This window comes from Pimephales promelas, chromosome 22 (assembly GCF_988280905.1).
Source record: "Pimephales promelas chromosome 22, fPimPro1.hap1.1, whole genome shotgun sequence".
In the NCBI taxonomy this organism is placed as follows: Eukaryota; Metazoa; Chordata; class Actinopteri; order Cypriniformes; family Leuciscidae; genus Pimephales; species Pimephales promelas.
In genome coordinates this window covers 22,761,181-22,984,228 of record NC_142790.1, presented here as the reverse complement: position 1 = coordinate 22,984,228, position 223,048 = coordinate 22,761,181, and the positions used below count along the sequence as shown (strand labels likewise).

The following is a 223,048-nucleotide window of genomic DNA, read 5'->3' as shown; positions in this document are numbered from 1 at the left end:
GCGCTCAGGTCAAAGTCTCGCGGCCCTCTATCATAATCCAGAGTTTTGAGAAGATTGGAGAAACTTGATTTTTCGCCCGAAAACTGAAAAAAACGTAAGGGGTAACACTGTCGTTTTTTTTTCGGGTCGAAATTTTGAGTTTCGATATCTCAGCTCTGGAAGGGTCTAGAGCCTCCATTTTTGCGCTCAGGTCAAAGTCTCGCGGCCCTCTATCATAATCCAGAGTTTTGAGAAGATTGGAGAAACTTGATTTTTCGCCCGAAAACTGAAAAAAATGTAAGGGGTAAGTAACACTGTCGTTTTTTTTTCGGGTCGAAATTTTGAGTTTCGATATCTCAGCTCTGGAAGGGTCTAGAGCCTCCATTTTTGCGCTCAGGTCAAAGTCTCGCGGCCCTCTATCATAATCCAGAGTTTTGAGAAGATTGGAGAAACTTGATTTTTCGCCCGAAAACTGAAAAAAACGTAAGGGGTAACACTGTCATTTTTTTTCGGGTTGAAATTTTGAGTTTCGATATCTCAGCTCTGGAAGGGTCTAGAGCCTCCATTTTTGCACTCAGGTCAAAGTCTCGCGGCCCTCTATCATAATCCAGAGTTTTGAGAAGATTGGAGAAACTTGATTTTTCGCCCGAAAACTGAAAAAAACGTAAGGGGTAACACTGTCGTTTTTTTTTCGGGTCGAAATTTTGAGTTTCGATATCTCAGCTCTGGAAGGGTCTAGAGCCTCCATTTTTGCGCTCAGGTCAAAGTCTCGCGGCCCTCTATCATAATCCAGAGTTTTGAGAAGATTGGAGAAACTTGATTTTTCGCCCGAAAACTGAAAAAAACGTAAGGGGTAACACTGTCGTTTTTTTTCGGGTTGAAATTTTGAGTTTCGATATCTCAGCTCTGGAAGGGTCTAGAGCCTCCATTTTTGCGCTCAGGTCAAAGTCTTGCGGCCCTCTATCATAATCCAGAGTTTTGAGAAGATTGGAGAAACTTGATTTTTCGCCCGAAAACTGAAAAAAACGTAAGGGGTAACACTGTCGTTTTTTTTTCGGGTCGAAATTTTGAGTTTCGATATCTCAGCTCTGGAAGGGTCTAGAGCCTCCATTTTTGCGCTCAGGTCAAAGTCTCGCGGCCCTCTATCATAATCCAGAGTTTTGAGAAGATTGGAGAAACTTGATTTTTCACCCGAAAACTGAAAAAAACGTAAGGGGTAACACTGTCGTTTTTTTTTTCGGGTCGAAATTTTGAGTTTCGATATCTCAGCTCTGGAAGGGTCTAGAGCCTCCATTTTTTGCGCTCAGGTCAAAGTCTCGCGGCCCTCTATCATAATCCAGAGTTTTGAGAAGATTGGAGAAACTTGATTTTTCGCCCAAAAACTGAAAAAAACGTAAGGGGTAACACTGTCGTTTTTTTTTCGGGTCGAAATTTTGAGTTTCGATATCTCAGCTCTGGAAGGGTCTAGAGCCTCCATTTTTGCGCTCAGGTCAAAGTATCGCGGCCCTCTATCATAATCCAGAGTTTTGAGAAGATTGGAGAAACTTGATTTTTCGCCCGAAAACTGAAAAAAACGTAAGGGGTAACACTGTCGTTTTTTTTTTCGGGTCGAAATTTTGAGTTTCGATATCTCAGCTCTGGAAGGGTCTAGAGCCTCCATTTTTGCGCTCAGGTCAAAGTATCGCGGCCCTCTATCATAATCCAGAGTTTTGAGAAGATTGGAGAAACTTGATTTTTCGCCCGAAAACTGAAAAAAACGTAAGGGGTAACACTGTCGTTTTTTTTTCGGGTCGAAATTTTGAGTTTCGATATCTCAGCTCTGGAAGGGTCTAGAGCCTCCATTTTTGCGCTCAGGTCAAAGTCTCGCGGCCCTCTATCATAATCCAGAGTTTTGAGAAGATTGGAGAAACTTGATTTTTCGCCCGAAAACTGAAAAAAACGTAAGGGGTAACACAGTCGTTTTTTTTTCGGGTCGAAATTTTGAGTTTCGATATCTCAGCTCTGGAAGGATCTAGAGCCTCCATTTTTGCGCTCAGGTCAAAGTCTCGCGGCCCTCTATCATTATCCAGAGTTTTGAGAAGATTGGAGAAACTTGATTTTTCGCCCGAAAACTGAAAAAAACGTAAGGGGTAACACTGTCGTTTTTTTTTTTCGGGTCGAAATTTTGAGTTTCGATATGTCAGCTCTGGAAGGGTCCAGAGCCTCCATTTTTGCGCTCAGGTCAAAGTCTCCCGGCCCTCTATCATAATCCAGAGTTTTGAGAAGATTGGAGAAACTTGATTTTTCGCCCGAAAACTGAAAAAAACGTAAGGGGTAACACTGTCGTTTTTTTTTTCGGGTCGAAATTTTGAGTTTCGATATCTCAGCTCTGGAAGGGTCTAGAGCCTCCATTTTTGCGCTCAGGTCAAAGTCTCGCGGCCCTCTATCATAATCCAGAGTTTTGAGAAGATTGGAGAAACTTGATTTTTCGCCCGAAAACTGAAAAAAACGTAAGGGGTAACACTGTCGTTTTTTTTTCGGGTCGAAATTTTGAGTTTCGATATCTCAGCTCTGGAAGGGTCTAGAGCCTCCATTTTTGCGCTCAGGTCAAAGTCTCGCGGCCCTCTATCATAATCCAGAGTTTTGAGAAGATTGGAGAAACTTGATTTTTCGCCCGAAAACTGAAAAAAATGTAAGGGGTAAGTAACACTGTCGTTTTTTTTTCGGGTCGAAATTTTGAGTTTCGATATCTCAGCTCTGGAAGGGTCTAGAGCCTCCATTTTTGCGCTCAGGTCAAAGTCTCGCGGCCCTCTATCATAATCCAGAGTTTTGAGAAGATTGGAGAAACTTGATTTTTCGCCCGAAAACTGAAAAAAACGTAAGGGGTAACACTGTCATTTTTTTTCGGGTTGAAATTTTGAGTTTCGATATCTCAGCTCTGGAAGGGTCTAGAGCCTCCATTTTTGCGCTCAGGTCAAAGTCTCGCGGCCCTCTATCATAATCCAGAGTTTTGAGAAGATTGGAGAAACTTGATTTTTCGCCCGAAAACTGAAAAAAACGTAAGGGGTAACACTGTCGTTTTTTTTTCGGGTCGAAATTTTGAGTTTCGATATCTCAGCTCTGGAAGGGTCTAGAGCCTCCATTTTTGCGCTCAGGTCAAAGTCTCGCGGCCCTCTATCATAATCCAGAGTTTTGAGAAGATTGGAGAAACTTGATTTTTCGCCCGAAAACTGAAAAAAACGTAAGGGGTAACACTGTCGTTTTTTTTCGGGTTGAAATTTTGAGTTTCGATATCTCAGCTCTGGAAGGGTCTAGAGCCTCCATTTTTGCGCTCAGGTCAAAGTCTTGCGGCCCTCTATCATAATCCAGAGTTTTGAGAAGATTGGAGAAACTTGATTTTTCGCCCGAAAACTGAAAAAAACGTAAGGGGTAACACTGTCGTTTTTTTTTCGGGTCGAAATTTTGAGTTTCGATATCTCAGCTCTGGAAGGGTCTAGAGCCTCCATTTTTGCGCTCAGGTCAAAGTCTCGCGGCCCTCTATCATAATCCAGAGTTTTGAGAAGATTGGAGAAACTTGATTTTTCACCCGAAAACTGAAAAAAACGTAAGGGGTAACACTGTCGTTTTTTTTTTCGGGTCGAAATTTTGAGTTTCGATATCTCAGCTCTGGAAGGGTCTAGAGCCTCCATTTTTTGCGCTCAGGTCAAAGTCTCGCGGCCCTCTATCATAATCCAGAGTTTTGAGAAGATTGGAGAAACTTGATTTTTCGCCCAAAAACTGAAAAAAACGTAAGGGGTAACACTGTCGTTTTTTTTCGGGTCGAAATTTTGAGTTTCGATATCTCAGCTCTGGAAGGGTCTAGAGCCTCCATTTTTGCGCTCAGGTCAAAGTATCGCGGCCCTCTATCATAATCCAGAGTTTTGAGAAGATTGGAGAAACTTGATTTTTCGCCCGAAAACTGAAAAAAACGTAAGGGGTAACACTGTCGTTTTTTTTTCGGGTCGAAATTTTGAGTTTCGATATCTCAGCTCTGGAAGGGTCTAGAGCCTCCATTTTTGCGCTCAGGTCAAAGTATCGCGGCCCTCTATCATAATCCAGAGTTTTGAGAAGATTGGAGAAACTTGATTTTTCGCCCGAAAACTGAAAAAAACGTAAGGGGTAACACTGTCGTTTTTTTTTCGGGTCGAAATTTTGAGTTTCGATATCTCAGCTCTGGAAGGGTCTAGAGCCTCCATTTTTGCGCTCAGGTCAAAGTCTCGCGGCCCTCTATCATAATCCAGAGTTTTGAGAAGATTGGAGAAACTTGATTTTTCGCCCGAAAACTGAAAAAAACGTAAGGGGTAACACAGTCGTTTTTTTTTTCGGGTCGAAATTTTGAGTTTCGATATCTCAGCTCTGGAAGGATCTAGAGCCTCCATTTTTGCGCTCAGGTCAAAGTCTCGCGGCCCTCTATCATTATCCAGAGTTTTGAGAAGATTGGAGAAACTTGATTTTTCGCCCGAAAACTGAAAAAAACGTAAGGGGTAACACTGTCGTTTTTTTTTTCGGGTCGAAATTTTGAGTTTCGATATGTCAGCTCTGGAAGGGTCCAGAGCCTCCATTTTTGCGCTCAGGTCAAAGTCTCCCGGCCCTCTATCATAATCCAGAGTTTTGAGAAGATTGGAGAAACTTGATTTTTCGCCCGAAAACTGAAAAAAACGTAAGGGGTAACACTGTCGTTTTTTTTTCGGGTCGAAATTTTGAGTTTCGATATCTCAGCTCTGGAAGGGTCTAGAGCCTCCATTTTTGCGCTCAGGTCAAAGTCTCGCGGCCCTCTATCATAATCCAGAGTTTTGAGAAGATTTGAGAAACTTGATTTTTCGAGCCGAAAACTGAAAAAAACGTAAGGGGTAACACTGTCGTTTTTTTTCCGGGTCGAAATTTTGAGTTTCGATATCTCAGCTCTGGAAGGGTCTAGAGCCTCCATTTTTGCGCTCAGGTCAAAGTCTCGCGGCCCTCTATCATAATCCAGAGTTTTGAGAAGATTGGAGAAACTTGATTTTTCGCCCGAAAACTGAAAAAAACGTAAGGGGTAACACTGTGGTTTTTTTTTTCGGCTCGAAATTTTGAGTTTCGATATCTCAGCTCTGGAAGGGTCTAGAGCCTCCATTTTTGCGCTCAGGTCAAAGTCTCGCGGCCCTCTATCATAATCCAGAGTTTTGAGAAGATTGGAGAAACTTGATTTTTCGCCCGAAAACTGAAAAAAACGTAAGGGGTAACACTGTCGTTTTTTTTTCGGGTCGAAATTTTGAGTTTCGATATCTCAGCTCTGGAAGGGTCTAGAGCCTCCATTTTTGCGCTCAGGTCAAAGTCTCGCGGCCCTCTATCATAATCCAGAGTTTTGAGAAGATTGGAGAAACTTGATTTTTCACCCGAAAACTGAAAAAAACGTAAGGGGTAACACTGTCGTTTTTTTTTTCGGGTCGAAATTTTGAGTTTCGATATCTCAGCTCTGGAAGGGTCTAGAGCCTCCATTTTTGCGCTCAGGTCAAAGTCTCGCGGCCCTCTATCATAATCCAGAGTTTTGAGAAGATTGGAGAAACTTGATTTTTCGCCCGAAAACTGAAAAAAACGTAAGGGGTAACACTGTCGTTTTTTTTTCGGGTCGAAATTTTGAGTTTCGATATCTCAGCTCTGGAAGGGTCTAGAGCCTCCATTTTTGCGCTCAGGTCAAAGTCTCGCGGCCCTCTATCATAATCCAGAGTTTTGAGAAGATTGGAGAAACTTGATTTTTCGCCCGAAAACTGAAAAAAACGTAAGGGGTAACACTGTCGTTTTTTTTTTCGGGTCGAAATTTTGAGTTTCGATATCTCAGCTCTGGAAGGGTCTAGAGCCTCCATTTTTGCGCTCAGGTCAAAGTCTCGCGGCCCTCTATCATAATCCAGAGTTTTGAGAAGATTGGAGAAACTTGATTTTTCGCCCAAAAACTGAAAAAAACGTAAGGGGTAACACTGTCGTTTTTTTTTTCGGGTCGAAATTTTGAGTTTCGATATCTCAGCTCTGGAAGGGTCTAGAGCCTCCATTTTTGCGCTCAGGTCAAAGTATCGCGGCCCTCTATCATAATCCAGAGTTTTGAGAAGATTGGAGAAACTTGATTTTTCGCCCGAAAACTGAAAAAAACGTAAGGGGTAACACTGTCGTTTTTTTTTCGGGTCGAAATTTTGAGTTTCGATATCTCAGCTCTGGAAGGGTCTAGAGCCTCCATTTTTGCGCTCAGGTCAAAGTCTCGCGGCCCTCTATCATAATCCAGAGTTTTGTGGAGATTGGAGAAACTTGATTTTTCGCCCGAAAACTGAAAAAAACGTAAGGGGTAACACTGTCGTTTTTTTTTTTCGGGTCGAAATTTTGAGTTTCGATATCTCAGCTCTGGAAGGGTCTAGAGCCTCCATTTTTGCGCTCAGGTCACAGTCTCGCGGCCCTCTATCATAATCCAGAGTTTTGAGAAGATTGGAGAAACTTGATTTTTCGAGCCGAAAACTGAAAAAAACGTAAGGGGTAACACTGTCGTTTTTTTTTCGGGTTGAAATTTTGAGTTTCGATATCTCAGCTCTGGAAGGGTCTAGAGCCTCCATTTTTGCGCTCAGGTCAAAGTCTCCCGGCCCTCTATCATAATCCAGAGTTTTGAGAAGATTGGAGAAACTTGATTTTTCGCCCGAAAACTGAAAAAAACGTAAGGGGTAACACTGTGGGGTTTTTTTTCGGGTCGAAATTTTGAGTTTCGATATCTCAGCTCTGGAAGGGTCTAGAGCCTCCATTTTTGCGCTCAGGTCAAAGTCTCGCGGCCCTCTATCATAATCCAGAGTTTTAAGAAGATTGGAGAAACTTGATTTTTCGCCCGAAAACTGAAAAAAACGTAAGGGGTAACACTGTCGTTTTTTTTTCGGGTCGAAATTTTGAGTTTCGATATCTCAGCTCTGGAAGGGTCTAGAGCCTCCATTTTTGCGCTCAGGTCAAAGTCTCGCGGCCCTCTATCATAATCCAGAGTTTTGAGAAGATTGGAGAAACTTGATTTTTCACCCGAAAACTGAAAAAAACGTAAGGGGTAACACTGTCGTTTTTTTTTTTCGGGTCGAAATTTTGAGTTTCGATATCTCAGCTCTGGAATGGTCTAGAGCCTCCATTTTTGCGCTCAGGTCAAAGTCTCGCGGCCCTCTATCATAATCCAGAGTTTTGAGAAGATTGGAGAAACTTGATTTTTCGCCCGAAAACTGAAAAAAACGTAAGGGGTAACACTGTCGTTTTTTTTTTCGGGTCGAAATTTTGAGTTTCGATATCTCAGCTCTGGAAGGGTCTAGAGCCTCCATTTTTGCGCTCAGGTCAAAGTCTCGCGGCCCTCTATCATAATCCAGAGTTTTGAGAAGATTGGAGAAACTTGATTTTTCGCCCAAAAACTGAAAAAAACGTAAGGGGTAACACTGTCGTTTTTTTTTCGGGTCGAAATTTTGAGTTTCGATATCTCAGCTCTGGAAGGGTCTAGAGCCTCCATTTTTGCGCTCAGGTCAAAGTATTGCGGCCCTCTATCATAATCCAGAGTTTTGAGAAGATTGGAGAAACTTGATTTTTCGCCCAAAAACTGAAAAAAACGTAAGGGGTAACACTGTCGTTTTTTTTTCGGGTCGAAATTTTGAGTTTCGATATCTCAGCTCTGGAAGGGTCTAGAGCCTCCATTTTTGCACTCAGGTCAAAGTATCGCGGCCCTCTATCATAATCCAGAGTTTTGAGAAGATTGGAGAAACTTGATTTTTCGCCCGAAAACTGAAAAAAACGTAAGGGGTAACACTGTCGTTTTTTTTTCGGGTCGAAATTTTGAGTTTCGATATCTCAGCTCTGGAAGGGTCTAGAGCCTCCATTTTTGCGCTCAGGTCAAAGTCTCGCGGCCCTCTATCATAATCCAGAGTTTTGAGAAGATTGGAGAAACTTGATTTTTCGCCCGAAAACTGAAAAAAACGTAAGGGGTAATACTGTCGTTTTTTTTTTCGGGTCGAAATTTTGAGTTTCGATATCTCAGCTCTGGAAGGGTCTAGAGCCTCCATTTTTGCGCTCAGGTCAAAGTCTCGCGGCCCTCTATCATAATCCAGAGTTTTGAGAAGATTGGAGAAACTTGATTTTTCGCCCAAAAACTGAAAAAAACGTAAGGGGTAACACTGTCGTTTTTTTTTTCGGGTCGAAATTTTGAGTTTCGATATCTCAGCTCTGGAAGGGTCTAGAGCCTCCATTTTTGCGCTCAGGTCAAAGTATCGCGGCCCTCTATCATAATCCAGAGTTTTGAGAAGATTGGAGAAACTTGATTTTTCGCCCGAAAACTGAAAAAAACGTAAGGGGTAACACTGTCGTTTTTTTTTCGGGTCGAAATTTTGAGTTTCGATATCTCAGCTCTGGAAGGGTCTAGAGCCTCCATTTTTGCGCTCAGGTCAAAGTCTCGCGGCCCTCTATCATAATCCAGAGTTTTGAGGAGATTGGAGAAACTTGATTTTTCGCCCGAAAACTGAAAAAAACGTAAGGGGTAACACTGTCGTTTTTTTTTTTTCGGGTCGAAATTTTGAGTTTCGATATATCAGCTCTGGAAGGGTCTAGAGCCTCCATTTTTGCGCTCAGGTCACAGTCTCGCGGCCCTCTATCATAATCCAGAGTTTTGAGAAGATTGGAGAAACTTGATTTTTCGAGCCGAAAACTGAAAAAAACGTAAGGGGTAACACTGTCGTTTTTTTTTCGGGTTGAAATTTTGAGTTTCGATATCTCAGCTCTGGAAGGGTCTAGAGCCTCCATTTTTGCGCTCAGGTCAAAGTCTCGCGGCCCTCTATCATAATCCAGAGTTTTGAGAAGATTGGAGAAACTTGATTTTTCGCCCGAAAACTGAAAAAAACGTAAGGGGTAACACTGTGGGGGTTTTTTTCGGGTCGAAATTTTGAGTTTCGATATCTCAGCTCTGGAAGGGTCTAGAGCCTCCATTTTTGCGCTCAGGTCAAAGTCTCGCGGCCCTCTATCATAATCCAGAGTTTTGAGAAGATTGGAGAAACTTGATTTTTCGCCCGAAAACTGAAAAAAACGTAAGGGGTAACACTGTCGTTTTTTTTTCGGGTCGAAATTTTGAGTTTCGATATCTCAGCTCTGGAAGGGTCTAGAGCCTCCATTTTTGCGCTCAGGTCAAAGTCTCGCGGCCCTCTATCATAATCCAGAGTTTTGAGAAGATTGGAGAAACTTGATTTTTCACCCGAAAACTGAAAAAAACGTAAGGGGTAACACTGTCGTTTTTTTTTTTCGCGTCGAAATTTTGAGTTTCGATATCTCAGCTCTGGAATGGTCTAGAGCCTCCATTTTTGCGCTCAGGTCAAAGTCTCGCGGCCCTCTATCATAATCCAGAGTTTTGAGAAGATTGGAGAAACTTGATTTTTCGCCCGAAAACTGAAAAAAACGTAAGGGGTAACACTGTTGTTTTTTTTTTCGGGTCGAAATTTTGAGTTTCGATATCTCAGCTCTGGAAGGGTCTAGAGCCTCCATTTTTGCGCTCAGGTCAAAGTCTCGCGGCCCTCTATCATAATCCAGAGTTTTGAGAAGATTGGAGAAACTTGATTTTTCGCCCAAAAACTGAAAAAAACGTAAGGGGTAACACTGTCGTTTTTTTTTCGGGTCGAAATTTTGAGTTTCGATATCTCAGCTCTGGAAGGGTCTAGAGCCTCCATTTTTGCGCTCAGGTCAAAGTATTGCGGCCCTCTATCATAATCCAGAGTTTTGAGAAGATTGGAGAAACTTGATTTTTCGCCCAAAAACTGAAAAAAACGTAAGGGGTAACACTGTCGTTTTTTTTTCGGGTCGAAATTTTGAGTTTCGATATCTCAGCTCTGGAAGGGTCTAGAGCCTCCATTTTTGCACTCAGGTCAAAGTATCGCGGCCCTCTATCATAATCCAGAGTTTTGAGAAGATTGGAGAAACTTGATTTTTCGCCCGAAAACTGAAAAAAACGTAAGGGGTAACACTGTCGTTTTTTTTTCGGGTCGAAATTTTGAGTTTCGATATCTCAGCTCTGGAAGGGTCTAGAGCCTCCATTTTTGCGCTCAGGTCAAAGTCTCGCGGCCCTCTATCATAATCCAGAGTTTTGAGAAGATTGGAGAAACTTGATTTTTCGCCCGAAAACTGAAAAAAACGTAAGGGGTAACACTGTCGTTTTTTTTTCGGGTCGAAATTTTGAGTTTCGATATCTCAGCTCTGGAAGGGTCTAGAGCCTCCATTTTTGCGCTCAGGTCAAAGTCTCGCGGCCCTCTATCATAATCCAGAGTTTTGAGAAGATTGGAGAAACTTGATTTTTCGCCCGAAAACTGAAAAAAACGTAAGGGGTAACACTGTCGTTTTTTTTTTCGGGTCGAAATTTTGATTTTCGATATCTCAGCTCTGGAAGGGTCTAGAGCCTCCATTTTTGCGCTCAGGTCAAAGTCTCGCGGCCCTCTATCATAATCCAGAGTTTTGAGAAGATTGGAGAAACTTGATTTTTCGCCCGAAAACTGAAAAAAACGTAAGGGGTAACACTGTTGTTGTTTTTTTCGGGTCGAAATTTTGAGTTTCGATATCTCAGCTCTGGAAGGGTCTAGAGCCTCCATTTTTGCGCTCAGGTCAAAGTCTCGCGGCCCTCTATCATAATCCAGAGTTTTGAGAAGATTGGAGAAACTTGATTTTTCGCCCAAAAACTGAAAAAAACGTAAGGGGTAACACTGTCGTTTTTTTTTCGGGTCGAAATTTTGAGTTTCGATATCTCAGCTCTGGAAGGGTCTAGAGCCTCCATTTTTGCGCTCAGGTCAAAGTATTGCGGCCCTCTATCATAATCCAGAGTTTTGAGAAGATTGGAGAAACTTGATTTTTCGCCCAAAAACTGAAAAAAACGTAAGGGGTAACACTGTCGTTTTTTTTTCGGGTCGAAATTTTGAGTTTCGATATCTCAGCTCTGGAAGGGTCTAGAGCCTCCATTTTTGCACTCAGGTCAAAGTATCGCGGCCCTCTATCATAATCCAGAGTTTTGAGAAGATTGGAGAAACTTGATTTTTCGCCCGAAAACTGAAAAAAACGTAAGGGGTAACACTGTCGTTTTTTTTTCGGGTCGAAATTTTGAGTTTCGATATCTCAGCTCTGGAAGGGTCTAGAGCCTCCATTTTTGCGCTCAGGTCAAAGTCTCGCGGCCCTCTATCATAATCCAGAGTTTTGAGAAGATTGGAGAAACTTGATTTTTCGCCCGAAAACTGAAAAAAACGTAAGGGGTAACACTGTCGTTTTTTTTTCGGGTCGAAATTTTGAGTTTCGATATCTCAGCTCTGGAAGGGTCTAGAGCCTCCATTTTTGCGCTCAGGTCAAAGTCTCGCGGCCCTCTATCATAATCCAGAGTTTTGAGAAGATTGGAGAAACTTGATTTTTCGCCCGAAAACTGAAAAAAACGTAAGGGGTAACACTGTCGTTTTTTTTTTCGGGTCGAAATTTTGATTTTCGATATCTCAGCTCTGGAAGGGTCTAGAGCCTCCATTTTTGCGCTCAGGTCAAAGTCTCGCGGCCCTCTATCATAATCCAGAGTTTTGAGAAGATTGGAGAAACTTGATTTTTCGCCCGAAAACTGAAAAAAACGTAAGGGGTAACACTGTCGTTTTTTTTTTTCGGGTCGAAATTTTCAGTTTCGATATCTCAGCTCTGGAAGGGTCCAGAGCCTCCATTTTTGCGCTCAGGTCAAAGTCTCCCGGCCCTCTATCATAATCCAGAGTTTTGAGAAGATTGGAGAAACTTGATTTTTCGCCCGAAAACTGAAAAAAACGTAAGGGGTAACACTGTCGTTTTTTTTTCGGGTCGAAATTTTGAGTTTCGATATCTCAGCTCTGGAAGGGTCTAGAGCCTCCATTTTTGCGCTCAGGTCAAAGTCTCGCGGCCCTCTATCATAATCCAGAGTTTTGAGAAGATTGGAGAAACTTGATTTTTCGCCCGAAAACTGAAAAAAACGTAAGGGGTAACACTGTCGTTTTTTTTTCGGGTCGAAATTTTGATTTTCGATATCTCAGCTCTGGAAGGGTCTAGAGCCTCCATTTTTGCGCTCAGGTCAAAGTCTCGCGGCCCTCTATCATAATCCAGAGTTTTGAGAAGATTGGAGAAACTTGATTTTTCGCCCGAAAACTGAAAAAAACGTAAGGGGTAACACTGTCGTTTTTTTTTCGGGTCGAAATTTTGAGTTTCGATATCTCAGCTCTGGAAGGGTCTAGAGCCTCCATTTTTGCGCTCAGGTCAAAGTCTCCCGGCCCTCTATCATAATCCAGAGTTTTGAGAAGATTGGAGAAACTTGATTTTTCGAGCCGAAAACTGAAAAAAACGTAAGGGGTAACACTGTCGTTTTTTTTCCGGGTCGAAATTTTGAGTTTCGATATCTCAGCTCTGGAAGGGTCTAGAGCCTCCATTTTTGCGCTCAGGTCAAAGTCTCGCGGCCCTCTATCATAATCCAGAGTTTTGAGAAGATTGGAGAAACTTGATTTTTCGCCCGAAAACTGAAAAAAACGTAAGGGGTAACACTGTGGTTTTTTTTTTTCGGCTCGAAATTTTGAGTTTCGATATCTCAGCTCTGGAAGGGTCTAGAGCCTCCATTTTTGCACTCAGGTCAAAGTCTCGCGGCCCTCTATCATAATCCAGAGTTTTGAGAAGATTGGAGAAACTTGATTTTTCGCCCGAAAACTGAAAAAAACGTAAGGGGTAACACTGTCGTTTTTTTTTCGGGTCGAAATTTTGAGTTTCGATATCTCAGCTCTGGAAGGGTCTAGAGCCTCCATTTTTGCGCTCAGGTCAAAGTCTCGCGGCCCTCTATCATAATCCAGAGTTTTGAAAAGATTGGAGAAACTTGATTTTTCACCCGAAAACTGAAAAAAACGTAAGGGGTAACACTGTCGTTTTTTTTTTTCGGGTCGAAATTTTGAGTTTCGATATCTCAGCTCTGGAAGGGTCTAGAGCCTCCATTTTTGCGCTCAGGTCAAAGTCTCGCGGCCCTCTATCATAATCCAGAGTTTTGAGAAGATTGGAGAAACTTGATTTTTCGCCCGAAAACTGAAAAAAACGTAAGGGGTAACACTGTCGTTTTTTTTTCGGGTCGAAATTTTGAGTTTCGATATCTCAGCTCTGGAAGGGTCTAGAGCCTCCATTTTTGCGCTCAGGTCAAAGTCTCGCGGCCCTCTATCATAATCCAGAGTTTTGAGAAGATTGGAGAAACTATATTTTTTGCCCGAAAACTGAAAAAAACGTAAGGGGTAACACTGTCGTTTTTTTTTTCGGGTCGAAATTTTGAGTTTCGATATCTCAGCTCTGGAAGGGTCTAGAGCCTCCATTTTTGCGCTCAGGTCAAAGTCTCGCGGCCCTCTATCATAATCCAGAGTTTTGAGAAGATTGGAGAAACTTGATTTTTCGCCCCAAAACTGAAAAAAACGTAAGGGGTAACACTGTCGTTTTTTTTTTTCGGGTCGAAATTTTGATTTTCGATATCTCAGCTCTGGAAGGGTCTAGAGCCTCCATTTTTGCGCTCAGGTCAAAGTATCGCGGCCCTCTATCATAATCCAGAGTTTTGAGAAGATTGGAGAAACTTGATTTTTCGCCCGAAAACTGAAAAAAACGTAAGGGGTAACACTGTCGTTTTTTTTTCGGGTCGAAATTTTGAGTTTCGATATCTCAGCTCTGGAAGGGTCTAGAGCCTCCATTTTTGCGCTCAGGTCAAAGTCTCGCGGCCCTCTATCATAATCCAGAGTTTTGAGGAGATTGGAGAAACTTGATTTTTCGCCCGAAAACTGAAAAAAACGTAAGGGGTAACACTGTCGTTTTTTTTTTTCGGGTCGAAATTTTGAGTTTCGATATCTCAGCTCTGGAAGGGTCTAGAGCCTCCATTTTTGCGCTCAGGTCAAAGTCTCGCGGCCCTCTATCATAATCCAGAGTTTTGAGAAGATTGGAGAAACTTGATTTTTCACCCGAAAACTGAAAAAAACGTAAGGGGTAACACTGTCGTTTTTTTTTTTCGGGTCGAAATTTTGAGTTTCGATATCTCAGCTCTGGAATGGTCTAGAGCCTCCATTTTTGCGCTCAGGTCAAAGTCTCGCGGCCCTCTATCATAATCCAGAGTTTTGAGAAGATTGGAGAAACTTGATTTTTCGCCCCAAAACTGAAAAAAACGTAAGGGGTAACACTGTCGTTTTTTTTTTTCGGGTCGAAATTTTGAGTTTCGATATCTCAGCTCTGGAAGGGTCTAGAGCCTCCATTTTTGCGCTCAGGTCAAAGTATCGCGGCCCTCTATCATAATCCAGAGTTTTGAGAAGATTGGAGAAACTTGATTTTTCGCCCGAAAACTGAAAAAAACGTAAGGGGTAACACTGTCGTTTTTTTTTCGGGTCGAAATTTTGAGTTTCGATATCTCAGCTCTGGAAGGGTCGAGAGCCTCCATTTTTGCGCTCAGGTCAAAGTCTCGCGGCCCTCTATCATAATCCAGAGTTTTGAGGAGATTGGAGAAACTTGATTTTTCGCCCGAAAACTGAAAAAAACGTAAGGGGTAACACTGTCGTTTTTTTTTTTCGGGTCGAAATTTTGAGTTTCGATATCTCAGCTCTGGAATGGTCTAGAGCCTCCATTTTTGCGCTCAGGTCAAAGTCTCGCGGCCCTCTATCATAATCCAGAGTTTTGAGAAGATTGGAGAAACTTGATTTTTCGCCCGAAAACTGAAAAAAACGTAAGGGGTAACACTGTTGTTGTTTTTTTCGGGTCGAAATTTTGAGTTTCGATATCTCAGCTCTGGAAGGGTCTAGAGCCTCCATTTTTGCGCTCAGGTCAAAGTCTCGCGGCCCTCTATCATAATCCAGAGTTTTGAGAAGATTGGAGAAACTTGATTTTTCGCCCAAAAACTGAAAAAAACGTAAGGGGTAACACTGTCGTTTTTTTTTCGGGTCGAAATTTTGAGTTTCGATATCTCAGCTCTGGAAGGGTCTAGAGCCTCCATTTTTGCGCTCAGGTCAAAGTATTGCGGCCCTCTATCATAATCCAGAGTTTTGAGAAGATTGGAGAAACTTGATTTTTCGCCCAAAAACTGAAAAAAACGTAAGGGGTAACACTGTCGTTTTTTTTTCGGGTCGAAATTTTGAGTTTCGATATCTCAGCTCTGGAAGGGTCTAGAGCCTCCATTTTTGCGCTCAGGTCAAAGTCTCGCGGCCCTCTATCATAATCCAGAGTTTTGAGAAGATTGGAGAAACTTGATTTTTCGCCCGAAAACTGAAAAAAACGTAAGGGGTAACACTGTCGTTTTTTTTTTCGGGTCGAAATTTTGAGTTTCGATATCTCAGCTCTGGAATGGTCTAGAGCCTCCATTTTTGCGCTCAGGTCAAAGTCTCGCGGCCCTCTATCATAATCCAGAGTTTTGAGAAGATTGGAGAAACTTGATTTTTCGCCCGAAAACTGAAAAAAACGTAAGGGGTAACACTGTCGTTTTTTTTTTTCGGGTCGAAATTTTGAGTTTCGATATCTCAGCTCTGGAATGGTCTAGAGCCTCCATTTTTGCGCTCAGGTCAAAGTCTCGCGGCCCTCTATCATAATCCAGAGTTTTGAGGAGATTGGAGAAACTTGATTTTTCGCCCGAAAACTGAAAAAAACGTAAGGGGTAACACTGTCGTTTTTTTTTTTCGGGTCGAAATTTTGAGTTTCGATATCTCAGCTCTGGAAGGGTCTAGAGCCTCCATTTTTGCGCTCAGGTCAAAGTCTCGCGGCCCTCTATCATAATCCAGAGTTTTGAGAAGATTGGAGAAACTTGATTTTTCACCCGAAAACTGAAAAAAACGTAAGGGGTAACACTGTCGTTTTTTTTTTTCGGGTCGAAATTTTGAGTTTCGATATCTCAGCTCTGGAATGGTCTAGAGCCTCCATTTTTGCGCTCAGGTCAAAGTCTCGCGGCCCTCTATCATAATCCAGAGTTTTGAGAAGATTGGAGAAACTTGATTTTTCGCCCGAAAACTGAAAAAAACGTAAGGGGTAACACTGTTGTTTTTTTTTCGGGTCGAAATTTTGAGTTTCGATATCTCAGCTCTGGAAGGGTCTAGAGCCTCCATTTTTGCGCTCAGGTCAAAGTCTCGCGGCCCTCTATCATAATCCAGAGTTTTGAGAAGATTGGAGAAACTTGATTTTTCGCCCAAAAACTGAAAAAAACGTAAGGGGTAACACTGTCGTTTTTTTTTCGGGTCGAAATTTTGAGTTTCGATATCTCAGCTCTGGAAGGGTCTAGAGCCTCCATTTTTGCGCTCAGGTCAAAGTATTGCGGCCCTCTATCATAATCCAGAGTTTTGAGAAGATTGGAGAAACTTGATTTTTCGCCCAAAAACTGAAAAAAACGTAAGGGGTAACACTGTCGTTTTTTTTTCGGGTCGAAATTTTGAGTTTCGATATCTCAGCTCTGGAAGGGTCTAGAGCCTCCATTTTTGCGCTCAGGTCAAAGTCTCGCGGCCCTCTATCATAATCCAGAGTTTTGAGAAGATTGGAGAAACTTGATTTTTCGCCCGAAAACTGAAAAAAACGTAAGGGGTAACACTGTCGTTTTTTTTTTTCGGGTCGAAATTTTGAGTTTCGATATCTCAGCTCTGGAATGGTCTAGAGCCTCCATTTTTGCGCTCAGGTCAAAGTCTCGCGGCCCTCTATCATAATCCAGAGTTTTGAGAAGATTGGAGAAACTTGATTTTTCGCCCGAAAACTGAAAAAAACGTAAGGGGTAACACTGTCGTTTTTTTTTTTCGGGTCGAAATTTTGAGTTTCGATATCTCAGCTCTGGAATGGTCTAGAGCCTCCATTTTTGCGCTCAGGTCAAAGTCTCGCGGCCCTCTATCATAATCCAGAGTTTTGAGAAGATTGGAGAAACTTGATTTTTCGCCCGAAAACTGAAAAAAACGTAAGGGGTAACACTGTTGTTTTTTTTTTCGGGTCGAAATTTTGAGTTTCGATATCTCAGCTCTGGAAGGGTCTAGAGCCTCCATTTTTGCGCTCAGGTCAAAGTCTCGCGGCCCTCTATCATAATCCAGAGTTTTGAGAAGATTGGAGAAACTTGATTTTTCGCCCGAAAACTGAAAAAAACGTAAGGGGTAACACTGTTGTTTTTTTTTTCGGGTCGAAATTTTGAGTTTCGATATCTCAGCTCTGGAAGGGTCTAGAGCCTCCATTTTTGCGCTCAGGTCAAAGTCTCGCGGCCCTCTATCATAATCCAGAGTTTTGAGAAGATTGGAGAAACTTGATTTTTCGCCCAAAAACTGAAAAAAACGTAAGGGGTAACACTGTCGTTTTTTTTTCGGGTCGAAATTTTGAGTTTCGATATCTCAGCTCTGGAAGGGTCTAGAGCCTCCATTTTTGCGCTCAGGTCAAAGTATTGCGGCCCTCTATCATAATCCAGAGTTTTGAGAAGATTGGAGAAACTTGATTTTTCGCCCAAAAACTGAAAAAAACGTAAGGGGTAACACTGTCGTTTTTTTTCGGGTCGAAATTTTGAGTTTCGATATCTCAGCTCTGGAAGGGTCTAGAGCCTCCATTTTTGCGCTCAGGTCAAAGTCTCGCGGCCCTCTATCATAATCCAGAGTTTTGAGAAGATTGGAGAAACTTGATTTTTCGCCCGAAAACTGAAAAAAACGTAAGGGGTAACACTGTCGTTTTTTTTTCGGGTCGAAATTTTGAGTTTCGATATCTCAGCTCTGGAAGGGTCTAGAGCCTCCATTTTTGCGCTCAGGTCAAAGTCTCGCGGCCCTCTATCATAATCCAGAGTTTTGAGAAGATTGGAGAAACTTGATTTTTCGCCCGAAAACTGAAAAAAACGTAAGGGGTAACACTGTCGTTTTTTTTTCGGGTCGAAATTTTGAGTTTCGATATCTCAGCTCTGGAAGGGTCCAGAGCCTCCATTTTTGCGCTCAGGTCAAAGTCTCCCGGCCCTCTATCATAATCCAGAGTTTTGAGAAGATTGGAGAAACTTGATTTTTCGCCCGAAAACTGAAAAAAACGTAAGGGGTAACACTGTCGTTTTTTTTTCGGGTCGAAATTTTGAGTTTCGATATCTCAGCTCTGGAAGGGTCTAGAGCCTCCATTTTTGCGCTCAGGTCAAAGTCTCGCGGCCCTCTATCATAATCCAGAGTTTTGAGAAGATTGGAGAAACTTGATTTTTCGCCCGAAAACTGAAAAAAACGTAAGGGGTAACACTGTCGTTTTTTTTTCGGGTCGAAATTTTGAGTTTCGATATCTCAGCTCTGGAAGGGTCTAGAGCCTCCATTTTTGCGCTCAGGTCAAAGTCTCGCGGCCCTCTATCATAATCCAGAGTTTTGAGAAGATTGGAGAAACTTGATTTTTCGCCCGAAAACTGAAAAAAACGTAAGGGGTAACACTGTCGTTTTTTTTTCGGGTCGAAATTTTGAGTTTCGATATCTCAGCTCTGGAAGGGTCTAGAGCCTCCATTTTTGCGCTCAGGTCAAAGTCTCGCGGCCCTCTATCATAATCCAGAGTTTTGAGAAGATTGGAGAAACTTGATTTTTCGTGCCGAAAACTGAAAAAAACGTAAGGGGTAACACTGTCGTTTTTTTTTCGGGTCGAAATTTTGAGTTTCGATATCTCAGCTCTGGAAGGGTCTAGAGCCTCCATTTTTGCACTCAGGTCAAAGTCTCGCGGCCCTCTATCATAATCCAGAGTTTTGAGAAGATTGGAGAAACTTGATTTTTCGCCCGAAAACTGAAAAAAACGTAAGGGGTAACACTGTGGTTTTTTTTTTTCGGCTCGAAATTTTGAGTTTCGATATCTCAGCTCTGGAAGGGTCTAGAGCCTCCATTTTTGCGCTCAGGTCAAAGTCTCGCGGCCCTCTATCATAATCCAGAGTTTTGAGAAGATTGGAGAAACTTGATTTTTCGCCCGAAAACTGAAAAAAACGTAAGGGGTAACACTGTGGGTTTTTTTTTTCGGGTCGAAATTTTGAGTTTCGATATCTCAGCTCTGGAAGGGTATAGAGCCTCCATTTTTGCGCTCAGGTCAAAGTCTCGCGGCCCTCTATCATAATCCAGAGTTTTGAGAAGATTAGAGAAACTTGATTTTTCACCCGAAATCTAAAAAAAACGTAAGGGGTAACACTGTCGTTTTTTTTTTCGGGTCGAAATTTTGAGTTTCGATATCTCAGCTCTGGAAGGGTCTAGAGCCTCCATTTTTGCGCTCAGGTTAAAGTCTTGCGGCCCTCTATTATAATCCAGAGTTTTGAGAAGATTGGAGAAACTTGATTTTTCACCCGAAAACTGAAAAAAACGTAAGGGGTAACACTGTCGTTTTTTTTTCGGGTCGAAATTTTGAGTTTCGATATCTCAGCTCTGGAAGGGTCTAGAGCCTCCATTTTTGCGCTCAGGTCAAAGTCTCGCGGCCCTCTATCATAATCCAGAGTTTTGAGAAGATTGGAGAAACTTGATTTTTCGCCCGAAAACTGAAAAAAACGTAAGGGGTAACACTGTCGTTTTTTTTCGGGTCGAAATTTTGAGTTTCGATATCTCAGCTCTGGAAGGGTCTAGAGCCTCCATTTTTGCGCTCAGGTCAAAGTCTCGCGGCCCTCTATCATAATCCAGAGTTTTGAGAAGATTGGAGAAACTTGATTTTTCGCCCGAAAACTGAAAAAAACGTAAGGGGTAACACTGTCGTTTTTTTTTTCGGGTCGAAATTTTGAGTTTCGATATCTCAGCTCTGGAAGGGTCTAGAGCCTCCATTTTTGCGCTCAGGTCAAAGTCTCGCGGCCCTCTATCATAATCCAGAGTTTTGAGAAGATTGGAGAAACTTGATTTTTCGCCCAAAAACTGAAAAAAACGTAAGGGGTAACACTGTCGTTTTTTTTTTCGGGTCGAAATTTTGAGTTTCGATATCTCAGCTCTGGAAGGGTCTAGAGCCTCCATTTTTGCGCTCAGGTCAAAGTATCGCGGCCCTCTATCATAATCCAGAGTTTTGAGAAGATTGGAGAAACTTGATTTTTCGCCCGAAAACTGAAAAAAACGTAAGGGGTAACACTGTCGTTTTTTTTTCGGGTCGAAATTTTGAGTTTCGATATCTCAGCTCTGGAAGGGTCTAGAGCCTCCATTTTTGTGCTCAGGTCAAAGTATCGCGGCCCTCTATCATAATCCAGAGTTTTGAGAAGATTGGAGAAACTTGATTTTTCGCCCGAAAACTGAAAAAAACGTAAGGGGTAACACTGTCGTTTTTTTTTCGGGTCGAAATTTTGAGTTTCGATATCTCAGCTCTGGAAGGGTCTAGAGCCTCCATTTTTGCGCTCAGGTCAAAGTCTCGCGGCCCTCTATCATAATCCAGAGTTTTGAGGAGATTGGAGAAACTTGATTTTTCGCCCGTAAACTGAAAAAAACGTAAGGGGTAACACTGTCGTTTTTTTTTTTTCGGGTCGAAATTTTGAGTTTCGATATCTCAGCTCTGGAAGGGTCTAGAGCCTCCATTTTTGCGCTCAGGTCACAGTCTCGCGGCCCTCTATCATAATCCAGAGTTTTGAGAAGATTGGAGAAACTTGATTTTTCGCCCGAAAACTGAAAAAAACGTAAGGGGTAACACTGTCGTTTTTTTTTTCGGGTCGAAATTTTGAGTTTCGATATCTCAGCTCTGGAAGGGTCTAGAGCCTCCATTTTTGCGCTCAGGTCAAAGTATCGCGGCCCTCTATCATAATCCAGAGTTTTGAGAAGATTGGAGAAACTTGATTTTTCGCCCGAAAACTGAAAAAAACGTAAGGGGTAACACTGTCGTTTTTTTTTCGGGTCGAAATTTTGAGTTTCGATATCTCAGCTCTGGAAGGGTCTAGAGCCTCCATTTTTGTGCTCAGGTCAAAGTATCGCGGCCCTCTATCATAATCCAGAGTTTTGAGAAGATTGGAGAAACTTGATTTTTCGCCCGAAAACTGAAAAAAACGTAAGGGGTAACACTGTCGTTTTTTTTTCGGGTCGAAATTTTGAGTTTCGATATCTCAGCTCTGGAAGGGTCTAGAGCCTCCATTTTTGCGCTCAGGTCAAAGTCTCGCGGCCCTCTATCATAATCCAGAGTTTTGAGGAGATTGGAGAAACTTGATTTTTCGCCCGAAAACTGAAAAAAACGTAAGGGGTAACACTGTCGTTTTTTTTTTTTCGGGTCGAAATTTTGAGTTTCGATATCTCAGCTCTGGAAGGGTCTAGAGCCTCCATTTTTGCGCTCAGGTCACAGTCTCGCGGCCCTCTATCATAATCCAGAGTTTTGAGAAGATTGGAGAAACTTGATTTTTCGCCCGAAAACTGAAAAAAACGTAAGGGGTAACACTGTCGTTTTTTTTTCGGGTTGAAATTTTGAGTTTCGATATCTCAGCTCTGGAAGGGTCTAGAGCCTCCATTTTTGCGCTCAGGTCAAAGTCTCGCGGCCCTCTATCATAATCCAGAGTTTTGAGAAGATTGGAGAAACTTGATTTTTCGCCCGAAAACTGAAAAAAACGTAAGGGGTAACACTGTCGTTTTTTTTTCGGGTCGAAATTTTGAGTTTCGATATCTCAGCTCTGGAAGGGTCTAGAGCCTCCATTTTTGCGCTCAGGTCAAAGTCTCGCGGCCCTCTATCATAATCCAGAGTTTTGAGAAGATTGGAGAAACTTGATTTTTCGCCCGAAAACTGAAAAAAACGTAAGGGGTAACACTGTCGTTTTTTTTTTCGGGTCGAAATTTTGAGTTTCGATATCTCAGCTCTGGAAGGGTCTAGAGCCTCCATTTTTGCGCTCAGGTCAAAGTCTCGCGGCCCTCTATCATAATCCAGAGTTTTGAGAAGATTGGAGAAACTTGATTTTTCGCCCAAAAACTGAAAAAACGTAAGGGGTAACACTGTCGTTTTTTTTTTCGGGTCATAATTTTGAGTTTCGATATCTCAGCTCTGGAAGGGTCTAGAGCCTCCATTTTTGCGCTCAGGTCAAAGTATCGCGGCCCTCTATCATAATCCAGAGTTTTGAGAAGATTGGAGAAACTTGATTTTTCGCCCGAAAACTGAAAAAAACGTAAGGGGTAACACTGTCGTTTTTTTTTCGGGTTGAAATTTTGAGTTTCGATATCTCAGCTCTGGAAGGGTCTAGAGCCTCCATTTTTGCGCTCAGGTCAAAGTCTCGCGGCCCTCTATCATAATCCAGAGTTTTGAGAAGATTGGAGAAACTTGATTTTTCGCCCGAAAACTGAACAAAACGTAAGGGGTAACACTGTCGTTTTTTTTTTCGGGTCAAAATTTTGAGTTTCGATATCTCAGCTCTGGAAGGTTCTAGAGCCTCCATTTTTGCGCTCAGGTCAAAGTCTCGCGGCCCTCTATCATAATCCAGAGTTTTGAGAAGATTGGAGAAACTTGATTTTTCGGCCGAAAACTGAAAAAAACGTAAGGGGTAACACTGTCGTTTTTTTTTTTTCGGGTCGAAATTTTGAGTTTCGATATCTCAGCTCTGGAAGGGTCTAGAGCCTCCATTTTTTGCGCTCAGGTCAAAGTCTCGCGGCCCTCTATCATAATCCAGAGTTTTGAGAAGATTGGAGAAACTTGATTTTTCACCCGAAAACTGAAAAAAACGTAAGGGGTAACACTGTCGTTTTTTTTTCGGGTCGAAATTTTGAGTTTCGATATCTCAGCTCTGGAAGGGTCTAGAGCCTCCATTTTTGCGCTCAGGTCAAAGTCTCGCGGCCCTCTATCATAATCCAGAGTTTTGAGAAGATTGGAGAAACTTGATTTTTCACCCGAAAACTGAAAAAAACGTAAGGGGTAACACTGTCGTTTTTTTTTTTCGGGTCGAAATTTTGAGTTTCGATATCTCAGCTCTGGAAGGGTCTAGAGCCTCCATTTTTGCGCTCAGGTCAAAGTCTCGCGGCCCTCTATCATAATCCAGAGTTTTGAGAAGATTGGAGAAACTTGATTTTTCGCCCGAAAACTGAAAAAAACGTAAGGGGTAACACTGTCGTTTTTTTTTCGGGTCGAAATTTTGAGTTTCGATATCTCAGCTCTGGAAGGGTCTAGAGCCTCCATTTTTGCGCTCAGGTCAAAGTCTCGCGGCCCTCTATCATAATCCAGAGTTTTGAGAAGATTGGAGAAACTTGATTTTTCACCCGAAAACTGAAAAAACGTAAGGGGTAACACTGTCGTTTTTTTTTTTCGGGTCGAAATTTTGAGTTTCGATATCTCAGCTCTGGAAGGGTCTAGAGCCTCCATTTTTGCGCTCAGGTCAAAGTCTCGCGGCCCTCTATCATAATCCAGAGTTTTGAGAAGATTGGAGAAACTTGATTTTTCGCCCGAAAACTGAAAAAAACGTAAGGGGTAACACTGTCGTTTTTTTTTCGGGTCGAAATTTTGAGTTTCGATATCTCAGCTCTGGAAGGGTCTAGAGCCTCCATTTTTGCGCTCAGGTCAAAGTCTCGCGGCCCTCTATCATAATCCAGAGTTTTGAGAAGATTGGAGAAACTTGATTTTTCGCCCGAAAACTGAAAAAAACGTAAGGGGTAACACTGTCGTTTTTTTTTTCGGGTCTAAATTTTGAGTTTCGATATCTCAGCTCTGGAAGGGTCTAGAGCCTCCATTTTTGCGCTCAGGTCAAAGTCTCGCGGCCCTCTATCATAATCCAGAGTTTTGAGAAGATTGGAGAAACTTGATTTTTCGCCCGAAAACTGAAAAAAACGTAAGGGGTAACACTGTGGGTTTTTTTTTCGGCTCGAAATTTTGAGTTTCGATATCTCAGCTCTGGAAGGGTCTAGAGCCTCCATTTTTGCGCTCAGGTCAAAGTCTCGCGGCCCTCTATCATAATCCAGAGTTTTGAGAAGATTGGAGAAACTTGATTTTTCGCCCGAAAACTGAAAAAAACGTAAGGGGTAACACTGTAGTTTTTTTTTCGGGTCGAAATTTTGAGTTTCGATATCTCAGCTCTGGAAGGGTCTAGAGCCTCCATTTTTGCGCTCAGGTCAAAGTCTCGCGGCCCTCTATCATAATCCAGAGTTTTGAGAAGATTGGAGAAACTTGATTTTTCGCCCGAAAACTGAAAAAAACGTAAGGGGTAACACTGTCGTTTTTTTTTTTCGGGTCGAAATTTTGAGTTTCGATATCTCAGCTCTGGAAGGGTCTAGAGCCTCCATTTTTGCGCTCAGGTCAAAGTCTCGCGGCCCTCTATCATAATCCAGAGTTTTGAGAAGATTGGAGAAACTTGATTTTTCGCCCAAAAACTGAAAAAAACGTAAGGGGTAACACTGTCGTTTTTTTTTCGGGTCGAAATTTTGAGTTTCGATATCTCAGCTCTGGAAGGGTCTAGAGCCTCCATTTTTGCGCTCAGGTCAAAGTCTCGCGGCCCTCTATCATAATCCAGAGTTTTGAGAAGATTAGAGAAACTTGATTTTTCGCCCGAAAACTGAAAAAAACGTAAGGGGTAACACTGTCATTTTTTTTTCGGGTCGAAATTTTGAGTTTCGATATCTCAGCTCTGGAAGGGTCTAGAGCCTCCATTTTTGCGCTCAGGTCAAAGTCTCGCGGCCCTCTATCATAATCCAGAGTTTTGAGAAGATTGGAGAAACTTGATTTTTCGCCCGAAAACTGAAAAAAACGTAAGGGGTAACACTGTCGTTTTTTTTTCGGGTCGAAATTTTGAGTTTCGATATCTCAGCTCTGGAAGGGTCGAGAGCCTCCATTTTTGCGCTCAGGTCAAAGTCTCGCGGCCCTCTATCATAATCCAGAGTTTTGAGAAGATTGGAGAAACTTGATTTTTCGCCCGAAAACTGAAAAAAACGTAAGGGGTAACACTGTCGTTTTTTTTTTCGGGTCTAAATTTTGAGTTTCGATATCTCAGCTCTGGAAGGGTCTAGAGCCTCCATTTTTGCGCTCAGGTCAAAGTCTCGCGGCCCTCTATCATAATCCAGAGTTTTGAGAAGATTGGAGAAACTTGATTTTTCGCCCGAAAACTGAAAAAAACGTAAGGGGTAACACTGTGGGGTTTTTTTTCGGCTCGAAATTTTGAGTTTCGATATCTCAGCTCTGGAAGGGTCTAGAGCCTCCATTTTTGCGCTCAGGTCAAAGTCTCGCGGCCCTCTATCATAATCCAGAGTTTTGAGAAGATTGGAGAAACTTGATTTTTCGCCCGAAAACTGAAAAAAACGTAAGGGGTAACACTGTAGTTTTTTTTTCGGGTCGAAATTTTGAGTTTCGATATCTCAGCTCTGGAAGGGTCTAGAGCCTCCATTTTTGCGCTCAGGTCAAAGTCTCGCGGCCCTCTATCATAATCCAGAGTTTTGAGAAGATTGGAGAAACTTGATTTTTCGCCCGAAAACTGAAAAAAACGTAAGGGGTAACACTGTCGTTTTTTTTTTCGGGTCGAAATTTTGAGTTTCGATATCTCAGCTCTGGAAGGGTCTAGAGCCTCCATTTTTGCGCTCAGGTCAAAGTCTCGCGGCCCTCTATCATAATCCAGAGTTTTGAGAAGATTGGAGAAACTTGATTTTTCGCCCAAAAACTGAAAAAAACGTAAGGGGTAACACTGTCGTTTTTTTTTCGGGTCGAAATTTTGAGTTTCGATATCTCAGCTCTGGAAGGGTCTAGAGCCTCCATTTTTGCGCTCAGGTCAAAGTCTCGCGGCCCTCTATCATAATCCAGAGTTTTGAGAAGATTAGAGAAACTTGATTTTTCGCCCGAAAACTGAAAAAAACGTAAGGGGTAACACTGTCATTTTTTTTTCGGGTCGAAATTTTGAGTTTCGATATCTCAGCTCTGGAAGGGTCTAGAGCCTCCATTTTTGCGCTCAGGTCAAAGTATCGCGGCCCTCTATCATAATCCAGAGTTTTGAGAAGATTGGAGAAACTTGATTTTTCGCCCGAAAACTGAAAAAAACGTAAGGGGTAACACTGTCGTTTTTTTTTTTCGGGTCGAAATTTTGAGTTTCGATATCTCAGCTCTGGAAGGGTCTAGAGCCTCCATTTTTGCGCTCAGGTCAAAGTATCGCGGCCCTCTATCATAATCCAGAGTTTTGAGAAGATTGGAGAAACTTGATTTTTCGCCCGAAAACTGAAAAAAACGTAAGGGGTAACACTGTCGTTTTTTTTCGGGTCGAAATTTTGAGTTTCGATATCTCAGCTCTGGAAGGGTCTAGAGCCTCCATTTTTGCGCTCAGGTCAAAGTATCACGGCCCTCTATCATAATCCAGAGTTTTGAGAAGATTGGAGAAACTTGATTTTTCGCCCGAAAACTGAAAAAAACGTAAGGGGTAACACTGTCGTTTTTTTTTTGGGTCGAAATTTTGAGTTTCGATATCTCAGCTCTGGAAGGGTCTAGAGCCTCCATTTTTGCGCTCAGGTCAAAGTCTCGCGGCCCTCTATCATAATCCAGAGTTTTGAGGAGATTGGAGAAACTTGATTTTTCGCCCGAAAACTGAAAAAAACGTAAGGGGTAACACTGTCGTTTTTTTTTTTCGGGTCGAAATTTTGAGTTTCGATATCTCAGCTCTGGAAGGGTCTAGAGCCTCCATTTTTGCGCTCAGGTCACAGTCTCGCGGCCCTCTATCATAATCCAGAGTTTTGAGAAGATTGGAGAAACTTGATTTTTCGAGCCGAAAACTGAAAAAAACGTAAGGGGTAACACTGTCGTTTTTTTTTCGGGTCGAAATTTTGAGTTTCGATATCTCAGCTCTGGAAGGGTCTAGAGCCTCCATTTTTGCGCTCAGGTCAAAGTCTGGCGGCCCTCTATCATAATCCAGAGTTTTGAGAAGATTGGAGAAACTTGATTTTTCGCCCGAAAACTGAAAAAAACGTAAGGGGTAACACTGTGGTTTTTTTTTTTTGGGTCGAAATTTTGAGTTTCGATATCTCAGCTCTGGAAGGGTCTAGAGCCTCCATTTTTGCGCTCAGGTCAAAGTCTCGCGGCCCTCTATCATAATCCAGAGTTTTGAGAAAATTGGAGAAACTTGATTTTTCGCCCGAAAACTGAAAAAAACGTAAGGGGTAACACTGTCGTTTTTTTTTCGGGTCGAAATTTTGAGTTTCGATATCTCAGCTCTGGAATGGTCTAGAGCCTCCATTTTTGCGCTCAGGTCAAAGTCTCGCGGCCCTCTATCATAATCCAGAGTTTTGAGAAGATTGGAGAAACTTGATTTTTCGCCCGAAAACTGAAAAAAACGTAAGGGGTAACACTGTCGTTTTTTTTTTTCGGGTCGAAATTTTGAGTTTCGATATCTCAGCTCTGGAAGGGTCTAGAGCCTCCATTTTTGCGCTCAGGTCAAAGTCTCGCGGCCCTCTATCATAATCCAGAGTTTTGAGAAGATTGGAGAAACTTGATTTTTCGCCCAAAAACTGAAAAAAACGTAAGGGGTAACACTGTCGTTTTTTTTTTCGGGTCGAAATTTTGAGTTTCGATATCTCAGCTCTGGAAGGGTCTAGAGCCTCCATTTTTGAGCTCAGGTCAAAGTATCGCGGCCCTCTATCATAATCCAGAGTTTTGAGAAGATTGGAGAAACTTGATTTTTCGCCCAAAAACTGAAAAAAACGTAAGGGGTAACACTGTCGTTTTTTTTTTCGGGTCGAAATTTTGAGTTTCGATATCTCAGCTCTGGAAGGGTCTAGAGCCTCCATTTTTGCGCTCAGGTCAAAGTCTCGCGGCCCTCTATCATAATCCAGAGTTTTGAGAAGATTGGAGAAACTTGATTTTTCGCCCGAAAACTGAAAAAAACGTAAGGGGTAACACTGTGGTTTTTTTTTTCGGCTCGAAATTTTGAGTTTCGATATCTCAGCTCTGGAAGGGTCTAGAGCCTCCATTTTTGCGCTCAGGTCAAAGTCTCGCGGCCCTCTATCATAATCCAGAGTTTTGAGAAGATTGGAGAAACTTGATTTTTCGCCCAAAAACTGAAAAAAACGTAAGGGGTAACACTGTCGTTTTTTTTTTCGGGTCGAAATTTTGAGTTTCGATATCTCAGCTCTGGAAGGGTCTAGAGCCTCCATTTTTGCGCTCAGGTCAAAGTCTCGCGGCCCTCTATCATAATCCAGAGTTTTGAGAAGATTGGAGAAACTTGATTTTTCGCCCAAAAACTGAAAAAAACGTAAGGGGTAACACTGTCGTTTTTTTTTCGGGTCGAAATTTTGAGTTTCGATATCTCAGCTCTGGAAGGGTCTAGAGCCTCCATTTTTGCGCTCAGGTCAAAGTATCGCGGCCCTCTATCATAATCCAGAGTTTTGAGAAGATTGGAGAAACTTGATTTTTCGCCCGAAAACTGAAAAAAACGTAAGGGGTAACACTGTAGTTTTTTTTTCGGGTTGAAATTTTGAGTTTCGATATCTCAGCTCTGGAAGGGTCTAGAGCCTCCATTTTTGCGCTCAGGTCAAAGTCTCGCGGCCCTCTATCATAATCCAGAGTTTTGAGAAGATTGGAGAAACTTGATTTTTCGCCCGAAAACTGAAAAAAACGTAAGGGGTAACACTGTCGTTTTTTTTTTCGGGTCAAAATTTTGAGTTTCGATATCTCAGCTCTGGAAGGTTCTAGAGCCTCCATTTTTGCGCTCAGGTCAAAGTCTCGCGGCCCTCTATCATAATCCAGAGTTTTGAGAAGATTGGAGAAACTTGATTTTTCGGCCGAAAACTGAAAAAAACGTAAGGGGTAACACTGTCGTTTTTTTTTTTTCGGGTCGAAATTTTGAGTTTCGATATCTCAGCTCTGGAAGGGTCTAGAGCCTCCATTTTTTGCGCTCAGGTCAAAGTCTCGCGGCCCTCTATCATAATCCAGAGTTTTGAGAAGATTGGAGAAACTTGATTTTTCGCCCGAAAACTGAAAAAAACGTAAGGGGTAACACTGTCGTTTTTTTTTCGGGTCGAAATTTTGAGTTTCGATATCTCAGCTCTGGAAGGGTCTAGAGCCTCCATTTTTGCGCTCAGGTCAAAGTCTCGCGGCCCTCTATCATAATCCAGAGTTTTGAGAAGATTGGAGAAACTTGATTTTTCACCCGAAAACTGAAAAAAACGTAAGGGGTAACACTGTCGTTTTTTTTTTTCGGGTCGAAATTTTGAGTTTCGATATCTCAGCTCTGGAAGGGTCTAGAGCCTCCATTTTTGCGCTCAGGTCAAAGTCTCGCGGCCCTCTATCATAATCCAGAGTTTTGAGAAGATTGGAGAAACTTGATTTTTCACCCGAAAACTGAAAAAAACGTAAGGGGTAACACTGTCGTTTTTTTTTTTCGGGTCGAAATTTTGAGTTTCGATATCTCAGCTCTGGAAGGGTCTAGAGCCTCCATTTTTGCGCTCAGGTCAAAGTCTCGCGGCCCTCTATCATAATCCAGAGTTTTGAGAAGATTGGAGAAACTTGATTTTTCGCCCGAAAACTGAAAAAAACGTAAGGGGTAACACTGTCGTTTTTTTTTCGGGTCGAAATTTTGAGTTTCGATATCTCAGCTCTGGAAGGGTCTAGAGCCTCCATTTTTGCGCTCAGGTTAAAGTCTTGCGGCCCTCTATCATAATCCAGAGTTTTGAGGAGATTGGAGAAACTTGATTTTTCGCCCGAAAACTGAAAAAAACGTAAGGGGTAACACTGTCGTTTTTTTTTTTCGGGTCGAAATTTTGAGTTTCGATATCTCAGCTCTGGAAGGGTCTAGAGCCTCCATTTTTGCGCTCAGGTCACAGTCTCGCGGCCCTCTATCATAATCCAGAGTTTTGAGAAGATTGGAGAAACTTCATTTTTCGAGCCGAAAACTGAAAAAAACGTAAGGGGTAACACTGTCGTTTTTTTTTTCGGGTCGAAATTTTGAGTTTAGATATCTCAGCTCTGGAAGGGTCTAGAGCCTCCATTTTTGCGCTCAGGTCAAAGTCTCGCGGCCCTCTATCATAATCCAGAGTTTTGAGAAGATTGGAGAAACTTCATTTTTCGAGCCGAAAACTGAAAAAAACGTAAGGGGTAACACTGTCGTTTTTTTTTTCGGGTCGAAATTTTGAGTTTAGATATCTCAGCTCTGGAAGGGTCTAGAGCCTCCATTTTTGCGCTCAGGTCAAAGTCTCGCGGCCCTCTATCATAATCCAGAGTTTTGAGAAGATTGGAGAAACTTGATTTTTCGCCCGAAAACTGAAAAAAACGTAAGGGGTAACACTGTGGGGTTTTTTTTCGGGTCGAAATTTTGAGTTTCGATATCTCAGCTCTGGAAGGGTCTAGAGCCTCCATTTTTGCGCTCAGGTCAAAGTATCGCGGCCCTCTATCATAATCCAGAGTTTTGAGAAGATTGGAGAAACTTGATTTTTCGCCCGAAAACTGAAAAAAACGTAAGGGGTAACACTGTCGTTTTTTTTCGGGTCGAAATTTTGAGTTTCGATATCTCAGCTCTGGAAGGGTCTAGAGCCTCCATTTTTGCGCTCAGGTCAAAGTATCGCGGCCCTCTATCATAATCCAGAGTTTTGAGAAGATTGGAGAAACTTGATTTTTCGCCCGAAAACTGAAAAAAACGTAAGGGGTAACACTGTCGTTTTTTTTTTTCGGGTCGAAATTTTGAGTTTCGATATCTCAGCTCTGGAAGGGTCTAGAGCCTCCATTTTTGCGCTCAGGTCAAAGTATCGCGGCCCTCTATCATAATCCAGAGTTTTGAGAAGATTGGAGAAACTTGATTTTTCGCCCGAAAACTGAAAAAAACGTAAGGGGTAACACTGTCGTTTTTTTTTCGGGTCGAAATTTTGAGTTTCGATATCTCAGCTCTGGAAGGGTCTAGAGCCTCCATTTTTGCGCTCAGGTCAAAGTCTCGCGGCCCTCTATCATAATCCAGAGTTTTGAGGAGATTGGAGAAACTTGATTTTTCGCCCGAAAACTGAAAAAAACGTAAGGGGTAACACTGTCGTTTTTTTTTTTCGGGTCGAAATTTTGAGTTTCGATATCTCAGCTCTGGAAGGGTCTAGAGCCTCCATTTTTGCGCTCAGGTCACAGTCTCGCGGCCCTCTATCATAATCCAGAGTTTTGAGAAGATTGGAGAAACTTGATTTTTCGAGCCGAAAACTGAAAAAAACGTAAGGGGTAACACTGTCGTTTTTTTTTCGGGTCGAAATTTTGAGTTTCGATATCTCAGCTCTGGAAGGGTCTAGAGCCTCCATTTTTGCGCTCAGGTCAAAGTCTGGCGGCCCTCTATCATAATCCAGAGTTTTGAGAAGATTGGAGAAACTTGATTTTTCGCCCGAAAACTGAAAAAAACGTAAGGGGTAACACTGTGGGTTTTTTTTTTGGGTCGAAATTTTGAGTTTCGATATCTCAGCTCTGGAAGGGTCTAGAGCCTCCATTTTTGCGCTCAGGTCAAAGTCTCGCGGCCCTCTATCATAATCCAGAGTTTTGAGAAGATTGGAGAAACTTGATTTTTCACCCGAAAACTGAAAAAAACGTAAGGGGTAACACTGTCGTTTTTTTTTTCGGGTCGAAATTTTGAGTTTCGATATCTCAGCTCTGGAAGGGTCTAGAGCCTCCATTTTTGCGCTCAGGTCAAAGTCTCGCGGCCCTCTATCATAATCCAGAGTTTTGAGAAGATTGGAGAAACTTGATTTTTCACCCGAAAACTGAAAAAAACGTAAGGGGTAACACTGTCGTTTTTTTTTTTCGGGTCGAAATTTTGAGTTTCGATATCTCACTCTGGAATGGTCTAGAGCCTCCATTTTTGCGCTCAGGTCAAAGTCTCGCGGCCCTCTATCATAATCCAGAGTTTTGAGAAGATTGGAGAAACTTGATTTTTCGCCCGAAAACTGAAAAAAACGCAAGGGGTAACACTGTCGTTTTTTTTTTTCGGGTCGAAATTTTGAGTTTCGATATCTCAGCTCTGGAAGGGTCTAGAGCCTCCATTTTTGCGCTCAGGTCAAAGTCTCGCGGCCCTCTATCATAATCCAGAGTTTTGAGAAGATTGGAGAAACTTGATTTTTCGCCCAAAAACTGAAAAAAACGTAAGGGGTAACACTGTCGTTTTTTTTTTCGGGTCGAAATTTTGAGTTTCGATATCTCAGCTCTGGAAGGGTCTAGAGCCTCCATTTTTGCGCTCAGGTCAAAGTCTCGCGGCCCTCTATCATAATCCAGAGTTTTGAGAAGATTGGAGAAACTTGATTTTTCGCCCAAAAACTGAAAAAAACGTAAGGGGTAACACTGTCGTTTTTTTTTTCGGGTCGAAATTTTGAGTTTCGATATCTCAGCTCTGGAAGGGTCTAGAGCCTCCATTTTTGCGCTCAGGTCAAAGTCTCGCGGCCCTCTATCATAATCCAGAGTTTTGAGGAGATTGGAGAAACTTGATTTTTCGCCCGAAAACTGAAAAAAACGTAAGGGGTAACACTGTCGTTTTTTTTTTTCGGGTCGAAATTTTGAGTTTCGATATCTCAGCTCTGGAAGGGTCTAGAGCCTCCATTTTTGCGCTCAGGTCACAGTCTCGCGGCCCTCTATCATAATCCAGAGTTTTGAGAAGATTGGAGAAACTTGATTTTTCGAGCCGAAAACTGAAAAAAACGTAAGGGGTAACACTGTCGTTTTTTTTTCGGGTCGAAATTTTGAGTTTCGATATCTCAGCTCTGGAAGGGTCTAGAGCCTCCATTTTTGCGCTCAGGTCAAAGTCTGGCGGCCCTCTATCATAATCCAGAGTTTTGAGAAGATTGGAGAAACTTGATTTTTCGCCCGAAAACTGAAAAAAACGTAAGGGGTAACACTGTGGGTTTTTTTTTTGGGTCGAAATTTTGAGTTTCGATATCTCAGCTCTGGAAGGGTCTAGAGCCTCCATTTTTGCGCTCAGGTCAAAGTCTCGCGGCCCTCTATCATAATCCAGAGTTTTGAGAAGATTGGAGAAACTTGATTTTTCGCCCGAAAACTGAAAAAAACGTAAGGGGTAACACTGTCGTTTTTTTTTCGGGTCGAAATTTTGAGTTTCGATATCTCAGCTCTGGAATGGTCTAGAGCCTCCATTTTTGCGCTCAGGTCAAAGTCTCGCGGCCCTCTATCATAATCCAGAGTTTTGAGAAGATTGGAGAAACTTGATTTTTCGCCCGAAAACTGAAAAAAACGTAAGGGGTAACACTGTCGTTTTTTTTTTTCGGGTCGAAATTTTGAGTTTCGATATCTCAGCTCTGGAAGGGTCTAGAGCCTCCATTTTTGCGCTCAGGTCAAAGTCTCGCGGCCCTCTATCATAATCCAGAGTTTTGAGAAGATTGGAGAAACTTGATTTTTCGCCCAAAAACTGAAAAAAACGTAAGGGGTAACACTGTCGTTTTTTTTTTCGGGTCGAAATTTTGAGTTTCGATATCTCAGCTCTGGAAGGGTCTAGAGCCTCCATTTTTGAGCTCAGGTCAAAGTATCGCGGCCCTCTATCATAATCCAGAGTTTTGAGAAGATTGGAGAAACTTGATTTTTCGCCCAAAAACTGAAAAAAACGTAAGGGGTAACACTGTCGTTTTTTTTTTCGGGTCTAAATTTTGAGTTTCGATATCTCAGCTCTGGAAGGGTCTAGAGCCTCCATTTTTGCGCTCAGGTCAAAGTCTCGCGGCCCTCTATCATAATCCAGAGTTTTGAGAAGATTGGAGAAACTTGATTTTTCGCCCGAAAACTGAAAAAAACGTAAGGGGTAACACTGTGGGGTTTTTTTTCGGCTCGAAATTTTGAGTTTCGATATCTCAGCTCTGGAAGGGTCTAGAGCCTCCATTTTTGCGCTCAGGTCAAAGTCTCGCGGCCCTCTATCATAATCCAGAGTTTTGAGAAGATTGGAGAAACTTGATTTTTCGCCCAAAAACTGAAAAAAACGTAAGGGGTAACACTGTCGTTTTTTTTTTCGGGTCGAAATTTTGAGTTTCGATATCTCAGCTCTGGAAGGGTCTAGAGCCTCCATTTTTGCGCTCAGGTCAAAGTCTCGCGGCCCTCTATCATAATCCAGAGTTTTGAGAAGATTGGAGAAACTTGATTTTTCGCCCAAAAACTGAAAAAAACGTAAGGGGTAACACTGTCGTTTTTTTTTTCGGGTCGAAATTTTGAGTTTCGATATCTCAGCTCTGGAAGGGTCTAGAGCCTCCATTTTTGCGCTCAGGTCAAAGTATCGCGGCCCTCTATCATAATCCAGAGTTTTGAGAAGATTGGAGAAACTTGATTTTTAGCCCGAAAACTGAAAAAAACGTAAGGGGTAACACTGTAGTTTTTTTTTCGGGTTGAAATTTTGAGTTTCGATATCTCAGCTCTGGAAGGGTCTAGAGCCTCCATTTTTGCGCTCAGGTCAAAGTCTCGCGGCCCTCTATCATAATCCAGAGTTTTGAGAAGATTGGAGAAACTTGATTTTTCGCCCGAAAACTGAAAAAAACGTAAGGGGTAACACTGTCGTTTTTTTTTTCGGGTCAAAATTTTGAGTTTCGATATCTCAGCTCTGGAAGGTTCTAGAGCCTCCATTTTTGCGCTCAGGTCAAAGTCTCGCGGCCCTCTATCATAATCCAGAGTTTTGAGAAGATTGGAGAAACTTGATTTTTCGGCCGAAACTTGAAAAAAACGTAAGGGGTAACACTGTCGTTTTTTTTTTCGGGTCGAAATTTTGAGTTTCGATATCTCAGCTCTGGAAGGGTCTAGAGCCTCCATTTTTTGCGCTCAGGTCAAAGTCTCGCGGCCCTCTATCATAATCCAGAGTTTTGAGAAGATTGGAGAAACTTGATTTTTCGCCCGAAAACTGAAAAAAAAACGTAAGGGGTAACACTGTCGTTTTTTTTTCGGGTCGAAATTTTGAGTTTCGATATCTCAGCTCTGGAAGGGTCAAGAGCCTCCATTTTTGCGCTCAGGTCAAAGTCTCGCGGCCCTCTATCATAATCCAGAGTTTTGAGAAGATTGGAGAAACTTGATTTTTCGCCCGAAAACTGAAAAAAACGTAAGGGGTAACACTGTCGTTTTTTTTTCGGGTCGAAATTTTGAGTTTCGATATCTCAGCTCTGGAAGGGTCTAGAGCCTCCATTTTTGCGCTCAGGTCAAAGTCTCGCGGCCCTCTATCATAATCCAGAGTTTTGAGAAGATTGGAGAAACTTGATTTTTCACCCGAAAAACTGAAAAAAACGTAAGGGGTAACACTGTCGTTTTTTTTTTTCGGGTCGAAATTTTGAGTTTCGATATCTCAGCTCTGGAAGGGTCTAGAGCCTCCATTTTTGCGCTCAGGTCAAAGTCTCGCGGCCCTCTATCATAATCCAGAGTTTTGAGAAGATTGGAGAAACTTGATTTTTCGCCCGAAAACTGAAAAAAACGTAAGGGGTAACACTGTCGTTTTTTTTTCGGGTCGAAATTTTGAGTTTCGATATCTCAGCTCTGGAAGGGTCTAGAGCCTCCATTTTTGCGCTCAGGTTAAAGTCTTGCGGCCCTCTATCATAATCCAGAGTTTTGAGGAGATTGGAGAAACTTGATTTTTCGCCCGAAAACTGAAAAAAACGTAAGGGGTAACACTGTCGTTTTTTTTTTTCGGGTCGAAATTTTGAGTTTCGATATCTCAGCTCTGGAAGGGTCTAGAGCCTCCATTTTTGCGCTCAGGTCACAGTCTCGCGGCCCTCTATCATAATCCAGAGTTTTGAGAAGATTGGAGAAACTTCATTTTTCGAGCCGAAAACTGAAAAAAACGTAAGGGGTAACACTGTCGTTTTTTTTTTCGGGTCGAAATTTTGAGTTTAGATATCTCAGCTCTGGAAGGGTCTAGAGCCTCCATTTTTGCGCTCAGGTCAAAGTCTCGCGGCCCTCTATCATAATCCAGAGTTTTGAGAAGATTGGAGAAACTTGATTTTTCGCCCGAAAACTGAAAAAAACGTAAGGGGTAACACTGTGGGGTTTTTTTTCGGGTCGAAATTTTGAGTTTCGATATCTCAGCTCTGGAAGGGTCTAGAGCCTCCATTTTTGCGCTCAGGTCACAGTCTCGCGGCCCTCTATCATAATCCAGAGTTTTGAGAAGATTGGAGAAACTTGATTTTTCGAGCCGAAAACTGAAAAAAACGTAAGGGGTAACACTGTCGTTTTTTTTTTCGGGTCGAAATTTTGAGTTTCGATATCTCAGCTCTGGAAGGGTCTAGAGCCTCCATTTTTGCGCTCAGGTCAAAGTCTCGCGGCCCTCTATCATAATCCAGAGTTTTGAGAAGATTTGAGAAACTTGATTTTTCGCCCGAAAACTGAAAAAAACGTAAGGGGTAACACTGTCGTTTTTTTTTTCGGGTCGAAATTTTGAGTTTCGATATCTCAGCTCTGGAATGGTCTAGAGCCTCCATTTTTGCGCTCAGGTCAAAGTATCGCGGCCCTCTATCATAATCCAGAGTTTTGAGAAGATTGGAGAAACTTGATTTTTCGCCCAAAAACTGAAAAAAACGTAAGGGGTAACACTGTCGTTTTTTTTTTCGGGTCGAAATTTTGAGTTTCGATATCTCAGCTCTGGAAGGGTCTAGAGCCTCCATTTTTGCGCTCAGGTCAAAGTATCGCGGCCCTCTATCATAATCCAGAGTTTTGAGAAGATTTGAGAAACTTGATTTTTCGCCCGAAAACTGAAAAAAACGTAAGGGGTAACACTGTCGTTTTTTTTTTCGGGTCTAAATTTTGAGTTTCGATATCTCAGCTCTGGAAGGGTCTAGAGCCTCCATTTTTGCGCTCAGGTCAAAGTCTCGCGGCCCTCTATCATAATCCAGAGTTTTGAGAAGATTGGAGAAACTTGATTTTTCGCCCGAAAACTGAAAAAAACGTAAGGGGTAACACTGTCGTTTTTTTTTTCGGGTCGAAATTTTGAGTTTCGATATCTCAGCTCTGGAAGGGTCTAGAGCCTCCATTTTTGCGCTCAGGTCAAAGTCTCGCGGCCCTCTATCATAATCCAGAGTTTTGAGAAGATTGGAGAAACTTGATTTTTCGCCCGAAAACTGAAAAAAACGTAAGGGGTAACACTGTCGTTTTTTTTTTCGGGTCGAAATTTTGAGTTTCGATATCTCAGCTCTGGAAGGGTCTAGAGCCTCCATTTTTGCGCTCAGGTCAAAGTATTGCGGCCCTCTATCATAATCCAGAGTTTTGAGAAGATTGGAGAAACTTGATTTTTCGCCCGAAAACTGAAAAAAACGTAAGGGGTAGGGGTGGCACGGTTCACGAAACCGACGGTTCGGTTTGTATCACGGTTTTAGTGTCACGGTTTTCGGTTCTGTACGGTTCTTGTTATTTTTTTTCTTTTAATCTTTAACACTCCAGAAATGTACTTCAGCATGTGATATATAGCTTAATTATCCACACTTTAGGATACAGTATAAAAAAAAATTATATTCATGCAATCATGCACAAACTGAATTTGACTCTTTGACTTTAAGCACATTTTGGGACTATCTCAGAGGAAAGCTAGGTGAGATTTTGATACAGCAAGAGAGAAGACATTGACATGCTTTTCATTTATTTTGAAAATAAAGGAGAATGTGTATCACTATCTCTACAAGAACTTGAGCATTTTTATCACACAAATCTTATTTACACAAAGAAATTAACTTGCATTTATCAACTGACAACTTTTGTAGCTCTTACAAAAATTCTATCTTTTAAAAGAAAAAAAGAGGAACTACACTGTCTTTTATGAATAAGTTAATATACATGAATACCTCATTGCCTATAATTAGGCTATAGCAATAGCAAAGGCCATAAACATAAAGTGAAACAAGTTCAACCTCAACACAAAAAACAGTATAAACAATGCTTCTATTCCCAAAAAGTGAGGGTACCTTTTTTCACTTGAAATTAAAGTGCAGGATTTCGAAACATATGACTGGAGCTCTTATTTAAACATAAAGTGCCACTGTAGCGTTATATTAAAATATCATAACATGAAATCCAAAATGTTCCCACACACCAGACTTATACCATAGACTTATAGGACGCTCGCGCTTCCTCCAACTCCCTCATCTCTCCCACTTGCCATTTCTCCGCGTGCCGTGACCTGCAGCGCTCCATACTCCACTTTTACTGGATTGTTTACTAACTTGAACCGGCATACAGAGCGATCGGTAATGACATCAAATACCGCGAAAGTGAGTGACGGAGCCGTCGTTCCCGCTCTAGTTTGATGTTATTCACCGGTCGCTCTGTGCAGCGCCGGTCCAAGTTGAACAAGCTTATGTCGTGCGAAAAGAAAACAAACGTGACATACGGGCTACATTGCGCATGCGTCGAACCGTGAGACGCACACACGCTCCGAACCGAGACAAGCGAACCGAACGGTTCGGGTGTTTTTTCATGTACCGTGCCACCCCTAGTAAGGGGTAACACTGTCATTTTTTTTTTCGGGTCAAAATTTTGAGTTTCGATATCTCAGCTCTGGAAGGTTCTAGAGCCTCCATTTTTGCGCTCAGGTCCAAGTCTCGCGGCCCTCTATCATAATCCAGAGTTTTGAGAAGATTAGAGAAACTTGATTTTTCGGCCGAAAACTGAAAAAAACGTAAGGGGTAACACTGTCGTTTTTTTTTTTCGGGTCGAAATTTTGAGTTTCGATATATCAGCTCTGGAAGGGTCTAGAGCCTCCATTTTTTGCGCTCAGGTCAAAGTCTCGCGGCCCTCTATCATAATCCAGAGTTTTGAGAAGATTGGAGAAACTTGATTTTTCGCCCGAAAACTGAAAAAAACGTAAGGGGTAACACTGTCGTTTTTTTTTTCGGGTCGAAATTTTGAGTTTCGATATCTCAGCTCTGGAAGGGTCTAGAGCCTCCATTTTTTGCGCTCAGGTCAAAGTCTCGCGGCCCTCTATCATAATCCAGAGTTTTGAGAAGATTGGAGAAACTTGATTTTTCGCCCAAAAACTGAAAAAAACGTAAGGGGTAACACTGTCGTTTTTTTTTTTCGGGTCGAAATTTTGAGTTTCGATATCTCAGCTCTGGAAGGGTCTAGAGCCTCCATTTTTGCGCTCAGGTCAAAGTCTCGCGGCCCTCTATCATAATCCAGAGTTTTGAGAAGATTGGAGAAACTTGATTTTTCGCCCGAAAACTGAAAAAAACGTAAGGGGTAACACTGTCGTTTTTTTTTCGGGTCGAAATTTTGAGTTTCGATATCTCAGCTCTGGAAGGGTCTAGAGCCTCCATTTTTGCGCTCAGGTCAAAGTCTCGCGGCCCTCTATCATAATCCAGAGTTTTGAGAAGATTGGAGAAACTTGATTTTTCGCCCGAAAACTGAAAAAAACGTAAGGGGTAACACTGTAGTTTTTTTTTCGGGTCGAAATTTTGAGTTTCGATATCTCAGCTCTGGAAGGGTCTAGAGCCTCCATTTTTGTGCTCAGGTCAAAGTCTCGCGGCCCTCTATCATAATCAAGAGTTTTGAGAAGATTGGAGAAACTTGATTTTTCGCCCGAAAACTGAAAAAAACGTAAGGGGTAACACTGTCATTTTTTTTTTCGGGTCGAAATTTTGAGTTTCGATATCTCAGCTCTGTAAGGGTCTAGAGCCTCCATTTTTGCGCTCAGGTCAAAGTCTCGCGGCCCTCTATCATAATCCAGAGTTTTGAGAAGATTGGAGAAACTTGATTTTTCGCCCGAAAACTGAAAAAAACGTAAGGGGTAACACTGTCGTTTTTTTTTCGGGTCAAAATTTTGAGTTTCGATATCTCAGCTCTGGAAGGGTCTAGAGCCTCCATTTTTGCGCTCAGGTCAAAGTCTCACGGCCCTCTATCATAATCCAGAGTTTTGAAAAGATTGGAGAAACTTGATTTTTCGCCCGAAAACTGAAAAAAACGTAAGGGGTAACACTGTCGTTTTTTTTTTCGGGCCGAATTTTTGAGTTTCGATATCTCAGCTCTGGAAGGGGCTAGAGCCTCCATTTTTGCACTCAGGTCTAAGTCTCATGGCCCTCTATCAGAATCCAGAGTTTTGGGAAGATTGGAGAAACTTAATTTTTTGCCCGAAAAAAAAAAAACGTAAGGGGTACCACTGTCGTTTTTTTTTTTTTCGGGCCGAATTTTTGAGTTTCGATATCTCAGCTCTGGAAGGGGCTAGAGCCTCCATTTTTGCACTCAGGTCTAAGTCTCATGGCCCTCTACCAGAATCCAGAGTTTTGGGAAGATTGGAGAAACTTAATTTTTTGCCCGAAAAAAAAAAACGTAAGGGGTACCACTGTCGGTTTTTTTTTTCGGGCCGAATTTTTGAGTTTCGATATCTCAGCTCTGGAAGGGGCTAGAGCCTCCATTTTTGCACTCAGGTCTAAGTCTCATGGCCCTCTATCAGAATCCAGAGTTTTGGGAAGATTGGAGAAACTTAATTTTTCGCCCGAAAAAAAAAAACGTAAGGGGTACCACTGTCGTTTTTTTTTTCGGGCCGAATTTTTGAGTTTCGATATCTCAGCTCTGGAAGGGGCTAGAGCCTCCATTTTTGCACTCAGGTCTAAGTCTCATGGCCCTCTATCAGAATCCAGAGTTTTGGGAAGATTGGAGAAACTTAATTTTTTGCCTGAAAAAAAAAACGTAAGGGGTACCACTGTCGTTTTTTTTTTTTCGGGCCGAATTTTTGAGTTTCGATATCTCAGCTCTGGAAGGGGCTAGAGCCTCCATTTTTGCACTCAGTTCTAAGTCTCATGGCCCTCTATCAGAATCCAGAGTTTTGGGAAGATTGGAGAAACTTAATTTTTTGCCTGAAAAAAAAAAACGTAAGGGGTACCACTGTCGTTTTTTTTTTCGGGCCGAATTTTTGAGTTTCGATATCTCAGCTCTGGAAGGGGCTAGAGCCTCCATTTTTGCACTCAGGTCTAAGTCTCATGGCCCTCTATCAGAATCCAGAGTTTTGGGAAGATTGGAGAAACGTAATTTTTCACCCGAAAAAAAAAACGTAAGGGGTACCACTGTCGTTTTTTTTTTCGGGCCGAATTTTTGAGTTTCGTTATCTCAGCTCTGGAAGGGGCTAGAGCCTCCATTTTTGCACTCAGGTCTAAGTCTCATGGCCCTCTATCAGAATCCAGAGTTTTGGGAAGATTGGAGAAACTTAATTTTTCGCCCGAAAAAAAAACCGTAAGGGGTACCACTGTCGTTTTTTTTTTCGGGCCGAATTTTTGAGTTTTGATATCTCAGCTCTGGAAGGGGCTAGAGCCTCCATTTTTGAACTCAGGTCTAAGTCCCATGGCCCTCTATCAGAATCCAGAGTTTTGGGAAGATTGCAGAAACTTAATTTTTCGCCCGAAAAAAAAAACCGTAAGGGGTACCACTGTCGTTTTTTTTTCGGGCCGAATTTTTGAGTTTCGATATCTCAGCTCTGGAAGGGGCTAGAGCCTCCATTTTTGCACTCAGGTCTAAGTCTCATGGCCCTCTATCAGAATCCAGAGTTTTGGGAAGATTGGAGAAACCTAATTTTTCGCCCGAAAAAAAAAAAAACATAAGGGGTACCACTGTCGTTTTTTTTTTTTCGGGCCGAATTTTTGAGTTTCGATATCTCAGCTCTGGAAGGGGCTAGAGCCTCCATTTTTGCACTCAGGTCTAAGTCTCATGGCCCTCTATCAGAATCCAGAGTTTTGGGAAGATTGGAGAAACTTAATTTTTCGCCCGAAAAAAAAAACGTAAGGGGTACCACTGTCGTTTTTTTTTTCGGGCCGAATTTTTGAGTTTTGATATCTCAGCTCTGGAAGGGGCTAGAGCCTCCATTTTTGCACTCAGGTCTAAGTCTCATGGCCTTCTATCAGAATCCAGAGTTTCAAGAGGATCAGAGAAAATACAAATTTTGACCCGATAAAAAAAAACGACAGTGGTACCCCTTTCGGTTTTTTTTTTTCGGGTCGAAATTTTGAGTTTCGATATCTCAGCTCTGGAAGGGTCTAGAGCCTCCATTTTTGCACTCAGACAAGTCTCAGGGCCCTCTATCAGAATCCAGAGTTTCAAGAGGATAAGAGAAACTCAAAATTTTGACCCAAAAAAAAAAAAAAACGACAGTGCTACCCCTTTCGTTTTTTCCGGGTCGAAATTTTGAGTTTCGATATCTCAGCTCAAGAAGGGTCTAGAGCCTCCATTTTTGCACTCAGGTCTAAGTCTCATGGCCCTCTAGCAGAATTCAGAGTTTCAGGAAGATCAGAGAAACTCAAAATTTCGACCCGAAAAAAAACGACACCTGTCGTTTTTTTTTTTGTTTTTTGTTTTTTTTTAGATTGATAATGTGTTTATTTATTAAGTAATTTGCATATATGAATCCCCTTATAATTAATTCAGTAGGACAGATGTTCGTCTGTGACCTATTATTAAAATATATGAACATTTTTAGTCAGTTAATTTTTATTAAAATATTAACTTTTAATAATTAATTTTTATTAAAATGGAATATTAACATTATTTTAATGACATTCAGTTAGGACTCCGTTTAATCCGAAGACCCTTTAATTTGTCTCCTAAAACACTTTAATCTTAGGAAACCCAAAAACACTCTATGAAAGTGTTTTGAGGTTATCAGCAGTTTTCTCCCGTTAATTATCTTTTGGAGAATGTGTGACTGTTGGTGTTCCATGAACTGTGTTATGACTTGCATATTTCCTGTGGAAGACAATTTTGTTTGACTTTTTGCCTGACTCAGATTTCAGTGACAAACAGAGGCTCAATTAATCATGGTATATTTTTTTTAGTCATGGGACCAATTAATTTTAATTTTGAGAATATCACTTATTTCTCAAGGCAATCTTACCAGGCCAAATAAAACACTGTCATTCAAATGCTATATAGTTAATATATAATGATATCATTCAAAATCACCTCAGTGAATGTAAAAAAAAAAAAAAAAAAAAACTGATGAATAAACCAATGAAAAACTTAGTCAGATGAATAAACCAATGAATAAACCATTGGAAAGCTCTTTCTCCCTGGGGCCCAACCCTTGTCTCTCTTTCCCTGAGAGCGGAGCTGAAATCATCAGCTATTCCTCTGAGAGTTTCAACTCTAGCCTCTGCACTGAGATGATCCCGCCCAGCAGACACACAGGGACGGCCCCTTACCTCACTGTTCTTTACATTGTTCTTTGTGTGACCCATGGGATTGGCTTTTGTGTTGTGTGAAACAAAAGACCAAAAGACCAACATGGATTCACAGGTTAGTTCGGACTGCAGAGGACGCAATGTTGGAGTGACCGTTTCATCACTTCTCTTGCATATGTCCATTAAAAGAGCAGTCAGTAGTGGACTATGTTAAAGGCAAAATATAAATACAATAATAATCATAAAAATAATTAAGCATTTTGTGTAGTATACAATCTTAAGTTTTAAAAAGTAAAACTGAGACCGTCTTGGTTAAGGATGTAACCCTTGTTCCCTGAGTAGGGAACGGAGACGTTCCGTCAGATGGCGGCGAATGGTGTTTCGCTTAGAAGCCTATCAACATCGAGTATTACAACTTAGGACTTAGAGAATACACATATGACACAGAGGGATGCATATGGAAAACACTGGGGTGTCCAGCCTCAGGTGGAATATTTCAACCCCAGGGGTGGCAGGGTGGCTTGCCACGGGAAAGACACATGCTCAGAGAGGCTTACAGTGGAAATACACATGTGGGGGTCGCCCAGAGGAGGGCAAGGTAGTTCATACTAGGTGAAGTCCACTTGGTAGTGCATACTAGGTGAAGTACACTAGGTAGTGCACACTAGGTGAAGTACACTAGGTAGTGCAAACTAGGTAGTGAACACTAGGACAAGTACACTAAGAAAGTGCACACTAGGTAGTTGTAGGGAAGCGGATTTTGATGCTCCACTTCCTGGACGTGGTATGGTCCAAGATAAAAATGATGGTGCAAACTTGGTGGTCAGATGGTCCAACTCGCTTCGCTAATGCACTATGGTGCAAAATGATGGTTTATATAGAGGTGAAACTAATTTCGCATTAATAAACATAAATAGATGAAGTTCACTAGGTAGTCCACACTACAGTAGGTAGTGCACACTAGGTTAAGTAAACCAGGTAGTGCACACTAGATGAAGTACATAACAAATATATACCCATAAATAGATGAAATACACTAGGTAGTGCATACTAGGTGAAGTACAGTGCACACTAGGTGAAGTACACTAGGTAGTGCACACTAGATTAAGTACCTAGTGTACACAGATTTTGTTTTAGCGTCAAACCCCCCAAGAACTTAAGACTATACAGACCATCTCACTTCTCTATTCAAACATGTTTCCAGCCATTAGTTAAATTGAATCATATATTTAAGCTTGAGTGGTTCTGCATGTTCTGCACACTTACCGGTGTAATCAAGTCAGGGAAAACTTACTAAAACACTTATTTCAGAATCACATGTAGCACCGATGAGCGTCAGACCCACCACTGGTGATGAATTGGATTTCAACCCAAACGGGAAAAAAAGCTGTGCTCTTCACTAACACCAGAGAGCACTAGAGGACAAATAATGGAATTCATTCTCATGTCATGTTTGGTTTGTCGTCATTTTTTCTATTGTTAATCTTTTATCTGAATGTTTGTGAAGGTACATATCTGGATTTGTCAGGGTCTATATTTGTGTTGTGTAGGAAAACAAAGCATCTGAATCCCTGTACTGTCAGAGAATGAACTTCTCAGTTGTTATGAAGTGTTCTTATATCTGTGTAATGATGAATAGCCTACTGACCATTTGTATTCGCCATCTTTGCCTTGTCATTTGTTCCGGACGCTCTATAGTCCAATACCAACCACTAAAAAATTTTTGGTTATAAAAAACAAGTATGCCTACATGTTAACTAGGATCAACAACTCTTGGTAGCCTATCTACTCACAAGTCCTGTAAAGACAATGAACTATGATTGTTTGTGTTGAATGTCCATAAGATGGCGCTATATGTTCAGTTTTGCCACATGCCACTACAGGTTTATGGCTACCAAAACAGTGATACACATAACAGTGAGACAAAATAAAATTGCTTTTCACAATTTACAAAGATTTTTCTTTACTTTCTTTTGTCATGTTCTTCACTTACACTGTCTCTTTGGTTACCAAGTACTTTATATAAAACCTAATAGACTTAACGATTGATGTATTGACTCATTAGTTACATTTTGTCAATTGTGAACAAAAAAAGTTACACAGCCTACCTTTAAAGCGATAGTTCACCCCAAACATGACCAAACAGGCTTTATCAATTCAAACAGGCTTTGACATTGGAAATGTCAGATTCATTCAAACATCTCACACTCAAACATCTCACATTGACAGCTACACAACTACCACTTTGACACTTCAAAAAGTTCAATCTGTTCATCATATAAACTAGTGATTATGTCTCTTCAGAAAATTTTGATTAAACGGTTCAGTTTACATGGATTAATCTCTTTATGAACGTTTTGAAGCGTCAACATAGTAGTTGGATAGCTGTCGATGAATTCAGAAATTTTTCAGATTACAATAAAAACATCTTCATTTGTGTTCCAGGCTGGAGTTGAATGAAACTCTTAGGGGTTTGGAAGGACATGAGGGTGAGTAGATAATGACAGTATTTTCATTTTGAGTGAACTATCCCTTTAACTGTAGTTTTTTCTTCATTCTATTATGGAATACTGGCATAAACGTGGCAGAATAATTGTGACAAAACCAACACATTCTTATCCTTTGGTGTCACATAGGTGACGCCATATGACATTTCGTCGAAATACTACGCGCATGGCAACCTTTAGCGTCAATATAACACGCGCTGTTATGGGTAGCTTTAGGTCTGGGGTAGGGTCTGCGTCTCATATTGACACTATATTACGCCTTGGGTTCTGCTTGTTATATTGACGCTAAAGGGTGCCATGTGCAAAGTATTTTGACGAAATATCATATGGAATGTCAAGGATGAGAACGGGCTCGGCAAAACATTGGTCAAATCTTTATTTTGGTCTAGACTGGCAGTAGCTGATATAGTCAAACATGTAAGAGTGCTATAAGAGCTCGCCTCAGCACTTACCTCTGAATTCAGACCTGCATTACTCACATTTCAATTACAGATCACATTACTCCCATCATACCTTGCTAGAATACCAATTCATGAAATGATTACCTTTCTTCCTGCCTATCATCTGTATAAAAAAGAATGAGGCTTTAAGACCAAACAGGTACTCATGGAGTTTCGTATCCCCTGAGTGTTGAATGGTTTAGCATTTAGATAGCAGCCATTAAAGAAATTAAAGATGAGGGACAGAATGAGAGAGAGAGAGAGAGAGAGAGAGAGAGAGAGAGAGAGAGAGAGAGAGAGAGAGAGAGAGAGAGAGAGAGAGAGAGAGAGAGAGAGAGAGAGAGAGAGAGAGAGAGAGAGAGAGAGAGAGAGAGAGAAACACTTGAGAAACACTTGAGAAACACACTGAATTCTAAATTCTTCTCAGAATTTTTAAATGTTGTATTTTATTTTTTAACACTGGAGGTGTTATTCACCTTTCTTTTCCCTCTGATTTTAGGGATAAATTATGGGAAGGGTTAGGATTAGGGCTGGGGCTAGAGACAGCTGGGTTAGGACAACATATTTGGCAATTTGTTTTATAAACATTTTTTGTTTAACTGGTGGAAACTCTGTTCACATCCTGAAAACAATCAAGAATATGAGTGGTCTAAATAGAATAACATGTATATATATATATATATATATATATATATATATCCTACCTGGCTGTAAACATATGTATTTCCATAACTCTGCGCAACCTGCTCATGCAGACGTCACACTTTATCAGTGCGTACAATCAAACAGCAGCCATCTTTTACAGTTCCTCCAGAACCAAAACGAGCTTATGCTGCATTCATGCCATGTCACAACCGTAATTACGAGATGGCAACCCGTGACGTTATGCCCGGAGAGGTTACGTCCTCAAATTGGGATTTACATGTTTCTATATCAACACTAACAGTTGTTTACCTTGATAATTATTGTAATGTTCTGTGATTTGAGGGATGGGATTATGTGCCGTTTTAAGGCATGGGAGTCTGCCAACTTTCCTACAAGATGGAATTTCAGCAGCAAGTAGCAATTGTCTTTTTTCAGTCAAGCCCCGCTAAAATGGTTTTAAATTACAACATGCACAAACAACCTGTGAAAAAGAGGTGAGGTGGCTGACAGCAATTTTATCAGCATGGTTCCTTCTCCACGGTTCCTCTCAGAGTCCTAACTGCCATGAAGAGCGTGTGGCAGAGAGAGTGGACTCGGCAGGCAGCCCCATCTGAGAGGAGGCCGGGTGGCAGGGATGCCCATCTATTGAGATGAAAGCCACTGCTTTACTGATTAAACTTCGCAGGCTCCAGTTCGGTCTCAGTGACGCCATGTCAATTATCCACAATTCTTTCCACCACCTGCCGTCTTCTATCCTCAAATTGCTTGTAATTAATGCAATTTTCCTCATCTGGCACAATGAGGAAGCCTCACATCATTAGCTCACGCTCAGAGAATTGGGCAGTGGATTTAGGTAACGTGCCCTCTGTGTCTCGATTTGCTATTCAGTCCTGCTGTGTTACCTACACGCCGAACAAAGGTAATTTAATCAGTCGAACACATCATTGTTTGATCGTTATTTCCACTCTTTGTTGTTAGAAACTGACCTAAAAGCTTGTATTGATTTGGAAGCTGATGACGGTTTATTATGCCACATTATAATGGGCATCACAGCTGTCTGGCGTCTTGCGTTTTAGAATGACATGTTAAACGCATTGATCACAAGCTTATTGATCTTGTTTGATTAGTTTGCCCAACAAAGCAAAGCAAAAAGTAGCACATGGTGTTTAATTTAAATGAGCATTATTGAAATTACAACACCAGGAGAACAGCTTGAGTTTTTCTGTGACTATAGGATGACCTATGACCCTGGCCTTGCGTTGCAGTGTTTCAAGGCTCTAGCATTTGCATAAGTTGGCGAATGGTCTGAATACTCATCTAGGGTCAGTCAAACAATAATTCAGGAGCGGTTTTATCAATAAATCAGGAACGGTTATTAAACTGTTTTAAAGGAGAACTCCAGTCAATTTTAACATTGAGCTCATTTTTTGTACTTTTGTAGAACAGACAAAAACGACAACAATCGGTGTTTCCTACACCCCGTTATCGTCTTTTTAAAATCCGCACCCTGTTGACTTTAATGGGGCATGTTCTAAACCTGCTTTTAGCCTTTTAACATCCTTGATTTGTCATTACGAGTGCACAGCCATGTGAGTGGTGTTATTAAGAGCGACCACGGTGAATCTGACTGCAGTAGATCTGAAAGATATGAATACAAATTATGTTAATTCAGCCTGCTCACATACCTCTATTTGCTTCCTGTTTTCGGTCGAAGCCCACAGTAGTCGATTGCCGAGTTCACGCGCGCGATCATTAGTGAATATCATCTCAAACCGACCACTGTTTGGTGTTCTGAGAACATCAGCTCAAATGAATAGTTCAACCGAATCAGATGTTGAACACACGGAGGAGGTTTGAGATGATACTCACTAACGATCGCGCGCGTGAGATTGACAATCGACTACTGTGGGCTTTGACCGAAAACAGGAAGCAAATAGAGGAATGTGAGCTGGCTGAATTAACATCAATTTATTCATATCTTTCACATCTACTGCAGTAATGACAAATCAAGGATGTTAAGAGGCTAAAAGCAGGTTTAGAACATGCCCCATTGAGGTCAACAGGGTGCAAATTTTAAAAAGACGATAACACTGTGTAGGCAACACCAATTTTTGTCATTTTTGTCTGTACTGACAGTACTCCAAATGTCCAAAAAATAAATAAATAAAAAATTAGATCAATGTTGAAATTGACCAGAGTTCTCCTTTAAACTGTTTCTGTAGTTGGAAAGTTAGAGCATGCTATTAACAAGGTCATGAGTCTGAATTCAAGAGAATGCTTGAACTGATCAAATACATTGAATGCTATGCGATTCACTTTAGTAAAAGTCCTTGCCAAATCCATTGAAAAGTTTAGGCTCAGTAAGATTTTTTTAATTTTATTTTTTAAGAAATTAAAACTTTTATTCAGCAAGTATGCATTATAAAAATGACCATGAAGGCATTTCTAATGTTAAAAGTTTGGAGGTCTTTAAAATTTCTGGTTAGCAGGTTTTTTTATTTTATTTTTTTCACAGCATAAATAAATGATTAAGCTTAAATGTAGCAGATGCTGTATAAATTGAGACTAGATCAGTGGAGGGTATTTTTTAACAACTGCCTCTCTTAGATCCACAGACACAATGAGCACATTTACCACTGAGATGGAGGATTCCCTCTGAGCTGTCTCAGATGACAAATCAGGTTTAGACGTTCTCCACAGGGCCAGACATGAAGCACTTCATCATGCCAAGAATTACAGAACATAACAAAAAGAAAATGAGTGAAAGGACAATACCATATTCAAAATCAAGTATAAAGTGAGCTGTGAAAACACTTCAGTGTCGGCTGAACCATCCATAAAACGATGTCACACAAAGCGACGTTCTTGTTCAGATGTATAAGCTCTCATTTTTAACATCAAAAAGAACAAATAGAGAATCTAATTGCTTGAAATTCTCCTTTCTGCACTTTCTAAAATGTTGGATTAAAACTGCATATAACCCTTTTCATCTTTCATCTTATAAGTATTTTACATGAGCATAACTGCAGGGATCATTTTGAGATGATTATGTTCATTTGGGCTCAGACCAATTGATGATTGTCTTTCATCAGTGTAAAGAATTGAGGTCTCTTAAATGCGTTTCTACATTTAAATACATATGGACGGAACATAACTGAATCTACTAGGGCCAGGAGGACACATTAAAAGATAAAAAGAAATCACAGTACGATTACTAAAGATTTCTATATCTTCAAATTCAGTCGACAATATTACAATAATATGATTTCCCCGACGAATGCATACTGTACATATCTCCATCCTTATTTAATTATCTTGTTTTCCCTTAATCCAAACATGCACACACCTTTTTCTTTTAAACATATTCTCATTCACATTCATAACATAAGAGCAGCTGATAACCGTCTGTATCCACGTCAGAGGGAAAGGTATTGCATTTTACCTCTTGATAAATGCAGCCCTGCATTACATTTCTATGCTTATTTCTCAAAGGCAGAAAACTATTACACATCAGCACCAATCATCAAGGTGTCAAGGGATGACTGAGAATGTAATTTCAGAACAGGTAAATGTTGGCATTATGTGAGCTTATCCAAAGGGATTCATCTACAGAGGGAATAGAAGCCCTTCTAAATCAGAAAGCAAATATTGACATTTTCAAGGGAAAACACTGATGGCTGTCCAGATGTTTGATTTATGTTTGACTTGCCTCTGATCAATGTGAGATGTCGCCTGTGCCTCTATGCTTTGATTCCTGATAAATCCCATTATGACTTCCAGCACCAATCACAATCATCTTCTATATTTTTGTGTTTTCAGAACTAGCTCTTTTTTTTTTTACATTTTCAACTTTATCATTGAAAGTGCGCATTGTTTCTGAACTCCCTGAAATGCCTCAATTGTAGTCTTGAGTTTTCTTCCTTTGTCATAATATTCCTCATTTAAATAATTCCCACCCAAGGCATAAGCAAATAAAGGGTGCAAGGCCTGGTTGAGTTAAGTTAATAGTGTGTTGTCCCCATCTCCAAAAGATGCTGTTTCTTCCACCCTGGATCTAAGGCAATTATGGGAAGGGGCGTGACATTTCAAAGGGGTTGACCAATCGTAACACACTGAGCTTATCTCAAGGAGGGGCTTTATAGAGACAGAAACTAAACAGAGCGTTACAGACTGGGAACAAAGGTGTTGCAACAGTGTAAAAATGAAAGCATGAAAAGTTATTCTAGTTGACCCCCAAATTTTTTTTTAAAGGTGCTCATGCAAAAGATGCTGAAATAGTAACACATGCACAAAAGTGCAGAGCACACAAATAAATACTTAAAGGAGAACTCCGGCGCGAAATGAACCTTTGGTCTAATAAAACATCAGTACCTAGTCAGCCGTTCTCTTAGATTTGTTTTCATGATAATCGAAATGTAAAGAGTTTTATCTCTAAAAACTGTTTAGCGTATAATGCAAGTCATTAACTAAGTAAATCCCTGAGCCATCTTAGAAAATAGTCTCGATAAGTCGATCCCCGATCGCCGTTCATACAGTTCAGAAGTTCGCTGAACTTCATACAGTTCTGCTCACTTAGCATGTCGTTCGTGGTTTGACTTGCCGTGACTGTTTTCCAAGATGGCTCCTGTCTGAATACACAAAGGGAATTGAAGAGTTCAGATGCAAAAGCCTCTAAATGCCATTTGAAATTTTCTTCTTTAATGATGATTTTTATCAAACTTGTATATTTAAGTTCAGTAATTTCACTCAAATAACAATTAATAGGTAATTATCATTGCCATTTAAGTGAAATCACTGAACTTAAATATACAAGCTTGATAAAAATCATCATTCTAGAAGAAAATTTCAAATGGCACTTAGAGGCTTTTGCATCTGAACTCTTCAATTGTCTTTATAAAGTATCTTCTTATTAAACGGTCTGTATGCTTAGATAGTTCTCAATGCTTCGTTTTGCATGAATGGACCCTCATTATGTTACTGTGTTAGTGTGGGGCTATTTTGAGCCTTGTTAGTGGTATAAACTAGCAATTTCTTTTTACTTAGTAAATGCCCCCAGTACTAGCATTATACGCTAAACAGTTTTTAGAGATAAAACTCTTTACATTCGATTATCATGAAAACAAATCTCAGAGAACGATTGACTAGGTACCGACGTTTTATTAGACCAAAGGTTCATTTTGAAGATGATCAGATGAACAATATAAACTGTATATCTCACAAAAGAAAACACTCCATCGCACATGTTCTATCAGGAAACAGATGTCTGATAACCTGTCAATTCCACGGATTCTATACCTAGCTGGAACATATTGCGGACAATATTATGTCCTGTCTACAGACAAAGCTTGATGAAAAAGCCAATCCAGGACAATAGATTGATGAGGTTCCTCCCACAGGTTCCCACCAGCTCCCTGAAAACACTTTTATCAGACAGTGCACCGGTGGTCTGACAGGGACAGACAGCTCTTCGGCAGTCAGCCTGGGAGGCTGATGAAAAGGTTTGTGAGATGACAAAGGCAGCAGAACAATATTTGATGCCCCAGTGACAGCCAACAATGTGTCCTGGTGAGATTTCAAGGTGATTTCTGCAAATGAGGACTGACCGAGAATTTCTCCATCTTGAAATAGCCTGGAGACCAACCCCATGGCTGTTTGTTAGCTGAACACCTGAAACTCACTTGAAATGCATTGGCCAGCTTTCTTGTTTTATTGCATCTTGCATACAAATAGTATTTGCATACACATGACCAACTTGCTGACTCTCTGACTGGTGTGTGTCTACTGATGTATCAGTCTGTCTGCAGTAATGTAGCTCATCTATCGAGGCTAGATACACCAGTCTGAGACAGAAGATGTAATCTAAGACCTTCCGTGTGCACTGATGGACTGAATAAGCAGAATGGATCAGCTGCAAATGGAAAGCAAAGCGATGGAATAAACCTGCCAGAGCCCTGTGCCCATCAGATCTGGAGCCAGGACATTAGTTTGATAAGGGCTGGACAGAGACACATGTAGATAGATTGGCAAGGCGGGAAAAAATGTGTCCCTCGGTGATGGACCCAAGAGATAGTAACAGAACATTGCCCTGCATCCTAATTATCTATAGCATGTTGTATAGACCAGGTAAAATGAAATACATCGAAAAAACAACAAAATGTTCAAAATATGGTGACAAACAAGTGCCTTGTCTTTTCTGTCATAAAAAGATAATCAAATATTCAAGAAACATTGTATAAAATGCATTTCCCATAACCTTTTATTATGTTTATTAAAGGTACAGTTCACTTAAAAATGAAAATTCTGTCCTCGTTTGTCACCCTCAAGTTGTTTCAAACCTGTATTTTTTTTTTTTCAGGTTTGAAACAACCTAAAGGTGAGTAAATGATGACAGGATTGTTAAGTGAACTATTCTTTTAAGGAATTGTTTTGCACATTTTTGAATTTTGTGTTTGAATTTGCTATTTGTTCGTATTGATTTTTTAATCATTTTGTTTTCTGTGGAAGTCTAACGAGTCAAAAAAGCTAAAAAAAAAAAAATAATAATAAAAAATAATAGATTATATAGATTATAATAGATAAATTAAAAAGTACAAAGTGGCAATTTTTGTTGTTGGTGTTAGCAAGGTTAAAATAACACCATAAAAACATAAAAAGGGAATGTACTGTGGGAATGCACTTTTTAATGTCAAACTTGAGAGTAAGAAAAGGCACGAGGTGATTTTCTTACCGTGGTAAAAAAGGTTCATATGGTGTATGAAAAATGTTTCTGGTGTTATACTAAAAAATATTTTCTACTTCCGTTGAAAATCTTTTTGAATTTAATCTGATACGGAGCCCTAAAGGGTGGTGGGTGGTGGTTGAACTTTTGTGTTCTCTCTGAAAAACTATTAGCGAGAACCCAAAGTTTCTCCAGGGAATGCAAAACATATGCGAGGGAAAGCAAAAGCATTGATTTTTCTTCCAATCTCATATTTTTGTCCAACATCAAGACCCTTTAAGGGCTCCATAGATCACTGCGTTTTGTTTAAATAAAACATTAATCCAAATGTTTTCCTTTCCTTTTTTTTGGGGAGAATGACCCTTATATTACTAGTCATATTAATTGTTATTTTGTAAAAAAAAAAATAATAATAAAAAAATAATCTCATTTTGAAATAGTGCAGCCAACATGATTTTTCATTAGATACAGAGGTGATAAATATCCTATTCGAATTAAGATTCCATCTCTAGCTGGTCTCCCATCTCGCCCCTCTAATTGCCATCAGTTTTTTATAATCACGTTTAATGGGCTGTAGAGAGAGTCCTGTCACTGACCTTCTCAGACCTCCCTTTCCTCATTAAAGCAGACAGAGAAAGACTAGCCAAGTCTCTCCTCTTCTCCAACACACTCTGCCAACAGTTAAATTTAGCAGAATGTTATTAAAGCCTGTCATTCAAGTTCTCTGTTTGTTTTTAGAACTGCATTCCCATCATTACTGCTGTCATGATGATATTATATTATCACTGAGGTAACAAAATCGATACAGACTTTATCATGTTTATAGTCCAAACAAGAGAACACATGTCTTGAGGATCACGCTAATTGTGAATAGCAGCTGCTGAAACAGTGATTTATTGCCAACCGTGGACGACCGCAAAACAATAATACCACGGCTCCTGCGGATTTTATGGAAGACACAAAACATGTTCTCTACATTTATATGGATCTTGTAAAAAACACACACATTCACCTTCAGAACACTTATTATTCACACAAAAGCAATATTCTGATTTTGTATGCTCACTTTCACCAGTTATGTAAGCTAGAGTGAAATAGTGAATGAAATAGTACACAATAAAACACTGCAGACACGTATATATCAGTGCTGTTAAATTTCATTGCATTTAATAATAAAACTTTGTGTTAACATAATATGTGTCATACTGTATTTTTTTCACATATCAACGGACAACAGAACCTGCTGTTAAATATTTTAGGTTATGCTAAATTAAATAGCACTGTATAAACTAATAATATAATTTATAAGTCAAAGTAGGGCCCATTAAAATTTTACATTTGCGCATTTGAAAGAGTCTTCCAGACAGTAACATAACAGAGTCGCCCCAGATCCGGGCCACATCTGGTATGTACCGGCTGGATCTGGCCCGACTCTATGTTATTGTCTGGGTTTCATACCAAAGCGTTTTCATTTTTTAGTTTATTCAGTTATTTATTTATTCATTTTTTCAGTTAATGCAATTCCCTTGGATTTGAATCCACTGCCTTGCCTTTTTTAATGCCATGATCTAGGCTATTATTTGAGCTACAGGAATTCATGCAAATCATTTTTTTTTACATGACAACATGCACCTATGACAATATATAAAACATGCACTTGCATGATTAGACATTTGACTCAAAACGACCTATAAATGCTAAAATATAGTCCTTCCCAATGTGATAACTAGCCCCAGCAAGCAATGGCAAGGTCATGGGTTTATTAAATGATTAATCACAATTATTTCACCCCATGTGCAACTAATTGAGGCCCAACTTGCTCGGGTATCTAACTAATACTCAGACACCATGTTCGTGGACCTTTTTTTTCATGGGTAATTGCTTTCAGGCTAGCTCTGTGGGCCGATCCACTAAACACGCACACTTTCATCCATCACACATCACAGTCAAGATCCCAGTTTATTATTCCCCCTTTTCTAATTTTCCCTACACCTGAGGGGTTAATCTCCTTCCGTAGTCCTAATGGGATCCTAACAATTACACAGTCCGCCCCCTACCAACACCCACCCCTGTGTTTAACACTTCATGGCTTCAAGGTGACTGTTGATTATTTTCTGTATTTTTTCCCTCCCTTCTAGCCTTTTCTTTTATGTGCGCGTCAGGGCGAGGAGAGAAAAGTGTCTATCATGTGAAATCAGTTTTCCTCCTCCCAGTTTGCGGGTCAGCAGTCCCACTGGAGCGGGCGTATTACATAAATTAAGTTTAGGCTCAATTTTCTTTGCCCTACAAAGAATAGGTCACCTTGAACAAATTCAGCTCAAACTAGCATGCGAGCTAATAATCGGCGTGTCTTACCAAGACAAATGGAACGCCAGTAAACTCGACTTTATCCATTTCAGCGCCAGTCATAATTCCTCAGCTAGGGTTTACCACCCGAGGTCCTGTCTGACATTATCTTCCTTTTATGATGACTGAGTATTCAGGTTGTGAGCTACACCGGCGGAGGAAGGATGAGATTTCCAGATGCGTCATATATTTGTGCTGTTTTCTCATGGGTCTTGGAAACCTGAGACCTTCTCATTCATTTTGGAAACACCAAATAAATCAGCTGGGCAGTCTGGAAGTTGCAGTATAGTGGACAGAGAAATCCGACTGACCTTTATAGTCACCAATGCTTCACTGCAGTGAATGACTTGTGACATTAATCTGCCGAAAGTCTGCGAGGGAAAAATTGGATGAGGTAAATCATTAAAAGCTTACGGTGATGGATTTCTGAAGGGGCTTAACTCTGATTCGTCTCACTCGTAGAGCAACCTTGCATTGGTAAACACGTTAAAAAGTGAGTGAGAGAGAAAGAGAGCATTGGACAACAGGAAGCGATGACAGCTGGTGTATGCATCTCTCTCTTTCTTTACTCAAACAGTCATCTGAGTTCTGGAACTCAATATTATATTAAATATATATAATCATTTATATTATATAAAACATATATTATATATACTGTACAACCATTAAAACATTTAGTGCCAGTATTTTTTTCAACGAGGTGTTTTAAAGGGATAGTTCACCCAAAAATGAAAATTAAGTCATTAATTACTCACCCCCATGCTGCACCCACCCCGTAAGACCTTTGTTCGTCTTCGGAACACATATTAAGATATTTTCGATTAAATTTGAGAGGTGGATCACTGCTACATAGGTTGCCTAAGGGATCGAAACTTGACGGCCCAGAAAGTCAATGAAAAATTTTTTGAAATATTCCATGTGACAACAGTGGCTCAAGTTTAAGTTTATCAAGCGACAAGAATACTTTTTGTGCGAAAAAAACAAAAATAACGACTTTATTCGACTATTCCTTTTCTTCCTCCTTGTAGGTCTGAGACGAGAGTTCAAGAGATTTCCTCGACGCATGCGAATAGTCGAATAAAGTCATTATTTTTTTGTTTTTTTCGCACAAAAAGTATTCTCGTCACTTGATAAACTTATAGCTACTTGCAGTTATACAAATATATATATATATATATATATATATATATAAAATATAGTTATATATATATGATGTTAAAGATGAATTTCCAGCATCATATATGTAAAATGTGTTCACTTTTGCAGGTCAAATACTTCATGCTGCACAGGATGTAAAATTTACTCTCTTTCTTAGTCAATAAAGTGAACACCTCTACTTTATTACATCCATGTTATTTATTTGCTTTGAAAGATAACCGTCACTGCAGAACAGGTACAATAAACCTGATACGGGCACAAACAAATCCAAGACAATAATATATTGCATTTCCCAGCGGTTACAAGAGGACTGTGCTGTTTTTGTTTTCCATAAATATATCTCAAAGGGGTCACTGTCATATTGAATGAGGCAAAATATTCCTCTCGTGCCTTAGAATGTGCGACTGCCTCTGGCCAGCACATGTAACTTTGCTGCAAGTTTCTATCAACAAGTACTATAAGAGTGAAAATGCTGCAGGGTGCTCACAGTCAGAGCCAATCAGAACTTATTTGATGAAGTAATTTGGGCCAATGAGATTTCACTGTGGGCGGGGAATTATAAAACCTAGCAAAGGCAACAAACTTTGTTGTGTTCTTGTGTGAATAGCTGTAAAAAACTCCACACTGAAGGGGGCGATAAAGTAACCGAGCAATTACACTGAATAAGTTCCTTTATGCTGAGTTCAAATGATATTCTAACCAGCATAAATCCATTGTTAGCCAACTTTAATTTAACAGCAGTTTTCATTTCAAACATTTGCTCTAGCATGACAGTAATTGATGTGCAAGAAAAAAACTGACTGTAGAAAAAAGCAATCAGAGCTAATGCTCGCTGATGCGACCCACTCATTCAAAAAAAAGCTATTGCCTTTCTCTCTCCCTTTATTAATTGGGTTTTTGTTTGTCAACAAACCAGTATATTTTAATGAATCTGAAGTTAATTAATTATGTTAGTTCATGCACTAGTCATATTATTACTTCACTGAACCAAACCAAATAAACAGCAACATTTCATTTGTCAAAAAACTGTGAAATATTGGGTCTAATTCATATTTGCATGGATTATTCCGTATTTGAACACGTAGGAGATTTTCCTAGTTTATTTTTTAATCAAATTTAAGTAGGAAAGTACACAGTATGCTTTGTAAATGACAGCCACTGAATGCGATTGAACTGGATGAGCTTTATCTCATTTATAAACGAATCAGGAATCTAGTTTATGGATGAACATCTATCAAACTTGTTTCCATCAGCCTCTGCATTCACACAGAAAATAAAAACAGCAGTTTTGGCGCACTGAAAAGCCATGGTACATCTGTATCGACCTGTGAGAAGTGCAATTTGACCGACAGGTAAAGATGTAAACAGACTTGATATTTGCTCATGATTCATTCTTCAATGCCAATACCAACAGCTTGTGATTTTTAGCAAGCCACCAGTCGTCTTGGACACAATCTTTGCCTTGCTCATATACGGACCCCAGATCATGAAAGCGACGAGCCATGTCATATCCGAAGCAAAGGCAGCCACACAGACGCATGCCTCAGTGGCGTATGAGAAGGGTGTTTAAAATGCAAACTTTTAAAAGGGCAGCACAGTAAATATCCTCTGCGGAGCGCTGATAAGGTCAACTGTCAGTCTTCAGGCACCATGAGGCAGAGAATGTGAAAATGGGACAATTCATATCCCCTCTTTAAGCTGTCATAGCAGGGCTTGTCATGCATGCCATTACATGGGGCCGGACTGTAACAAGCTCCCTGGGATGTAAAAAGATATGCACATAATAAAAGCGCCTTCGCCAGTCTGCCAGTGATTGACTGTGAGTGCAGCCGTGGGCGACACAGGGCTGTGCCCACCTATGGCTTGTGAATAGTTTTCTATTTATAAAGATATGGAGCCTGCTGTTTTATGGCTGTGTAGAGATGAGATTTGGGGCAGGATAGCGCACAAACACTCTCAAGAACGTCTTGCAGGAGCCGTGAGAGAGATTTTGATCCACAGAGGAAAAGGGGGCGAGTTCTCACTTGAAAACTTTTACTTATTTTGCCCTTTCAAACACACGCTTCTAAACACACGTGCTGTAAACATGCACGGTTAGAGAGAGTTCGAGCTTTGAAGTGAAGATCATTCGGATTATGCCTGCTGAAACTAATTTGTCCAGTGGATATGAAGGATATAATGTGTGATTTCTAATACTGCAACTTGTCTGGCCAAAAAAAAAGCTGTTTTAGGCATCACTTCTGCCTTCTCACAATGTCCAGCTGAAGCCCCTTCACGGCATGTTCTTCCACAGCATTGTAAAAAATATATTTTTAAAAATATTAATGTTAATGTGAATTAAGTAGAAAGACTAAAAAAAAGTATTTTTGTCTTTGCTGTATTCAATGTTAATTGCTGTTTCTTTGTAATCATTTTTTAAACTTACTGACAAAATCTGAGAGAAAAAATTTCAAAAAAAAAATCAGTGAACAGTGACTCATTTCTGATGTGTCAGAAATCTTACTAGTGAAAATGTGTTTACTGACGCCTAGGAAGTTATGAAACCAGCCAATAACAGAGTTTGAGAAAGTGCTTGGCTGCATCCAAATATGCATTCTTCCCTACTATATAATAGGAAAATAGTATGTGAAAAAAGTAGTACGTCATAATTCATAATCCAATTTGGCAAGATTCTAACTTAGGTTCGTGTATAGAGCATACTATTTAATGGTCACAAAGTAAGTACTTTTTTCAAAAGAAGTGCAATGCTACCCTAGTTTTCAATACTGGATCCATCAGCGAATGTACTTTGGGGACAAGGGAATCAAATTTAGCTTAATAAAACTATATCATTTGGTTCTAAAAAGCATTTTTGTCCATTGACAACTATTTTAAATTAGCCATTCAAATTTACATTTAGCAGACTTTTCAATCCAGTGACTTATATTGGATTCTGTATATTTTCTTAGGAATCAAAACATGTGAAAACCTGTTTCTGTTCTCACTAAACAATTGTATCACTATTGCTAACATTTCATTATTTTATAGTAGATGTTTTACCAGTACCTGATTCTTTTTTAAGGCTTTTAAACACACGAAATGAAGCCATCCAGCATTTTCGTGACACTGTAGCTAGTTTTTACATCTTGGTGGTTATGAAAATAGCATATGCTTTATTGTTCAGAATAGCATGCACCAATGAACTGTGTACAACAAGATGAAGGACATATGTTAAAGTAAATAGGGTAAATGATTTCACAATGTCTTTAACTTTGAACTTTCGTCTAGTGTCAGATTTGCACGTGCAGGCTCAGTGGTTATGCAGAGGCACAATCTGTTAATTCCTCTGTAATGTGAAAACAGCTCCTGTTGTGGCATCAGACCCCATATATTTCATTAAACTGTCATCAGGCTTGAAACACAAGCCTGAATCGCAAGGCGCCACAGTCTAATTCTGCCCCCCTCCTGCCTTCACTGTCTACGCTCACGGTCACTGATATTAAACAAATATTTTCACTCTGGTGGAGGGAAATCTAGCAGCAGCAGGCCGAATTCAATGTGGCTTTGTGTTGGAAGAACGAAAGCCAAAAGAAGGGAAATTAGTTTGTAGGTGTAAAAACAAGACGGAGTGAATTGGCTTCCAAGGATCACTGTTTTAGTTTGCGCAAAGGCATTTCTATTGCATTTTTATCATTGCATATGTTTCCCCGCGGACCTTGGATTGGCAGTAATGAAAATGTGATTGCTCTCTTTTTATTAGAGCTGCCAATCAATACAAATTTATTTTAATGACGATATATACCAAATTAAATACATTCACATATAAATTGGCACCCAATAAAGATGATTCAAAGACATTACATTGTGGCATGCAGACAAAAGCATTGAATTGCATTTTGAAGCATTACACATGTATATATCTTCTTTGATGCGTAACTTAAGCAGCATCCGTCTTGAGGAGCCCTCCAGCAGTCTTCCTCACGCTGTGCATCACAAGCAGACGATTGTGGCCCTAGCTTTATTTATTTAAGCCTCATAATGAATTCTCGGATGGAAGAGACACAAATGATGATAAATTCCTGCTTCTGAATTTGTGGTAATGCCGTATTTACCAGAAGTCAATCAATTTGCCAAAGCGGCGCGTCGCAGAGGGAATGCATTGTGGGAGAAGGAGCAGAAATGGAGATTGATTCTTAAAGGGTGACGCTCTCTCAATCACCCAGCTGTTGCAGATACAGACTAAAGGATGATGGATGACGCTGCGTCGTTGGCTGGCCGGTGTGTCCAGTTAGGGCTAAAGAAGCACACCTGTTCTAGTTTGAATCCTCCCTGTCCAAGGAAATTGATTGTGAGGTTTTCTGTTCACAAATGGGACAGAAACGGGGCTTAAAACGGTGGTCAGCCTCCATCCTCAGTATGTCAAACTAGGATTTGTGACCTTCATATAAAGAAACTAAATGGCAATGTTAGCATTTATATGGCAGGTTTACAGTTAATAATATTATTTTTTTTATGTCTTTTACTGTCTCTGAAAAACTTTTGATAAGCAGATTTTATATATATATATGAATGTGTGCAGTAGTAGCCAAAAGGGATGTCCAGAGGGGATATTTGTGTTTTAATGACTCTAAATGATAAAACCACCAAAATATGAGGAAAAACTTCTTTAAAAATGATATGACAAAATTATTTGGCAAAAAAAAGGCAAACTACTGCTATGCAAAACAATGCATAAAAAAGCTCTCATGAAAAGGCGTACATTGACTACAAAAGTAGTCAATGTATTTGTAGACTTTAGGTTAGGGTTCGAGTTGACACATAGTTGCAAAGTTACTGTTGGGGGAGCATCAAAATAAAGTGTTAGAAGATATTAAGCAGATAAACTACTACTACTATTGAGAGTTAGTTGGGAAGTTACTTATAGTTAGTAGAATGTTTAAAGTGGACCATCGAAATAAAGTGTTTCCAGTTTTAGAAGGACATGAGGTTGAGTGAAATATATGAGAAATATCCCGTCACGCCAAAATGAGCAGAAAACATCACATGGCAGAGCAAGGCAGACTCTAATGAGGGAAAATATGATCAATATTTCCGACCTCCTGGACTCAATTCTGGCATCAATTCTGAAAGGTCAGAGATCAAGTAGGCTTGAGTTCTCTCGTTAAGACGTCATTAGCACTTTAAGTGGAGCATCATTGTCTTGTGTCTCTCCATTTCTTCAAGGTTAATTGAGTGAGGGCATGTCCTGTCACTGAGCTCAACATTAATATATTCTTTTCTTAACACCCCAAATCCCTTGAGGAAGAGAGCAGGCCCTCCAGCACACATTTTAATTATATTAGAATAACTGAGATTGATGCTTTTTTAAAAAAAAATTAAGACCCACGTCGAGACTTAATGTCAACATTCATTAAGCAGCCTTACATTTCAATAAGCAAATATTTAACCTGGGATACGCTTTCAATATTAACTAATTCTGACCGATCTAATGAATCATGACTTATTCTTATTCCTCTTTTTCTTTTTCCTGTCTCCTTCTTTGTAAATGTTTTATGTTTCAGGACACTGAAGCATCTACGGTACCTCTTCAAGTTCTTCAGTTGTAGAGTCTGGATTTGTGGTCTAGTCTCGCCTTTAATTGTAGGAGAAGCAGAGGCAGCCTTAGGCATCACAGATGTGTTATAAGCAGCTCCAGAGAGTCAGACCACTGTCAGAGCCCACCCAGTCCGCAGGTGCACATCCACATCCACAGACACACAGCTGCCTGAGAGCTGTCTTTATGAGAGAAAAGAGAGAGATATGGAGAAAGAGAGAAAAAAAGGTCTATGTCCACAATGAAATATAGAATACAGTTGCATGCTTAAAAAACACACTATAAGCCTACAATAGATATGGTTCTAGTTTGCTATTTCGAGCATAGCCAACATAGAAGGTTTAGTATTCTATGAACAGACTTTGTTCACTCCAGTTCTAAATTAAACATAGAAAACTGTGTTGTCTTACAGACAAGACAAATGAAATACACATCGTACCAGATATGTCAGTCTGATGCAATTTTATGCAATGTGTGTTTGCACTCAGCAGTCGAGAAGAGATTTTTGTGTCACCTGTGAGGACAAAGAGTGGACTGCTTAGCTCACGCTTCGGAGAAAAATGATATTGGTTTTAATCCCAATGACTTGACGGACACGGCGAAATGAAGGCAACTCTCACATACACAAGAACACCACTGGATACAAAACACGCTAGGTTGTTTTTTTTTTTATTTTCAGCTAATCCTAGCCTATTCTCACATTTGTATTCCCTTGCAGTCACACAAACTGAATTTATTCGATTGGTTCTTTCCATACATGGAGTTGCTACAGATTGAAAAATGAGAGACTTGGGTGTCTTTGTTGTAACCATGGCAACATGTACATGTCCATGCTGTTAACATGTAGACACTCTTCTTGTGCTTGTTATAGTTCAGACAACCATGTCTTCTTTTCAAAGCAACTCTCTCTTAAATTTCGACTCACAAAATTCTATTTGTAGATTTTACCCTGTACAAGCCTTAAAGTATGCAAGCACATATCCACACAATTGTATAAAGTACATTAAAGTATGTTTATAGGCCAGAACATAATAAATAGTAGCGTTAGGCATGACTTTAAGGCATCATAGGCATACTAATGCAAAGGCTGTTCCAAGAATCTATTTTGAATTGGATGTCTGTAGCACATGTATCCTTTGTGAGTAAAGCAATCCCAGAATGCACTGCACATGCACAGTAAGAAAGGGACCTTTCAATATATCAAGGTTTATTCAGTACAGAAAAATAAGAGTATAATATCTGTATCTAATCACAAAGTGGTCTGTTTCACTCATCATGTGTACTTTGTATTTTTTGTGCTAACTAGAGTGTTGTTGTTGTTAGCTTAGCAGCATGCTAACATTAGCCACTGCAACTGTTCGGTTTGTTTTCCTAAAACCAGGAATACAATTTGCTTGTCCAAGTCTGGATCCTCTGGGTTTTCAGTTGTTTAATTTATAGCAGCCAATGCTAGCATGCTACACACCTCAATCTTGCATTTTGAAGCTGCTGTATTTTAAAAAAAATGCAAACAAGTTGCTATAAAAAGACTTGGGTCTGGGAACCACATGTTCATTTTCCCGTATTTGAGGCGTGGTTTACGAATGCCCGGCGCCGTTTATTGGGTGCTAAGAATCTCAAATGCGCCTGTACGTAGCTCATAGCCAATGGTTTCGATTACAGTTTAACATAGATGTTGAAGTTGTTATTTGCATTGGAAATTGTTTGAGCTTGTACTTCATAAGTTTAAAAAAATTAAAAATTTAATTTAATGACTGATGTGTCAACAACTTTAATCGGGTACCTGTGCATAGCTGAAAGTATACTAAAGCGGTAGCTGTATATTGATATTGAAAAAGCAAGCAACACAATTAGTGGCACTTTGACAACCACAGTAGGTAGCCTAGTCTACAGGCATAATGACAATATGATATTAATACATACCACTTACCATTTATAAGTTTATAAGTTAAATGGACTTCATCGATGACCACGCCTAACAGGTTGGTACTACAACTCCGTGGCTAACATGTCTTGCCACTTTGGGCTCATTCAGGCCTCGGGACCGCCAAACAGAAGCTGATATCAACAATTCTTTATGTATTTACACAGCTGAGCGGCCACAGCTCTGCACAGTTTTGCTCCAACACTAATCAATCACACCTGACCCAGATCCATTGAGCTAATCAATGTCTTGGGGATTACTAGAAACTTCCTTACAGGTGTGAGTTGGAGCTGGTTGGAGCTAAACTGTGCAGAGCTGTGGCCCTCCAGGAATTGAGTTTGAGATCACTGACTTAGAACAATATCTAAGGCTGTATAAAAAGGTAGCTTTGTGTCTGCTGCCATGTTGAATCCATAGATATAAACAAACTGCTTCGGTTTGACGCATAAATGTTGTCATCTTCTTGCTGCTCCCTCCCCGTTCTGTGATTGGTTCCCTAAATGAGGCGAAAATCTGCCCATGGTATACAGACTGTCTTAACATGACCAGAATTAGCGTGTACAAAAGAAACACATAAAAATTTGCCATGTTAACACGGACAAACAGTGCATGTTAACGCGGCAAATTTAACAAGTTTCGTTTAAAGACTATAGACCCCTTTTGCGCCGATGTCACAGTTACGTCACGGCGCTAGCTGGAGGCAAAACAAAGTGAAAACTGGAGGCGGCCAATAGAAAACAGCACAGATTCGGCTACATAATAAGGAGCTTAAATAATTGTTACTATTATTAAATGTCATCTTGTTGTGTTGTTTGGTGCAAGAATTGATGAAAAATGAATATGTATCTGGAACTTTTATTTCTAGAAAATATTCACTTCATTAAAATCGCACTGTAATGTCACTCTTTACATTGTCATGGTCTCGGCGCTGGCTCGGTAGAACTGCGGATCGTACACACAAGTCTTGTACAGGACCATATAGGCATCTAAAGATTTATATGCCCTCAGTTTCTATTTACGATCGGTTTCTCTATAAGGTAGGTTTAGAAGTCAGTCAACTCAACCAAGGTAACGTTCGTTAATCCTGTCAGATCATCCATGCATTGAGCGTGTAGGCGGCTACGGTTCGGCCAATCTGGTTCCGTCCGTTAAAAATAACTTTTGGAAATAACAATCGCCGTCGTGGACACTGAGTGACCTTACACATTAAGATAATATCGGATTTTCTCCAGTCATTGTTAAAAAACAAGCTAACAATCCTTGCTAACTAACGTTAGTTAAGCTCCGCCCACATAAAAACGTCACCGTGTTTACCAATTGTAAAGGCCCCGTTTAATGGCCCCGTTCGCGTTCCATACCTTTCAGTGTGAATAAAATCATGCTGCGGGAAGGCAGCATGGGGGAAACCCATGCTAATAAAAAGGACTACAATTACCACAACATTTGTTCACATGCTAGGTGAATCAGACAAGCATTGTAGTCAGTGTCTATATCATCTAATTCAGTTTTTGAGTGATTAGGTTGCTGACTACTAGGTTTTGGAACGGAGAGTTTGACTCTAGCTGCTGGTTTAATTCTGCAGCATCATAAACTGTGCTAATCAAATAAAAGGTGGAAGTCATTAGCTGCAGTACAGCATGACACTGTTGGCTTGCCTCCATGACTGCCTGCCCTTGAAACATGTTCAAAGAGGATAAATAATAGCACCAACAAAAACAAAAAACAAAAAAAAATTAAGATCAACTAAAGGATGAGGAAAAATAATGCAATATTCTCCAAGAATAAAACCTGGTTTTACGTTTGACATTTGAAAAAGTTGCTGCGTTTCTGCTGAGGTCATCACACCATTGATTAAGATGTTTCATATGCTTGGTGTCTTTCAGACATACAGAATAGGCTACACCCACACATATTATTCTATTCCATTCATACATAGGCCTACACATGAATAAATCTTTGCTTGAATTTAATTATTCATTCTCAGTTATTCATAACTAGCTGAATATAGAGAACAAGCTCTAACGAAACAGCTGTGGAGGAGCTTAAACTAGGAGAAGTTTTTAAGGAGGCGAAACCCTCACTGCCATTCATCGAAGCCCCTCCAGATGGTGGCCCTCTGTTTGAGCAGAGCATGATGGGAATAGCAAAGACCTCTGCTGTGTTTGCTTTCAGTTAGCATGGATCTCACGAGCATATACTGGAAGAAGTAGAAGGGAAAGTAGAGAGACAAGCGTCTGACAGTCTGTTTACCTGTGTGTTGATTCACTATCGCTCTGGGGAGTCTAGGCTCAGGAACCATTTTCTGGTGACAGATGTTCGCTGTTTTCTTTGGAAATGACCTTTCATTCCTGATTTTTCTGCATTAGTGATGCTTTAAATTACACAATGCATTATGATTGCATTAAATATGTAAAAAGTGATCAGTTGACTTAAAGCGAGGAAACCCGTTGCTTTGAATCAATCAATCAATCAAATTATCTATCTATCTATCTATCTATCTATCTATCTATCTATCTATCTATCTATCTATCTATCTATCCATCCATCCATCCATCCATCCATCCATCCATCCATCCATCCATCCATCCATCCATCCATCCATCCATCCATCCATCCATCCATCCATCCATCCACACACAGTACAGTGCAAGTCTTAAGCAAGCACATTAGTATTTTCACAAAGAAAGAATGGTTTTAAGACAGTTATTTATAACTTTTGCTGTATTGTGTCAGTAGAAGATATTTATATACATATATACATATATATATATATATATATATATATATACACACACTTACTAATACATGCATAAATTCACATTAATTACATAGAATGAGAACAAAGGACTAAAAATATTAACATATTTATTGGACAATGTTCAAAATGCATACAATTCAACAAGAGCTTTATGAAATAACCAAACCGGTACACAAATCATCACAATGTTGAAAAATCGAAACAAAAGATACACAGAAATTTAGAGGTAACATCTTCAGGTACTGATTGAGGAGCTGGTTTGCTAAAGTCAATGACTTAGTGACCCTTCATCTAGTTATCTGATCGTGTATCCATTACTGACCTTGTACAAGCCAGAGAAGCTTTTTATACTCAGGGCTGAAGTACTCCAGTTTAGAAGTGGCTGGCAAAGTGCATCACATGTGTACACCTCAGCGCAAGTGTACCAGATATGATTAAATTATGTAATGCACGGTGCGGTTACTCGTACAACAAAGCAACAGTCCTGATTGGCTGAGTTATAGAGGCCAATTGAAAATCTATCCACCGATTTTGTAATACTGATACTTTTGGACAAAAGAGAGTGGCCTCTTACAGTTTAATTGACGACTTCCAGACACATCATTAATATCTTTCAAACAGCGCTGCACGTCTCGACCGCTGAGTGACATTTATTTATTATTCTCAGTGCTAATCCTGGCTGATATTCAAACCTGGCAATCAAAGTTTAAGAAGTTGGGTGTTCACTATCGGTGATGTGTCTTGGCTAAAAATGTCTAACCAAGGGCCTGATGCAATGTGCAGGTATAACTCGGTAACAGGTAGTGTGGACTTGCCAGACCAAAGTTTGCATGATAATAACAGTACTTCACAAAATGGAACACAAACAACTGCATTTATTATTTCTAAAAAAAAATTAAAAGGAATGTCAAAAATGCTTCAAGACATTGTTTACTGCATCGAACTGCAAAAGTTTGTGTGCATGTTTGTGTTGTGTTAATAGTAGGCTAAAAACTAAAAACATGAAAAATGAGAATCATTCCAAGAAACCCAGGATTCAAAGTGTATCGTTTTGGGTCGGGAGAGGCTTTTTGCAACGCTTCATTAAATTATTCGCTCTTATTGTTGCCGCATGGGAAATTACAAATCTGAATAGGCACATATGTTTCAGTAATCTGACAATTAGGAATAGCTCCTAATTAAGAATTACTAAAAGCACAGAGCAGATGTGCCCATTACTACAATTATAACCTTGACTTGCATCAATAAATATTTGGAAGAAATAAACATTCTTCGTTATCGTTTCAATTAAATTAAAAGGAACACTTTCCCGGAGAGGTCACAGAATGAGAGAATAACACTGTTTTTGGTGCCTCTGCATTTAGAGTGTCTACCAATATTATAATTACTGTATATGAAATAAATATAATTTAGCCTTTTACTTACCAGAATATCTAAGATTGGCTTTTTAAATCATTCCCGTTTCATCTAAATACTTTGCAACTGCACTGCAAAAAACAAACAAAATTAATTCAGTATTGTCTTGTTTTCCAATAAATTGGTTGATTTTATAAACATCCTAAAAACAGATATATTAATACATATAAAATAAAATACACTACAATTGAAGAGTTTGGTGTCAGTAACATTTTTGATCTTTTTGAAAGAATTCTCTTATAACCAGGGCTGCATTAAATTTTATTTGATCAACATTACAGTAAAAACAGTAAAATTGTAAAATGAATACAACTTAAAAATCTGTTTTAACATGTTAAAATGCAGTTTTGATCAATTAAACACAACCTTGCTGAATTATAAGTATCAATATCTTTCAAAAAAATCTTACTGACCAGTAGCGAGGTGTAACGTAGTGGAGATTGTTGAAACTAATGCGTTTTAGGGGATATGCAGCATCACGAATAAAACTTTTTACCCACTTGACAAACTATAAGCATAGACTCCACTAAAGTTTCTTGCAAGAAAACAATGTTATGTTTACATATTATTCTTATGTTAACTTTTTTTTTTACTGGAAAACAAGACAAAATGAAAAAATACCAAAAGTAAATGATGACAAAACATAAATATGAACACTGAAACTAAAAGGCATCAAACAGGAAGTAAATCCGTAGACGACAGAACTGAGTAGGCGGTTCTGTCTGATCCGCTGCCATTTTGAATTGTGTATCAGTGACAAAAAAAAAAACAATCCTGAGAATGCTTAGCTTTACCCAACACCATAAAGCTAAATAATCCATTACATTCTACAGCCTCACAATCCTTGTCTGTTCAAAGCTAGAGTTGAAGGTTAAAATAAGAGTTACCACCTTAATTTACAACTGACAAAAACCTTCAAAACACTAAGTCATTACTGTACAAATACAATAACCAACACTGTACAATGTCTCGATTTCTACTGCAATACAATCTTTTCTTCTTCAAATCACACCATTTCCAAGTGCGAAAACAAAGCACTGCCAAGAAACATGGGGCGAGGAACCAGAAAGCACCAGCATCTGTTGCGGACAACTTTTTACACGGGATTGTGAACATGGTGCACGAAATGTACATGCTCCACCATTTTGCAATCAAATCTAACAACGTAATCAGAAGGTACCAAGCATTCGGTAACCATCAGAGTGCTACGCTAAAAGGGGTCCAACACAAATACAGGTTCAACAGTCCACCGAGTGCAGCTCCATCAACACCATGACGATTTAGGGATAAAGGCTCCCTCGTTAAATGCTCAACACATCCTGTCTCCTTCCAACAAAGATGTCCATAACGGCTCACGTTCATGATGAAATGCGTTTAATGAGGCGAAATACTTTAAATATGCAAAGAAATTTGAAGAAAAGCCACATCAAATGGACTGGCTCCACAAAAAGCGTGTTGAAAAGGTCCGAAAGCTGCTGCCAGTGTGAAGGAAGGACGACATCTGCCCTCTTCATGACATCGTCACGCTGTCCTGTGTCTGGAGCCACAGTTACTTTGCATTCCTTAAACGTCTCTCGTTTCGCAGTTGCTATTCATCAGATGTCAGAATTTGCCAAAAGTGACAAGCGTGGGCCCTCGAAACTCTGGGTTCTCCGCGGCGGAATTGACATATTCCAAAGACATTGCCGAGGGCTTGACAGGAGCACGGCGTGGCATTAGGGGTCAAGGAGCGGTCCTTCTACGTACCGTTTAAGTGTGTGTGTGTACGCATGAAAGAGAGATCAGTGCTTCATTGCTTTCTAAAGGCGAGCTGAATGTTTCTAAACTATTTCCACATACACAAGTCTTCAAGGACATCTCGCTGAAGGTTTCCTCATCCTCGCAGTTCACATTATTGAAGAAAATCGTACTAGTATCACTCGCAAAAAAAGATTTACAAGACACAATCGGTGTTTCTTCTCAAGGTCTTTCTTCTGTACAATGAGGAGTGGAGCGTGATGTTCACAGTGCTGTGATGTCACATGGTGTTGATTCTTGTCCTTACTTCACTTGGATAAATACATATCCACAGTCTTTGAATATCCAGAGTGATCAACTGCCTTAGAAGATTTCTAGATGCTGATCACAAAAGGGAAATTACCCGCCCATTCTCCTGTAGGGCTGAGGAACTTCAGTGCTGGTAGAGAGATAAGACAGAGTCATTTTGCAGCAAGATGCTTCCATGTGGCAAGAACGCTCCCAATCTCCTCTTCGGTGGAGGCGGAACAATTTGAGGGCATTGAGGTGATGCGCTATACCTGAACTTGAGTCCCATGCTGTGCCTGAAGACACTGGATACTAGATAGGATCTTTTTCTGATGGCCTGCCAGTGCTACGCCCATCTTATCCAGTTCACTGTGAGAGAAACGAAGAGACAGAAGAAAATGTCTTAGTTAAGGGTGGTTATGTTTGTAATAGCATGCTAGCAAACTACTCAAATTATTTGTATAATATGTGGTTTGTTAAATGTGTACATCATTGCAAATGATGTAGAATACACGACGACATTACTCAAATTGATATCTTGCACTTTATTGTTCTTTATTGGCATCTATGGTTCCATGAAGAACTTTTATCATCTATGGAAACTTTCCATTACACAAAAGGTTCATTACAGTGGTAAAAAAATGTTCTTTAGATCAAAAATTAGAAAAAATAGAAAAAATAGTTATTTTAAGAACTGTTCTCTGAAAGGTACTTTGGGGAACCAAAAAGGTTTCTTCTATGGTGTCGCTGCCAAAACGCCATTTTGAAACTTTTATTTTTGAGCGTGTACATGGAAGTAGAGTATTTTTGTATTGAACAATACCACTCAACCTTCCAATATTTGAATAAAATGCCAATATGCACATCATTTTTACATACAATTGGCCTTCTGGTCGCAGATATAGATACACTAAGGTTAGAACAAATCGAGTAAAACATTCATTCATTCCCATGGCAATAACCCAATCCAATAAGATGTGGGGAGGGGTATAACTGGTGAATATATGTGATATTGTGTATGTAGATAATGTTTGTGTTGTGGATTATGTGTCAATATGCCTGTATTGTACAACAAATTGCCTTTCGGGGACATTCAAGTTTTCTAAGTCAAAGTTTAAGTCTACAATTGAATTAAAATGTATAACGACTTCCAAATTCCTAGTCAATAACTCGTAATGAGGTCATGTGACAATGTGGTATACTACTGCTGCATACTTACTTTTGATCATACTGCCAAAAATGTAAATACTAATATACAAAAATGCGAACCAATTATACTTATTTCTGAGATAACTGGTTGCCACTTTTTGTAATGAATTAAACATGTAATGCAATGAGGCCATATCAAAACATTATAGCAAACTATTGTTTGGATCATTTAACATTGCATATTGCAAACTCTTTTACATCATTCTTAGAAAACAGTAGGTAGTATATGGTTTATAATTACCAGTAAGTAGTTATCTACTGTAGTACTCAATTTCAAATATAACGCCATACTACTAAAAAAAAATCTTGCATTATGTATACTGTGCAGAGTTTGATTCTCAGTATGCAGTAAGCTGATATACCATTGTAAACAGTCTCTGAAATTTAACCAAACATCTCATACTAACATAAATGTGAGGTCTACGAGTAGGTGCTGTTTACTGTACCTGGAACTGACATACAGAATCGAGTCCAGGGTGACGTAGCCGGCACTACAGAATTGTTCCTTATATTGACCCATTTTAATCAAGTCCAGCCAGTCATCCACTGTGTTGACCCCCGTGTCAGGAGTTACTGGGTCCTCCCTGTGGATGGAGGAGGAAGTGCAGTTACAATAACAGCCTTATATACTGTACCCATGTCATTTCACATCTAGTATGACATATGCCAAAACTGCCCTGAAGCAAGCCTTCTATATTGGTCTGTGGTGATGTTTGATGTACACTACAAGTTTAATGTTTTTAAAAAGCTCAGTCACCAAGGCTGCATTCATTTGATCAAAAATACAGTAAAAACTGTAATATTGCGAAACGTTTTTCCATTTAAATATAGTTTAAAATGTAATTTATTCCTGTGATTGCAAAGCTGAATTTACTCCAGCCTTCAGTGTCACAAGATCCTTCAGAAATCATTATAATAAGCAGATTAGTGAGCATTGACCAAACTTTTGACCAGTATCCATTTTGTTTGCTGTGTTTTTGGTAGAATTTAATTTATATTTCTACAAAAACCATGCCGTTTTATCAGCTAATTTTGTAACATTAGTGTTGCCATGATGTGAGCATTTAAAAAATCACTCACATACACAAATTACCGTTTCAAGAGTAAGAAACCAGGGTGTGTTTGCAAGCTTATCAGAAGCTTATCATTGCCTGGACATGTAATGTTTTCCAGGTCCAGAAGGGAGGCAGATTGCGCCTCTCTGTCACTCTCTCCCTCTCTGCTGCATAGTGTCCAATATAGCACACCCAATCTTAGCAATTTAAACCCATTTTATTTAATGGTAGGGACATGGGGCAAGGGCTTCCCAGTGGTTTGTGGGAAAACTCAGTTTGCACATTTGGCTTTAATTGTGGCAAGCACAGTTGAAACAATCCAGCGTCCATCTGCCTCTATTTGGCAGCCCTCAAAATGCAGCAGAAGGATAGACAAGCAATCAGATACCAGCCAATATCACCTCAAAAACCCCCCTCTCGACTGAGAAAAACATGCACTGGAAGTAAGAAGTTTGTACAGATGTACATCTGGCTTCAATCTAGATTAGCCGAATATCGGTTTCATTTATTTCAAGTTTATTGGATTACTGCAAAAAACACCTCGGATTGTATCACACACCCGAGAATCATCATCACACTCTTTATCATGAGCTATATATTACACACCGTTTGTGCCGAACAAACTGCAGCACACATCCCAACAGATCACCTCTATTGAATTGAGTGCATTTGGCTCACCAGACTGCAGAGTTGGCCAGCTGTTTCAGGCTGCTTGGGTTCCGGACCAGCCTGTCCAGGGTGTTGACAATCTGCCCGAATTTGGGCCGATCGCTGCGGTTCTTTTCCCAGCAGTCTAGCATGAGCTGGTGAAGCACCACCGGACAGTCCATTGGAGCCGGTAGCCTGTAGCCTTCATCTATTGCTTTTATCACCTGGAGGGAAGAGGATTCCACATTAAAAATCATACATTTATTAGCAGCGTATACGCTTCATGAATACTGAGCAGATTTATTCATTCGCTTCATGCATTAGCTTTTGTGTGGGGTTAGCTTAATTCATTTTTTTTACCCATCTGTGACTTGAAGTGAGAATGATATTTCGAGTGAGACCGTCTTTGTTTGCGTAAAGGGGAGCTGTTTAATTTAGTCTCTTTTATGAAATGATACCGCCGGAAGGGAAAGAATAAACTAGCCTGATGCAGACATTCATATTATCTTAACTCTTGCCTGGAAGACTGTAACCGTTGAAACGCACCAATGCCTGTTACCATGGAAAAGGAAGGAAGACAGATGGATTTTGTGGTTTGCGCCATGAATGGAACTTTCGAAATCCCCTTCCCTCAACACAATAAAAGTGCATCCGCCAACAAGCATGAAAATGTTTTTCGTGCTCTAGTTTAACATGACGAGTATAGTCTCGAATCATTCCCAAATGTCTCAATCTCTCTCCCATGCAGCTCGATTCCAAATCCTGATCAAATCTCATCCCAAGGTGAAAATAAATAAATGAAAATGGTTTCTGGTGTGGGAAATCTCCCAAGAACCCACTGACACGGATTCAAATTCCCTCTTTTAAAGCAGCCTGTGAATTGAAATCTGGAAATGTTCACCCTCCAGATGCATTTAATCTTTTTACCTTTGTAAACCTGGGAGGGTTTTTTTTTTTTTATTCTTGTCCCGCTGAAGTTCTCTGGGAAAGGTATTTTATTACAAATCGATGAGGACTGTCACATTTAGAAATTCAGGCCAATGGCAATGGTTACCAGTGTTGTTATTGTTAACTAAAATAAACACTATTTTTGTTAATTGAAAGAAAGCTTAAATAAATAACGAATATATAAAAAACTTAATCTTAAATAAAAAAAAAAAACCTAATAAAAATGCACATAAAAAGTACATGGCAAAATTCCCAAAATTTTAATTAATTTGAAAAAATAAATAAAAATAAAATAAATAGTATAAAGGTATATAAATAATACTAAAATAAAACTGATGCCAATGCAACTGTGGTAACATTCAAATTCAGAATTTACTCACGTCCTGATTGGACATTTCCCAGTACGGTCGTTCCCCATAGGATAACACCTCCCACATGACAATGCCGTAACTCCACACGTCACTGGCTGATGTGAACTTCCTGTAGGTGATGGCCTCACTGGCTGTCCATCGAATGGGAATCTTACCCCCCTTAAAAAGAAAAAAAAAAGCACAAAATCAGAGGTTAGCAGTTGTAGGAATTAGCATCGCTACAAATTGCAAAACTATTAAGTGATCACACTAGCATTGCTAGCATTAAAATCATGCAGCTTTACAGTAGGGAACTTTGTGTTCGGGAAACACTGACTAGTTGAACTATGCTGATAACAAATGGAACTTGTAACAATGGTTTTGGGAAATGCACCCAAGAGTGTTAAATGTGTGAAAAATAAGGTGTTTTTTTTTTTTAACATTGAAGCATGAACACCTATTCTAGTAGACCCAAAAACAAAATCAAAACTTTGGAAAAAAAAAGGGCATCATTTTATAGTGATTTTCCAGCAAAACCATGTACAAATGCATTCATAAGCAGTGAGTAACACAGACACACACACACACACACACACACATACACTGAGTGGATGTTCAGCCATCCATCAGTCTGGATAGCTGCTATGACAGTCCAGTGTGACCTCATTTCCAGACTACAGGTCAGCAAGAATATATCTCGCAGAGTCTGGTTTTTTGTTTACACAATCAATTTATATTTCTTAAAAAAATAAAAAATAAACCAGTAAACATATCACAACAAACATTGCAAAGCAAATCCAGTTAAAATGAGACCGAGAAGAGCAAACATCCAGAGCAGAAGCATGATCTCTCACCCGTGTAGTATACGCCGCCTCTGGATCGTCCTCCAGCACACGTGACAGCCCGAAGTCAGACACTTTACACACCAGGTTTCCGTTCACCAGAATGTTTCGTGCCGCCAAATCCCGATGCACATAGTTCATCTCTGAAAGGTACTGCATCCCTGCGGCTATCCCACGCATCATTCCCACCAGCTGGATCACCGTGTACTGCCCGTCGTGTTTCTGAACAAAATGAAGAGTTCTCATGTCAAAAACTCATCCCTGTGGCCTTATTTTCTGCTGTGTTCAACCTCTGTGGATCCTGGCACCGTCGGTCAGGTTTGAATTTGTCTCGTGAGTAATTCATAATTCATTGGCTCCCTAATTAAAAGTGTTGCTCACATGTTGCTGGGCATGAGCGATTAAACTCTAATGACTGTATAATCATTCAGGCTTTTTATGCGAGCAATGGCAAGTAGGTAACAAACTAACCAAATTATGATGTTTCATTAAACCCTCTGGCAAGAAAACAAAATGTTTTGATTGCTAACCACTGTTGTAGGGTAATATTGGGGCAATAACAGGATGCTGGTGTGTTAGTGCAGTGGGTTTCAAACTGAAATTGAGAAAAAAAGGTACTATATATATGTATATACTATTTTTTTTTTATTTAAATTGACCAATTGACAAAATATTTTGTATCCAATTTGACATTATGGCTTCATTCTGCTTTTTAAAGATGGGTATTTAATTTAATCCTAACATTAGTAGTGGGTGGAAGAAAATATACACTGTAAACCTAATACAAAGTAAATACTTCAAAATAATATTCCAATAATATGCTTTGACTTTAGCATAATGATAACATAAAGCCCATTATTTAATTTCAGAAATAATGTTGCCTTTATATCATTCTTAACATTTTTCTCACATAGTATAAAAGGGTTCATATAAACAGAAAACATATATCTGCCTTAAAGGGATATTACACTTTGAAATTAATTTTTGTGTCTTTGTTTCCACAGTATTTTCAATTTTTATATTTTTAGGTCAAACCGTTCTTGTCTGTCAGTCATATAATGGAGGTCTATGGTCACCACCTCAAAGAGCATGAACAGAAACGTTCAAATTAAACATGATTTAATGACTCGTAAATGTAAGCACACATCGATGGCCTAAGACACGAAACGAGCGGTTTGTGTAAGAAAACGAACAGTATTTATATCGTTTTTACCTCTTGTAACCACAGCCACGTCCAAGTGATCTGAGGGCGCTTTGTAGCGTTTTCTCACATAAACCGCTCGTTTCGTGTCTTAGGCCATCAATGTGTACTTACATTTACGAGTCATTAAATCATGTTTAGTTTGGACTTCTCTGTGCATGCTCTTTCAGGGTGGTGACCATAGACCTCCATTATATGACTGACAGACAACAGTTTGACCTAAAATTATCAAAATTGAAACTAATGAGGAAACAAAGACACCTACATCTTGCTTCCCTTGAGGTAAGATAAAACATACCAAAAATTAATTTCAAAGTGAACTATCCCTTTAATATTATAGGAAGGGATATTTTCATAAACTGTGGCTATAGTGTCTCCGTCAATCATCTAAGCTAGCGACCAGCTTTATCAGAAAGACCATGCTGGTCGACTATCTCCACCAGATAAGATTAGCTTGTGACCATCATGGTGCACCAGCAACACAAACACCAAACCAGCATAAATCATGGTGGTCTAAGCTGGGTAGGAGAAGACAAGCTGAGGGACACAAAGAAAAAACAGGCATCGAGAGGTGTGAACACTCGAGTTGTCAAGCCTGATCTGGAAGAGCCAGACGATTGCTTTGTGTTCCTGTGATATTTCACAGCATTTCCTTTGGTGCAAATTGGCCTTCATCATTCGCAGCAAAATAGAGGATGCTCACCTTCAAAAAAGTGTCCAGAGATCCATTTTCCATGTACTCTGTCACTATCATCACAGGCTTACCTAAGGGACAGAAGGAGACAAAGCAGGAAGTGTGAAATATTGCTGAAAATAGAGAGAGAGAGAGAGAGTCAAAGCGAGAGAAAGATGTTTCATTTTTTTTCACAGGCGGGTAAGAAAAGACACAACGGAGAGGCAGGCGCTTTGTGTCCTATATTTAATTCATTTCCGAGTTGACAGAGAAAAACATGCAGATAAAGAGAGCGGACACCTCCCCCACTTCCCGAGACTTCACAGACCCTTGTCCCAGCTTTCCTTTGCCTCTACCTGCTGCCTGTTACTCATAGTGACAGCCCCTAATCAAAGCTCTCAATAACAGTCAGGCAGATAATTAGAGCGAGCTGTCCACTGAGAATATCTTTGTCCAGAAATACCTAAAATGGTAATGAGTTCCTTTTGGAGGAAGGATGATGAAGGGGGTGTGGTGGGGGTGCTCGGGAGTGCTGTGATTAATTGCCCCGGGGGGGTGGGGGGGAAAATAAGAAGGGGTGTAAAGATCTTCTAACGGGAAAAGTGTTCACCTCTCCGCTATGTTGCAGACACAGCTGCAAGAGGCACATATGGGGATCTCGCACCTGCGATGCTAAAAGTGATTAAAAATTCTCCCCTGATTCCACCCAAATAACACACTGTCAGTCAGAGAGACCCCCTTCTCGCCTCACATGCTGAAGAGCGCATGCTAATCCATCCTGATTATCAGAGATGCTTGATGGATGTTGCATACGGCAGAAACGTTCACCTCAGGGCACCAGACACACATCAATGTTAGAGGACGTTTAACCCTAGAGATGCTCACAATCTATTTGAGGAGCCCTTTATGTTGTGCCTAACAATCTGGACTGGCAACCAAAAGGTTATCGCATGCATTTTCTAAATAAAACTAACTAAACAAACAAATAAATATGTAAATACAATTTAAATTTAAAATAAACATTTTTCCATTTTACTATTTTATTATTGAGGTCAAAAAGTGATGTTTCTTCTTATTTATTGCATATATTATATGTAATATATTATTATACGTTATATTGTTGCTGTAAATTTACAGGGTATTTTTTTTTTCCTTAAAATAATTTAAATTAAATCCAATGAAAAAATAAGTAAATCCAGTTAATATGCATGCATTTACTTATTAAATAAATACATTCTTTATCAAAATATTATAATAAAAATTAGGGCTGTCAAATAAATAATCGCGATTAATCGCATCCAAAATAAAAGTTTGTGTTTACATAATATATGTGGGTGCACTGTGTATAATTATTTTATATATATATATAAATACACACACATGCTTGTATATATTTAAGAAATATTTTCATGTATATACTGTATATAGATTTATATATAATTTATTTTATATTTAAATATAATTTATATCTAAGTATTTTTTTCTTAAATATACATTCATGCGTGTGTATTTATATATATATATATATATATATACACACACAAAAGAATTATACACAGTGCACCAACGTATATTATGTAAACACAAACTTTTATTTTGAATGCGATTATTTGCGATTAATCGTTTGACAGCCATAATAAATATATATCAGCAGCTGTGCTTTAATTATTACGTTATATTATGCTTTAACTATTAGAAAGTATATGTTTATTGGAAACGTTGCATCAGCTGTTACTGCCATTGCTCTGTGACGTTTGCCCATTTCTAGCAGCAATACACGAAGTAAAAAGAAAATGTGAGTAGAAGACCTTAAAGACAAAGTTAACAAGACATTCACCCTGTCAATTTCAAGACACAATTTAAGCCTGCAGACTGGAGAATTGCGGATGAGGGTTCAAGCAAAGAGTCAATGGTTTCATTATGGCTTTGTAATCTCTACTTCAGCAAAGCACAAAGAAATTGAATCCAATAAAACCCCATTCAGCCTAACAAGCTATTTATAGCACCAAGGCCTAAGATGAGACTGTTTGTGGTTTCAAGCGAATGGGTTTTGCACTGCATGTCCTCGCTGCCACTGTAAGTTAATCACAAATGTATTGGTCACGCCCTTTAGAAATGATGTCACACGATAAGCGTGGTGACGGACATCCGAACAGATCGCACATTAGCTTATCAACGTGGGACAAATTACTTTGACAGTGAGATAGTTGGATAACATGGCTTCCTTGCCTCAACCTACAAACCTTTGGCCAGAAATGAAATACAGACCGCATTCAAAGATAAACCAGAACATCTCTCCGACATTGCCGATGTCCGCACATCAAATCAAACTGACGTGTATTTCCGTACTCAAGCCGTTTCAGCTTCTTAAAGGGATAGTTCACTTTGAAATTAATTTTTGATATGTATTAGCTTACCTCAAGGGCATCCAAGATGTAGGCGTCTTTGTTTCCACAGTATTTTCAATTTTTATATTTTTAGGTCAAACCGTTCTTGTCTATAAGTCATATAATGGAGGTCTATGGTCACCACCTCAAAGAGCATGCAAGTCCAAATTAAACATGATTTAATGACTCGTAAATGTAAGCAGTTTGTGTGAAAAAATGAACAGTATTTATAGGCCTATCGTTTTTACCTCCATGTCCATCTGATGTCCAAAGTGAACTATCCCTTTAAGAAATGGCCGACGGTTCTACTGATAAGTTGTTAATTAAATTACCTAGCTACTAATTCATGCGCTCACATTTAAGGGTGATTGATGTTGCAGCAGTTTTAGGAGCGCTCCAATTAGACACCATTCACACACACACACACACACACACACACACACACACACACACACACACACACACACACACACACACACACTCAAACGGCCACGATTTAAAAAAGGCAATGAGCATATTACGTCCTGCGGTGGGGCGATCTACGCTAAGCGCAACTGCTGTTGAAAGGTTGTAATTATGGTCATTATCACAGGAGCAAGGAATGAATTCATGTATTTAAAGCAATCTGGAAAAGGTGATTTACATTAAAAACCTGCAACTTCACTGTCTGCTCTGTACTTTATCTGCAATCATCACATGCTGTGGGGGCTTTTGATGAGATGACAGCAATTTGTCGTAAAATATCTGAGGATAGAGGAATGTTCAGGTTCGAAACAAGTTAAGCTTTAAGAGGACACATTACTCCGAACAAAGCAATACATTCCATGATTTAGAAATGACATTCTCTCGTCTATTGTTACCCCTGTTGAAGGCACAAAAAACTTTTCTTGAGAACTCAGCTGGAATGAACCTGAAAAGCAGCCGTGGATAGCGAACGTTATCAGATAGTAGACTGGAGTGCGCTAAGATCCACAATGGGTCTATAATAGAGACGATGACAGCTCGGTGTTTTTGTAAAGATGGGGGATAAAGAACTGAATAGGGCATTAAGGTCTATTCTGATTCCATTCTCTGAGCTGCTGACACATTAGCATCACAAAAAACTCAATCACAGTCTAATTTTTTCCGTCTGAGGTGGTAATGATAGAGTGCCTCTCTCCGAAAGCAGTGTTACATGACAGATGCTTTTCATATTACAGCGCAAAACTCTTTGTCTATCTCGCCGCCGCTCCGTCAGGCAGCATAAACACTCTTCAGCCTCTTTAATGCATCTCGGCTCGGCTCCATCAGCACCGTGATTAGTCTGTGCGTGCGAGGAGGGGGCTGGATTGACAGCTGCTTCTGTAATGCGAGGGGGGGTCGCTGACCTCTCCTGTCCCCATCCCCTACGCCATCAGGCTGATCTGTGACCTGTGAAATTACTCCGGCTATCAAATCTCACCCAATCAGTGGTGGAAGAAGACACGTTCGCAAACCGACCCAAGCACACACGTGTGTTATATTACTTGATGGTAGATACGTTATCTGATAGTTTCATTGAGCCTCAATCGCTGATAATTAAATACAAGTGTCTTTTTACATATGTGCGCGGGAAAGGTTCTCATGCAACTCTCCACAGGTAAACACATACATAATTATGTTTTTATTGTTATTTGATCGTTTTTTTAACCAGGATTGTTCTAAATGAAGGAGTGCATGGCTTACAGTATGTACATATATTTGCATAATACAAGCCGTTTCAAACAACTTTTCGCGTTCAGCCATTTGTAACCATCCTAGATAATATCTATACAATACAATAAATAATATTCTATCATGAAAACACTTGGAAGATTTTTAGCATGGTAATGGATATGACAATGGTAATGTATTTGGCCTTGGTGGAATAGATCGGCTATGCTGCTGCTAAATTACTTCTACCATTGATTATTGCTGCTGCTGCTACAGAGCAAGTACAGCAACTCATACAGTACAGGAATACATACGCCAATACGCTGCTGTGAGTATGTAAGATATAATGCTGCTGCACAAATAGCATATATAAAAGTGACCACTAGCAGTTTTATGCAGGTGGAGCTGGGGATGTTGGAGGTTTTCGGAGGAACTCTAAAAGCTTGCTGCAAACTGCTATTGTAAATGTTGACCAGCCATTTAAATGTTGAACAGCAAGCTCATTGGCGGCAGATGCGACAAACCAATCAGCTTGTGCCAAGTAGTTAAAGCTGTGAATAGAGTGCCGAAGCGATGACGTCACTTTGTAGGACAACTCGAAAGCTAGCGCCGCATGGGTTCCCTCGGTCGAAAAGCCATGCATTTTCCCCATAGACTTTTGGAAAATCGCAAAAAATAAGATCTGTGTTTAACAAAGAGTAGTGACCCTTATACGTTTTGTCTGTCAAGATAATCTTTACAAGTTAATCCAAAATGTATACATTTTGAAGCCTATATATAGATTTTAAAAAACACAATCAGACACAATAAAGTTTAAAAAAACACAAGCAGGTTATAACTGTGTGTTCTATGTCATAGATCAAAACGTGAAAATATTTGGAGGCTTTGTTCACCACAGACGTTATTTCAGGCGATTTAGCAAAAACCAGTTCAAAAATCCCATAGGCTTTAGAGCGGGGGAACCGGTAGTGCTAAAATGCTAACTCACTTCCGCGTTTTGGCCAACAGAGTGACGTCATAACTTCAGCACTCTATATCATCAGTCTGCATTAAGGACCCATCAGTCTGCGCCATCTAAAGTTTCATTACAGAACTTTGCACATACATTTTTAAAAAAAAAAATTAAAACCATTTTATAAATTCCTATTTCTGTGTAAAACTCACAGTGCACCTTTGGACATTCAAAGCCTACAATAATGAAAGTCTTATACTGACATTTTTTGAATGAAGACTTTCATACCCTCATAATTATTAAGGACCCACAGAATTAAAAAGGAGAAAATTACTGTATTTTTACTTAATAAGATGGGAAAAAACTGCCAACATTAATATGAACTATTTGAACCGAATCAAACTAAAGGCCACCATTAGCATTTTGCGCAAGTAAGAGGAACTGGGAGGAAATGTCGAGAGGATTAATGTTAATATTTGTGACATTGAATATTCATGATCCCTCCCAAAACTCACATCCAATTACATGTTTGCATTATCGATATTCATGCAGCCGGCATGAATATGGATGGTCCTTTTGTTACAGCGCCTGCCAGTCTAATCCACAGAGGCTTGAAAGAGGAAAGAGATCTGTAGAGGAAATTACCACTCAACAGTGACCCAAACACCTGTTGCAAGACACTGCTTTTTTGAACACAGACAATAGGAGGCCTGCAACACACAATAGCGACAGCATTCTCAATAAGTTGGCAAATTATAATTAGCATCCTCATTATCATCCGGGAGCAGCGAGCATCAATGTTAGATTCTCAGTAGTGGCAATACAATCAATCAGACGTAACACAGACCTAAAATACAGACCTATTTTCCTTTAACAAAAGTGAAGCCTCGCTATCACGACGTGTTATCTAAGACTTTTTTGAAGACATTATGTCACCAGCTAAGGTAATAAAAGCAAATTCAAAGGCATATTGTCATAGCACATTTGTATTCTGAAGAAGTAGGGCAGGAAAGCACCGATATAAACATTGTCATACATATTTATTCAAATGAATATTCATGATCCATGCTATTTTGTTTTTGTTGAAGATAAGATTGTAAGGTCAATTATCTCAAAGGGGGTACAAACTATTCCCAGCAATAGACGTTGCATGTGTCAATGTGTTTCGTATGCAAACGCTTACATCTGGTGACGACTCCCTCCAGTCGAATGATGTTGGGATGGTCGAACTGGCCCATGATGCTGGCCTCACTCAGAAAGTCACGTCTCTGCTGCTCCGAGTATCCGGCTTTCAGACTCTTGATGGCCACCTGGATCTCCCTTTTACTGGGTAGCCTCAGACGCCCACTACAAACCTCTCCAAACTCACCTAGGAGTCAAACAAAAGCCTGTCAGCTAATTGAATTTACACTAAATCCCTTATATCATTTCATTGCATCCCCATGGTGAGCGGTTCAGGTGGTTTACACAAGTAGGTCATGTTCTTGAGTCATTCATTTGACTTACCAGCCCCAATAACTCTCTCAATCCGGATGTTGGAAACTTCGATTTCTTTGGCGAAGTCTCGCACCGCCTGGTTTGGGTCCTCGTATGTGTGCGGGTGAATGTACGTGCGGGTTTCGGGAAGTTTGACTGCAATGCAAAATGGTAGGAGTGAGGATAACGGTTGGGTTGTTTTACAGTCACTTTAGTTACCTAGACTGAACCATCCATTTTCCTAAAAGGAGGGGAGTGCCACATTTTCAACCTCATTGAACATTTTCTTTGGCAGGCAGGAAAAGTGTCATTAGAGAAAAACACATTAGGCAACTAGAGCGATCAGAGACATCATTTATCGGCAGATGCATCAGAGAAACTGTTCACTAACCAACAATTTCCTGGAAAAACATTCACTCTCTCTATCCATCCATCCATCCAGCCAGCCAGAGCGAATTATGCTAGCCGTCTGACTGGCCAAAAAGACATACAACCCCTATTTCAAGGGTTCTCATCTCTGTCCCTCAAGGTCCATTTTCCTGCAGTTTAAATCCAGGAACGTAGACCTTGAGGGCCAGAGTTTAGAACCCCTGCCCTATTTGATGAGATTTCTGATGAATTTTCTTTGAATGAAATACATTATACATCTTTAAAAAAGTTCAGGTTTTCAACATTTGCTGGATATTATTCTTAAAAAGATCTTTTCCACGACCAAAAAACCTGCATGCATTACCTCGTCCATGCTGAAACTGCATTTTCTCTTCCTCCGGGTCCTGCTTTGCTTTAATATATCCACAGCGCCTGGAACAATAGGATAAGCACAATTAGAACAGGCTGACACAAAAGAATACATGCTTTGTCTCAGATTAATTCAACCAACCAATTCCCCAAGACAAAAGAAAATGTTGAGAACTGTAGAATCAATTCTACAGCGGCCTGATACAGTCACATACAGTATATCATCTTTTAACAGTGTAGTTTAAAAATTATGTGTCTATAGAGTCCAGTTTTCCCACATAGTAAAGATTTCACTGCACTAATCCACTCTTTAGCACTGGGAAAATGCAATCCTGTCACCTCTGACTTTATCATTAACTACATCATTCCTCTCACAGTGGGATCATGAATAAGAAAATGCCCCAGATAATGAATATTCCAATACACTGGGGCGGAAAGGTGCCCAACGTAGGACTGATAATTATGTTCATTATTCATTTAATCCTCTTAGTGACACACGCTCACACATTCCCTTTTTCCTGTCATGTCTTTAACAAGAACGTATTGCCAAAAAAGTAATGTCAAAGGCTGTCTAGCCATAGTAATTATACATTGTGTTGAAATGTTGAGAATGGCTGCAGAATGTCTAAAGACTGGAACATCTGATGGGGACCAGGTGGAAAAAAGGTCTCCTAAATGGGTTTCTAGGGGACACTGACTCAATAATAGGTGAATATCCTCTTATGAATAGAAATACATGCTGGAGTCTCTATTGTACTATAGCTGATGACAAAATGCAACGGTATTTCTTCTTTTTTATCAATTCTATCAATTCTAGACGATTATCACATCAACACTATAATCCAGCTAGAGTTGAAAGCCTTTGGGGCGAATAAGCACAGGATTCTTTCTTGCATCCAAAACCAGCAAGAGTGCAAAAGAATTTAACAGATTGCAGGGGGGTCTTGAGGTGCATTTTTAAAAGTTAGACACAGTTTAACAGGACACACCATTTTAAACAACACAACAATCAACAAGGTATGACACAGTCTGATGTTTGTGTACATAGATGACCAGAATGTAATCTGTGTGATTACCCTTTATAAAGCCTATAATTCAGGGATTTGCATTAAACCACCAAACTCTTATTTAAGAGTTCCCCTAGTCTGTATATGGTCCCCCAGTGGCTAGAAATTTCAATCGGTGTAAACTAGGGCTGCAACAACTAATCGATAAAATCGATTATAATCGATTATGAAAATCGTTGTCAACGAATGTCATTATCGATTAGTTGGTCTGATTACGTCACGGGGATTGTTTACATGCTACATGCGCTTCTTACATGCGCTTCATGAGGCACACACGCAGTCTCTCTCCCTCGCCGCTCTACCCTGTCTCGCACGCGCAACACCGACTGTTTGAACGGAGCACATTATCTTCTGTCTCGCGCGCGCAACACGGACGGTTTGGAGCATATCTTCTGTCTCGCATGCGCGCTCTTGATTCCGTGAGTTTGAACTAATTTGCGGGCATCAGGAAACCGCTATCAATGTGCAGCATACACGAAAATCATTCACCTTTCGGCAAATTCGCCGTTTTGAAACCAAAATAGGTGACCTACGTTAATCGTCTATACTTTATGAAGCCATACTATAGTATAATGTGAGATAGAAATGTATATTTAAGTCATTAAATTAAAGTTAACCAAAGCTTTTCCCTCCACTGCGGCTGTCAGTCATTCTCTATTCGGTGTTCAAACAGCTCGTCGCGTTCGGTTACAACAGTTAACATGATGAAACTCTTTCCAAGATGATTCAATGTTATTATTATAATTGATCCGTAGATAAAGGTCTATGGTTTCGTAATATAATGACTATCTTGCTAGACTTTTATTGCTGTAACCACTTATCACTGAGTGTCTGTTAGATCACAACAAGAGTAGACTCGGCGCACTATAATTGTTCTTCACGTGCACAGTAGCCTATCTGAAATTTAAAACTGTTAAAAGAAAAGGCTTAATAAACTATTGCAAAGAGACTGTATAATACACAGTCAATATGTCTTTCTCTTTCCTTGGTGCTTTTAACTTTAATGCGGCGGACACTGAAGAGCTGCGCGCCGCCCTGTGACTCCGTGTTGCTTCATCATTCAGCGCTCGCGATGCGCATAAGCACTTTGTGCAGCTCTTTCATGATCATGTCATAATACTTTTGCGCAATAAAAGCTTATTAATAGCCTTTCTTGTTCTGTCCTATCTATTATATTTTGCTTCCTCACTAAACAGCTGTGCTTTACATTTACAACAGCTGTGCATCTGATTTTTACGATGTTTTTCATGAATGTATAACAACAATACAAAGAGCAATGTGCAACGTTTTACCAGAGTTAGTGCTACACTTATTGTCTCTTATTTGTTTCCCCCTAAGGAATGTTTTTTTCACTAAATGTTTAGATTTTATAAAATTATTGTGCACTTGTGATATTTTTAGGCTAAGTTTTTCTGAGTTATCCACTAATCTAGTTTACAATAGCATTTTTGTCATAGGTTATGGTCATATATATATTTTTTTATTTGTTGTTTTTCTTTGTAATGAAGTTGTCTGTCTTAAGTTAATTGTTTAACACACAAAAGAGTGTGGTTTTTAGGGTTTTAGTTATAATATTTAGTTATAATAAACAAAAAAATGAAATAAATGTTTTATCCGATTAATCGATTAATCGAAAAAATAATCGTCCGATTAATCGATTATCAAAATAATCGTTAGTTGCAGCCCTAGTGTAAACCGAGTTTTGGCTATCTTTCTCTGCCTTTGAGAAATTGAAAGCTCAGACGCGGCTGATCTTGATGCTTTGCCTGCCCAGAGAATGTGGCTCGCCCATGAGAAAATGAGCTAGGAAGTACGAACACGCGAGCACAATTAGAGTTTTTCCACGAGAGATATCATGGCTTGCAAACAGGCGAAGCATTGCAGTTGATCAGTGTTCGGATGTACAAATGAACACAAAAGTATTTTTTAGTTCCTTCATCCGAGCCTCTGATGTCACAATGGGTTCATTTTATTTTCTCTGGAAATGCGGCGACACAACTTCCCAAAGTTTTGGATGGTCCGAACATTTCAACGATGACTGTTTCCTTGGGTCAATACAGAACAGGCCTCGATGAACGATTGTACTCAATAGATTGTACTTTAAAAACTTCTCACGATTCGTTAATCACAATAGCTGTAATAGAGGAAAGAAGGCAAAGAGGGAGGAAGGAAGGAAGGAAGGAAGGAAGGAAGGAAGGAAGGAAGGAAGGAAGGAAGGAAGGCAGGCAGGCAGGCAGGCAGGCAGGCAGGCAGGCAGGAAGGAAGGAAGGCAGGCAGGAAAGAAGGAAGGAAGGCAGGCAGGCAGGCAGGAAGGAAGGAAGGAAGGAAGGAGGGAAGGGAGGGAGGCAGGCAGGAAGGAAGGAAGGAAGGAAGGAAGGAAGGAAGGAAGGAAGGAAGGAAGGGAGGCAGGCAGGCAGGCAGGCAGGCAGGAAGGAAGGAAGGCAGGCAGGAAAGAAGGAAGGAAGGCAGGCAGGCAGGAAGGAAGGAAGGAAGGAAGGAGGGAAGGGAGGGAGGCAGGCAGGAAGGAAGGAAGGAAGGAAGGAAGGAAGGAAGGGAGGCAGGCAGGCAGGAAGGAAGGAAGGAAGGAAGGGAGGCAGGCAGGCAGGCAGGAAGGAAGGAAGGAAGGAAGGAAGGAAGGGAGGGAGGCAGGCAGGCAGGAAGGAAGGAAGGAGGAAGGAAGGAATATTAGGATGATAGAAAGATGGATATGACAGGTAGACAGAACAATAAATAGATCAAATTACAGAAAGACTTAAAGGATAGATAGATAATCTCTTCCTGTCATTACAGCTTAACTTCCTGTGGGATGTGGCCAGTGGACAATTCAAACTCGCAGTCAAGAATTTTACATTGCAATCAGACCACAATGACAAATCATCAAAACTCTGCAATCAAACCGCTAAGGTATACTCCCATAGCAGCTGTGGGGAAACGATCATGTGATCAGTATTTTGGTTCTGCTATTGATTTTATGCCCAGTTAACAATTATAATCAATACAGGAGTCCCCCTCTTCCAAGTGCTCAGTTGCCCCAGAGCAGTCAAAGCATCGGGGCCTGAGGCCAGGGTTGGGGCAAGAGCAGACCTGGGGGTCTATTACATAATGGGAAGACCGCTGGGTTCATTCACGCCTCCTCTAATCCGGAATGTTGCATCTCCCTGTGGAGCTGCAGGGGGTAAATCTTTCCCTTTCAGCTGTTGTACATCCCCGTCTGGTGGGGGGTTCAGAGGTACATGTGTGTCGTTTCCTCTCTGCTGCTTTTAATGAGACTGGGGGTCTCAAGAGAGACCCCACCTGTTCATCAGCCATACATACATACACCACCCCCTCCGGGGCCTAGTGTGCATCTGTGCGCAGGTACAACCCCCTCAACCCCTTCGATCTTTATCCGTCCCATGTGCAAAACACAGTCTATTAAACGAAACATGTTTGCAGGGCTGGAGGGGTTCACGGCACCCGACCGAAGCATGTGGTAATCAGGGAGTAAATCGGCTCTCCCAAAACAGACCCCACTTGCTCTCTAACCTGCTCCCGCCATCCCTCGAGGTCCCGCAGACGGATCCCTCCCCCTTGCACCTGCTGCAGCGCCGCTCAACGCGCTGATGAAACACTTCCAGTGCCGCAGCGGGACATCCAGGAGCTTCTAAAGGGAAGCATGATCCCACCCTTCAACCTTCTTGTCAATCATTTAAAATGCAATACACTATTTACATATTCTGTTATAACGGTGTATAAAAAGGGGGGAAAAGTGACAGACTAGTGTCTGGGACTCTGCAATTAACGCATTTTTCAACTGAAGCATTCCTCAAATCCCTTTTGTGCGGTGATAAAGACGTTTCCCAGCCCTACACCGCTGGAAGCCCTTTTGTCTATGACCCAGTTTCTTTTTTCTTTCTTCTTCCTCTTTTTTGTCTTTCTCCCGCTCTCAGTGTGAAGCTTGTATCTGCAGGTGACAGTGCAGTGGTGCAGCTTTGTATATGCTGACAGGGCTTCCATCTTTCTCTGTGCCTTTGAGAGAGGGACATTGAGACCATGTGGAGAATGGTGTAAAATTAGAGGGTTCTTAAACTGTCTGTCCTGCTTGAGGGAACTGAGAGCTGACTCAGACAGTCTGCCATAAGCATTAAGAGAAAGATGTAATGGAGAGAAAGAGGAAATAGACATATTTGGTGCTTGTCAAAACAATATTATTGCTCATAGTATATCAAACAATAGCGTTTTAAACGTTGGCATGATACTCAGTTTATAATGATACCTCAAATCTACCTCCTTGAGAATATATGGAAATAAAAAGAAAAAGCAGCATAAAATTTCACTATAAAGTAGAGGTTATACTAAATATATTTTAGAAGAATGGGTTTTCTATGGATTATATATATATATATATATATATATATATATATATATATATATATATATATATCTTCATTTGTTCTGAAGATGAACAAAAGTCATGAGGGAAAATACATGACAAATTTCATTTTGGGGTGAACTAACCCTTCATGGGCATGATAACACAGTGACAACTGATCATGTGTCTGATGTTGATGAGGTCTGGGCACAAGTATCTGTTGGGGAGCTGACTGTCACAGATGATGATGTATTCTCTCGCCAAATCTTATCTACCTTAACCAAGTACTCCAGCCATCATCGTTCAAGGAAGAATTGATAATGGACAATCTCCAGATCCTACCTCAAGCAATTTGCCTTTTGTTTGGGCTGTCATATGCTATATTTGCATTGCCAAACATTTTGGAGTACCCTTAAGCCATGAAAAACATTCAAAGAGTGATGCTTGACTTGGGAGAGAACAAAAAACTAAAATGCTCTTTTTGAGTAAGGTTAACTAATCGGAATTTACAGTGTACTAGCATAAAACAGTCGTTTTAATGTGGTAACTCTCTCCTCTGACCCTCAAACTAGTTCATTACATAATGATACTCCAGTTCATTGCGCTAATGAGTTAAAGCAGCTTCCAGCTGGGTCTTGAGGTCTGTTCGGCATTCAGTGGTAGGCAGGCAAGCTCCAGTTTTCAACTGCCACAAGGACATGCCAAGCAACTGGCATGGTCAATATATCCCAGCAGGGTGGCAGGCATGCACAACAGAACAAAATTCAACTGATGTCCTTGCATGTTGCCATGTGCCCGTTCTCCCAAAGGAAAGTTCTAATTTGGGGATGGTTCACTGAAGCGTGCATTTTTATCTAGAAACACTATAGACAGAGTTAAAGTATATGTGAGTCCTGACGTTTTCTGTTAAAATGATAGAATATCAATGATTCATTTCCAGAAGTTTAAATCGTTTAGGAGAAGCACAAGGCCATGTTGACACACATGATTATTACAAGCCGAACAGAATAACACAAATCTATCATTACCAATAATCGGTTTAATAATACCTGCTATTATTTAATAAAACCATCCCAATGGGTGATGAAGGACATAGTATAATCCAATGTCTAGAATAATCCAATGGATGTCTACGTTTTGGCAAAAGCGTCATATATGACGCCTTGGGATGAGAACGGGCTCTATAATCTTATAATTTAACCTACAAAAAAAAAAAAAAAAGATTAAAATGAAAATGAAACCAAGTTGATAAACTACTGGAATTCCTCCTAAATATGCTGCAAACAGAAGTGATAAAGCTGACGATTTCGCATGGAGGGGCATGGCGGCCTCAATTCAAACTACTTGGATTGAAAATGGTCATTACATTAAATGTGAAATGCTACATGTGATAATTTATGTTGCAATGTGTATCAGAAAATATAGAAAGCAATTGCCCACTTCATCAGACCTATATTGGCAAAATGAGGGTGATATTGGTAAAGAAGTTAGAATAGCATAGGCTATAAAGTGATCTAAAGGGGAATCATGAGTTTTTTTTATTAATTTATACATTAATAACAATGAATGGAAATTCCTTTGTTTACAAATGTCACAAAAAATGACAATGTGGTCCCTAAATACATCTCTGTAAACCGTTCTCTTATCTGGGGTGGGGGGTGGGGGGGAGATTTACAATCAAGCTAATGATAAAAAGAGGAAATGATTGTGTGTTTGGAGGAAATGGACAGTCATAAATTCTTAGCTCCTCTGACAGGTGTTTTAAAAACACTGACTCCGTCAGTTGAGAAGGGTTCATTACGCTAATTGAAATCCAGAAGAAAATCGTGCTGATTGATGGCACATCCTGGTCTCATCTCCATCCATTGCACATGCATCCAACATATCATCCACCTCTATATTCCGCTGATGCGTCCAGGCACATCTACAGCTGGCCTGCCATCAAACGAATGGAAATGAAATACTAAGTGAAGCTGCGTGCTGAGAGTGAGCAAGTCATGGTGTGCTCCAGGGCAACAGGGACAGCGATTTCTGCTCGGAAAGGCGCTGGAATAGCCAGATGGAACTGTTTGTGAAAAAAAAACCCCACTCCAACACGCTCATGCAACCATTTCGGAATGGCACAGTAATTCCATTTTGTGTTTGCACTTGGATGTGTTGCTATATTTCTGTTAACCCACACGCAAATGGACTGACTAAACAGTCACGGTACGGTATCAAACCCAAGGGCGAGATACAGGTAATGTCTGCACTAAATCAACCGAACAAGACCCATTAAGCCCTCGGCTGTGCTTTGAAAGCACGATCTACACTACTCAAACAGCCTACAGTACATGCACTCACGTTGGTACATTGACATTCACGAGAAGTAGATTTCATTCACAATTACACCACACTGTGGGTTTCACTACAGAGAGAAATGTGGCTCTGAAACCTCTCAGGGTGAAACCTCCTTCTGATTGTGTTTTTTCTGTTTTCAGCTCCTTTAGCGCAATGGTTGCAAACTGATTTCACACACCAAAATGTTTTGTTTTTTTTCCTCACAGATGGTTTGAGACCCTCAGAGAAAGAAAAACAGCCCACCCGTTCGCCATTTTTTTTTTACTTGTAATGATGTTTTCAGCCTGGATTGGATCATTTTGTGGATGTAATTTGATAGAATTTAATAATTTACTCTGCCATTACATTATATCAGAGTCCCATAGAATATCCAATCATCAAATAGCAGGTGTTAAATGGTGTGCATATATTTTGTTATGTCATATATAATTTGCATAATGTTATGTCATAAATAATAAGCAATTGCATGCTTTAGTTTAGCACACTACAAATCTGCCAAATCTTAATGTGATTTGATTAAAAAGAGACGAGGGAAAAAACATAACCACTTTAAATGCAATAAAGCGGATAATAACCAATGAATTCATAATTCCAGCAGAAAACAGGTGTGTGGCTTCTTGATTTCATTTTCATCATTAAGCTGCAATAATTTCATGCAAGATGAGCATTAGCGAATTGCTTGGTGGCAGTCCAACAGGAAGTCAAGGGGCTGAAGCCTGAAGTTTTCAGCTTATTTTCATGGCTGGCATTCAATGCTCCTCAGGCTTGCAAATGTGCACGTATTTGGCTAGTAGGCACCTGCTAGATATACTGTGGCATCTGTTATTGAGCTGAAATGTTCCACAGACACAATCATGAGGATCTTTAAAGTCTTTAAAGTGTGTCCACCATTTTTAATTGCTTTTCTGGATATAAGCGGAAAATAGAGGGGGAATGAAAGACAAAGGGAGACCATCTGCCAGCATCATCTCCCAGTAAATCTGAGATGGGTTTTTTCTTCCTTCAAGCACTAGAACACCGTCCAACTTCAAATCAAAGCCAAATTTGGTGCAAAAACAAAATTGAACACACTAAACAACATGCCTGAACTTTTCATATTTCTCTGACCAACCTAAACTTTGGTGTGCAAACACACAGGCCAGAGTTCCCATTGCTTCATAACAAAGCATTTCTACAAGTTTTTTAAATTTTTTTATAATTACAAGATACAAATGATTAATTTTAAATCATTAACGTTTTAGAAAATAGAAATTTCTTTCACTTTTCTTTAATGATTTCCACTTTTCTAAGCCTGAAAATCACAAATGTAAATTTGTGGAAAAAAAATATCTCTTCAGATTCAGCTAAATCTAGGCATTTGAAACCATAACATCTTGCTTACGATTCCCACAAGAGGCAAAATATGTTTGGTTTTCAGCTCAGCAAGAGAATCAGAAATCAATGACCTCAAACTGTCATTAATGGAAAGCCCTCCCTCTCTCAAAGCTCAGCTGAGGTTCTGAAAGCAGTTAAAAGAACCGATGGCACAGTGAAACGAATACCTTGTTAAGTCCAGTATATATAGCACAGTCTAATCCAATGCCAAGGGACTGAATGCAATTAGAGAGTTTAGGTTCACTCACCATTATAATTCATTGGCCACCACACCACACCACACTAGAAGGACGTCATTCAAGATCAGCATCAAAACTGTTTTTATTGCTTCCACGAGGGTCTTCCCACAAGCAGTCACACATGCATTGAGATGAGGGGTTTTGGAAACCATGAATAAGAGGTGGCAGCACCAAGGTTTGGCTTGCAGGCATAAACTTGGCCAACATAACATCCTACGGGACCGTTCTGTCACAGTGCATTATGGGTTACAAATTGCAAAGCAGACAGAAATCTCATTCAGTGTTACAACATACTGGGTAATATATCGTCCAACAAAAAATCCCTACTAAATCAGCCTTTGAAATAGGAATGTGATTACCGGTTAATAATAATAATAATAATAAAAAGCTGAAATGATGCCTGTTAAAAATCTGTTTTAGAAACAGACAGGAAAACTAATTTATATATATATATATATATATATATATATATATATATATGTTGGTAAGCAATATTTAAATGACATTATATTATATAAATACTTATAAATCAAATAAATGTGTATATATAAACAATAAACGTTTTCTAAATACAGTAATTATGCCTTGCCTTGTAATGCAGCTTACAATGCATTTTATGGTCACATGAATAAAAGTATGTAACAAAGACTCAATATGCAAAATTGCAAATATTGTAAAATTCTAACTTTGGTTACAATTCTTTATGAAAAAATACAACGCATTACAACAATGCACATTATGAATACCTTTGTAATGCATTATGCATAAAGGTTTTAAGTAAAGTATTACCATAAAAATCAATTTAAAAATAAAAATATTATAGAAACAACCTACAGGACGAGTGAAAGGGCAAACATCTACACAAAGATCAGCTCATGACTCATTCTGACCATTTCATGTCACCAAGAGCGGCTTGTTTTCTGCTTTCTCTTCCTCGTCTCCTCTGATCCAGCCATTCCTTTCATTTCCATTTCATTAGCTCCCTCACTCTCAGCCGTACAGCGCCTCTACTCTTGCTTTTCTCCCTCATGTCTGTCTTTTCAATTGTTCTCTCAAGTGTTTGCTTTCATCTCTACAGATCACGCTACGCAATCAGAGGGCTAAACAATTTTGTGTCCTTTTGATTTTGTGTAAATGCACACATGCACAGACACAAAGACGCACAACAACATCTCATTTTCTCGATTTGCTGTCTTTCTATATTTACAGTTTCTCTCTGATTAAATGAAATATGGTTTCTTCATCCTTTGTATGAATTTGTTGACAGTTAAAGAACCCAGATAGGCACTATTCTATCCAAGTCTATCAATGTAGAAGTCACCAATTAACTTCTTTTTCATCGTACAGAAGATTTGGGTCTGGATATTTATAAAGAATATTCTAAGACTAAAGATGAGAACAATTAAAGGAAAATAGTAAATTGCTCTTACCGTCCGCTCACAACAAAACAGGCCACCAGCAAGACCAGAAGCACTGCACCTCCAGCCACTGAGATGGCCAGTATGGTTTGCTGGTTGGGATCTCCAACCGCCAGCATATCTGAGAGGAAGAAAGAGAAACCCACATTAAAGCAGATATTATCTTCAGTTGTTCATTTTAGCACAGTTCTGGAATAATATCTATAGTTATTTCATCTTTTCAATCAATGTATATAAAGGAAAGTGTATATTTTAGGTGGTGGTGGTCACCATTTCTTTCAATTTTCACAATTTTTTGTGATTATTTTAATAAATAATTTTATTTTTTGTTTTACTTTTTTTAGTACAGATATGCCATGCAGTTTTAAAATGAATTAATATATCATATTTCCATCTACCAATCTGTGTCCAATATTAGTACATGGTAAACACCTTTAGAAGTGGTTAAAGCTTCTTTATTAACGCCATGGCAAAATTTCATAATAATTTTCAAGTATTCTGACATCATTAACTGATTGACATCATTCCGCGCCATTGACGGTATTTTCTAGCTTTCCATGTTTTCACTGTTATATGATAGGGGGCGCTATTACGCATCTTCTGAAAGAGTAGAGAATCATAACACAATCAAAAAAAGGAGCAGAAACAAACGATAAAAGCATTGCTTATGCACACTGTAATCTTTGAAAAAAAAAAAAAAAAATCAGCTTTTTGCTCAAAATGTTGCTTTTTTTTATTAAACTTACCTTAAAGTTTTTATTAAACTTCAGATATTCATGCAAAAAAATATTCTAAGGGCCATGACTTTTTTTTTTTTTTTTTTTTTTAATAATCAAAAATGCTGTTGGTGGCTGGCAACTTTCTCTTTTAAAAATAAAAAAAGCTGGTGGGATGAGTTAACGTGTTATTACAATGAAAAACATATTGTAAAATATTTTAGTCGAGAAACAAATAAAGAACTGAATTTCAGCAGATAATGTTCAAATGAAAAGATTTAAGAAAGCGTCTCCCTCTAATTATGTGCATTGAATGGTGGCGGGTACCATATGGCACACAAACTATGAGACAAACCCAGCGGGGCATCTGCCTACTTTGAGCTAAAGCTGCTCACACTTCAGAGGAACACTGACAGAAAATCTACATGCTCAGACTTCAAACACCGCAGCGAGAGAGTAAACTGCAGCGCGTCAGGAGCCTCATATATCTCAGGGGACTAATTGAACGTGTTCACATGTATGAATATTTCACAGCCTCTTTCTACGCGAGCGGCGGATCGGAAATTCAATCAGCGGCATGTGATGGAGAAATACACGGGTGTGACACAGGTAAAAGTTTGGCCAAAGCAAAGTCCTTTCCCAGAATGTCCTTGAAAATTTGAAAACATTCTGCTTCGAATGAGAAATAAAGGGTTTGCTGGCCGTGCACGGTCAGAAACTGAATGGAGGGATCTAAAATCAAGGACATTGGGAATGGGATTGAATAAAGCAAAAAGCCACAAAAGCAGACTGCGTAAACCCCACTTAACTGTGGTAAAATTGAAATGCACAGCCTTGAGTGGCTTCTAATTTTACAAAATATCAAAATGCAAATGTTCAGCACATAATTATGTTTATTGATAATATACACAATTTACAATTCTTACATCAAGTAAAGTAGCCTGTAAGCTAGCAATGAAGCAATTTGACAAAATGACTTCTCAATACTTCTCTCTCTGCCTCGATTCAGGTTACTAGTTTAACAGCGTATGATCTGTTGTTGTACGTCACACGCATCACACACATGACCAGCGTCGGCCAATAGTGAGCCTACGTGTGACGTAGCTCTACGCTATCACACTACGTTAACTGACTACAGGCCCACAGAGAAGGAAACGAATAGTTGAAATAAAGTCGTTATTTTTGTTTTTGCACACAAAAGTATTCTCGTCGTTTGATAAAGTTAAAGGGTTAGTTAACCGAAAAATGAAAATTCTATCAGTATTTACTCACCCTCATGTTGTTCCAACCCAGTAAGACCTTCGTTCATCTTCGGAACACAAATTAAGATATTTAAGATATTAAGATCGCTCCTGCATACTAGTCCATAGGCTTCTTGAGGGAATGACTTGCTGTCCTCGAAAAGTTATTAAAGACATCGTTAAAATAGTCCAAGTGACTACAGGGGCTCAATCTTATGTTTATCAAACGACGAGAACAATTTTGTGCGCAAAAAACAACAAAAATAACGACTTTATTTCAACTATTCGTTTATTTCTCCCTCTGCGCGAGTCAGGTTACTAGTTTAATAGCGTAAGCTTCTGTTATTGTACGTCACACGCATCACACACATGACCAGCGTCGGCCAATAGTGAGCCTACGTGTGACGTAGCTTTACGCAATCAAACTACGTTAACTGACTACAGGCCCATGGAGAAGGAAGTGAATTGTTGAAATAAAGTCATTATTTTTGTTTGTTTTTGCGCACAAAAAGTATTCTCGTCGTTTGATAAAGTTAAAATTGAGCCACTGTAGTCACTTGGACTATTTTAACGTTGTCTTTAATAACTTTTCGATGCCAGCAAGAGTCATTCCCTCAAGAAGCCTATGGACTAGTATGCAGGAGCGATCTTAATATCTTAAATATCTTAATTTGTGTTCCGAAGATGAACGAAGGTCTTGGATTCTTGGGTCTTGGGTTGGAACAACATGAGGGTGAGTAAATACTGACAGAATTTTCATTTTTGGGTGAACTAACCCTTTAAGATTGAGCCACTGTAGTCACTTGGACTATTTTAACAATGTCTTTAATAACTTTTCGAGGCCGGCAAGTTTCAATTCCTCAAGAAGCCTATGGACTATTTCATCAAAAATATCTTAATTTGTGTTCCGAAGATGAATGAAGGTCTTACGGGGTTGGAACAACATGAGGTTGAGTAAATACTGACAGAATTTTCATTTTTGGGTGAACTGTCCCTTTAAGATCCTTGTCCACTCACCTTCATGGCTCGTCTCCAACTCAATCTCTCCCCTGTAGTTCCCATAGCCACCATCCGTACGGGCTCGAACTCGGAAGATGTATGTGGTTCCCGGCTTGAGTCCGTCCACCGTCATGCTGTTGGATTTGGTCTTCAGGACAGTGTAGTTCTGATCATGCTGGTTCTATAGAGGGAAAGAATGGAAGGATAAATGAACAAGGCAGCATTCTATGAAGACGGATGTCTCGATCCATCACGCCGATACCTGAATCCCAAACCCCAGGAGGCTGCGTGAACTTTGTCGAATCATCCATAATGGATCGACGGAAACAAACGAAGAACAAGAGAACAAAGCATGCAGATTGGATTCAAATCAGTCAATTGCCAATTAGCAATTAGCTCAGATGGAATTTAGTGCTCATTCAAGCACCTCCTGCCAACAACGAACACAATGCTTTTCACGTAGATGGATTGAACTGAAAAGAAACTGCAGATTTCTGCAGTTTTTTTAAGGGCCTAACAGCTTTTCGGTTTCCAGTAACTGGAATTTATCCAGACAAATGACATCAATCCTACTGACGCCTCATTGTCCAATTCTCATTGTCCAATCCTAAGGAGAATTCCATACAGTGTGCTCATGTTAATATTTCACAGCTTATCGATATCCATTCATCTTCCTTGATGTAAGCCTTTCACTAAAGTGGCACATGGCGTCTCGCTTAGGGAAATCTAACGTTCCAGACAGGAACGCCACACCCTGCGAGAGAGGGACTGCCATATTTCCTGTGGTGCTATTAAATCTAAGATGGGCCAAACAGGCGGCATCAAACGGATCGCGGACACAGCGGCAGGCAAGCCTGTCCATCTGTGCGCGCCATCTAAAAGCCACATAGCCCATAATCACCTGAATAAATCATAATAATTACCCATCACCCTGTCTTCATGCCACAGAGCCAAATACTGCAGTACAGGAGGGTGTCACCGAGGGATCTAAACAACTGACTGTGCCAAATCACTTACCCTGTGTATAGAAATGTTACTGTAGAAAGCAGTGCACACTAGAGATGCACGACACATCTGTACCACATCAGTCATTGGCCAATAATAAAGAGATTTTGTGTGTGCTCATTTCTGCTATATTTAAAATAAATGTAATCTTTAGCAAATCTGAAAATGTAATTTTTATAAGGTACATTATAATATTGTGATGCCTAAATGTACCTTTTTGGCATTCAAAATAATTGATTCATGATTTTAGATTTATTTCTGAATTAATTATACACAATAGTATAAAATAGTATTTTAATAAAAATGTGTATTTGAAATAAATATAGATTTTATTTGTCGTCGAAAGGAAATTTGTTTCCACCGTAGATGCATACATAACCCAAACACACATATAACATGTTAAATTATCGTAGGCCCTCAAAAACAATGTCTGCATGGGTGATATCAATGGCCCATTTTCTATGTATTTAGAGCTCATATAGATACTATAGCCTACCTGGCCTTTCTACATATCAGTCAGAAGGCAGGTGGATATAATATTTATAGAGTGGGTGGTCTGGATCATTTACAATTTTTTTGTGGCTTTCGAAACATGAATGTAGGGACACTAGCCAATAAATTAGGGGAAGGGGATACCAATAATGGTACTTGCTAAATAAGTTATCTCTAAGAATTTGATCTTGTTGGTAACTGTTGGCATATGAAAACAAAAACAAATGGCACCATAAATAAAGACTGGCTCAATAATACTGCGTTACTCCACCATTTCAACTATCTTTCCATTAATGGTAATGCTAGAAACATGGATCTGTGTTTTTGGGGAGCTAAAGTCCCAGTTCCTTAGTCTTTGAAATATTGAGATGTAGAAAGTTATCCTCACACCACATACTAAAATGAGCTATAGAACGTTCATTGTCCTTATTAAGCAGAGCAAGAATGGCTGTATCATCTGCATATTTAAAGTAATGACCTATTAAAAATATTTAATTTATATAAATAGATTACTATAGAACATACCAAAAATGATCTATATACAGTATATATTCTTACATATATATTTGCTTATCTAATGTCCGCTTAGAATTAAATATATAAATTATTTATTTATTTGTTATTGACCATTAAATTAGTAGCTGCCAGTGGAAAAAAAGCCACATATACACTTTATGCCATTACATAGTATTCACATATCAAATGACAGATTTCACCATGTTTTTAATCGGATTTCAAACCACATGGATGTTTTAATTCGATTTCAAACATAATCACACATGGATTTGTAAATTAATAAGATTTCATGTGCTTCTTAGCTGTGTAAACAGATTTGAATTGGATGCTGTAAATAAATAAATGTCTGCCAGTCTGAACAAAGCCTAGGTGATTTGTTCAGGAAAATAATGCCATCAACACTAAAATGTGACAACCTTGAAGGTTTTTGGCAGGGGGGACATCTATGAATGTTAATTGGGACCGAATGAAGCATGTCTGTGTTAACATTACAGCCTCTCCCCTGGGTATGATAAAAGTGAGCTGCCATATGTCTAACCAGTGCAAGGAGAACTCACATAGGGCCAAAAGGTCATGGAGATTAGAGTGTGTTGAAGAAAGAGCAAAGCCTCTAACCTTTTCATAATAGGTGACTTCATATTCCACCACGGTCCCGTCGGCAGGTTCTGGACCCTGCCATGCCAGCGTTACACTGTCAGTGCCCTTCCTTTCCTTTAAGATGACGCTCACTGAAAAAGAAAGAGAGAGATAAATTGAGATTGATTTCCATGTAAAAGAGGAGGATTAATTACACTTCTAATTAAAGAGTATGAGAGGGCTGGCGGAGCGCTTCTTGTCTTTTTCGGGAGCGATAAATTATTCTGCGTGTGTAGTGAGTCATTTTCACCCGTACTACATAGCTGGCACGCAGCCAGAGCACCTCAGCCCCGTCTATTCACACAACAGCAGCGTTCGCGAGCCGCCCTGAGCAGAGAGAGACAGAGGTGCTAATGATGGTGTCAGATCGGGAGTACAAACGAGGGCCTCCCGTTTTGGGCCCCGCAGCTAGTGATGAATGAAGGAGCTGACGTTTCGATCTTTAATGAGCTGTGCGAGTCTTAACTCTGCGTACACTGTTCTGATCTGCCACGCAGCGCTGACACAGTGACACCGCTAACTGCCGTACACACGCAAACACTCCTAAGCTGATAAACAAACAGCTACGCTCATATCTCAGCATGTGTTTGGTTCACAGATAAAAGAACAGATGTGCTTCAGTTCAGAGTAAGTGAAAAGAAAGACGTCTGGAAATATCACCGATTTATATTCACTCGAATGAAAAGTGAATAGATCTTAAAAAGTCTTTTACAAAACATGGCACTCATACAAGGTATGAAAAGCTATAAGGTAATCAATACATTTTTCTCATTATTATCAATGTGGAAATATTTGTGCTGCTGAATATTTTTGAGGAAACTATGATGCATTTTAAGGGTTATTTGATGAATAAAAAGTTCAAAAGAACAGCATTTATTTAAAATAGATTTTATGGTAACATTATATTATGTCTTTACTGTTACGGTAGACCAATTTAATGTGTTCTTGTTGAATAAAAGTATTCATTCAAAAACCTACAAACTTTTGAATTTTATTAAGTAAACAATAGGGTCAATTTTCAATAGAGGAGATTAACATAACTACTTTCTGCATCAACTAACTTGCATTATACATTCATATGTGTAGCATAACAACACAGTTCTTATGATGTCATAAATCATTTTACGTTGCCTTACAATTTGCATTTATAAATATTCTGTTTGCCATCACTCGCACACCTGCCGATGAAAGATATGCCCTGAAACATCAGTCGATATCCGCATCATGCAAAACATGCAAATACAGGCACTACATCCTCCCAGAAGCCTCCTCTCGACGCACGGCGGATTGTCTCTTGAATATTTCAAGCGGTGTGGACCAGAGGGCAAGTACTCGAAATATAAACCAATCACAGTTACGTATACCTCAATACGTCCCCTCCCACAGTGGCGTTTCCACGGTTACAGGCATGTCATCTCTCATAAGAGCGAAGGGCTGTTGATCTGGGCATCCAGGGTGACTCTCCTCTCAGGCTTCTCATTACGCTGGCTCTCGCTCCTGCCTATCTATCTCTCGCTCTTGTTCTCTAAGGGGCTGAATCATGCTTAACCACAGGATCAGGAGAGCTCATCTCTCCTCTCGACCAATGACGGGCTTCGAGCCGCACACAGAGTGCGGGTTTAAAGGTCAGGCGAGATATAGAAGGATCCATTGAAACACAGCATGCCAGTGTAAAATTCAAAAGCAAGAAGCAAGAGAAAAATTGTGACTAGCTGCAGAGATTTAAGAAAAATGAGTAACTGAGGACGATTAAAGCTGTTGAAGGACTACAATCCCTGACTTGTCTGACAGACGATTTACATCACAGCATATTTTTTGTATGAATCAATTTAAAAGGCTAAAAAAAAATCATGTATTCATTACATTTAGAGCAATGGTTTCAAATTTAGCAAAGGACCCCCAAATATAACTATTTCCTTGCAACGAATCCCTTCATAAAACATAAAGATAGCTTTTAATGTATTAAGGACTCAATTATACTGTATATGAAAAATATTAAGTGTGATATTATATAACAGCATTTATATTATATATTATTCCATTTATTCAATTTATTCCATTTTCTATGATATTTATCCATGAAAATATTATTTTATACATTCATAAATTATCACATTTATATTTTATATTACATTATATTATTGATCAATAATTCATTATCTATCTATATTCATTAATAATTATGATATAATTATATAACAATAATTATATATACTGTATATATATCCACATCTGTATTAGATCAATCAATTTGACAGCACTAAATATGATATAAAATAAAAAATACAAAACTATATGAAGAAGAAGAAGTTTTCTTTCTATGACAATGTTAAAACTCAACAGTCAACAGAATAAAGTATTTGCCATTAATCTTACTTCCAAAAACAAAACAAAAAACGTGCATTAGGGTTGCTGGACACCAGTTTTGAAAAGCCCTCATTCAGAGGCTTCTAAGGACTCTTATTCTCTAACAAACATATAACACATAACACATAGAAAACCCTTTCTTGAAGAACACATCTCACCTGTCTGACTGGTGGTTACATTGACGGACACTAGTTGACGTGGACTGGGGCTGAGATCTGACACTCCGTTCAGGGCTTCTATGCTGAAGGTATAATTGGTGTGAGGCTGTAGTTCTGTGGCCAGAACCCTGGGGTGCGTCAAGCCAAACTGCCTGGGGTTGAAATGTGGACCACTGCCGCAGGGAACACACTTCTCACTGTCCCCTGCAGCCCCTGTATCTCCCGAACACTTCCTGCAGTGGACACTATAGGTAACATCTCCACGTCCACCACTGTCCCGAGGAGGACTCCATTCTAGAGTGACTGCAGTCTCGTTCACCATTGAAATAGGGTTGCCGGGTGCCGAGGGGGGTCCTGATGAAACAAGCAAAACACATTAACTGTACAGTTATCTAAATAACATTGATTGATTTTAGTTAACATTTAGAAAGATCCTCAGCTTACTTGTGCACGCCATGGAGCGAGGGTCAGATTCCGCTCTATAGAAGCCTCTCTCACACACGCACTCCGAGGCTTTGTCCTGGTGGGAGTAGCTGTGTGGAGGACACTTCACGCAGTACGCATCCATGGCCGAGGCCTTGTAAAAGCCTGACCGACATGCTATCGAAGAAGAAAAAAAGATTAAAGAAGGTATTTTATTTATTTTCAGAAAGATTAATATTATTATAATAAATTACTTCAGTTATAAGAGAAATGTTGATATGAGTTCTCATTATACAGTATATAGTTCAACAAAGACAAGGAAACGAATCAGTTCAACGTGGCAACAATTTAGTAGCTAAAACGAGAGAGAATCAGTTTATCTATCTAAAAGTCATTCACATTTAGAATTCTTAAAAAATTCTTAAAGGCACAGTGGCAGAAACAGACAAAAATGTTGTATTCTAAGGGTACAAGAGAGGATTTAAAAAAAAAATCAAGTAAAATTACATGTTGAAATTTTAGAGCATGAAACCTTATATTTGAGTACTATTGAAGAAGCAATGTGAAGAGAAGAGTTTTGTGAGGTTATGATGGAGATTTCCTCTCAGCTCTCATCACCTTCTTCATTGAGGCATATCTAACGTCCCACTGCAGCATTAGCCTGACTGGAGGCACGTGGCGGTCGTGTGTGTGTATGTGCGCATCAAAGCACTTCCCCTCAGGGATGCTGTGCCAGACTCCCATGTTGCCCCTAGAACTAAAAGCAAACCCTATATTTCTGCAAACACATCCCAAACATGTCAGTTCTTATCAGCCACAGCACAATGCCTCCAACATAATTCACTTTTCAGAGTGACTAATACTGAACTTTGGACTGTGCTAATGGAGTGTGGAGTGACGGCTGCTTTGAAAAGCCGTTAAAGGCGGATGCAGTTTTGAGAAGCGTTGCTTGTAAATTTAACCATGCTAAGTGACTCAACCTGTGCTGTAATTAATAAGTCAAACACTGAGGAATGGCTTGGGCTCCAAAGAAATTTCATTACAGAAGTCATGCTGTAATTCCTATATGTAAAATAAAAGAAAAATAGATTAAATTATTTTTTCTCTATTTTTTTATATAAACTATTCAAGGATTTACACCTGCATCAGAGCCAGTAAATGTGGTATATATTCCCTGCTTCCATTTCCTTAGGATACCATATCCATAATATCAATAAAAGAGGCAGAAAAACATTATATTGTAATGGTTTAATCATATTATATGGTGTTGTCTTTTATATATTGCGATTAAGCAGTACTATATTGTCAATTAGGGATAATTGGGACATTTTTTCAGTCATCTCATTAGAAAAAAAATGTTCCACTTTACCTAAATTCACCCTAATAATATTTCATTAACAATATAATGTGTGTAGGGCTCAGTATTGCAATGCACAAGCCAAAATATTCACATTAATAAGCATTATGAGTAGAATACGCATTACATTGCACAATGCAGAGTTCATAATTTACACTCAAGCACATCAACCTCCTCAATCCATTAACAGACGCTCTGATTTACCACCACATTAAATTTTAGTTAATAGCCGGATATGTATCATGATCAATAAGACAGCTGTCCCTCTTAATTAATGAATCACCATCTTTCAGTTCCCCACCAACCAATTAACTGTGGTTTATTGCATTGTTATGAAGCTTAAAAGGTCAAACAGGTAAAAAATAGCATTTAATATGATATAAACCATGCAAAATGCCGTTTTCTTTCTGACCAGTATGTTTTTTCTTGCTATTTAATATTTCCAAGCCTATTTTTTTTAAACTGCAAAGCATTATACCACATGTAGGCTTTCTACAATGACAAAGAAGACAAAGATTTATCCACCTTGATCTCAATCTAACACCACTAACACCACCACACACACACACAGTGTAATGCTTCAGTAAAGATAAGACCCTCTCAGCGTGAGATCTTTCCGAGAGATTAAAGGAACACGAATTTGCTCTAAATGCTTTTACTTCATTCTGCCGAGGGGCAGTCGAGACCAGCAGAATACTGCTCTTAACAGGAAAACGTCGCTTTTTTTATTTCATTCTTCCATAGTGTGAAATTACTAAATCCTTTCTTTATCAGTGTCACACTGAGTGTGTTTTGTTATCTAACCATGTTCTCCTTTTATTTACAGAGATGTCATAATCCACATGACCACAGATACATTAAAAGCCGTCATTGTTTTTTTTTTTTTTTAATGCCAGAGCTCAGAGCGTTGCATAATTCCATTTTTTTTCTGCTGTACATAATACAAAAGGAGAAGATACACAGATGTGGAAATGCACACAATAAAACCATTTTCCCCAAATGGTTACACTGCTGTACTAACTAAAGCTTTATGCTAACAGGCTTACTGAATTCTGGCACAAATCCGGGAGTATTCACTGACCTACATAATTCTGAGCTAAAACGTACAGTTTTCAGGGTTATTAGGTGAAGTTCTACTGCATGTAAAAACACTCCATGATTCCAGCGTATTTAGCTAAGACCTACAGAAGGAGCAATTGTTGAACCTGTAACCTCTGGTGGTTGGTGTGAGGGAAGAGGTGTTGTCAAGTTCTGGTTTATTTCTTGTGCAATTCCCCACTTGAAAAGGACAATCCCTCCACATGAAGATCTTAACTGGATCTCACTCAATAAACAGCCATGGAATCAGTTGTTTGTCTTTTATTAACCATTCTTTCTTGGGCAGTAAACAGGTGAAAAACCTCAAAAAGAGATGACAAATACAAGTTACTATCTGAGTTGACAAACAATTCACATTTACTCAGAAAAACACATTACTGTCATTATAATTATAAGGTTTCCAACTTTCAGCAAATGTTATCCAATAAATACCCAGCATTTTAAATCAAATGATCAGAATTAGTATCTTTGATCAAATGCAATACAAAATATTTTTTAGTAGTAAAAATTCAATTCATTAGTTCTAAGCCATAATTTCCCAGTAAAGAATAATAAGTTATCATTGAAACCACACATTTAATAAAACCAAACAACATTTGGCGTTACAAATCCCACTGCAAAAAGAAAGCTCTTTTTTTTCAGAGCATTATTAGCACTGCTTCAGTCAATCTAGCCAAACATGGCCAATATGGCGCTTACCGGCTGTTCTTCACAGTTTTGTGGAGGGCTTGATCTTGCACAATCACTTTAATGACAAAGATAAAGTTTTCTTAGTCTTGTGGAGCTATAAATGGTCCTTCCACTACGGTTTAAAGACAACAATCAGAGCCAGGTACTAACACGCTCAGACTTCTTGGAAGATTTGTTCCACCTGGTTCACCCCTGATTGAAGGGGAGGAGGAGCTCCCAGGCAGTTTGTTAGCACAGGTGTAAAGTAGGAACGAGGCCTGAAATGAAACAGCGGTTGTATTGTGGTTTTGCAACCTCTCGGTGCTCAATGCCAAACCAGAAAGCCGTTGGAAAGCCTGGTCTTTTGGGGAACCCAACTGGTCTAGTGTCTCATAGCTAGCGCATTGGCAGCACGTCTGCTAAAAAAAGGACAATAGAGGATATGGAAATGCTGTGAACGAGAGATCCAGGAGATGCAATTTGCCCCTGAGTGGAGAGCTGAAATTTTCCAGATTAATTGGTCTATCTGAGATCATGAAAGCCTGAAAAAAATCCTCCAGCAAGGTGTCTACCAAGATGAAATCTCAACATAAGTGAACCCATGATGGTTAAATGCTGGTTTGGTGCCATGCTAAGCAACATTAGGCTACAAAATGTTAAAGACAAATTATTGATGAGCGAAGAAAATAATCAATTAAGAATACCTTTGCTCATGAGCAGAAGACAGAGAAAAGTCAAACATCTCAGAGATCTAAAATGGCTCCCTTATCAAATATTTACATTGGTGTGATTGGTGTCCCCTTGGCTCTAGATAATCAATAGCTTTTATATATGATACCTTTAGACAGAAAGAGCAGCACCATCATGGGAATAAAGAGAGAGAGAAAGCAAGGCGAGAGAAAAATGAACAGCGGAGAGCTTGTATTTTATTTTCTTCCTGCGAGGCGGAGGATGAGAGACATGTTTGGAGAGTGTGTTTAATGCCCTGGTCCATGGGGACGAATGGTTGCTATTAGTGTATTTCTCATTCTGTCTGCAGTCTCTGGTTCATATTGAATGAGACAGATCAATAGACATCAACCCACCACCTCAACAGAGACCCTTCTCCATCACATCAGAGATCAGGGACAGCGCCTAACTATGGTGAGAAAGTTAAAATGAAAACTAAATTATATAAAAATTAGACTGGAAAAAACTGACTGAAACTAAACTTAAGTTCACGGCTGTCTAAAATAAAATAAAATTTTGCAGCCCTAGAATACAAACAATTCAAACTAAAAACGAAATATATATATAACTATTGGAGTGGAAAGTTTGAAACTTGTGAAACCTAAACCAAACTATATTGTATATTTGAAAAGAGAGTATATTCGAGAGTGGCATCCCTTCTTCCAGCGCTTCAGGTGCCCGTTTCAATTTAACAGCATTACGGACCCCTTCGGAAAAGAAGAAAAAAGGTAGGGTCAGTCAAACAGTCCCCAAACCCACAAAAAACAGGCCTTATATTACCTACAGAGGGGCTTATGCACTAGTTTCCATGGCAACATAATTCCAAAATGCTCCCTTCATTGATTGTGAATCAAGACTTAGTATATAGGTGTGAAGTTTGATCCACACACAGCAAAAGGGTCATACTAAATAAAACAAAGAGAAGTGCTTGAAATTGAAAAAATAACATCTCAATCTCTTTCAATAAACTTTTAACTCTATAGCCTTCGGAGGAACATTTCATGTGCCTGGCCTTCAAATAGACAAATATGTGTTAGCTATGGGCTAAAATATGGACTTTCTTACATTTTAAGTATAATCATAAAGGCATTCTTTAAGCTTTTACATCATGAACATTGATGACCAAATTGGCACCAAAAAAAGGTTGGCATTAGTGATCAGTGAAGCTCAGTTTATTCCAGATAGACTTTGATCTTTGCTCACCTAAAGTGGATGCTCGACTTGCTGATGCCAAACAGCCAAAATACATCAATGTCAAACCGTCATTTTCCCAATGACATGCTAACCTAGGCTAACAGTTAGTCTCTAAGGTATTTCAACACATTTGTCTTTGGATATCCACGTTCGCATTTCTGTTGGTAAGCAAATGACCTGGATGAATAAACGACATGCAAGAATAAACAAGGTTCTTCACATTAGCAGAATCTCACCTACAGGAATGAGAAGTGTTCTAGTGATTATAGTGCTCTATTGATTTAGCGTCCAATTGCACAGCAGAGACTTTTTAAAGTCTTTTCAGCCATTTTTACCCTGGCCATTAGGCATTGTAGCATTGATTTTTGCAGAGGGGAAAAAAAATCCAACCAATCCGGGCTGAAGACAGAGCTGACTGGAGAATGGTGGAGCAAGACTTTCCTTCCAGAGTGCTAAAAGGTTGTTCGCAATATTCACACAGTATCAGCCTGTTTTGGGGTCTAAAACACTTCTTTAACTCCTTCAACAGTAGTGAGTTGTTCCCAAAAGCAATTGAGGAAATCTGACTGCTTTTCAAAAGGTCAAACCATTTACCTTTTCCAATAACCATGGAAAAATGGTTGCACAAATGGCACTTCATCTACCTGGCCTTCAACATCCGAAATACCTGTCCAATTACCTCAGAGGTGTCAGGAGAGGGTTTAAAACATCTCTACTCCTGGATTTCTCCTTTGTCTCAATCTTCTCTCAATCTCCCTGGAGTGCCCTTTCTTTCCGAAGGCTATTTCCTGCTTTCCATCCATCATGCACAGAGTGACAGAGCCAATCTCCCAGGCTTTGCTGGTAGGCCTAGTTGGAACATCCTATCAACCCAGTGGCATATAATGTCCACTTGAACAGAGACTCCTTAATCCCACAAAACAACTAAAAGAAACAAGGTGGACAACTTTATCACGACCCAAAAGCAGAGCTTTACCATTTTCCTCAATCAATTCCGCCTACAGCAGATTTTCCGACTTTCGAGAAGAATCACACAAAACAGAAGCACTTGTGAATGATATGACTGTGCAGCCTATGAAAAAAAGGAGTAGTACTTTTTCCATACAAAATTTCCCAGGTGGCTGCTTACTGATCCAAGTCAAATTTTCTTCATTTAGTCCATCTATTCGAATTTTCACTTGCTAAATAGTCCAACAGTAAAAATCAATAAATAAATATAATATTATTAATTCATATAAATAACTCTAACTCTATATCCCTTCAGTTACAATTACCTGTTAACAGTTGCAATTAACTGTTGTAAAATATACAACAGTTAATTGTAGTCCTTCTAAGAAACTAACACACAACATTTTTTAACCTTAAAAATGGAACGACATATTTGGATGTGGTTTGCATCCAGACTGTTCTACTCAAACTTACAGTACACTCAATACTAAAGTTTTCCTGCAGACTTTGTAATCAGTGGGGCTGAAATGAAAAGCAGGTGTGTTTGGAGACCGGCGGTCTTGCTGTTATTTCAGTGGGGTGAGATACAGAGGGAACAGGGGGAACCTCTGACCGCAGCTCTTGGGTGGAGAGCTATAAAAAAGAGATTATCCATACACGCGAGAAAAGTAGCAATAAAAACGAATTCTTCTCCGCTTACTCGTGCCTTTTTACTTGCTGTCTGTTCTAGCATACAAACTATAGTCTCACTACATCAATTTAAAATCATAGGAACCTAAAACTTCAAGCTGAATCTCCAAAGCAAATGCATTATTTCTGAACATAGAGTGGCCATTAAAATACTATAGCTCCTACTACTGTTTTCCTGAATAAAACAGATGTATTTATATTGATCCATCTATTGATCTATTTAAAGAGCCTCCAGATGCCTTGTGGATTTTTGAGAGAAGCTGTTGATTAGCAAAAATGTAGATTCGCATGGGAGATGTGAGGTTGTGCAGGTCTGCAATCATGAACTGTAGATCAGGTCTGTAAACCAGCCAACGCCAGAATTAGAGACAGCACTGGAAACTGGCTCCTCTTAAAAGACAGCCTCTCGTTTTATTGGCTCCATTTCATTACACATGTGTAAATGCTATTGGGTATCTCATTGCGGTCTCTCCTGTTGTTCCGCCTGTTTTTTTAAATGTGGGAATAACTTTTAAATGTCTGACATGATTGTGCTCTAACAGAGAGGGTGTTAGCTCCAAAAAACGGTGTATTTCCACAAGAAATATGTAATAAAAAGAAAAAGTAGCATGGGACTTTTTTTTATCCATTGGAAATTGACTGGATCATAAAAAGCGAGCTTTCCATACCAGAATGAATCCAGACCTGAATTAGATTTTGATAAAAAAAACAGTTATTCAATAGTCTGTGCTGATTAAGGAAGGAAAGGCGTTTTGGTTTTTTTTTTATACGTATATATAAAACATTTAATATTTGACTAAAGAATTTTTTTTTTTACATTTGGAATAATGTTCACTAATAAGTCATTGACAATAAGACCAAGGAAAAGCATTCAAGTAAATAGGGTCCATTCTGATTCATGTTGATTTCAAGTATGAGCCAGCAGACTGTTTCTCCTGGTCGTAAGGCCCTCTTGTCATCTGCAGCCTGACAAATGAATTATTAAGAGAGGTTGGAAAAATAAAATAATGCAAGACGACTGTTGGATGCACGTGTCGTTGCCTCCACGTGCCTTCTTCCTCTTCAAAACACACATACATCTGAGTGCCATTAAGAGACAAAACAGTTGCAGAAACAAATGCCATTACAAAGTCAATGTGAGGCAAAGGTCAGTCAACACAAGAGCAACACTGTAGTGAGAAATGTAGACTTCCCAAAATGTTATATTTCCCCTATTTAAGAGTTATTTTGACCACACTTTGTGGAAAAAAAAAAAAAAAAAAACGCACCACTATAAGTCGTCATAATGTGAGTTGTGAACATCTCTATAAAAATAAGGATGTTAATATTTCAAACGGGAATAATGATAAGCCTATTGTGACTTTTAAACTGCGGGTGAAAGGAAGAAAATCTGAAGAAATATCTAGTTTCCTTAACATTCAATAAAGAAAAACTGTGAAGCCAGCCTGTCAGTTTTACACAGCTAGAAATACAACTTCTACTAAACGCATGCAAAAACATTCATAAATTCATCCTGTAGACAGAAAAGGAACATTCAACGATGTGCTAAACTCCCTGGATGAAATTTTAGAGTTCTGTAAGCTGTCAATGTCCCTGTATAATTGATGGCGCGCTGAGTCTTTGATGCTTTGGCTTTGGAGACTCTTTTCCAGCCCATGTCTTTCCGACAGGGGTCCACACCCAAGACCCAAGAGCAAAAGAGAAAAAAAACACCGGCTACATCTGGTAGCCATCCTGACGTTCTCCAGCAGAGCTCACAACAGCCTTGTTTTAATTGCCTTTTGAGAAAGAAATGCACAAATCTCAAATATCCCCAGAAGACAACCTAAACACCATGTAGGCCTTACTGTCATTAGTGACATCGTCACAATGTTTGATTTGGGTGTCATTTATATTTTACTTTACTCAGATCTCAGTTTGCCAGCTATATGAAACTCGAACATGTTCTAAAGTTTCCAAAGAGACAACTGCATGGCAAAGAAAACAAGTATCACGAATCGTCTGTGTTATGACAGTTGGACCGTGGACCTAAATTGCAGATTGGCACTTTGCCATCCACTGTCAGGTTATTCCATGTTGTTTACTATCGGCTACTAAAATGTTATTGATCCAACAGCAGCTGGAGGTAAAGAAATGGGCAGATGACATGTGGTAGACAGTATGATAGAGGGCTGAGATGGAGAGGCGTTTTAGTCGGCAGCTTCCTACGTAGATGCCACTAATAAAAGCAGCATCCTTTTTTATTATTATTATTTTTGACACATTTTAAAGTAATTGTTAAAAATAAACAAATCTCTAAATATAATTTTCGAATATGAAATATTTTATAATTATGTAGTGACCAAAAAACACTTATAGTTTAGCCTTTTCAAAAATATCCTACTCGATTCCTTTTTTTTAACGAACTCGAATACATTTATTTTTGTAAAGAATTTCATATGCAGGCACAATTTACATAAAAAAAAACATTTCAAGCATTTAAGCATATATGGTTTTAAAGAAACACTGTCAGTGTCCATGTGATGGACCACGGGGTGTAGTATTTTATTTTGTCCAATAAGGCTATGTTAACACGGAAACGATCTGAAGAGAAAATGCAAAAGTGGCGTTGAGTTATCACTTTTTATTCTCTTTTTAGACAAGCGTTATGGGTGGGAAATCCGTGTGCATATGGTGACGCAAATGTGTGTGAAATTGTATGTAGTATGCACTCCAGGCAGCTAGGTGGCAATGTGAAGCACTGCCACACAACAACACCAAGTCCGTGCTCCTGCGTACAACCTACACTGTCTAGCAGACTTTTGCGTTTTTTACCGTTTAGACGGGAAAGTGACGGTGGAGCGTTTTTAAGATTTCCACTCAGGAGGGTAGTTTCAGCCCCAAAAACGCCGTCGCCGTGTAAACGAAAGACACATCTGATAAAATATTCACCCGCAAGCATTCTCATGTCAACAGGGCCTAAGTGTCTCTGGGTAACACTATTTGTGTCATCGGGTTAATTGCTGTGAAACAGGTGTGGAGAAGTGACGGTGATTAAACATGCTGCTCATAAGAAGATAGAGGATAGCTGCTAGCTAGTAGCGGCTAGGAGCTTGGTCTTGCTGTTTGGTTGTCAAGCTGACCCTTTTCCAGTCCAAGGCTTGATGTTGTTGTTTTTGTATCTTTACATTTTATCTTATACTTTAATAGTTGTGTTTGTTTTCCTAATTAAATGCACATTTAATCAGGGGTTATAACTTGAGCCAAGGGGTTGTAACAGTCCGGCTAACAGGGTATAGCTACACAAGAGCAAGCATCTTTTTCTCCTTAAAAAATTTGTTCCAGAAATAATGTTATTATCAAGGGTAAGTGAAATGGCTATTGCAGATGTCTTTGCCAATAAAAGCTTCTCGGTTGGAAGATAAACTTGCACTTGATGCAGCTCACACACAGGCAAGCAGTAGCTAGCAGAGAGCTAGTAATATGCTACACAGAGGGCTCAAAAGCATGTGAGGAAGAAAAAAAAAACAGCTCAGTTGCTGAGTTGGGCTGAGTGTTGAACAGGCAGCTTTATGCTTCACTGAGCTGTAGGGGCTATCAGCAGGTACCAGTGATGCTTAAATGATTCAGTATATGTATGTCCACAGCGCAGAAACGGTATATCACGCTTCATGTGTTATGGGACCTAAATATCCACAGGCATGTTTTCTGCAAGAACCAACTAAGCAGTTTCTTTTCACCAAATGTTGTTAAAACATGATGTATAAATGTAAATGTAAGGTTCCCTCCATCAGTGCTGTACATAATATATAATATGTAACACACACGTATATACATACATAGTGTGACCATATACTGTATGCACACTTTAGATTAGGGACCAATTCTCACTATTAACTAGGACTTTTGCCTAAAAAAAACACTCCTAATTACTGGTTATTAATAGTTAGTCAGGTAGTTGTTGTTAAGTTAAGGTACTGGGTAGGATTAAGTGTACATTTACACAACACAGTTTTCAACTAAAAGTAGAATAATGTGTGTTTTGGCCATTCATTTACACAACAATGGCACTTTGGGGGCTTGAAAACAAACGCTTTTGAAAAAAATGGGTTTCAAAGTGCAAGGTTTTGAAAACGATGCCTTACCACCTGTTTGTAAACAACAAAAACGGGAATTCGTGAAAAACGGTGACATGAGCATGTGTATGGACTATGTGCACGTTAGCATATGCTAGTTCCGGCTGCGAAACCGATATGGGGTGTCTAGTTTCCGGTAGCCTCATGGACGACGTAGAGGATGTATGTTTCTCCAGATGTCTTGAACATTTGCCGAATATTACAGTCGATTATGTTCATCGACTGGCTAATGATTTTCCTCCAGCTCCCCAGAGCAAGAGAGAAGGGGTTTAAATATTACATTTCTCAGTATCTGCATCATTTTGAAGGGAACGTTAAGTCACAACAACATCCATGCTCAGACTGATCTCATGAAATTGCGTATACGACACGCATCACGTATTTTTGGCATGCTATCAACACGCATAATCTCTTTTCAGCGTGTTTATGAATACCGTTGACTTAACGTTATTATTGTATATATATATATATATATATATATATATATATATATATACACACACACACACACAGTGTATATATATATATAGCATATGACCTACCTCAACCCCAACCTACCCGTCACTCCTACCATCCTAGGAAAAAATAAATATCGCTCCCCAGATGTAGATCTACATTTTGTTTTGTTTCGCTCAGACATTTGACGGCGTGTACATACGCGGTACACGTGGAATCACTCGGACATTAATGTTGCCATGCTATTTAGCTGCCATGCTAAATAATTAGTAGCCTAAAAACTTCCTTCTAGTTGTCATGGATACGCAACGCTCCACTCGGTGAAGCGACTGCTTGGGTGCGGTGACAGAATGTGAAATATCGTTTACTTTTCACAATGCAGCAGCGCCTGGCTCCACCCAAATATGAGTGAAAACTGTGTTGGTTGACTTGACAATGAACAAACGAACATAGTTTTAGACAAATATATTTAGATAGCTAAGCTTTAGATAGCCGGTCCACTGATGTAGGATGTAAACAACAGCAACCGGAACCGAAGTACCCAATATCCGCCCTCAAGGCGGAAGTTAGCATTTTTCTCGTGCACATAGTCAACTACATGTTGAAGCCTATTACTGTGTTTCTTGACAAAGTGAAATCGCCAACTACTGGCCTGGCATGCAAAATACAGCCTTTTTAGTCATTTTCACAGATCCATGTGAACGGAGATTGTTTCGACAGCATTTTCACTGTTTTTAGTACATCGTTGTCATGTAAGCATACACTAGGGGAATATGTAGAATATGGTCATGCAGAATAAGCCATTAATATGTGCTTTATAAGTATTAATAAACAGCCAATATCCTAGTAATATACAACTACTTCATAGTGACAATTGGACCCTAAACTAAAGTGTTACCATATATACATATATATATATAAAAGAAAACTCATGGGGATTTCGAATATTGTTATGGACAATGGTGAGGATTGGAGTCCAAAAGGTAGAGAACTACTGCTCTAAACTGTTCTGCCCATTAGAGGCAAAATTCCCAATTTCATAATGCCCAGTTTTAACAGAAGAGATGGTTTATGTGGGTGAGCTGAATGGTGACTGTGTCCTTGGTACCTTTAACAAAATCACTGGCCGAAGATAAACTCTTGCAATTCCAGCGTCATGCTGTCACCCAGCAGGCGAGCATCACGTGGTGGGGATTACAGATGTGGAAATCAAACTAAACGTCTAAGTATGTGATTACTAGAGCCCCTATAAAGACGAACAGCCGCAATGTGTGGAAAGCTCAGGTCTCTTAACCGTGTTAACCTCTCCAATCTACAGTCCAAAATTCCGTTTTGGAGCACACACACACACAAGCGCATCCCTTCAAGCTGCCTCCACTGTGAATCTCCGTTGGGGTGCTGACAATCCCATGACCCAGTTTCTCAGCTCAAATCCTATGGAGGAAGACACTTGAGAGCTCCTCACAGCGAGATTACCGTTACAAAGAGCTCATTTCTGCCATTCCTGCCCCAATGAAAAGCACTCCATTCAGCCACACTGTGTGAGCTTAGCGCTGTAGAAAATACGCCTCAGGAAACAGAAGAGAGTGCCCATCTTCAGCTGGCATGCTAACAAGTCGAGGGGCCATCGGGTTAGACCTTGTGGCAGACCCAAACTCAGAGTCTGGTGTGCACCACCAAGCCACTCGAAAACCATTTACATCCAACAACAGGGCTGTGATTGTAATCCGAAGTGCTCTATGCTGAGAGATACGATAAGAATGAACAGCCATGGTAAAAAGACTTGATACAAGAGGGTTTATTATCAGAGTTTACAACACACATTCACAGTATAAAAGGTTAAGAGAGGATATAGAAACGGGAAAAAAGGACGGCGATGTGGGGGGGGTGGGGGGGTTCTGTTGGAGATCGTTCGAGAGCTGCCACAATAAGACGAAAGGAAAAGAATAGAACAGAAATATATAAGAGGCAGTTCACTGAGCCGAGGTTGTGGGAGAAGACGTCCATCACTTTCTATTTTTTTACTCTCTTCTATCACGGCGTTGTGTGCCGACAGTAAACGGTGAGTGGGATAAACTGAGGCGCTGTTGGCAGATTTACAGAGAATCCAAAAGACAAAATGTGACAGGAGAGAGAAAAAAGGAAAAAGAAAGGGGGGGATATAAAAAAGGACAGAATAGAATAATAAAAGGAACAAAAGACAAGAAAGAAAAAGATAAAGAGGAAAGGATAATAAACAGAGTAATTTCAAGAGGGTCCTCACGCAGTTCGTTCTTGGGGGGGGGGGGGGGGGGTGTAAAACTTCAGTCCTTCTACTAATGCTGTTGTTCAGTGAATATAAAAGCCTTCGCAGCATGAAAAGTGGAGAAAGCCAGCGTCAGCAAGCACTTCCAGAACCCACAGCAAGACCGCAAGGTGAAAACAGACCACGAGCTGTTTCACTCTGTGTCATTTCGCATGGCAATGCCCTGTTTCTCATGGAGCTGTCTGAGCCAGAGAGCAATGAATGTTTTGTCAGCTGACCGGGCTCGTATGAATGAACCGATTTCTTATTGCAGTTAGAGTAAATCTTTTATTTTGAGGTTATTTTTGAGTTACAGCCCAGTCTCCATCACTCACAGTAATGAATAGCTGTTAAAATGTTAAATGTGCTGCTGAATCTTTCTTGCGGCACTGATCTGTGCCACAAGAAATTATATTTTTCCTGAGTGAGTTTAAAATGGTGTAACCTGAATTGAAGGTAATGAGATAAACTGAGTCGTGTGACAGAGGGCCCTATTTTAACGATATACAGTAAAACGCAAGTAACTTTGTTGGCGGATCTCAGAGCTGTTGCTATTTAACCAGCGGGATAAATGACTCTTGCGAATCTAAAAGGGGTTGGTCTGAAGTAGCTTCATTATTGATAGGTGTGGTTTGGGCGTAACGGATAACAAACCAATAAGAGCGTCATATCACATTCCCTTTAAGAGCATGATGAACGAGGTGCACTTGTTCCACTGCGCAATACTACTATAACGGCGCATTTGCCAGGCGCGCTTCACAATCGGTTCACAGGCAAGTAGATCGATGTTCTCGTCAGGGCCGTAAAAGAAAGACAAGTGACATTGGGGATGGGACAAACCCACCCAAATTGGCTTCGTTTAAACATGCATAAAATAATTTGGGTAACTGTGTAAGCTTTATGCCTATTTTTCCCACCTTCATGGACACAACTAGCTTGGGAAAACCCAGACAACTTCCGGCCAATTTAGATTTGCTCGGAAAGTTAGTCTAGCAAAGAGCTCATTCAAGCTCATTTCCAATCCGTCGAAATCGTGGCACCAATCAGAAACGTTGGCGCGGGCTTTACACAATGACGACAGCGCTGGGAATTTGAAGCAGATTTTGTTGCCTACATTACAAAGATGAATGCCGCCGTCGAACATCACTTGTTCGAATCAGCTATCGCGTTTGTTTTAAGCAATTTGAATGTGTCCTTTTATGTTAAAAACCGAGCAAAGAACAACACTCAGAGATGTTTCTCTGCCGACCGCCGCTCTGCATACATTATCTCCTTCGTCACTCTGATTGGTTATAGGTCTACCCGCGAATCACCCGTTGGTGATGCCCCTCTGGAAATGATTTGTCTATGACGCTTGCCAGACTATAACTGAGAATGGTCTGGTTTTAACCAGGCTAGAACACAACGATTTCCCTCGTGATTTAATATATTTTTCCTTATAATAATGTATCATTTGCAAAAAGTAAAATGCATCTGTGTAGATGAGAGAATCATCTACAGTGTATGCGCGTTGTTCACACTCTGTATTATGGCCAAGCATGCATGCTTAAAATAGTATCTGAATATACACGTAACGCTCCACTGACTTTAGACTAGGTTTTTTCTGGTCAGTGGCACAATTTTTGTGCCACTGGAACTGTGGCACAAACTGCAAAATTGGTGAAAATGCACTAGGGATTATTTGCACTGGAACACACCTCCTTTTTTTGCGCTGAACCACCCAGGGAGCGCAAGTTCATTCCCTAGTTTGCCAGCATGTGTCTGTGGAGGGAAAAGTCCACTTTGCATGGGTGCAAAATATAAATGATACATGCATCAGTGTACAAAGTCAATTGCGCTTGGTGCAAGATAGGGCCCATAATATTAAGACAATTAAAGGATTAGTTCACTTTTGAAAAACTTTTGCTGATAATTTACTCACCCCCATGTCATCCAAAATGTCAATGTCTTTCTTTCCTCAGTCGAAAAGAAATTTAGGTTTTTGATGAAAACATTCCAGAATTTTTCTCCATATAATGGACTTCAATGGGAACCGGATGGTTCAAGGTCCAAAAGATAGTGTTAATAACAGTTTCAGATGCAGCTTCAAATGTCTTTACGACACCAGACGATGAATAAGGGTCTGATCATGCGAAACGATCGGTTATTTCAAAACTTATTCAAAAAATGTAACTTTTCTAAGGACAAATGCTAGCCTTGCTATATTCTCTGAGGCGCGTTTGTAACGTCACGTAATACGTAATTATGTTCAAAAGGTCACGGGCGACGTAGCCGGAAGTACAGAATCAAAATCGTCCGACATCGTTGTTTTTCCTTTTAATTCCTTTTTTTGTAAACGGTGTTTGAGCTAGTTTGCACGTTCAACCTATGCGTTCAACTTGTAAACACTGACTCTGTACTTTCGGCTACGTCGCCCTTTTGAACGTAATTACGTAATACGTGACATTGCAAACGCGCCACACAGAATAGAGCAAGGCTAGCATTTGTCCTAAGAAAAGTTACATTTTTGGAATAAGCTTTGAAATAACCGATCGTTTCGCATGATAAGACCCTTATTCATCGTCTGGTGTCGTTTAAAGACATTTGAAGCTGCATCTGAAACTGTTATTAACTGTCTTTTGGACCTTGAACCATCCGGTTCCCATTGAAGTCCATTATATGGAGAAAAATCCTGGAATGTTTTCATCAAAAACCTAAATTTCTTTTCGACTGAGGAAAGAAAGACATGGACATCTTGGATGACATGGGGGTGAGTAAATTATCAGCAAAAGTTTTTTCAAAAGTGAACTAATCCTTTAATAGCCCTTTATACCACCCTGATTCTGTCTAGCAATAGCAAAAATAAACAAATTTCAATAGGGTCCTCGCACCATAGGTGCTCGGGCCCTAATTAACAGATCCAGTCATTGAAGTGAGCTGTAAGACTCTATTAGCTATGGTCCAAACCAAAGAGCACTGAATTGGTTGTGATGGATTTCCCACCCCCATCTCTCTAGCCTACTTTCTAGTCTCTAAAAAGTTCTTTGTAACCCTGTCCAGACCCCCTCCTTCCTGATCTACACTTTCACCCACAAGAAAACAGTCCGGAATGGCTAAATGAATATTTAAAAGCTGCAGCCTTCTCAGTCCTGGGGTTATGTACAGGCAAGCTCCTCTAACGTGGGCTGGGGAGTGACATGTCTTTGAATAACCAAAGGGGAAGAGAGAAACAAAAGCAAAAAATAAACAATTACAGTGTAGCCCTCGTCTTGGCTAGAAAACAGGCTACATTAATAAAGCCATTAGTGCCTTCTGAGATTAAACGAGCAGTGTAAAGACCGGAGTCTAACCCTGTTTCCATGAACGCGGTAATAAAGTGTGCGGTCTGCTTCAATCTCAAGTGGGATAACTTAATTTGTCAGGTTTTATTTAGAATTTTCTCTTTATAATGGATCTTTTGTTTAGAACTATGAAAGAGACCAAAGTGCAAAACACTACCAGAAGGATGGATAGTTTTTGATTGAGGTATGTGGTTTACACAAAAGGTTATTGCTTAATAAACAATTATATTTCTTTCTATACAGTTAACATCTAGCTGCATTCCTACATCTATAACTCAACTATATCCATTTACCTTCTCATCTTTCCACCCATATCTATCTATCTATATCTATCCATCTACCCATCTGTATCTGTAGCTCAACTAAAGGATCTGGCCCATGCTGTCATATTTCAATATTAATCTAACAATAATCCTTCTTAGATCTCTTCCAAACATCAGATTGATCTAAGAAGTAAGACATAACCTTCAACCCCATCTGCTATAGTTTTGGGGTCAAAAAATTTGGGTCAAATATGGACAAACTCAAATGTTGGGTTAAAAATGTAATTTAAAATTTCACTTTCAACAGTAAATTTTGGGTTTGTCCATAACTGACCCAAATTTAGGCTGAAACAACCCAGCATTTTTTAGAGTGCAACTGTGTATCCTCAAGTTTCTTTTCCACAACCAATAACTAACACAACAGGACAGCTGAGATAACATATGAAGAACCTCTGAACATGCTTGCCATTTAAAGCCACTATTGTGGTCAAAATATTTGTCTCAAAGAGAATTGTTTCCAAGAGCATGTTTACTCAGTTAGCCAAAAAAATGGGATATATTCTAATACCATCATTTGAGACAGTAAGAGAAATAATACTTACGTTGGCAGTGTCCATCCACCTCCTCGAAGCCTGGCCGGCACACACAACGGCCGATGGGCACCAGCCAACCTCCGTCAGCACTGCAAAACATCCGTGGTCCCTCCAGCTCTTCCGCATCCTCCACACAAGTGCCACGCACTTCCACCAGCGCCGAATCGCCGCCCGTCACCGTGTCCGGGAACCTGGCCAGATTGAGCACCGCCAGCGGACATCGCTTATAAAAGACTCTCACCGACACCAAAGCAATGCAAGCCCCTAGGTCCTGAAACGCCAGGTACAAGCCTCTCTTACTGAGACCACTGATGTCTCGCACTTCCGTATTCAGCTTCATGACACGATCTCCAACGTCCGTCTGCGTGAAGCTCTCGTCGGCCGCTATAGTGTCGATCTTCACATACTGGCTCTCACGAATGTGCCGCAAAGGGGCTGCGACTGCATTGTTGGATTCATGGTAGTACACGTTAAACGTCTCCTTACAGGTTCCAGGGACGCCCGGCAGGCTGTTGCAATCACGCAGAGTGAATTTGATCTCCACATAGACACGTTGAGCGCCCTCTCGCTGGATCAGTCCAGTGCGCAGCCAGTTGTTCTGACTGGCTTCCATTACATTGCACACCTGGTACGTCCTCATAGGTATGTTCCTCTCGTCCATAACACTGATCTCCTCCCACTAACAAACAGACCAAAAGTTGATCAATTCAAAAAGACAGACATCCTTTAATGCTTTGGTAATTGTCCTGTGTATTTTGGCTCTGGACTCTTTAAGCTCTTACAGTGGGTTCTGAAAGATTTTGACGGATGCATGAAGGGCACATTATGAGAAAACTTTCGTCAAGAGGAACAGGCAATCAGCTCAAAGTTACAAACTGAGTAGTCTCAGTTGTTTCGTTCGTGCATATTTCAACTCATTGCTGATGCAGACAAAATAATATAATTGTGCCTTGGAAACTTCAATTCTAAATCCGTAAAAATCAACAAACGAAAAAAACCATGAAAAATAACATGGTTTGTTGGTTTGGCATTGACGTCAGTAAGTTTGTGGGTTAAAAATAATGGCACGAGAAGCAGCAACGTTCAAACTGCCTTAATGTTTTTAACGCAACACAAATCTTTCATTGCAGAATTGTTGTATGCATACTGCTGAAAATGCCAAACCTTGAACTCTTTAGCAACTCTTTATCCCCCTGCTTTATCAGCAGCACACAAAAACATAATGTATTTTTCTTTACAGGCACTCATGAATCTGAGCGTGACTACTTGTGCCAAGGCCACTATTACAATCCATCTTCATCTTGTGAAAATGGATTTGAATGAATGACACGAAAGCGTGGGATACGAACCAGCTCCCACAGAGGAGATCGTTATTTAGAGGGGAGGCAAGGTTGTTCAAAACGAGATACTCTCCTATGACCACCCACAGGAAACTCTAAAGAGTCACAGGCTGTGTTTTCACAGAGGGGAGCAGTGGACCATTCAGGGTCGAGAAGATCAAGCACTACACTTTAAATCCGGGGTATAACAGCACTAGTTGGGGATGAAGTGGCAATTGAAAATTTGGGCTGGTAATCGAAAGGTTTTAGGTTCAAAATACCCCTACAAGGGAAAATCATTAGATGTTACCAAGATTGTGAGCCATTCAAAATTCAAATCAATCAATTACTGAATTTGAAATGAGGTAGCGACTTGAATTTATATGAAGGATTATTAAAAGGAGCTGTGCAGACTTTCACAGGTACTCACCCCCTCTGATGGATACGCTTCCCAACCCAGATCACCTGGGGCGGACATAGAGTCGAGCAGAGTAACTGTAAAAGAATAAAAATAACATAGTTATTTAAAGCCATAATGCTAGTATAATTATCACAGAACCACATTTATCATTTGTTCAGATTTTTTTGCAAACAACAGTGGGGCCTTTGCACAGCATGATGCCATGTAAAGCATGAATCATTCAAGTCTGCAGTCTTTCTGAATAACATAATAGAGCTCTAGAAATGTCAGAACCACTTATAACAGCCCAATCAACACTTTGCATTTATTCCTTCTAGTATTATTCATATGGGCAAGGGATAGTGGATTTATTTTATTGGCCTAAACCTCAACAACTTCTAAGATACATCCCAATAATCCAGTCAGGTGGCGTTACATCAGTTGTGACCATTACGAAACGTGATTCGCAGCTCCTTACGCAGTCTTTTTGAAATCTGTTCTCACATCAATATTTTCAGAGGTTGATGGTGCTATTTATAACAGTCTTTCAATCTCCCAATGGTCGGAGCCCTGAACTTCCCACTTTGAGCTCCGTTCCAAACCAATTACATCCCTGGCAACCAGGGTGATTAATTCTTAATCACATCCAAACCTCAGATGTTCCTCTTCTTTCACGCTGAATATCCACCTCTCCCGCGTCTTGGCGCATGTGTGTGTGCCCTTTCGTGACGATTTTCGAAAAAAAAATGAAGAAGGAAAATAGGGAAAATCAAAGACCATCTGGATCCCAATTCTAATTAAAACTGACTGCCAATGGGTTTGTGTGACATGCAAACAGTGTGCATTTTTAAATCGCGCTTTGATGGTTGGTTGATGTGGAAACAGGGATTATGTCTGGTTTTATGGGTCGTATAGAGCAATTGGGCAAATTTGATGACTTGACACTCGAAGAGAAAACCATACGCAGAGTCAAAGCAGGATATTACTTCTTAACTGAATACAGATTACGATGCCATTAACCGCTGGTGCTCGTGTGGCTGTTTTCTGAATGATGAAGGGGTAAAACCAGACAGGCCAATAAATCAGTCCAAACGATCTGGAAATCATTCTGCTCTGCCTTTTAAAGACAAGTTTAATAAAACAAACAAATGAATACAGCCACAGGCCTTGCACAGCCCAATAATACAAGCAGCAGGCAACATTTAACTCACAGCAAGGCAACATTTCTTCCACCTGAGACATCAGTTCTGGCTCAAAGAGCATTCTTTAAACAACTGCCGCACAGGCCTTGATTAAAAGACTTGCGTGTTGTGTTTTGGACACCAGGCTGCTTAATCACAAACGACTGATCGGCGCAAACGTCTAAACCAGCAAGATGGAGCAAGTTGACTCTTGAACAACCAAAGACTTTCCCTGGGTCCCAATTCGCTTACTTATACTACGCCCTAAAAGTATGTTCTCTTTTTGTGAAGAAAAAGTACATACTTTTGAGTGTGTAGCAAAAGAGTAGGCAAGCTTTGGGACATACTTTCACGTCATCTTCAACGGACGGCTCTGTAGCGTGCTGCGTGCATCCTGTCACCATAAACTGCCCTGTCAATCATCTTGTCACAGTTAAAATCCTCCATTCAATCTAATTTGATTTCCTACCGTTTCGGGAGCACGTTCATTTGCCAATCGTGGGTCTTTAATGTGGATACTTTCCTCATGTTTTGCTGTTTGAATATAATGATGCATTTAAAAAGTAATGGCTAAAAGTATCCTTACAAAAGTTCACAATGCTGCTGCAGATGCAATATAATGTGGAGAACATTGAATAAATTATTTTCGTTAGGTTAGATAGTGACAATTAATCACTCAAACCTCTTTATCTACATAACCGCGGGACTCGCGGGACTCGCGTGACCTCTGTGTCTGTAGTTTTTTTTTTAAACACTTTTTACTCGTGTTTATAGTTCTCTAACCAAATCCTAGTCCAATGCGCAATGGGTTGTGGGCAATATCAGCCGTAAGAGTGTGCATCGATCTACACTTCGGATTCTGAAAAAGTAGACCATCCGGGTATCTTTGAAACACTCATTTCAACATACTACGGTTTGGGACGCACTATTTCTATTTTTGAATACTATTTAGGACGGATAGTATTGCGAATTGGGACGCAGGGTTTGTTTCAGAAGCTTAACCACCAAGACTACTTGGTCAACCAGTTGCACCTGAAATATCAATTCCAAACAACTTAACTGACAAGGTAAACTGTTCTGTTCGCCTTTCAGCAAGATAAGTGCCAAAAACAAGCCCTAACTAGAATAATTCATTTTTAATTAATCCTTTACAGATCTAGCCTGGGCTCAACAGTTGGCAAGGTAGCTCAGATAGCGTCACAAATAAAATGTAACTATAATTTATGAATTTAAATCTATAAAACATTACCATAATTGTCAATAATCCATTCTTACTGATACTACCAAGATTATTGGCACTATTTTAGCAACTTCAATATCAATTTTACCTGACTGACAAGTTTAGCTAAGTTGACAAGAAGAGTATGTTATCAAATATCACAGAAAACTAAATGTTTAAGGAGTCTAGTTATCTTTACAACTTCCGAGTTCAGAGATTTTTTGTCATTCAAAGATCCCTTTAATCTACCTCTCAAAGAAAAAGAGAAGGGAGTGCTTCATGAAGGTGGTGTTCCTGCTACCATAAGGAAGGATTCAATCAAGCATACTAAAATATGAGACACGACCCGAAAAAAAAAAGTACAAGATTTTATAACGAAAACCCTTTTAAGTACAAAAGCAGTCTACATTAAGGCAAAAGTTATTAATATTAAATTCCCTTTTTAATCCCTATTATTACAGGACCAGTGTTGTAACCACCAGAGACACTGAGGGAGAAGCGTCCCCTAAAATATTCAGATTAGTGGTTGAATGATACGTTTCCTTTTCACTGGCCCACTATATTTAGACCCCATTATCTTGAAAATGGAAACAGTCTTGAACAGGTCCAGGCAAATACATGTGATGTTTACTATAACAGCTGCTAAGCTAGAGAATGGGGCTTTTCTTCATCATTAGCTCCCAGCTGGCATCTCTGGATCTGGCCAACGCTGGAATCCCCTCAGGGTGGCCACGAGATCTCAGCACCTTAGGGCAATAGACGAGATTAACCATTAAGCCAAACTCTTAAAAGAGTGCAGTGGTCAGCAATCACCGCTCCAATGTAAACAGGCAAAGGAAGCAAAAACTGAAAAATGGGAAAATGATAAGGGAAGGTCAAGAGAGAGGGAATGGTTAGACAAGCTGCTGGATAGATGCCCTCAGGAAATTGAAAAGGACAATGGGGTCACTCTCACTTCTCAAGTATCCTACTTAATAGGTAAATCAATCTATGATGATGCTATTCTTAACTCCTCAATATTCTTAGTAACACTTGCGATTTAGAGTTATTGGGAACGTTTAAAATCTGCTACAACTCAACTTACAATATTTTATATTTATTAGATGTATATTTAATTTCTTTTTTGTCTACTTAAAGTGTGTAGTTTCTGTGCCTTTTCAACACCAATTGAGAAGCAAAATTGCAAAAATCTTGATATTTTACAAGTACAGGCTTCCTTCCACCACAGGTCCGTTAGCAAAGGGAACAAGCAATGGTCACTTCAAAGAAGTAATTTAATAATTTATGGTCATGTTCTACCCTTCGGAGTGAGTAGGGCATAGGGATGCTCACTTCCGACTGGAATTTGCCCTTTTGCTGTCAGGTTGATCAGGATTCTCAAACAAACAAAGAAACATTTTGACAACGCCACAGTGCACCTACTAAATAATTGGTGGAAAATGTATATGAAAATAATAGTTTGTTTGTTAAAAAATCCAACTTTGATAACCTACTATTTCCGTCGAGATTTCTAAGTGTGCATCAGATGGATACATTACTAAGTCCACGAGGCCACGGGATAGGAATTGTGACGCAGTACGCAGCTGAGGCAGTCACTTGACAATGACAACATGGCGAATGTAGCACGTCTGATATTCATTCTTACTATTCAAGCTCATATTGTATAAAACAAACTTATTTAACATTTACAAAGTAGTTCTAAATTTAAAGGATGGGAAAGTATTTTAAAATCAACAAAATGACACACTTAACCTTTAAGTCTCATAAGCCGTCCACATTTGTCATGTGGTTCACTTGTATGGTTCCAATAAAAGGACTCTGAAGCACAAAACACAGGGCTTGCAAAGACCGATATCTCGGTTTCCACAGCATCCACTCCAAGCTCGGAAAGCATATCTATTGTAAGAGATTGGTATCGTACAGCTGTCTTGACAGAAGTGGTGGGGTGTTTTTAAAATGCAGTCAGCAGTTCTTGTCAGTCACTGCTCATGTGGAGTCAGAGGTCTGCTCTACAGGGAGGTGGTGAAAGAGCCTCCATTCGGCCTAAACTGACTGATGAGACCTGCCACAGAGATCCAGCCTGTCCAGCACAACCATCACACACACAATCTGACTCAATGCCCAAAAAAACAGCCATCCAGTTACACCCTGACACCCATGAGTCATCTCATAATATTCACTGACAAACCTTTTTAACATGTGTGAATGAAGATGTTTTGGTATTTTCTAAGCAGGCATATTTTATGTGCATCCATGCTTAGGTCATGTGGATGGATTCAAACAAGTGGATGGATTTTTTTTTGTTTTTAATGCTGCCTTCGCATTGGAAATTATCATAAATACAAGTTTCATAATTGGAAATTGGACATGAATGGTCTCTCCAGACGTATTTATGACTGGAAACACTTGGTGGAGGAAATAACTATTGCTGTAAGTGACTGTTAATTCGTTTTATTTGTTTTCCCACAACATAAATAATCGCTTTCTCTTGCCATTACAGTCATGTATATTTACATATTTAAATTGTATTGCATATTGCATGCATTTTAGACTGTGAAAATAGTATTTATTTGACCAAAACAAGCTGGCAATCTAGAAAAAATCATATTTAGACAGGAAGCACATCAGATTGCGAATTACAATGGACACAAGGGCCATTTCCCAGTCTAATAACGTGTGTAATGTGTGTCAGGCACGACTGACTGGCCATGCCAAGGTCTGTTTAATGATGAGAGGTGTAAACAGACTGCTGCCAAGACATGGCATGAAATGGTGACCTGTGTGTGTTAGTTAGTGGAAGACAGAAGGGAAGACACTCTTGGGATGCCTCATTAGAAGCACAGACACGGCCCGGACCACACCTGCCGCATCGGTGAGTGTGGATGTGTGTGCGCGGAGTCGCACAAAAGCATTAAACTGCACCCATGCTGGACATCAAATCCCAAGAGGGCATGAAACAGGTTACAACAACACAGCACAGGTCATAATTAGAGAGATTAGACCGAGCCGCACCCGAAGATGATGACATCACCTTTGAGCTTGTGGATCATAACAGACCTTTATAATTAAGACTGATTAAAGAGATTATGGTTTCTCAGAACACCACTGATGAGGAAGATGCTCACAAACCTACAGTTTGTCAACCAAAAACATTAAATATTAAAATGCAGTTCACAAACAAGATTTTAGAGAGGTTTTTGCCCACTGCTAGGGTAGGTGCTGATGCTTGCTATCTGATTTCTAAGATTCCCAATCATAAAGTGAAAGTTTACTAATAATTATAATACATTTTTTGTCCTTATAATGAAAGTAAACGGGGTCCAAATATTTCTATCCTGTTAAAATGATGTTTTGATGTGTAGAGCAGAAATCTGTGAGAAATATAATGACCCAAAGACAAGAGTTGCTATGGCATATGCTGTGTCATATGCCATAGCAACCCGAGTCTCAGCTCGAGGTTCAGGCTTATTTGTTCATTAATGACCTCATCAGCGACTAGTCGACGTCGACTTAACTTTAATCACATAAATGTTGAATTAAAAATAATCTAAAAGTTATTCAGCCCCCATTACACACAGTTTGAGGCATCGTTCATGTCAGTTCAAGTTAGGCATCAAAGTTTAATACTAAGGGTTAGGGTTTGGTTTAAATCCCAAATTCCATAAAACAAAATATAATTCATTTTAACATACTTATTTAACATCAATCAAAGGAAAAAAGCTAGTCGTAATATGCATGCAACAGCCATTTTCAAATTTGGAATGAGTCTCTGAGCAATTAAGCCTTGCATTAACGAAATGCAGGGGTCCAATCTAATAAAACCTCCCAGGAATCATAGAGCACGAGCTTCGAACCCCCAGGAGAGCAGAACATCAGTGATAAGCGTAGTGCTGTTAATGAGATACGCACAACAGAATTTACACCGTCTCAGACATTAAAAAACATTAAGGCCGAGTCCTGTGAACAGAGAGGGGAGGGCATGTTAATGAAAGTGAAGGAGTGGGCTGGGCCACACAGTAAGGACAGATCAAAGCTGTTGTCGGCTAAAAGGGTCTCGTGCATATGAACACACAAGGGATCTGTTTTAATCAAGTCTCATTTCTTTAACACAACCAGAACGTCCTAAATCCAAAACACGCAAAGTCCTCACGCAAAATGGCGGATGATAAAACACAATGACCTTTGAACCCTGAAGGAAATGTGGGATGTAAGTTGATGTTCCGCCTCTGATTGATAAGGGAAAGTTTGTTTGTCCATACATTGAAGGTCAATGAGCCCTAATGTTGTTTTGGACTTTCAAATATGATAAAATAAGTGTTAAAATATATAAAGGTGAATAAAAATGACAGATTTCTCTATAGAACTACACCTTCGACAAGACAAGGAAGAATAAATAAGGATTACATTTCACCAGCTCTCAGATGCAATATGAGATGCAATGACACGGATACGCTCAAGGCGAGGTAAATAGACCAATAATGAATTGTGTCATTGAGGAGATTCACATGGCATGTTACCCAACAGAAAACACTCAGCTCTCCAGCCAGATTCAAAGCATTCATGTGCCTCCACCATCCTGAAATGCCACAGGTCTCAAGACTCATTCTAGCGCATGAGCCGTCTGGTCTGCAGGAGTTCGGATGCAGCCGGTGGTGATAAGGTCTAAGGTGAGCTATTCAGAAGAGCAAGAGACAGAAATAGTAATAGCTCTCATGTTAATGGTTTGGACTCATACAGTTGCACATAAAAAAAGCTCTGGGAATTTGAGTTGACTGATTCAACTGTATCAATCTAGGCTCATTTTTACAAACCTGCGAAACTATACATGTAATTTACTGCAGTTCCATCTGAAATGAAGACTTGGTAAAATAGAAACAACTTTCATTCCTTTTCAAGCTAATTAGAATTACATGGGCAGATTATCGATTAATAAATACTTATTTTTGCGCAGTTCCCAAAACATTATATGTTATATGACCATAAAACATAAGGTCCATCACATAACCAGTTGAAATTTTATGTATTTTCTGATGTAGTAAACTTGCTCAGTACCTCACCTGGTACAGTGTACGAATCCTGTGAAACAAGTCATGATAAAAACGAGCTTGAAGACTTGTAAAAGCAAGCATAGTTGCTTCAGCAAATGCATTTTATCTCATGTTTGCTTTTGTTAAAGCTATCGGTTAGATTTAGGGTAGGGTAGAGTTTAGTGTAGGTACGTCATTTTTAAATAGAAAGAGCATTTACCTTTTAGCACCACCACTTGTCAGACATTTCATTTCCATACAACAACCAATGTGATAAAATGTTGCTATATTCACATCCATCTCTTTCAGATAAAACTGAACACACTTTTAGCACCACTCTTTGAAAGTGATGTGAAACGTGCAAGAAGCAAAGTAATATCTTTTCGCAGAAATTATAATGAGCCAAAGACAAAATTTCCTTAAATTTTTCCATGAGCCTGGATTGGAATCAATCAATACAGTGTCAGTTTGTATCAGAGATTTAGATTAGCAAAAAGAGCTTTTAGACATCAGATCGGACCATTAAAAAGTCATATGAGCATGCAAAATTTGCTCTAAGTGTCCAACCCAATATCTTAAAGATTTCCAATCATTTAAACAGCATGGCAAATACAGAATGACAGCACTGTTGCAACTAATTAAGATCTTAAATAAAGGCCTACCAGTCGACCACTTGAAGTATCCATGTATAAACCCTTCTTTTTACCAACTAGAGGGGAAAAATAACCAATATCCTTGGAAAACAAAAAGGAAGGCCACAGGTTATACTAATCAACAGACTTCCTCAGACAACACTCAAACAACAGAGATGCAAATTCAAGCTTCTCTCTAAGTCAGTAGCTAAGAGATGGTGAGAAGGAGAGTGAAAGAACGAGAGCCTCTGAGCGCAAGTGAATTGAACATAAAAAGTGTGTTTTCTCATGCTAATTTCCCTGCCGGAGCGCCAGTGAGGGAAACAAAAGCAAACGAGAAACCGTCACTAAATGCTGTAAGAACATGCACAAAGGACAAGCTAATGAGGGGGACCTTAGCGCTAACTAGAAAAACAAGAGGGCAGTAGAAGGCACTTATTAAAACTAAAAAGATCCTTATACAGAGTAAAAGGTTATCACTGGTTCCTGTGCTACACATTTACAATAGTTAATCAACCCTAGATTAGTAGTTATGAACTCATTTGGATACAGCATCCAGATTTTACAATTATACATTAACACTGCACTGAAACCGTTAGCCATGCAGAAGTAAATGTATATTACCATAACTTGCTTATGCCCAACAATATGCAAAATTATAAGCATGTTTGGTTTCCAAATATCTGTATTTTGGTTAATCGTGCTCTTGCCAATAATCCAGATGTTACTGTATGCATTTGCCTAATTTGGATAGCATCTACCAAAAGCCAATTTATTTCTTTTTCTATCCAAACAATGCTCAGTAATATTTAATTAGTTTATTATAGAATATAATTAGTAAATGTTTGTATTTTTGTAGAGTCGTTTCTGTTTCAGCCCATTTTATTTGTCTACGAGCAGCCAGTTTAGAAACAGAGGTAGCGATAAACAGTTTTAGGAGGACTACATGTGGTGCAACTAGATTTAACTTGTGTGAATGGACCTTTTTTTAGTGATTTTAAAAATGTTTCTGCAACATCTTGGTCTTTATTATCTCCAGAGGGGTTTAAATATCCAAGTACTGCAGTAATGTATTCCAAAAACTGAAAATGTGCTGAGAAAGTCAGTCATTTGGACCTGAATTTAAAAAAAAAAACGTAGTCATTAACATTAAATAAGTGCTGATGTGTATTAGTTTGGCCAGAAGACAGATATCAAGCATATGTTGATATGGGACATGTCTACCATCCTTAATGTAGAAAATGCTTACAAGACACAAAAACTGCAGAACAAGTTAATAAACAGTTCATCAACACTCAAACACAGATGTAGATCTGCTCACAGGTCGCAACACAAACATTCACAGAACCCTGTTGCAAAATCACCTCAGGGTTACCACCATCTGGCGGTTAGAGGAAGTGCACACCTCGACAACATTATTTCAATTTCCACCACCACAAATGATGTGAAGCTGAAAGATTCATTTAAACCTAACGATTATTGAGATGTGCTAATGAACAAACTAACGTAGCAACAAAAGGAAACCTCGCACAACCATTTTGACTCCCACTGTCAAATTTTAATTTCCCAAAAGCCCCCAGCCAGCCAAAGACATCAGGTCTAAATGCTCTGCACAAAATCCTATCTGATAGATTCCGCCTAAATGTGTATTAAACCCACCATTGAACCTACCTCCTGACAACAGCACAATGGGTGGCTTAATCCTAATCTCATAACAATGAGGAGTAAACGCGTTTTAATCCAGTGAGGTTAATTTATTGTCTGATTTTTGAAGGCTCAGAGTGAAATAAGTCGGACTGTGTTGTAAACTGCCATCCTACTGCATCCTTAAACATATAGTCTAAAAAATGCCCGATATGTGTCATTTAAGATGCTATCACAAATGTTACTGGATCACTTAAAAAGGGAAACAAATTAAAAAAAATAAAAACACTTTCTTTGCTGAATGCTGAGTAACTTTGGCTGATGGCAGTTTCAAAGTGAGATCACTCTCAAATGGTCAAATTTGATGTATTGGTCTGGAGAGGTTAGAATAATAAAGTGTCTGTGGGAGCCACTCTCTGATCTAATTAATTGTTTAATTAAGCAAAGAAGTGTATCACACGTCCATTCACTGCTCACGGCAGTGTCTGTTCAAACAATCCCTGGCAAAGCTAAATGCACATCAACCCGCAACACAAACAGTTTGATTTAGCCTGAATTGACTTAAAGAACCGTCATTTTCTTTCAATTGTAGGCTATTCAACGTTATTTGTGTGTTTATTTATTACGTTTGACAACCGTTTAGGATGATTTTTAAAAACAAACTACCAAAGTCCTAAACATAAGCTTTTAGGGCAGCATTACATCATATTTTGGTCAAAAACACATTTTCATTCCTTTCAACTCAGCAATGAAAAGTCAAATTTACGGATCACTCGTCAAATGTTGCTACGACAATTTGTTTTGCTCTTAAGCAGAAGTGATCATCATTAATTTATACTTGAGATGTTTTCTCTCTCTAAGGCATTTTCTGTCTTTAAACGTTCGACTTTAATGCCCCGGGAGAGAAACAATTGTAGCCAACATGCATTTGCCGTGATTCAAAGTCCAACGGAATCCATGAACATCCAAAGCGCACGAATATGACAGCGACTGTATGGCTTACCTTCATTATCAGGATAATTCCTCAAGGCTTGACACAACACTAATATGTGAAAAGAAGCGAGGAAAGAGTAAATCCTAAAGTGAGCCATTTTCAGGCGGCTCCACGCGCCCGCATCCCTGTGCGTAAACTTGGGCTGGTGAGCCTGTGGCTGCGCTGGAGTACTGAAATGAGCTGAGCCGGAGAAACAGTGCGCCTTCTTGATGGAGGATCCGAATCTGGCGTGAGATACTCTCTCTCTCTCTCTGACCACAGCGAGCTGGATAAAGGAGGCGTCACGCTGTGTGTGTCCGTGGCGTCAAAAGTAGGCGTGTGTGTGTATTAGAAAGGAGGTGATTTTTGTTCACAATTTGTGTAAAAAGTGATAGATAGATAGATAGATAGATAGATAGATAGATAGATAGATAGATAGATAGATAGATAGATAGATAGATAGATAGATAGATAGATAGATAGATAGATAGATAGATAGATAGATAGATAGATAGATAGATAGATAGATAGATAGATAGATAGATAGATTCAGTAGCTTTTAGTACTATAGTACTATGGCTAGTAGTTTTTCTGACCTTTAAAGATGGCGTGGAAGGCAACAGTTTGTATTATCATTTCATCCATGTCAATTTCCGGCCATCTTCTACAAAAGAAGATGTAAGCTGGTCATCAAAAAAAAATGTAGTCAATAAATTGGAATTGGGCAACAAGACCACACAGTAAATGCAAACATAGATAGATACCTACCGGTCATGGCCTCGACTTACAATGCATCACCGATTGTCAGTGGCAATTACTAATGGACATCTAGATCAGGGAGTTTGGTTTGGGTCAAAGTCACTTTACTGCCCTGACGTTCACAGGCATGGGGACACAAACTAAACCAACACAACAGAGACCATTGAATCAAAACCTCAATGTTTGGTATTTAAAGATGAAGGTCAAATCAATAATCTAACTGCTCTTAGAAAAAGGCCACCATTTTCCTCCCTCTGCCAGCTGGTTCCTCCCACGCAGGAGCCCTCATAAGCTCCATCACCTATCCAAAACATGACACCACATTTCATGTGGCTGAATGTGATGGCAGGGAGCGTAAATGAGATGTCTCTACTGTGCAAACCCTCTCCAACAATGGCTGACAGACAATCAGGCACACTGCCCGGGGTGTGTGGAGGAGTGCCGGGGGTGTTTATGATGGCTCAGACAAGCCTGTACACACTAGAGCTGAAAAATAAATGTAGTGAGGTTTCTTAGTGCCACTGTCTTTTTATCTGCATTTCTCTATCTTTCTCTTGCTGTCTATCACATTATTGTGACAGACAGGACAGTCTAGAGAGAACATGTACATGCAGCAACCAATATAAGAAGCTATATTGTAATGAATAGAATTTGTATTCACCCTCATGTCATTTAAAACAATTAGTACTTTCTGTCTTCTGTAGAACACACAAATATATATATATATATATATATGTAACTGGCCATTTGGTTCTATGTGATTACAATGAATAGGGACTGAAGCTTTCAAGCATCATAAAACCACTATGAAAGTCTCATAAATGTGCTCATATAGACATGAAGTCTTTTTCCAGTTTCCAGTGAGCAACTCATAATTCACTCATAATTTCTTTTTCTATGTATTTGAAAACTACCATAAGAGTCAATAAGTTTGAAACAAATTGTTTTTATGCAATGGTTTTGCATACTTTTTAAGCTTAAACTCCAAAACAACATAAAAATGGATACATTGTGACATAACTGTTCTGTTCTTTTTGACTGAACTGTCTCTTTATATGTTGAATCTCCTTACTCTAAAATAACGAAGGGCCTGCTGAATTTATAAAACTACCCCCCTGCATGCATCAGTGACCTGTCAAATAAACCTTCCTGTTTGGAGAAGATGCGGTCACGACGTGTCTTCCACAATGTCTCACAATGCACCACATGCCCAACATAAACCCGTTTCATTATTTAGCAGAGGAGCGAGAATCTGTACCCAACCGAAATCTCAAATGCCCGTTCTTATTAATGAAGTGGGAGGGACTTTGACAGGTGTTACAGGGCTGGCAAATACATATCAACCTTCAACCTAAGCCCTCCCATTGGTTAGTGCATATAGCTCGAGTCTAATGAGGCTTGCTGGCAAGCTCCAGAAGCCAGACAGAGCACGAATGATCATGTCAGCTGCAGCCGAGAGCCACATGCTTTCATATTTGTCTATCATGGATGTGTAACCATGGTGGAGGAGGCATAGGAAGGGGGGTTCACGGTGGAGCTCTTGAACTTTGAGCAGGGGCCCCTCTGGATCTCCAGAACCCCGCTGTTGGTGCATATGGGAAGAGCATTTAATGTGGAGAAAAATACCTCTGAATGGTTTTCAGAGGCCTAAATGTGATGAATGCATTCTTAGAAAAAGCTGTTATCCTTCTGTAGGCACCCATACTTGGATTATGAGTTCAATGCACTGAAGTTGAGCCATTTTTTAATGTTTTTAAAAACATTTAAATGTTAATGCGATAGTTGTGGTGTTAAACAGTGATTTAAGTGTGCAGGGTTTTTATGTACATATAGTATATTTAGATTTAAATTTTAGATTTAAATATAATACTACATACTATATATATATATATATATATATATATATATATATATTTATTTATTTATTTATTTTAATACTATATATATACAGTATATATATATATATATATATATATATATATATATAATAAAAAACATGGATATCCACACACGCAACAACACCAACCCATAATGATTAAGCATTGTGGTGATGCACAAACAAGTTAAATTCTTAAACTAAAAACTATAAACTAAAAAATATTTAAAAAGTTTCAATTAATTAGTTTAGCTTTCAATATTGACTCTGATTTCTGTTTCAGAATACTAGTTGAAACCACAGAAGTGAACATTCTTTATCATTAGATCACTTTCATTTCCTGTTTCATTTCCATTTTTTCATTCAGACTCTCACAGTGTAACAGAGAATAAGTCATTGATTCATATAAGTATACAACATCCACAATCCTTCAGGTATGCCAATGAGTTAAATACACAGAGCTGAACTTTACTCAGCTCAGACATGCATGCGGCCTTACATTGCTTGCTTTTAATGAACTCTCACTGTGTTTGGCCTTTCAGAGTGATTCATACACGACACGGTGTACTGAAAAAACTGAAACCTTTTTATGCGCTTTAGACGTCCGTTTATACGACAGCAGCATTTTGGCGGCCTGAAAACACAAACTTGTGCAAGATTTTGAAAACGATACCTCCATCATCTCTGTGTAAGCTACAAAAATGTGAATTCGTGAAAACGGTGATGTCATGTGCATGCATATTAAGTGTTCAATCAATAGAAACATGGTGTTTCTTTACAAAGTGACGTCACCAACAACTACTGGCCTGGCATAATATAGTGTTTTTAGTCGTTTTCGTGGATCTGTGTGAATGGGGATCGTTTTGACAACGTCGTCTGTACACGAAAAGACGCTCTATGTATTTTACCAGAAGTAGTTTAGCTTTAGAGCAACTTTACCACATAAGAAAAACCTTCCAGAACTTCCAGAAACCTGCAGCAGACATGCAAGCACCCTTTTCTCTTTCTCCGCACCAGACACTTTTATAGAGCTGCACAAAACCAAACAGAAACAAAAAAGCTCTTTTGTGCTGGCTTGCGGTGCATCAGGGACCGCATGCTGGCTGATTGACGGGGGTCCAGGCTCCACCCACCAGAGGTGAGCAGGAGTGTGGGAAGAGGCAAGTGCACAATGCTTGCTCTCCAGAGGGGCGGGAGGGACCTAAGACCCGTCCCCCGCTCCATGGCAGACAGGGCATGGCTTTCTTTCAGTAGACTGAGCCCTAGGGTCAGTATATGGGGCCCTGTAGAAGCAGATCTCTGTGGAGCGGCACGGCCCTCGTTTAACCTGTCCCAGATGGCTGTGCTCTGTAGGCACCACACGAGAGTCACAGGGAAGTTCAGTGTAGGACTTAGTGAGACGCCAAGTTCAATGGATAAGTTCATAAAATAAATGTGGAAGTGGACTTACAGTATATTTGGGATGTGAGAAATGTATATGTTGGTGTTATCTTATAATATGTATATATGAGGACATGAGAAGATACACATATTACATATAAAATATACACATATGTCCTACAAATATACACACAACTGTTCAAAAGTATGGGATCAGTACGACCTTTTTAAAGGGTTACTGTCTGGTTACTGATATTTAGAAGTTTCTGGTCTCATTGTAGGAAAAAATATATACTATGGAAGTCAATGAGACCAGAAACTGGTTACTGATATTCTTCTAAATATTAGAAAATCGGCTGAATGGATTTGAAAACATTAAAACTCAACTGTTTAACTCTGGGGGAGTTGTAAAATGAGCAAACAAATTTCCAAAAAAAGTGGAGTATCCCTTTAAATGTTTTTGAAACAAGAGACTTATGCTAATCAAGGCTTCCATGTTTGTATCATTCCAAATATGTTTACTGTCGCAACATGACATCATGACTTTTGCGTAAACATACACGCCACTTTCGAGTCAAGTGGCGTGTTATCTCTACGCATTTTGAGCTATCCGCGTGTATGCGTGTATGTCTACGCCATTAACGCCCGCGTCATTCCGTGTGTCTGTACACGCCGACAAATGTACGAGCGAAACGAAGCAAAATGTACATCTACATCTGGGGAGCTATCTTTTTTTTTTCCTAGGATGGTAAGGGAACAGTCATAAATGGCATTAACCCCAGTGACGGTTAAGTTTAGGGACGGGGTTGAGGTAAGTCATATATTTATATATACAGTAATACCGTTAAGTCAACGGCGTTCATAAACACGCTGAAAAGCGATTATGCGTGTTGATAGCACGCCAAAAATGGAAATACGAATTGGCGTGTCATACGCTACTTGACTTCATGAGATCAGTCTGACTGTCATACAAATGATTTTGAGTATAAACGTATTTAAATATACATATTGTTAATATTTATGTTGGTCCTCTGCTAGCTGCCAAAACCGTTTTGCATTATCCGGCACCAATACGTTGGCAGCAGAACTTTGAATTCCTGAAGGTTGCGAGGTGGAGCTGCTGTTCATCATACTTGTTGGTCCAGCACATTCTAAAGATGCTCAAATGGTTTGCAATCTGGGGAATTTGGAGGCCAGGGGAATACCTTGAAGTCTTCATCATTTTTCTCAAATCATTCCTGAACAATGTGTGGAAGATGTGGAATCCACTTCGGAATCCCATCGTCATGAAGTGTCACGTGTCAAATTTACATCCACATGACCCAGGGGTTCCCCAGCAGAACATTGTCCAGAGCTTCACACTCCGTCCACCGACATGTCATTGTCCCACAATGATTCTTGGTGCCACTTGCCCAGGTAAACAACACACACATCCATGTGATCCACCAGGCAACTTTCTTCCACTGCTTCAAGGTGCTTGTTAGGAGATGATCAATAATATTTGCTGGTTCATTATTGTGTATAATATATATAAACCTTTTCAATCACTTTTTCTCTTTGCTTCCTCAGACACAACACATCCCTGGAAGAACAAAACATTATCAGAGTTGTTTATTTTGTCTCGGAATATGTCTTCTTCTGCAACACTTTTGAGGGCACTGGATGTCTCTTTTAGATCACAGAGGAGAGAAAAAGACTCCCATCCCTCTGGCATGGTTACATAATAACCAAGAGAGAATGTTTTTTCAGCGCCAGCTCTGTGATGTTGCACATCACTCGGGTTTGTTGGGTTTCTGCTTCCATCGTCCCTGTCAAAGAGGCACCGACAAAGAGTCCCGCTTCTCTCCATTTCAAGGCACAGAATCGGATCAATCCGCAATGCTTCGGTGCAGATTAGTCTTTGTAATTATTTCAGATCTCATTATCAAACAGCTGCTCTGCCTAATTTAATCAATATTTAGTGATAAGGCTTCCCGCATGCGTTCAACTGCAGAGCGAGGCGACATTAAACAGGCTACAGCCGATTCTTACCGTCTCTTTAAGTAGGTCAAGATGCAGGGTTTTCCTTTAGAGTTATGCAACTTCAGGCTTCTGGACTACACTGATTCAAAATACTCAAGAGAACGAGGGATATTTTTAAGAATGCATACGCCTGGATTGTGAACATCACATTTTTAGTGCTGTGGCTATAGGATTAGATAAATTGCCTTGCATGGGAGATATTTCTTTTCCATGCACACAGCTTTTGTTGTCTCTGCCTAAATTAACTCTTATCTTTGACACACAAGATTATTTGACTTCTCTTTCCTTCCCTCTCTTGGGATGACACTGTTTTTGGCCGTTTGTTGACTTTATTAACACCATCTCTTCCTAAACACACGGGGTCCCTTGACAGAAGCGCAAATCCTCAACATATAGACTGTTTCCTAATCAGAAGCACACAGCTGGGCTTTCTACCCCAAAATGTCACTGGTATGCCATGACCCCAGTTAACCTTTCTATTTAAAACACAGAAAATCCCTTAAGCAAAGTCTCCAGTCTCCTATCTGTTCGGTGCAGCCTCTAAACAGCAGTATTGTGAAAAGGACTCAAGAAAAAGAAAGAAGGAAAGGAAAGGAAAGGAAAGGAAAGTTGGTACAGCAATCACACCAAAACGTTTTAGTCGATAAGACTGAAGGTGTGAATTTGTCACAACTTTTGCCGTTTTGGATCAGATCCCGACATCAGACTTGGAACGTACTGAACATTTTTTTTATAGATGTCTGATGAAGGCCAATGTTCGCTCCAGGATGTTTGTGAAACATGGATGAACAGAGCGCAGACGCCTCTAAGTCTCAGAGTTCTCCATGAGTGACCTGAGAGAAAATGATGGAGCGGCCTCATCTGTGCTGTATTATAACTGTGGTCTATGTGAAAGGTCTCTGTATCGATCTACAGTACATAGTCGATATTCCTAACCAGCAATGATAATACTGTCTCTCCAGAGCCCGAGATGTCAGAAGGGATAAGGTCAGCCTGTGTCCGTCTGGTGCAATGCAATGCAAAAAAAAAACTTAGTCAGTATAGGAATTCGGGGGGGGGGGGGGGGGGGGGGGGGGGTTAAATATGTTTTTATTTGAATTATTATTATAATGGATTTTAATAATATGATATAAAATATCATTAAAATCGATTTTTCCCAAGTAAATCATCGCTGACCTTGAAGCAGATAAGCCAGCAGCAGAAGACACGCCGGAGCCACTCCTGTCAGATAAGAACAGGAAACTGAGGCTACACACCAAAATTGAACAATGGAAGATTGGGAAACTGTTGCCTGGTCTGTTGAGTGCAATGTCTGCTGCAACATTCAGATGGTAGGGGACAATTTGGTGTAAACAACATGAAAGCATGGATCCATCCTGCCACCAATGGTTCAGGCTGGTGGTGGTGGTGTAATGGTGTGGAGGGTATTTTCTTGGCACATTTTGGGCCCCTCAGTACCATTTGAGCATCTTTTAAATGCCACAGCCTATACCTGAGTATTGTTGCTGACCATGCGTCTCTTTAAATGAACACAGTTTACAATCTTCTGATGGCTACTTCCAGCAGGATAATGCGCTATTGTCACAAATCGTGTCAGCGAGTTGACTAAACTCAAATGACGTCCACAGTCACCAGACCTCAATCCAGTAGAGCAGCTTTGGAAAGTAGTGTAATGGGGGATTCGCATCACGTGCAGCCGAAAAAATCTGCAGCAAATGCGTAATCGTTGAAACCTCTGAGGAATGATGTCAGCACCTTGCTGAATCTATGGCATGAAGAATTAAAGCAGTTCTGAAGTCAAAAGGGGGTCCAACCTGGTGTACCTAAAAAGTGTCCAGTGTATTTATATATAAACTGGAAATGGTATGTAGTGAATATCATTGTACTGTAAAATTACCATATTCCATGTATGATCCTGATGACCCCCATGAAAACGAGATGTTTCATCTCATGGGGCTGATCCTCTAATAAATGTTCATAAATAAATATATAAATACTAGGTATCTTGGTATTTTAAATTAGTTTTGCAATCATAGTTGGATGATGTAAAGCCATGCATAAGCTCTACATTTCATTTGAGCATTGTCTTATCACAAGACTTTCTGTTACGTCTTGCCTTTGGTGTTGGAAATCTTTTGACAATGTGTGTATTTTTCTTCCTGTGGTAAAGTGTCTATGACCAATCTTGCGAGTGTGGTGGCCTTTTTGCCCCTGTGCTAGGGACCAGGTGTGTTTTCCACCGAATTACACACACTCTGATGAGAGCACAGCGAAGCAGCAGGTGTCTAATTTCACCCTGTCTTCCTCCTACATTCACTCACATCCACACATCCTACACACACTACTTCCATAACAATCCCACAATTTCACACAGCTAAAGGACATATACAGATGGAGAGTAAAATAAAATAAAAGAAAAAGTGGTATAGAGTTGAGAGTAAAACTGAGAAGTGGTCACAGTCATAAAGAAACTAACCACAAACCAAAAGCAGAAACCATGTTCATTTTCCTGTCCAGAAAGACGTCTTCTCATAAGAGGATGTTACATAAAAGCATTTATTTTTAGCACTTAATAAGATTAACATGAGCTATGTCGTTGTACCAATTAAGTTTTATAGCATGCCTATGCTTTATTTTCTTCGATTTTGATTTGATAAAAAGGCATTTCTCACAGGAGAAGTAAGACTTCAAATCAGGCATACAATAACTAAGTACAAACTACTCTAATTTGTGATATATTTATATACACACACACACATATATATATATATATACACACAGACATATATATATATATATATATATATATATATATATATATATATTTATATAAACACACACATATATATATATATATATATATATATATATATATGAATAGTTCAGATGCAAAAGCCTCTAAGTGCCAGTTGAAATTTTCTTCTAGAATGATCATTTTTATCAAGCTTGTATATTTATCATCATTAAAGAAGAAAATTTCAAATGGCATTTAGAGGCTTTTGCATCTGAACTCTTCATATATATATATATATACACACACACACACACACACACACACACACACACACACACACACACACACACACATATATATATATATATATATATATATATAATGTAAAATATTCCAGCTATGGGGGATTTTTGGTGGATCTCCTGTCATATATCCCCACCTAGTGTTCAATGTTAAAACAATGTAAAGGTAAGTTCAAAATCCAGGTTTTATAATGAACATGACAATTAAGTAAATGCCTGAAGGGACACTCTGTTCTGTGTATTTGTGTTTAAAGATGCCGATACTTAGTTTTGCTGCTTCTTCTTTTGAATCTCTCTTCGGAAGATTTAATTCCTGCTTATTGAAAAAGAGTGTCAGGTGTTCTTGAAACAGTCCTGAAACAGTGTGGTCAAAAGCATTCAGTCTTTGATATTATAATACAATATTATATTACTTATGTTATTTGAAATATCATAAATATACATTTAAGTATTTTTTTTTTAATTTAGTTAGTTTACTTTTTCTCTGCCGTTCAAAAAAAAGGATGTAGTAAAAACAGTGAAAACAGAAATCAGTTTTTATATTTTTTCTTACTTTATTAAATTTCTTTATATATATATATATATTCAAATGCACAATACATTAATTTTATTACATTGTATGTTTTTTTTTACTATTATAAAATACTGAAAACAAAAAAAATATGGTAAAATATGAATACAAAAAAAAATATTTTGATGGTCCCTTTTGAACATCCTGTTTACTAACTTTGCAACTACATGTCAACTAACTCTCATTAAAGTATTAGTAGACTGTCTGCTTAATATCTGATATCTCTTTATTATGATAATAAACAGACAATCAACTGACTATAAGTAACTTTGCAACCACACGTCAACTTATTCTTTCCCTAACCCAACCAGTCTACTAATACTCTACTAACACTCTAGTGAGAGTTAAAAAAGATGTAGGTGCAATGTAACTTATCGTTAACTGAATGTGTCAAAAGGACCATCAAAATAAATTGAACCCAAAAAGACATTCTTGATAAGTAGGAGAGAGTCGAGAGAATGATAAAAAATACATTCAGCTTTTCAAAAGAGTCAACATTCAGCATAAAACAGTCATAAATGTTACTTATTTATATTATTTGGCTGCCACACATTGAACACAAAAGAAAAATAAAAGAAAAATTAAATTATTTTCTTCTGTTTGCGTCCCTTTCCACGTTTTCTTCTATTTTAGCTTGGTGAGACTTTTGGATCAGAGTTTTGTTTTGACATTTTTTTCTGGTCCACCACTTCCATAATATCTTTGGTCCACTTTGAGTCTGGGTTACAACACTTTGTTTTGCTTTGTTTTATCCGCAAGCTAGAGAGATAAGAAACAAACAGAAGGGGTGGGATCAAAATGTTAAATTCAATATGACTTGAGTGCTAGATTACGTTTTAAAGCACTGTAAGATCCAGAAGTTGTAAACTTTGGATTTAAACTTTTAATTAGATAATTTCAAGTCAAAAACTGCAACTTAAGGTCATGTAGAGTGATAATCTGTTCACTTACACAATGGCACTGACAGCGCAAACTCCTGCATTCTGCACTCTATAATCCACCACTCTGTCTTTATTTATTCTGCAGTTGAAAGTCTTCAAACAGCAATTTGAAGAACGCTGACTTGTTTCTGTGAGACAAAGAAATTGCAGATATGTTTTAAACATTAAACCGTCTCAAAACTTCACAAAAAGTTTCCCATAGATTTGATTCAATGTTCACAGTGACTTTTCCCAGCATCATGACTGGGTAACGAAATAGGTAAAGTTAAAACTCACCTGCAGTACGACAGAGCAGAAACAGCACCAGGCAGAAAGGAAGATAGACAAGCGACCTCATCGTAGCTGTGCAGTAGACGATGACTGAAACTACTCTTTACACAACCTTTATATTTCACACTTTCACTTCCTCTGCTCGTTTGTGCACACACACACACTCTCAAAAAACCTCAACCCCCTACAATGGGGAAAGTGTATGAGTGAGCTAAAATGTTAGAGAGAAACCGAAGACAAACCTCCATCCGATGAGCGGAAAAATACACTAGTGATGATCTCTCGGTTTGGTCCTTCCCCCACATAGCTCGCCACAGTGTGGGTGCATGCAGGCCTACTGTAGATGAATGGAGTTCCATTGCAAGAATAAGCCTACATGGCCAACAGAATTGTTAATATAAAATAATCTTAACCTCATCTTCACTCATGAGTCTGATTAATATTCGCTCACCACAACATAAAAAACCTTACAAGCAGGAAAATTAAGGAAAAAAAGCCGCGTCCCCGCCATCACACCACGGTCAGAAATTCTAACTTCAGGAATTTCTCAGAAGGACTTATAAACATGTAATTGAATGTACCAACGGGCTCTAATCAGGGGTGCGGGGGGGAAATGTATTCATGTATGAATCTCGATTCGATATTCTACCAATTTGCATCAATTCATAAATTTCAAAAATCGATTTTTTAACTTCGCAGTACTACAAAAAGTTACTTACAGTTATTGATGCTAATCACAATAAACCACGAACACAGACTCGCTCTGACGGACACACATCCGAAGCAAACACACATATCCACGTCTCATTTGGATGCAATCTTGAATTCAGTTCTCTTCCACAGCTACACACACAACTATGTCAAAATGCACATCGTATGAAAACAGAATCTGTTTACGAACGAAAACAAATGGGGGGAAATCGGATAAGTGACTAACTTGTATCCATGCATTCATTCTTAAAGGGACAGCTGCCTCATCAAAAAAAAAAAAAAAAAAAACTCACTGCTTTTGAATAATGTATATTAATTCATACAGTGAAGACTATACAGTGTTTGATTTTAACATTTCATTATGTCGACATGTTAACCAATGCTACCTACAAACTATTTAATTTGCATATTTTTTTCTATTATCCTATTGTTTGTAATTTGCTTGTTTGCTCTCATTTTTAATATATGTGGCCTGGCTTGCTTTAATACAGAAGAGTGTGTAATGATTGTTGGGTATTGACTTAAAGGGCATTGACATGGGCATGACTACAATGGGAAGAAAAACTAAATCAATTTCAAGGTTCACATTTAATTCAGGAGTATTTTGTTTTCTTCTAGACCTATTAAACTCTACCGCAGTCAAATAAGAAAACAGTAAACCACAATCAAATCTACACGCATATCACGACGAGGTACCAAAAGATTCCCACACCAACTAATCAACCCTAGGTAAACGTACCCACTATTCAGCGCATCACCTCAGTACTGCAATTCTTAAAATAAACCCTGAGAAAATGTGCTGAGGTTCCGCCGTTTTGATGTGGTCTGTATGCTGCATATAGTGGATTAGTGTGCGTGAAGCGACACAGTTGCACTGAAACTCAGGACTACTGTATGTGCTGAATAAAAATACATAGCTAATTAATAGCCAAATTATGTTCATTTACATATTAAACATCACAACATACATTTATCACTTAGTTTAGGGCTTTCAAATGTGGTTTATTAATATACCCCTACCTATGATCTGTGTGACTCCTCCATGATGGATGTCGTTGCAAGGTCCAAATGATCTAATTTTGTCAACGGATATCCCCTGCTCAGTGAGCACTAGGGAGCACAGTAAACACTAGCCTACTTTCATTTCACATCGCATACTTGCTTTCATTTCACACAAACAACTTGTGCCATCTTGTGTTTCAGTTATCCATTGAAGCCTACTCAATGACATAAGATTGTTGCAGTGTTTGTCTTTTTGCGAAGTCGATTACATTGTAATCTAAGACAGAGATCAAATCAATGGTGTTTTTTTATTAATCGATGTTTTATTAACAAGTTTCGGGAGGATCACGTTCTAATGATCAAACAATCAAGTCAGCCAGCTGTCAGCAATCAGTAATCAACTGGTTCACTCAATCAGCACAAGTAAAGCCTATAAAAACACACAGTTGACTCACCCTTATTCCTCGACTGTTCTCAGCATTTGGTGTACTGCTTTGCAAAAAGATGTCCCAAATGCAACTTTCAACATCCGATGACGACCTCAACCATGCTCCGCCGCCATCAGCTGGCCCCAGGACAACTTCTCCACCTGATACCGCCTCCAAACCCCACGTTTCATCTCGTGGGCGCCGGTCGGTACAAACAACTCCTTGCATGCCAAGACGCCGGGGCTTACCCTCACCTCCACCGGCGAGGACTCCAGCTTCCTCCCCAGCGTCCTCCTATCGTTCGGCCGTGCCAACGATTCCGCCTATTGAAAAGTGGACAGTCTTGAGTCTAAGACAAGCGCTGATAAACTCAGATTTTCAGCCCTCGCGCAGGATGACTAAAGTGCAACTTTACAACATGTACGTTACCTTGCAATCATCAAACATCTCTCCTAGATCCACCCCAGGTTCCAAGGCGGCCAGCAGGCCGGGAAATTCTCGCGAGGCCCTGAACTCGCCTCGCCCGACTCTGCAACCTTCCCGTACAAGGTCTGGTTTTCCGCGCGCTTCGGCCCGGAGCGCCAGGATTTCTGCGAGCCTGGGTCGCGCTCCAGATTCCACCGCCACGAGACATCACTCGCCTCTCGCTTCACCTCAGCTTTTCAGCACGGCGCTTCCCGCCGCAGCGCCATTCACAGCTGGGCCCGCCGGCTCACATTCCGCTTCCCAGTTTTTTCCTCCTGCTGTTTCTAACCCCTTTCCTCTGCAGTGGCCTCCGGCTCCCGTAGCAAACGCTAGCGTGAGGTTGCCTCCGCTAGCGGCAGAGGCTCAAACTTTCCACCAGTTTCCTGCGACTAACCCCTCCCCTTTTCAGTGGCCTGCAGCCCAAGCAAGCGCAAGACCACCTCCGCTTGCAACACAGGCTCAGGCATCTCATCCATTTTCTCCTTTTCCCTCTGGTGCTTATTTCAATCTTCCTTCTCAAGCCCCACAGGCCGACCTAAGCGTGAGGCTGCCTCCGCCGACAGTCGCAGCCCAGGCTTCTCTCCCTTACAGCTCTCCTCTAAATGCCAAATCACAATATTCTCTTTTCACAGCTTCCCCGATGCCAGTTCCACCAAACGCCGTCGCTCTGGAGCCTCCCCCGGTGACTCAAAACATCCGAGCACAGATTATGGCAGGTGCGGATGTAGATCTCTCACATTTACTTTCTCTTTTTCCCGTATCCGATTCCAACCGTCAGTTAGACTGCGGGGATTTTTCAGTCACTTTAAAAAATCAAAATACACATTCGTCACGTTTACTTTCTTTTCCAGAGTTTTCAATTGCTTTCAGCCACTACACAGACATCATTTGCTCAGCCTTCCCCCATAGACGACGCGAACTGAACGACTATTTAGCACTGATAGCCGAGCTCGCGTTGTCCTACGGGGGAGGGCACTTTTACACTTACCACAAACTCTTTTCAGCAAAATGCGCCGTTAGGGTTTCTCAGTGGAACCAATGCCCTTACTGGGGAGCACTAGACACTGACTTACACAGTAGAGTCTTCCTCGGCTGCAGGAATATTTCCTGCGCGGTCTGTAGGTCAGTGTCGCATCCCACGACATCGTGTCCCCAAGTTAACCCCTTCATTTCTCCACGCCCTGAAACAGCTCCAGTCAAATCCACTAGCTACACACCAAGACCGGTGACTAGCAACCTTCACGAGGCTAAATTCAGCTCCAGAGCACTCACAGACAACAAACAGCCTTGCAACAATTTTAACATTGGCAAATGCACCAGGCAGCGTTGTCGGTACTTGCACATATGCAGCTTTTGCGGCGGTGCTCATGCCCGTCCCGTATGCCCTGTATATAAAGATGTCAATAAAAAAAAAAAAAAAAAAAAAAAAAAAATCTAGAAATTATTTATCGACTCCTGTGAATATTTCTCGCCTTTCCATCGAACTAGCTCACCACCCGGACTCCGAATTCACCGAATATCTGCTGTCTGGCCTACTACACGGCTTTAAACCTGGAGTGGTTTGTCCGCTCTCCCAAAACATCATCTGTGATAATCTCCAATCGGCTCTCGCTGAGCCCGACGTGGTAGACAACCTGATTAAAAAAAGAAGTCGAGTCAGGCTTTATGATCGGCCCTTTTGACGAGCCTCCTTTCAAAAATTTTCGCATTAGCCCCATTGGAGTGGCTACGAGAAAGTTTTCAGGTAAGAAACGCCTCATAGTCGATCTGTCAGCTCCACATAAGTCCATGTTCCCAAGCATTAACAGCCTGATCCCACTCAACGAATTTTCTCTCAAATACCACGACGTAGATCACGCAATCGACCTGATTAAAATCGTGGGTCGGGGTGCCTGGCTCGCTAAAATTGACATCACTTCAGCTTTTAAAGTGATGCCCATCCACCCGGATTCATGGCACTTATTCGGCGTGCGCTGGCATGAGAAATTTTATTTCGCCGTACGCTTAACTTTTGAATGCAAAAGCAGCCCCAAAATTTTCGACATGCTATCTGAAGCCGTTTGCTGGATCTTGTCAAACAATTACGCAATTCCTCACCTCATTCACCTGCTGGACGATTTTCTAATAATTTCGCCTCCTGGCGCCATTCCAGCAGCCCAGATCCTCACAGTTCAAAAAGTCTTTTCCGAGCTCGGAATCCCCATCGCCCAGGAAAAAACCATGGGTCCCGCTACATCCATCGAGTTCCTTGGCATTAATCTAGATTCAGTTCGATTCCAGGCCTCCCTGCCCAAGGAGAAAATTGATAGGATAATCCTCATCTCATCTACCCTCGCGGACAGTCCAGAGTGTTCCAAACGCGAACTCCTATCCATGCTCGGCCACTTAAACTTCGCCATGCGCATTATTCCACAAGGCCGCCCTTTTATTTCTCATCTCCTCTTTCTCGCGTCTTCAGTCCACGCACTAGAGGATCTAATTTCCATAACTCCGGCATGCCGCGACGAACTCAGGCTATGGATAACTTTCCTTAAACAGTGGAACGGCCTATCCTTTTTCTATAAGGATCTAATTTCCTCCCCCCTCGACATCCAGCTGTTCACAGATGCAGCCCCCTCTGTTGGCTTTGGAGGGTTCTACCAAGGTCGCTGGTTCGCGTCTACGTGGCCCCCCCAAATACAGGACACGCTTCAGTCCTCTGCATTATTCGAGCTCTACCCTCTCGTAGTAGCAGCCTTCCTGTGGGGGAAAGAATGGACTGCTAGCAGCATTGTAGTGCATTGTGACAACGAAGCTACAGTCCAGTGCATTAATAAAGGCCGTTCCCATGCACCCGCTCTAATGCCACTTTTAAGACGTCTAACCTGGATTTCCGCATGTGACCAATTTATCTTAATCGCAAAACACATCCTCGGGTCAAAAAAACCAAATTGCTGACTCTCTGTCTCGCTTTATGTTTCAGAAATTCAGGATGCTGGCTCCAGAGGCGGACGAGCTCCCAACTCCAGTACCTCATTATTCGGAATTAATATTCCCATAACTCACCCGCAAAAATCCCTCCTCAACAGATCGCTCGACACCATTCTCCAAGCTGTTTCCCCCAGAACTCTCCAATCCTATGTGACCGCATGGAGATGTTTTAAAGCCTTCCACCTTTCTTATAACACGCCATTCCCTGATTTTTCCCTCCTTACAATAACCTCCTTTATCTCTTACCTCGACAGTGTCAAAAACCTCCAAGTCGGGTCCATCAAAAGTTATTTAAGCGGCATCCAATTTTTTCACAAATTGATCCACGGCGCCCCCTCTCCGGAAATAAATAATTCACAAACCTCCCTCTTGATTAAAGGCATCCAACGATCCCAGCCCACCCGCCCGGATACCAGACAACCCATAACTTTAGATATTCTCACTAAATGCATTCAGACCCTCCGCACAGGCTACCGATCCCTCAATACCTCCCGCACACTCGACGCCATGTTCATTCTAGCCTTTTTTGGTTTCCTAAGATGCTCTGAACTGGCTATCACTTCCAGATTTGACCCAAAAATCCACCCAAACATCTCAGATCTCTCAGTGCTCGACAACGAAACAATCTCGTTTCTGATTAAACAGAGCAAAACAGACCAAACCAAAAAAGGCCACTTCATATATATTTTCAACCTCTCGTCACCAATTCAACCGTTCCAAACTATATTAGCCTACCTCCAACTGAGAAACTCTCATGCAAAATCCCCTCTCGAACCCTTGTTCATCGACGATTCTAACAAACCCGTGACACGCTTTTGGTTCCAAAAACACCTAAAATCTGTTCTCCAACTTTCAGGCATCCCAGCAGAGAATTTCTCCAGTCATTCCTTCCGCATTGGAGCAGCAACCTCAGCAGCCCAAAAAGGCCTCTCTCAGCAACAGATCCAAGCGCTCGGAAGATGGTCCTCAGACGCGTTTCAAACTTATATCAGAACTAATCGTTTCCATGTCAAAAAAGCCCACCAAATCCTCATTGGTTAAAAAAAAAAAAAAAAAAAAAAAAAACTTTTCGAGTATCCATTCCATGCCTTCTCGTTCTTCATCTGGCAAATATTGATCTCCCAGCGGACATAGCGAGAGCCTTCCTGGTCGAGCTTCTATGTCTTCTCTGTCTCCGTCCAGCAAGTATTGAGCTCCCAGCGGACCCAGAGACAGCCTTCCCAGTCGAGTAATTATATCTCCTCTTTCTCCGTCCAGCGAGTATTGATCTAGCGGACACAGCAAGAGCTTTCCTGGTCGATTATTTATGTCTATTATTTCTCCGTCCAGCGAGTATTGATCTCCCAGCGGACCCAGTGATAGCCTTCCCGTTCGAGTATTTATACCTCCTCTTTCTCCGTCCAGCGAGTATTGATCTCCCAGCGGACACAGCGAGAGCTTTCCCGGTAAATTATTTATATCTATTCTTTCTCCGTCCAGCGAGTATTGATCTCCCAGCGGACCCAGAGACAGCCTTCCCGATCGAGTACGTGTATCTCCTCTTTCTCCATCCAGCGAGTATTGATCTCCCAGCGGACCCAGAGATAGCCTTCCTGGTCAGGTACGCATATCTCCCCTTTCTCCGTCCAGCGAGTATTGATCTCCCAGCGGACTCAGCGAGAGCTCCCTTGGTCGAGCATCTTCATCTCCTCCTCCATCCAGCGAGTATTGATCTCCCAGCGGACTCAGCAAGAGCTCCCTTGGTCGAGCATCTTCATCTCCTCCTCCATCCAGCGAGTATTGACCTCCCAGTGGACATAGCCTAACCCTCCCAGTAAAGCATCTATGTTTTTCTTTCAGGACTGGTGAGGCTTACCGATGCCGGGACCTTTGCCACAAGAACCCTCCCGTTCGGACACCGCGAGCTCTCCCAGCCAAAACTACCAGGCTCTCCTTGAAATGCCAGCCCGCCAATCTCTGCGCTCTTTTCGGGGGGTCTTTAAGCAGGCGGCTGTCCTTTACTTACTTTGCTTTTTGGGGAGTACTCTGGGTTCGGGCCCAATTTCCGAGCTCGGAGCCCTCCCCCCGGACAGCACGCCAAATACGCATAACTATTTTTATTCTCTGATCATTAGTGAGTGTGAACTCGTGAATCGATGTTTTATTAACAAGTTTCGGGAGGATCACGTTCTAATGATCAAACAATCAAGTCAGCCAGCTGTCAGCAATCAGTAATCAACTGGTTCACTCAATCAGCACAAGTAAAGCCTATAAAAACACACAGTTGACTCACCCTTATTCCTCGACTGTTCTCAGCATCCCTCCACCACCCCATCTCCTCACACTTGCCTAATTATCTTCCTAAACAGAGATACGGGGGGAGTACTCTGGGTTCGGGCCCAATTTCCGAGCTCGGAGCCCTCCCCCCGGACAGCACGCCAAATACGCATAACTATTTTTATTCTCTGATCATTAGTGAGTGTGAACTCGTGAAACAGAGGAGTTTCAGGTAAATGCAGGTGAGCCTAGATGGATACACATGTGAGAGAACGGGAAAGTATCATATTTGCAGGAAACCAGAAAAGGAGAAAACAATGAACTGGAAGAAGATGGCAAAAGGTACTTGGGAACGAAAGTTTACATTGTATGCATCTCCGGAATCAGCCAGCGCGAAGGACGTTTATATTACGATTGGTTGCTGGCATTTTGCCGCTGCTTGCCGCTGAACCGCGTCACAGCTCATTACCATAAATTTGAGCTTCTTTCAACTTTCTGATTGACGCTCAAAACGCCCAATACGCAACGCCAATGGATTTGACGCTCCTTGCAGCTGAGAAAGCCAGCTTCCATTGAAAATTAATGACTTCCGGCCGCCTTGGAAGCTCAAGCCGGCGGCGGTGTGAACGTACAGTTAAAGTGTGCATCGATCTGCACTTCGGATTCTGACCGGATATAGTGGACCATCTGGGTCTCTTTGGAACACTCATTTCAACATACTACGATTTGGGACGTACTAATTATATTTTCGAATACTATTTAGAACGGATAGTATGCGAATGGGCTATATGCACGCATAAGTTCCGCATTTGACGTAAGGATGCTCGTCCATTTCCGGTTGTGTAGATTAAAGCGGAGGAAAACCGGAGAAAACGGGATTATGGCAGAGTCTTCAATATTTACTGTCCTCCCGTCTTTGAAACTAAACGTACATACGTTTAGATGTAATTTTATATATAGTTATGTTTATTTAATATAATTTTAAAAAGAAGCATAAACACAACGAGGGGTGTCTGTTTTATCTGTTTTTGTGACTAACGTTTCATTAGTATAACCATGGAGTATAAAATTCAATATAAATTCTCGGTATTGCATTGGACTCTATGATCGGCGGAAGTTATCGAGCATCCCTAATGCTTCACCGGAAATAACGCCGTGCATAGAGCCCATTGGGACACAGCACATATTAGTGTTAATTAGTGAGGGAATGTGTTGCAGGTGTGGGTGATCAGTATGGTGATTGAGAGCGTTGTGATTGGCTGACGGTGGAGCCTGGCTGATCTGTGATGGTGACAACATTGTAATGGACTCATTTTCTTAGAAGCTTCAAGATAATATGTGTGTAAAATAAAATTATGAAATAATTTCAACCCAAATTAATATCTCATGCACATGAGGTAATTTATTCATTGGGTATTAAAATTGATTCTTCATATTTGGGTGAACTCAATTTAGCGATCAAAATATTTGTTTTAAAAAAATGATTTTAAAAAGATGTAAGAAAAAGCAAAAGCAGTTTATAAAAGATTATAGTGATATGGCCTGTCTGAATGGTATCATCGTGCTGTTGCATTCTATGATATGCAACCATAATCCCAGACCACAAAACCCTGACCTAGATTTCATTTACCTCACTGACTTTTGCTCTTATTCATTTTAAATTAGAGATGATGACAAGGCCCTCACTTTATCTGACAGACATAGCAGAACATCTCTCTAGCCATCATTTAAATGCATTGGTCAGCCAAGACTCAAACAACAATGTGAAATGTAAATTTACATAAGTACACCAGAGAGGCATGAGTTTGTATGGAAAACACATTGCCCACCAACCTATTCTTTAAGCACCCACATTTTCTCACAAAAAAAACCCACCCTGTAATTTACTCCACCTCCACTCAAACCGAGTTGTGTGCATGGAATTTGTGTGCATGCATCATGCAATGAGTCGGGGGCTCTGATATGCACAACTGCACACACCATCCAAACATTTTTATATGTTAAACCAATACTGGGAGAAATGTTTTTAAATGTAAGATACTGTCCTAAAACTGGAGACTGAAACCAGAGTGAGTTTGTGTAAAGTATTTGTATTGTGAAAGGGGGAAATCCCACAGAACAGTGTAGATTTGAGTGTCTAAAGCCACACAGGGGTTAACAGTTGTTAACACTTCACTATAGTTTACCCACTAAGACACACACACACACACACACAAAGATTCTTGTATATCTATCTTTGTGAGGACATTCATTGACAAAATTCAACCTACCAGTCACAACCTACACCTAATTATATCCTTATCGCTAAAACCAAGTCTTGACCCTCAAACAGGCTCAGAAAGTGAGGACAGGCCAAAATGTCCTCGCTCTCTTTGTCCTTGTGATGATGGTCTGAAACTTAAAGGTACAATATGTAGGATTTTTGCAGTAAAATATCCAAAACCACTAGGGCAATGTTATATAATTTGTTTAGTTCATTACTTACATTTCAATATCAAAAATGTTTCAAACTATTTGTAAATCGTGAGACAATTGCAATTTTAACCAAGGAAACGGGGCATGTGAGCAGGGGTGAGGAGTCAATGACGTCATACCCGCGTTACCCTCGGTTTCCACCGGGTTTGACCTCGAACTGCAATGGTAACCATGGCGACAGACGTTGACAAACAGGTTTGCCTGTCATGCCTAGCAGGACGCTCACTCTGTCGTTGTTTTGTTCAAACATTATGGACAATGGCAAGCAGACTTTGTGACAAAAAGAGGACTAGAACGAAGATCAACATTTTTCGAGATGTCAAGAGCTCCACGTCCGCGACTAACTTCGACTTGACAGAGACGCGAGTTTTGCATGTTACTTTATTAGACAGGTGAGCAAATACATAAAACTAATCAACGTTATTTAGTTCAACTTGATGAAATGTTAGAATATGATATGTTATTCTAATGTTGATCTAGCTTACTTAGTCTCATACAGCCAACACACAACCTAGCAACATTCAACACACACGAATGCAGTTCAGTGTGAAAGTGTAACTGTTAAGAGCAAGTAAAGCAACGCTTTTACCTTAAGTTTCATTTGTCTAATAAACTGACCCGTGTGAGTATTAATTCAGCACTTGCGTGTAGTTCGGTAGAAAGAAAAGTCCTTATTCTTTTATATCCGTGGGACTCGCATTGCGTGTGACGCTGGTATACATCTAGCAATCACGCCCTGCTACACACCACATACCGTCATGTTAAAAACATCACTGTATTCACTCATCCATAAAAGATCCATCAGCTTGACGACAAGATCCATAATTCAGCTTAAGGTGGAATATACATCATCAATATCCACCTTTGTTATTGTAAGAGGTTAGCGACCCCTGGTGGCGAAAAATCAGTACCTTTAAACGGTAACACTTTATAATAAGGTTCATCAGATAACATTAGTTAACTACCTTTTTTTAACATGAACTAAGAATGAACAATATATCTACAGCATTTATTCATCTCAGTTAATAATCATTTCAACATTTATGAATACATTATTAGAATCAAAGGTTGTATTTGTTAATATTAGACAATTAAACAATGAAAAGCTGGATTTGTATTAACTAACATTAACAAAGATTAACAATTAATATTGTTAGTTCATGTTAGTTAATACCATATTGTAAAGTGTTAAACCAGTCCTCACAAAGAAAGATGTACAGAGACACAGAGAGAAGGTCAAAAATACAACAGAATTTTCATTTTACACATTTTATTTATTCATTTTCTATAAATTAGTTACAGGTTATTGAATAAACACATGAAACACGAACTTCTGAACTTCAAGTTTAGTCTTAGCTCTACATCTAATCGTATACAGCATTTTTTATTGCTTATTATTAACCATATTGCGGGGGAAAACATTCAATTGAGCTGGATAAAAACATGCATAGCAATGCAGTATATTTTATTTTAAACATTTTAATCAATTCAAATAAAATAAAATCCAGCAGACATGTTTCGGACATGTTCACTTATTCGCATAGTCCATGGTGAAGTCGTTTTTAGTTTATCCTGTTGTATTCCAGTGTGATGTTGTATTCAGCGTTGATTCTGTTTCAAATATTGATGTGGAGAATATGGGATGTGATGTCGTTTTAATTGCCTTCTTCTCATCCACAAATTGCATGGCTTTCTTCACCAAAGGCATTTTTGGTTCAGAGCAAATACGACCTCTTACTGTTTTAAATCTGTAAATACATAAAAGTCATAATTTAGCACGATAATACAACAAATGTACATATGGTGATTCAATTTAAACTTTATATAAGTACAATCAAAGTGCTTGTTTTGCCATCGAAATGTTATGGTTAAAAACCGTCAATACCTTATACAAGAATAAGGCCTGGCCAAAAGGACTATTCTGACATATAAGCTCAGATTTATCATGAAATATAGTTTTGAATTGATGTCTAAAGTATATCACAGTGTATACACTTTCAAAAGATAAAAAGAGAACTCACACAATGGCATCAATATGGCAGACACCTGCTCTTTGTATCGTGTAACTTATTATATTTTCCCTGCGGGGAACAGATTTTGACGTTTTGAGACAAAGGCAGGAACGGCCAGATTCTACAAAAACACAAGAAACACAGACATTCATTTAATCAACGCAATGTAATTCAAAATTCAAAGTGGTAAAATGGCATATTGTTTTTTACAAATATAAGCTTCTTACGTTGGCAGGTGACTTGAGAAAGCAGCACAGTAGCCAGGAACAGCAGAGTTATCGACACACACTTCATCTTCTTTTGTGTGAGTCTGATGCGTATTGTCTCAGCTCCCCACAAAGTGCACTTTTATAAACACTCACAAGGGGGAAAATGAACATCAGAACTTCCTCCCTCAGAGATGTCACCTGTCTGCATGGAAACAAGAAGCCCCCACATCACCTTCGGTCGACCACCATGTACATGCAGGAACATTCACAGCTCTCTAAAATGAGATGCATCACTTTATTCAGTGGTCTATGTGACCATGAGACTGCAATGTAGGTGTGACATACAATGGAAAGTACCAAGATGTACACATAGTGACTGATAAAATCAATAACAAATGAGCTTTGAAAATGATATATTTGCCAACTATTACATACAGAGTCATGTAAAGTGTGAGTTTTAATGGACAGGCATGGGTAATATATAATAAACAAGGTGCTAATGTATAATATTAGCTTACAATGCATATATATTATAAGTTAATATTTGACAAATATTTAGCAAAACATAAATAACTAAAAGTGAATATGTAAACATTGTGAATTTGCTCTTCACGAGTTCTTTCTAAGTTGGTAATATTGAGAGTGTTGTGAGAGTTGGTTTCCTGTAGTCAGGTGTGGTTAGTGTTTTAAGGGGCTGCTGTGACACAGTGTCTGTGGTCATTCACCGAACTCGGGGGGGAAATACGCATTAAACATTCAGCCTTTTTCCAAGTACAGAGGGCACAATTTCTAATAACCCAACCACTTACACCGTAGGTGCTTTATCTGGAAATTATTAACGTGACAATGATTATTCATAATAAAAATGACACTTTTTTAAAATTGGTTTAGGTTTTTATATCATTTTTTTTTTTTTTTATATTGAACAAAATAATCTATTCCAGTGAACAAATAATGGAGGTTGGCGTGTTTGAAGGCCTTCACTAGGCCAAGAGACATTTATTTCAGATTAAATATTCTCTAAAACAACATTTCAGCTCACTTGCACTGCAGTAAGCAAAGCTACATGGTGAGAATAATAAAGGGGAATGTTTTAAAATGTGCATCTACCGATGTGACTGACAAGGGAAAGTAATTGTGGTGTACTGCAACTGCAACATCACGACCTTTAGCATTTGTAAAGATACGGCGAGGCTTGGCAGGGAGTGCAAGTGACCCGCAAAACCTTTATTTGTCTCCAAGACACATTCATCTCTATAGACAACAGAGTAAACAGCATTTTGCAAAATGTTCAAACAAAGAGTGGCACGCTATCGCTGAACGCAAGCATGTCATGAGATTTCCGGGGGGGCTAGATTTAGATTGATAGATTTTTCTGATACCTGACAGGAAATTTCTGTATAGCAACACCAAGCATATGAGCAGACAGTATATGCAATACAATATATACAGAGCAATACACTTGAGGGTTCATGAAGCCATGAAAAAAAATTATTGGATTCTATAATGAAAGACATTTTATTGAACATGAATGGAAAAAGGCAGGCATGAAACTTTTTAAAATCTTGCTTGAACTTTAAATGGCCTTTATCTAATCACTATGGAGGAAAATTTACAGGAAAATGATCACACTGACTGGTTGATGGAGCCACAAAAATGCACAATAAAATGACGTTCATGTTGCTTTAATTGTTTCATTTCATCAGAATACATGGCAACTTTTTAATGCCTGTGAATGACAAAGCACGCTTTTTACTTGAATAATGGTGTAGTTACGACATCTACCAGCAGGGGCTTATTAATGGAACTGGTACTGTTGGTCTGAACCATAATTTACACCTGAAAGATGATACTGAGAAATTTGAATACCTGAAGAATTGAACATACACTGATGAGAGTTAAAGGTATAGCGGAGGATTTTCTTTTTCCGGGTGGGTAGTCTATACTATTGGTCCACCTAAGTGTCAATCATTCTGGTGATATGTTTACGTAAGGCCGTCGTAGGCTACGTGCTCATCCCTATGGAGTTTTCACTTTCAGGTGTATTATGTCGGAGTTACGGTTTCAGCCATTCCTTTGAAAATGGCTGAGGGTCGAAAGAGAAAAAATGTTTACTAAGTGTATGATAAGAAGAGAAAGGCCGCAGAATATAGAAACAAGACCAGAGAGATTTTGGGTGAATATCACACGCTGGCGTGCGCTAAAAGCACAGGTTGGGCTTCTCACTGATGCCGCAGTCGCGAAGATTCTACTAGACAGGTAAAGTTTGTCACGCTATTTGGAGAAATCCATTTAAAATCACTAGTAAAAGTTAATGCAAGCTACAATGCTAGCCCTGGCATGAGTCATGGACCGCATAGACACGGTAAACATCTCAATTTGTCTAAAGTAGCCTTTTGTCCAAAATGGTAAATGGTATCACGCTGAAATATTCTAAAATCTTGTGTGTTTATTAGGCTATTACACAAATGCAACAAGCTACTTCTCCATATGCAACTATGTATAAAAACAACGTATTAACAATGAGAGATATTAGGTTAAGGACCAACGTAATAGCACTGCTTATGTTGCTATACGTAATTGCGATTTGCAAAATAGTTTCCTCAGAACGTATTTCGTGTGATACAGGGTTGCACATATCATGTCTTGAGTCCTCGGTCACTCAATCGATCAGTATAATAAGTAAATAAAACACGGAAGGGCATTTGACATTTGACATGTTGACATGTCAGAATGTTTTTTAGTTAGTTCAGAATTTGCAACATAATTGTGCAAGGCGTATAGACGTTCCCTCTCGGGAGCAAGAGTGTTGTGTTTGTGCATGTGCATTTTTTTTTAAAATTGGAGAGGGCGGGTCTTCTCTAAAATTCGGAAAGATCCTCCGCTATACCTTTAAAAGAGTAGAGTTATTTCGACCTCATTTTTGTTCCTGACCAACAAGAAACAATGTCCAGGCCACTTGTTCTCCAACGCAACATGACATCATGACTTTTGCGTAAACATACACGCCACTTTCGGGTCAAGTGGCGTGTTATCTCACGCTACTTCATGAGATCAGTCTGTCCAACCAGAAAGGTGGGGTGAAATCAAAGTTTATCCTGGCTGTTTTGTTTTTCTTGTCTAGATGAAACAAGTTCTGTGAAACAAGCTGATTATAGTCATTATCACACCTATATGTGCTAGTATGCAAACAGCCACAGGTCCAGGCACTGTCAAGTCAATGGAGTTGTTGCATTTCAAAGGCTTGAATAATATGCAACATGAAGACAGTGTGAAAATGCATGCAATTAAAACAAGTTTTTACCTAATAACTCATTAAAAATGAGTTTAAAAATGTGGTTGCAACATTCCTTGAGCATTCAGTAGATGGCGACATATACCAAAAATAGCGAGAGAGAATGAAAGAATGAAAGACAGAAAGAAGCTTAATTTTATAACACGAGAGGGGGATAATGACATCACAAATGTGTGTGTAAATACACAAATTATAGTTCATGGACTTTAAAATGAGACCTATTGAATTGAACATACACAGATAAGAGTTAAAAGTGGACAATTATTCACACCTCATACTTGACCAATGTAAATCAATAGGCCACTTTTGCTCAAATCAGACAGGCAGGGTAAAATCAAAGAATTTCTTGTCATTTATATTCCCATACCACTTCTTGTAAAAGATAAGGTGTGAACCCCCAATGTCCAGGCCAAATACCCCCTATATTGGCCCATAATAAATCCCCGCCCACTGATCTGGCTCTATCTCTCGCTCTCCTCTCCATCTATAGCACTGGCACCATTGTACACCATTCATGTGCTGTGCAGTCAGTGTTATTGTATTTCAAAGGCTTGAATAATGCAATTTAAAAAAGATAATATTTTTACAGTCAAAACCGAGTTAGACGTTTGCTTTCAACATTCATCCATAAGCACTCAGTAGATGGCGGCGTGTACCAAAAAAAAAAAAATGATAATAACAATGAAATAATGAAAGAAGCTAAGGTCGCCACTAGAGGGCATCACAAACATTTAATTACACAAATTATAAGACAGACTTAAACTTGTACTTTGAGAGCATATTATGCGTGAAATTATGTATTAATCACACTATTGTCTCGATGGACAATAAATGTTCACATCAACAGCTTCTGCATACAGTAGAATGCATAAACCAAAGAACTTGCACAAATGCATTCATATTTTCTATTATAGAAATTAAATTTGATACTATTAGTTAAATTAAATTAATTCATTATAGACGTGTTTATTTGGCCACTGTCGTTATATATTCCAAAAGCATTTCCCTCCTCGTCTACTGCATCTAAAATCGCATACCGTCTGAATAGATTAATTGAGAACTTCATGACTGTTAAAAGGTCAGCATGAATAAAGTATTACCAAGCATGCATGTGAATAATGTCAATGCAATCTGAATGTAATACATCTGCCATCATGTTGGCATTGTCATGTGAGCTATAGAGTGGGTTACTCTGTGTTGTTTCCCTGCCATTCAAGTCTACTCTCCGATGAATAGTAAACTTTTAGGTCATCCAGGTAATTTTTTGCCTGCTGTTTTATGAATACTGTGAATTCAGACATACTAATAATTTCACATACTGCTTTTTCGCCTAGTAGGTAAATGTGTATTCATCGGGGTTGATGTCTGAGGAAAATTCTTAGCTCAGAGCAAAAAAAAGAGAAGATTTTTAAGCAATTCATCAAGTTTCAAGAAAATAAATATTATCATTGATAAATTTGTGCCCAAAAATACTGTGATGAGTAAAAATTCCAAAGGAAATGAACATGGATCAATTTGACCCCCTTTATGCGTTTTTAGGGTAGAGATACTTTTGCCCCACCCTATGGCTAAGAAATATGAAAATTGATGAGGAATAGAAACAAGCTTTATAAAGAATTCATGGAATATCAAATGACTAAATGTTTCTAATAATACATTATTTTTTTAAATCACAGTTTATGCATTCTAGGGTTAAAACAAAGATTGAATTAATAAAAAAGAAATAAAAAGAAATATGCACATGATAATTCTGTGTACCCTATAACAGAAATGTACTGTGGTAACCATATCTTCTGCCCACATACTATAGGCACCACAATGTGAACTGCTGTACATGGTATTACTCAGGTAACCGTGATTTTGCCAGGTAAGACATGTTCCTGGATGACCTGGATCAACATATTTTGTTGATCCTGGAACAACCTTTTAGTTGAAACAACTAATTTTAGTCCTATGCCTATCCCTAAAACTTAACTTAAAGGGTTAGTTCACCCAAAAATGAAAATTAAGTCATTAATTACTCACCCCCATGCTGTACCAACCCCGTAAGACCTTCGTTCATCTTCGGAACACAAATAAAGATATTTTTGATTGAATCTGAGAGCTGGATCAGTCCTACATAGAATGCCAAAGGGACTGGCTCTTGACGGCCCATAAAGTCATTAAAGAAAAGATTTAAATATTCCATGTGCCTACAGCGGCTCAATTATAAGTTTATCAAGCGACGAGAATACTTTTTGTGCGAAAAAAACATAAATAACGACTTTATTCCACTATTACATTACTTCCTTATGGGCGCATGCGCGAGAACTGAGACGAGGACGTTCTCATTCGTCTACTTCTTGTTACCGGCTGCTCACCGCTTAGGACTATTACCGCCACCTACCGTATAAAATGATGATCCATATATAAGGCGCTCCGGATTATAAGGAACACTGTCGTTTTTTGAGAAGATTAAAGCCTTTTAAGTGCACCTTATAGTGCGGAAAATACGCTAATTGAAAAGCGTATGTACAGCGTGCATCTTCCTCTGCTTGTAAACAGAACGATTTGCACTTCCAGCTATATCAGCACATCATCTTATACGGTAGGTGGCGGTAAAACTCCTAAGCCGCGAGCAGCCGGTAACAAGTTGAAGGAGAACGTCCTCGTCTCAGTTCTCGCGCATGCGCCAATAAGGAAGTAATAGAATAGTCGAATAAAGCCATTATTTATGTTTTTTTCGCACAAAAAGTATTCTCGTCGCTTGATAAACTTATAATTGAGCCGCTGTAGGCACATGGAATATTTAAACCTTTTCTTTAATGACTTTATGGGCCGTCAAGAGCCAGCCCTTAGGCATTCTATGTAGGACTGATCCAGCTCTCAGATTCAATCAAAAATATCTTTATTTGTGTTCCGAAGATGAACGATGGTCTTACGGGGTTGGTACAGCATGGGGGTGAGTAATTAATGACTTAATTTTCATTTTTGGGTGAACTAACCCTTTAACCTAAAATCAGAGGGATTTAAAAGCAACTAGATGTAAAAGCATCTAACCCTGGTTGTAGGCCTAAACTTGACATAAACTGTAAACTTTTCCTTTAAATGGGATTGGTTGATTGGAATATTGTTTCAGAATCAACAAAGACGTTGATTCAAGAACATTACTCGCCAGTTTCATACAAAAATATTTTAGCAAAATGATTGAAAGATTCTAAAAGAGTATACTTTTGAAGTAGATTACATAATAATTAATAGTTGTTCAAATTACCGTAGTAGCTATTAACCGTTTCGGTGGAAACTATTACGACAGTGACAAATTGTAAAAGGAACAATGACTCAGGGAAACTCAATGGTGTCATGGTGCACATTTCACTAGTCACTGCTGGTCTGGTGCTTGTTCTCATACAGTTGTCACAAGGGCGATATCTCAGCTATATGATTTTGAGTCAAATGTCCAGTTACACAAACATGTTTTATCTATCAGTTTTGTATGTCAAAGTCTGGGAGAAAAGTTTTAATGCTTCACAAGGAGAAATTTGTTTGGTTCTGTAAAACCATGTTTAATGAAAACTCAGTAACCAATAAGCTTACCTGAAAACTGTCCAAACTACCATTAACCATCACCTGAGAGAACAGAGTATTATCAACTTAAGATATAGTAGAAAAGAGTATTTCGTAATACGTATGTTGCGCAGTCATAAACGTTTTCAAGATCATAACTCTATCTGTCTCAATATTTCCTATTTCCTGTTATCAGCGCTCATCTGTGGTTTGGCTAAGTGCTAACCGCTAATCAACAAACATGTTTCACAAAGTCAGTATAGTACATTAAGGGTTAGCCAGAGATGTTAAGTTCTTTAGAAAGAAAGTGAGGGAACAAATAAATGTTGTCTTGATGAGACCACAAAACATAGTTTACAAGTTTACACTGTTTTTACCATTTATAATATGCCATAGGAACATTCTACTCTATTACACAATCAGCACGACTGTAAAACTCTCTGGTTGTAGTTTAACAGAAGTATGATTTTGACTGACGTTCTTTCCACTATGCAGAGGAGGCGCATTATAATATATGTTGCATGATGTGTGGACTACTAAGATGATGCATATACCATATACACAGAGGGTTATTAATATCTTGCTTATATTGACTCAAGTTGTTAGCAATGGGGTATGGCTTCAACTTAAACATGCAGCTTCCTGAGCTGTGGTTTCTTGTCTCGCCTTGCTATCTTTGCATGCATCACCTCCACAACAGTTGAGCTTTCTTAGAAGTGCTTCAATGTGAATAAACCGAAGGGTCACTCTTTGTTTCATTTTTGCAAACATGAGTTTGAATGATTCTAATATCTTGGTGTAATGGTATCAGATATTAGAGTAAAGGGTGCAGAATATTTCCAGATAACAGTTTGTCCCCTCCCCACAGGACTTGTATGAGGTGAGATCCAGGAAACAAGTTGACAAGATCATCAGCGACCCCTCACACCCTTTTTTTTTTTTTTTTTGCCATTTTCCAGCTCTTGCCTTCCAAGAAATGTTGAAGAAAAAATGAAACACGCAATCAGACACACAGCGTCAGCCTATGTTTCTGAACCCCCTATTCTAAAATTTGTTTTATGCCAGGTAATGACAATACAACTGCTACAATATTACGCGACAAAGGTAAACACACAAAACAATGGCAGCACTTGAAAATTTGAGTTACAAAAACTCTTTGTTATTGAAAATATGAGGTGAAAGGAAAAACTGTGAATATTTCAATCCTTTTGTGAGTGAAAAAGGCTTCTAAGAGGAACACAAAAGTTTTGAGAGTGAAAGCAAAAAAAAGTTTTTTTGTTTTCTTGTCTCCTCTCGTATTTTTAAACCATACTCTCTTGGGGCTCTGTAATTTTGTTAATGAAAACAAGGGAAAAAAAATCTAACTGTAGAAATTTGCATAATGTTTAGTTTTAAATGAAGCCTAGGGAAGAAAGTTAATCTACATTTAAAAAATTGTGGAATTAGCACTTATTAGCACAATTAAATATCCGATATTGGCCAAAATAATAATAATAATAAAACCTAATATCAGACAGTAACCAATATGGTGCCAATATACTGTATCATGAATTCCATGCCTAATTCTGATTCATTTAATATAAATATTCACTTTTTTATTAATCTGATCGCATACTGTGTATTGAATTGTATTGCATTGTATTGTATGCACAAGTATGCCATCTATCATATAGGTATAGTTGATATATACACTAGATACACGTGTATTGATATATAATGAGTCTTTAGGCAGTATTGTGTCCTTTGGCACAAAGCAGCAAATTCTTAACTTTATAAACCAATTAGGGTAATTCTAAATAATTCAGTTTTAGTGGTTTTCAGTGGTTTGTTTAAGAATGGAGTCTCGTGACTGACCAAAAAATAAATTCCATGACCATTAATCACAACTTCCCCAATCTACTCTATGTTGGTAAAGCAGGACAAAAAAAGATACTGCAGGTTGGCATTGTGGCTGATCTGTCAGCCACACAGTCAATGAGGAAAAAAAAAAAATTAGCCACTCACGTTTCTATAGCTGTGCTATTACCAAAATGACGTAGAAGACAGATCTCAAGACAGACTATCCATGACTCTGCTGTTATGTGACTATGGGGATTTCCTGTCCTGACTAAAGCCTCAAACTCACTTGGGCTATAACGGTCAACCACAAATAAAAATAACTCCTCTTGGCTGGAATTTATTGCACTTATTGCTAATTCTGTACATGGTATATTCCCTTGTTCCACATATGTAAAAGAGTAGGAGGGTGTGAGCTGTGACATTCACAGACCGGCCCTTATGGTCAACACGCAACAAATATCCACATGACCAAATAAGGCAATGGTGTATTACTGAAGACAAGGGCTAGTTGTTACATGTAAAAGATGTCACAAATGCTTATGCTAAGTAACTAAGGTCAAAAGTTTAGAGTCAAAAGTTCAATTTGAAAATTCTTTTTTTTTAAATCAGCTGCATAAAAGTGTGCATCTAAGGTCAAAAGTTCAGAGTCAAAACAAAAGTCCATTACACAATTTGAAAATACTTTTAAATAAAAATGTATCACACTGCATGAAGAACCTTTAACGTCCATGGAATCTTTCCTTTCTGGGGTTTTTTATAGTTAAAATATAAAAAAAAGAAAAAAAGAAAAAAGAAATTGCTAGGTTATACCACTATCAAGGCTCAAAATAGCCCCACACAAACACAGTAACATAATGAGGGTCCATACATGCAAAACAAAGCATTGAGAACTTTGTAAGTGTACAGACCGTTTAATAAGAAGATACTTTATAAAGACAGTTCACTTTGCGTATACAGACAGGAGCCATCTTAGAAAATAGTCTTGATAAGTCGATCCCCGAACGCCGTTCATTCAGTTCAGAAGTTCGCTGAACTTCATACAATTCAGCTCACTCAGCACAACGTTCGTGGTTTGACTTGTCGAGACTGTTTTCCAAGATGGCTCCTGTCTGAATACACAAAGGGAATTGTCTTTATAAAGTATCTTCTTATTAAACGGTCTGTACACTTACAAAGTTCTCAATGCTTCGTTATGCATGAATGGACCCTCATTATGTTACTGTGTTAGTGTGGGGCTATTTTGAGCCTTGTTAGTGGTATAAACTAGCAATTTCTTTTTAGTAAGTAAATCCCCCCAGTACTAGCATTATATGCTAAACAGTTTTTAGAGATAAAACTGATAATAAAAATAATAAAAATCTCAGAGAATGGTTGACTAGGTACCGATGTTTTATTAGACCAAAGGTTCATTTTGCGCTGGAGTTCTCCTTTAATTCTCGTCATTTCCGAAAAACCATGACAATGTTGATTCATGTTTTATTGCGAGATCTGATGCAAATTCTCTTTTTGCCTTTTTCCTGTTCAGTATTTTTCTAAAACGGGTAATTTGGAGAGTTTCGAGATGTTTGCTCCCTGTCAACCTTTCTAACTCATTGTGAAAACTAACCTGACACTCCCACACCAAACACCAAAGTAGCCGAGCAACTCATGGATCCAACTATGGATATGATAATGAGACACACACAAGCAAATGACTTTTTGAGGGAGTGAGGGAATACACAATTTCCCACGAAAACCATCCCATCAGGTCTAAAATAAATCAATCCATAGTGAATCCATAGTAAATCAGAGTAAGACAAAATCACGTTTTGGGAGAAGGATTGATGTATATGACTTATTATTAAAATGTTCTTAATTTAGAATTTACATAGTCTAACTTTAACTTAAAACACACAGTTTTAAAACTGTTCAACAGAGAACAACTTAAAAGTCTAAAAACCCAAACAATATTAATTAATTATAAATTCAGATTTGATCAAAATAAGTGTTTGATGGTATATTTTTTCAAATGGTATATTTTCTCATATTGTTTCAGGAAAAAAATTGTTTATATGCCTAATGTCTGCAACATCTTTGCATGCGCCACTTTTTCCATTTGAACATTTTGCACAAAGAAAGCATGTTGTGGTGTGATTTCACACTAGCCGCAGACACTAGTCAAATTGTTATAAGTTTTACTTTCCTTTACAAAGTAAGGCAAGTTTCCTTGCATATATAGTGTTTAATTATTGTAAAACGTAATAATATAATACACTTGTCCATAGAGTTGATCTGTTTTGATATAGTTACTTAATTCTCTATGTTTTCCTCTGATTAGCTCATTATTGCAAAAGAACATTGACACAGTATCATCAGACCGGTGACTTGATGTCCCGTTATTCAGTCCTGAATTTTACACTCCTTTCACGTGTCCTGATTTGAGGCTTGACAAATGCCAAATTTCAGAGAAACCTTAAGACGATACTCTGAAATCAGTCCAGTCATCCAAGATTTGTCACATCGAATAATTAAAACATTAGCTAATCTTGCTGTGAAGCAACATCTGAGATATCAGTAAGTGTTTAGTGTATATTTTATTTAAAAATAATTTTTGTGCATGTCATGTTACAGAATGATTAACCATGGCGTAAGTAATTCCATTCGCTTCATTCATCGGAAGCATGAAGAAAGACAATACTTCCCTTTTTCTTTCTGAGGACATAAAAAGCAACAGCGGCCCTAGAGCAGCAGAACATTTGAGGAATTTCACAGCACACGGATCCCTCAGAAATCATGCACCTGTCCTCAGCATCTCAACAAATGCTCGTTTTGATTTGTTTGGTTGGGTTCCTGTGTGTGTTTACATCAGGAGGTGAGTTTCTCTTGTTGTGCTACATTCTCCACGGAAATTGACATTTTTTCTCAATGTTTAATTGAAAAAAAGGTTTATATTTCTTATCAGATTGGGAAAATGCGGGGTTTTTTTAATGTTTTAGGCATAAATCTCGCTAAAGTCTTTGAGATTTATGCTTGAAACAAGAAAAAAAGAATTGAGAAAAATCTAAGATATGTTCTCTAAGTCTTAACATCTTGTACAGTTTTGCTTCACATAAAAAATGATCTTGTTTTAATGATTCTTACATGTTTTAATGAAAAAAGTGTTAAGACTTTGAACAGTTATTTAACATGATAAAGAATCAAGGGCTTTTGAAATCAAACTGAATGGGAAAAACTATTATTTATGGATGTTTTCCTGTGTTTTGCAGTGATCTCTCATGACCCTAAAAAGCCAACATGCTGCAAAGAGAATACGCTCACAGAAGCACGACCACGGGACACAATCATAAAATGTTACAAGTTTCAAAAAACAGGCAAATGTGTTGAGGCCGTAGGGTAAGTCACTCCAGCAACATTCAATGGAAACTCTTTTGTCAGAGCATTTTATTGTGCCAACATCTGATGTCTAAATGCATTTCTCCATTTCATCTTTACAGGTTAACTGATGAAAAAAACAGGATGTACTGCATCAATCCTAAAGCTTATTGGCTCAAAAAGAGGATTGCGATTCTAGAAAAGGTCAGAATTTACAGATTACCTTTTTTGTTTTTTTACCCGTGGAGTGCGTAACAGCTGAACTGATTTATAATAGAACAGCCTCTTCTCGCAAGGTTTACACCAACACAATGTACTGTATACTGGCATATGTATCAGGGCCACTTCCTAACCTGTTTTTCTTCTGTTCTATTCAACAGAGAGGTGTAATATGTGAAGAGCATCCTTAAAATTAAACGACACGCGTGGGGATGTGAACTTGGTCTTCACCAGCCACACCAGCAAGACATTTCCATGCATGTCAGTCAGTCAAGCTACACTTACTCTTCTACACACTGCACACAGGATACAAGCTGTTGTGCAGTCTAAGTCCAGTCATTCCCTGATCTTTTTATTTATTTTTATATATCAATGTCTTTGTTTTATTTATAATGCTTAACTTATTTAAAAAATATTTTAGAATTGATTAAATTACACAATAGCAAGAAGTACTGTTTTTCTGTTTGTTCAATGTTTTATTTATTTTTTTTTAGCAAAGTAACATATTTATTTTCCTAATGACTATATTATATTTTTTCTCTCTAAATTGTTACAAATATATCAATTAAATGACTTGAATTGCTTACAAATGTTTATTGGATGCAGTGTGAATGTAAATTTTAATAAAAAATATTGTGGAATCATATTTTTCTAAATCCAATTTAATACAATATAACTCATGTCCTTTTATATCTGAAATTCTTGTGATCTACCTTTACCATCTTACAAATTGAAACCATCAGACCATCTAGAGAGGGGCTTTGTGGGTTATCTGGGATTCTAATCTGTGTTTTTCTGAAGTAGAATGCAGAGATTTAGTCCAGAGGTCACAGTAATGGAGATGAGCGAACACACACACACACACACACTAACACCCTATGACTGTCAGGTGAAACAGCAGAGTCATACGTTCCATTTCTCTATAACACTCTAATGATGGGAACTGTGCATCATCATCCAACAGACTAATTACAGTCAAATGTGTCTAAGAATGCTCATTTATTAAGTCAGCACATGGCATCTGAACAAACACATTCTTGGATTATGAAGCACATTTATTTATGACCTCAGAACACGATCAAGAAAGCATCACAGCAAACTAGATTAAATAATGAGAATAATAAGATAATAATAATAAGAATTTTCATTGTGGGTGAACTATCACTAACCACTTTTTGTTCTGTGTATCAGTTAATTTTATTATATATTTTAATATACTCCCTAAGTTTTTATATATTTATTTTTAAAAATGGCCTTTCAGTAGTGGAGGGGTTAGACTTTGTTTCAGAAGTATGTGACAGTTATTGAGAATATGTGTCTAAGAATATCGTGAAATGGAAAACTTGACCTTTGCCATCCCACTGACTAGCAAAACTCCCCAACAAACCTCTTAGTGGAAGTAATGGACAAGTTTAATGGACAAATGGTCAATGTTACAAGATAAAATATATTTGTTTCACTAAACAAAAAATACACTGACATGTCGTATTTGAATATTACAAATAACTAGCGTTGAATTTATCTTAATTAAATGATGACGTCAAGATTTGAAAGTAAATATCATCTGAGAAGTTCAACAAATGGGGTTCTCCATCTATATTTACATCTATAAATTTAGCAGGTGACATTCACACCTATACGACAATCTAATATACAAGGAAAGCCAGATGTGGTGATGAAACAGAACAATGATGAAATCATCTACTAAAATAAACGGACAGGATGTGTAGCCCATGCAGTTTAAGTTCCGCTTTACTGACTATTTAAGGTGAACTAGTAAGAGTCTTGAATATATTCTCTCAGACACAAGCAGTGAGAGTTGAAGATCGACTGTGGCAATGGAGACACAAAGGATCCTCATGAGGAGTTTGGCTGTTGTGTTTTTTGCATCTGTGATCTGGACTATAACAGGTAAAGTGTTTGAAACTGTTTGTGTATTATTATATCTGATGCAGAATATTGAGGTTTACCTTCTTCAATCTCAGCAGATGCTCAAAATAAGGGGATGACATGCTGTACTAAAGTCTCCAGACTACCTCGAAAAGAGTTTCCTGATCCCATCATCGGTTTCAGGATGTTAAAACATGATCCTCCATGTCTGAAGGCCGTCGTGTAAGAATCACAGTTCTTTTCTAAAGAAAACATGTCATGATTAGAGATCAACAGCATCTGATGCTAGATTTCTGTTTGAACTTTTTCATTCTCTTTAACAGCTTTAAGACTGAACGAGGAGAGTTCTGCTTTGACGGTAGACTACCATGGGTGCAGAAGGAAGTTAAGCAGTTTTTGTAAGTTAAACTCAACAAGTGTGGTGAAACATACCTGACTTTGTAACAACATAGTCATATAGTGTTGAATATTTAGTGTACTGCAGTATTCTTGTATTAACACTGTTTTGTATTGTTTTACAGCAGAGCTCAAAGAAACAAAGCCTGACTTCCACGCCACCACCAGCATCATCTATCAGTAAACTCCTGAGGATCTTCCCAATCAACTGACAGATCAGGAATCATGAACATCTAAAAGCAAACTCATAATGAGAACACATTTAAGTTGTTTTAAAAACAATTCTTCTAAAATTTAAGAGATTAAGCTGTTGTATTTTAAAAATATTTAAAATGACAGTTATTAAATGAGGTGTATTTCAATTTACTTTTTAAAATGTACGTTGTCGAATATATGTAGTTTGAGAGTGACAGTTCTTAATTTATTAATTTTACTCAGAAACTAAATTCTAAAAGTGTTTTACAACAAATGTGTTTAAATAAGTTATAAGCTTAAAGTTATATTTCATATTGAAATATATTTCACTCAATGTACTAGTAATGGACTGGTTGTGTCAAGATATGTGACGCAAGTCTGAGTGAAATTAAGACTAATTTGTACGGAAACCAAATTGGAACATTTTTTGTTGTTTATGCAAATGAACGAGTGCAATCTGAAACTACAAATAAACTATGATCAGCAACTACTGGTTTTGCTTGTGGTTGATGTTTCTGAATGTGTGCAAGAGGTCTCAGGATGACACTTTTCTCTTTAGCATCTTACATTAGCAGTAGGTTGATGGTTATGTATATCCTTCCTTATGCCACTTATGTAACTTTAATCCATAATCGAATGCTAATTAGTTTGATTAAGTTGGTACTCTTATTATAGGTATCTTATGAACTTGAGTGTTGACAATGAAAAAGTCCTTTCTGATTTTTCTCCACATACTCATATACTTTCAATTCAAGTCATTCATGTTAAACTTCACAGCTTAATTTAGGAAGGACGGAAGGAATGAGGTAAATAAGTGAGTGGATAAACAAACACAATTTTTTTACTATTATTCTATATTTTATAACTACATTTTCATGGGTTTAAATACAATATTTCTATTATTAGAGACAATAAAAACAATTTTGTTCATCAAAACCACTCGTTTGCTGGTAAGCATTAACGTCTCCTGCATGTTTCATAATTATTATAATTATTCAAACTAACAGTTTTTTTCATGTCATATGTCACATTCAAACTGTCTTAAGAAACGTTTAATATTAAACGAAACATAACGTCGGATGTGGTGGAAAAGAGCATGTGGTTGAAATGTTGTTAAGGAAAAAAATTATTGAAGAAACACCCAGTTATAGATTAAATAAATATAAAAGTACTTCTTGAAAAACCATTAATAATTAAACAACAAATCTATTGAGATAAAGGACATCAACAAGTTGCATATTTTCACCAGCAGAATAAACTAAACTCATTAAAGGAGCTACATGTATTTGTGGTCTGTAATTGCATTTTTTTTCTAAGGGGGATATAGGTTTCTCATAAATTATGCTGACGGGTAAAACTGACTATTGTGGGTAAGAGGTGTGAATGCTTGAGAGTTGATGATCACTCGATGTAATGCTTTCAGAAGGGTGGTGGTAAGTTTGTGACGCATTATTCCATCTGACTGCTATTGCACATCTCTTAAAAGACCTCCTCATAATAACACACCAACATTATCAACATCAACTAACTGACCAACACCTGTGATCTGGACACCGAGAGCTATGGCCTGGACTTCTAGATTCATCACCGTCACTGTTCTGGTCATCCTCATTGGATGCTTCACTGGCGCACTGGGCAACTGTAAGTAACTAAACACGCAGGACACGGTCACTGATACGGTTTCTGCTGATTATGAGAAACCTTTGGAAAAAACGTACATTTTTCAGGATATCATAATGCTGTGATCATGAATTTGATTGGTTTGTCACATGGGGTCTGCAGGCTACTCTAATTGGTTAGAGATGCAAAGGAAGTCAATATCCTGTCGGTGAAAATACCATATAAAAGGATTTGAGTCTAGATAGCACCTTCAACAAAGAATCTACATCTTCCTCATCTGGTTTTGTGAATATTTTGCGCAAACATCATGCATCTCTGCTGGAAATTAGCTCTAATGATGATGGTTCTTGTGTGTGTTACTGCGCAGCAAGTCAACTGTAAGTTTTAGGATTTCTTTATCATTGGATTTGTATTTTTTTGAAGAGCCGTTGAAACTTATTATAATAGATCTGCTGATTTTAATGAATTTTTATTAGTCGGATTATGCATTTAATTCACACCAACCTGCTTTCATAATCCAAAGGCATAGTCCACCCAAAAATGAAAATGCTGTCATCATTTACTCATCCTCATGTTGTTGACTCTTTCTTCTGTGGAAGACAAAAGAACATATTTTCAAGAGAGTTAGAAGCTAAACAGTTTCTGACTTCCAAAAAATACTAAAAATCTAATTTTTCTAAATATTTTTTTGTTTAGCGGAAGAAAAAAATGCACGAATGTTTAAGTAAATTATGACAGAATTTTTATTTTCGGGTGGACTATCTCTTTAATGATGGTGAATTGATTACTTCATTGTGTTTAGCTATAGCACTGTTTTGTTTTCTTTGATGGAGCCCTTATCCAGACCAAGATCATCTTGTTTTCACACATGTATACAGTACATACAGTACAGGTGCTTTGGAGATTTCAATCTGTGTTTCTCTTTCAGATCGTCGGCCCACTAGAGTTGGCGTGACTTGCTGTAAGGAAGTGTCGAAGGGAAGAATCCCTCATGAAGTGAAACTGATTGGATACAGGCATCAGAATGCTCTGAGTCCATGTGTGGATGCTATAGTGTAAGCTCTCTTTCTCTGCACAGTGATATTTTAGTTTTATATGCCTGATATTGTGTTCATTTCAGTGGTACTGTATATCTGTCCTGCAGATTCTACACAGAGAAGGACAAGTACTGCTCTGACCCAACAGCGCGGTGGATTCAAAACAGACTGAAAGGTATGACCCTATATTAATATGACATCTTATCATGATGAGTATTTATTGATAAAAAAACACTCATAATATGATTATCTTTCCTCCAGATCTGAAGGAGATTGAGGACTGAAGCAATTGAGGCCTTAAGATGTCACAAATCTATCTATACGTCAATCGATCTATCTATTAAAAAAAAAGAGAATATATATTATGCAAGTTTATATAATCAAAAAGCACCATTAGATACCCTTTTAGCTGATGTGAATGTTAAAAGATGTTTCACTTAATTGCTTTGTTTTAACTGCTTAAAAATTAAAAATAAACTTAAAAAAACTGTGCTAATTCTTTCACACAAACATACAGCCTTTTCTCTGTAACAGTTTGGACTGTATTTAATTATATTTAAGCTGAATCATTAAATAAATAATTCTGTCATTATTTACTCATCCTTGTGTCATTACGAATCAGAATTACTTTCTCTCTTCTGTGGGGTAATGACAGTTTTTCTTTTGAGTCCTTCTCCATTGCTTGTAATTGAATGGGGGGCAAAACAGGTCAGCATACAGATAGTTTGCCAATTATATGAGAATTTTCGTTTTTGGGTGAAATATGTATCTACTGAATGTGAATTGTGTTTCAGTAATAGAATGTGCGCCATCTAGTGGAGAACATCATTTAATGCATATAGAAGGTCAGGTCATACAATTTATAAGCCAAATTGGTTTGACAAAGTACCAGTCTTTACTTGGCCAGCAACTAAACAAATGAAAGATGTCATGGAATTCATAAAACAAAAACAGAAATGAACATGAAGCAAATAACAACTTTGTACGGCAGCCTATGCCTAACGTTACATCCCCAAACAAGACATTCAAAAACTGGGAAGTTATAACTATGGGCTACTACTAGGCCTATCAAAAGGCTTATGAATGTCAAAAGTTCATCAAAATTAGCATACCTTTTTAAAAAAAAAGTAGCCTACTCTGGCATTTCCATGCGTAAACACGGTACTTTAAATAGTTCCTTGACAATCAGTGTGTAATCTTTGTGGAGAGAAAGCCTATGTATTTAACGTTACCTCGTTCACAAGACGATGCACGAGCAGGTGTTGAACCTAATACAAATGCAGTTTTCATCTCTGAGAAAAGTCGATTCTACATGTTTCAGATGACTTCAAGTCTTTTTTGTTGTCTGTTTTCAGTTACAGTTCTTGACACCTCGCCGGTCCAAACGAATTGCTCGAATGATCCATGAATCGGTTCGGAACTTCGGACCTTTGCTAACCTGCGTTCGACCAATTCAAACAACCGGCTCATCCGAGTACCGGTAATTAATTTACGAATCGGTTACGAAGTTGTACCAATGGTAGGCTGCTACCACAGAGAATACGGTGCTATTTTGGGAAACGCAGCCCTGGTTATTTGTGATATAAACATTAAAAAACAGGAGACAGGACATGATTGCAAAATATAGCGAGGGGTAGCCTAAATGATTCTATCCGTGGCAAATGCAATCTGGACATACAAGATTTATCTGTCTGTTTTTGTTTTATTGTTTGTGTTTTTGGACCACGTGTGTCCTAAATAAAGCTTTGATGATGATTATTGATTTTAAAAACATACACCCATGTGTATGTTACACCCATGTGTCAGACACATACACTGACACATCCTTATGGAAACAGTAGCCTATACAAAACAGTAAATTGCTCAATAAATATCCATCAAATTTAATATTTTGGCATCTTCTTCATTAATGTTTATCTTTCTTCTTTTTTCAAATGTCTAAGAATGTGGACGATTTTAACACGAATTGACCAAAATGTGTTTATGTCTAAAAAACTTTTACATCTTTTTTACACATAGGCCTACTTAACAGGCACTGCAATGACATGCACTATGTGAACAAAACTATGAGTGTCCCTTATTTTCAAAGAACCACGATTGTCCCTTATTTTCCTTTCTAAATGTTGGCAAACCTAGTCTGATTATAGGTTTTGTGGTATGCACTGATCATGAATCCTGTCTCACCTCCAGACCTCAATGGACGAAGGGATTCTCTTTGGTTCCACACTGCTTTGTGTGAGACATCTGAAAAGCATCTTAAATGGCCAATTCACGATTGAGCACTTTTGAACTTTAAGTCTTAAGGAAATGCATAGGAATACATAATACAACAAAACAAAAAAAAACAATAAATGGGTTCATGTCATCAAGTGCAAATGGTGAATCTGGTCTCACCAAAAATGAAAATTAAGTCATTAATTACTCACCCCCATGCTATACCAACCCCGTAAGACCTTTGTTCATCTTCGGAACACAAATGAAGATATTTTTGATTAAATTTGAGAGGTGGATCACTACCACATAGGCTCCTAAGGGATCGAGACTTGACGGCCCAGAAAGTCATCGAAGAAAATGTTGAAATATTCCATGTGACAACAGTGGCTCAACTATAAGTTTATCAAGCAACGCGAATACTTTTCGTAAGAAAAAACAAACAAAAATAACGACTTTATTCGACTACTCCATTTCTTCCTTAGGCCTGAGACAAGAGTTCAAGAGATTTGCACGACGCATGCGCGAGAATTGCGATCTTCTTCAATAACTTTAGTTCAGTTCTTGCGCATGCGTCATGGAAAAAAATGTTGTTGCCTGGGGTCCCTGGAGACCCCAAAACCATTTTTCTCACACTAACATAAAAACAGATATCAGCAAAAGTTATTTGCGGGTTAAAAACACCCCGAACAACAGCAGAGTTAAGCTGTGAAGTTTAACCTGAATGACTTAAATTAATATGAATATGTGAAGATGTACTAACTTATTCTTGCAAATTAACATTTGATTATGGGTGACATTTACATAAGTAATGGAAGCCATCAACCAACTGCAAATAAAGAATAAAGATGCTAAAGAAAAAAGGTGTCATCGTTCCTGACAGAGACCTCTTGCACACATTCAGAAACATCAACCACAAGCAAAACCAGTAGTTGCTGATCATAGTTTATTTAGTTTCAGAATACACTTGTTCATTTTTCATAATCAACAAACAATATTCCAGGTTGTTTCTCATACAAATCTTAAGTCTTAATTTCACTTGCGTCACTCTTCTTGACACAACCAGCCCATCACCAGTACATTGAGTGAAATATAAATTTCAATGTGAAATAAAACATATAAGGTAATAATTTATTTAAACACATTTGTTCTAAAACAGTTTCACACTTTAATTCAGTTTCTTAAAAAAATATATATGAATTACTGTCACAAATATATGTATTCAAAGAACATACATAACTATTCAATTGAAATACACCTAATTTATTAACCGTCACTTTAAGTATTTTCAAAATACAATACCATAATCTCATACCTTTTACAAGAAATGTTTTTAAAACAAGCAACTACTTGAAGATGTGTTATCATTATGAGTTTGCATTTAGATGTTCATCATTCCTGATCTGTCGTGAGTTGATTGTGAAGATCCTCAGGAGAGAGTTTACTGATGGATGATGCTGGTGGTGGCGTGGAAGTCAGGAGTTTACTGATAGATGATGCTGGTGGTGGTGGCGTGGAAGTCAGGAGTTTACTGATGGATGATGCTGGTGGTGGCGTGGAAGTCAGGAGTTTACTGATAGATGATGCTGGTGGTGGCGTGGAAGTCAGACGTTTACTGATAGATGATGCTGGTGGTGGCGTGGAAGTCAGGCGTTTACTGATAGATGATGCTGGTGGTGGCGTGGAAGTCAGGCGTTTACTGATAGATGATGCTGGTGGTGGCGTGGAAGTCAGACGTTTACTGATAGATGATGCTGGTGGTGGCGTGGAAGTCAGGCGTTTACTGATAGATGATGCTGGTGGTGGCGTGGAAGTCAGACGTTTACTGATAGATGATGCTGGTGGTGGCGTGGAAGTCAGGCGTTTACTGATAGATGATGCTGGTGGTGGCGTGGAAGTCAGACGTTTACTGATAGATGATGCTGGTGGTGGCGTGGAAGTCAGGAGTTTACTGATGGATGATGCTGGTGGTGGCGTGGAAGTCAGACGTTTACTGATAGATGATGCTGGTGGTGGCGTGGGAGTCAGGAGTTTACTGATAGATGATGCTGGTGGTGGCGTGGAAGTCAGGCGTTTACTGATGGATGATGCTGGTGGTGGCGTGGAAGTCAGGAGTTTACTGATGGATGATGCTGGTGGTGGCGTGGAAGTCAGGCGTTTGTTTCTTTGAGCTCTGCTGTAAAGCAAAACAAAAACAGTGTTAATACAAGAATACTGCTGTAAACTAAATATTCAACACTTTATAAGATTATGTTGTTACAAAGTCAGGTATGTTTCACCACACTTGTTGGGTTTAACTTACAAAATCTGCTTAACTTCCTTCTGTACCCATGATAGTCTCCAGTCAAAGCAGGACTCTCCTCGTTCAGTCTTAAAGCTGTCAAAGCGAATGAAAGGGTTAAAACTGAAATCAGGCATCAGATGCTGTTGATGACATGTTTTCTTTAGAAAAGAACTGTGATTCTTACACGATGGCCTTCACACATGGATGACTATGATTTTGCATCCTGAAACCAATGATAGGCTCAGTAAACTCTTCTCGAGTTAGTCTGGAGACGTCAGTACAGCATGGTACCTCGATCACCTTCTGTTGAGCATCGGCTGCGATTGAAGAACAAGGTAAACCTTAATATTCTGCATCAGATTTAATAACAAACAGTTTCAAGCACTTTACCTGTTATAGTCCAGATCACAGATGCAAAAAACACAACAGCCAAACTCCTCATGAGGATCCTTTGTGTCTCCATTGTCACAGTCGATCTTCAACTCTCACTGCTTGTGTCTGAGAGAATATATTCAAGACTCTTACTATCACCTTAAATAGTCAATAAAGCGGAACTTAAACTGCATGGGCTACACATCCTGTCCGTTTATTTTTGTAGATGATTTCATCATTGTTCTGTTTCATCACCATATCTGGCTTTCCTGGTTTAGATTTGGAATGAAGTCATTTGTCGTGGTAGGTGTAAATGTTATTTTCTAAATTAACTATGTAAATATAGATGGGGGGTCTCCATTTGATGAAATGCTCAGATAATATTTAATTTCTAATTTATTTATATGAATTCAGTGTGTGCTGAAAAAAAGTTAATTTTTAATATTCCATTAGAACAAGTCATTTTATCAATAGAGTTTTTAACTTGGTGATTCAAATATATTTTATCTTGTAACATTCAACATTTGCAAACTAAGCAAAATAGGAAGAAAGCTGATGTCCTACTGTTACTTCCACTAAGAGGTTTGTTGGGGAGTTTTTCTAGTCAGTGGGATGGTAAGGGTAAAGATTTCCATTTCACAATATTTTTAGACACATATTCTCAATAACTGTCAAATTCCTCTGAAATGCAAGACAATGTCATTCTTCTGACAGATATAAACATCCATTAGCCTACCGAAAAGGCCATTTTCACAAATAAATATATAAGTACTAAATTAATATATTTAAACATATAATAGAATTAGGTATACAGAACAAAACGGGTTATGGATATCTTCTATTAATATAAACTCAGCAAAAAAAGAAACGTCCTCTGACTTTCAACTGTTTTTTCTTTCAGTAAACTTAATGTGTGTAAATATTTGTATGAACACTAAAAGAGTCAACACCATAAGACATAAACTAAAAATGTTTCACAGACATGTGACTAACAGAAAGAGAATAATCTGTCTCTGAATGAAGGGAGGCTCAAAATCAAAAGTACCAGTCAGTATCTGGTGTGGCCACCAGCTGCTTGAAATACTGCAGTGCATCTCCTCCTCATGGACTGGACCAGATTTGTCAGTTCTTGCTGTGAGATGTTACCCCACTCTTCTACCAAGGCACCTGCAAGTTCCTGGACATTTCTGGGGGGAATGGCCCTAGCACTCACCCTGCGATCCAACAGGTCCCAGACGTGCTCAATGGGATTGAGATCCGGGCTCTTCGCTGGCCATGGCAGAACACTGACATTGCTGTCATGCAGAAACTCACGCACAGAACGAGCAGTATGGCTGGTGGCATTGTCCTGCTGGTGGATCATGTCCGGATGAGCATGCATAAAGGGTACCACATGAGGGAGGAGGATATCTTCTCTGTACCGCAAGGCATTGAGATTGCCTGCAATGACAACAAGCTCAGTCCGATGGTGATGTGACATACCGCCCCAGACCATGACGGACCCCCCACCTCCAAATCGATCCCGCTCCAGAGTACAGGCCTCGGTGTAACGCTCATTCCTTCGACGATAAACACGAATCCGTCCATCACCCCTGGTGAGACAAAACCGTGACTCATCAGTGAAGAGCACTTTTTGCCATTCCTGTCTGGTCCAGCGAAGGTGCGTTTGTGCCCATAGGCAGCGTTGTTGCTGGTGATGTCTGGTAAGGACCTGCCTTACAACAGGCCTACAAGCCCTCAGTCCAGCCTCTCTCAGCCTATTGCGGACAGTCTGAGCACTGATGAAGGGATTGTGTGTTCCTGGCGTGACTCGGGCAGTTGTTGTGGCCATCCTGTACCTGTCACGCAGGTGTGATATTTGGATATACTGATCCTGTGCAGGTGTTGTTACACGTGGCCTTCCACTGCGAGGATGATCAGCTGTCCTTCCTGTCTCCCTGTAGCGCTGTCATAGGCGTCTCACAGTACGGACATGGCAATTAATTGCCCTGGCCAAATCAGCAGTCCTCATGCCTCCCTGCAGCATGCCTAATGCACGTTCACGCAGATGAGCAGGGACCCTGGGCATCTTTCTTTGGGTGTTTTTCACAGTCGGTAGACAAGTCTCTTTAGTGTCCTGCGTTTTTAGAACCGTGACCTTAAGTGCCTACTCTCTGTAAGCTGTTAAGGTCTTAATGACCATTCCACAGGTGCATGTTAATTAATTGATTATGGTAAATTGAACATGCATGGAAAACATTGTTTAAACCCTTTACAATTAAGATCTGTAAAGTTTTTTGGATTTTTATAACATTATTGTTGAAATACACAGTCCTGAAAAAGGGACGTTTCTTTTTTTGCTGAGTTTATTTCTTATTTAAAGGTTGTTCAAAAACAAATTATCTGCACCCGGACTGGATTTACAATATTTTTCTTACTCTGTTTATTAATAGCTAGCATTTACCATATGTAGGCCTATCAAATTCTCCTTTTTTCCGGCTTTCCACTGTGAAATGGAATGAGATGATTGGACACTGGCTGAAGTTATTTATCCACCACGGTGTAATATTTCCTACATTATAATCCTTTATACACCTATAGCATCATCTATTGTGCTCATATACATTAGATTGTTTTTTTAAATGTGTCATAATATGTAACAAGTTTAGCCAAAGTAAGAACATATACTGTAACTTGAAAAAAACAAAACCTTGTCATCACCTGTACTGTTGTCTTCATCTCTTAGCTCTGATATCATTGTCTCGTGATTGGCCCATATGGTATCATAATTCATCATTCATTGCTCTCAGTCTTGATGGCGATTTATAACCACACATACTAGAGCTTTACCACAATGAACCACTAATAAGAGAAATGTGCTTTCATATCTGTGCTACAGGTGATCATTTCAGAGAACAACAGATGGAAAGCTGGACACCACTAAGATGGTTTATATCAGCTCAGATGACTTTTATACATTGCATGATGTTTGTTCAAAAGCTCATTATGTGGATCGGTTTATTTAATCAAAATCAACATTAAAAAAAACGATCAGTTGTGAATTCCATCCATCCTTTGTTAAAGACCCACTGAAGTGCCTTGAAACCTGCAGCATTATTCAAAGTGTTGACTCAATCTGAAACAGGAAGAGAGGGCGATAACACCAGGCAGCCGACAACCTTTAGTTTAGGCCTATATCACAGCTCGGCCTGAGCGGTTGAGCTTGGTAAAGCCGGAGTGTTGTGTTTGTGTAGGAGGACTCAATAACCGCACCGTGTAGCTCCATTCATGTTGCGTTTACTGAACTGATGCAAACTTACATTTGTTGACCCTTGTCCTAAATCATTGCCGTAAGCCTGAAAAGCAACATGACCTGTCACTCGCAGTCCAACAGGAAACAATACTGAATGTTTTCAGACATAACACAGAGTTTCCCCCTAATCTCTGACCGTTTCTCCTTCTAATCTCCTCCATATCGTTTTAAATAACAAAGTCTCAGCCCAAGATGTCATATAACTAACGTCTTGGGACGTGTTTTGACCATACGTCAACATTCGCCTTTTTAGGGTACCCTTAAACGTCGGTGAGATGACGTTATCGGATCCTAACCCTACCCCAGACCTAAAACCTACCCCTAAACCCACCCCGTCACCTAACCGACTTTAAAGGTAAAGCGTCAGTTATATGACGGCCCGGGATCATCATGAAACCGACGTTTAGGGGAAACTGTAAAAAATAAACTGTACATTTTATGGTAAAAAAACGGCAGCTGTGGTTGCCAGAACGTTAATGGTTTTACAGACTTAACATAAAATTTACAGTAATAAACCGTATTTTATTTTCGGATAAAACTTTGATTTACCAACTTATTGATATCTGTTTTAGACCATTGTAATACACAGACAACCATCAATCATCACAGCAGTGATGAGAGTTACTTGAGCAATCACAGCTCACCATAAGTGATTACTTATTTAAGTAATACTTATATAATGAAGCTGCACAGTGTCATTCACACATCAACCACAACACCATCATGGTAACACACATGAAATTTAAAAATGCAATAAACATTAATTTAACAACATTAAATGTAACATAAAACCCAGTGTTGTAGTCGAGACCACCTCACTCGAGTCCGAGTCAACACCGAGACCAGAGAGAGTCGAGTCCGAGTCAAGACCGAGTCCATAGAGAGTCGAGTCCGAGTCGAGTCCGAGACCAGAGACGGTCGAGTCCGAGTCGAGACCGAGACCAGTGAGGGTTGATTACCTAATTTACTTTTATTTACTTAGAGAAATCCTTTTTATTTTTACTGAATTTACTTAGAGTTTAAAAAAATATGATCAGTTTAGGGTAAAAAGGCCACATAGTAGGTGGTGTTAAAAGTAATTTTATTACAATTTGTCATGCGCAGTTGCTCACTAGAAAATCACCAATCACTGGGCGTGTCAATCAATTTAAAGAAATATTTTATTAACATACATTAATAATCATGAAAAATATTTTCAATTGAACTCGAGTGGACTCTGGAATAATTCCGAGTCCTAAAAAAAAAATGTTCGAGTACGAGTCAATTCCGAGTCCAAATGGACACGAGTCCATGACAAGACCAAGACCATTAAAATATGGTCTTGAGACCAAGACCGAGACGAGTCCGAGTCTCGAGTACTACAACACTGATAAAACCCTAATGTACATAACTGATTAGAAAAAAAACAATAAAACTATGAGGAACTATAGTTATTTTAACAAAAATACATCAAATGTGATGTGTCACACAGGGAATTGTGGGAATGTCAATTTACGTTTTTTCACTGTAAATTATCCAACGATTTGTTCTTTTTCACTTTCAAAAACTGTAAATTTAACGATATTTTACTGTAAAATTATATCACAGTTATTTACCGTATAAAGTATACAGAAACTTTCTGTTAACCATTGTTAACCAAGCATTTTTACAGTCTTTTATTGTTAAAATCACAGATATTTTTTACAGTGTACCCTAAAAAAGGCGGATGTTGACGTATGGTCAAAAGACGTCCCAAGACGTCAGTTATATGACATCTTGGGATGTTTTAAAACAGAGGTCTTCAATTCTGCTCCTGTGGGACACTGTTGTTAAGTTCCAACCTTAATAACGCACACCAATCAGCTCATCGAGCACACCATGATCACTTAAAAATACCAAGGCAGTTGTGCTAAAGCAGGTTGGAACTAAACTGTGCAGGACATTGGCCCTCTAGGAGAAGCATTGAAGCAAACACTTGACACGCTGCAGTGAAATAATGGTGTATTTTTAATACCCGCTGCTTTCTCAGAACTGCTTCTGTTAAGTTAAAATTTCACGTTCTGATAAGGTTAGAAAATTCTGCACACAGTAAACATCACAATATACCTTCTCCTGTCAATTAAAATTACCAAATTTTTTAATCTTATTGCGAACATTCATTTTAGGTGCATTTGTTCAACTCATTGAACACAGTACATTGAAAATAAACATAACAGGAAATGAGGGAGACGTACTATTTCCAAAAGGAAGTGCGTCATGAAGCTCAATGCAAGTGGTCCATTGAAGTCATCTGAGCTGATATAAACCATCTTAGTGGTGTTTATCTTTCCATTTGTTGTTCTATGAAATGATCACCTGTAGCACAGATAAAACAGTAAAGCGCTAGTGGTTATAAATCACCATCATTACTGACAACATTTAATGATGAGTTATGAAACCATATGCCCTAATCACAAGAACATATTATCAGAGCTAAGAAATGAACACAACAGTACAGGTGATGCTAAAGTTAGATTTTTCAAGTTGCAGTATATTTCTATTATAACATTGGTTATATTGTTGTTACATATTCTGACAGTTAAAAACAATCTAATGTATATGAGCACAATAGATGATGCGTGTTAGGTGTAAAGGATGATAATTTAGGAAATATTACACAGTGGTGGATAAATAACTTCAGCCAGTGTCCAATCATCTCTTCACATTTCACAGTGGAAAGTCGGATAAAACGAGCATTTGATAGGCCTACATAGTAAATGCAAACTATAAATAAACAGAGAGAAAATATTGTAAATCCAGTCCCGGTGCAGATCATTCGTTTTTGAACAACCTCTAAATAAGAACACATTTATGCAGAAACATATTCATAGATATCCATAACCCGTTTTTGTTCTGTATACCTAGTTAATTCTATTATATTTAAATATATTTGAAGATTTCAGATGCAAAAGCCTCTAAGTGCCATTTGAAATTTTCTTCTAAAATGGTCATTTTTATCAAGCTTGTATATTTAAGTTCAGTAATTTCACTTAAATGGCAATGAAGATTACCTATTAATTGTCATTTAAGTGAAATTACTGAACTTAAATATACAAGCTTGATAAAAATGGTCATTAGGAGAAAATTTCAAATGGCATTTAGAGGCTTTTGCATCTGAACTCTTCATTTATTTAGAATTTACAGTATATCTTTATTTGTGTTAAAATGGCCTTTTCAGTAGTGAATGTGTTTAAATCGGTCAGAGGAATGACAGTGTTTTGCATTTCAGAGGAATTTGACAGTTATTGAGAATAACTGTTATCCAGAATCTGTGTCTAAAAATATTCTAAAATGGAAAACTGACCCTTTTGCCAACCCACTGACTAGCAAAACCCCCCAACAAACCTTGTAGGAAGTAACAGTAGGACGGCAGCTTTCTTCCTATTTTATAGTTTAAAGTGACAAATGGTGAATGTTCCAAGATAAATTATATTTGAATCACCAAGTTAAAAAAGTCTATTGATAAAATGACGTGTTCTATTTAAATATTAAAAAAAATGATTATCTTTTTTCAGCACACACTGAATTTATATCAATTAAATGACTGACAGCAAGATTTGAAATCAAATATAATCTGAGAAGTTCAACAAATGGATTTCCCCTATTTACATTTATTAATTTAGCAGGGGACATTCACTCCTATACGACAATCTAAACCAGGAAAGCCAGATATGCTGATGAAACAGAACAATGATGAAATCATCTACAAAAAAAAAACGGAGAGGATGTGTAGCCCATGCCATTTAAGTTCCGCTTTATTCACTATTTAAGGTGATAGTAAGAGTCTTGAATATATTCTCTCAGACACAAGCAGTGAGAGTTGAAGATCGACTGTGGCAATGGAGACACAAAGGATCCTCATGAGGAGTTTGGCTGTTGTGTTTTTTGCATCTGTGATCTGGACTATAACAGGTAAAGTGTTTGAAACTGTTTGTGTATTATTCTATCTGATGCAGAATATTGAGGTTTACCTTGTTCTTCTGTCCCAGCAGATGCTCAAAATAAGGATATCACATGCTGTAAAGTCGTCTCCAGACAAACTCGAGAACAGTTTCCTGATCCCATCATCGGTTTCAGGATGTTAAAACATAATAATCAATGTCTGAAGGCCGTCGTGTAAGAATCACAGTTTCTTTTCTAAAGAAAACATGTCATGATTAGAGATTAACAGCATCTGATGCCTGATTTCTATTTTAACTTTTTATTCTCTTTAACAGCTTTAAGACTGAACGAGGAGAGTTCTGCTTTGACGGTAGACTACCATGGGTGGACAAGGAAGCTAAGAAGTTTTTGTAAGTTGAACTCGACAAGTGTAGTGAAACATACCTGACTTTGTAACAACATAATCTTATAAAGTGTTGCAGATTTAGTATACAGCAGTATTCTTGTATTAACACTGTTTTGTTGTTTTGTTTTACAGCAGAGCTCAAAGAAACAAAAGCCTGACTTCCACGCCACCACCAGCATCATCCATCAGTAAACTTCTGACTTCCACGCCACCACCAGCATCATCCATCAGTAAACTCCTGACTTCCACGCCACCACCAGCATCATCCATCAGTAAACTCCTGACTTCCACAACGCCACCACCAGCATCATCCATCAGTAAACTTCTGACTTCCACGCCACCACCAGCATCATCCATCAGTAAACTCCTGACTTCCACGCCACCAGCAGCATCATCCATCAGTAAACTTCTGACTTCCACGCCACCACCAGCATCATCCATCAGTAAACTCCTGACTTCCACGCCACCACCAGCATCATCCATCAGTAAACTCCTGACTTCCACAACGCCACCACCAGCATCATCCATCAGTAAACGTCTGACTTCCACGCCACCACCAGCATCATCCATCAGTAAACTTCTGACTTCCACGCCACCACCAGCATCATCTATCAGTAAACTCCTGACTTCCACGCCACCACCAGCATCATCCATCAGTAAACTCCTGACTTCCACGCCACCACCAGCATCATCCATCAGTAAACTCCTGACTTCCACGCCACCACCAGCATCATCCATCAGTAAACTTCTGACTTCCACGCCACCACCAGCATCATCTATCAGTAAACTCCTGACTTCCACGCCACCACCAGCATCATCCATCAGTAAACTCCTGACTTCCACGCCACCACCAGCATCATCCATCAGTAAACTTCTGACTTCCACGCCACCACCAGCATCATCCATCAGTAAACTCCTGACTTCCACAACGCCACCACCAGCATCATCCATCAGTAAACGTCTGACTTCCACGCCACCAGCAGCATCATCCATCAGTAAACTTCTGACTTCCACGCCACCACCAGCATCATCTATCAGTAAACGCCTGACTTCCACATCACCACCAGCATCGTCCATCAGTAAACTCCTGACTTCCACGCCACCACCAGCATCATCTATCAGTAAACTCATGACTTCCACATCACCACCAGCATCATCCATCAGTAAACTCCTGACTTCCACATCACCACCAGCATCATCTATCAGTAAACTCCTGACTTCCACGCCACCACCAGCATCATCTATCAGTAAACTCCTGACTTCCACGCCACCACCAGCATCATCCATCAGTAAACGCCTGACTTCCACGCCACCACCAGCATCATCCATCAGTAAACTCCTGACTTCCACGCCACCACCAGCATCATCTATCAGTAAACGCCTGACTTCCACGCCACCACCACCACCAGCATCATCCATCAGTAAACTTCTGACTTCCACGCCACCACCAGCATCATCCATCAGTAAACTCCTGACTTCCACGCCACCACCAGCATCATCTATCAGTAAACGCCTGACTTCCACATCACCACCAGCATCATCTATCAGTAAACGCCTGACTTCCACGCCACCACCAGCATCATCCATCAGTAAACGTCTGACTTCCACGCCACCACCAGCCTCATCTATCAGTAAACTCACTCCTGAGGATCTTCACAATCAACTCACGACAGATCAGGAATGATGAACATCTAAATGCAAACTCATAATGAGAACACATTTAAGTATGAGTTCTAAGAAATATTATGTATATTTCTTAAGTTTAAGATTTTGCTGTTGTGCTGTTTGACAATATTTAAAGTGACTTAAATTGAATATTTAAATGTTTTTAAAATACATGTTGTTTGATAGTGACATTTCTAAATGTATTATTTTTATGCAGAAATTATAGTGACACAGTTTAAGAACAAATGATTTAAAATAAATAATTATCTTGTATATTTCAAATCGAAATATATTTCACTCAAATCAAAAATAGTGTACTGAAATGGACTTGCATCATCAAAAATAATCAAAAATAGTGTACTGGTAATGGACTTGCATCATTGACTCCTGTGTCAAGAAGCGTGACAAGTCTGAGTGAAATTAAGATTCTTTTGTATGAGAACAAACCTGCAGTTTTTTGTGTTGCTTATGCAAATGAACAAGTGCAATCTGAAAAAACAAATAAACTATGATCAGCAACTACTGGTTTTGCTTGTGGTTGATGTTTCTGAATGTGTGCAAGAGGTCTCTGTCAGGAACGATGGCACCTTTTCTCTTTAGCATCTTTAGTCTTTCCTTTGCAGTTGGTTGATCCATAATCAAATGTTCATTTGCATAAGTTGGTACATCTTATGAACTTGAGTGGTGACAATGAAAAAGTCCTATTAGATTTTATTACTTTGTAAGCCCGTCTACACAGGTCCAATGGTGGTTCTGATAGGACGGGTAAAGGTCTCTCTGCAAGTTACCTTCTTTTCTTTCACGCAACACAACAAGATTAAATTAATTACATTTACCTTCTTTCCTTTCTATGGAAGCCCTGAACCGCAGCATAAAAAAAATCTGTAAAAAAACAAACAAAAAAAAAAAACAAAAAATAAATTCTAGCATTTCGAGATTAAAGTCAAAACATTTCGAGAGTACGAGAATCCAGTCTTCCGTAGAAGTTGCGTGTATGTCTGCTTGCCTGTTTCACAATGGTGCATGATTGTGCAAAAGCTGCGAAGATTAGATAGAAGCTTACACCTCATTGAAAATTGTCTAAAAACATCTAAATAAAATGATTAACACAATATGTCCAAAGACTGCACTAATCAGTCATCAATAAATTAAAAACAATACCTTTAAATACCTTTCAGAATAAACACAATTTCATTGCTACTCTTATATTTTTATAAATATAAGTAAGGCTTATACAAGTAAGGCTACTCTTACTGAGATGCAAAGGATGTCGATCCTGTCTTTGAAAAGACCATATATCCATATACTGTACATATTATGAGGATTTGAGTCGAGATAGCACCTTCAACACAGAATCTACATCTTCCTCGTCTAGTTTTGAGAATATTTTGCACAAACATCATGCATCTCTGCTGGAAATTAGCTCTGATGATTAACTTTTATTATATTTGTACTCATTTATGATCTATTTAAATCACACCAACCTGCTTTCATAATCCAAAGCCATTATAGTCCAACCAAAAATGAAAATTCTGTAATCATTTACACATCCTTATCTTTTCTTCTATGGAAGACAAGAGATATTAGAAAAAGAGTTTATAAAACAGTTTCTGTTCCTGTTGACTTCCATTGAAAGGACAATACAATGGAAGTTAACAGGAAACGAAACTGTTTGGTTATTAAAGTTTTTCAAAATATATAGCAGAAGAAACAAAATGAACACTTTTAGAATAACATCAGGTTGAGTAAATTATGACAATTTCCATTTTTGGGTGGACTATCTCTTTAATGATTCAAGATTTTTGTCTCATTTGACCAGCAGTGAAATGTATAAATAACATATAAAGTAAACCTGAGCAGTGTAAAAACAGTATATAGGCCTAATAAAACTGAACACAGTAATATTATACAGTCAAGTCAACTTCATTTATAAAGAACTTTTATGCCCTATAAAGCAAAAAGGCAGTAACTGCAGTTTTGGTAAAGCATTAATTATTACAATTTTCATGACATTCAAGGCATCCTTTGTTATGTGACAAAATATCTTATCTTAAATGCGTCTCGTTTTAGAGAAAAATGGTAGTCGTTTGTACAATAACTGAAAAAAGCCCTAGCAAAAGTCATTTTTCTCAGTTCTGCACTCTGCGTAGTTACTGCCTTTTTGCTTTGTATGGCAGAGTATTGTTTCAAAGCAGCTTTACAGTTATAAATACAGCAATATGATGTCCAAAAAAGAGAAAATGTGCAAAATGCATGTTACATGGCATCAACAAGGCAAAGTACTGAGCCCCTAAGAGACGTGATGGTTGAAATAAATGTGGAGATTTTCCCAAGCAAAACTCAGGCGTTCCCTCGCAAATATATTTGCATTCCCACACAAAACCTGTTGTGAGTTCAGACACCTCAAGTTTTATGTCCCGCTGGCAGTGTTTTAGAGCTCTGTACGTTAATGGAGCATCTCATACGTGTTTGAACTTGAACTCAGATGTGAATAAACAAATTTGAACTTCCCAGATCAATAACTCGTGAGTTAAACATTATTAAAACACGACACCTACAATCACGGGAAGCTAGACAACGAGCTACTACAACCCAATTGTCCTCAAAACCAGCTTATATAAATGTGTCTCTAGGCGATTGAGAAACAAATCTGAATAAGGGCAATGTGCAAAACCCAAAACCCTTACGTTATTAAACATATTCAATAGCTTCACTGCAACACTGTACTGTCACCAATTTCAGTTCACACATTACTGCTCTCCTGCTGGTAATACTACAATAGTATAGTTTGATAAACTGCATTTGATGTGTTACAGTGACGTTATTGAATTTTTTTTCATAATATAAATGTGCAAAAGCATAGGACCAGTGGGAGACCATTGATGTGTAAACTGAATTTACAATTGGTGACACAGTATATTATTAATTAACTTCAATGTGAGAAACTTGTGAGTGATACAAGCATGTCCACATTAAAAGAGTCTAGCTTGAGAAAGAAGCTCCTCCTAAGCATCAGTTTTACTCCTCAGACTATGAAAGCACTTATCAGATGGCAGCAGACTGAACAGTCACTTCCGTAGACTTTCTCGGTTAGTATCAAAACGTATTAAAGAGCGGGATATCTCAGTTAACATTCTTCCCTGTCCCTTAAGCGATCATAAAGCAATATTCATTTCTATTAAATTATTTTCAGATAATGATTATAAAGCCAATTACTGGAAACTAAATGATTCTCTTCTTAGTGGAAGAGGCTAAACAGAAAATCCCACAGTTGGCTTTTTTTTTTTTTTAACAAAGTTGTGGTGGAAAATTATTTTAGTGTTAATTGGGAGTTATTTAAATATGAACCAGCAAAATACCTTAGGAAGCTTCATAATATTGCTAAAATTAGAAAATTGGAAGAACAAAGAGTTTTCACAGGCATTTCGGTAATGTCTCAAATATCAGACGTGTTAACAGAGAAGGAAAAACAGAAATGCTTAATCTACAAGAGTGCCTGGATAAGATAAAAAGAAGGCAGAAGAAGCTTTTATAAGGTTTCGGAAACTGGTTAGAAAAAGGGGAACAAAATTACTCAGACTTCTTTAAACTGGATAAGTATCACACAAAGATGAATACCATTAATGAATCAAAAATTGCTCTATAAGTGATGATCAACATTTAATATCTGATTTTTGTTCCTCATTTTATAAAAAAAAAAAAAAAAAAAAAAAAAAACTATTTACCTCAGAATATGCTGACAATGATTCTTTGTTATTCCTTAATTCTCTACATAATAGAGTGCCAAAGTTACGACGTCACTCTGTAGGCCAAAACGCGGAAGTGAGTTAGCATTTTAGCATTATGGTTCCCTCGCTCTTGCTAAATAGCCTGAAATAAGGTCTGTGGTGAACAAAGCCTCTAAATATTTTCACGTTTTGATCTATGACATAGAACACACATTTATAACCTGCTTGTGGTTTTTTAAACTTTATTGTGTCTGATTGTGTTTTTAAAAATCTTTATATAGGCTTCAAATTGTATACATAGTTCCCACATGACGTCACAACATACGGGCATTTGCCGACCCGGCGCCATTGCTTAGGGCAAAACATAAGAAGAAGCAATACGAGTTGAACGAAGTGAAATGAGTTTCGTGCTATAAAGTGAAAATGGTCATCTCCTGCTGAGTCAATGGATGATAAAATCGTGCCGGAGGTTCAGTTAAATCGGGATTTTACACTATACCAGTCATTAGACTCCATATGGATGTGAGAAGACTAAGCTTTTGTCCGAACAACGACGGAGATTATGGCTGGCGAGCATAAACAGGAAAGAAACTCACTCAAAACACGCAAGAATTTGTTTGACAAAAGCACAATGTTGTGTTTTATTGCGAGTGTAAATAAAAGTTAACACGTTGCAGTTTGAATAATGTCCTGTATGAACAAAATGAAGAGGTATTAAAAACATACAAAACAACATTGTTTCCACTGTTTGATCTCACATTCCAGCATTGCAATCTCAGATTATGTCCCTAAAGATCCCGCGTATAATGTAGTTCCTCATTTATTACATTAATTAAATTGCACGCGAGTTATTTATTTTAATATTCATGCACCGAACCATGACGCCCGCAAGTACATGCATATTACAGAAATCACCGGTGACTGGGGAACATAGGAATTAAGTTGTGCAGGCTATGGCTTTTTAATAGACAGATTAGCATCATGCTACTTCGCTATGATGACTTAAGTTACTTTTCCATCGTACACCTCCAGTGATTTCCAGGCTTGGAATTGCTCACATGTGTAAAAACTCCTCACCAATACCAGATAATTGTACACATGAAAATACTGTATCTGAGGCAAAGTTGCATAATCGGTGCTCAGTGCTTCTTTTGTTGATATAAGGATACACACCATTTATGAATGAAATTTTCGCATTGTACCTCTCTGTCTTGTTTTAATAGTCTCTTTATAATCTATTACACTTTGTCTTTTCATGATTTGCATAACAATATAAACAGACATAAATATTTGTTTGTAAAACGACATTCTCTGATAAAACGTTGTAAACGCCTATGGTAAACACAGCGGTTTTGCCCTCAAAGATGGCGTCTCCGGGGAGGTCACGTGACAATTTTTTTGCCTGTGGGAACTATGTATAGGCCTAAATTTTGGATTACCTTGTAAAGATTATCTTGCTAGACAAAAAGTGTAAGGGTCATAACCCTTTGTTAAACACAGATCTTATTTTTTGCGATTTTCCAAAAGTCTATGGAGAAAATGCATCACTTTTCAACCGAGGGAAACCATGCGCCGCTAGCTTCCGGGTTGTCCTACAAAGTGACGTCATCACTCTGGTAAGTCCCGCCCCTTCAGCTTACCCCGCTGGACCTCTTGGTTGAAAAATCGTCAATGCAAGTAAGAGAGAGAAAATAATTATTTTCTAATCCCGTTTGAATTTTGCAATGAATGTGAACATATTGTCTGTGAATTGTTTATATATTTTTTCGTGTAAAGAATGCTACAATTTAGCGGGTAGAATTTTCATACGGTTAGACTTTGTGTGAGAGCACTTTGTGGACTACAACTCTTTCGACGTGTTTGATATACATCACCCCCAATAGCACACGGATCCCGCTAAACATGCCTGTGTCTTTGGTGCACTTCACCGCCTTCTTTCAGGGAGAGGACAATATACTAGTTGAGCGTGGTGAAAACCGTGATTTGTGGAGGGAAAATGTGTTATGCGGCGACGTCACATATGCGACGTGTAGTCTTTCTCGTTATGTCTATTCCACAACTGCTAGCCAAATAATCATACAATATACTGTCAAACTCGTTACATGAGAAATTATATAAAAAAAATTCACAGACAACATATGCTACATTCACGGCACAATTCAAACGGGATCAGAAAATAATTATTTTCTCTCATTCACTTGCATTGACGCTTTTTCAACCTAGAGGTCCACTTGGAGTTTTACGGATGGGTGGGACTTACCAGCTCTATATCCAACCAATAAACTCACCTCGGAATATGGAGTGGTGATGGTGCAGTGGATAAGGCACATGCCTTTGGTGTGAGAGACCCAGGTTCGAATCCACTGTGAGACACAAATGTGTCCCTAAGCAAAACATTTAACCCCTAGTTGCTCCAGAGGCGTGCGACCTCTGACATATCAGTTGTAAGTTGCTTTGCATAAAGCGACAGCTAAATGAATAAATGTAAATGAATGAAGACACCTCAGGTCTTGTGACTTATCCCTGGCAGAAGACTATATCTGCTAAAAGACAACAAGTCACCTGGGACAGATGGTCTATCATCTGAATTTCATCAATTGTTTTCCCAGCAGATTGCACCCTTCTTACTGCAGGTGTTTAATGAAAGTATGATAGCCAAGGCCATACCATGGGGTATGACTCAAGGTTTGATTACTCAAAGATTTGCTTTTATGTTGATAATTGGCATCCAATTTGCCTCTTGAACAATGATTACAAAATTTTGGCCTTGATATTTGCTAGAAGATTTTTTTATTATTATTCTATATTTTTTATATTCTATATTTGATGAAACACTTTCTTCATGCCTAAGAGGTATATCTCCAACAACATTAGATTAGTCTAGATTTAGTTGACTATTCTTTTTCAATTTCAGATGACAATTTTTATATATATATTTTAAGACTTTTTAAGGCTTTTGATACTGTCGCACATAATTTTCTTTATCATTCACTCAAGGTTTTGCTTTGGTGATTTTTTTTATTTTGTTTCTTTTTTTGTGATGCAATAAAACTGTAGTATACTGTACAAATGGCTCAATTAAGCTTAAAAATTAAAATTAAATTAAGGATTGTAAGCAGGTCTCTGGTCGTACGATGTATGACGTCATAGACATTTTAACGCAAACAAGTGATTCTAAAACATCTAGCACCCAGTTATGTGTAATTTCTTTGCATCTTCTTTCGAATACAACATTCAAATTTGTAGACAAAAAATTATATCCTGAGAAAAGTGGATTTTTAGGGGTATTGCTCCATTGACCTCCATTCATTCTATTCTGCACTCGTCCTGTGAGCGCCCTCTTGTGGACCCAGAGTGGAACTGCAACCAGTTCAGAACCCGGAAGTTTTATGTGAGTGAGAATTCTCCATGTAGTTCTCCCAGAGCCCGTCTAACGGGCATTTGACATTCTCCGGTTCTCCCCATATTAAACAGTCTCTGACTTAGGGAAATTCGCAAGTGCGTGTCTAAAAGTGGACTGGGACCTATGACTGGGACGCAGAAGAGATCTCGTTGCATCCGCTTGTCTGATAAAAACGAACTGATGATTATATCTAAGGACTTTTAAGGTAATCAGCTACGACCTAGCAAATTATTTGCATTGTTTGTGTTTTATTTGATTTAGATATCTACATGTTATTATTAGAAGAAGAAAAAAAAATCAGATAGACCTCAATTATTCTCATCAAACTAACGGTCCCGCAACCTGTAAGTTAGGAGTTGAGGAGCCTTAAGTTGGCAAAAAATAAACTGATTCGAACTTCCCGGATGAATAACTCGTGAGCTAAACGTTGTTGCTACACAAATAACACCTCTTTCTCGTCGTAGTAACATAGACAAGCAGCTACAATCTAATTTAACTCGAAACGAGCTTTTCTTCGCACAGTGACAAAATACATTGATAACGTTATATGCGCAGACTGAGAGACAGATCCAAAGTGCAAAACCCGAAAAGCGTTAGCTACTACAAAAACAGTCAACTTCAGTCACACACTAGTGTCACCAAATTCAGTTTACACACAACTGCTGTCCTGCTGGTTATACAACAACACTTATTGGGGTATATCAGGCTGCCTGCCTGTTGATTAGGCTATACTAGTCAAGTCAAGTCACATTTATTTATATAGCGCTTTTCACAATACAGATTGTATCAAAGCAGCTTCACACTGATAACATGAAAGTAGCACAACACAGATCAACAACATTGCTAAACACTAAATAACCCCAACTGAGCAAGCTCAAAGCAAGCCAAAAGCAAGGCGACAGCTACAACACTTATTTTGGAAAAATATATTTTAAATTGTATAGGCCTATATAATTGTAAATTTATCATTTTGATGATTTTTTTATTATGAAAAATCATCAATAACTTCACTGTAATACACAGCAATTGTTACCAAATTCAGTTCACTCATGCTGTGGTGGTTATACTACAACACTTATTTTGGGTAAATGGCTTTTCATATTTTTTACGATTATTATTTATGATAAAATATTTAATAGCTTTACTATAATTCATTATATTGTTGCCAAATTCGGTTCACACATCACTTTTGTCATGATGGTTATACTACAACACTTATTTTGGATAAATATAATTTTGCATAATTGTTATGATTATTATTTATGAAAAAATATTTAATAGCTTCACTGTAATTCATTGTATTGTTGCCCAATTCAATTCACGCATCACTTTTGTCATGATGGTTATACTACAACACTTATTTTGGATAAATATAATTTTGCATAATTTTTATGATTATTATTTATGAAAAAATATTTAATAGCTTCACTGTAATTCATTGTATTGTTGCCTAATTCACAAGTGTGACTGTTCCATTTTGTACAAAATAAACACATTTCAAATCAAACTTCCTGGTTAAAGGTTCTCTGAGCGATCCTGGGTGTTGACGTTCGGAATATTTTCAAACAAATCGGAGGCAAGCTAGACCCTCCCTCCGCCGCATCTCATCTCCTCCCCCTCCCTTCCGTCCTTCCTGAAATAATTGTAAATGTGCATAGTTCTAGCTAATTATATCCTTGTGTGGGTTTGGCGAACATAAAGCGTCAATTTAGAAGAAAAAAAACAATTTAACGTTACCCACCTGTCCAGCAAAAACAGAGCAACCTGACGTCGGACTGGAAGCCCTTCTGCCGCCGAAGTTCTCGCCATCGTTCAAAAGCTTTGCTACCGATGTAAATTCGGAACTTCGCACGTTCTTTATCCGACTCCTTCTTCTTTTTAATTTGTTCTTCAGAACGACGTCTATTTGGTCGTGTGTCGGCCATTTTTCAAACTTCCCTCTGATGCTTCGATCTCCTTCACACACACACACCCTTCATGTGCACGCGCACTAACCCCCCAGACCCACCCTCAAATACTTCTTGCCAGTGATTGGCTGGAACACTGTTAGGTTTCGTGGTCCGGGTGAGACATGATTGTTTTTGTTGCCGTTTGTGGAGTCTGTGGTGTCTACAGAGACCGCGTTTTTTTACAGTGTGTTAGGGGACAGGCAGCTAGCCGATAGTGAGGAGACGTTTGATGTATGTGACAAAAAAATGTTTTGGCCCCACATCGCTTAGAGAACCTTTAAATTTTAAAGGGCTAGACAAATCAACAGGAGACCACATGGCACAAGGAAACAACATGAAAAGCCATGTGCTTATCAAACATGACTAAAACACAAACACATGGCCAGTAAAACAAATCACCAGCCATGTGCACACACAAAACGAGACATGAACATGCAGCTATTGAGAACACTCATAAGTCACGTGTTCAAACAAAACATGACAACATAAAAGCACACAGCCAGTGTAAAACACAAGCTGCGTGCTGCACAAGACAAGACATGAAAGTACATGAAACAAGGCACAGACAAGACAAGACAAAACAGGAGTGTCAGGGCTCTGTCACAAAACCAAGAAATAGACTAGACAGAAGTGACAGAACCCTGACACCTATAGGCCTACGATCAATCCATTTCAAAATGAAATACAAAACCTGTGCCAATTGACAGAGAACAAGTTAATAAAATAGTGAATCGAATTTTTGGTGATAAATAGCATAACAAACGATTTACAAGCAATTTTTAAAAGACCGGTCATTTTTGACCAGGAACACAAAAGGTGTTACAGGGTTTTCAACAAAGCACAAGGGTTAAACTCTGCTTTATTGACTATTTAAGGTGAACTAGTAAGAGTCTTGAAAATGTTCTCTCAGACACAAGCAGTGAGAGTTGAAGATCGACTGTGACAATGGAGACACAAAGGATCCTCATGAGGAGTTTGGCTGTTGTGTTTTTTGCATCTGTGATCTGGACTATAACAGGTAAAGTGCTTGAAACTGTTTATATATTATTCTATCTGATGCAGAATATTGAGGTTTACCTTGTTCTTCTGTCTCAGCAGATGCTCAAAATAAGGATATCACATGCTGTAAAGTCATCTCCAGACAAACTCGAGAACAGTTTCCTGATCCCATCATCGGTTTCAGGGTGTTAAAACATAATAATCAATGTCTGAAGGCCGTCGTGTAAGAATCACAGTTCTTTTCTAAAGAAAACATGTCATGATTAGAGATCAACAGCATCTGATGCTAGATTTCTGTTTTAACTTTTTATTCTCTTTAACAGCTTTAAGACTGAACGAGGAGAGTTCTGCTTTGACAGTAGACTACCATGGGTGGACAAGGAAGCTAAGAAGTTTTTGTAAGTTAAACCCAACAAGTGTGGTGAAACATACCTGACTTTGTAACAACATAATCTTATAAAGTGTTGCAGATTTAGTATACTGCAGTATTCTTGTTTTAACACTGTTTTGTTTTGTTTTACAGCAGAGCTCAAAGAAACAAACGCCTGACTTCCACGCCGCCACCACCACCAGTATCATCCATCAGTAAACGTCTGACTTCCACATCACCACCAGCATCATCCATCAGTAAACGCCTGACTTCCACATCACCACCAGCATCATCTATCAGTAAACTCACTCCTGAACATCTTCCAAATCAACTGTCATTATGAGAACACATTATTAGAAATGTATTTATTAGGATTAACCCCTTGTGATGAATCATTTCGAGGGGGTCTCACCACACAGCATATAACAGTCACTACATTTCAAAAACACAACAAAAATAAAAACGAATCAAAATACAAATTAACAATATACATCAAATCTTGAAATAGTTACGCGTTTTGAAACTATTTTTACAATTTAAGAGATTTCGCTGTTTTATTTAGAAAATATTTAAAGTGATGATGAGCTTGATTATTTGTACCATTCTGTGTAAATTGTTTCTATGTAAGTGATGTGCTTGTGTATGGTTATTCACTAGAGGGTAATTCACTCATAAGAGATTGCGAGTGTGATTTTTGATCTGTAATAATTTGTGTTTATTTTAATAAGGCTTGATTGATCACGACTAGAATTCTGATTTTAGTTTTGGGTTTGTTATTAATTTGTGTATAATGTGTAGCTAAATATTCTTGTTTATAAAGTTTGTCAACTTAATCAAAAAACGTTAACCAAAGAGGCGTAATGCCTATAGGGTTTGTTAGCATTCCCATTCATGTGGCAGATGCTTTCTCCAGGTGATAGGAGTTCTTTAAGAACTCCATTCAAAAATAAAATATGTTTATAAATGTATTGTCTCTCAAATACTGACAATTAGAAAGTCTGCAAACTTAAATTACAGCAGACTGAGAGATTCTGACCTAAACACTACTACCTTGTTCTTCAGTCTCAGCAGATGCTGATCAGAAGGCGGGGACATACTTTACTGAAGTCTCCAGACGAACTCGAGAAGAGTTTCCTGATCCCATCATCGGTTTCAGGATGTCAAAACGTAATAATCAATGTCTGAAGGCCGTCGTGTAAGAATCACAGTTTCTTTTCTAAAGAAAACATGTCATGATTAGAGATCAACAGCATCTGATGCTAGATTTCTATTTTAACTTTTTCATTCTCTTTAACAGCTTTAAGACTGAACGAGGAGAGTTCTGCTTTGACAGGACACAACAATGGGTGAAGGAGGGAGCCAGGCAGTTTCTGTAAGTTAAACCCAACAAGTGTGGTGAAACATACCTGACTTTGTAACAACATAATCTTATAAAGTGTTGCAGATTTAGTATACTGCAGTATTCTTGTATTAACACTGTTTTGTTTTACAGCAGAGCTCAAAGAAACAAAAGCCTGTCTTCCACGTGGTCACAAGCTAAGCTTGGTGACTGGAAATGAATTACATGGACTTGAACACATGCACACATCACTACTTGATTATGCCGGCATTTACCATCTTTTAAATCAGAATGATGTTGTGTAATTGTTTTCCTTATTTGAAATGAGTTTGATATATACGTATATTTGTTTGTTTGCTCCAACATACTGTTCAATTCAATTATTTCTTTTTAGAAGAAAACTTCACAACCAGTTGATTGCAGTCAGAATTACCTTTTATTTCTTGTGGGAATTCCCAAACCTTTGTTTTGGCTGTTGGCCTTCTAGACTCATGCTGCACGATCAAACAGTTTGTCTGATTCAAACAGGTTTTTGTAGCATTAGCATGGCCCTAATTGGACTGATCCATTTGTAGTTTTGTCTGGGGGAGGGGACTAGCAGCTAAATATATTTTTCTTTTTCATTTCCTTTTTTTTTGTTGTTATGTTTTCTTGTGTGTGTGGTTAAGTACCCATGGCTCTACACAGTGTTATTTGTGAATGTTTAATGTTTTATTATTTTTATTTGTGTGTGTAATATTTTGTGTGTTTGATCCCTGCTTGTTTATTTGGTACAGGCCAAGGGTGGGGTTAGCCCATATAAATATGGAGCTATAGAGCTTGTCGAGTGAGTCTTGGTTTGTTAAGGCCAAAGGAAAGACCCTGTTGCAAATTGGGCCAAATTATTTGGTATAGCCATTTTTGCACATTGTTGCAGTTTTGTTTTGTTCAGTTTGTTTGTCTTCCAGTATGTGACCATGTACATTTTTTTTTCCATTTTTGTCATAATAAATCACCTTTTTGGGATCCACTGAACCTTTTTCCAGCTTATTTAAAATTATCCTCTAAGTCCACTGGGGCCATCCATTACACACGCCACCACCAGCATCATCTATCAGTAAACTCCTGAGGATCTTCCCAATCAACTGACAGATCAGGAATTAAGAACATCTAAAAGCAAACTCACGAGAACACATTATTAGAAATGTATTTATTATGATTAACCCCTTGAGATGAATCATCGCGTTTTTGAGGGGATCTCACCACACATCGTATAACAATCATTACATTACAAAAACGAATCAAAATACAAATTAACAATACATCAAATCTTGAAATAGTTATGCGTTTTAAACTATTTTTTTTTTTTCAGTTTAAGAGATTTAGCGGTTTTATTTAGAAAATATTTAAGGCGATGATGAGCTTGATTATATGTTTATTTGTACCATTCTGGGTAAATTGTTTCCATGTAATTGATGTGCTTGTGTATGGTAATTCACTAGAGGCTGTGATTGGTTCTCAAGAATTTTGTATTTTTAAATGATTTACTAACAGTAAAAAAAAGCAAAAGCAACACTTCTTAAAAAAAAGAAAAGTGCATACAAACAAAACTAAAATGAAGAATTAAAACTTTTTTGGATGCATTTGCTTGTGGGTGATGTCTAGGTAATGACTCGAGTATCCTAAATGTTTTAATTCAGTAATTCTATTTTAAGTAATTCAGTTAGGCTATTTTACATGATGTAAAATAAAGTAAAGACAAACATATTTGTCTCTTGTTTTAACTAATTAAATTAAATTAAACTGGACTAGTTACCTCCATACGGATGTTCTAGTTTCAAAATTCTGTTTGGTTTCCATTTGTAATGATCCAGGTAATTTCTGTATCATCTTTAATGTTACAGGAGAGTGTTACGTTTCCTCCTGGATGAACTTTCACTGACGATCCTTCAGCGAGAATCAATGAGATAAGTAAAATCTAGAGATGAAACAACTATCAACACATACTTTACAGCAATAACTTGACAATCTTGACAATTATTCATGTAACAAATGTTTTTTAACAAAAGCAACTTACAAACAACAAATTATCATACAAAAGTAAAAAATAAAAAAAGACACTTGGATTTCATTATAATTTCATACTCGCATATAATTTGTATCGGGATCTTTTTTTCTTTTCTTTTTTGTAGCCATGCATTTACATCTGTGATTTTTTTTTTTTGTGGTAAATATTTGTGTGGATACTACAAGTAAGAGCTAATTCGTGGTTAGCTGTGCATTCAATTATTTTATTGCAAGAAGTGGAGGCAAAGAATAGTGATTAAACTGACTGAAACTACCAGTGCACTAAATGGTTTTAATGCACTCCCAGCCAATCAGAATTGAGTATTCAATATCCATGGTCAATATTTTGCTACAAGCTATTAAATGACGTTGTGATGTCATTGTGTGATATTGCAAACAGAGCTCACCACTCACTCGCCATTATACAGATAATTTGGTAGCGCTTTAGTATACTTAACCATTTGATACCTTACTTACATGCTTGCACTAATCGCAAAGTTACACTCTAACCCCTTATCTTAATCCTCCCCTAATCATACCTCAAGCTCATTGACAGTAAATGTGGGAATTTTCCAGTAACACAGTAATTATTACTGTTAGTTAAGGTCACCTAATATAAAGCGTGACTGATAAGTTTAATGCCAACAAAGGTCACCAAATCCCAGACAGGGACAATTAAACTAATCGACACAGAAATCCAGAAGGCGAGAAGTGAACAATGATGAAATCATCTACAAAACTAAATGTGCATGCAATGGACAGGGAGCAGCCCTGTGGTGATTGGAGACAAACATGGGAGATGAAAAATTCAAATTTATGGTAAATAAAAAGGCAAACTCAAAGTGTTTGAACTATAGCAGAATTTGTAACATAAAATAAAATAACATATAAGGTTTATAAAGAATACACATATTTAGTATAGTGTTCAACACCATTTTTAGTGGTGCTCTTGAAGTAATATTCACATTTACGTATGGATCAAATTGTGGCACATAAATCAACAAAAGCTCAAATCTAGTCCGGAACATGGGCTGGGTCAGGGTGTCTCTTTTGATTCAGGCTAGCAGGCAGCCGTTCAACATTACACTTTTTTTTTGTCTACAGCCTAGCAACCATTTAGAGCACCCTAGTAACCATATAGCAACATAATCCAGCCATAGCTCAGAGTCAGAATATCATAGAGAGATGGATTTGTGCACTGTGGCCCATTATTCTGTACGCAGTCAAGGGGAAAAACCTGTCGATTATGGCATTGTGATATTGAATGTTGCCAGAGTAAACACCTCTCAGTTACTTCAGAAAATGTACCAGTTGTAAATGTAAATGTATCTTTTGCAGCAGCAGTAACAGAACTCAAAGAAATAAACCAGCTGAAACCCATGTGTTCTAGCTCTTGACTTCCACACTGCCACTAACATCATCCATTAGTAACCACTGTAGACTACTGACTCCTGACAAGAAGTCTGAAGTGTATCTAAGTGACTGATTTGTACGAGAAAAAAGGGGAAATGTTGATTGGGAAATGATGATGTGTGCTTGAACAACTGTAATCTGAAACTACAAATAAAGCATGATCAGCAACTACTGATTTTGCTTGTGGTTGATATTTTCGAGTGTGTACAGGCTTTCATAGGGAAAGGTTTTCACTTTTCCTGTGAAAGTGTTGACAAGGTTAATGTCCACTGTCCAGAGTACAAGTATACTTTTCAACTTTTCTGGTCTCCTCCACAACTTTTCAACTTTTCTGGCCATCCTCCAGCATCTGGAAAGTGTATATACCCACAGTCACCATCCGCATCATCAAACCCAGAGTGCAGCCAGCAATCACCCCAAACTACGGGGTTGACTCCAGAGCCTTGTGCAGACAGGGAGTTTGCACCTGCCACGGTAGAGGAGGACCGCACAGACCATCACCCGGAGCCTGAGCTCCAAAGAAAGTCTGTGTGAACCGGCTACATCTGTACCAGTGTGAGTTTAGTTGGAACTGGATACTGAGGATGATGGCTTATCAATTGGAAAACAGAAGTAGTGCTCCCCACCCTGTATCTTCTGTGTTACTATCATCACCACCACTGGTCCTGTCCAACCTTGAATCATCTGTGTCTTCATTACCGCTGGTCCTGCACAATATAAGCTCGGTTTCATCGCCCTGTTTAGAGTCTGAGTTGTCTCCTCCCAAACTCCCTCACCCTTATCAAGATTCAGCCAGTCGTGAGCTTAGAATTATAAGGTTCTATCTCCACTTTTGGTCGAAAATGAGTTTGCCATAATCTGATCCATTATGCGTTTAATAATGCCTGTGTGGTGGTATTTTTTGAAAAAAAAAAAAATAATAATAATAAAAAAAAAAGATTAACCCTTCGGAGTCTTGGGCTATTTTGGCCCTTTTGGAGTACTTTTTTATTTTTTTTAATTTTGTGACATAAACAAATGTTTACCATACCAATTTTTGGTATCATTTTTTTCAGCACAACATCACCTATATGACCAGACAATTAGTTTATCACTTTGATGTACTGCATCAACATACTGGACCCAAAATCACACAAAAAAACACAAAATCCGAATAGAAATATTATAGCTTTTCTACTATAAAAAACACAAACATGCTCAATGAAGCATTTTAAAAGGTTTAAAATGTAAACACAAGTTGTAAATGTCAAAATATACAGGTAAAATTCAGATATAATCAAGCTATATACAAAACAAATATATGATTTACAAAAAAAGCGAGTGTAGCCATAGGCTTTTTATTAATTCATTTTAGCTTTGCCACTTTAAAAAAAAAAAAAAAATTCCACACAAATATACAGAGAGATATTTAAGGCCTAGAGCAGAGTCAGCAGATTCACACATTTTTTTCCGTTTTGTTTTATGACAAAAACCGACAAAGTTATTAGAATAAATGCAACGTCTGTCACATCCCATCTTGCATTCTTTTACGAACGCATCAATATACGCCAGGGCCGGATTCAGCCAGCCCCACTAGGGGGTGCAGGTAGAATATCAGGGGGGGCAGCAAGTCTTTATTTTTTATTTTTTTTTTTTTTTTGGGGGGGGGGGGGGGTGTATCATTTCACAATATATATAAAAAATATATATTGTGAAATGAAAAAATCCTATATCGTCCAGCCCTAATCTATCAGCTCCTTTGATCCATTTGATTTTATGTTGGATGCCCTTCCTGACACTACCCTCTGCATTTACCCGGGCTTGGGACCGGCACAAATAGGACACTGTCTTGTGCGCTGTTGAGGCTGCATTTATCTTTCTTTTTTTCTTTCTTTTTTTTTTGTCATCTGTCTGTCTGTCTGTCTTGTCTGTCTGTCTGTCTGTCTGTCGGTCTGTGTGTCCTTTCGTTTTTTATTTCAATCTTTTTTATTTATTTTGGGTTTTTTTGTTTGTTTGTTTGTTTTAATTTCTTTAGCTCTGTACACAGCTTATATCAGGGCCGGATTCAGCCAGCCCCACTAGGGGGTGCAGGTAGAATATCAGGGGGGGCAGCAAGTCTTTATTTTTTATTTTTTATTTTTTTTGGGGGGGGGGGGGGGTGTATCATTTCACAATATATATAAAAAATATATATTGTGAAATGAAAAAATCCTATATCGTCCAGCCCTAATCTATCAGCTCCTTTGATCCATTTGATTTTATGTTGGATGCCCTTCCTGACACTACCCTCTGCATTTACCCGGGCTTGGGACCGGCACAAATAGGACACTGTCTTGTGCGCTGTTGAGGCTGCATTTATCTTTCTTTTTTTCTTTCTTTTTTTTTTGTCATCTGTCTGTCTGTCTGTCTTGTCTGTCTGTCTGTCTGTCTGTCGGTCTGTGTGTCCTTTCGTTTTTTATTTCAATCTTTTTTATTTATTTTGGGTTTTTTTGTTTGTTTGTTTGTTTTAATTTCTTTAGCTCTGTACACAGCTTATATCAGGGCCGGATTCAGCCAGCCCCACTAGGGGGTGCAGGTAGAATATCAGGGGGGGCAGCAAGTCTTTATTTTTTATTTTTTATTTTTTTTTGGGGGGGGGGGGGGGGTGTATCATTTCACAATATATATAAAAAATATATATTGTGAAATGAAAAAATCCTATATCGTCCAGCCCTAATCTATCAGCTCCTTTGATCCATTTGATTTTATGTTGGATGCCCTTCCTGACACTACCCTCTGCATTTACCCGGGCTTGGGACCGGCACAAATAGGACACTGTCTTGTGCGCTGTTGAGGCTGCATTTATCTTTCTTTTTTTCTTTCTTTTTTTTTTGTCATCTGTCTGTCTGTCTGTCTTGTCTGTCTGTCTGTCTGTCTGTCTGTCTGTCTGTCTGTCTGTGTGTCCTTTCGTTTTTTATTTCAATCTTTTTTATTTATTTTGGGTTTTTTTGTTTGTTTGTTTGTTTTAATTTCTTTAGCTCTGTACACAGCTTATATCAGTCATTAGCATCAGTCGTCTGCTTTTCTGTGCAAAAGTCCTAACAAATGCGTCCATCCATATCTAGACCTGTTGTTATGGGGTCTCGTGCTCTTTGAGAGATCAAAATTAAGAGCTTCAACCCATGAACTGCTCCTTAAACAAAGATAAAGCACTGACAATATCATGACAATAAAGAGGGCTCAAACATTAAGGGCTCAAACATTATGAGAGTCTCAGTCTACACATTACATTATCAATGGTGTTTTAGGATGCCAAACAATTATTATAATAATGTAATAACGATTTAAATATAATTATTTCTATGACGTAAAATCCATATATAGCCTATTATTTAGGCTACTATATGAAAATGTATATTTTAAATGTGTAGGCTATTTTAGTCTGCATTACACTATAATATAGGAAAATTAAAATACTTTTGTCCTTATTTCTACACTTGCAAGAAATAAACCTTAAACTTGTATTTAGGGGGAAACAAACACCAGCTGATCGCGTGAGCAAAGTGCACACGTTTGCAAACAGAATGCATATTCTTAAAGTCTTGTGCTCTTTTATGAAAACAAAAAGCCATATCATGGTTTCGATTTTAGTTCATTGGCAAAATATAACGCTAGAGACCTTCATGTTAGTTCATACATTTTAAGCAGTGGTGTAGTCTACGTGATACGCACACTCTCATAAAGGATGTGTTAATTAATGACACATTTTTTGTGTTATTGCTATTCTAACACATTTTGTGTGATTTTAAGTTGATCATGTGTAAAAAAAAAAAGAATTAGAGAGAGAGAAACAACACAGTGTGTCCAACACAATATGTGTTAACTATCATCCAATCACATTGCTGCAACGTCACTCTTCGCCTCAGGAAGCAAGTTCGCGCCCATTTTCCATCGATGGATGACTCGATGCACACGTCAGGTAATTCTATTGATTTTTTATTAGAAATTGTTAAATATAAATTGACAAATGTATTGTATTATTTGTTGTTGTGTTTTTAGACGGTAAAATGTGCATTTAGTTGGCGACCTCTACAGTTTACCGTTATTTTCCGATGACGCGAGAGGCTTGAACTTGAGCAAGGCGCGAACGGCATCTGATAGTAAACGTTAGTGCTTCACAAATGATTTTTATTTCGCCTCATAGACTTTGGTATTGTCCCTCACTTTCTAGAGAGAACTCATTTTTAACGATTGTTTTTTCTTTGTTTTATTTGTTGCAAATGGCATCTGATAAAACGCTGCTAACGAGTTTGACAAACTAACGTTACTGTTAACTTGCTAGTGCGAACGTCCCCACTTTCATCTGTCGCCTCTTTTTATCAATCAACAGAATTTATTGATGTTTAGTTAAATGTATACTATTAAGATTAACATGATTTATCTAGGTAAAGTTGAAAATTTGATTAACTAACGTTAGTACGTTACGTCATTGACACAAATTGTGTAATAATAACACATTGGTGTGTAAAATTATCAAGAATAACACATTGTTTAGTTAAAAGTAACACAAAATGTGTTGTCCTCAACACAAGTTTGAAAGTGCATTGTAATAGAGGGTTTTCACCGACGTCACGTTCTGGGAGGTAACCCGGATGAGCGGCCATTACGGAGGCACTCGGATGTAAACAACAGCATGGATTGCACTGTTCATCTACTACAGAACACATTGTTTCACATACAAAATACAGAAAAAAACACGTGGTGTGTGCGAAATAATATAGAGAAGGACTTATCAAGCAGGAGAGAGCGCAAAATTTTGATAAACTAAAGGTAATATCAATATGTGTAAAGGTCCGAACGAGCTAGTTTTTCTAGCCCGTAACGTTACTGCAATTCTTTCTATTTCTTATCCAGCTACGTTTAGATTGTCAGTCCAAAAAGCACATGAAATCCGTTTCAAGCTACATCGATTCAAATATCAGGACATATGCCTCTGTCTCAATGATCGGATTTCGCGTGTTAACTTATGTGACTCTTGTGATTATTATGCTAGCTTGATGTTTTATGCTAATAAGTAGATATTCTTCGTTCTTACACTGCTTGTTAACTACTCTTTTACATTATTAAAGTGAATACTATGCTTAATCAGTATATGTAACATTATATAAAACAGATTGGTGTTTTTGTTTGCCCCTTTGCAGCTTCAAATGGAGGACACTCCGAAAACACTAGTGACTGTACTACTTGATGAAAAGGAGATATGCAAAAAATTGCAGCATCTCAACAGTGCAGCAAAAATAATTGATGCTTCCAAATGTCTCCTCCCCTGTGCTGCAGAGTACCACCGGATTTTAAAATTTAACACTGATTTTAATGAATTTATTGACACTGACCTAACTGAGAAAGTGGAAGCCTTGGACAAGTTTCAAGTTTTTTTTAAGTCGATTAAGAGAAGTGGATCAAATGCATTGGTATGTAATTTCACTTTTCAGTAACTTAACTTCTAATACATTACCTGTGTGTCATGCATACAGATTCCAGTATTATTGTACTTTTCTTAAGCATTAAAAAAGTAATATTGCTTTTCAATTTTGAGCATGAAACCATTCAAGTGGCATTTCCATTCAAACATAGTGTGGGATGATGATGTTTTGCATGGTAGAGAATAGTAGCAATTGAAAACTTGTATCATCATCTACCATATAATGCTTCAGCATTTCCCTACAGTATTACACATCAAACTTTTGTGTTTCATTGTATTCCTGATTTAGAAATAGACAACTTTTAAAATTCAACTTATCCATTGGTAAAAGATTACTTTAACCTTTTTGTACATAACAAGAATATATGCAGTTTCATTGTATTTCATATATTTTTTTTGAACTTCTTGGTACATTAGTTGTCCTTTGAGGATGAAAAATTGGATGCAGATGCTGCCAGTCCAAGTCATCAAGAGAATGTATGTTAATGGAGGACTTTCATATACATAATTTCAAGTAATATACTTGAACATATTTTAACTGGCTTTTTTTTTTTTTTTTTTGGAAGGTTACACCAAAGAACACGAATGAAGCTGGTCCAAGTAGTCAACAGAAGGTTTGTATATATAATGGTTTGTATATATAAATGAATACAGAATTTTTTGCGCATTCCACAGAAACTAACAGTCTGTACACATGTACCGTACATCTGTACATTTTGCCTGTAAATGTTGACTGTCTGTATTAATGGGTGAATCATTCATCAGTTCATTTAAAACTGCTGATTCATTCAGAGCAATACATATGATTGACTTGGATTAACTGAATCACTAACTCATCTAATAAGAACTACTTTGTGCTTTTCATATTTCCAGCATCAACAACATAGTATACTTGATGTAGACACAATGCGAGCACTACTTGAAAGCAAAGGTCTGAGTATATTTAAGGATTATGAAGCTTCAGGAATGCTTTCAGAGACATCAAGAAAGCTCCTTGTGAAGATAGGAGTCAGTGGGCTGGTGGAACAAAGTGGATTGTAAGTTTACTGTTGAGAAATTGATTACAACACCTGTGAATGTGATGACATATAAAGATGTTAAATACTTTGAAAACACACTGATTACTTTTAAAGGTGCCCTAAAATGTGAAATTGAATTTATTTTGGCATAGTTACATAACAAGAGTTAAGTACATGGACATGACATACAGAGAGTCTCAAACACCATTGTTTTCTCCTTCTTACTTAAATCTCGTTTTTGAAAAACAGGCGAATCTCCACATAATACCTCAAAATCGTTCAATACTGTTTATGCATAAGTAAGTCAAGCCAGGGACTTCACATCGTTTCTTTTAGAAGGATGAACAAAATAATAATAATTGTGAATAAATTATATACAAAAAGCGATCAATATCTTTCCACACAGCGCGAGTTTATCTGGACACTTGCCAAACTCGTTATGAATTCAATGACGCACGTTACACTGCACAACGAAGCTCTAACTGTATTTAAATGATCGTGTTTGCATTGGTGAAAAAGCATTAGACTAGAGAGCGCAGAAACTGCATTGCAATGATAAAATCTTCATCCTCGTGATCGACAGACTGTCCTCTGCTTGCTCAACACAGCAACATTTTATGTGATGGGAATAGATCTAAATACTTCAAAAACATCTCACGATTCGTTAATCTCGATGGCTGTAATAGTAAAAACCTATAATAGCTGTAGTAAAATTATTCGAGAGAGTTTCACATGTAATACATAGCTATTTCATATGCAATCATGTCAGCCAATCACAGCAGAGGCCGGTTACGCACAGCAGACACGCCCCTTCAAACAGAGTGTTTAGATCAGAGGCTAAAATCAGGCTAGGAAAAATGCCTTATTTCTAAATGACTATTTTTGATCTAAAAAGCATACTAACATAATAAGGGCAACCTAGGAGACATTATAAAATATTTTTAAAAACCATTATAGGGCACCTTTAATAATTTGAACATACTTCGGGAAAAAACTCAGAAAATTACTGAATTTTGTTCCTGAATTTTATTTTAATGTATTATGCATGAGTTGAATTGGGTAATTCTTCCATACTATGTCTTTATTTTGCTTATAGTTACCCTTCTAATGAAGAGAAACGGATGTTGGCACAAAGTATGGTAACGCTGTTTCCTTCTCTGAAGATCAAGATGGGAGAAGAGAATGAAGGATTTGTAAGTTGCTAAGTGTCGTATGTTAATTCGTTTACAGGATACAATTTTTTAAAGGATACAGGTTTTATTTTTTAAATTAGTTGCATGACACCAAAAGTACATACACTCTGCTGGTTTGCTCATCATACATGGGTTCTTGTAAAAGTTGTAATTGTTATCCTCCCCCTTTCATCCAGGAACATTTCTATGACCCAGTTTCCCACAGTGGATTTATTGAGATGAGACTTCGGAATCTACGGAGGAAACTTCATGATGATCAGCGTCGCTACCAGCGCAAACGTAGTCGAATCAGTGATTCCTCTGGAGTGTCTATAACTTTGGAAATAACTGCTGAAGGGGAGGAGGACTCCTCTCGGGAGTGGACGACTGTGATCAAAAGGATGAAACCATCTCCAGAAAACCTCAATACCATCAAATCTGGCATGGAGAAAACGTACAATAATCGCAGATTATGGGTCGCAAACAAGTCTCCAACAGTGAAAGAGATTTTTGAACAATATCCTCGATTTGTAGACATGCCATACTTGGTAAGGACTTGTGTTTTGCTTGGCTTTTCCTTATAGCTATAGGTATGAATAGACTTGTCAAGGGACATGGCTGGTAAATACTAATTTTTTTGTTTTGTTTTTTTATACTAGTATTGCATAAAGATTTTTCCATAAGATTCCATAAGATTTTCAGTCTTAAGGTGAAAAATTAATCTATGCAATTAATCCCCACCACTTATTTTTCTTCATTCAGTTTAGTTAAAATCATAATACTGCTATATACATAATACTATATATATAATTATATATATATATATATAAGACTCAATATTTGTGAAGCAAACACATTAGTTTTGTAATTGTGCATTCTATCCTGTGTTGTAGCTTGACACTGAGTTTGGAAGAATGTTTCCTGGGAAGGTTGACCTCTTTCTTCGCAAATGGGAAGGAAACATTGTTCCAAAATTGCTAAAGATTTCGACAGTGAAAAACCCTCTGGTCATGCCAACTGACAATGAGAGTGAAGGTAGGCTACTTTGTTCGTTCTGTCAAAATGTTGTCTTTCTTTCAGTGGACACCATTACTTTTAGTAGTTTAGATAGTTTAAATTCAGCCATTATACCAACCATGAAAAATGTCATTATGTTTTGTGTTTTTCCATCATGCTACAGATTCATGTTACAGAGCTCTTCAAACTCTTATTACGTTGCTTCCCCCTACTGCGTCAGGAAGGAGCAAAGGATGGGCCAAATGCAGTACAAAGTCAGCCCTTGCTTATCTTTTGGACATTAAGCCAGTAAGCAAATTAATTGTCCTTTTATGTTAGCTTTATTTTTGTTTTTCGGTTTTCTGTACAAGCACTTTGTGATGTTATTAAATTATAAGACCGATTTACATAAAACTACACTGTTTTAATTTTTTGTTTAGGCATGCATTTTTGCAAATGTTTTTGAATTCATTTTTTCCAAGTGTCTTAAGGTTATTTGTGTATTTTCATTTTATTTATTACCGAATGGGCATTAGGATCCAGGGGAGGATATTTTTGCTGGTCACAGTAGTGACTGTTTAGTTTATCATGGTGGGGTGTGTTTCCCGTACAACAACGTAACTCGCTGCTTCACAACCATAGTACAATGCATCTTGAAGAAATCAACTAGCTATTCACGACTGTTTCCAAAAACCATATTGTCGCAAACTGGTCGTTTAACCATGTTGGTTTATGATGTCACACACGTGGTGGAGTAATAACTTCCTTTAAACTTCCTTTAAACTGTTGAAATCGAATTAATGTCATATGTTTTGATATAAATTACAGACATGATATCTGAGGACTATTTCTCATATTTCTGATCCTTCTGATTTGTCGGTGTATTTTTCCTTTTTACATTTTAGGCTAATTCTCAAATTCAGATTGTGTTGGGGGAGCAGGATTATCAGGCAATTTTAATCTGACACTTAAACTGGAAATATTTAATTTTGTCTGACATTTAATTTCTTTCCCAGCCAATGTCCGGTAATTACCAGACATCGGAAACCCTGATTTACACAAAGAAAATGAGATACACAAATGTTTACGACATTTACTTTTGGACTTTACTTAAGTTTCGCTGCACAATGTCTAGTCAGCACTTATAACCTCTCAGATCTGGCAGTACAAGTTCAAATCCTAGTGTCTGACTTTTGCAGTATTCCTGTTGCAAAAAATTTATTTTATAAAATGTACTTCTATTTTACAGGCTGGAACCAGCATCTCCAGTCTCTTGGATACGTCTATGGTGGAGAGCCATCAACCCCGCATTGTCTGCATAGGAGCTCCAAGTTCTACAGCACAATATATCATCGTGGCTGAGAATGACAAAGTCACCATTCCACTTGAGGATAACAGTCTGACGTGTGCCATCGACAAGCTGTTTAAAATGTATTGGGTTTGCAATGTAGAATATCCTGCCCAACTCACATCTGTCTTCAATTTCTTTGAAAATGTATATGACATTCCTTTCACTGGTGGGAAGAGATCTAAAGTTGTGGAGCTTATTTCAAAGCTTCAAGCACTTTCCTAAATGGTACCGCCATGTACATATGTCCGAAGTGCAAAAAATCAACTTCAAAAGACATCCGGAAACTTTTAAGTCATCTTAGGCATGTCCATGCACTCTCTGATGGACAGGATTATACAATTGTTTGTAGTCAGAACAACTGTCAACGAACATACCATAACTTCAATTCTTATGCTAAACATCTAAATCGAGAACATGCTCAAGCTGCAAACCCAGTACATTCAGAACAAGATTCTGACACTAGCATGAGTGAGAACTTCTCATCTGCATCTTGCTCTGCTGCATCTTGCTCTCCTGCTGTTGATGTTCTAGAGACTTATTTTGATGGCTCCAGTAATTGCAGCACTTCTGACTTCCAAAGCTGTGCAGCAGCATTTGTTGCAAAAATGTACTCCTCTTCAAATTGTACCCTGACCGATGTGCAAAGAAGCATCACATGCACAAAAGAACTTCTCTGTGAAACTCTGGACTGTTTACAAGAGAGAACCACATCTCTGCTTAATCGTTACTCTGTTCCCAATGATGAATTGCAGACTTTGATGAAAGATTTTGAAAGAGGACGAAATATGTTTGAGGAAGTTGATACCCCCTACAAAATGACCAAGTATTTTGCTGAAAACCACTCTTTTGTCAAGCCAACAGAAATCTTCCTTGGAAACAGAGGTGACACTGCAAGAAAGCAAGGTAAATTAACTCAAGTGTTAATAGCAGATACATGTCAATACATATCTATTATTGATACCCTGAAGTTTCTTTTTGACAATGAACAAATGCAAAAGCTCTTTGTGGATTCAACTGAAAGTGATGGTAAATTGCGTGACTACTGTGATGGCTCACATTTTAAAAATCACAAATTGTACAGTAGATTTCCTCAAGCTTTACAAATTCAACTTTATTTTGATGATTTTGAAACAACAAATCCTTTAGGCTCTAAAACCAAAGTTCACAAAATGGGAGCAGTTTATTTTTGTTTGAGGAATTTACCTTCTAGATTTAACTCATCTCTTGAAAACATCCATCTATGTTTGCTTTTTAATTCCATTGACAGAGAAGTTTATGGTTTCAACAAAATATTTGAGCCATTGTTGGATGATATTAAACTTCTTGAAACCAGAGGGTTAGAAGTTCAGGTAAATGGCCAAAGTTCAGTGTTATTTGGCACAATATGCTTATTTACTGCTGATAATCTGGCCTGCCATTCACTTGGCGGATATTTGGAGAGTTTTGCAGCCAACAAATCCTGTCATTTCTGTCTGATTGACAAACATGAAATGCAGAGTATATTTGATGACGATTGTTTAGAGTTGCGCAATGAAGTTAATTACAATGAACATGTCATGCTGAAAAATCCTAGTTTAACAGGCATAAAAGCAGACTCTTGCCTTAACTCTCTAGAGTACTTTCATATTACTGATAATGTCTGCGTTGACATTATGCATGACATTTTAGAGGGTGTGGCTCCACTCGAGATCAAACTAATGTTACAACATTTCATCTATGAGCAAAAACTTTTCACTTTAGATCAGTTGAATGACCGTATGAAAAGCTTTGACTATGGTGTGACAAATGCGAAAAACAAGCCTAGTGCCATTCATAATTTAAGAACATCAGAGAACCCCATTAAGCAAAATGCCAGTCAAATGTGGTGTCTCATACTTTTTTTGCCTTTCCTTATTGGAAATTTTATAAGTGAAGGTGAGAGTCACTGGAAATTGTTCCTTCTGCTTAAGGAAATTTGTAGTATACTTTTTGCACCAGTCGTTACCAAAGGATTAGCTGTTTTTTTAAAGCAGCTAGTTATTGATCACCATAATTTGTTTAAGACTCTATATCCAAACAAATCATTAATACCAAAGCATCATTTTATGACTCATTACTGGCGAATGATGATAAAATTTGGCCCATTGTCTAAATTTTGGTGCATGAGATTTGAGGGAAAGCATGGTCCTCTAAAAAGACAAGCACAAGTTGTATGTAATTTTGTAAATATAAGCAAGACATTAGCCTACAAGAGTCAGGTTCAGACTATGTTTCATTGGAAACTGGGAAGTCCATTAACTGAAAAAATTTCTGTCCCAAATGTTTTTCCAGTCATGGTTGGGTCTTTGGAAAAAAGTGTTCTGTTTGTTGAAAACATGAAAGACTTTGGCTATGAACTTGACGCATGTAGCACTGTTCATGTTTCTCATTCTGTTGATATGTTCGGTCAGACTTTTCAAACTGGCTGTGTACTTACTTTAAACTATGATGAAAGAGGAGAGCGTCTTTTTGGTGAAGTGTTACACATAGTTCCACAATTAGAAAAAGAGATTGTTTTAGTTTTTCTTAGAGTCCTATGTCAAATGTACTTTCACCCTCACTTGTATGCTTATGCGGTCAAAAGAACAAATGAATACAGGATGATTAATTTGAGCAATGCTGCTGATGTAAAACCACTTCACATAATTTCCTACAATGAAAACCTATTTGTAAATCCAAGATATAAAATTGTTTAAAAAATGCCTTAATGAAAATTGAAATGACATGTGAATGTTGACTTTGTAAATAAAGAATTTTTATTTTAAAAAAAGCTTTATTGTTTTGCATTCATTTTAACTGGTCAAAAATAGCACATTTATGACACAAATTGTGTGATTTACAACACATTAGTGTGTTAAATATTTTAACACACTCCCTGTGTTAAGAACAATAACACACTGGATGAGTTAAAAGTAACACAAAATGTGTTGTCCTTAACTAGACACACAGGTGTGTTAAGATATAACACAGGTTGTGTTGTTTTTAACACATCTGTTTTAAGAGTGCAGGTATACGCCGTATACCCACTAGAAAATGTCAAGGATTTGCGTATGCCCACTAGGAAATGTCAAAGATCTCCGTATGCCCACTTTAAAAAGCGTGAGGATTCGTAACAACATCGTTTTGTGAAATAAATTTCCTACGACATCAGCCCCCCTAAACGTAAGGCGACAGAATTTCGTGTTCCCTAATCTTATTAGATTCAGCGCGCGAGCACGTCAAAAACAGAGGACGCAGGGTGTGTTTGTGTGTTCGTGTTCATCTGAGCCTCATTGGTCTGTCACTGCTCGTCAATGTCAGAATATTTGAGATGACAAATCAAATCAAAGTAGGCGGGCTTTATTTCAAAGACGCTGCTGAGCGCGAATTTCAGCAGAGTGACTCGACGCTTCAGTTTACAGGCAAGTGCGAGAAAAGATGTAAAGTTAAGTGGCTAAACTTAACATTTCATATTTTACATTTTTTAGGTCATGAATGTTAAACGAATGACAAAAAAATAATCAGGCAAACTATAGTTTTGTGTAATTTCGCCATTTAGAAGTGAAATAAATAGGCCTGTAACGTGACTCATGCAATTTAATAGTTTAAGTTACTGTCATTGCGAGGGGACAAGAAACATTAACAAAGCCGTTTTCATCATTTTAGCCACAAGACTAATAACGAATGTGTACATATTGAGAATATAATAAAAATTGTAGCCTTTATTACATTAAAAAAGCTCAGCCTTCGGAGGGGGAGAGAATTTACTGCCCACTGACATGGTTTTAAAGCTATTTCTTATTCTTTTTTTCTTCAAACGTCTTGAAATGCACATCAAAGAAATAAAAAAAATTGAAGCACCAACCTCAAATTTAGGACCTCTTTGATTATAAAGCCCTGTCTACGGCCCTGTATTAGTCATAAGATCAATAATGAATAGCCTATATGTTTTGAATGTATTTAATAAACTTAACTTTAGTAGCTTTCAGTGAATAAACGTGTCCGAGAAAAATTATTCATAGGGAAAATCCACTTATCAGTTGACCCCATGTTTACTTTCTTTACTGACAGACAAAAATGAAAAGCCTACATCAGTCACAGCTCATCTTTAGGAGGGGAAGAGACAGGGCAAGATAAAAACAAAGAGAAAAAGAGGGTGATGCTGATGAGGAGAGAGAAATAATCAGCTGCGCAGTGCCCACTGGTTTTAAAGCTGTTATCTAATTTTTTTGGCCTTCAAAACATCCTAAAATGCACATACGTAGATCAGAGAAATAAAAATTTTCTCAGGGAAACCCTGAACTCCCCTAACTAACCTACCTCACATTTGGGACAACAGTGATTATAAAACCCTGCCTTTTGCATGTAATGAAACCGGTTAATAGTGAGCATTAGATCCTAAACTAAACCTAGTGACGCCCCTGCTTCATGCAACCTGTCAAAGTTTAAAAGAAATATGTTACTATTGCACAGCAGAGTACTTCAAGTAGGCCTAATAATATTAATAATAGTTTATTACAACACACAGAAGCTCAAATGTCTTTAATTTACAACAGTTTATAGAGATAAATAAAGTAACTCGATGGAATAATGAAAGAAATTGCATAGTAAAATGTAATTTATAAAATAATAATAATCAAATCTATTAAGACAGAACATTAAAGGAATATCACACAAGTTTTAAAATTTTTTTGCAAATGGGTGGTGGTGGGGGGGGGGGGGGGCGCGCTGCTGGTATATCACAGTATACTCACTACAAAAAACTAGACTACACCACTGATTTTAAGTCTCATGTTCAGCAAAAGGCGGATTCGAACTCCAGTCCGAGCGCAAAAACTCATTCACGAATGACACGCTCTACCATATACGCCACTGTCGCTGTTCCGTGACGTGTGTGTTTTGTTACAAATTAACATCGCTACCGGCCTTTGCGAGATTGCGACCAGTAGCTAATTTGAATGAGGGATAGAGAGCAGAGAGCGCTCTCTTACCATTTTTCTTGAAATATTTTTTAAATTTCGGATCTTTGCATGCCATCACGTTTGGGGGGGCAGTCACGGCATTTGGGGGGGCATTGCCCCTCCTTGCCCATGCCTATATCCGGCCCTGGGTTTAAATCTACTTGGTAGTCTTTAATACATTGCATGATGTTTGTTTAAAAGGGCATTAGCATTGATTCATTTAATCAAGTTTAATTACTTCCAATAAAAAACAAAGAGGTGTGAATTTTAAAAACATCCATAGTTTGTTGATCAGCCGAAAACTTACCCCTGCCGAAACGATATGCAGTCGTCAAGAAAGAGGCCCTCGCCATAAAATGGTCTGTCAAGGAGCTCTGGTATTATCTCCTAAGAAGTTGTTCCTTGGTGACAGACCACATCCCTTTATAGTGAATGGCAAGGGAAAATGACAGCAATGCTATAGTCACCAGATGGTTCCTGGCTCTTCAAGACTTCCAATTTATGGTCAAAACACATAACCAGCTCTGTTAATGGCAATGCTGATAAACTCTCCAGACTGGCTGGGCTGGTCAGGTCAGTGTGATTGTGAATGGAATGTAATGATATCACTGACACCCCACTCCTCAACCCTGGCAACACTAATCATGGGGAACACCTGGCTATCCCAGGTGATGATGATGAGGCAATCACTCAGAGGGAGATAAAAACTCCAGCAAGATGAAGGGAGAGCCGTAAACATCCCCAGTTCCTGCACTAATCATTGAAATGGGAGAAATGCCCTTATGGTTAAGACGTATTAACTTAGGGTTACAGTACTGGGTCAAATTTAGTGGGTGTAATCATACCTTCCCAGTAAGGTGTCTGTTACAAGAGGTTGCTGGAGCTAATAATAGATATAATACATATTTTTGTCAAATAAATCAGTGGGCAGGGAAGATGAGCATGGATCAGGGAGGGATCAGGGAGGTATTTTAGAGCACACAAGTTGTTTAACAATACCATATTGGGTGTTGCCTGAAATGAATATTGAGCTTGTTTTTTTACAGGTAAAAGATAAGTGGGAAGTGGCACCAAAAATAGAGGAATATCTTAATTCAATTAGTCGGAGTACAATGATTGTTTTTACAGATGGATCTTCAGATCCAGTTAAGGCGGGCATACACTGTGCGATGTCTGTGCGATTTCAGCAAGGTACCCAAACCTTTGGGGACTCTATAATGACAATTAATTAGATTCAGTTGTAATCCATGCATACATTTATCCCATGAATGTGCCAAAGTTGAGTATAGTGCATACGGCCAAGACAATAAAGCTTACAAAAGCCCAGAATAGAAGAACATACAGGCCATTTAGACCTTAGTTACCAAGTAAAAACATTTTAAACTTTAGTTAACTAGTGAATGCCAAAATGCCCACTAGTTAACTAGTTGAACTGTGTTTTACTTTACTAGTTAACTAGGGACGCTCAAAATACTAATAAGTGGGCAGCAAGAATTCCCCCTCAAAATGGCTGGAGAAAATTTGAAGCCCAAAGTGCATCAATCAATGATTAAAGTGCTCCACTTTTACTCCAGGGGGTTAATAGATGCCTTCTGAAGTGAAGCCATGCGCTTGAATAAGGAAAATACCCATATTTAAAACTTTATTAACTATAATCACGAGCATGTCACGACCATACCCATGCAATCAACATAGCCTGTATTAGCATAGTCATATTCTCACTGTTAAGAGGCAACATGAAACCAGAAGTAATCATCCACAAAAATAAATGTGCTTGCGAATGACAGGGTGTAGCCCAAGTTCTGCTTTATTGACTATTTATGGTGAACCAGTAAGAGTCTTGAATATATTCTCTCAGACACAAGCGGTGAGAGTTGAAGATCGACTGTGACAATGGAGACACAAAGGATCCTCATGAGGAGTTTGGCTGTTGTGTTTTTTGCATCTGTGATCTGGACTATAACAGGTAAAGTGCTTGAAACTGTTTGTCTATTATTATATCTGATGCAGAATATTGAGGTTTACCTTGTTCTTCAGTCTCAGCAGATGCTGAGACTTCATGCTACTGCCGTCTCAAGACTAACTCGAGAAGAGTTTCCTGATCCCATCATCGGTTTCAGGATACAAAAACATAATCCTCCATGTCTGAGAGCCGTCGTGTAAGAATCACAGTTCTTTTCTAAATAAAACCTGTCACGATTAGAGATCAACAGCATCTAAAGCTAGATTTCTGTTTTAACTTTTTCACTCCCTTTAACAGCTTTAAGACTGAACGAGGAGAGTTCTGCCTTGACTGGACACAACCATGGGTGAAGGAAGAAGTTAGACAGTTTATGTAAGTTAAACCAACACATATGATGAAATCTGAACTTGCAAAAACATTAAATGTTTATAAACTTCACATATTTAGTAAGTGTTCTACATCATTTTCAGTGGTGCTTTTGAAGTACCACTCGGAGTTTCTACAGAAATTGTATAGAAATGTATCTTTATAGAAATGTTTTAATTTCTTTTTTGCAGCAGAGTTCAAAGAAATAACTAAGTGAGCATGTGATCCAGCTCGTGACTTCCACGTCCCCTGTGCCATCCATTTCACCCATGCCATGTCACATGTCATCTGAAACTGTTAAGAAGGTTGACACAAGACTTTGTATAAGAATAATATGGAAATGTTTGATGATGTACATTGAAACTAAAAAAATAAAAACTCTGATGAGCAACAACTACTGGTTTTGCTTGCGCTTAATAATTCTAAGTAATAAACACTAACATTTAAGTGTTCCAAAAAGTTTTTGTGTTTTGTATTTTGTTGTTTTGCACTTAGAAAAAAAAGTTCACTGGGGTTCTGTATATAGGACCCTTGTGTTCTTGACTCCAAAAAAACAACAACCTTGGGTTATAATTAAATACATTTTTTAAATGATTGCATGATACTTTCATATTTAAAGGGTTCTTTTTTTCTGGTTATAAAGGATGCTTGCAAGCCGTTAAATTCATAACATATTTGCATATTTAATATTTAAATTATTTAATATTTTGTTATATTTGAAATGTGAATATTTTCACATTTATTTTTGACTTTCATATTCATTCTGTTGAATTAATAAAAAATGTTTTCATATTTAATATTTTAGTTAATATTTTCATATTTATTTCTTTAACTTTCACATTTAAAGGGTTATTTAATGGTAATTTATTTTTCTAGCAATACAGTATGGTTTACGAACTGTTGAGTTCATAAAATTTAATTAAAATAAAAAACAAAATTAATTCATTAAAATGAAATCCATAAAATGATCCCATGATGGAAATCTACGGTAGCCGAGAAAGCATAACGCACTGCAACTGAAGAAAACGCATGCAAATAAAAGAAAATGCATGCAAATAGTAAAAACACCCGCAAATTAAGTGAAACAAAAGTTTCACAACGCACGTGAGCTCCAAATACTATTATTCTGGTTGGAAAAGCGAAAACTAGCCTATATTTTTATTTTGGAAATTACCGGATGTTTTATTTAGTCACTGTGCTCGACTTCCTGCGGCACTCTCCGCCATCTGGCAAAATATAAAAACTCTGCGTATCTTCTCCGGAGGGCTCTAATAACCGGTTCTTCTTCTCCCTCGCTGTAATATGGGTTTGCTATGTGGGGAGAATTTTGCTGGTTACATTCGTGAGGCAATCAGCAGCTTGATCCTCAACTGACTATGGCTTTGTAAACTTTATCCATGATGTGGTAATGGACTGTGGTACAGAAACAGTGACAATGTTACACACTCTTGCGGCTTACTCTGGCTATTCTCTGCTGTCTCAGACGACGATACGTTTGTCCCGTTTCAGCCACCGTAGCTTCTTCGAAAGGGAGGGGTGAGCAGTGGGCTGAACCATTAGTCCAACTCACAACCAAACTGCTAGATGCCTCAAAAATCTACACACTGCACCTTTAAAATAGCTTGAATGTTACTCAACACCATTGGCTCATTTAGTA

The 223,048-nt window shown here is 38.8% G+C and overlaps 9 protein-coding genes, 2 long non-coding RNA genes and 2 pseudogenes across 19 annotated transcripts; 6 read left to right on the top strand and 7 right to left on the bottom strand.

Moving 5' to 3' along the window:
- Nucleotides 1-67,024: 67,024 nt before the first annotated feature.
- On the bottom strand, nucleotides 67,025-134,244 carry ek1 (eph-like kinase 1). 2 transcript variants are annotated; one of them, XM_039684974.2, is made up of 18 exons: nucleotides 134,009-134,244; nucleotides 123,333-123,397; nucleotides 121,593-122,262; nucleotides 103,889-104,044; nucleotides 103,445-103,798; nucleotides 100,899-101,011; nucleotides 98,289-98,451; nucleotides 95,327-95,435; nucleotides 84,521-84,588; nucleotides 83,818-83,943; nucleotides 83,495-83,680; nucleotides 77,332-77,393; nucleotides 75,440-75,649; nucleotides 74,616-74,765; nucleotides 73,318-73,511; nucleotides 72,031-72,168; nucleotides 70,648-70,744; nucleotides 67,025-70,526 (listed from the first exon to the last, which is right to left on the bottom strand). In XM_039684974.2, the coding sequence occupies exons 1-18, from the start codon at nucleotides 134,094-134,096 to the stop codon at nucleotides 70,521-70,523; spliced, it is 2,955 nt and encodes a 984-aa protein (XP_039540908.2). In that variant the 5' UTR covers nucleotides 134,097-134,244; the 3' UTR covers nucleotides 67,025-70,520. The 2 variants fall into 2 exon arrangements, with proteins under 2 accessions (XP_039540908.2, XP_088982078.1); XM_089125952.1 differs by having other exon boundaries at nucleotides 67,025-70,744; nucleotides 134,009-134,243.
- Nucleotides 106,569-108,407, bottom strand: LOC148969618 (uncharacterized). Its single transcript, XR_016149397.1, has 2 exons — nucleotides 107,022-108,407; nucleotides 106,569-106,624 (listed from the first exon to the last, which is right to left on the bottom strand). It is a non-coding gene; the product is annotated as an uncharacterized LOC148969618 (long non-coding RNA).
- Nucleotides 134,245-143,766: 9,522 nt separating the features above from the next.
- ccl32b.3 (chemokine (C-C motif) ligand 32b, duplicate 3) lies at nucleotides 143,767-145,108 on the bottom strand. The gene is given in 3 exon segments (XM_039684973.2): nucleotides 143,767-144,381; nucleotides 144,574-144,691; nucleotides 144,840-145,108. Coding segments are annotated over 3 exon segments (357 nt in total). The 5' UTR covers nucleotides 144,901-145,108; the 3' UTR covers nucleotides 143,767-144,203.
- A 3,938-nt stretch (nucleotides 145,109-149,046) lies between these two features.
- LOC120461796 (uncharacterized) lies at nucleotides 149,047-151,380 on the top strand (annotated as a pseudogene).
- A 5,023-nt stretch (nucleotides 151,381-156,403) lies between these two features.
- LOC120488139 (C-C motif chemokine 2) lies at nucleotides 156,404-157,580 on the bottom strand. Its single transcript, XM_039684643.2, has 3 exons — nucleotides 157,380-157,580; nucleotides 157,162-157,273; nucleotides 156,404-156,888 (listed from the first exon to the last, which is right to left on the bottom strand). The coding sequence occupies exons 1-3, from the start codon at nucleotides 157,444-157,446 to the stop codon at nucleotides 156,708-156,710; spliced, it is 360 nt and encodes a 119-aa protein (XP_039540577.1). The 5' UTR covers nucleotides 157,447-157,580; the 3' UTR covers nucleotides 156,404-156,707.
- An 11,185-nt stretch (nucleotides 157,581-168,765) lies between these two features.
- On the top strand, nucleotides 168,766-170,257 carry LOC148969617 (uncharacterized). The gene is made up of 4 exons (XM_089125923.1): nucleotides 168,766-168,892; nucleotides 169,287-169,413; nucleotides 169,515-169,596; nucleotides 169,773-170,257. Exons 1-4 carry the CDS (start codon nucleotides 168,814-168,816, stop codon nucleotides 169,800-169,802), a joined length of 318 nt encoding a protein of 105 aa, XP_088982049.1. The 5' UTR covers nucleotides 168,766-168,813; the 3' UTR covers nucleotides 169,803-170,257.
- Nucleotides 170,258-171,616: 1,359 nt separating this feature from the next.
- Nucleotides 171,617-188,898, top strand: LOC120488138 (uncharacterized). The gene is made up of 4 exons (XM_089125429.1): nucleotides 171,617-171,723; nucleotides 171,825-171,899; nucleotides 187,347-187,397; nucleotides 187,824-188,898. The coding sequence occupies exons 1-4, from the start codon at nucleotides 171,617-171,619 to the stop codon at nucleotides 188,896-188,898; spliced, it is 1,308 nt and encodes a 435-aa protein (XP_088981555.1).
- LOC120488140 (C-C motif chemokine 8) lies at nucleotides 173,504-175,341 on the top strand. Of its 2 annotated transcripts, none has more exons than XM_039684644.2 (4): nucleotides 173,504-173,733; nucleotides 174,641-174,767; nucleotides 174,857-174,924; nucleotides 175,011-175,341. In XM_039684644.2, the coding sequence occupies exons 1-4, from the start codon at nucleotides 173,655-173,657 to the stop codon at nucleotides 175,031-175,033; spliced, it is 297 nt and encodes a 98-aa protein (XP_039540578.1). In that variant the 5' UTR covers nucleotides 173,504-173,654; the 3' UTR covers nucleotides 175,034-175,341. The 2 variants fall into 2 exon arrangements, with proteins under 2 accessions (XP_039540578.1, XP_039540580.1); XM_039684646.2 differs by lacking the exon at nucleotides 173,504-173,733 and adding an exon at nucleotides 173,931-174,089.
- Nucleotides 174,140-176,186, bottom strand: LOC148969616 (uncharacterized). The gene is made up of 2 exons (XR_016149394.1): nucleotides 175,982-176,186; nucleotides 174,140-174,302 (listed from the first exon to the last, which is right to left on the bottom strand). It is a non-coding gene; the product is annotated as an uncharacterized LOC148969616 (long non-coding RNA).
- Nucleotides 177,901-179,791, bottom strand: LOC120488136 (uncharacterized). Its single transcript, XM_039684638.2, has 4 exons — nucleotides 179,635-179,791; nucleotides 179,429-179,561; nucleotides 179,263-179,337; nucleotides 177,901-179,136 (listed from the first exon to the last, which is right to left on the bottom strand). Exons 1-4 carry the CDS (start codon nucleotides 179,705-179,707, stop codon nucleotides 178,353-178,355), a joined length of 1,065 nt encoding a protein of 354 aa, XP_039540572.2. The 5' UTR covers nucleotides 179,708-179,791; the 3' UTR covers nucleotides 177,901-178,352.
- LOC148969615 (uncharacterized) lies at nucleotides 180,584-181,943 on the bottom strand (annotated as a pseudogene).
- Nucleotides 188,899-195,976: 7,078 nt separating the features above from the next.
- LOC148969614 (uncharacterized) lies at nucleotides 195,977-202,289 on the top strand. Of its 5 annotated transcripts, none has more exons than XM_089125919.1 (8): nucleotides 195,977-196,215; nucleotides 198,870-198,977; nucleotides 199,049-199,181; nucleotides 199,282-199,356; nucleotides 199,482-199,627; nucleotides 200,391-200,523; nucleotides 200,626-200,700; nucleotides 200,821-202,289. In XM_089125919.1, the coding sequence occupies exons 2-8, from the start codon at nucleotides 198,905-198,907 to the stop codon at nucleotides 200,885-200,887; spliced, it is 702 nt and encodes a 233-aa protein (XP_088982045.1). In that variant the 5' UTR covers nucleotides 195,977-196,215; nucleotides 198,870-198,904; the 3' UTR covers nucleotides 200,888-202,289. The 5 variants fall into 5 exon arrangements, with proteins under 5 accessions (XP_088982045.1, XP_088982046.1, XP_088982048.1 ...); XM_089125920.1 differs by having other exon boundaries at nucleotides 195,978-196,215; nucleotides 198,835-198,977; nucleotides 200,824-202,289; XM_089125922.1 differs by having other exon boundaries at nucleotides 195,979-196,215; nucleotides 198,835-198,977; nucleotides 199,058-199,181.
- Nucleotides 202,290-207,981: 5,692 nt separating this feature from the next.
- LOC148969613 (uncharacterized) lies at nucleotides 207,982-215,064 on the top strand. Of its 3 annotated transcripts, none has more exons than XM_089125915.1 (10): nucleotides 207,982-208,063; nucleotides 209,286-209,555; nucleotides 209,984-210,043; nucleotides 210,133-210,180; nucleotides 210,440-210,603; nucleotides 211,682-211,778; nucleotides 211,955-212,305; nucleotides 212,651-212,792; nucleotides 212,938-213,062; nucleotides 214,003-215,064. In XM_089125915.1, the coding sequence occupies exons 1-10, from the start codon at nucleotides 208,043-208,045 to the stop codon at nucleotides 214,324-214,326; spliced, it is 1,602 nt and encodes a 533-aa protein (XP_088982041.1). In that variant the 5' UTR covers nucleotides 207,982-208,042; the 3' UTR covers nucleotides 214,327-215,064. The 3 variants fall into 3 exon arrangements, with proteins under 3 accessions (XP_088982041.1, XP_088982042.1, XP_088982043.1); XM_089125916.1 differs by lacking the exon at nucleotides 207,982-208,063 and adding an exon at nucleotides 208,741-208,914; XM_089125917.1 differs by lacking the exon at nucleotides 207,982-208,063 and adding an exon at nucleotides 208,749-208,845.
- The last annotated feature ends 7,984 nt before the right edge of the window (nucleotides 215,065-223,048 follow it).

What these genes read in the sequence shown, in the direction of transcription:
- LOC148969617 (XM_089125923.1), top strand. Translation starts at nt 168,814, where the DNA reads ATGCACCTGTCCTCAGCATCTCAACAAATGCTCGTTTTGATTTGTTTG. An exon ending in GTGTGTGTTTACATCAGGAG is followed by an intron (nt 168,893 to 169,286) that starts GTGAGTTTCTCT and finishes TGTGTTTTGCAG; the next exon opens with TGATCTCTCATGACCCTAAA. An exon ending in GGATTGCGATTCTAGAAAAG is followed by an intron (nt 169,597 to 169,772) that starts GTCAGAATTTAC and finishes TCTATTCAACAG; the next exon opens with AGAGGTGTAATATGTGAAGA.
- LOC148969614 (XM_089125919.1), top strand. Translation starts at nt 198,905, where the DNA reads ATGGAGACACAAAGGATCCTCATGAGGAGTTTGGCTGTTGTGTTTTTT. An exon ending in AAGGAAGCTAAGAAGTTTTT is followed by an intron (nt 199,357 to 199,481) that starts GTAAGTTAAACC and finishes TTTGTTTTACAG; the next exon opens with CAGAGCTCAAAGAAACAAAC. An exon ending in GAGGGAGCCAGGCAGTTTCT is followed by an intron (nt 200,701 to 200,820) that starts GTAAGTTAAACC and finishes TTTGTTTTACAG; the next exon opens with CAGAGCTCAAAGAAACAAAA.
- LOC120488136 (XM_039684638.2), bottom strand. Translation starts at nt 179,707, where the DNA reads ATGGAGACACAAAGGATCCTCATGAGGAGTTTGGCTGTTGTGTTTTTT. An exon ending in CCATGTGTGAAGGCCATCGT is followed by an intron (nt 179,338 to 179,428) that starts GTAAGAATCACA and finishes TCGCTTTGACAG; the next exon opens with CTTTAAGACTGAACGAGGAG. An exon ending in AAGGAAGTTAAGCAGATTTT is followed by an intron (nt 179,137 to 179,262) that starts GTAAGTTAAACC and finishes TTTGCTTTACAG; the next exon opens with CAGAGCTCAAAGAAACAAAC.
- ek1 (XM_039684974.2), bottom strand. Translation starts at nt 134,096, where the DNA reads ATGGCTCACTTTAGGATTTACTCTTTCCTCGCTTCTTTTCACATATTA. An exon ending in AAGTCACCTATTATGAAAAG is followed by an intron (nt 98,452 to 100,898) that starts GTTAGAGGCTTT and finishes TTCCCTCTATAG; the next exon opens with AACCAGCATGATCAGAACTA. An exon ending in GGAGGGAGTCGTCACCAGAT is followed by an intron (nt 77,394 to 83,494) that starts GTAAGCGTTTGC and finishes TCTGTCCCTTAG; the next exon opens with GTAAGCCTGTGATGATAGTG.
- LOC148969613 (XM_089125915.1), top strand. Translation starts at nt 208,043, where the DNA reads ATGACTCGATGCACACGTCAG. An exon ending in CTGGTGGAACAAAGTGGATT is followed by an intron (nt 210,604 to 211,681) that starts GTAAGTTTACTG and finishes TTTTGCTTATAG; the next exon opens with TTACCCTTCTAATGAAGAGA. An exon ending in AACTGACAATGAGAGTGAAG is followed by an intron (nt 212,793 to 212,937) that starts GTAGGCTACTTT and finishes ATCATGCTACAG; the next exon opens with ATTCATGTTACAGAGCTCTT.
- LOC120488139 (XM_039684643.2), bottom strand. Translation starts at nt 157,446, where the DNA reads ATGAAGTGTGTGTCGATAACTCTGCTGTTCCTGGCTACTGTGCTGCTT. An exon ending in TTCTCAAGTCACCTGCCAAC is followed by an intron (nt 157,274 to 157,379) that starts GTAAGAAGCTTA and finishes GTGTTTTTGTAG; the next exon opens with AATCTGGCCGTTCCTGCCTT. An exon ending in TGCCATATTGATGCCATTGT is followed by an intron (nt 156,889 to 157,161) that starts GTGAGTTCTCTT and finishes ATGTATTTACAG; the next exon opens with ATTTAAAACAGTAAGAGGTC.
- LOC120488140 (XM_039684644.2), top strand. Translation starts at nt 173,655, where the DNA reads ATGGCCTGGACTTCTAGATTCATCACCGTCACTGTTCTGGTCATCCTC. An exon ending in CCATGTGTGGATGCTATAGT is followed by an intron (nt 174,768 to 174,856) that starts GTAAGCTCTCTT and finishes TCTGTCCTGCAG; the next exon opens with ATTCTACACAGAGAAGGACA. An exon ending in GATTCAAAACAGACTGAAAG is followed by an intron (nt 174,925 to 175,010) that starts GTATGACCCTAT and finishes TCTTTCCTCCAG; the next exon opens with ATCTGAAGGAGATTGAGGAC.
- LOC120488138 (XM_089125429.1), top strand. Translation starts at nt 171,617, where the DNA reads ATGACATGCTGTACTAAAGTCTCCAGACTACCTCGAAAAGAGTTTCCT. An exon ending in AAGGAAGTTAAGCAGTTTTT is followed by an intron (nt 171,900 to 187,346) that starts GTAAGTTAAACT and finishes TTTGTTTTACAG; the next exon opens with CAGAGCTCAAAGAAACAAAA. An exon ending in ACGCCACCACCAGCATCATC is followed by an intron (nt 187,398 to 187,823) that starts CATCAGTAAACT and finishes ACCAGCATCATC; the next exon opens with TATCAGTAAACTCCTGACTT.